This window comes from Ciconia boyciana, chromosome 1, assembly GCF_034638445.1.
Source record: "Ciconia boyciana chromosome 1, ASM3463844v1, whole genome shotgun sequence".
NCBI classification, from domain to species: domain Eukaryota; kingdom Metazoa; phylum Chordata; class Aves; order Ciconiiformes; family Ciconiidae; genus Ciconia; species Ciconia boyciana.
The window spans coordinates 80,466,111-80,703,521 of record NC_132934.1 but is presented as its reverse complement, the minus strand read 5'-3'; the positions used below and the strand labels follow the sequence as shown (position 1 = coordinate 80,703,521).

General features: G+C 44.2%; 1 protein-coding gene and 1 long non-coding RNA gene across 6 annotated transcripts; one reads left to right on the top strand and one right to left on the bottom strand.

Moving 5' to 3' along the window:
• Positions 1–13,388: 13,388 nt before the first annotated feature.
• On the top strand, positions 13,389–45,607 carry LOC140658344 (uncharacterized). 2 transcript variants are annotated; one of them, XR_012044701.1, is made up of 4 exons: positions 13,389–13,519; positions 14,009–14,065; positions 14,265–14,440; positions 45,487–45,607. It is a non-coding gene; the product is annotated as an uncharacterized lncRNA (long non-coding RNA). The 2 variants fall into 2 exon arrangements; XR_012044702.1 differs by lacking the exon at positions 45,487–45,607 and adding an exon at positions 16,098–17,912.
• Positions 45,608–46,827: 1,220 nt separating this feature from the next.
• On the bottom strand, positions 46,828–191,382 carry ETV6 (ETS variant transcription factor 6). 4 transcript variants are annotated; one of them, XM_072876585.1, is made up of 8 exons: positions 190,889–191,382; positions 143,715–143,844; positions 86,192–86,356; positions 82,190–82,324; positions 76,835–77,377; positions 53,535–53,677; positions 50,604–50,704; positions 46,828–47,282 (listed from the first exon to the last, which is right to left on the bottom strand). In XM_072876585.1, the coding sequence occupies exons 1-8, from the start codon at positions 190,919–190,921 to the stop codon at positions 47,177–47,179; spliced, it is 1,356 nt and encodes a 451-aa protein (XP_072732686.1). In that variant the 5' UTR covers positions 190,922–191,382; the 3' UTR covers positions 46,828–47,176. The 4 variants fall into 4 exon arrangements, with proteins under 4 accessions (XP_072732686.1, XP_072732695.1, XP_072732714.1 ...); XM_072876594.1 differs by having other exon boundaries at positions 143,715–143,841; XM_072876613.1 differs by lacking the exon at positions 190,889–191,382 and adding an exon at positions 141,021–141,072 and having other exon boundaries at positions 143,715–143,841.
• Between the last annotated feature and the right edge of the window lie 46,029 nt (positions 191,383–237,411).

Below are 237,411 nucleotides of genomic sequence, written 5' to 3'. Positions count from 1 at the left end.
CCAGCTCTAGGGTTCCCAGTACAAGAAAGACATGGACCTGTTAGAGCGGGTCCAGAGGAGGGCCACAAAAATGGTCAGAGGGCTGGAACACCTCTCCTATGAAGAAAGCCTGAGAGAGTTGTGGTTGTTCAGCCTGGACAAGAGAAGGGTCCGGGGGAAACCTTATTGTGGCCTTTCAATATATAAAGGGGGCTTGTAAGAAAGATGGAGAGAGACTTTTTACCAAGGCCTGTAGTGACAGGACAAGGGACAATGGTTTTAAACTGAAAGACGGTAGATTTAGATTGGACAGAAGAAAGATATTTTTTGCCATGAGGGTGGTGAGGCACTGGAACAGGCTGTCCAGAGACATTGTGGATGTCCCATCATTGGAAGTGTTCAAGGTCAGGTTGGATGGGGCTTTGAGCAACCTGATCTAGTGGAAGATTTCCCTGCCCATGGCAGGGGGGTTGAACTAGAAGATTTTTAAGGTCCCTTCCAACCCAAACCATTCTGTGATTCATTTTGTGATTCTATTTAATGACTAATTACTCCATATGCATTGAAGGAGTTTCAGTAACTTCCTGTGTTCTTCACACATGTAGATAAAAAGATTTGCTTAGATGTCCAGCTGAGATGGATGCACAGTTACCACAGCTCAGCTGGCAGAGGCGAACTCACTGGCTGTGGTGTACTTCAGCCCAAGGGAAAGCCTTAATTCCTCCTGTTTGGTACTGACATTTGAAGCGGTACAAATGCATCCTTGTGCAAGTATGCATAGGGGTTTTTTTTCCTTTATAGAAGGGAAAACTTTCATGAGCTTCAGGTAGGAAATATGTATAGTGTTCTTATACACTTGACTCACTGCAGCTAATAGTTGTGAAGGCAAAAATGTTTTTGAGTGAGAAGCATGGGACTGGAAACCACAAGCTGAACGAAACCATATGAATCAAGGGGCTCAGAAGCCAGCGCAGTTGCAGTTACAGTCTGTGTTGATTAGTTATCCTTACAGGTCAAATGGAATAAATTCTTTGATCAGGATTTCTCCAGAAGAGCGGTATTTTAGCAAGAATACTAGTCAGAGAAAAACAATGTATCAGCCCCAAAATGAGCTGAACTGCCGTGCTTTGCACAGCTACTAGAGGGTGGAAAAAGCCTTGGTGGATAACACAGATGGCAGATCTATAAGCCTCAATAATTAAAAGATTAAGATTTTATCATTTTCTGTCAAATTAGGATAATAATTCCCAAAGGAATATGTGGAATAAAATCCTTGATTTCCTGAGGAAGAAGCATGGTTTCTGAATTTTGGGATATCCATTTTGTGCAATCCTTTGGGACTTACTACCTTTTTTTTTAACATTAACAATAAAAGCTGCTTTTTCCATTTAAGTTAAAACCAACCATCTGTGTGCATAAGGGTCTTTTCCTCTGAGACAGAGATACTGGGTTTCCAGTCTTCCTACTTCTCTGGCATTTGTTAGTCCATTAATCAGAAGACTTAGCACTCCTGTAGTGCTGTAAATCTCCAAAACTCCCTGCTACCATGAGGGCCTTCATTCTGTAAATGAATTTAAGTGGGTGGATCACTGGGCTTGGGCAGAGCCCTGCAGAAAACAGCAGGACCTCCCGAAAACTTAAGTGGGTCTGACGCCTGAGGTCCCTCCTGGTAACAGTGCTGTCTTCTACACATTTTTCCAGCTGGAAACTCTAAGATGTAGGTGATGCCAAGGAAGAGCCTACATCTGTGACAATATTTGGAACTTCTGGTCACTCAAGAGCAGAAAATGAAGCCTTTACTGAGCATTATAATTTGCCTTACTGTACTTTGAAACTGGATGTAAGGTTCTTTGTGAGGGTTATTTAATGACATTATTTACCTAGATACAGGCACAGAACACTTGTAGCACCTCGTTCCCCACAAAAGTTGGTAAGGCGTTTCCCACTGAAATTATTTCAGCTTTGCTGAATACCTGAAAAAATCCTTGAAGGGGGATATGGGATTGAAATGAAATGTCTTTTTCCCCTAAAACCAAACTGTTGTATTTTATCTCAGACTAATGGATGTTCAGACATATGTTTTCAATTACATTAACGTATAACTGCCTTGCCTGGTGTTGCTTTGCTTCATGGGAGCTGTAGTTTAGGTCCCATTTTGTGCCCTGGTTTTGGTTCCCCAGAGAACAGCCTCTCCCCTCTGGCTGGACTGGTCGGGAGATATATGGGGGCTGTATGGGGCAATGCATAGCAATGCAGAAATGCAGTTCAGTAAAATACTTAGTTTTGCTTTGACCCAAAATATTTTATTCAATGAAAAATTGCCTTCAGCTCTCCATCCCAAGTTGGGAGAAAACAAGATACTGAAATAGCAGAATTTCCCACAACATAGAAGCTCTGTTTTTCATTTGTCCCAATTCCCATTCTATGCCCAAAGGTGCTGTGCCTTGTTGCTCCTTCTTTTTTTGATACAACGTTAATTACATTTCATCTTCAGGGTGAAGAGGGATACATACTCTGGAGATTAAGGGGTTTTTGTTGAGAAATGATGCTGGGTGTTTACATTTTTAAGTGTTCAAGACACAAAGTCTCACTTTCAGAAGTAACTTACAGCCTGCAGTGCCCAACAAACTGAAAACAGAAATTAGGGTCCTAATTAGTTATTAGGAGAAGACTTTCTAATTGACTTAATTAGTAGAATAACAGGTGTAAGTAAATTGTGTGCTGAAGTCTCAAACCTCTTGACAGATATGGTGAGAACTATTTGAATTTCAAGGTGACTTTCAAGTTTTTTTAAACAGAAATTTGTGTGTCTGTAAGTAAGGAGAATATGATATTTTAATTTTTTTAATCACTGACAGCTCCTAGGATTTCCAGGTGTCACTGTTTCTCAGTGGGTTGTACAATTTTGGTGCAGTTTTGTTTTGTTTTCTTAAGAGGTGGTCAAAAAAAGAGATGTGCAACCGGTTCTACTCACTGAATAGAGATGCTGAAAATGTTGAAGAGATTTTCTGAAAGCTGCCTGAGATTAGCTTTATAATGGATTCTTTAGATAAAAAAAATAAATCCAGGTTTTAAATAAGCATTGCTTTTATGTTTAAAGTAATTTATCCTCATGTCTTATAGAAGCATGGCTCAATCCATCTTTGGATATTAAAGAAATAAAGTTCAAAGATTCACTATTAAATATTTAAAATTAACTTCTTTGGATCAAGAGCGTCTAGAATTTTTCAGTAAGAACAATGCTATTAACCAAGTCAGGCTGCTACCAATTTTCATACCAATCATTTATATTCAAGTAATATTTATCATGTTCTGAACGCTGTCCACACACATGGGAGGACGCTTGTCCTTTCCTGAAAATCTTGCAGTCACTGGCAAAGAAAAAAGCATTTTATTTGCTGAAGGCTGAATAGGCCCTTCAAACATCTGCATGCTGTTAAACAACCCAGAAAATAATAATGGCTATAAAAATAAAGCAATGAGCTGTAGCTTCCTCCATACCTGGCTTTAAAGACACAGGCCCCCTTCCCCACAGTCACCGAGCCTTTTGTTTTTAAAGATCAACCTCTTCACTCTGGAGCTAGCAACAGACTTATTTTTGTACTTGTATCACAGCAGAGAGAAAAGAGCAGCTTGCTAATAGCTCTTATTTGGACTGCAGTCACTGCAGCCTGACTAAGATCTTCTATTGCATTTCTTCATCTCAGGAGGAGGAGGAACACCTGGTTCCCTGCATCCAAGCACAGTCCCAGCTGCTGCTTTCCTGCTCCATCAATAGACGTTTCTGTGCCAGTAGGACTGATAGCGATGGTTTTCTAATGACAGCATTTCCCCTAGTGCCTTATATGTTCTGCCTAGTAAACTTTTTGGAATAATAAGATGGATTCAGCCCATTTGTGACAGAAGGGAGGATCGTATTGGGGACCTGGGGAGGAGGAAGGAAGCAAGAACCCAAATTGCTGCCTGTTTAATAGCTGGACAAAAAGCGTACACCATACAGCATTGTTTTATTTAGGTTTGGCACGGTGATTTCGATCATGCAGCTATCTTGCCACTATTGCAATGATGCAGCGTCCGAAGTCCACCTTACCACCTTCTGCAGCAACCAGCAATCCTTGACTCAAAACCTTAGCAGCCGAGAGAAAAAGGAGGCGTGGGATGCATTCACAAAGTTCACACAGCATATTGGAGACAGAAAGTACCATCTCCCTGAGTCTAGCATATTTTCTGTTACCTCTGCCGCAGCTTCCTACAGCAGAGCAGGGTTGATTACAGTGTGAATGAGGAAAGCTGCTGGACCGCTAGCCCTAATCACAGCCCCAAGGCTACATGACAAGTAGCAACTTTTACTACTTTATTAGATACGCTGGCCAATAATTGGACAAGTAAAAATTGATTTTCCCCTTACAAACTCCATATGAGTAGCCTGGACATTAATGAACCGTTACATTTCTCATCCCCTTCTCATCAGAGAATTCACTGGGAATTGCCCCTTTTTCCCCCAACGACAAACCAGCCCTAGCACTGCCCATTTGCAGCTTTAAAGATCTCTGTACCACTGCTAATGAGAACAAGGCAGTCAAATTCTAAATGGGGTGTAACAACTAAATTTTTTTCTCCTTTATTTTGTCCTAAAGCCGGTGCTGTTATCTCCTGAGGACTTTAAGGAGATGTGCTGTGGTGACTCAAGGCAGGACTAGTCTCACCTGCCGGTTGTGCCCTCTGCTGGAGTTCAGGAACTGGAGGGAGGCTGGGAAGGCGAGCAGTAGTTTGGATGCTCCACTCAGGAGAGTGGGTTTTGCCTCGCTCAGGGAATTTCAAGGTAGAATCCCTGGGAATCAGCCCAGTGAAGCAGAAGGATGCTCAGGAGAATTGGCTGATTTATAAAGAGAAGTTTTGGAGAACTCAGGGACACATCATCCCACTGTTGAGGAAGATAGGGAATTTTACAAGATGCATTTTATGCTCTGACCAAAGAGAACTTACAAAAGCATTGCTTAGGTACTTGGGCACAAAACACAGAAAGCCAAAGCTCAGCTTGAGATAAAGCCAGCAATGGGCATTAAGGAAATGGATGGTTATGTGGGTGAGGAGAGAGTGGTGGAGATATCTTGACTTTAGTGAGGCTTCCCTATAGTGTCTCCTACAGCATTCTCATTTGGAAGGTGAAGAAGTATGGGGTAAACAAAAGGACTGCTGGGAAAATTGGCTGGATTGCCAGACTCAAAGGATAGTGATCAGCGGCTCATCACCTGACTCGTGGCTGGTAATGGGTAGCCCAGGAGTCAATATCAGGGCTAATACTGTTCAACACCTTTAGCAGTGACTGGGAGGAGAACAGAGAGTACATTCTCAGCATCTCTGCAGGGAACACGATAGTAAGGAAAGTGGCAGAGACAAATGGCAGAGCCTCAATCCACAGAGACCTCAGTAACCTCAAGAAGTGGACCAACAAAGACCTGTTGCGGGACTTCAGTAAGGACTCATGTGAAGTTCCACACTGGGGCAGAACTGCCCTACGTATCAGCAACTGGCTGAGCAGCAATTCTGCTGAAAAGGGCCTGGGGTTTATGTGGATGCCCGGTTGAATATGAGCTGTCAGGGCGCTCCCACTGCAAGCAAGGCAAACTGAACAGTAGATCACATTAGGAGGAACATGGCCAGCAGACCACTGTAAGTTCCTATGTCCTCCTGCTCAGTGCAGCTGAGCCCACACCTGGAACAGTATGTCCAAAAAAGGATGTGGAGAAACTGAAGAGGATCCAGCAGAAGGCTACCGGATGGTAAGGAGCCTAGAGCTCATGTCCTGTGAAGAGAGATTGAGAGCAATGGGCATGTTTAGTCTAGCAAGGAGGAGGCTCAGATGTTACCTAACAGCTGCCCACAAAGTACTTGAAAGGCAGAGCCAAACTCTTCTCAATAGTGGTGGAACTGAATAGTGAGTGCCTGTCTGCACTATGCTGTAGCTGTACTGATCTTCCGTCCTGTCTGCTGGATAGACCTTGGGACTATGTTATAGCCTTGTCTCTGGCCCTATCTCCTCACCAGCTTTCTGGATGGACCCTGGAGCTGGTTCATCACATCATCTGGTTGGGGGCTGTTAACGGACACTGTTCAGGTCCAGTGGGACTGTGCCGGAGGGGTGGGTGTGTGAGGGCACTGCTTGTGCTGTGGTGACCCTCAGCTCCTGGTTTGTCCTTCCTTGGGGAGGAGGTTCTTCCCCTACCCCTTGTTGCTCCTTGATGTTTCATGGACCTCTGTTTTCATGGCCAGAATCGACCAATTATATCATATACTCAGCCCTTCCCTTCAGCGCCAGGAATAAACCTTTACCTGGTTGAACCTTGGACACTAATAGCCTTTGACTGACTGAATGTATCTACCAGGAAAGCACATGCTTCTGGGGATTTCTTTGCTTCAGGTATTTCCCTTGGTTAAATCGAAGGTGATGCTCAAATCGTGTTGGATTTCTATTTGGAACTTTTAAGACTTTTACTTAGTGAATGGCTATATTACAGAATATTTTGTATTTTAAATTATATTTATTACAGGACCATTTCTCCTTGTTTTAAATCTTGCAGCTTCATGCTATAGCTTATCTTGTGGTTAAAAAAACACACACAGAAAAATCTTACTCAGGAGCTGTTGCAGCAGTTGAGCACAGAGCATTGTGAACAGTCCTTATTCCTTGATGAGAGTGAATTTGGATGCCCAGCAATTGCTTAAATGTAACATTAACCATTTGGCTGCTGATCAAAGATGCTTGAAAGGGGAGGGGATCTGCAAATTTCCAAAGCAGAATCAATCTGCTCTGAGTGAATTATCATTTTGACATCATGAAGCACTGATGCCTGAGGAAATTAAATCACTTTTCTTTCATATGTGTCCCAGAAAGCCAGAAGAGAGCGGCACAGAGACAAATGAAGAAACAATCACTCCTCCAGAAAATGGTAAGATACCCTTGTCCTGCAACCTCCCTATCTATGCCCTATTAAGAGTATTTTCAAAACTGATTTCATTCAGGAACAGATCCCGGGGCAGCAACCCAATGTTTCTCTCTCTTCAGAAAGTCTTGCTTTATAAGCTCTATTTCCCTTGTTTTTCATAGTGACTTGCAGCATGGTGCAGCATTGTGCGGATGGCGGGGCAATAGATTGATGTCTTCTGTAAGACCACCAGCTTTGGAAGCTGAATTGCACCCAAGGCCTTTGCAGTTGCTCCCTCAGACCTGCAGCAACTCCCTGTCTTATTTACATGGGAGTTGCACGTGTCCTCGTCATCCTCAAGTCTGGAGTGTTTATTTAGGTGCCACCATGGGCAGAAATTCATGTCGTCTTTCTTCTGCTGAAGTCTCATCTACAGCGTAGAGCTCACCTTAGGAAACTCCGTAGCTGGGTACAGATGGGTCCAAAGACATACCAAGCTTTAGGCACCGTGGTTTTAAAAACACGTTTTAGAAAAATTAAATTCTTAACTGAATAATAATGTGGACAATATTTCACCATTGCAAACACAGCTTACCAGGTAAAGCTAGGTGGAGATTCCTGAGGAAGAGATGATCTGAAATAGAAGACAACAGTAGAGTTATTACTGCAAGGCTTAATGCTTTAAGATGGGAGGTAAGACTATTACTGCTGTTGAAAAGCAGGAAAAGCTGAAAGGTGGAAATAATTACCCTGGAATTTAGTCACATTCAGAAACGTGCACTTTAAAGATTTAAATCATCAGGATCTTTGACTTCACTTTCGGCAATGGAGTGACACCCCCGTGCCCTTTTCCCTCACAGGAGCGCAGCAGGGCAGGATCTCAGTGCTGCCTTGCGGGGGGCCATCTCCTGACTGCTCACCCCAGCTCTCTGTGCCGGGTCCCACGCAGCACCCATGGGGCGAGGAGCGGGACGGGAAGGCCTCTTGGTTTTTGGGGGGAAGACCCTTTCCTCGGGGCTTTCCTCTGTGAATTTGGGGTGTTACTCTGCCAGACAGCCTCATCTGACTGTGCTACGTTTCTTAATATGTCATGTGATTGGTAAAATTCTTAGAAAGACCAACATAACTTTTAAGTGCTTTATTTCACCATTTGCCAAGGTGACACGGCAGCTTTGATGGCTCACTGAATGTCAGGAGGACTCAGTAAAAGCTGAGACTTAGGCTCCCAAGGATTTGTTTAATTTTTTTTAGGCTCCCAAGGATTTGTTTAATTTTTTAAATATTTTTTTTTAATTAATTTTTTAAGTTTAATTTACTCGGGAGAGGCCCCCCGCGAGGCCTCCACTTCCCCCGGCGGCAGCGGCGGGCCCGCCCGCGGCGCTAGGTGGCGCCATGCCGGCGTGATCCGCCGTGGCGAGCGGCGGGCGCGGAGGCCTCTCCCGAGTGCCTGAGGGAGCCGGCCGCGGGGGGCCCCGCCGAGACACCGCCGGCACCCGGGCCTCGCCGGGCCTCGCCGGGCCTCGCCGGGCGGCTGTAGGGGCGGCGGGGGTTTGGGCAGGATTCGTTATCCCGGCACGGCGGTGGCCGCCGGGCGGGAGAGGGGCCAGTCAAGGCTGCGCGGCCCGGCGCTGGCTCGGAGAAGCTGAAGCGCCTGTAAGGGGCGCTTGAGGCTGCAGGGTTGTTTTGGGGAGGAGGCAGGATCTGGGGCTGCCGGTCTCTTGTGAGTGTAAGCTGGTGCTTTTCTGCTCCACGCAGGGACAGTGCACGTCTGCCGTGTGCCTCATCACGCAGGTCCCGTCCCACCCCACCCCCGGTCTGGACATCCACAGAGAAACACGGCATTTCCCTCTCAAACTGGATCACGTCAGTTCAAAACCAGCAGAGAAAGAATGTGTGCGAGAAACTGTGTGGTGGGTCTGCTTTAGAAAGACAGACTTTGCCTTTGACGCTATTTGCTATTGGGAGAGAGGAGAGAAAGGGGAGAACAGGTGGTTTTTGTTTTTTTCTTAATTGGAAAGAAAATGCCACCTTGTTTTAGGTGTGCATATACCCACAGTCTGCTTTTCCAGCCCTTCTGCTCCTGCTCTCACACACCATGGTCATGGCTGCTATTACCTGCTGTCCGTTCAGGCCTTGTGCTTTGCTGTTGTTACGGATTTTAGTTTAAAGCCTCACACTGCAGATTTCCTTGGATCAAAATCTGCCTTCTTCAACACCCCCCCACCCCCCCAGGCAGTTTCTACCAAGCTGGAGCAGTTGATCAGTCACCAAAACATAAAGGACCTTCTTTGAAGGGTGGTGGAGCAGAGAAGCCATGTGGAAGAGCAGGCCCAGAGGAGTTTGCACAGTTCCTTCACAGCCCACTACTACGAGTGGTGTTCTTTCATCTTTGCCAGAGGCTCATGGAGTGCTGCCGCGGGGACATGAAGTGTCCTACGTCAGCCCATTTCAAAACAGTTTGATCTTGCTCTGAAGTGTTTATGTGATGCAGTTTCCTCTGCCATACAGAACCTGATGGGTGTTCGCCTGGAGCGGGATGTCCAGCAGTATAAGACAAGCAATTAACGCTGGTTTTTCTTTTACTCTGAGCGGTGGTTAGTGTCTGCCTACGCTCTAGTTTCACTGTCAGTCCAACTGGTGTCAGGGCCATCAAGAGGAGCAGCCCAGTCCTTGCCTCCCACCCTCCATGCGCTGGCACTACCTTTTGTGTGATTGCACAGTGAAGCACATCAGTGATCGGATCCAGCTGAGAGCCAGAAGAAAAAGGGAGGGGGGGAATGTTAGTTTTCAGTGGGATCAATTCCTTGCTCCAAACACTTGAATAAGCAAAACAGAGGACTTGGCCTGGGCACAGGAACAAACAGCGTGGGCAAGGAGGGAACGCTGTGTCTCCATCAGCTAAAACTGCTGCTGGAAACTTCTGTGTCAAAAGATACCCTGGGGGCTCTTGACATGAAAGTTGTTGAGACATAATCTTCCACACCTAGACATTTCTGGACTTACCCAGTGAGCTAGAAGTGGAGGAGCTGGTAGTGGCGATAGCAACACACATCCACAAAGTATTTTTTTCCTTGAAATACATACAACTCTTTTTATTTAAAGAAAGAAAGGAAGAAAGAAAAAACACCAAACCAAAACCCCCCAACATGTCAGTTTTTAAAATATGGCCATTCTATTCCTGGATTGTTTTTCTAGTGCTGCACCATTAAATGGAGAAGTCTTTTCCACTTCCCTTTCCCCTCTCTCCTTCCTGCAGCAATATACAGATGGACCTTAAAGAGAGAGAGAGGGGAAAGGTGCCCTGTTGATCCTTGTGAAGATTTTGCTTTTGTTTTTTCTTTGTTACTAGATTATAAGATGAAAACAGATGTTTCTTCTCTTTACAACACACTGTATGGCCTGTCTAAACATAAGGAAGACAGCACTTCTGCAGACAGTGCTAAGTTTCATCCGAGACTGAAGACATCTTTATCATGAGACAGTTGCATTTTGGTAGATGATGCTTTAATGAGACCTGCATCCAAAGTCCCGCAACATCACAGTTCAAGATTTAGTTGGCTTCTGTTTCCATTATAAACTTATAATTTCCAAGATTCTCTAAAATTATTAAATGAGTGAAAAAGGAGGGGGGGGAGGCATATGTGTTCATCTGCCTGCCTGTCTTTCCTGCATGCAAAACAAATGCATGCCCATTTGTTTCAGAAAAATATTTTGCTAGAGATCTATCTACCAGCCAGTGGTTCATGTGTAGGCAATACCTTTTGCAGGAGATTAAGTGCTTTATCTCATGAGTGAAAATATAAATAGTTTTTAAGGAGTGAAAGCAGACCAATAGACTTTGCTTTTTAAGCCAGGTGATGTTTGTTGCTGAGATTTTGTTGCAATGATTTTTAAGTTGGGATCCTCTGTTTTCAAGTTTATAATATGGCAGTTGTGGCTGCCTGACATAGAAAAGAGGTCTCCTTGGGCAGACAGAAGTATCAGAGTGGGCACCGGTTTTGTGAATAGAAATGCTGAAGACACAGGGATATTGGCAGATCGGAAACATTGAGTATCGCTTGGCCAGAGTCATCAGTGCACTGGTAGGAAAAATCCAAGTCCAAATGAATACGCTCATTTAAACAGTTACGCAGAAGTTAAATCTTGAAAGCATTCACGCTAACAGCCAATCATGTTTCTCATTTAGCAGTTGCGTTTCTCCACAGGACATTCCTGAAAGTTTACAGTGAAATAGCTTTGGCTTTTATTTAGAACTAATTTTTGCTAACAAAAATAACCTTTATGCTTTTCTCTTGCTTATATGTAGGTCTGGAAAATCTTGACTCCAGAGCACCAGATGGGTTAATGCAATAACATTTCTTACTGGAACAGTGGATAGTGGCCAGGTGCTACTCTGACTAGTGCTCGATGCCAGTGACCCTCTCCCCTCATATTGGCATTTTTGGATGGCAGTCATACGGCCTGAGAGGCCAAGCCATAGAAACTAATTCACTGCCCAAGGCATCTGCTCCTTGGCAAGCTCCATGAGCATCTGCATAGGTTGTTCCGCATAGCTTTTCTTTCTGTCACATGGCCAGGTACCTGGGGGCGTGGCGGGGGACCTGCTTTGCTGGTTTTTTCTTTTCTTTTGGTTTTCTGGAGCTTCCTGAATAAACCGAGAGGCGTTTTCTTTATAAGGAATTGGCTGTATATTCTCGTATGTCCCTCTATTGTTCATGCTGGGATAATCTGCACTGAAACAGGATCTTTCTTTCCGGCACCCCTGTCTCTCTCCCTGTATGCAGGCTGAAGTCATAACCCTCTCCGGGCGTCCTTAACGTTGGTTACTCTAGAAGCAATTGTGTTTTTGTAGACAGCTGTTTATAATTTCAGGTCTGTGAGGGAATGAGTGACAAATTTAAAGAAACAAAGCTACTTGGGAGACTTTACCCTATTTGCTGGAAAGAAGTAAGGAAAGTTTGGGGAAAATAAAACAGCTGGAAGGCAGGGAGGCATCACAAGAAGTGGGTAGTTGCAAAATGAACCTTATAAGGGAATAGCTGCTTGGCTTCACCAAATTTAGAGGACTAGACCTATAAAGGCGTACTAGATGATTGCGTTTTGCACCAGCTTGAGGCAGGAAGCAGGATGAAACAGTTTTGCAGTTCTTGTAATAAGCTATGAGGTGGATAAACCATGTGCTATTTGTTTTTTTTAAGGAACGGAACAAAGAAGTCCCCCGCTGTTGTCATTCACCAGCAGGATGGCAGCATTCACCTTTCCTCCCCCTTCCTCAGGCTCATCTTCTGTCAAACACCTTTCCTCCCTGCTTCCGAGGGTCAGCTCCCCTTGTTTTCACCGCAGGTTATATGCAGTCCCTCCCAGTCCTTTCGGTGAGGTGACAGGTGGCACAGGACGTTGGGGTTGTGTGCTTAATGTTTTTTATCTGCTGCTCTTTACTTCCTAGTGAGTGTTCCTCTGGGCTTCCCAGTGTTGCTGCCCTGGTGTGGGACCTTCACAGGCTGCAGTCCCTCAGGGGTGTCCCTGCCCCAGTGTGGGTTGCCTTCCTGAAGAGTGTGTCTCCAGCCATGCCCCCGACGTTGTCTCCCTCCGTGTTCTCCTAATGCTCCTCTTCACATATCTCCTCACATGTCTTCTCCATGTTTTTCCTGCATCGCTTCAGCTGTCTCCAAACACATCTCCTCACTTAACTCCTCCCCTAATGGCTGCCATTCATGCTTAAACATGTTTGAGTGGAGGCGCCACGTGCTCCTTCGGTTGGAGTTTTGACTCACCATGGGCTGGTCCCATCTGTTTCAAAGCCAAAGGAGGCAGCTATGACTGGCCCAGGGCAGTTCACGGCCTCCTCCCACACAGGTTGCCCCCACAGCCCCTGCCGCTGAAACCCTGCCAGTTTTGCCCAGTGCGCCTCCTTTTCCCAAACCCTGCCAGTTTTGCCCGATATACCTTCTTTTTGTCTCTGCCCAACAACCTGCCCATCTCCTGCAGCACACTGGTTTATTATCCCAGGTTTTACTTGCAAGGAACATTACTTTTAAAGTATTGGTGGTTATCTGGTATGAGTTACATACTGGAAAAAATGTAGGTTTTTTTCCCCATTAAACCCTTTTTCCTGGAATCACGTGATTAAACTTCCACTATATTTTTAATGTAAACTCATAACCTTTGTGCTTAAAGAGAAAATCTTGAAAAAGTAAACTGTAGAAGGCAAATTAAAAAAAGAAATATTATGGGAATTATTTTCGTCTCTTAGCTTTTGGAGCCAATTCATAATGTGTAAGCCCTAAGGGTTTGCAATACCATGGAAGGAGCTGCTCCTCTGCTGTGTCCATATCTGCAAAACTATAATAACCTCTGTAACTCTTTTGTGTTACATCCCTACCAAATATGTTAGTTTACATTTCAGCACATTTTTGTCTGCTTAGGTCACAGCCTACAGTGCTCTACAAACTACTTGTCGAACGGATACATGCACAGTGGTAAGAACGGACTTGCTGCAGATCATGGTCTGCCGCAATAAAGAAAAACCTGGATTTAAAAGAAAAACTATCACTGACGTTGCCCTTTATAGAGAGTATCGTGGTGGGAAATGAAAATGCTCAGAATCTCTGAAGGTATAAGCTCTTAATTTTGAGTCTCTTCTTCAAGACATTTTTCTTAAGAAATACCTAGCTCTGCATTTTCCCCCATAACACTATCTTTACCTTCCTTCAGCAAGTTCAAAAATTTTTTAATGTGCTTGTCAAGCCTAACTCAGCTGTACCTCATTCAGGGAGATATCACTCATTTCAGTCCCGTAGTGTAATAACTTCAAGACAGCCAACCTGTCATCTTTTAATGTGAAAAGCTATTTACATCAGAAACTGTTGATCAAGAAATTAATTTCCATTCCAGGGGTGACCATGGCTACACTTTAGACTTCCTGCAAACGTGGAGAGGGGTGTTTGAAGTCCATGTTTTGCCCTTGAGATTTTTGTCATGTTGGAGCCTTGACCATCCAACCAGTATACACCTAAATCTTACATGCTGTAGTAGCGTGTATAACTGTATCAGTGTATAAAGGAGACATGCATCAGGCTGCTTACTACTGCTCCTTTTTGCAGGAGAGAAAAGCACTGTAGCTCAGCTTGGGGCCTTTGCAGAAGAACATCAACACGAGGGTAAGTCTTCATGAATGAACATGATGTTGTCAGATTTTCCCTGCTTTTCCTCGGGGGGTTGTTATGACTACACCTGTGGAAGCAGCCTCCAGACAAGGAGGATTTGCTTTCCTTTATTCACTATTTAAAGCCAACCCGAAGGGATATTTACTTGTGATAGCCACAGGGGTGTGGTAGCCTCACGTTGTGTTTCTCTTAGGTTCCTTGGCCTCAGCCTCTGTACACCTTGGAATGGCAACGCAACCCCTTCCTGCAGATGTGAGGGGAGATTTGGAAATACAGATGTGAAGGCATGGAGAAGGGCAGCTGGATCAGAATTCAGCTAAGCTGTTGCAAGACCACTTTGAACCAGTTTCAGCGCAATCACCCAGTGAGGTACATCTGTGTAGTTCATTTGGATGTGTGGAGGGGAAAGTCAAACTTGAAGCTCAAGCCTGGAGCTATGTGCTGTGTGCAAGTAAGCAAGGTGTGCTTTTGAAGGGTGGAGAAACCACCTTGAAAGGTTATGTATGAAAATGTAGGTGTCCAGGGCTAAATTTGCCACTCCTGGTCAAGGCTATATGCATTTTAAAGTGTTTTAAATTCAGACATTTGATTTGACATGGTTTAATGAATTTGTGTCTCCTCAGTCTGCCATGAACTGACTTAAAACCAATACAATCCTGAGGTATAAACAAGACCTAAAAGAAGAAAAAATAAATCTCAATAGATTATGTATTTTCGTAGTCTTTAGTTACTCAGGAATTATTTCCTCTGTGCAGTAGGTGTGGTCCATTACAGAACTAGAGAGCAGCAGAAAAAGCTTTTCAAATATTAAGACTGAAGAAGGCCATACTCTCTGGGGTATTATATACCCTGACAAGTCACTAGTTCCAGCTTTTGGAGTCAATTAAATATGGAAAATAATCTGGGTGCTCATATAAAAAAGAAAAAGTATGCAAGGGCATGCTTTGGAAACTTTGGGAAGTTGAAGTCAGACTTGCAACTTCTGAAGCCCTGATTTGTGGTTCCTGAATGTGTGGGATTGCTGATGTGGTCAAAGATTTAACCCTTAAAGAATGAAAGGCAAGTCACATCCTGGGGGGACTCTGTGATGAGGCATGTCTTGCTTGTGCAGCATATTGGAAGCCCAGAAGATCTGCGTTCCCAATGTATGTATGTGTCAGGGAGAGAGGTGTCATCATTTTGTTAATTCTTTTTTAACACCTCGATAGCTATCAAAGCACCAGTTTCTACCCCACTTATTCCTCACCACCCATCTTCCATGTAGATGTTGCAGTAACATGCTGTTATTTTCTCCCCGGTCTGGGACTCGGCTGCAGATGTCACCTGGCTCTTGCACGTTCTTGCCGATGTCCAGGCTGTTCCCAAGCAGTAGTCATCAGAAGAGGACAGTATTTCCAGGGGTGGTTAAGTGACTAACCCAGCATCAAACAGTGGGGCAGTAGCGGAGGCAGGAACTGAAATCAGGTCTTCTGACTCAAGTTTCTCTTGGCTGCAGTCTCCAGGTTACACAGCAGAACTAATTTGTGCTGTAAGTTTCAGCAGTTGCTGAGACAAAACTTCATTTTCTTTCCCTGAGATACCGTATCTGTGTCATCCTGTTCTCTGCCTACTAGGAAGCAGCTTCTTAGCATTTGACTTTAAAAAGGGAAGGCAAGCAGGAGATGTTTCTAAGTGGTTGCACTCTTTTGATCGATGAGAGAGGTGAGCCAGAGTGTGTTCCAGTGACCTCCTGCTATATAAAAGCTTGGCCTGCCTGACAGGACTTCTGGCTGCAGAGTAGCTGTGAGTCACAGCCTTTACCGCTTGGATTCGATGCGGATTTTTACATCAGAAGCTGCGGAAACGAGGTGGCCTCTCAAATATTTGCATTGCTTGGCAAGCTAGGGTAAACGGGGGTGGATTCAGGAAGTTCTGGCAAGGGCAAGCACAGCTGGTGTTAAGGTCTTTGCAGGGCTCCTTTGTGTGTGTGTATGTGTGTGTGTGTGTGTTTGTAGGAAAATAGTGAGGCCCCTCGATTTTTTTCCAGCCAGGGTTCCTGGGAAAGGATGAGTAATCTGGAGATTTCCTGTGACTTTTGGAGTGAAGAAAAAAACCACGTCGCCTTTTGGGGGAATCTTCTTGGATCTTTCACCATCCCAGTTTTTCCCTAAGCGGCACAGAAAGCCTATCCTCTGGACTCAGCGCTGCTTTATTTATCACTGCTCAGTGGCTGGTGGATACTGCTCAAGAGCAACACGAGCTGCGCTGTGCAAATACTGTTCTCTGCCCTTGTTTGCCTGGAAAGCCCAGGATCCAAACCATACAATTCCTATTGCCTCCTTGTGCGTGTGCTTCGGGAACTAAACTCCATGTAGGGCGTGGGTACCAGTGGTCAAGGTGTGCCTGGCCAGGGATGCTGTGAGCGTTTCCCTTTCATGTCTGAGAGCATCGTCTCTGTGAGGGAGGGACTATGTGGCCAGAGTGTTTTGCACAGCACCTAGCATGGCTGGGTTCAGGTTCATGACTGAGTCAGCTGGGTGCTGCTGCAGTGCAAATGAGTAAATAGTAATGACAGAAGAGATGTGGGGGTTTCCTGTTGGCTGAGGAAGAAAGGAGTAAGGTGCCTCAACTCTGAGGTTATTACTATTTATTATTTGACTTGCAGTACTGCCTGCAGACTGCCTTCAGGGGCAAGGGCTCTGTCATGCAAGGCACATGCATGCAGCAAAGGCAGAGCCATTCCCCACCCTGAAAAGGGGCATTCTCCAACTGAGCTGAGTTGTTTGAGCTCTTTGAGAGCAGGGATACTGCGATGATACAGGGGCCGGAAGGTAAAGCGAGGGATGTTGCTGCAACCGAGCCCCATGCATAGGCAGTTTAGACATCAGGTGCATGTCCAAAGGACCTGCTTCTATTATTTCTAGGTGCTCGTCACCAATATTTGGCCACAGCTTGCTCTAACTAGTATTTCTTGATGTGTGCTTAGCCATTTTATGTTCTGGGTGCTTTGCAAATATTATGTAATTAGGAAAATAACTCTCTATTTGCACAGGCAATTGCACAACCGCATGTTCAAAATTCAGCCTTTTGAAATGTAGCCTCAACTGAAATTTCCTTATCTGCTCCTAACTCTCCCAGCTGCTCTTCCTGAAATGATTTTTAATCCCCTCAACCCTATAACTGACTGTGATGATGGTAATAAAATGAATACAGCCTGGGCAGATAAACTGCTTGCCTCTGCAGTGTAAAATAAATGGAAAGTAAGTGGCTGGTAGGGAGTACATGTTTTGGATTCCAGTGTCAGTCTGTTTGCTAAATATGCTGGCTTTTAGTAGAAGAAAATCAGTGCAAAACAAAACAGCTGTGTCCCCCAGTGCCTGATCTCCAGTTGCTGACGATAGAACTGAGGGCTCAGAAAAACCCCATGTAGTTGCTTCACTTTCTCACAAGCCTCAGTGTTGTGCCAGGCTGGGGCCAGGGAAGGATTTATCCCTATGATTGCCTGTCCGAAGTGTGAGCCATTGGCATAAAGCTCAAGACTTATCTCCCTACCCAAATCCAGGGTATTTTTGTTTGGTGGTTTTTTTTCACTCTCTCAAAGGTTAAATGGTTCCCACAGGGTGCAAGAAAGGGTTATTGAAAGCAGCAGGTCCACTTTTGAATATTGCACTTCTGGTAAATCTCTGATCCAGCATCTAGTGGTTAACCACTGATACAGGAAATGACATTTAACGTTTTATCACTCAGCCAGAAATGGAAGAACAAGGCAAGTCTGTATGTGGTGAAGATGGATCATTGCCTGCTACCTTCCCCTTAAAGGCATATCATGCCATTTAGAAGGAAATGTTTTTCCAGCCGGGATTTTTTTCTCTCTTTGTGTACCTTTCTGCTTAAGGCAGACCAAAAACCTGGAAAACAAATCCCCTTCTTCCCCCCTCCCCGCGGTTTTGCCTGTTAAAATAGGGGTGATGGCCTTATAAACAACTTAAATCCTCTTTCCTGGTCTTTTGTGTCTTTTGGAAGTGTATCCCAGGCCCTGGAGGAAGCTGGGGGGGATGCCGGGGGGGGGGAGGGACCGGTCATGGAAAATTCAGGTTTCAGTAGGTGGCACTCTCTGCTCTGACTCAGGGCTCAGCCTGCCCCTGGCATGATGTGCTGTGTTTGGTCGAGGCAATCGTGAGCAAATGTGCTAGAGCAGCAAAGGAAGAGAAGAAAACAGTAAAAAAAATTCATCAAATTACGGGGCCGGAACTTCAGCAAATATAAATTGTTGTGGTTTATTGATTCCAGTGTAGCTGCATTGGTTTACAGCAACGAGCACCTGCCTATTGTCAGCACAGGCTAACTGCAAGGGCCGTGCTTTTTGTCTGAGCTGCTAAAACTTTGTCTGATTACAGAGTGCATATTCAGGAAGCAGGCAAGCAAGCTCCAAACTTAAATTGTATGTCACAGTCCAACTAAATCTCAAAAGGCTGCCAAATCTGCCTATATAAATTCTAACAGTTTCAGATGTTTTCATCATACGTACCAGGGTGAAAAAAAAAAAAAGAAGCAGTGAGGCACTTTCCTCCGGCAAATAGGATATGTGGGCAAATGCTTTGGTTTTTTAGCTGTTCCGGAGGCCATTTTCACCTAATGACACAGTGTGAGATGTCTTCCAAAGCAAGAGCTTCACAGATTGCCAAAACTTTCCTGGAAGTGAGCACAGAAATGTATTAGAAAGCAACATATTAAAGGTAGGCCAGCCCTCCTGATCTGTGGGGCTGCGTAACACAATTTTCATGTGCCCAAGAGCTGCAAGAAGTTAATGCTTCCGAGAGCTGGTGGGCGGTGGCGGTGGAGGCAGCAGAGACCTCCATGAGAAGTTCAAAGGCGACCAGTGAGGGCAGCTCTCCAGAAGTCCTGCTGCTCTCTGGCTTGGCTGGAAGTGAAGCTGGATGATGGGGTGAGCACTTGAATGCTGGAAAGCTGGCTTGCTCAGTCCTGCAACAAGGATCTTGGATCCCACTAGCCAAAACCTACTAGCACAGCCCTCCTGTTGTTTAAGTGGCTCACTCAAACTGCTTGAGAGCCATCCTTGCAACACCACACTGGTAGATGAGGCAGAGGAAATCAAAATGTTCATGACCTAGAGACAAGCTCAGATTTGTGTTCAGGTGGAGGTCCGATGTGTACTGGCATGAACTGGAAATGGGGAGTAAACAGTAAAACGGTCAGTGGACATCAAAAATGGGTAAAAGAGAAAAGTATAGTTCCAGCTCTCAGCACACTCGCTGTTCAGTTAGAGTGTCAGTTCTTCAGCCTGCTGCTAATTTTCCTTTTTGGTTGTGGAAACTTGCTTGAATGCAGAATCCAAAGTGAGAAAGCTGTGGAAGCTGCTTGGAGTGTGTGGATGAGGGCTCTGCAGAAACACATGTGCGTCAGCCACAAAGAGTGAAGATGCACGTGCATTCAGGGCCCTTAACACTGCATGTTTTTGATAACGTTGTGATGTATTTTGTACATCCGAAAGCCCACCCTGCTAAGGCATCCTGGTCTGTGTACAAAAATCTCTTCTCTCTAATCTTGCAAAGCAGTTGGGCAGTGGTCCTGCCAGAAAGTCTGCAGACACTTGAGCAGGTCTTTGGCCTTTCTGAATGTTTGCCAGCAAACAGTGACTGGCAGGATCAGAGCCTTGAGCTACACCTTGGGAAGTGCTACTATTTATCCCTGCACTTTGATTGCACCCAATTACTTGCTAAGAACATGTTCTTTGAAAAAAGATCTGGAGCTGGATCCTTCTGTCATTGTGACTCTGCCAGCTGCTGTCCCCAAAGCTATTTTTAATCAGACAAGCTTCCTAGTCCCTGCCAAAAAAACTCGTAACAATTAATAACAATAAAATGAAGGTATCCTGGATAAATGAATCGTGCTGGTCCTATAGATCAGTGGCAAAGGCTGCTAGGGAAGATCAGCGCTGCATTGTTAATGTGCTGTCTTCCATTTTGCTATAGCCTTGGTTTCCTGGTTCACACTCGGTCCCTTTACATTGCTGTGCTGCCGGTCTCCGCGCTGCCTGTTGCAGGTAGGCTGGCAGATGGGCACAAGCACCTCCGCACAGCGTGTTGCTTTGATCCGTCTCGTTGTGGATGTGAGGTGGGTATGAATGATCCCGCTTACGTGCCCGTCGTGTTGCACTGCTAAGTTCATTAATTCTGGGAGCCGCACGATGACAGAGAGCTGCACCCAAAGTAGGCTTGGTGGTTAGGTTAATTCTCGGCACTGTCATGTTGCAGCCTCTGGTGTGATTATTTGCCTGCGGGCATGTGTGTCCCTGTGCTGTGATCCTGTCAGAAGTTAAGCCGTGTTGGGCTGGATCAGAGCGTGGACAGGAGGCCTCCAAGGACAGGCTGCCGAAGCCATTTCAGGCAGTGATCCCATTAAGCAGTAGGTGGTACTGTGCACTCTGCCAGCGCCGCCACGGTGCGGTGCCGGGGAGATGCTGAGCTTCTGAAGGTTTCCCCGCCTGGGTGCAAGCTGTTGTTGCTTTGCCCACATGTGGTAACAAAACATTTCCTAGCAATTTTATTGAAAAAATAAACAGAAAAAGAAAAGAAAAAAGCATAGGAGTGCGAGTCTGAGGATCGTGTCCTGGCTGAGTCCCAGGCTGGGTGTCTGTATTTGGTTTGCTTCCATATAGACTTCTTCCTGCTGGACAACATATTTCTCCTCAACCCTGGCTCCAAACTGTTTGATAACGTTGCTCTTTGGCCGTTATGCCCTACTCCAGAGGTGGAGGCCTCCACTGGTGGGGAGCTGCACAGTTTTAAGTCTTCTGGAAGGAAAGATAAATAGGACATGGAAAAAGAAGAGGAAAAGATAGGAAAGAAGTAAATAAGCAAACAACCCCACCACCTCCAGAACAAAACCAGTCCCCCAGAAGCAGGTGACTGCTTCACAGTCAGCAAGGATCGCTTTCCCAGACACCATGGGGTGGCACGCTCATCTCCTGGGGAGAAAAGCACTGAACCTGCTCCATCAACGCCTCATCCAGCAAGGGCACGGCAGAGATCACCTAGAAGAAAGGAGTGTGAAAGCAGGGACAGCAGAAGGACAGCAGCCTGAGGAGAGCCCTGGTGGCCCCTGGGGAAGGGGAAGGAGGGAAGGAGAAAGCTGGCTCCTATTTTGCTTGCCTGTAAATCTCACGTCCTTAGGATCCTTTTTCTCAGTGTGCCTGTGAAATTGAACCGAAAGTGGTGTCATTTCTGAACTTGCTGCTGTTCGGTGGCCATCTTGCTGCAAAAAGCTGTTCGGCTGGCCATGAAGAAGCACACTGTGAGAGCCTCATGCAAGCCCAGCCTCCTCCAGGCTCTGAGACTTGTGCCGCTAACGACAAACAGAAGGGAGTACATGTGTTTTACTCAGATGCTTTCTTTTACACGTGGACCTCTCTTCCCACACACACAAAAAGAATAAAAATCAATAAAGCTACTACTCTGTGCTTCCTTCTGAAGAATAATTGTGAAGGTGGTGTTCACAGGACCCTGGCAGGTGATAAAGGCGAGGCGGGTGGCAAGCTATGAGTAACGGTGCTCATCAGATAGGCCGCTGCAAGGCAAAGCAGCAAAAATCCCACTGTGCCTGCCAGCTGGGGAAGCAGCTACCTCTGAAGCTGTGTACTCAGAAAACTCTTACTTTGTTCTCCTACCCAGGGTTACTTATTGTAATCTATGACACAAGTACAGATCTATTTCAGGCAGTGGTTTTAACTTAAATGGGTGAGTATCCAGATGTTTTCCACTGGAAGTGTATTGCTGTGAACACTAAAATTGAGCTGCTTCTCCTGGACCACTCTGAAGCTACTCATGGACCTCCCCCAGCCTCAGCCGGACGGTAGCCGCTGAGGTGGGGTACATCTGCGCTGCTGGGGCTGCAGGTCGGAGCAGTTTCGGGGGTGGGTCTGAAGAGACCGCGCTGCAAATCTGCTGGCGTGTGGCCATGTGGATCTCCCTGCCACCCAGGTATTTCATTAGCATCTCAGCACTGCATTGACACTTCTACACTGCTAGCAGGAACCAAATGTAAAGCTAGTTTGAGTATATGCGTACAGCTGACAAATTGCACCATAGTCATACTGAGCAGGTGCTTTTGTCTGTGCCTGTGCATAATCTCACCTTAAAGGTACCACTTGTTTGCGTGAAGTGAAGTAATACATGAATGGTTTTCAGGCCGGAGACCTAGTGTTGTAATTATTCTGAGGCATGGCCTCTACCGTTAAGGTGCTGAGCACAAAGGCGTGCCAGCCTGGCCGAATCCTCTGCTTACACATGACAAAAAGTTGTTTTATCGGTAAGCTGGTGTTCCAGAAAGGCAGAAACACATGCGCAATCCGCTTCACTGAATGCTTTAATAGTTGGTGTCATCTGTTGGCAGAGGTGCTCAGAAGACCTCAAAATACTAATCCCAAAAGGCATGTGACATGACCAAGGTTTCCTATATGTTTTGAGAGATTAAAACACTTTTTTGGGAGAGTGCTGGAAGGTAAGCTGGTCTGATTTCTCCTCGAGTGCTTTGCACAACTGGCGCTGCAGCAAGCTCTGCACACACATGCACAGAGGGTGTTGAGTTAGTGTGCAGGCTCTGTGCAGCCGCACGGGTCACCTGTCCTTTGAGGAGTCTCAGCTCCTGTCATCAGCTGTGAAATTCACACTATCCCCATTCACATTAGCCCCAGATGGTCATCTCGGCCGCGAGGTCAAGGCCAGCCTGCAACACCAGGACTGGACTGTGGTAACATGGTGGTCTGGCAGCAGGCTGGCATGGGGCGGGTGGGTAATCACATACCACAGGGTTCGGTGATAAATTTAGGCAGACTTAACATATTCTGCAGGGAACACCCAGTTTTTATTCCTAAACGTCGTATTGTAAATTTATGGAAATGAGCTCTATCAACATGAGTGTCCTTACGCTGTTATAACAGCAGCCTTAGTGGGGATGGCAGTGGCTTCCCCACACAGAACAGAGTAAGTAGCACTCCAGTGAAATCCATGGGTTATGGATGACTGTTGTGACTTGCGGTTGGGATGCATGTTCTTAAATAGTTTGTGAGCGCTTTAGTGGTGGTTTGAGTTTTAGAAAACAAGCAGAGCGGTAGAGGAGGAATATAGCTAGATCTTGTGTGTTGTGCAAATGTAGTCATTCATTGCATGTATCTAGGTGTTCTGATGCCTGTGTGGTTTGTGTATATATACTTTTAAATTTTTTTACAAGAAGTGAAAGACACGACAATACTGCTCTGGGAAAGGCTGTGAACACCCTTATAGACCGGAAAGTGATATGAAGCAATTCAAGAGAGATTAAAGAATAGCTGGAAAACAACAATGCAAGTTCCAACTTGGAAAAATGCAAACTGGAGAAAAACAACTTGAAACTCAAATATGCAGCAGGAATAAATAGCGTTGAGGAGATCTAGGAATGATAGTGGCTAGCTGATTGGAAGTGATATTTCTCAAGCTGCAGAAGTGGGCAATGCGTGGGAAGGCACCCTCTTACATGTGGGAAGGCAGAGCATGTGCAATATTGCCCTCAGTCCTGGGTACTGCACTTCTAGGCAGACAGAGACATGCCAGAGGGGATTCAAGAACAGCAACCAAAAAAAGGGGGCAGAGGTTGTCTGTGAATATGTATCTCATAATTTTTCTCCATAAAGTAATCAAAAGATGAAAAAGAAGGAATTTGGTAACTCTCACCAGTGTTAGAAAGAAGTAAGTGCTAAACAGAATTACTTAAGGCTGTATGCAGGGGGATTATCAAGAGTAATGGGAGTACACCGAGAAAAGGAACATTTAACTGAATATCAAGAATCTCCTTGATGGAAAGATGTGCAATGCCTTGCAAGGAAGTGGTGGAAACTTCATCCCTTGGGGACATCTAACACTTGACCACACAAAGCACTAGGAAGTTTATTAGAGGAAATGACTGCATTGGATAGGCGGGGGAAGCATGATACAAAAGATCACTTTCTATTTATCTGAATGTATGATATGAACGGAAAAATATGTACCAGGATGTTTGTGATTTCCACATTCAACAGTCTTAAGCTGCCTTCCATTTATAGTGATGATAGACTAATTTACTCCCAGGTTGCTCTTTTTTCCACTCTACCAACTTTACCTTCCCTGCTTCGTGCTGTGAAGCAGTAACCTTAGAGCACAGAGGGAATGGGAGGCTTTTTCTCAGAATGAGCAGTACTTTTGATGGAAGTTCTCACTTTTTGGCTAGATAATGTCAAAACATAGGGCCGAAGGTTGTCCTCTTGGATTTGTGGGTGTCATCTCAGTGGGGTGCTCCTTCTTTACTGCATTCGGAAGAAACCCAGTGTCCTCTGTGGAGGCACATGGCTTTTTTAAGTTTCCACATGGGTTATGTGAACCGCTTGCATGTGCCAGTAAAATTGGCTGCCAGAATGTGAATTGCCCTGGTTATTTAACTGGAGTGCTTAAAAGTCCTGGTATCCATACAAAAAGACCAGCACAAAGATACGCACACACCAAAAAAGTTTACAGCCACAATGTTTTTAAAAACACGCGCCTCCCGTCCATGCAAGCGCTTCCTCATCCCACCGGGTGCTCATGGCTGGTGGGGCTACAGCAAGCACCATGTTCCCGCGGGCTCCAAAGGCTTTTATTGTTGCCTAGGTATTCAGAGATCAGGTGGTCAAGCTGTAGCTTCACAGCTGTAGCTTCAGGGGCAACAGGGAGAGGGGAAAACCAGATATAAATGTGTGTCTGGGTGTGCTGAAAACCCAGCTTTGCTGCCGAGCAGCTCCTCAAGCAGTGTCCCGGTGCTGCAGCACTGGTTTAACCCCGTGCTCATTAGCCTTGACAGTCTCTCTTGACGGCGTGCCCTCTCTATAATCTAAAGCTGTGCTTGGAAGATAAGGGCTTTGTGTACTGGTTATAAACAGCAAGGCTGGAGTGGAAATTCACAGGGCTGGAAGTCAGAGAGCAGCTTTGCGGCTACATTGAGAAAGTCTCATAAAGGGTGAGGGCTCCTTCTCTTGGCGCATTCAAAGCAGCTTCTCCTCCAGTCTCTCACAGGGAGTTAGTGCTTTTTGTTCTGCCCCCACCTCCACAAGTCCTTGTGCTGAAAGGGTTTTCTTGTTTTATTCTGGAGTCACTTTGGATGCATTGTCCTCTTCCAAACGCTTTGTACTTTCCACAAAGCAAGGTGCTTGTATACCATTGCTGACGAGGAGGGAAAATAACAGGGCAGGAGGAAAAACACTTACCCTGGGAAACCTTTAAGAATGTTGCTTTTTTTTTTTCTCAGAGCAAAGACTGATTGTCTTCTGAAATGTCCTTAGTTTCCATGATATTTGTCTTCTTGCACCTCTTGGCTCTTAATTGGTTTGGAAAATTCCCATGTTTATTCACTAGTGGAGTATTGAGAGCCCTCCCACCACCCTTCTCACTCTGTGTATTGTCAGATCTTGGGGAAAAGCTGGACTTGGGGGGTTCTCTGTAATTAAAAAAAAAGGAAAATGTAATGCTTCCACTTCTACATAGGTGAAATGACAAGAGTGCAAGTGGTTCTACTGCAAGTGGTTCTCAGTAAAGGATAGGAGAGGATTTGATAATTTCAAAAAAGATTATTTGGCTTTGGCAAGAGAATATTATCTAATAGCCTTGGAATTCATCTCAAGAAATTGCAGTAAGAATAAAGACATCAGCTGTGAAAGGGTGCACAGCCTCTGAGCTTCCTACCCCTCTGTCCTCCAGCCTTTGTGTTGTGCCAGATTAATATTCCTTTTCACTCACCCAAATGCTTGGGGGTTTTCAGTGGGCTTGTCAAGGCAGACAATGTGAAAAATATGGGAAGCTAGAGAATAGGTTCCCAACCAGTATCCTGTTCGGAGCAATGTTTTATGACCCTGAAGCAGATGCAGTGTCTTACTCCGTTCAGCTCTGTCCTCAGTGAACACATACTAAGTGTTACAAGAGCAGCTGTAGAACAGGACCTGGTGGGGACATAGGAAATAAAGCAGAGGAAATATTAGAGGTATACCCAGGTGCGCAGATGGTCTGGGCAGGTCCCCAGAGTGGGGAATTAAAGTAGCAAGCTGTTCATCTTTGATTCAGCTGTCTCACTGGACTCCAGCATCCAGGCTGTTTTCCATTCCTGGGGCTCTGCCTGCATCGTCTCTCAAATCCAGCGTCTCCTTGTCTGTCAGCCAACACAATGAAAACCTAGACATGGGCCCTTGGTATTGCCACCCTTCCTTCACTGCTGTTGCAGTAGCCTGGGTGCCTGCGACACTGATCGTCTCAAGCCTCCTAAACAACATGTTGCTAAAACCTCCTTTTTTGGCTCGCTGCTTTGACTGCCGCTTTGCTCACCTCTTTTCTTCCTTCTGCTGGACAACTCCTCCCCACTTTTACTTTTCAGGTCCCTCAACAGTTGGCTGACCCTGCCCTTCTTGTCTAACAGATCTATCCCCCATGGCCCTTTTGAAAAAGGTGGCTTGGCTCTCACAGCCCAGAGGCCCATCCTGGCTGGGAGACACTCCCCCCAGACATCTGCTAAATCATTTTCCCCTCCTTCAGATCTCTGAAAAGTCATCACTCCCCGCATCCTACCAGTGCCTACCAGGTATGCCAGGAGCTGAGGCTGCCTGGTCACTGGCTAACAGCATCCTCGTGTCATTGATACCTTGTCCTTCCCTCTCTCCTTCACGTGGGTCTAAACAAAAGTGGCATTTTGCAGAGGATATTCATGTGGCTTCATTAATTTCAGGCTACTAAATCAGGTGAGTGAGTTAGGCTCCCTACAGAGTCAATAAAGGAAGATGACATCTAATAAACCTCCTAAATTGTCCTACACGTCTCCACTGAGTGCATAGGGAGCTTATTTATCTAACTTAGGTAATAAGAATATCCCCCTGAGGCTCCTTCCCCTTCTTCTGTATGTCCAGCTCCTTCTCTGAGAAAGAAAGTGTTGGGGAATTATGTGTGCAGCAGAGAAAGAAAGGCTGATACAAAGTGGGCAAGGAGGAGAGAAACTGATGGGAGATGAGGATGAGGAGACTAGGGTGATGGGGATAGGAAGGCAAAAACAGGAGATGAGATGAGGTAGGGGGAAGGATGCAGAGATCCTGATGCAGAAATTAACTTAAGAGGTGGAAGTGAATGAAAGAAATACAGAAGAGACATTGAAGGAAAAGAGGAGAAGAGAGCAGCAGGAGGCAATATGATGTTTATCAGAGAAGTGTTTATAGGTGGGCAGGCAGGTAGAAGCCACCATGAAGGAAAGATGCATTTGAAATGATACCAAATGGGAGTCTGGGAGAGAAGGTCCAGCAGCGATACTAAAAAGCTGGAGGAGAAGATTCTTAAGAGAGACAAATCCAGAGAAGAGAAGAGGGTGGGTTCAGGAAACAAACGCTGACAATGTTTTAAGCAATGACACTGTGCCAGAGTAAGGTTTAGTTGAAGCCAGCCACAGAAATGTTCAGAAAGGGAAAAAGAAAAAAAAGGCAGCAATAAGTGGAGGACAAATGAGCAGAGGAAACGCACTAAAAGAAGAGTAAGCACAGAGAGCAAGGGTCTCGGCTTGCTGCCTTGGAGTCTTTCCAGGGACTTTAGCGGGAGCAGGTTGGGCCCCAGGGCATTTGAAATGAAACTTTAGCCAAAACTCATTCTCATAGCTCCTATGTAAAAATTATATATCTTCAAAGCCGTTCTGGAGACATATGTATGCAGCCTCATCCCTGCCAATCCCTGTACTATAAAATCCTAGATGATTACTGCTCTCCCTAGGGACTGAGGGATTTGTGCTCTCCAAGTATGGACACTTGCTGTTTGGGTTGCACCTTGCCACTGCAAATAAAGCCACTGACCTACGAAGTACTGCAGCTTAACTCTCAGTAAAATAGATACAGATCAAGGTATCACAGAGTTGGGCTCAAGACTGCTCCCTGGGGAAGGTTCTGCATAAAGGTCCTTTAGATGGAGTCCATGCGAAGCAGCTGTTTCCAGCTGGGATCGTCCCCGTACTTTCTTAATTAGTGAATTTTTGATCAGTGATTTTTGAAGGCTGTTCCCTGCCAGACTGTTATCGCCCTTTCTTTCCTCCATCCTCTTTCCTCCCAAAGAATGACCACGGTGCCTCTGAAAGCAAACAAAGCACAGGACAGGTTTGGCAGGACCTTTCAAAAGGAAAATATTCCCTCTCCGTCTGAGTGGTTATGAATAATGATCTCTGTAGCACATATAGTTCAGACTTCAAAGCCTTTGTCACTGAGGTTGTGTCAAAGCTGATTTGAAACACAGACTGACCTAAGTGAAAGAACTCGCAGGAAATACAATTCTTGCCCAGAACAGATTGTCAGAGTACCTATGGCCACCTGGGTTAAGCTGCTTTTTATAAATGATTAGATTTCTTTTCTTAACACCCGCTCCTGGCTTTCTGTCTGTCGTTCCTCTTCCAAAGGGAAGCGTGGTGTTTAATGCTGCCTGCGACAAAGGCAAAGGGTGCAAAGCTGCTGAGCATCTTCAGAAACGGCCCCTCTGCAGCACCGCCGGCACCTGCGGCTGGAGCCCAGCCTGGCGCAGCTCTCCTGGGGAAGCACTGCCCCAGTGCGATGACCCCGCCACTGCGTTTCCATGGGCTGCAGCAGATTTGCCTGCCTATCAAGCTGCGTTTGATGAACATCAGAATCGAAAACAAGGCTAGATGAAATCTGCTCAGCTCATTTCTGTACCCCACCCTCTGTAAAGCACTCATCCTCTTGCCCTTCCCCCTCCTTGCAAGGAGAGAGAGCTCTTGTGGTTAAACCTTTGCTAAACCAAGATGCAAACTGCTCGGATGCCAGGGTGATGAACATGAAACAAAAAGCACATGAAAGCAACCACCCAGCAGTCCTGCCACAGCTGGATTGAGCCCAGTTGTTGTTAGGCTTACTACCTGGGCATGACATTGCCCTTTCCAAACTCTGGCAATGTATGCTCCTTCTCCGAGCCAAATACAGACGCCTCCATACACTTGGGAAAAAAAACCCCAAAAACAACAAGCAAAACCCCACAGGTAGGTGTTGCAAACAGTTGGTGCAGAACATTCTGGAGTCCACCTTGCTCCCAGAAAAGCAGGAAGTGTTGCTCAGTCTTCTTTCTTTTTTCTTTTGGCCACAGACTGATGGCACGTTGTCTACATTTACCTCTGCTTGTTGCAGCTTTCTGATGGAGGAGTGGTGAGCACAGAGAGCATGAGGACCCTGGGGCTGCTGAGCATGGTCAGTACCCACCTTGCAGCACAGCAAAAGCCCGTGGACAAAATGGGCTCCTTCTTCAGTTTTGGTGCATATGTGCTCTTCGGCAAAACCTCATGGTGCCTGCTCTAAACCTACTGCTTTTGTGCTTATCTATGGATATGCACATATAGGTGACCCATAGCAAGTGCGGAGCAATTTTAGTACTTCCAGGCTCTAGGAGAAATGCCTTAAATCAGGGTCATTAAAAAAAAAGCAGAGAGCAGAGGACAGTGGGCAGCCTCCAAAATTTTAAGAGGGATTTTGCTGGATTTTTGTAGAGGTAGAGTGGGGTTGGATTCTGCCAGGAACTGCTGAGGCTGAACTCTGCATTTGACTCAGTGGCTGCCCCAAACAAGGGGTGCGGACCCAGATTTTGGAAAAATGCACTGAGTTTGCGTGCCTCCGGTTTTGGATGCCACAACCTGCTTTTGCAGAGGCACCGAGTTGGTTTTTTGATCTCAGTAGGAGTTCTGGGTGCATAATACTCATGCAAATCAGGCTGCGGGTATCTGAAGTCAGGCAGCCAAAAACACAGGCGCCCCAAATTTGCAGGCTGCTTGTTATGTAAACGCCGCTCAAAAAATCTCTCCACATTTCACTTTCCCATGTTGATAATGCTGCAACTCTAACATATTCCTCGAATGGAACCTGGGAAGAGAGTTACGTGATCATTTAGCAGGAGAAAAAAGCATCCCAGTCAGTGACATCCACTATATTATTGACAAGAAAATGCGGATCAAAAGACCTGGAGTTTACTTCTGACTCGTTGCCCTTTGTAAGTCCCTGAACATATCGAGTCATTTCTCTGTGGTCCTGGTTGTCCACAACAAAAGTACTTATCACGAAGATGTGCTACAAGCCATTCTTAATGTTTGCAAAACCCAGTGGAGAGGTGATCATGTTTTTGCTCAGTGGCTAAGGGGAATGTTTTGGGGAGAAGCACTGGTTCAAGGCAAAGAAGATCAGGAATTTTTTCCCCTAGAAAAATGAAAAAAGAAACCCAAATATTTCTTATTATCTTAAAATGCTACACGTGATCCAGAGTTGTATAGTCTCCTTCTTACTCCTGTTATTTAATATCTTCCTTTTATAAATTTAGGTCAATTTTTAAATTAAAATTTCCATCCTGAAGGGAAAAGTCAAAAAGTTTCCATTTGACATTTCTGGAACAAATAATTTTCAAGTCTGCCAGATTAAACTTTGTCAATGCTATAAATTTTTTCCTGCTTTTTTTTAGCTGGAACTATTTGCTTCACTTGACCTGAACTTGCAGTTCTTGTCAGTCCATCTGAAATGCCATTTTCCCAGGAAATACAGTATTCACAAAAATAGTTCATCCAGCTGAACCCAGACAGAGGATTTTAGTCTCATCTAGTTGGTTACTGATTTGTAAACTGGCCGGCAGCCTGTAGCCTGGTAGTCAAGTTGCCAAATTGTTCTTTATTTCTATTGAATGAACTTCTAGGAACTCCAGTGAGTAAGCAGGGCCCTGTTTTATTAGGCACCACACATCCATGTAAAGCCAAGATTACCCGTGTTGCAAAGAGCCTATTTCTACCAAGTAATGAAATCAGCTGGAACAAAAAAGTATTTGTGGGCTGCAAATAAACTAGAAGCTTCTGCTGCAAAGATAATCGAGAGAGTATGTGCCTTGTCCAAAGGCATTGAAAGCAACGGGAGCCTAAGGGTGAGAGACTGGGAGGTAACGCGAGCTACGCTCGCATGCTGGCTTGGCATTTTGTTCACAGATAACAGGCAGCAAGTGTGCTGGGGAGCGTCTGTGCAGCCCTCCAGCAGGAATCTCTTCCCTGGCTTCAGAGTGGCATTCTTCTTCTCCTCGACTCCCTCACTGGAAATTTGGTGCCAGGGATAGAAAAGATTGGACATCGAAATGCGATTAATTAAACGCCCCTTTTGCAGTTTCTTGTCTGTTGTGCTTCTGAAGCAGAAAATAAAAGTGGGCAGTGGTGGTGGTGATGGGGAATTTCCAAGCGGATTTCTTGGGGCTGGTTCAAGGCAGGAGCCTGCAGCGTGCGGGTTGGAAAGTCTGGGCATCAGACAGCCCAGCTGCTCCCTCGGGCCAGCCACGCCGCACTTGCAGGCAGTGCAAGCAGCAGGGACCCAGGCAGCACCTGGGCTGCCCAAAAGGCTGGCGGAAACCCACCTCGCACCCTCTAAGATGCCACCAAAGTCGAGGCACTGCTGCAGAGCGGTCGCACTGTGGCAACCTCACTTTTTTCTGATGGAAACAAGATCCATGAGAAACTTTCATGGGGGGTGCCACTGGCATGTAGGTACCCCCTGGCCCCCAGGCAGGGCGGCTGGGAGAGCCCCGCTCTGTGGAAGCCGACGGACTTGTTCTGGCAGGCTGCAAGGGGGAGAGTGCTTGAAGCACCTCAGCTGCACTGCTGTACTCGCTCACCCAGGGTGGGATGCCTGCCCGTGCTTCCTTGAGGCAGTAGCCACAGCTCTGGAGCAGGGGGCTCAGCCGGGCCAGGAAGAAGAGCCTGGCATGGCACAGCCCGCTCTTAAAGCACGAACCTGCTGGCCGTGCCCAGGAGGATGTTCCCGTTCCCCTTCCCCAGCCCTGCTCAGCTGCTGCTCTGCCTCGGCTCCAAAAAAGCAGCTAAAGGCGGGAGTGAGGAGAGGCAGCCCTGGGCATTGCAGTCCCTCATGGGCGCAGAGCCGTTTCTGGCATGGCTTGTCCTCCAAAGAGAGGGAGCCCACCCCGGAGAGGGTGGACCCGGCTCCTGGGGCAAGGCCTGCCGCTAAGGATGGTTTCAGAGGTTGCAACATGGAGCTGGGCTACGAGGAAGCCAGGATTACCACAGCATGTCCTCCTCTGCCCCTCCGTGCTGTCGGTTTCCCTCCAGGCACTGTGTGAGAAAGTGAGCGTGGATTTAATTGCCGTGGTGGCACAACATCCAGATGTTTTGAATACTTCTGTAGATTCCTCCTTGTTTGTGATGTGGTTAGGGTTGCTAGCAGCAAGGTGGGGAGTGTTTTACTTTGTGTCAGAGGAAAGAAAATGATAACCCACTGTGATAGATGGGCGTCTGCTGCTCGCTGGAGCCACCGCTGCCACTGCTGGGCTCAGCCCTCGGCTGGGGCTGCAGGTGGAGGCGCATGAGCAGCAAGGGAGGGCTTCTGCCCTGGTCCGCTTTGCCTCATTACAGTTGTAGCTCTGGAACAAAGATCCCGCACGTATTTGATCCTGAACAAAACCTGGCTTCGGTCAGGACACCAGATGCGAATCTCCTGGGGGGTCCTGGACGCAGAAGTGGGGCTAGACGTTGCCTCTCTGGCCTCACCTCCAGCTGGACCTAGCCAATGCATCCCACTCCCCTTACAGTCCCTGGCAGTCCACACCCAGCCCACGGCCCTGTGCCGCTGGAGTTACTGACTCCAGTTAGACCCCAAGAGTCCGAACTTCCAGCCCTGCAGTTCAGCTACTGGTAATTGAACCTCCTGTGAAGTCCTGCTGTGTGTGGACAGGGTGGCTGTGGGAGCTCGCGTATGCTCTGTATAGGTGTGTGGGACAGGTCCGAGTACTAACCAGCATTAAAGAGTGACTGCATGAAACAAAGTTAAGCTACTGTTTGAAATATATGCTGCAACTGCTTACAGAGGATTATGCATGCACTCTTCTTTGTCTGGGCCGTAGACCCCAAGACGCAGCTCAGATCGCAGATGAAGCACGTCTTCTAGCCGAGGATGTTGCTTTGGAAGGCCACTGCCTGCACCTGTCTGAATGTCTGGATATGAACTGTCACTGACTGCTTTCAGTCTGTCTGATAAGCACCGCGCAGTGATCTTAGCTGGGCTCTCACGCTGATGTCTGCTGAGTGTGTGCTCTGGCGTGCAATGGTGCTAATGGATGTTGCAGTTCCCATCTTGGGTCAAGTGTTCGATGAATGTCAGTCTGGTTTCATCCTTGCTGTGCCAGTTTATCACACTGAGTCATAGGGTCCTGCTTCCTTGGAAGGTGCTTTGGGGAACAACATGCCAGTGTTGGCAGAAGCAGAAGTTGTTGCAGACCTAGGCTGTATTTTCCTCAATCTCCTTCTGCGGTGAGTGCGTGCAGCTGTAACTTTCAAAAAGCTCTTTCTTCTTGTATCTTTGTCTCCTCGATGGACTAAACAGCTCCTGAGCATTCTTTTCTCCCTTCCTAAGGCTGGGAGATCAGCTCTGCATCTGTGGCTGTAGCTATCCCACTAGTAGGGTTCCTCACCTTATCAGCTGAACCAGTTCCCTGAAAGCTGGTCCAAAGATCATGCGGGAGGTGGTTTTTGTTTTGTTTGTTTTTTAAGAAGAAAAATGTTTCTGCATTTTATATATAGTCTAAGGGCCCACACAAAGAAAAATTTTCTAATTGTTCCTGATGCAATGTGTTTGGCAGTGAGAAAAAAAATGTGGGTGGGGAGTACAACACCTATTGCAATATCCTTCTCACCTCCTTGTAGGGAGAGGGAAGAGAACGAAAACAATTTGTCTTTGGCAAGCATTGCTGCTTTTCTGTAGGGCTCAGAAGAGGAGGCTGAAGTTGTCGACTATAAATGCAAGCAAAGGTCTGCACACCTAGTGTAATATCTGTGCAAAGGTGCAAAAAAAACCTAAGCAGCCTGCAGGGTTAAATTAAATTAATGAACGTGATATGTTTAGGGGAAGAAACAGAGAGGAGGGACCAGGAGCCAGGACTATTTGGTTTTGTTGTTGGCTTGGCAAAGTGATCCATCATGTGCTTGACTAAGTCAAATCCAGGAGGTGCTGGGGTGCCTACCAGGAGAAATGCTCAGACCAAAGGTCTCGGCGTGGTGTGGCTCTGCTACCCACGTGCTGCCCACACGAGCAAGTGGGGATTTCTTAGGGGATTTCTGGAGGCAGCTGCCACATGAGGTTGTGGCAGCGGGAGCTCCTCACATGATGCTAAAAGACAAAACTGACCCCCCCCCAAAATCCCCTCGGTGTTTTTCTTAGACTTCACCATGCAGCAAAGGACCAGAAGGGTTCAAGGGGAGGGGGAATTGCTCAGGGGCAACTGGGGACATTAGGAAAGTACCTCCTACCTCTGTGAGCAGAGCAACACCCGTCTAGCTTGCAGCACCCATCATCTTCCCCCAGTTCATCTTCACTGAGGCTGTGAATATCAAAATAGTGGTGGTAGCTGGCAAGTGAATATCCGGGGGATTTCAGAGCCTGGGAATTACAGCAATCTTGTGTGGAGGTGGTTACTTCTGTGGCCAACTCCTTTTCCAAGACGAAAGGGCTGGTTTATGGAGGGTGCTGGAAGTGCGTGTTGCAGTGCCAAGGAAGCAGCCGGGAGACTGTGATGTGTTTTGGATAATCAGATGTAACTTGCACTGAAGTGAACTCTCTTCTGGCAGATTTTTATCTTGAAAAAGATGGGGCTTCTCTCTAAAGCCTACACGTAGGGTGGTCTTGCCACAGGAGACCACTGGTGGAGGGCAACAGCGTTGTCTGGGGAGGTGTGGTGCTCCCTGGTGAGTAAAGGGGCAGCGCCTTTGAAAGACAGCAGGGTCTGGCCATGGGAACTGGGGCTTCCCGTACTAACCATGGGAGTGCCCCATGCTGCTGCTTGTGTCTTTGGTGTTCCTCTGCCCTAGTTGCGTTCTTCTGCCCAGCCACGAAAGGCATTAACCCCTGGACAGAGGAGCTATAGGCTCTTTTGAAGCAGACCTGTTAGGTTTGGCTGCTCTCAGATGGCTGCAAAGAACAACTGGGGGGGGGCATAACTGAAAGGGAGAAAATAAATGGTGAGGGCTGCAGTTGAAAGTGTCAGAGAGCTGTGCACATACAAGCTCTTTTGAAGCACATCAGCCAGCTGCCTGCACCTGCTCAGATAGCAGGACAGCCGCTATCTGCAGCTTTGCTGTTCTGCAGTGTGCAAAGACCATGCCATGCCCAAGGAATTCAGTTTTCCAGCCTGGTTTGCTCCAAAGTGAATTGCTGTGGAGCTGCGTTGGGTGGTTAGATGACAGAAAACACAAAGAAAATGGCAGCATGGAGCTCCACGGGAAGCAGATGGCTACAGAGAGCTGGCCCAAGTGGGGATCTAGCTGGGCTTTGGTTTCCCAATTGCTTCAAGCAGACTGAAGTCTTCTCCTCTCCTGCTTTGTGAATGCATGTTCCCGCTGTCCATCGTGCAGCAGCATTGCTGTTTGCGCAGTTGGGCGGTGAGTCAGATCGTGGAGCTGAAGTGGCTGAAAACCAGCCTCTTCTTTCTGTCCAGGTTATTTTCGCCTAGGTCAGTTTGCAGGGTGGCTGCCAAAGGGCTGGTGCTGGCACCGGGAGCGTGGTGGGAACACGTGGGAGGACCTGGGTTTACCAGACTAACACTTGTGGCTGAAGATGTGGGAGAGAGGCTCCTTGCTGTCAATTAGGGTAAGCCAGGTTGCGCTGGCTGCTCCAGAGGACGGGTCATAGGAGCAGTCAGAGCTGGGAAGCTGGTTCTCTACCATATTTTTGTCCTTTTTCTCCCCTCGTTAGCCTCAGTTGCAGCTGCGTATGCCTCTTGTTCCTGCAGCTGATCCTGGAAGCAGTGTGTTGTCTCCTGCTGGTTTGCAACAACTCGTGCTTGCCGGTGGGCTGACACCTCTTCTTTCCCACACAGGCACATCCGTTCTGTATTTGGATGGATTTACCATGATACGTTCTCAGTTTGGTTGCCTGTTAAGACGCTGTTAATTTTCACGGATGCAAAAGGTGGCCTACACGCTCAGGAACAGTTCCTGTGTCCATGGCCCATGATTTATGTTCAATTTTGGGTTTTTTTCAGAATTAATGAGATTTAAAGTACAACCAAATAGTTTGTCTTGATTGGTCATGTTATTACTAAAACAGCTGAGATAATCTGTGAAGCTGGAGGTAACACCTCTTGGTTTGAGTCCCAGTGGAGGATAGGGGCAGATGTCACCTCTGAGGAACGAACTCCTTGGGGAAGCTGGGCTTAGTGACAGACCAGCTTACTGGCCCTCAGTCATAGCACAAGGCCTGTGATTTTTTTTTGTGGCTTCCTAGGGATGCTGGCAACACTGCTATGAAATGGGAGATAAAAGAGCAAAAGATGACAGGACAGTTATTTTGTGGACTGGAAATTGCTCACTCATTGCATACAGACCCCATGTGGCTGGAACCCACAAGAGGCATCTGCCTGAAATAAAAAGTATCAAAGTGGAAAAAGTAGGAGTGAACTAGAGACAAAAGATGCTCATTTTCTGACTAGGACTGCTTAAATGGCTCTTGAAGAGGTGAATCAATTGTTTTTCCCCTCTGCTTTCCTGGCAGTCAGCCTTTAGCTCTAACGAGCTCATTACAAATAACCTTGTGCCCATCTCCAACAGGTGGAGAGAGCAGGACCTCTCTGCCCTCCTCTCCGCAGCAGCAGCTACAGCTGCTCAGCAAAGCCTCACAATGCTTTTTTTCCCCCCTTCTTTTCTTTCTGAAGAATGACTTCTCAACCCAAGACGTGAGGCTTGGTTGACATTTCATGGAGGACGGATGAAAAAGGGCAGATCTGAAACTCTTCCTTCTTTTGTAAACAAAAGCCGGGAGAAAAACAGTTGTTTTGAATTTAAAGAAAATGTTTTCATTGGAAAAATGAATAATTTCCTGAAAGACTTACAACTAAATGAAAAAGGTTTCCTTCTTTCTAAAATTCTCTTGGATAAATATTTACCCTTTCCCAATTGGCGTCTCACACCCGTAGCTGTGCTCTGTTGTTTGCTTTTCAGCAGGGACTGGGCGTCTCTCCGTCCTTTCCCATGCTGCGTACGTCCTCTTTGGCCACAGATGATGCACTTAGGGGACCCCCAACCCATTTGCTGATGGTCTGCAGCATGAGAGCCAAGTTCATCCCAAGGCAACTTACCATTTCTTCTCTCAAACATCACCTAAAAACATCTCTACTGGGTCACCTATCATGAAGGTAAAAGGGTGGCTTTATCCTCCCTTGCTAGCGTGTCTTTGTCACCTGCGCTTCCCAAACCAGAAGCATTTGTGAAACCAGAAGGATGCACGTCTCCAGCATGTCCCACCAGGCCTGTGCAGATGTCTTGGGTATCTTGGGTGGCACTTGTGATTTGCTCCTGTCCTCCTTCTGTGGAGACCAGCCCTTGTGCTGAGGTTTTCCAAGGGGAGTCGCTTACCCAATCCCTTGTCCACTGCTGAGCACCGCTTCCCAAGCCTGGCTCCTGCAAAGACTGCAGCAGAGGCTGTCTGAGCATGCAGACGTGGCAGGGCCTTGACGTTAGGCAAGGAAAACTCTGCAAAGCTGCTAGATCTGGGGCATTTAGAAAGAGCAATGCAAGGTACCCTTAATAATGTGCACAAATGAAGAATCAATGGATGCAGGAGCCTAAAGGGGCAGTCCAGTTTCCAAATGAAATTCCAAATTTCTGTTGACTTCAGTGAAAATGGGATTAATCAGTCCTTTTGGAAATTGGGCCGTATGTTCTTATGTCTTGAGATGGACTTGGCTTAATTTTATGAAGCTTTTATTTTTTGCACACCAGACTTATCCTTTGGTGTGAAAACATTTCTAATGAAACTCTTCTAATTGGAAAACACATGACTTGACAGCCCTGGACACCTAAGTCCTTGATAACTGGGTCTGAGGGTGATTTTGTGCTGTCAGTTCATCTGTGTTGGGAGCTGATGGATGTCAGCACTGAATCCAGCTCTCTGCGCAGTACCATCAAAACAAATTGTTATGTTTTTCACTCCAGGGTGGGAATTGGCTTGGTTGAGGAGGTTGTTGTGGAGCTTAAGTTTTATTTTTGTAGCCAACCCTCAATTTTTCCTGGGTAGGATATTTTCTGTGGACACCGCTTAGATCCCGGTATTGCACAGCCCTAATTTCCATTGGCTTTAGCACACCAAAGGTGTCACTGCGTGCATTAAATTTTTAGCGCTGGAATGGCAGATCTGTCTGGCCCGTTTTCTTTCTGTTCTGGGTAAAGTTGAGGAAATTTCAGCGGTGGGTTGGACTATGTGAATTGAATGCTGGGTGAAATCCTGGCCATGTGAAACTTGGTTGCCTGTTAATTATTCTTGCTTGCTGATTCTACTGAATTTTTAGGAGCGAACTGGGATGTGAGGAGGAATGTGAAGAGGAAGAAACCTTTGTCTGTGAGACAGCGTTTCTCAAGAGCATTCATTCACCAACACTAAGAACATTTTGAAAATAAATAAGGAAGCAGGCAGCCTCTTTTGCTGAGGTATTTGTTACTGCATTTGCAGGCAATCTCCCCAGGGTTGTTCCTGGGTGTGGGGAACACCCACCTAGCTGGAGGTTTGGAAGACACATCGTTGTTGGGTTACCTGGGCTCTCATGGGACCAAAATGGCACCTCGATGTGGGTTTCTCCCTTTCCCCTTTCTGTTCCACATCAGCCCGTTCCCAAGAGACTGACGTGCTCTCTGGAGCCTTTCCTGCAGGAGCGGCCCAGACAGCACCCCAAGAAACAAGGGTGGCTGTGTCCTGCAGCCCCGCGAGCCGAGAGCAGCCCCTCCAGGAAGCTGTTGTGCCATGGAGCTTCAGTTCCTCCCTTGAGTTCTTAGCTGAATTTATTCCTCTTATCTGCTCCCTTATTTAGCTGAAAAAAAAAAACCAAACAAGAGTATGAGTTGCACTGATTGCAGTCAGTAAGGATCTTCGTGTATGGGTGGGAATACTACAGTTTACAGGAATTTAGTGAAGAAAAGCATAATGAGAGCTAACAATTGGAAGTGGAATTAAGATACAGTTAAACGGAAAGGAACAGGCAGATTTTAATGCAGGGGATGATTAACCTTTGATACAGAGGAGGTGGAGTCCTCATTCTGCAGGTCTTTGAATTGAGACTGGTTCATATCCTGCAAGCATGCATTAGCCAAGTGAAAGTTACTGACCTTGGCCCTGCCCTTGGGAAGGAAAGTCAAAGGCATGTGGTGAACACTCCCAGCTTTCATCTTCGTGATCATCCGAACTGACTCTTTACTTGCCTCAGCTTTCATACTCATCTGCTTCTTTTCCTCACTTTCTTCTGATGGGTCATGTCCTCACGTCTTTATGGAGCCCACGGGAAACAATACCTGCTTTGTTCGAGCTGTCTTCACGCCAGTTCCTTCCCTTTACCTTGTCAAACACCGGGAAGGGTTGACTTGAAAACTTTGTCCATTTAGCAGAGCTTGGCTTCAAGTCAACAACCCCAGGCTAACAGTGTTTATCAGGCGGCAGGAGATCAATTCTAATTCCTGAACAGTTATCGTTCTTCCTGTTGCGGCTGTTCTCCAGTACTTTGAGATGCTGAGAAACTTTATGCACAGGTGTTTGCAGGAGGCAGAAAGATTGATGTGTCTCTGCAGGTTTTACAACTGATCATATCGGTCATAACGACCTCTATTTTCTTACGGGAGGGCGCTGTGTTTTCTTTTTTCCCCTAAATGTTGGTTGTAGTTTGTGGGAGCCAGCTCAGTGCAGTCACAGAAAGAGGGTCTGCCTGGTGTTAAATTGGTGTCTCAGCCTGGTTCCTGTGCTGGAATACATTGATGCTCTACCTCAGTAGATGGCAGAGATGCATGCATTCACTTCTGTTGACAAATGGACAACATTGAAGTAAACGTGTGCACTGCTCCAATTTTCTATAGCAATTGCCAGATTATTTTTTTTTCCATTTGTATGTTTAGCCTGCTTCAGTCTGACAAGAATCATAAGAAGAAATTGATGTCCTGCAGAGCGAACCATTACACACAACCTAAGCCTTACCCTTCAGTGGGCAGTCTAACCAGGGGCACGTGGCGGGCGGAGAGCCGGTCAATAAGCAAACAGGTTCCCCACCTTTTGACGATCAGCTGTAGGAGACAGTCATTAAGCACTGTTAGTGCTGTCCTTTTGAGCAAATGAGGGCTGTTACAGCAGGGATACAACATTACTGACACAGGGGAGGAGGAAAAAGGCTGTTTCATTCACTGGTGACGTTGCCACCATTGGCCCCAGCTCGGGCTGAGCGAGGGGGCTGGCGTGGGGCAGGTCCCCGCGTGCTCAGCAGCAAGGCACGCGCTGCTGTGCGTGGGACACTGACGTCTCTCTGTGTAGTGGACAGCTGGCTGCTGAGCAGCCACAACCTGCTCCCCTTTTCTTAAGGCAGCAAGGTGAAGAAAGAGCGGACTGGAGGGATGAGGGTGGCAAGACAGGCTCTTGCCCCTCTTTGTCTGTCTTGGCTGGAAAATGACATATAATTTTTGAGTTGGTTGGGGAAAACACGTAGGAACACCTAGAATGAAGAAACTGATGTGATTTTGTTCACCAGTGGACACAGTCCTGTCATATTTTGTGCTGGAGTTGTAGCTGCCCTGGCATTGATTTTTTGGCACCTCATGTCCTTGCCTCTTTTGGAAGTAGGTGCTGGGAAGCTCATCCTCCAGCATTGCGAGACTCTCTTTTGGGCTCTTAGGAGGCTGTCCAGCGAGGGGAAAGCTTGAACTGGGCTGCATCCCTTTCCTTCCTCCCTCCCCAGCCTCCTCCTCCTTGCTGGGCCTGGCGGGATGGCAGCGTGCATTCAGCTGTTTCTTCTGAAGCAGCTCATGAAGCAGGGCACCTTTCTCCTATCCGGTGGGTAAAATTTGGCATGACTTCCAGTTCTGCTGGGCATGGGGTGAGAAGGAATGCTGCTGTCTGCATCAGAACTGAGCAAGGTGGTGCCCAGGGTGAATCCAGTGTAGCCAGCAAATCCCTGGGTGCATGGGAATCCAGTATGGAGACAGCTGACATGCGGTAGATCCACCTCATCCTGTGCTATTAGAATATTTACACCGACACACCAATCCTTTCTTTCAGGTGATTAATGAAGCACGCTTGTTTTTTGGCTTCACACGGTGGTAGTACATCCTCTCTCTCCTCGTGCCCTCACACCTTTCAATGGTGGCTCTTCCTGCATTGCCTGGAAGCTGCTTGGGTTTCAAACTGAAGTCAGGATTGTCTGAATCAGAGTAAGTCTTTGAGGAGAAAAAAGCATGTGCTTGTTTGCTAGTGCCTCAAAGGTGGAGTCTCATCTGGGAGAAGTGAAAACCTTTCTGCTAAGTATTACTTTAAAATGGGTTTCTACATAATTAAAAAATGCTGCTGTCAGTACTTCACTGGCAGCCTCTGTAAGTCCTAGGGGTGCATGGACAGTCGTCGAGGTCCTCTTTGACACCCTTGCAAAATCTCTCCTGGTCAGCGCTGGGGAGTGTTACGGAGGAAGCGTGCACCGTCATGTGGTAGCCGTAGTCTGCAAATGTGTATGTCATCCATGATCCCAGCGCTCATGTTGGCCTGGTAGCTTTCCTTTACAGCTGAATTAATTTTGAAAATGGGAGAGGAAGATGTATTGGGCATGCACTGTTGGGCCTCTTCTGTCCTGCAGCGTCCAAAGGATGTTCTCTAATGTCTCTCTGGGCTCAAGACTAGTTCTTAAGCTGAGACAAATCCTCACTGGAGCGATAGCCAAAACTGCTGAGAACTTCTTCTGTATGCCTTCAACCTGCAGTGTTTGCTATTATTCAGAGTGCACGGAAAGCTGTGAGAGGGTGTAGGATACATCTACTTCCTCTTCTAAAATGAAGGGAAGTGGCCTGAAAGGACTGAATTATGGAGCAACACACATTGTTTCCTTCTTGCTTGAGGTCTTGGTTCGGAGAGGGGTTTGTTTAGTGCTTAGTCCTTTGCCTTGTGGTTTAAAAACAACAGTGAAAGAAAACCAAGAATAAATACTGAGCAAGGAGCAGCTGAGTGGATAACCCACAGATCAGCCGGATTATCGTGGGGTCATCCTGAGCCGTAGCTGGGATCCAAACGATTTAACTTGCCACGAGTCGCTCCCACCGGAGAGCCCTAGATGCGGCCTGCGTGCCGCTGACCAGGTGTGTTCGCCATGGCATTTGGTGGCACCTGTCTGAAGCAGCATGTTACAAAAGCCTCCAGGAGCCTCACGCTGCTGTAAGCACTAGTCACCCCACGCCGCAGGAGACCAGGACTGCTGCAGGGAGTGATGGACAGCGGTGAGCAGTTTGTGCCGCCTCACCTTGCTGTCCCCTAAACACCCAGCACCTGGTGGCACCCACGTCCCTGTGCCTTGCCTGGTTAGGGGTGAAGACAGGAAAATAAGGTCCCCCTGTGCTGGAAGGGCAGCATATTAGCAGCAGGGTTTCTAGACTGGTTTGCAAAGATGAATACTACAGGAAAACCTCTTGCTCTCAAACTCCTTGACCTGGCCTGTTTAGCAGGATAAAAAAGACGCAACAGTCATCACACCACCTCATTTTTGGGTTTATTTTTGCTTCTATATCCTCTCCAAGAGAAGGAAGGAGAACTAGGTACACCCATCTAAGCACTAGTGGGGTGCTCTGCTCATCTCTCAGGGCAGGCAGGGAAGTAAATACTCCAAGGGACAGCCTTAACTTTTCCGAAAAACGCTTCCCAGGGAAGATCCAGGCACTGTTCATACATGTTTGGGCATGGGAAGCCTGGAGGTTTCTTTTCCTGATTGAAAACAGCTGCTATGTGCTGCAGATACTTGGGTACCATAGTTTTTAAAAGAAAGGACCTTGTAGCAATGATTGCACCAACAAAATTTGGCATTCCCACTTTTATATTAAATTTTTTTATTGAGATGATGTAATTACAGGCATTTTAAAAATTATTTGCAACTCACTGGCCCTGAGAATAGGCTTTTTTGTTTGTTTTTGTTTTGTTACATTCATTTGATTCAGTCCCATAGCCCCACACCTTAAAAAACCAAAAAGCCATCATCAATAAAAACAGACTAGAATTTTATTTAAAAAAAAGACCTCGAACTGATGCATTCTGGATTTGCACACGGTTGCAGTCTGACAAAGAGATCTGGAGAATGCATGCGTGGAGTTTGAATTCTGGGGAGGGTGGCAGCGCCTTAGTGTTCACAGAAAGGGCCCCAGTAGTGTTGTTTTGATGGAAAAGCAGTAAAAAGGTTTCAAACTTAAATCAAGAAAATTCTCTGCCGTGGAACTGCAGCGTGTCCTACCTGACTGGCTTGTGGCTTGTTCAGGCTTGTAGCAAGCTGATGGCAATGAAGGTCCCACTTAATTGCACAGTGTGAAGATCCTTTGTTGGGTGTTGAGGTTGGAAGGGACCTCTGGAGGTCACCTGGTCCAACCCCCCTGCTCAAGCAGGGCCACCTAGGGCCAGTTGTCCTGGACTGTGTCCAGACGGCTTTTGCGCGTCTCCAAGGATGAGACTCTTTCTCCCTTTTCCCACTTGCTTTGGTGGCAAAGGCAGAAAGTTTGGCTGCTTTGCCGCAGGCAAATTCTACACTGGGAAATCAGAAACTGGGGAGGGAAGGCGGGTGTCAGGGTTGGTGGAAAGACAGTGTTACCTTTGCTAGCCCAGACAGGCAGCCAAGCATTCCTGTAGCTCAGTACGTTAATGCTGTGTTTGCACTCCATGTATCTGCCATTTGGATGCGAGGTAGATGGGAATCTGTCTACTGCAGCTGCTCCAGCCTGGTTTTATTTTTTTTTTTAGTCATAGCTGGTAAACTTGCTTCCAAGACCCCAAGAGCAGTTCAAATCCTGCAGCTCCCACAACAGGTCCCAAGCCCCTGCAGTTCTGGCAGCTGCAGTCACCCACACCACTTGCTGCTGCACCAGGCAGAGCTGGCAGGAGGCAGGGGACAGCACCAGCCAGGAAGGGCCTCTGTGGGATCAGCCTGCTCCAAGTTCAAAGGCTATTTTCATTCCAACTAGCATCAGCCTTGAGAGAACTTATTCTCTGTGGTTGTGGTGGAGAAGAAGTTGTCTTAAGTTGTCCTTTACGTGTGAACTGGAAGAGTTTCCAACAGCCACCAAATATTTTTTTCCCCTTTGACTTAGCTTCTGCAGGTGAAAGTGATTGCATTTCTGGTAAAGTTGAACATTTCCTATACAAAATTTCCCCTAGAAAATTTCCCTATGGGACAACACATGTGATTTCAGGACTCCTTGCTTTTTCCTGCCTTACCCAGTGCTGAGGATAAACTTTGTTTGCTAGTATACACAGTGAGCATATGGGCTTATACTGGTGGATTGTCTCTCGTTCTCTGTATTTTGTAGTGTGCACCCTGGCCGTGACAAAAACCTATGGCTCATCAGAGCACTTTATATAGAAGGTTCCTATCGTCTTTTTTTTTTCCTCACCATCTTGTAACAGTAGCTGCAGCAGGCAAAAGAAAATAATGCAGTTATGCAGTTATCACAGCCAGAGCGGTAAAGGATATGAATTGCTCTCTGCACAAACTTGGGTTTCTTTCTACCTCTGAACACCCTATGAAACACAAGAAACCAGCCAGAGCCTTTCTTTACATTGATACTTCTGATCACACTTCATCTGTCATTCATATTCACCTCTTCACCACACCATCTTCACCCCAGCTCCTCAGACATGGCTGCAACTTGGTTGCCCTTGAGCAGGGTGACAGAGCAGAGTAACTCCTTGGCCCCTTGGTTTCAAGGGACCTTTTGTTTCAGATCTGTGACCACTGGAAGTCCCTTGGTGTCTCCCAATCTCACACCTCCTGAGCTCCAAGAACTTCAGAGTCATGGCAGAGACAGGTGACAGGTTATCTGCTCATCTTTCTGATACACACTTCCACGTCTTTTCTTTTGAGGCAGAAAGAGTCAAGTACGTGGTGTGCTGGGACTTGTAACGTATTGACTATGATTTAATAAAAAAATGTGGCTGGGAAAAGCTTAGGGAGAGATGTACGCCCTGTTGTTCCTCATCAGATACTGGCTTTGAAAAATCTCTCCTCTTTGTATAATGCCTATCTAGACCCTTAACAAAGCTGTTCCTTCTACGACCTGTGACTCAATATTAAGTCTTTTGTGAGATTGGACTATCTCTGTTTAAACATAGGGGATACTATTAGTTGCCAAGTGCCATTTTTTCCTGGATAGATTAACCTGCTTGTTAAGTATGTGGTAAGATCAAATGTTGTGTTGGTTTAATAGCTGATAAAAGCTCTATCATGGGAATGTACCTTGTGTTTTGGTTGAAATGGATTAGATTAGCCCACTGATTTTTTCCATTTCTAGTATGCATGTTCCCATAAAAGAAGCTTTCTGTTTTAATGAACTGGTGTGAACGTGCTTTCTTCCAGACACCATGTGATTCCTGCACAGTTTCTCTACACATGTTCTCCCTTTGCAAGCATCATTTCTGCTGCTAGATCTTCCTTCCATTAAAAGGACCACTGATGATGGATTGCTGGACGCCTGGACACCACGGACTTTCCTGTCATGGTGGCCCAAGCAATGTGAAATGAAAAAGGCCAGTAGTTTCTCTTGTATTGGGCATCAAGGACTGCTGAGCTCCCTGTGACCAAACTAGGCATAGCTCTTTGCCTCATGCAAAGCACCCTCAGTGCAGCAAACCAAATCGGGAGTGTAAAAAATGGGGCACCTTGCAACCAGAACAAACCCAAAACCCAAGAAAGCAACACAGCTGTAGGGTTTCTTTTTTTCTTGTCTTTTAAATCATGTTAAAAATGGGCAAGCTGAGACAAGCTCCCTTGATGGCAGAGCTGTGGGGTGGGGGAGGGTACTGGAAGGCATAAAAACCCCAAATCTCAAAACAAAGCCAAAATCAATTACAAGATATAAGTATAGCTATTTGGTCTCTAGTTCTCTACCATCAGTTTTCAGATTGGTGAATCACCTACCTCTCCAGCAGCACAAAATGATCCTGGAGAGGTTTCTGAGTAATACAAACGATGTGATGGGTCCCTTTGCTTTCCCCCGGGATGTAAGGAACAGTCTTTCACCTTTCACCCCAAAATTGCTAGAAGGTATAAGAAACACCCCTCCCTTTTGTAATTACAGATGCTTCAGCCTTTGCTTTTTTATAGAAAGCTTTGAGCTGAAATTCTGCATTGTGGATATATTGTGGGGGTTACATATATATACATATATATATGAAATGTTTCTATATATACATATATATATATATATATGCATTTGTCCCCACCCTCCTTCCCCCCCACTCCATTCTATCACTTCTTTGCTAGAGGGAGGGAAAATGTCAACATCAGCCTATTGCAGAGGTTTGTCACATTTATTTTTCTCCTCCCCGGAGCACTTAGGTGATTGGTTTTGGTCCATGTTCCAGCAGTTAATAGCCACTCGCAGGACTTGTTGTGAGCCCAAGCTATTCTGGGATGATATCCCAGCCTACACGTGAAGGATGACTCCTCTTCATTTGACAGGTATGTGTGGTAGCTTCAACACATTTCCCATATTCTTTTGGTAGCTTCAACACATTTCCCAGTGGCAGCACATGTAAATTGATCCAAGCAAACTGGAACCCTTGAGCAAATCCCTTCTGTGTTGCTATTGTTTTATGCGGTGTTATGTCATAAGACTTGCACAGAAAATAAGAGTGCTCTATTTCCATGGGAAAGCCTTCCAAAAAAAAAAAAAGCATAATCTGACGTCTTGTCCTATGTGAGATAAGGAAAGTCAAACTGCATGTTTATTAGGGAAAAAAAAACAACAAAAAACCCCCCAAAACTGAAACAAACCAAAAAAGAAAGAACGAACTCAAGGGAGACTTTGTAGGAACAGTGAAGTAGTGCATAAGTCCAGGCTTTCTCCCCTTTACTTTTCTGCCAGCACCACTTCTGCCTGTTAGTTTGTTTTGTTAAGGTGCTTCAGGTCCTGTGTGGTCTTCAAGCGACCCCGAGTACTGCTTCTGTGTTGTTGCTTCCCCTCCCAAACTGTGCCAGCCATCCGGGCAGATGTTTCTCCCACAGAGACCCACATGGACCCACAGAGGCGGTGCACCAGTTCCCTTCAGCACTCATCTTCTTGGTATATTTGTTCATCCAGTTCCTGGGATTCAAGGTGCTCGAGGCGGTCTGTTCGGCCACTCATAATCTCATCTGGGGTCTTCATGAACCTGCAAAACAGAGAAACAAGCGGATTTCCCAGTGGTCTCAGCTTTTACCTTCATCAAGACGCCAAGGCCCCTGAGCTCTACAGCTTCCAAAATCATCTTTGCTGTATCTTCCCAATGACTTAGTATTTCCCAGCTTCTCCTCAGCCTACTGGTGTCTTCCCTCCACCATACCTGGAAAGGAAACCAAAAAAATCACAGGCATTTACCCCCGCTCCTTGAAAGTCCAAATTTGAACGAAACCCCATAGTCTTTTCCAAAGAATGATATTTACTTCTTCTCCCTCATATTGTTTGCTTTTGTCATGTAAGATGATAGTATGCCACAGGTACACTCATTTATGGTGTCTGGTGACAGAAGCATTAAAGCCCTTTATGGCCAGCACATTTCAAAGCAAAAGCACTTGCAAGGCGTGGAGAGGCAGAGGGCTACTGGTTTGTGCAGGCTTGCGTGTAGGTGAGTGAAGAGGAATATGAAACACCAAAGGAACAGTGGTAGAAAAAGCCAAGGACCAAGTCAGAAAAAGTTCTGGGAAATGGAAAAAGCCCTGAAAGAAAAAGCTTTTGGGCTAAGGAACTGTGAGCAAAGACAGTGTCTTCCTGTGTGATTGTAGCAAGCGTAATTGCAATGAAGCAGTAACCTCTGTAAATGAATGCCATGGCTCCCAGCACTAATGTCTTGATGCAGTAAGTCTGCAGGGGGCTAGAAACAGAAACTGTCTCTGGGGAGGCATGGCAGCAGTAGGAAATGGGAAAGGACATCCACCAGCCTGCAGATCAAGCCTGCAGCCTTGATCTTTGCCAGGATGCTTTTGTGTACTACTGCACAGAGATAGCATGGAAAAGCTCTGCTTTTTCTTTCTGAATTTAATGGCGTAGGAAGAGAGAGTGGCACAGGAAGGATGAAATCCTAGTTTAAAAACAAATCACTCCTAACTCATAAGTACTTCCGGAGAAATTAGGATGAAAGATGTTTATGCTGGAAGTGTTACAAAATTTCACAGTCTTTCATTAACGATGTACTGGCTAACATTCAGCAGTACAAAATGTGTTAATCAGAGGAGCTGATTTTATTTCAGGTTGATGATATGCTCAGTATACTTGCCCCAGTGAAAACAAAATCAACTGACAGGAGCCTCGTTACTATCACTGACCCAGAAAAATCACTGCTGAAGCTCATGGGCAAGACTTGCCTCCTCTTCTGCCTCTGAGGTTATAAAGCTGAGGGCTTTGCGTCTGAAAAATCTGGAGTCTCTCAGCAAATGCATAGCACAGCCTGGAACTAACCTTTTGCCACCCCTTCTAATTTTGGAAATCATGTGCACTTATGCATTTAGGAAAAAAAAAAAAGGGCTGTGACTCACTGCTGTGTCACTCCCATTTGTATGCTGGAAGAATGCTGCTGATCTAAATGGTGTTACGGTGGTGAAGAACTAGCATACAGAAGTGGTGAATCAGTCCCTGGCTACACAGTGAAAACGCACCGAAGCCTACGGGCCAGACTGTGCCCTGATTTAAACCCTGTGCTTGTCTTGTTGATCTGGCGTGAGGATGAAATCAAAACAGAGAGTGATCCCACTGCCCTCCCTACCTTCTGTCTGCTCTGTTTCCTAAACCATGTGGGAAATGGGCTGATGTGAACTGTAGTGCAGTACTTCAGATATTCTTTCTGGTCTGTGTTTTAAGTCATGTCAAGAAACTCAAAGCATGGGTATTTGTAATAGCATTTGATTAAATTTAAAAAAAACAACCCAGAACTACAAGCTAATGAAGAAACAGTATCTGTGACCTCTTTTGCTGCAGAAGACACTCAGGCAACCTATTAGAAATCCCTTCTCTGACTCCATTTTACTTAAAGCTCTGTACAGATATCTGCAGATGACAACTCCCTGCATGTTACTTATAAAGTCACATTTCCTATTATTTCTGTGCTTGCGAGAAATAGCCAAGAAAGGCACATTAATGGCTTGATTTTTTGCAGCTGTTCTTCTTTTTCTCTTCAGATATAAATAGGTCTAAGAAAACAACATCAATAAGTTTTTATTGGGAATTGTGCAAAAAATGCTTTGTTGGTTTTTTTTCCAGTTTCCGAAGGAAATGAGGTTTATATGCTCATGTTTTATGCTCCCTGGTGACCTCTGAATCTGTTGGTCAATTTTGGGCAAGTCTGGCAGAGGAACTGAGGTCTCCAAGGGTATTTACGTTTCTACAGTTTTGAGAAAATACGCAGCCTGGTTGAGAAGAGACAGACACCTGTTTTGTTTGTGCCCCCACCAAAGGAGAGGCTCCAAAATAAGCACATACACTGTTCAGCATCACAGAATTCCCCTGGGGCAGCGCAGTCTTCACACAAGGCCACAGCAATCCAGGCTGCCTTCCTTGGTACTGCTGCTGATGGAGCAACCTTGTTTTAACTTTCCACAAAAGAAATTAAAATCACGCAGTTGATTTTGCCTGTGATTCCTTCTTCCCTTCACTCTCCTTCCCCCATCTAGTCTTTCTAAGAGCTGACATAAACAAGACATTCCACAGAAACCTTTTCAGCTGTAGATAGTTTGAGTGCTAATGCAGTTCTGTTAGCTATTTAAGAAAACAAACTCCAAGACTGCCTTCCTATTGATATCATTTCCAAGCACATTACTAGATCCAGACCGCTGACATCAAAGCAGTCTTTGGTCTGAGTTCAGTGCTCTGTGGGTCAGACGTACGCACTAGGATTCACTGGTCTTGTCTGAAAAGAACTGGAGTGCTCTCGCTCTCTGCCAGCCGCACTCAAGTTTGTACATGTAACTCCCTGCTTTACGCTTTTTCAGGCACTATTTCCTAAATTCTTGGTTTTAGCATCCAATTTGATGTGTCAGGTTTTATGAACAGCTCTTGCAGGTCCCTCCTTCCTTGAAGGCAGCACTGCTGAAGACATGGTCATCAGCACTTCTCTTCCGTGATGCACTTGAGAAAAATGCACTGCTCCCTGCTTAGCTTTCACTGGCGGATGTGTCTGAGAAGTGAATTTCGAGTGGGTTTTCCAGCAGTTTGGCTGAGATCATAAATCGTTTAGCTAAGGTCTTAAACAATGGCGCAGCCTGCTTGAAGCCAGTGAGAAGACTTCTATTGACTCCACTGATCACTGAAACAGGCCTGTATTTTCGTGAACTGGTGCAGTTGCCTTGAAAGCTGGGAAGCACTGGTCTAGACAGCTTTTACAAATATATGCCCATTGTCATCTGTGTTATAGCTGTGGCAATGAAGTATCCCACACACAATTCCATCCTCCATCTTCAAAAATTGTCTGTAGAAAGGAATGGCAAGGAAAAGAAAAAATTACCTGAACAAAAGCCTTTGTCCTGGCTCCTTCCGGATAATATTTAGTTTGTAGTAGTGGCGTAGGGCTCTGGACATTTTCTCATAAGTCATATTTGTTCTGTTCTGTTTTTTTCAAAAGTAAAAGGAAAAACATGGTGAGTTGATTCATTAAAACCTTCCTAAGAACCAAAAGGAGTTGCAGAACTATCACAGTTAGCTAAAGTAACCAAGTCAGTTCAAGAAATTACATGTTCCACTCTTCTGCTGTTTGCAGGCCCAGCCTGCCCCTCCAGCCCTCATCACCAAATTTTTATGGGTCTCTTTTCATACAGGGCAATTTAAGCAAGAAAGTCTAACAAAAATTCCAAGTGAGGTTTTTCTACAGTTTCTTGGATCACAGGTAACAAAAGGCTTCATCAACCACAAGAGAAGACATTAGATGGAGGGACATGCTCATGCCAAGTGGGATGTGGCAGGCCTGTTCTTAATGAAACCACCTTTTGTAAAAGCATAAGAACAGTGGCTAATAGACTGAATCTGTCAGCAATCCCTGCTAAGAGCGCTGTTCCTCTGGGATTCCCCTCCATTAACTAGTTAATGCTTACAGAGCACTGTGGAGATTGAGAGCCTGTTTCTCCTCTTGTTATACACATGTAAATCAAGAAGCCCATTGGGTTGTACATCTGCTTCTATGACAGAGCCTCCCCTTCGTTTTGGGAGGTGCTGACCCCAAAGGCCATAGCCAGAGCACTGCGGGGTGACTGAGTTATGGCCCTGCTGAAGCTGAGTGTCACAAGGCAGAAGTGATGGACACTGGCAGAGCTGTATGTGGGCAGCCCCCATAGTACTGACTTGGGATAGCAGGATCAATCCCTTAGGCTATGTCTACATGAAGAGCATTTTTCTGGTACAAGAAGCACTGGTTACTATGCTGGCAAAGAAACCCCCAGTGGAGAGACAAATATACTGGCAAAGCCATGTTTGCACGAGTATAAAGCAGGCGCCTTGCCATGGGCAAAACATGCCAAACTAGTAGAAGCATGCTTTTGCTCTGTAAGCCTCCATGTTAGGAGTTTGGCTTGGCACAGCTTTGTCCGTCCAAGATCAGGCAGAAGTCTGTAGTGTTGACCTGGCTTTAGTAAATGAGACTGATCCGCCCGTCTAAAATGTCCCCTAAAAGCAGACCTTCTCTGCTTGCCCTGACCACAACAGCTCTGCTAAGGGAGGCCACATAAAGAACTCTGTGGCAATTAAACACTAACAATGACAATGTTTTCCCTGCAAAATCTAGACTCCGCGCATTGGGAAGCCTCCTGAAATACCATGTGTGCTTTTTCCATTTCTTACATGCTAAAAGGCTACTGTGTTTCCCAAGTGGCTAGTGGTTTGAAGTAGCTTCAGTTTTAGACACTCAGCATGAGACATGATGGCAAGGCCCGATTATTAGCATGGAGGTTGCGTAAGGGCAGAACTCTCCATTCCCAGTGTTGCAGCCCAGACCTCTAAGACAGAGAGTCCAAGACACTAAGCAATGAGTCACATGAGAAAATCTTGACCTTATCAAGATTATAAGCTATGTATACTCATATACAGAATCACAGAATAGTTGAGATTGGAAGGCACCTCTGGAGATCACCAGTCCCTCTGCTCAAAGCAGGGTCAAACATAGACAGTTGCTCAGGACTGTGTCCAGCTGGGTTTTGAACATCTCCAAGAATGGAGACTTCACTGTTTCCTCTGGGCAACCTGCTCCAGTGTCTGACCACCTTCCTAGTAAAACAGTCCCACACCTGGGGTCTCATGAAACATAACAAGGGGAAATGTGAAGTCTCACACCTCCCAGGTCATTCCTGCCCAGGTGGGGGACTTTACATTGCCCCTTGTTAAGTTTCATGAAATTCCCATTAGCTCATTTCTCCACCATGTCCAGGTCCCTCTGGATGGCAGCACAACCCTCTGGTCTATCAGCCACTCCTCTCAGTTTTGTATTGTCTGAGAACTTGCTGAGGGTGCGCTCTGTCCCATGTCCAGGTCATTAATGAAGATGTTAAACAGTATTGGCTCCAGAATCAATCCCCAGGGTAACATCACCACTGACTGGATTTTGTGCCGTTGATCACAACCTTTTCAGCCCAGCAGTTCAGCCAGTTTTTAATGTACCTCACTGTATTCTTGTCTAGGCCATACTTCATTAGTTTGTCTATGAGGATATTATGGGAGACAGTCTCAAAAGCCTTTCTGAAGTCAAGATAAGCTACAGCACTGTTCTCCCTGCATCCAGCTGAGCTAATAATTTCATCACAGATGGCTATCAGGGTGGTCAAGCATGATTTCCCTTTTGTAAATCCACGCTGACTACTTATATACTCATATGAATATACTCATATGCATATACTCATATAGATATATCTGTACATACTCAGCCCCAAACTGCAAAAATCAGTAACTGCCTGCCAGAGAACAAACCAGAATTACCCTCTTAAAAGGAAACACATAATCCTGCAGCATTTGGTGTCTGTCACAGGACAGTGTGTGAAATCTGAATGTTGGTGCAGACAGGAACGCAGACAGAAAGCTCCTGCCGAGATGTAGTATACAGCTCCTTGTAGACCACATCTAACCAGAACATCCTTAGCATCAGGTTTCAGGAAGAAATGAGATGCCTTGAGAGAGAAGGACCGTTAATTCTTGCACTCCTTGCAATTTTATAATTAAATACATTTATAACTAAATGCCTTTAAACCAAACCAACAGCTTCTCTATATGAAGGACAGGTTTTAGTGCTTGAGGCTGGATGCTTTATATTTCTAATGTGTGTAGAATGAAATATTACAACTTTCCAGCAGTAGTTTATATGCACATGCTTTCTTCCTTTTTTCCCTGTTTGTAAGTGAATCCTGTGATGTTACAAGAGGTGAAGTGCCGTAGGAGAAAAACTGCATTGCTTCCTTACCTTGTGGTTTCCCCACAGCCGGGCCAGCCCGTTGGGATCCACTATCCGAAATATTTTGGATTCCTTATCTTCCCATCGGATGAAATTTTCGTACCGGCTGTCAGAAAGCAGCTGATAAACATAATCCCAAAGCAACCTACAGTCTGTGAAGAGAGGAGCAAGAAAACATTGACTTTTTTTCCTTGGGATTAATTCTGGAAACTTTTGGGTGGATGTGTAGTGAAAGGACAGTTGGGATCAGGGCTGAAACAGCTGCTGCAATCTGAAATACAAATGGCTTGGTTGGTATCAACTGATGTTTGCAAAATGTACTGAAATATACAGCCTCTTCTCATGCGTCCTAGTCCTTCTGACACTGACCGAGCATCTTTATCACATTAATAGCTGTGTCAGATGACCTGCTGATCTTAGTTGTGTGTTTATTGTTGTAGTGATGCACATAAAACTACCACTGTTGGCCCTGATACTGTTGCTGGCTGTTTCAGTGGGGAAATCAAGAATCCTGCAACCTGCTCTCTCTGCTTGATGCTGCCCCTTTCTGTGCTAACGTGAAGGGTCTAAAGCATGGGCAATGGTACAGCTTTCCTTTGTACGCTCCATGTGATATAAAACTGACACCTTCTACCATTTTTGAATTTGCTTTTTGTTTTATTTTTTAAGGTTCTTGAAAAAAACCCCAAGTATTATAATTACTTGAGTGCTATTGAGAGGTTAAATACTTTCTATTTGGATAATTGAATTCAAATTTCCTCTTGGCAAACACTCCTCAGGTCGCTAATTAAAGGTCTAACAGATACTTAGGTTTTAGTTTAGTGTTTTTCAGTTTCATGGCAGTCTCTTGAGACTGGGGAAGCCAAGAGCTGAGCTGCTCCTACTTCCTGCTTGCAACGTGTGTGTGCGCAGCACAGCATAATAACTGGCAACTACGAAATATGGAAAGCGAATTGCACAGAGCTGGGGGTTCTGCTGCTGTCAGAAACAGCAGTGTTTTTATAGCTCAACTGTCCAGATCCCTCAGATGTCTGTATAGTTGCATTTTCCTTTGAAAGCAAAAGCAACCTCTGAGATGGCTTATTACAGTGGTTAAAGGGCAGGGAACCAAAGGCATCTAGCTTCTAGGTGCCAAAATGGATTCTTGTCAGCCTGTCTTTCTATTCCTGTCTGTCTGGGGTTGGTACATGTTACAATGGGGATGATGACATGTGTCATCAGTGTAAGAATATAAAATGCTTTTTGAAAAGGGATATGAATAACACATTTAATGAGCACACCTGAAATGGTTAGAGGTATTAACATTATTGATGGTATTTCCCATTTTTGAACTGTAGAGAGTATCTCTGAAACCTGTACTGCCTCTAAAACCAGAGCTTAGTTTGCCAGTACCCTTACTATAGACTCTCCCTACCAGTCCTATGGAGAACAAAGCAGTGCGTTTTGAAGAGATGACATCTGGCAAAAATTGCAGGTTTCCATTCTAGCTGACACCTACCCCGATGGTCACCTCATCCATGACATCTACAAGAGGAGGAATGTGAAAGGAAAGAGGCAGTCAGATTTTTTTTGCTTGGAAAAACCTTATTTTCATTAACATTTTTCACAGAAAAATGTCCATTCCTGTTTGAAATGTTTCTGGGTTTTAATTTAAAAAATGAAACCAATTTCCATTTTTTTTCATTCATGGATGAGAATGTTGTTCAGTGATAGCTTCCTCCCTGTCACCCAGGATAAGGTACCTGCAGCTGGGACCAGGACAGAAAATAATTCTCCTCCGCATGCATTTGCCAATGACCAGCCTAGACGAGTCCCTTCTTGGCACGTGGATGCAGAGAAGCCTTCCTTTCCCTGTCCCCCCACCCCAAGTCGCATACGTAGCCCAGCCGCTGCAGATACCAAGCAGGTAGCTGGCTGCAGTTAAACGCTGCAATGCCAAACACTACTGCAGCTAATCCCTTGTGCAGCTCTGGGGACAAGTGACTTCCCCTAGACTATGTGGGAGGTCTGGAGAAGAGCGTGAAAGTCTCAGACTCAAATTCACAAAACCCAGTTCTTCCATCACCTTTCCATCAATAATTTTTCACACACACACACACACACACATGCACTTAGTCTCTTAGACATGCACATCTTAGAAAAAACATTTTCTAGACTTCATTTATAAGGAACAAGGGAAGGGAGATTATATTACTCTACTGGTTTGTGCCTTTTAATAATGTGGGAGGTGCTCAGGTAATAGCGTAGTAAGGGCCACCTAAGTGGTTCCTTGACATACATGCAATTCATTCTTGAACTCTTTCAATGAAAGACTGTATAGAAAATGATTTTTTAGTGCAAGAATCTTAATTAAAAAAAAAAAAAACAGCAAAAACTTTAACCAACTTTTTTTTATTTTCGTTTTCCTTTGATTCCTCTAGCTCTGACTCCCCAGGGTATATTTTACCAGTTGATCAGAGTTGGCAATACTACTGCGTTCCAAAACCCACCATTTTTTTAATCATCCTGAGTAATCTGTGATAACTTTAACAACAAAACCTCCATAGTCTATGTCAACAATTCATGCTGAATTCACTGTTTTAGATCAGCTTTTCCAAAAGATCTCCATGCTTTCTTTCTGCCCAGTCCTTCATTAAAATCCCTGTAAAGGTGATATGATTCCCTAGGTCAGTGGTGAATCATTCACCACGACCATCAGTGGGCAGTACTGGGCTAAACACCTGTGGTGGGCTCAGGCTGGCCCCACCTCATCTGCAAGACAAGCCTGTCTTGGTGGTACCAGTTTCAAATCAGAAAACATTAACTTAGCTGATATTCATCAAGGAAAAAAGAGACACTTTTTGGCCAAGGCAGGAATTTATTAGAAACCTGAGGGAAGAGAGGAAGGACGTGTGGGTCTGTTGTTGAACCAGAGCTTTTGGACTGTGCTGGAAGTTTGCTGAGGTGGTTGGTTGGCATACGGTCCCATTGGGAGAGCGCTACAGGAATTCAGCATCCCAATGTCAGTCATTTGGTTTTGCTTGTGCCACTACTGCTAGTCCTGAAAGGAGTGGCCCTCTTTGGGGTCAGCTGGAGGGATGGCGCTCCCGCAGACACAAGTCAATGTCAGGCTCTGTCATATTCTTCAACGTGCAGCCCAGGGCAGACACCCTCTGATTATAGTAACTTACAGCTAATATTTACAGTTCTGCAGAGATATGATTTACCCTAAACTTTACTTTCACCTCATTACTTGCAATACGCGATGTTATTTTTCATGAGTAACTATGCTCTAGAAAATTTCCAAGTGTATAAATGCAACTCTTACTGATTAGGGGAGTATATCCTCTATCCTAATATCCTCTCTACAGTGGCCCCTGGAAGAGTTTCAAGGAGCTGATGTCTCCTTGACAGCTGACTGGAATTGAACATGCAAAGTGCATCACACTGTGCCAGGGCTGCACATTCACCTCAGTGCGGCTAGCAAGTAAATTCTAGTTGAATCTAATGGCTTTGGTTATTTTCCATTGGCTACCATTACTTCCCACACACACATACACTGTGCCCCCCTCCTTCACAAAAACAAGAAAGCACAAAAAAATTCAGCCCAAGATATCTGGGTGGCAAATTATTGGACTAACAACAGAGCTTCAGGACTCTGAGAAGAGGTAGGATTCAAGTGCAGATTTGTTTTTTGTTGTTCACTTAATTTTTAGAATGGATTCAGGCTAAGCTTGAATATAAATATTCCACAAATGAGAAGAACTCAGATCTGCATCTTGAGATCTTCACAAGAAAAGTCCCAAGTGATCAAGGGCCCCATCCCATATTCTAAACTGACTGAGCTGTTCAGACTTGCAGAGGTATTTAGTAGGCTGGTGGAATTTGCAAAAAAACCCAACCACCCAAGTATCTTAGGCCTCTAAATCTCTGTTTGTTTCAACAAGAAAACTGAAAATTCTTGAAAATTCTGCTTGGCTCCTACAACCACTTAAAAACTCATCTTCAAAAGCTACACTTGTCTATCAGCAAATTTAGATATATGACTGAGTTGCAATAATTTAATGAGCTGGCATGCAATCAATGCAACTGTGGCAACTACGTCTCAGGCCATTGCAAATAAGAAATAAAAAGGATTAGCTTTAAACACCAGTAGAAAAGATTTAGGCTCACTGCCTTTCTTCTCACTGCTGCTGAGAGCTATGTGTGTGCACACTGTTAGTTATCATGGACCAGCTGATGCTTGGCAGCACAATTTAGTTCAATGTATGAGCTCTGTTTGCAGAGTACCTAAATCAGTTTGCCTTCTCTCAAGTTCCATATAGGAGACCTTTAGATATTTGAGCATAAGCACTCAGGTTTTTTTGTTTGTTTGTTTTTAACCATGAATGATTTACACACGGGGTATCTTTCTCCACAGATTGCACAGTGAAAACATACAAGGTTCTGGAGGGTTCTCCCTGACTGACAGAGGCATAGCAACTAAATAATCTACCATTATTAGGCCAGTAGAGACCATCTTTAATAGGACAATAGTGACTACAGGTCAAAGACTACCTGATAACTCCTGGCGAGTATAATGAATTTGGAGTATAGTAGAGCCCATCTGGAGTAAACTGCAGCCTATGAAACTTCTGAAAACCCAAGAAGATGCAATGCTGGAAAATGCTATTAAAAGGAGCTTCTCCACTGGGAAAAGAGACACCTCCACAGAAGGCTGGTGAAGACAATACAGAAAGTAGCATCCCCCAGGAAGGTCAAAGCTGTTACATGTATTTTCAGGAAGGATGGAGAAACTGGGAGAGGGACTTGTATGTGGATGATTGTTTTCTAAGTGTAAATCAGTTGTTTGAGGAAAGTCTGGATGGTGTGAATGACTCCATGAAGACTAAATCACTTCCTTGGCAGTCAGAAGGCCTCAAAAAGGAGCAGTCACATGGGGGGACTCTCCACAGGGTGTGTGTTGGCTAGTGAGCAATGGCAAGAAAGCACACAGATGCTGCTGAGGCCCAGCAAGTTTAAAAGTGTGGGAGATTCAATAGAGAAGTCGAGTCAAGGCTGGTACCTAAATTGTTTGGACGTGCTGCAATTTCCTGCCTTTTGGCTAAAATAAACTTACTTAGAAAGTAACTATATCTCTGTAGCACAAGGAAACATCATTTCCCCCTAACACACATATGTACTTCTTTTTTTCTAAAGTGAACTCAGATGGTTGAACTTTGTACAATGTGAAGGTAAAGGGATTTAGTTGTGGAGAGAGCTGGGACTGAGAGGCTTTAAGGCGATGTGGTATCAAACAACCTAGCCAAAGTGGGAAGGTGGTGAACAGGTCCAGCAATCTGGTAGGGCTCCTGAAAGCAGGCATTTCCATGTCCCACTATTTTCTCAGCTGTACTGCTGGGCAAGACTGAACTACGTAATTACCTGGGAATTAGGGCAAACTGTACCTTCAAATGGAGAGGCATGGCTACAACTTTCTTCCTGCAGTTAATGCTTCTAGAGGGATTTTTATAGTTATGCACAAGGTAGTGATAAGGTGTAGAGTACTTAGCTGACTCTTAAAACGTCCCCCGTAAGCACTGCCCTACATGTGCATGAGGCAGCAGTTTCACACACCTGCTAATAAGAGCCATGCATTGTATAGTTCCAAGGCTGGCAGAGCTAGAGTAAAGCGGGGCTGCCTGCCCACTCAGTCTCCTGGCTGTTGCTTGACTAGTGTGATGGTGTGCTCCCCCCACCCCGCATAAGTGATAACCACCAGTGGGGGTCCTAATGGCTGCATCCAGCTTATACTGCACTTCGGGGACGGATGGGAACACAGCAGCCAAGGGCTGTTCAGAGCAGGGACCCTGACATCTTGCTGGTATGCAAATATGACTATAAGTCAGTCCTCTTACTCCTTAAATAGTGGACAGCCCAGGGCCTGTTGAGCTCTCCTGCATGGCAGTGGGCTGCACACCAGGATCTCCCCTTGAGTAGGGACGCCTCTCAAGGTTACTCCTTGAGGTTAAGAGATTCCTTGCTGCAACAGATCCTCAGTAAGTGACTAATAGCATGCTAAACTTTGAAATCTTAGCTAAGTGATATAAAGGATTGATTGCGCATATATAATGCTTTGGACTCGATGATCCTAAAGGTCTTTTTCAACCTAAATTATTCAATGATTCTATAAACCATTGACCAAGCCTGGGACTAGGACTGGATCCAGCCACACCTAGACTCGTCTCTGAGAAGGCGTTTAGAAAGCAAGTGGGTCCTTTCTGAACCTCATGACTCAACGGGAGGGTCTTCCTGACAGTTTTGTCTGACCATGTCCTCTATGCAGTAAATAATCAAATGTACCTTGCCATCAAATCTTGTTAAACCACTGTCGCATTTACCATTGAACCTTGTTAACTCACTGGTTTATATCAATAAAGTATATTGTTGCTTCTCTCTTACGACTGAAGTGCACTCTCACTCCATCTGCAACAAATTGGCGTAGTCGGCAAGAAGGCAAGTAGTACCACAGATTATTTACGGAGGCATGGAGTGAATCCGAGTCCCAACTTCTCAGAAGAATAGGCTCATGACAATTGGCATAATTGGGAAGCCGCTGAAGAGCTGCAAATGAGGAATACATTAACCCTAGCCACTCCCAGAGCTGGGACTCAAGGTCAGCCTACTGGCATTATCTTGAGTCTGACTGAAGCATTCCAGAAACAGTGAACAGATAACAGTGAAAGAAAGGAGAATATTTCAACTCCTCCAGGGCCAGTCCCCAGAAAGGGAGACGACCCCTTCTTCCTCCTTAGGGAAGAACTGCAGGGCATGAAGTCAAAAAATGAGTAGTGTCCGGAAGGCAATTGGGCCTGCCTGTCCAGAAAGTGGAGGTTTATCAGTGGGTAAGTGATGATGGCCCATACATTTTAATTCCAGTTGGTCCTCAAGGACAACTGGTGAAGTTTTTAATAGATATGGGAGTACAAATTCAATGCTAACACAACAAGATGCCAAGAAGCTGGGCATGCGATCTGGACGGCAAGGAGTTAAGACTACCATTGTGAAGGGAGTGAGTGTTGTGTGCCAAACTGCCAAGGTCCATTTATGGCTCCCAGGTGAGAAGCGCATGTCGACTACTCGCTTTGCAATTAAAGATCATAATGAAAATATTTTAGGTTTCGATGTTTTAAACGGACGAACCTGGCACCTGCCAAATGGCAGCGTGTGGTCCTTTGGCTCAAACATCAATCCCAACCCCAGGAGAAATCGTGAGGCTCCAGTGCGTGCACTTCGCGCAGCCCCTGCCCTCCCCTAGTAAAAAATTACTAACGTACCGCAATATCTGATTTCTGCTGCGGCACGAGATGGAATTTCTGAAGTCATGGCTGATTTGGAGAAATGACAAATTATGTCCAGAACCCACTGCCCATATAACTCACCTGCCCGGCCAGTTCAGAAACCAGACGGGAGGTGGCGTTTAACAATTGATTATTGGCGCTAATACAGCCCCGCTAACAGCTGCTGTGCCAAACATTGCAAACTTAACAGCTACTTTGCAAGCAGTGCGCAGCCATCAATGGTGGTGCTAGATGTAAAAGATATGTTCTTTATGGTTCCCTTGAAGGAGGAGGATAAAGAGAAGTTTGCTTTCACTTGGGAGGGAATACAACATACCTTTAACAGACTCCCTCAGGGGTATCAACATTCACCCACAATTGCTCATGCTGCACTTGCTGAACTTTTACAGTCTCGATCCCCCCCAAGATCGAGACTTTTACAGTCTCGATCCCCCAAGATCCCCCAACTGTACCATTACATAGATGATATTCTGATTGGAGGAACTTCCCCTGAGAAGGTGGGGGAAGCGGCAGCGGCAGTAGGGCAAGCACTAAATAAAGCAGAAGAGGTTCTATTAGCACCTCTATTCTATTGTTGTACAGCATTTTCAGGGACTACAATTGTGCTGTGCTTACAGTAATTTTCATTCTCTACTTAAAGAGGAGTTAGGAACAGAGATGAAGGATTTGCTGTCAATAGACTTTTTCCATCTGAAGTCCAAGTTAGGATACCTGAAATCTGCAGGAAGTGATTTAACCCTTACACCAGCATCAGTGGCTGTTGGAGCTCTTAGTTCCTCTGCTGTCAAAAGGCAGTGAAGGTGATAAAGTATGCTGGGAAGGCAAACTGCTTTTCTCCACAATGATGCTGGACTAGGATGTACAGCACAGAGCTCTGGAACCAGTATCTGCTTATTCTGCAAACTTGCCCACTTTGCTTTCCTCTTCTCAGCACTGCTTAGTGGAAGTGCTTTCCCCTTCTGATTCCAATGGCGAGGAATCAAAAGATTAATTCTTGAAGATGTGTGGTCCACATCCAGCAGTGGTTGGTTGAGATTGGTCAGGCCAAGATTATACTTTGTTTTATAATATTTAGCAAAAGTTTCATATTCAGGAGAAGGGAATTTACTGAGTGGAGTAAGATCAGTGCATATATCAGCTCCATAGACTCAATGAGGCTGATCAAAATTTTGATACCGTGGAATGATAACTGCATCCTGGTAATCTTCTAACTTGAAAATAAAAGGCATTTCTTTTGTGTATTGTGTACTGGGAATGTCTGTATGTGCCTCAGATGTCTCAATGTCTTCCATAAACTTAAAGTCTATGTCCAAAGTGCTGGAGTCATCAACAACATTAAGAGGTAGAACACAATAGCAAAAGATATGAAACTTTGCGCCTCTGAAAAATTGGACTATTGGTATAATTTTACCTTAGTACCACCTGTTTTTGCAGTCTGCCTCAGGGCTCACCATAGCGTGGAACTATAATTTAAATTCAAAATAGACATTACTGAGCCTAATACAACAACATCTGCCCTGATTGCAAAGGATAAGAAAACTCTATCCCCACAAATTTCTGAGGTTCGACCGCATGTGATCAAAAATACAGGCCAACAACGAGTGTTATTTAATCCATCATGGTCTCTTAAACGAGTAGAACTACTGATGTAAATTAATATCTCTACAATAAAATCGACCTGTTCACCATTCCTAAGTACGTCCTATGCAGGATGGTTAGCATGGTTACATGGGCGAACCCTCATCTCTCCAAGACGAACAAGGAGAGATGTGACCTGTATCATAGGGACAGGATTGTGAGTCCTAAATAGTATAGGTGCCGAAGTTCTCGTATAAACTGAGCACAACAAGTGATTTAAACAAATTAGAACACCCATTGCGGTCTTCTCTATTAGCACTGGGAACTAACCAACAGCTCTTATCTGATATACTGCCTCAGTGGGAAAGAATTAATGAAAGTGACCACCAATTGATTGTGGATGCACTTGACGCAGCCCAAAATAATGTTTCTCTATCTCAATTGTGGATGCAATCTATGGTAGCAGCAATTATAAGAGAAGGTGAAGAGGGTACCTTACCCACTGAAATTCAAAAGGTAATTTGGGATAATGCAACTAAATTTGAGAAAGAATTCCAATCCTGGTAGTATTTACTCAGTTTCACTTATGACCCCACCAACAACAAGGCCACAGCTTTTGTCTTAACTGTATGCAATGCCTCAGTATATACCATGTACCCAATCATTGCCTAGGATTAAAGCACAATGGAGCTATACTCTATCCATTAGAACACAGAGCGTGGGCCCAATGAAACGGAAACAAATGGCAAACTGTTGATGTTAATGCGTGTGTTATATGGGAACAACGAGGATTTATTTGTGAGAGTAACACCATCAAGACATTTGTCTTGACTTTGCCCAAGACATTTGTCTTCACACTGAACAAAATATTTGTAATTTTGAAATACATCCCGATGAAGCCCCTGAAACTGTACTTGTATATATTGGAAAAGGATGTGTTTGTATGAGAACACTTTGTGATTTTATATTCGTAGATAACATTACTGTAAGTACAAGCAATTGCTCAAATATTTGTGTTTTTAACTTTACTAAAGTTATGGGATGCGACTTCAATTATTCAGCTCCTGTTACATCTTACCAATTGTTACAATCTAGTTATACACTGAGTCAAGATTTATTGCCTACCCCCATTGGAATGAATCTTACATTGGTGAAGAAACTACTACAACACAATGACCTTTGTCAACTGGTAGAATGCGTCTGAAAAAACGGACACAAAACTCTAATCACTGTTCATCATGATTCAGAAGAGATACACCATGTCTTGGAAAGAGTGAAGGAGGATGGAGAACACCACTGGTGGGAAACTCTTCTTGGATGGTCAGCAACAGCAATGGGAGTGTTTAATCTTACGCTTCACCCAGTTGTGATTTTACTAAGTCTAACTTTAATATGTCTATTGCTTAGAATTATAGTGTTTATGAAGGTTCGGTACATCATAAAACAAATAACTCAACTTCAACTACCCAAACATAGAAATTAACGTATAACAAATAGCTTCCCTGTCTACTTACTGTGGATCTGTAAGCACACAAACTATCAATATACTATTTATGGCACAGAGGCAAGAGGTGACTGTACCACCACCACTCTGTGAAGGTAAGATGAACTGACTATAGTCACGGGGTGGAGTGTGGCGGTGTGCTCCCCCCACCCCGCATAAGTGATAACCACCAGTGGGGGTCCTAATGGCTGCATCCAGCTTATACTGCACTTCGGGGACGGATGGGAACACAGTAGCCAAGGGCTGTCCAGAGCAGGGACCCTGACATCTTGCTGGTATGCAAATATGACTATAAGTCAGTCCTCTTACTCCTTAAATAGTGGACAGCCCAGGGCCCGTTGAGCTCTCCTGCATGGCAGTGGGCTGCACATCAGGATCTCCCCTTGAGTAGGGACGCCTCTCAAGGTTACTCCTCGAGGTTGAGAGATTCCTTGCCGCAGCAGATCCTCAGTAAGTGACTAATAGCATGCTAAACTTTGAAATCTTAGCTAAGTGATATAAAGGATTGATTGCGCATATATAATCCTTTAGACATAAACTGCTGACGAAGTCTGGAACTAGGATTGGATCCAGCCACACCTAGACTCGTCTCTGAGAAGGAGTTTAGAAAGCAAGTGGGTCCTTTCTGAACCTCATGACTCAACGGGAGGGTCTTCCTGACAGTTCTGTCTGATCCTGTCCTCTATGCAGTAAATAATCAAGTGTACCTTGCCATCGAATCTTGTTAAACCACTGTCGCATTTACCATTGAACCTTGTTAACTCACTGGTTTATATCAATAAAGTATATTGTTGCTTCTCTCTTACGAGTGAAATGCACTCTCACTCCATCCGCAACAGCTGCCAGGGTTGACACTAGGCCCAAGAAAAACAGGCAGCTGCACAGCCCTGGAGAGGGTGGGGGAGATGAGACAGAGCACTTGAGGTTTGAGGAGTAGGAAGAAATCCCTCCCATAAAAGGCAATTCCTGGCTTTAAACCCCACTGATAGCAGCAAGCTTGCCTCCTCGCTCTAGTTTTAACTCCTCCTTTCACATGGCAGAAGTGCCCAAACCTCGGCCACTCTTCTTTGGCATGGTAAAGCTCAATTTCTCTTCTCTGGCTGAAAAGCTCCATTTACTGCCCACACTTACAGCACTGCTTCAGTAATGTTACAAAAAAGGGGAGACTGTAATATGGTCATTAAGAATCCCTTGTGACAGTCAAATAGATACTGTGTGAGTGGAAGCATGTATTAGAGATTCTTCATTTCAAATATCCTTTAAATCTATAGGCACAGTCTTCTGAATATACACCTAAAAAACACTGGCATATAAATACTCCCTAATGTCTATATGATGGCAATACATATGTCCCTTAGAACTGATCTATAAACTAAACACTATGGACCTTAGGTTCCTAGTATTTTGACACTTGGTCAGCCATTATGAATGACTTCTCTGGTATCATTTGGCCAAGGTAAGACACAAGACTGGTAGTCTTGATGTTGCAGTAGTGAGAGGTCTTACATCTGTGCTCCCTTAGACTAAATAATGCTGTTAACAGTATAGGCATACATATGCTAAAGACCTCTTTTGTCCAGAACATAACATTCCCCCACACTGCAGTATTTCCTAAAACACACACGGCATCTGAGACCCCTGTTGTTTAAGTGAGGCCCATGGCGCAGAAGCAGAGCTGGCCCTCTTCATGTACCAACTACCAAAATCCTCTCTTAACCACAGAAATGTTTTGCAAGACCCAGCCACATCTTGCACTGAAGATCATTATATAAAATGCATTCGGTCTGGCTGATGACTGACTTGGAAACTAACATGGCTTCACAGAGGAAAAGATCATGCCAAAGTAACGTCATACTCCCTCTGACATCAGCTGAGGCCTTACCCCTTGCTGAGTAGGTTAGCCTAAAATTTCTCCAGCGTGATATAATTTGACTTAAATGGTTCTGTGATTTCTACCAGCTGAAGAGTTCTCCCAAGCTTGGGCCCCTTTATTTTACAAGGTGATTTGTACTTCAGCTGCATTTGTTCACAGTGAAGCAAACAGCGGCTGTTCACAACTGAGACTAATGAACAGAACTTCTCTAGAAGCTCTCTGGTACTCTGGTTTCCATAAGCACACCTGAAGTGTGGTTAGGATAGCTAACGCGGTGATGCTCACAGTATCAAAATTATGAACTGGTAAAATTCAGCTGGCCATAGCTCCTGCGAGAAGAAGGTCCTGATCTCCCTTCCATTTTATCTTTCCTTCCTCCTGCTGCTTACCTTGTGCTGGCTCTGTTGTTAGATTTCTCCATGAGCTGACTTAAATCACTTAAACAGAAGAAAACAAACCCTGCAAAAAACACCAGCAGTCTTTCTGCTATTTGAGAGCTGAATCTGCCTGCAGGAAGACATAGTGAATGCCAAAGCCAGCACAAAGAAGGTGGCAAGACTATGCAGGTGAGGACAGGGAGGAAAGAGGGAGAGGCCCAGAAGGTGCCGTGGACCTTCAGCCTACTGTCTGTGATCATCCCCCTTGCCCGAGAAGGTCAGCAAGTCTCTGAGAAGACAACACTACTTTGGGGCATCTGGATTTGTTTAAACTGTAGCCAGAACCAAGAAATCACAAAGGTTAATAGCTGTTCACTTGTACAGAAAATAAAAAAGATTGGGAGAGAACTCCTACATCCTGACTTGGTTTAGGCCTGCCATAGAGATGAGCTCTAATTGCATTTTAACCAAATCCTATACTGTGCAACAGGCAGAGCTTTCTGGACAAGCCAAATGGCATTTTGGGCTATCTAACTGGTACATGAAGCTCATCAGGCTGGCTGACACTGTTATTTGTTTCAGGAGTATGGTGAGAACTACTCGGCTAACTTGCTCTCATCACACAAATGGAGAGGGAAAAAAAAGAAACCTGGTGCAAAGGAGAGGGAAGACGTATGGCTGGACTTTATCAAATCAGCTCCTGTATTCTTGCTGAAAGCCTTTTCCGTGGCAAAAAAAATATTAGGAAAGCAACAGACAACACACTGAGAAAAAAAGGAATACTACAGTAGTATTACTGCTGTGTTGAGACACAATCCAGCCTATCTAATTCCATGACATACTTATTTTAGCAGACAAAACTACAAGAAAAAAGTAACCAAGTCTCATGATTAAGGGGTTAAATGGCTCTGGGGGATCTGGGGGAGCATTGATCCGGAGATGGAGCAGTCCTGCTCATCCCTGTATGGTAATCTGTGTCCAGGTTACTGAGGGAAAAGAGTTTTCTTTCTGTGAATGTTGGCTGCTGTTGGAAGCGGGATGGTAAGCTGGAACAGTAAAGCCAATGTTTCTATGTGGAGAAACCTCTTGACAGACAACTGTTTGTTCAGCTCAGTAAATTCAAGCTGGGGCTGAGGAAAGAGGTTGCCAGACCGCACAATACAACAGTTGTATGTTGCTTCTGTCTTGTACCCAAATGCTGAGTGGGAGATCAGGCAGAAGAAGAGCAGAAACCTGAGACTGTCATGCTGCAAACAGTTGTGCTGTGAGGTTGCAAAAGTAACATAGAAAGACGAGGCCAAGCTCTGTCTTTGGCAATAAAAACGTGTAAGGAGGAGGATCCAACAGGTTCATATCCTTCATGTGGTTGTAGAAAAGAACACTCAAATCACAAAGAATATGTAATGGATGGGTCAGAGACAGTTTTAATAGATTAAGACTTTGCAAGCTAAAGTCTGTTGTATTAAAAAATGTCTTTTTTTTCTCCCTGTCCTGTTCTCTTGCTCCATCCCCCCATCCCCACCAAACAGACAGGTATTTCCAGTATTAGCTTCAAGCGTTGTTCTTTTCCTGCTCCACCACAGTGGTAGAAAGCACTCTTCCATTCATCTTACTAAAGAAACCTGCCTCTGATCCTCCTGTGGCTTTTCCTCACCTTTACTGCTCATGAAGGGCAATGACTAGGAAAAGGGAAAGAAATTCAACCTCTGCCTGTTCACATGAACATCCTACAAACACCTCACAACCACTTTGACATCAGAAAACTGGCCAAACACTTTAACGATGGGAATTTAAGAATTAAGGATGAGGCTTTATCTTCCGAATTGTACTTTAGAGTAGCGGGCAAAAGCAGGAGTGACTGAACTACAGCAAAGGCATTCCCAACAAGAGTAATATTTTTTGACCCTACAATGTGAGAATCTCCAGTATCTTCTGTCACAAGCTCAGTTCACCCTCAGGTTTAGACTTTCGTTTTGTTTTTTTTTCAACATCTGAAAATCATTGTCTGTAGGAGACTACTGCCCAAGAACCTCACTTCTGTGCTCCATCAGAAAGCCCAGAGTGCTCTGAGAGGTGTGAGCATGGCTGGAGGACATGGCTCCTAGTGTGTTCCCAGGAAGCCCCTCCTGACAGGACCTCATAAGCTGTAAACTTGTGACTTCTGATAGGCCCCTTGCAGAAAACTGAAATGTGACCTCCCCTTCTTGGGGTTAAATCTCCACATTTAGACATAGCCAAACTCTAACCCTCTTCCTTCCCTTCCCTCAACAGAGATGGAAAACAGTAGTCTTACCAGTTTAAAGGTGTGCATTTGAATTAACATAAAATGATGCAAACTTTTGTATGCCACTTCTAACTGATTAGTATTAAAACCAGACTTAAATAGGCCTGTCTCTGAAGAGAGTGAATTGTAGCGTCAACACTACAGTGTATTTTCCTGGTTTAACTAAGAGGGTTCAAAGTGATGCAAGTTTGCTTTGTAGAAGAAAATCTGAATTACCAACACAACTTTAGCCTGAAGAAAGGGTGCAATAAGGGGCACGTTTTCATTAAAAGGTGAGTTTCTTAAAAAATGTTTAACATCCTGCTGACCCTAATGGAGGCTGAGGGTATTCTGAACCCACTTACCACATCTGTCTAGCCATGGCATGTAGATGCTGCACTACCAGAATGAGTAGGATGAAATCTAAATGACTGAGCTTTCCTATGGCTTGGTTGGTCCTGGCTTCTGAGTGGATCAGAACAAGCCCTGACTGCAATTTCTGCTCCTGTAACTTTGCAGTAAGAATGGAGGTGGCTGTAAAGCAAGACACTTCACAGAGAATCTGCAACCACCTATCCAAGTTATTGCCATTCAGCTATTGCTTGAGTGTCATTAGTTAAATTGGCAGGGAAGGCACACTTTCATGCTGAAATTAATTGTTAATGCCATGTTAAGATGACTCTCAAGGTTATAATGAAAACTTCTCCTATGAATATGAACTCTATGAGCTCGACTCTCATCCATACTTCAGTCTCTTTATAGTAGTCTGGCTTTCCACAAGGGGCTTGAAATAGATGTGGCATATACTACAAATGTAAAACTGTACGTGACTGCAAGGGCCAGTGATTAAACAAGGCCAGTGACATTATCATTGTCATATCCAAATGGGAGCAACAGGCCAAGCCTACACCAAGATTCCCAGGTTCTTTCAAGGCTCCAACCTGTCTGTATGGGCTGCTGTCCTATGAGAAGGAGGGTCAGCTGCCCAGAAAGCAGGCACTGAACCCCCACCACTTACAACTTAGCATGTGAAAGTGAACCACTGTTCCAGTTTTCTGTAGTTTGCCAGGCTGTAGCTTGTAACTGTTCAGCTGCTGAGACTGGCGGTGGGTCTTGTCACAGCTACCCCAGACAAGGTCTGTGCTTCACAAAAGCCCACCAGTCAGTACCATGCTGTCAAACCCTACTGGGATCATGCCTCATGACAGTGGTGAAGATAGCCTTGGCAGTCTCAGGCACGTATACAGGTAGGCTCCTATGGTATTAGCAATGATAGGTGCTGTCTTAAAAAAACAGAATACCTCTAAAGATGCATACGACAAAAGCTAAGTCTCTACAGCTTGGTTTGTCAGCACTCGTCCTCTGCAAAGGAAGATACAGCAATCATTTTCAGTTTAGATAAGAATTCACCACAGTGAAGCTCGTGATGCAACTTTGGAAGGGGGGATAGTAAAGCATCAAACAGCGATGCACTTCACTGGATGCATAGTAAGCTTGAGGGCTGGTGCATACAGAGAACCTGACTGGTGTAGGCTCTTTCCAATATCAAGTGCCACAGCAGGTCTGTGTGGACGTGCCTGTCCACATAAGTGACTTTCTTGTAGAAGAAGGTTTCTACTTACAAAGCAGTATTGTCATTCTGGAATAAAGTCACTTACCAACCACCAAATGACTATATGAGGGAATTAGGTTCAAGCCTTTGCTAGTAACGCCCATTGTGCTCACTGCCTTACACATGCAGACAATTCATAACCAAAAAGAAAAAAAAGACCAGGCTGATTTGGGTTCAAGAATCTGAGTTATTGTCCTAGTAGCAGATGGGCACAGTTGGGCAGGTTCTGCTTTTGCCTGGAGGATGTGACTGCAACATCGACACAGAAGTGGCTGTATCACAGAAACATTACAACTAGCTTTAAATGCTGCAACACACAAAAGCAGCAGCAGATAGCTTGGTGTAAGTTATATACCCAGCCTCTCGAGTTTATGGCTAGCTAGGGTTGCTGTCATGATGAGAGATGTAGGGAAGAAAAAAAACCAGGGAAATACCAGACTGACCAGTAGTGCAGGGTATTGGTTGTTCCAATTTTAAATTGGATAATACATTTTTTTAACAAATTGGAACCTGTAAATGTAAGGCATTATAGCATAACAAAAGGTGTTACTAGTCACTAGAATCTGGAAGTAAATTTAACCTACAGTTTTGAGTGGGGGATTGGTCAGATGGTGTCTACTGATACACTGTACAGCATGACTATTTATATGCAGTACAGCTCTCTCTTTCCAACACCTCTCACCAACAACTCTTGAAAACACCTTTCACCTTTGCGTACCCTTCCTTTATTTATATTTACCTTGTCTGTTTGGACAGTAAACTCTTTGGGGCAGGGACTGTAGCACAATAGAGCCTATAGATACTACTGTGGCACAAACACTAAAAATTAAATGGAACAGGAAGCTGCATCCCTTCTGTGAGGGCTAACGGTATCAGCTGCTGCAAAACTTTTAACTCCTAAGTTGTGCTTAGTTGTTGTTTTTTACCCCCTTTACTATACAGGCATAACTGTTCTTTGCCTCCTTTGCCACCCTCCCTCTCTACCACCCAGCATATGCCATTGCATAGTAACTGTGCCTGTACAGCTATTTTGTACAGAAAGGAAAATAAACTAATGTGCTGTAACTGCATTTGCACAAGGATTTTGCTGGTATATCAGTTAAAAGTATTTGCACAAAGAATTTTGCTGGTATATCAGTTAAAAAAAAAAAAGATCATCCCACTACTTGACACAGTCATAAATGTCACATCGACACATCTGGAGCAAATGCGGGCAGTGGGGCTCTGGTCCTAGTAGATAAGTTTAGGAGACACTGATGACCAAGGTGCCGAGTTTTAAAGTGCAGTAACTTGCGATGTTTAAGCTCTAAATGTCTAGTGTTATGATCTAATAGCTTGATCAGCTGATTTTGTTTTTCTTATCCTCCTTTAAAAGAAGCTTTCCAGCTCAACTCCAAAGTAAAAATATAAGTATCTGTTGATTAGCAGTTTTTTTAAGCACTATGTTTGTGAAAGATTCACTCAACTAACAACTCCTGTCTTTTCCCCTCCCACGCAAGTTTATGAGAAATGATTAAGTTTTTCAAACAAAGGGGGAGGAGAATCCCTGATCCTGTTCCCCCTCCAACCTCTCTCCCCACACAAAACAACCAAACTACTATCCTTACAGAGCTTTGGGGTGGAAGACCTCCCCATGCTCAGAGCTTGCACTTAGCCTACGCCCATCATAACCGCTGTTTTGTATATTTTAGTAGAATGTGAGTCATTCATAGCTGATGCGCTCTTAACAGGGGACTGCATTTTCACTTTTGGCGGTCAGACTGTTTTTATTGAGAAGTCACTTATATGTGTCTTGCCACAAATCTGTGGGGTTCATGCTACGCCCCTGTACTCTCTGGATGTGTAGCACACCAAGGGGCTGAGGCAAGTCAGAAGCAAAGCTGGAGGCAGATCTCTGTCATGACTTTGGCAGGGTAAGAATCTTGCCTGTCCTCATTCCAACAGCAGTCAATAGTTTTATGGGCCAAACCAATACGAGGTAGGCAATGTGCCTCTGAATGGTTTAAACATTACCTGGCTTTTCCTCAGACTCCTGAAGGGGAAGAAACAAATCTGGCAGCTCATAAAGTCAAATACAGCCTAGTTGCTAAGGTAACCCAGCTGATAAGAAAGCATACTAATAGACAACAACAGGCACAAGACTCACCTGCCTTTAGATTGCCCCCCCGCCACCCGCTCCCCCCCCCCCCCCCCCGCCAATGCAGAGCAGAATCAAAAGCAATAGGCAGGGTGGGGCTCTGTGGAGAAACAGCAATGCTCATCCTTCTAAGCTGCTTGTATGAATTGGATAGGTCTGCCTCAGACACGCACAGAGTGAACCTGGAGCCTAATGGGTTTTATTGGGTCCCAAGTGCAACAGGACAAGTGCAACTCCCCTTGAGGGGGAGTCCAGCTGCACCTACCACTGCTCTCCGGCACCTTGCCTTTCACACCTGTGCAGTTGTTTGGTTAATATCTGTACTGGGCAGTGCTCGAGTAAAGGGGTAGTTATATCTGTATCCCAAAGTTTCAGGGCCAGTGGTTGCTGTGGATTAGTGAACAAGCCTTTCAGTCCCAGAGAGCTACTATAGAAAAAGACACTGGGAGCTGGAAATCTCAGGAACCTGCTCAGCAATGTACTTCCCCTCACAAGAAACATCCAGAATGGTATTAGTGAGTTTTAAGTGAATGAATCAAAAGTGAGGTAAATACCAGCATGTCATTAGATTAATTGGAATGTTTCTAAGCCAACCTCTATGTGATAAAACTTAGGACAAAACCAACCCTGTTCTAGTCAGATAATCCCATAACTGCCTCTTGCAGGGATTCCTCTGTCTTCCTTTAAGCAACTGACAGCTTTCTGGTGAGATCTAATATGTCAGTTCCCATTTTCCTGCATGCTAACAAGCTGAAGTGGACATGGATATCTGAAAAAAAGGACATTTTTGACACCTAAATAAAGTTTTGTGGTGAAAACCTGCCCTGATTGAAGTTAATGGCAGAGCTCCCAAGGAAAGCCATGGGGGCAGAACTTCAGGATGGCTGCAAGGAGGGTTTCTGGTGGCTGTGGTTCCTCCAGGGCCGCAGTGCATGCCTCAGCTATGATGTGCTACAAACACCTGCCAACGCAATAACCCCTGCTTCTCCTTGTACCTTGGGGAAGTACCTTTTATGAGATATCAAAGTCCTAAAATGTTTGATAACAAAACCCTCCCAGTCAGAGGTGTATGGGGAGTGGAATTTCCATTCTGCAGAAGAGCTAACTTCAGGTGCCTCTCTTGATTGAAACTACAACTGTGTTTAAAAAACAGAAAAAAAAGAAAAAAAAAAAAGAACACCCCCTCCCCCCCCCCCGGTGAAATCCTTGGAGACTATTTGGGGGGAACCGAGACGGACTATTTAAAAAACTCAGAGCTAAAAGTAAGCCAGATAGACTGCTTGCTTGCTAGAGTCCAAGTTAAGGAGCTGGCTACTATCAAACACTGTTGCTGCTTTGAATTAGCAGTTCCAGTGGGGAAAATTGTTCATTACACTGCTCTGCTAAACTCCCCTTCTGAGGTATTTTTAATATTTTAGGTGCTGTTGTAGCTAGATGACTACTGATGCCTAAGTTATTTAGCTTAACCCTTGCCTGGTATATTTACATGGGATGCAAATCTGCCTTTGGATCATCCCAACACAATGACCTCTATTTCTGACAAAGTTACGGAAAAGACTCGTGCATAGTGTGTTGAGAAGATAGCTAAACATGATTTTTAAAATCAACTCTAGCCATTGATGAATAATATATGGGAACTTACTGAATAACATAAAGATACTTTATGCCTTTTGCTTTGCTAGAAAAGTGTAAAATGGCCTTAGAGGAAAAGAATAAGACATTCAACTTGAAATTCTTCGCTGTAAAATGGAAAGTGCTTTACCAGTAAAATTAATATTTTGAGAAATGGTATTACATAAAAAGGTAGGAAAGATTAGTCAGCTGGTGAGTAGAGGTCATTATTTTGTCTGACAGGAAGTCCAGAGCTCTATTGATCGGCCTCCTCAAAACAGAGTATTTGTGGACAGCAGCAAGTGAAAACATTGTTTTCTTTCTCAGCACCAAGTAATTGCATGCTGCATTTAAAAACACTCTATCTACAAGTAAACAGGTTTATGAGGCTGTGAGATATCTTAAGTCCAGGAAGAATTCCTTTTACAATTTAAAATATCTCAGCTAGGAATAGAACATGTTTTGGAGCTCAGCCCCATGTTTTAGTCGGCAGCCCACGGGGCTTCCCTGGTAGCTGCTCCTCATTGCTATCTCCTCTGAAAATCACCTGCATGCAAATAGTTAAGCCAGTAGAAAGTCAAGGTTCTCTTCTCACCAGTGTAAACAGATAAGTAGTTAGCTCTGGCACTGACTATTGGTAAATCTTTTCATTACCCAACCCATCAGTCTTCCTCATCCATAACATGGAAATAATGCCAGTGATTTTTAAAAAGCTCTCTTTAACAATACATCTGTATTGATGTATATTTGCAGTTTAAGAGCCAAGTGTTATAATTTTCATGGTCTCTCTCAAATCAAAGTGGCGAGCCATGGTTGGTCAAAAGCCTCCATGTTAACTATAGCAGTGTCAGTGAAGATAAGGACACTCAGGTGGAAAATAGATTTATGCTGGCATAAAAAATAATGCTCTTAAAATTAAATCACTTAATGGCAAGAGCTCTAAATTGAAGGCTGTGAGATGGGGGGGAAACAGGTAGAAAGGGGTGTACTTTCCTTCTAGGAGGCCTAAGTATGCTGCCATTGAATTCAATCGCACCGATGAAGTTGACTTCAGGTATGAAACATGGGCTGTCTACATCTTTGGTAGTAATCTGGGTTCTGTCACATTTAAATTGGCTGTGAGCCCTTTATAAGGTCCAGCTACAGTTCAGGAGCCATTCCAACCCAAGCAGAATAGCACTGGCTTGTGCCTGTACAGACAGTGAGGCTTGTTGACGTTTACAATTAAAGGACATGGGGCACTGACGGAAGTACACTGGCAAATTTATCAGAAGAAATCTAAGATGCTAGCAACCGCCAGCTATGTAATCCCCTGACCCTTGGCCATAAAGCACTGCCCTCATCTGAACTGAATGCTTGAGTACACCTCAGGTCTTTTTGGCATGAAATACTTCACCAGCTCTTTAAGACATGCCACCCATGCTGGTGGGTCTAAGCAAAGCCACGAGACTGCGAGTGAAAGCAGCTAAGCATGAAAATATAGCCTGTGTATAACACTTTAAACAGCTACACATATTTGCCAAGCAACTGTGTTAGGCCCAAATATCCATAGGCTTGGGCTCTGTTGCCCTGCAAACAACATAGGGATGGAAAGCACATGGGAGTACTAGTTACAGGGCTGGTGTCACTGGACTCAGTGCACAACGTGCAGAAACCAAAGATTCCCAATTATGTAAGAAAACTCCTGGGTTTAAATTAAAAAATTACACCACCCACTCCCCATATTCTTTCTTATATTCTTTTCAGTCTATGCTTCATTCTTGGAGTATGCTTCCTTCTGAAAAATAAAAATTAACAACCCCCCTGATCTTCCAATAGTACTTTATAGAAAGGAAATCTGCAGTGATGCAACCAGTAGGGTATCTTCTCTGCCATAATATTAAGTATATTTCTTAACTTGCTGAGAATAGTGTGGATAATAAAAATCAAAAGGAAAGAGACAAATGTCAGCCAGGCAAAAATGTCAAAAGATTAATTTCTGTAACCCATCTCTCTATTATGTGAAAGGATCATGGCCCTTGTTGTGCTTTATGTTTGACTACATGGTGAGATATGTACCTTTTGAATTTAACGTGGTAAGTCTTAAGAAAACAGAAAATCTTCCTCATTAAAGCTGAGGTAACGTCAGATCCCTAACAAATTTAAGGCATGTAAGGACGAAAAAGAACAAGGTGTTTTAAAATGTACCTCTGTGGACATGTGTAATACCCCACAGGAGCTGAGTATCACGTTAGCTCGCTGCTGATATAAATGCATGGAATGTTTTTGGGTGTGGTGTGTATTTACATCTCTCAAAAGAAATTGGTTACTGGGGCATTCAGCATATTTCTGAAGTGGCTGGATTCCTCTTCCCCCTCTCCCTATCTATTTACAGTTCCCTTTCAAGTACAAAAAACATTTTCTGTAACCTCAGCTTCCTGATTCAGCTGTTGTGATGTCAGTTATTTACGATAACAAAAGTGAGACAATGCCTGTGGTTTGTGTGGGACAAAGGCAATCTTGTTTCTGTAAAAAGGGACAATCCTAGTGTGAGAAGCACAGGAAAGCCTACGAAGTAGGACTCTGAGGTGATACTTCATTAGTCCCGCCATCTCTGTAACAGCGGGCCTGACACTGCATTATCTCAAAGGCAACTGACAGAGGGTTTTTTCCTTTCCATAGGACTGGACACTAATGTGAATGCAACTCTTGGAAAATTATCTCTTTGCAGGACAAGGCTTTGGAGATAGGTATCTTGGGAAACAAATGGATTACTAGTGGGTAGAGAGGCAGTGAGTGTCATGCTGCAAATGTTTCAATACCAATAACGCATTCTGTGGTCACAAGCAAGTCACTCTGCACCTTTGCTTACCTGCCATGAAACCGGTTTAATCATATTTAACTGTGTAAACCACAGATGCGGTGAAATCTGCAGAATGCCAGTAAACTCCTGAGGTCATAGAGTAGCAAAAGGAAATGAGAAGCTCTTATACACGGCATGGTTAGTTATGAATGAAGAGCGTCAACTTTGGTGTAGCCTAGAGAATGTCACTTACCTGCTATTCTTCCAATTGGCATTGCATGGTCCTCAGGAGGGGATACAGACACCATGATGTGGTTCATATAAGCTAACTCTTCGCGGTGGGACAGGTTGATTGGCTTTACCTCCCTGTGCAGCCCATCCTCAGACAACCTTGGTGGTTTGAAATCGGAGTGCCTGGGGTTCAGTATCAAAGGATGCATGATAGGGCTGGGCATCAGCTGGATGACCCTGGTGTTCTCCTGGCGAGGGCTGGAGGGCTTCTGGAGCACCTCAGAAGGAGGTGGGCAGTGGTTATTTTCTATTGGGGACACTGAGAGAGGATAGGGCTCCTGGTGGTTGTTCTCTTGCTGATGCCTTGTCCCTGGCACCCTGTCGGCTGGGGAGAGGCGACGGATAGTGTTGTCCATAGGGGACTTCAGTGGCCGCTGATCGGGATCTGGTGATGGACGGTGGTTGTTGGTGATGGGTGATCTAGAACGGTGCAACAGTTCAATGGTTGGGGGGTTGTGGTGGACTGTTTCTGTGGATGGTCTTGAAGGTCTCTGGACAAAGTTATCTGTGGAGAAAAAACCCCAAAAATACAGATTGTCTATATTGTGATCAAGGTGTAGGATCTAACTGTCAAACTGCTATCTGGGCTTACTGGGTACTGCTGTCAGCTTGGAAATGTTTTTATTTGTGTGACCTATAGATGCCCAGAAAAACATCATATAAATGCAGATAGTTATTACTACACAGAATGAAATCAGTACCGTGAAAACACTCTCATGTAACAGTAGTTCCTGGGGAAACGTGTTAAGAGAAATCCCATTTTGAGAAGCTGACTGGAACACACGTGAAGAAAGTAAGATCTGATTCAGCTGTACCGTGCTTCTGTACAAATGCTTTGAAACTTATCTTCTGCCATTCATGTCTCTACATGTGGTTACTGTTATTGTACCTCTACTGTAAGGTAGAGGACAGAGATAAAAAGGGAAAATGTCTCCAGGAAAATATTGGGTAGTAAGTTTTAGATAGTAGAGGCTTGGATCAAGGTAGAGAATATCTTAGTCTGAAATACGGACTGGGTTATCTAAAAAAAAAAACCACTGGTAGGAAGCTCCTTGTGAAACACTAGCTAAATTTTATCCCCTGCCTTGATTTTAAGAGCATGTAACATCTTCATAAGAGTATTTTTACCTTCTTTTATTTGGTCTGTGCTCTCTACTGATGGGTTGTCCCATATAAGCAGTTACATTTCTTTAGCAGGAGGACTTCTAGCATCACTTTTGCATGAGCATACTTCCCCAGCTGTGATCCTTAACAGTAGGGGGGAGACCAATCACGGCTCTAGGTCAATGTCTTTACGTACAAACAATCCTCTCGCAAAATGAAATGCTTGACATAAACAGTGCAAACTTTCAGCTTAGCTAAGGCCATCAATTTTGACTTGGGAAATTACTGACAAAGGGGAAAATACCACCAAAGCACAGTGACTAACAGGTTTTTATCTGAAAAACAAAGATCAAATTTCAGTGCTGTTTGTTGAAAGTCTTGGATGATAGGAGAAGGAAACTGCTGGGTTCCTGTCAACAACTGAAACAAGTAGCTGCCTATTTGTGGCTGCTTGTTTGTTCACTCCATTTGCTCTGATCCTCTTTAATGATTCTCTTGCTCTCTTGTCAAGGCAGCAATACTCGTTGGAGACCCTGTCGAGGTGAAGACTCAGGGGATCCTGCTGCCTTGGAACCCAGACAGGCATCAGGAGCGGGATCAGCACTTACCCAGGGAAAGGCCTGAACAGGAAAAGCTCTAGTCCTGAGAAAATGTAGTGCCAAGCAGTGGCATAGCATCAAGCCTTTTGCCTACTCAATGGACTGTTCATCTATACAAGGATGCTGAAGTCTACAGGAAAACCTGAAATTTTAGGCAGAAACTACATGGCTCCAGAACACTTGTTTCACACACTTGTGGTCCCAGACAAAAAAAATGCATTTGTAGAGCTGTTTAAGGTACTCACAATGAAACAGCTGGAGGACATGAAACTCCAGAGCTATATATTGTTCTTGTTTAAATGCAAACAGGTTTAAATACCATGTGGCCAGCTAATGTGGAGTAGCCCAAATGATGTGAAGATCAAAGGAATTAATTTACAACTGTACCTACCTCTGTGGCTGTCTTTTCTTAAAGTCTCCTTTCTTTGCCACAACAGAAAGAAAACCAATCCCCCAATTTTACTCAGCGTCCTATCTTCTACAGATCAACCACCCCCATCGCTGTACCCTCAAAAGCACTGTGCTCATTCTTGGCCTGTAAATATAGACCAGAATATTGTATTGTTTGCCCTACTTATTTAAAGTGCCTTGGCTGTGGGGAGCAGCTATCTTGAAAGCAGAAAGGAATACCTTGCTGTGCTTTCCACCAAGCTCTCTGCAAACATTAGTTGGCTCTGACAAGCTCCAAACAGAAGCAGACCTATCTGCCTGCTCCCAAACCATGGTGACCCTGAGCCAGGACAGGGTAGAGAGAAGGTAGCGATCAAGGAACTCTTTAAAAAGCACCAAGAGGAAAAACCACGAATGGATACACACTAGTGTTCACTTTCCCCCGTGATCTTTCTCTTTAAATACTTAACTAAAGAATCCCCTCATGGCTGAAGTTGCTGTTTACCATAAAACAATTCAAACTCAGCTCCAAGAAGTTCCACTGCCACGAATGACCCTGAACAGAATAAAATCCTCATCACATTCATTCCTTGGCACATCTGATGACTGTAAGTTGAGCACATGTGGTATATCATTTCCTGCAGGAATAGATTCACTCATTAGTCTGGCTCTTCATTCTGAGTGACCAACACACTTTTCTTGAAGGCAAAGCTGTGAAAGGAAATTCAGCTCCCAGGAAAATTGCTGACCTATCTGATCCATACAGGGATGGGTGGGGCTGCACTCACTCTGGGAGTGAGCAATTGCTGGTGTGACAATCCCAAAGACCGGCACTCTTTGCTTACCCATAAAAGAAGTGCAGGGAATGACAGTGTAAGCTTCCTGTATGGCATCCCATCAAATGACTCAGTGCTGAGTCAGAAGGACCACTAGAGATGTAGGTAATTCACTTTCCATTGCTCATCCCTCTACAGGGACAGAGACCAACGCCCACAGGACAGATTCCAAGCCAGTGCCAATGCATCTTGGAGATATCCTGAACCACTGTCAACTGATTTCAAACAGTCAAACCCACTTTGCTTAAGCTAGTAAAAAGCCACTAGACGTAAATGTTGGTCTCATCTGATTCTGGATTAACTGACTTAAAATGAAAGCATTTAGAAGCAGGATCAAAAGTATATGATCTATTAGAAAATGGGCAAAAGAGCCAGTAGAATAAAATGGAAAAAGATCACTGGGTAAGAAGCAATTCTAAAAAAGATCCATCACTTATGAAGTTTAACCACTTGAAGTTGTGCCAAAGTTACACTTGACCTCTCTGTTACAGTTTGTGAGTTAGGCAGGGTTACGTTCTGCTTCTCACATTCATTCTCCTTTTTTTCTAAGTTGCATTCTGCTGAGGGAAAATGGTAAAGTTAATTGTGCTAGTTTCTCCCAAGTGACTCTGTGAAACAGGAAGAAGAAAGAAGGAATGTCAAAATACATAAATAAATAAATTCACCTGCCTGTAAATTCTTGGCATAGAGATTTTCTGATTGCTTTTGCTTGTTTTGAAGTTCTTCTCACAGCAAGAACTCAAACTTGAGTTCTCTCAAAACAAGAACTAATTTTTGTCATTACAAATAAAAGTTTTAAGTAATAGCACTGAGTTCTCTAAGCAAATACAGTGGTACTATCAGCAGCCAGAATACTGTGAGGCAGAAATCAAAGTTGTTTCTTAATCATCCTGTCCTCTGACAGAAGTTGGACTAGATTGCAAAGGACTTACGTTTTAAGTGACGCACATGAAAGGCCAACTCAACATCCCTGTGAAATCCTCTCTAGAGTGAAAGTTGCTCCATATCTTTAATGTAGGGGTGTCTGAGAGGGCAGCTAGTATTTATGTTTGAAATTTAGAAAGGGAACACTTGTGGGTGAATGCCAAGCTTCAGGAAAAAAATGGAGATTTTTATAATGGTCTCTGGAAAGTGCCTATCTTAATATACTAGGTAACTGTCTCTTGCACAACTCTGCCAATTCAACCTCATCCTGACTGTAGCACCCTCTTCTAATCTGAAATATTTACACAGCTGTGTGGGAATACTTTGGAGTGTCCTTATCCCACCTGCTGCTGTGCTGCTCTTGGCTTAGTCTTAGAGTTTTGCTGGTGCCATTTGATTCTGGCTTGCTCAGGCTGGCCATGGGCAACTTGTACAGGTCTGACACTACCCCTGAATCTTCTCTTGCAATCCCACGTTGAATCTTGAAATAATTTGTGCATGTTTTCTCCAGTTAGCAGAGACTAGGGCGATATCCTAACTCACTTCTGTTCTCTTCTCCTCTTTACTTAAAAAAGGAATAACACTACTTTTTCCTAGATTTTTTTTTTTTAATTGAAAAAGTGAATTCTGCCTGATGCTTTCATGGAAAGGACCTTTTAAAAGGCTTAGGCTTTATATTTTTCTGTTATTGGAGAAAACCAAGAAGTTCTTTAGTGTATATATTTTTAAAGAAAATAAACCCTCAATTTTCCATTGAAGGAAGCACACTCATATTTTGATCTGTACTAACAATGAGTAGAAGAAGCCCAAATCTGCAATTCTACAAACATATCTATTCTTTCTTCACCACCTCTGACAGGCATGGTATGTGTGGACAGTACTAGAAAGCTAACTAATAACCTAAGCAAGTAATTCTGATAGTAAAAATGAGAGAAAACCTGGAGAAAAAACCTTCTCTCAACATGAATTGTTCAATCAGATCAAAAGCTGAGCAACAAGATGGGCTCAGTGCTAGGAACTCTGGCATGAGGCAGTGACAGATTGTCAGTTGAAGTGATTTTGAGTTAGATGTTCCTCTCTAAGGCTGCCTTCTCCCTTGCTCTGCAAACAACTGCATCTAGTTGCATCTCCAGGATACTAGAAGTCCATGAAGCATCTTTGTCTACCTAATTGGGAGTGAGGAAAAATGAATCAAGGGGGTCAATAAAACTTTCTGGTATTTTTTTAATCTGCATCTGGCATAGCTTTTAAGCAGGCTTTGGAAACAGGACAAAATAATAGAAGATAAATGGAGAATGGACAGTTGACTCCCTAGACCAGTTGATTATTCTAAAGCTATGGAGACAAAGGGAGGAGAATAGCTTTATTTAAAGAACTTTGGAGCAAGAAAAGGACATAATTCCTTACAGCCTTACCCTACTCGCCTCTATAATGGCAACTCCCATAACAATGAGACAGAGTTACCTTCATCATGATTCTGGTGTAATATGACCTCTGGCTGAGCATGGATAGAGTTCCCAGGGTGGAAGAAAGGTGTGAAGAGCATACGAGCTTTCCTTTGCTTCAGGATATGCTGAAGGAGTTCATACAAAACATCACCTGAAAGACAAACAGCAGGAAAAAGGAAATGAAAACGTACATACTGCTGAGAAGACTCATTTAGCCATCTGATGCATGAATTCATGGCTCCTGGGTGCTATTTTCAGACCCAAAAATGCTTGCAGTAAAATCCTGCATTTCACTGTTTTGCAAGGTTCTTCCCTGAAAGGAAAAAAGAAAAAGAAAAGCTGCACATCACACCTCTGTGTGTGACTGTGGAAAAATGGAAGAAAGACAGGACATGGCTTTTATTACCCCAATACAGAGTTTTTTTCAGGCTACATGACTGCCCATCCAAGAGCTCCAAACCTTTACAAGCAATAGTTAGTTCAGTGTCCCACCTTCTCTCATCACAGCCTCAGTTTTTTAGAAAGACACCTTAGGACACAGAATTCTTAAATGTAGAACCCATGATTTATGCAGTGAGCTGCTGAGAGCAAAGATGGTGGTCTTCTTTAATTACTGAACAATTTAGGCTTTATGGGGGGAGGAGATAGAAGATGCTGTAAAGCCTCTCCATACAATAATAGTGGCTCAAGGCCAGAGGCAGTGTACTACTCAGATACTCCATTCGAGGAAATCCACAGGAGGAAGAACTCTCACTTTGAGAATTTACTTTGGGATGGACTCAAAGACTTGAAAAGAATTGAGAGATTTAACTATCCTGAACACCCTTGCTGTGGTGACAACTCCTGGAGACACTCAAGTGCTATACGTGCCTTAGGAACTTCTGTATGTCACTCTTGGCGTCATGGGTTGGACTTCCTGCAAAGCCCAAATGGGATCCCAAAGCTAGTTATTTCTAGCTGCTAGAATCTGTATGGAGCTCACTGCAACAGGCAATATTAGACCACGGATATGATGCAGACTAAGGAACAAAATGCAGCAGACTTGGTGCTCCGTATGAGCTAATATAGTCTGTTAGCTGCCATTGTACTACTCTTCCAGAGAAATGTCTGCAGCGAATTGCACTGCACCAAACTGACATGTTCTTGCATGAATTGATCCAGATACTTGTTTCTTTTTGGGGTGCAGGGAGGCTGTTCCTCGCTTCCCCCCCATTCCTTGGCACTAGAATTGTTATCTTTCCTCAGTGGAACATATCACCACAATATCTAGGAGACCAATGGACTAACTGCTTATTTTGTGTCTTTTTATGTATTACATCTTGTACTGATACCCTTCCTCCAACAACATCTATGTGAAACACCTAAGTACTTATACATTTTGTCTGACGTGACTGGTTGCACGTTTCAAAGTGAAAATGTACAACACAGGGTAGGAAGTCTCTCGACTTTTAATTCTGCTTGCTCTCTTCTGTTTGTCACTGCTCATATTACAGAGGAACAGGTTGCAGCAATAACATATTATCTGAAAAGGAACTTAGTGAAGTTTCACTTAGGAAACCTTGGATTTTCTGGGAGAGTTTTCTCAAGTGTAGGGGGTTTTTTTTAGTAGTTGTTTCTATGAGATTATAAACTACGGGCCATTTGTCCCTTGTCTCTATAAACTGCCAATGCTCTATTTGCGGGCAAGTTTAGTGTCTTAGCGTGAAACGGTTAAAGCCATCCTGCTTTCCATAGTTCAGCTTCCTTTATTTTTAGCATCTTGGCTGCTTTTACTGTCTCAGCAGTGACTTTAGGGCATTTTTAAAAGGTGATTGCAATACCTGAAAATCTAATTAAAAACAAAGCCTTGAGAACCCAGTTACCTTTTCCATGTTTAGTACATGAAAGGCTAAAAAGTGATTTTACCACATAATTTGCATCTTTGAATGCAATAGTGGCATAATCATAACTAGTGCTGTAACACTCCAAGCAATAAGGTAGCAAATTTGTACCTCTTTTGATTTGGCCTGACAGACTAGTGAAAACGTCCATAAAGCTGGCTGTCTTTTTTTTACCTAACAAAACAGTTATGCTTCTGCACCATCCAGATGCAGTAATGCTAGTTAAGAAGGTGAAAAGCATTTTTCACTCTCTCCCTCCTCTGCTGCCTCCCTTCCCTGGCCAGCCCTAAACAGGAGAAGAGCTGGGGGGCTGTGAGCTCACTTTATTGGTAGGACCGCTGGGGGGAGTGGAGGTGGTTCTCCTGGTTTAGCCATGAGGGGAAAGGATACAGCTTTTATGTAGCTACACTCTTGAAAAACTTAATGCCTCTATGGCAAACATTATTTCATAGTTCTTAAATTTCACGTATAGTTAATTTCTGGGAAATGTTGAGGTAATATCCCTTTACCTACAGTCATTTAAATTTTTAGGGACTGACTCAGATATCCCTTAAAAAGGTTTATTATCAGTGGGGAATACCTGGAGAGAAGGAGGAGAGAAAAAGCAAGGGAGGAGGCCTTTAGTTTTGTTATTTCATTCCGAATTTAGGTAAATAAGAGCTTAACGTTCTGCATAAAGCGAGGATTTGCAAGCCAGAGGCTCTTCCCTGGGAATGCTCTATCTCCAGCCTACAAACATTTTAATCCTACTCACTTCAAGTGCCCTCACAGCACACAAGGGGAAGAGCAGCAGCATAACCTGTAGGCAGCAAGGCATTGGGATGATAAGGGGAGTTGCAGACAAGATACACAAAGGTGTCCCTTACAGTCCTTGCCCACATCCCCACTTTCAATACTCCTTTTGCCTTAAGCAGGGCTAATTTTTTAATGAAATGATTCAAAGTGGTGTACCAGAATTTTAAAAAAGACGTTTCTAGGCATCAGTTTTCACTGCTGTATTACACTGGCAACAGACATTAATATTTGGCATCTCCTTCCATACAAAATTAGTCCTGGATTTGAAGCACATGCTTAAAAAAGTTCGTATACACTAAACATAAGTCACAGTTTGTGCGGCAGATTCTGCAGGAGGTTGGTTGTGGGGGCGCTGTCAAGGGAGTCACCAAGCAGCTTGATGCAGAATTAGTGCCACGGCTTGTTTACCAGCTGGATCCAAGCAGCACCAGCTGTACTTCTGCACCTAGTGAGCCCTGCAACTGGAAGCCTCCTCCTCACAGCAATTCTGTCACCACTTGGTCCAAACTCTTTGATCACCTATGCTGATCGAATTACAAGCCTTTATATTTAACAGGAGTACCTTGTATGGTCACAAAAGAAAAGCTCACAGCTCTTATTTAGAACCAATAACTCATATTTAGTTAAACATCCCTGACAAAGGACGGCAGAGGCTTACTCTGACTGTAAAACTGGAGCAGACAGACCGCAGGGGATACATACAGGCAGGTAACATACACATTTCTAAATCTTCTTTGTGAATAAATGAAGACATAATTTGAGCAATAGGCAGACTGATTCACACACCTGTCTGTGCTGCGCCTTGGGCTGGACTCCAGCACGTGACAGAATATGGTAAAGTGAAGCAAAACCCACAGGGGCTGTTAAACAGAGGAAAGGTCCCCCAGGGAGGAGTTTTGCAGTCACTTTTAGCGGCACATCAGCCAAGCCAACTGTGAGGCAGAATGCTAATATGGGCTTCTTGAGAGGCTGGAGCACTTGATTAACTTGCTGCTGTAGTTGGGTCTATGAAAAGATAAGTCTTTACAGGGAAGAGCTGGAAGTCACAAAGTGCTGCCAGAGAAGCTTGCTTTCTGGGAGTTCTGCAGTGAGTTTTAACTAGAAACAGGTTTGATGTCTGGTTTTGGATTTGCATTCAAATTTGCCTACAACTCAGGTGTATCAGAATTTAATTCCCTCCTTGTCCTTTTTGTCCTTGCCTCATAGAAGTGCCTCTTTCCTCCCTCTCCTCCCCTTGCCCAGTCCACCCCACCAAATGTGACTGTTTCCTCCTCTGACCCCCTCCAGATTTCGTTGCAGCTTCCTCTCTCTTTTAAATCACAGCTTCTGTATGTAATCCTCACCTGAATGAGGAGACCTGTATCGAAAGTCCTCTTTGGTCAGGAGCAGCAGAGCCTTGCCGTTCATCTCAAAAGTGTTGCTCTCGATTGGCCTCAAGGAAAACTCCTTCTCTGCCCACCTGAGCCACTGTGCCACATCATCCCTGCTCCAGTAAACGGGCTGCAAACCTGTGGCAGGAAAAGACCATGATTATGTTACCAAATTGAGACAAGGCATGAGAATATAGGCAAACATCAGTGAATCTCCCTTTCTCCCCACACCATAATGTGCAAAGTCTCAGGGGAAGGTGTAGGAGAGGAATGTCACGTTGACGTAGAATTACTCTAAGCACTGGACTGTGAAATACTTCATTAGTTCAGGCACCTTGGTTTATCTGTGACACGTTGAGAAACAAGAACTGCCTCAGCATCCTGAAAAAAGCTTCTAGGACATTATTTAATTCCACGTTTCCACTGTGAAATGGGATTTTCCTCCAGCTGCTCCTTCTGAGGTGCAGAGCAGGCAGGAGGCAAAGTTCTTGGCCCCATCTAACCTTGCTGTGTATCTTTTCATAGAAGAGAGGTGTGTTCTCTCTTCATGCTGCTTGTAAAGTCATTAAGGAAGAATAATGAAAAGTAGTCAGATCCAAGAGAGCTATGGCCATACTTCCCTCTAGGTGGCTGGGGTCTGTAAAGAAGGGCTGCTTCACACAGCCTCTGTAACAGTGGGTCTGTAAGTGGTTATCAGTGCGGGTATGGTTGAGAAAGGTGTATTCAGACTGGCCCACCCCTTCTGCAGATGCCCTTACGCTAGCAGATGCTATTCCCACACTGGAGAGGAAAACAAGTGCTGAGGCTATGGCACCTTTAGCACTGCTCTAGCTTGTGTTTCCTGTATAGCAATAAAATACTACCAATGTAACCCTGTCCATATAAGGGTGGTATGCTATTTTATAGTAAAATAGCAGGTATGTTCAGTTTGGGCACAGATTTTCCAGGGCTCCAAGGAGAATCTGGCACTTTCTTTCTCCCAGCCAGCTCGTACAGCATATACAGCCTAGACTACTGTGTTTACTCACAGGGGCCCAACCAAGTTACCATGAAAGTCAAAGACCTTTTGCCTGCTACCTTTATTGGGCCCAGGCAGAGAGGCTTGGGAGATGTGACAATTCAATGTCTATTTTACAGACAAATTTAAAATAGCTTCCTTCCCCTGGAGAGAAGGCAGCACAGTGAAGAGCTGTTTATACCCAGGTAGAGAGATTATCTCCAATCCACTGGGAGATAAAAGCTTTCTTTCCTTTTCCCCCTCGTGAGATGACTCATTGTTTGACTTGCTACAATGTGTTGCGTAGAAATGAAAGCTTCACACTGTGCATAGGAACATAAAATTTGCCGTATCTGATCAGATCTCTGGTACACAGCCTCTGGCAGGAGCTAATACCTTATGCTTCAGAGGAAGACGAACCTCCCTTCCTCATATTGCACCTGGCTGATTGTATGCTGCACATGGGAAGAAATTTCCTTCCTGGCACACCATTCTCTGAGCTCTGATTACCCTCCTCCTACCAAGCACTAAAAGAAACCTGGGAGAGTTGTACCGCTCTGTTTTGTTTTGGTTTTTACTTCTTTAACAGATAGGCAACCCTTTTTTCTGTTTTAGCAAGAGGTCACATGCAGTGAATTGCATTCTGCTGCTATGCCAGATTCCCAGACAGTGGCTTTGGAAAGTCCCAGAGCCACAGCTGCATACAGAACTGAATCTCAGTCAGAAAAGGAATTGAGATCGAGCCTAAGAAAGGGTCAGAGCTGACCTAAGGAAGGGACATCTGCATGGCAGCAACAAGCATTTCCATTGGCTTTCAACTGCCCCTGTAGCACTGTATTATGTACCACACAGAAACAAGAAGTAGCTTTTATTTATTTATGAAGTACTTAAATTCTCTTCCCCCTATTGAATTAGGGTCTGATTACTGGGGTCAGAGTTTTCTGTAGGGCCTTTCTTTTTGAAGAGACTGGGGTAAAGTGTAGATCTGCTCAGAGACATGCAAACTACCATCTAAAATGCCAGACTGAGGTTCATCTTTTGCTGAATACGGGGTTATTCCTGCAGAAAACACACTCCAGACCCCAGGCTGCTGCTGGGCAGCATGCACATTGACTGCAGCTAAAAGAGAAAGAAATCAGATATGATGCAGCCAGACCACAACTTATGAAAGGGTTTAAAAGACCATCTGTAGAGTGCTTGAAATGCTCACACATGGTTTCTTTTGCCTCCCCCTTTGCCACGCCATGCAAGTAGTAAGTTGCCCAAAGGAGCACTATCATGTGGAAATCTAACTGGACTTCTGATGTGCACTTCACAAGATGAGGCACGAAACAAAAAAAAAAACATCACTGGGAAAATCAGGCTGACACAGGCAGAGCTATATCATAACTTCACATGATGTGCATGCTCCCCTATAGCTAACAACATAATAAATAAATCACTCCCTGTACAAGCATAGATCATAATTTCCCATGTCCTGGTGACAGTGTATTTTTGCATCCCATTCACCTAATACAAAAGTACCATGTCTAAAGAGAGGTTTAAATTGATTGGTGCTAGACCCACAACAGCCAAATAAGCTACACAGACTGGGACAAGCCATGTCTGCTGTGCTGGCAACTCTGAAACAGACCCAACGCTTCACACTGCAAATCAGGTCTCTGCTGGGTTTCAGCAGCATCTCTGAAGCTTGTGAGAAAAGCCCTGAAGTAGTATGATCTAGGACAACTTGGCTTCTAGTCACTGAGAATCAGCAAGCAGCCTTTCTAATTCAGTTTGGCTATCGCTAAAATGAGTGGGTGGACGCGCCACATCTCTCCACCCATGGGGCGATACCATAATTAAATCCTTACATTGCGTTTGGAAGATATGAAGTGCCATAAAATAAGTTAACTGCTTTTCCCTAGATGGATTGCCTTTTCTCTCATTTCCCTCCCTCCCTGCCCTGCTGCTTTCCTGGGAAGTTAGTTTCTCAAAAAAACCCTCTTTAGTTGCCTGCCTCCACTGCATGCCCATTTGCTTTGTGAGGCTGAAGCAGTTCAGTCACAGGAGGCTTTTCTGGGGGTGCAGACCGGTGTTGCCAAAAGTCCTTCAGAAACTGCCATTCAAAAAATAATTCTTTCATGTGCAGTACAGAATTTACTAAATTTGTATCCCACCTTCTTTGCCCTTTCTTAAAAAGAAGCAGTTGGTTTTGTGAAAACAAGGGCATGAGAGGGTTGGCTTTGCAGCTGAAGGGATTTTACAGCACAACATACATAGCTATCAGGAGGTCCTGAAAATGCTTTCCTATACCCTCCATGAAAGAAAAACTAATCCCGCTTACACAATTTTTCTTTTTTGGATGCTGTTTCTTATTTTCCCCTCTCCATCTTCTCTTTTATTGTTGTGTCCACGGTGGAGGAAAATGGGCTCTTTTTATCTCTCCAGTTCTATTCTCTGTGAAAGCTAACAGCATTGTCTTCAACTAACAAAGATATTTACCAAGCAGAATAAAGTGAGGAAAATCAGTGCTGTGTTACTAAATGAAGACAGAGTTTTGCCTGCTGAACTGACTGTTGAAATCAGTGGGAAGGCTTTGCTGCTTTCAGTAGGTGTGGATCAGGCACGGGGGATGCTGCCTTTCTCCCAGTCTGCCCTCTCGGTGGCCAGCGTCGCCACGGACTTCAGAGGGTGAATTTTGACCTGGGAGTCGGACCTGGCTCTGCTCCCATCCCTGCCATTGCTCTGCTGGCTGAAATCTGGCAGGCATTCTCAACCTTGGTCTCTCTGTCTGTGTAGTGTAAAAATAAACAACAACAAAAACTTCTTGAACTCAATAGCTGAAAGCAGGTTAGACAAAGCCATGTAAACCATCAGACTCCAGCTCTGCGAGAACCAGTGTATTCTCTAGTCTGTCTTCTGTCAGCTTCCAAACACCACCTCCAGCAGAGTAAAATACAATAATTTATAGACATGTTTATAATCTGACAGCTTCATATGCATTAAACAGGGAGCAAAATTCATGCTCACCTTTCTAATGCTGCAGGCTGGTGCACTGGTGCCTTAATAGATTATCTACTTCTGTTGCTTACTCCTCACCTGACGTCCTGTTTCTAACACCTGTTACACTAGCTACCTTATAAATGGTGAGAGTGATCAATTCTCATGCTCCAGGGCACAAGCTGATAACCATCTGGACTGCAGAAGAAATCCACTCCTGTTCCTTTCTATTCTTGCGCAGCAAAAACAAGTACAATGAAGAGAGACCGACGGGGTAATTTACACCTTCAAGCAGCCAGTAAAATTGTTTACGTATGTCCAGGCACTTACACACATACACACATGTGCGCACACACGCAGCAGAACGCATTGGTCTGTTGAAGAGGAGTTTAAGCTGATGGTCTCTAAAGAGTTTCCTCCTTTTTTGACAGTGAGCCCCTCAGGAAATTTAAGCACGGTCAGGCTTTGAGGTTGGAAAAGAGTGCTCTGCTCACCTAGTATATAACCTTCTGCACATAAAACTACACAGCCAGCAATATTTGCATCTGACCACAAACTTCTGGTAGGGTTACAACTTTGTTTTTTGAAAAGATTGTAGCCAACCTTGAATCTTGCAAAGCACTCATGTTCAGCATCTCCTTCTTTGCTTTGGAAGACAGGGTATGCATTTTACAGTATGAGTTGCTATGTACGGTCTATGTAACAGACACATCTAAAACGTGAAGTATAATGTACCATAGGCTGTTTTCACCTTGACTCATTTTGGAACAATCTGAAGACACAAATCCAATGCAAAGTGTAATGTGCAGTACCACTTAGAGCTGCTGTTCCATTTTAGTTTCAATATGAGGACGCAGCCACATGACAGCATGCATGACGAAAACAGCATTCACAGTAAGTTTCGTCTAACTTTTTGTTCCACTTCGGCTGGGCACTCCATCCTTACGCCTGGCTGCCTGGCAGGCAGGATGACGAGGCGAGGAGGGGGTAAAGACAGACTTCTCATTTATCCCTGCTTTCTGCAGGGCAGACAGAATTGTTCTCACTCCCACGCCGAAAACTACTTAGTGCAGTCGGGCAAACAGCAAAGGGGCCAGCTCATGCAAATCAGCAACTGGTTTCCAAACACCCAGGGACAGATGCATCATCACTGGCAGCATCAGGCAGGCCAGTTCTGACTATAGGACAGTACTTGAGCCTTTAGTGGGAAAACAATGCTGTAGAAGCTCAGAAGACTTCTGAGTGACTGCTATCAACTAGCTCTTTAAGAACTGAAGCTCTCTTTTTTGTTATTAATTAACAACATTCTTCCATGTTACCCATAAAGCATAATATGTGGTTCTGCATATGATAGTGTATATCAAGCAGGAGAGGAGCATGAGGTGGTGTTTTTCTCTTCATTTCTTTGTAAAGGCAACATGGTCTGGAGGAAAAACACAGGATTAGATTAAAATCCTTCTTCCAGGCTCTGCCAGAGCAACTTTTAAAAATTCACCTCCTTCTGTCTCACTTCTTTGTTTGGAAAGCTAGACTACCAAAATGCAAAAAGGTATCATGGGGCTTGGCCAGTTAACATCTGAAATGCTTCAAAAGTGCAAAATGCTTCGCAGCTGCTTCAAATGACTATGGTTCAATACTCCCGCAGTGCTGTCTCTGCTGCTCTCTGGTTCCCTGTTCAGAGGTATTGATTGTTGATGCAGACCAAGGGCCCTGTTCTGATACCGTGCTCCAACCTGACAGCACAAACTGCGACATGCTGCTCCCTGAGAAGGGCTGCAGTGCTGAGCTCAACAGCAGTGTGCTGATCACGCTGAAGGGGGTTTCCAATTAAAGCCAAAGCTGGGTGCTGAGGTGCTCCTGAGACAGGAATTTTATGCTATCTCTGCTAGAGCTGTGGCACCGATCTCTTACCGAAAGCGCCTTCCCCATAGCTACTAGCTCTGGCAGGCTCCCACCCACAGGGAGCTCAGCAGCCCTTGAGGACTACCCTGCTATGGAAGGTAAAGGCAGGAAGATTAAGGACCCTGCTTTCTCAGGAAGCCTTTCTAATTCCTCAGAGGAGAGGAATGGATGACAGAGCTGTGGCATGCTTAGCTATCCCCATGCAGATGGACAGCCTAAGTAAGTGCCTTCTGGGACTGCTCTTGGGTTGCCGTACGTGTGGAAGATGCAGCTCTACCACAGGATAAACGTGGTATCGCTGTATGGTCCATGCACTTGCTGTTATAAGTAGGGGACGGAATTCTGATGTGAGTGATGTGCCCGACCACTCTCTCTTTCCAGCAGGTGCCACTTGACCCAAGTAGTGGCGAAGCAGTGGCCATTCACTGCTGCTGGCCCACTGGGATTGCCTCATCCTACAGTAGAAAGCTGGCTCTGCAGTTTTGAGGCCCAGAGATAAGCAAAGGTAGAAAAAGAGGAAAAGGTTAATCCTGGCTAATCCTCAGAGAGAATTATTTGGGAGGTGAGTACAAACTGGTACAAGGGAAATGGATGGCAGCAGATGAAAATGCACCTTTGCAGGTCTTGTTAAGGAAAAAATGATTGGATAGGGAACAGAGGAGTTGTATGATGGGCAGGAAGAGAGACCCCAGTGAGGCTTGCATGTCCTTTAAAAAGGTATGAAACTGCCTGTAATCGGAATGACAAGGCTTTGGGAAGCTTCCCACACTGCTGGGAACAGAGGGTGAAACAGCTTTTTCAGTAGTAATCTGAAATAAAAGGCATAGGCTCATGTCTCCTGCTGTCCTGTTGAACAGGGTATTAGAGGTAGAGCACAAGTGCAGGTAATGCTTTGTGCACCATATTTGCTTTAGGGCCTCTGTATATACAGACATCTACAGAAACAAACCTAGTGAAGCACTGGGCTGGGTTTCTGACATGCTGACTTTGCTAGCGTGGTGCCCTGCAACCCAGCCCTTCTCTTCTCACTGTACAGAGACCCTGGAAAGTTGACACACCCGAATCCCTTAGGGCTCTAGGGTCATAAAATAAATAAAATTGCTTTTCTAATGCAGCCTTTGGAAAGCCCATAAGAAACATATTGATTGGAAAATGCTTGATTAGAATGATCAAGCTCTGAGCTCTCATACAGGGAAATAAATCTTTTCAATTCCCCACACCCAGTGCCAAGCTCAGCTTCCTGGAAGCAACTATGGCCCTTTCTGGAACTGAGGTGAAAATCCCATGTTCCATCACCTCCCCTGACCTGCTGACATTACACATGGTTTGCATTTGCTGATCAAATGCACAAGCAGGACTCTAAATTAGCTTGCTGGGCTGAGATAGCTCGCTGATTAATGATGGCAGATGAAGTCACCGGTACAAAAACCCTACAAAATCTGAAGTCTGTGTAAGCGGGAAAGGAGGGAGGAAAGGCCACACTCTACAGAATTCAACATGAAGAACATATTCTTTCTCACTCTATAGCCAAACCCTTTTCTTTGCAGATACAGGTTACTAAATGAAGTAACTCTCTTATACAAAATTACTCAGCTATGTCTAAGACCCCTTGCCCCAACGACAGTCAGAAAAGTCCCTGAACACTGCAGACCAATTCCTGAAGTCCTTAGAGTTCTACCCGATGTCAGAATAAAGCCTCATGTGCAACCCCAGTCATTTAATGTGGCCAGTTGTGTTGCATTTCTTGTAACTGAAATCAGTATTTGACCCATAGCAGCCACCTCTCTCCTTTCTGTTTCCACCTGCATCATTTAGCTTGTAAAAGAAGCTGACCTTAGGATGTAGCCCTCTTTCTTCTACGAGCTGCCCCGTTTTGGCATCAGTCACAGAAAATGTTATAATGCTGGAGCAGTCTACTTGCTGCTGACAGGCAGTTTGCGGCCTGAAAAGAGAATTCACCCGGGATGGGGCAAACCAGTCTAGATAAATGGTGCTGGTACACGTGCTGAAGTGGCCAGGGTTTGAAGTTCTGGAAGGGAAAAGCTACCAGCCAAAGAAGCGAGCAACCGCAGAGGTGATGAAAAGACCAGCCTGTTTTCTAGGCACTCATTCCATGAGCCATGTCCAAGAGCTTTCAAGAACTGCACAGAACAGCTCCAGTTTCCTTTCATGTTGTTTGCAAAACCTTCCTAGAAGCCTGACAAGAACTCTCCTTCCAGGGCAGGGAGAATGCTGGCTTTTTGCATCTGGGCACCACATTCAGAGAAGGCCAGAGCATAACAGTGAGTCAGTGAGCCACGGACAGCACAATGCCGTTCGGCTGACTACAGCCATTCAAGCCGCTACCACGGTTGCCACACTCAGGAAAGAACTTGCTTGGATCCAAGATGACCCCTCTCTTTGCTCACGTTGTGCCCACAGGCAGAGAGGGCAGGTGACCATGGGATTCCTACCAGAGCAGCTTGTGCAACACAAGCAGCTGGCAGGGGGATGGGGAAATGTTGGTTTGGATCTGCTCCCAGTTATAGTCTTAATCCACTCCTGACTCCTTCTCAACCAATTTTTTGGACGTTTTCCATGGAGCAGACATTGCTTTCCTACTGCTTCCTTCCAAAAGGAGCTGAAAGAAATGTCTTCTGTTGCTTTTTTCCTTGTATGTGCAAAAACTATATCCTAAACAAAACTAGCCGAGCCCTGACAATGGCACGTGTTAGCTAGCTCAAAAGACCACGCTGCCAGAAGCAAGCAGTTTTGCAAGTAGAAGTCAAGGAGATTATAAAAACTTTAATTTTCTTCTCAGCAACTCTTTATTGTTTCAAACCAATTTATCTTAATCCAGGTCAAAATTCAGGTCTAACAAACATTCTTTACAGTTCTCCTGTATTGGATACAGCCACTGCTGATACTACCATTAGTAATACATGCACATTTACACTACACTGTGCCTTTCAACTGCAGACAGATTAGACTGTTATATCTATTTTATAGATGTGAGGCACAAAGTCATTGGACACCTGCCCATTCACTGAATCTGTTATAGGAGGGAATGAATCCAGGAATTATATTCTGCTCCTCTTTACAACTGGACAAATGCAGAACATCCTTACATCCTTAACAGATACTTTTCCTTCCTACTTCTTGTGTCACTTACTCGGTGCATCCTGGCAACAGTAATTTTAAGGTAAAAAAAATAAAACCGTATTAGAATGAACTGACAATACATGCTGGTTTTGTCTTTTAACACAATATGGCCTTGATCCCTGGCTGGGGTGTTGAAGATTTGTAAGTAATTAGAAATAAATTGATCTTGGTAATCTTGACCTACATATGGTTTTACTTATGTCTTTTGCCTGCTACCTAATTGCTGTACAGTGGAAAGGGGTGCTGAGATTATTACCATGCCTAGAGTATGCAGCAGTAATGCTGGTGACAGAACTGAAAGCTCCGGTTTTAGGTACCTGATCAACACTCCAGAAAGATGTGAAAAACTGAAGAAATAGTTGCTAGTTGCAAAGAATGCAGCTGCTAAAATTAAGATGGTTCTTTCAGTAATTTATCACTTTAACCTATCATGAGCTAGGTCACCTTGATCTTCCAGTGGCTGCAAACTTAGAGGTGATTCTACCGTTTTGGAAGAGAGAGGTCAAGAAGTCCTTTTTGTACAGCTGAATCAAGTGGAAAGTTTTGAAATCTCAGTTTCACATGCCAACAAAACACCACCACCAACATAGCAAGACATTGTAATCCTCCTGTATTAAGAAGCTACTTTCTTCTCACAAGGAGATTTTGTTCTCAGAGGCTCACATCCTGAAGAAGTTGGGTCCCTTTCCCTTGAGGAATTTTGGCTGGGACTTTGTTCCCTAACTCAACTGCGATTGTGAGAGCTGGGGAGGGGGGAGCGTGTACACAAAGAGCATGTTTTCCAGGCTGTTTCCAGGGAACGTGAGGCCAGCCACACTACAGAACAGTCTACGCCGTGACAGCAAGATGTCATCTGTTGGCTTCCTCAGCACTGGGGCTCCAAGCCTTGCGAGCTGCAGCTGCACTTGTGCTGCTACTGTAAAAGCGGATTTTGGCAGCGCAGCCAGAACCATGGCTTACTTTGCCTATTACCATTAAGCAAATGAGTGTAGAGAAAATTTTACCACCAGCATGTGGTAAAAGCATGTCATACTTCTACTCTAACTGATTTCACTTTTGGACCTCTGTCTCTTGCTTATGCAGGCATTCCCCTTCAGACTCCTAATCCAGGAGGGCTATAAAAGCCTGCTTCAGTCCACCAGGATACGAGTTTTTCTGTGCTTTATGCGAAGACCTGTCTTCAGGTGACATTAAATATTAAATAACTGGGGGAAATGGTGCAAATTACAGCTCTGGAGACTGCACACTGTACTCAGTTTTGAACCACATCTTGGGCTTTGGAGGTAAAAGCCTGCTCTTAGCATGCTGCAGACGGTTCCCACTGCCAAGATGCTGCAAACCAGAGTTCTGACATGGTTAAAAACTCCAGATTTAGCTTCATTTCTCAATGGTTCCTTAATGAAGCAAATCCCTGCAGCTCTTACAAACTGTCAGTCATTTCTCCAAGAAGACACTGCTGTCCTAGAGAAAGGTCAAGTGCTTAAAACAACAGCTCTAGATGCCGGGGGTCCTTTTTCACATCCAAGGGGATGAGGAGGCTACTGAGATGGACTCCCAAACTACACTACAACACATCACCCATACATGAGAAGTAACTGAATTGCATTTGCATGGGGCCCTTTATCTCTACTCTTCCACTGTAACTTGTGCACAGAAAGGCTTCTTGTACTAAGGTACTTGTGCTTGAAATACATTGATAATGAGAACAAATTAAGTGTGTGCTCTTTGATTATCAGATGATAAATTATCATGATTATCTTTGCTGCAGCTTGAGAATTGCTTCCTCTTCAGGGTTTAACTCCTGCTTGCTCTGAAGCGAGTCAGCACACCCACTAACTTCTCATATTAGGCCCCCCCCAAACCGGCTTCCACTTTCTGTGCAAGTCTTATAAAGTTGAGGCATTACTTCTATTTGGAGCCACTTGAAAATATGGCCCGAGCAATCAGAAGTCAACCTTATTAATTGGGACAGCAGGCAAGACCCTGTTTGGGAGCTTGTCAGATTGGAGCTAGGATGCTGTGCTGTGCATCTCAAAGATATGTGCATGCTGCAGTCAGAGGCACGGCTGCAGCATTTGCAGTCATCCCTGGGATGCCCTCTGAATGAGCTCCCTGAGGTACCAGCCACAACAAGGGCTTGAGCATATGCTGCATGTCCAGCACAGCCTGCCTGACACCAATAGTAGCTAGTTCATGCCGAGGTCTGTCGGTATTATGGCTTCGGCAAATTCTTGGGCAGCTGTGACACTGACTCACCTCTGACTGCAGCGGAGATGCATGCTTGTGTAAGCTATGGCTAGCTCTCTGCAACAGCCTCAGATCTCAGAAATATGCACTTCAGTTTCACCCCTCCAGCTTTACAGGTGTTTTGCAGGATTCCTGTGCTGAGGGAAATACCCTTCCTCCTGAACTGGGTATATTGGAACCCCTTTCTGTTATTCTGTCTGGTATGAAGGAGCCAGAACAAAGATGATAATTTCTATCTCAGCACTGGGATGTCTGCAATCACTATACTGTCCTTCAAACCAGCTCTTTTCAGGCCACAGCTCGGACAATATGTAGTGTTCAGTGGCAATGCTGACTTAGTATTGTTTTCTGGCCACCCCTTCAATGTGCCAGTGCAATTGGTGGAGGAGCTATGCTGTGATCTCGATGACAGAGATAATCTGTATTTAAGTATATATGTACATTGGTTTCTGCCAGATCAGCCTTCTGAGCTGATTAAGAGCACAATTGCACTAACAGTTAGGTCAACACAACTGGCAGGGAGGTGGCAAATTGCATAAAGAATAACAGCTGGATGTGGTGACAGAGAAGGGAGGAAATGCTTCAGCTAGTATTGTTACAGAACATGTCATGTCACTGAAAAATGCATGGGCTTGCTGTATTACTTGAGTTTAATCTTGATGATGTCACCGAGAAAGGCTTGCTTCCAGGTCTGGAAAAATTATTGCAATGTCAATAGAGGAAAATAATTTATCTACACATTTCCAGTAGAGGATTAAGCTTTGAATTAAAACAAATGGATGAGATAATTCACAAGGAGGTTCTGTCTCATCTTGCTTTTCAGGTTTCTTACAAAGGTAAAGATGGTGTGAGAGAGACTGCATACCTAGTAATGACAGGTAATTGATACCATCACAGATTCACAGTTCTTAATACTCTGTAAACCTATTGTGCTAGTATAGACACCTAGTGACCTCGACATCAGTGACGCTATCTTGTGCTGTCCTTCTTTCCACCCTTCCTTTCCCACAGGAAGGATGGCCATTCCTGTGCTTGCTATCGCCAACAAACTACTGCGGATGTGCTGGGGGAAAGGGGTCTTCTGTCTCTTGAGAGGGGCATCATGTGCTACAGCTGGGAGTCCCAGAGCTGAGGTGGGATTGCCTGTGGAGCTGTGACAGCAGGGAGGGGTGAGAAAGTTACCTCTCTCAGTCCCACTAACAGTGCCCCCTCTTTTGAAGGGGTCAGGGGTAGTGATCCTAGTTTTCTTAGTTTAAGTATTGTGAAAGAGAATCAAATGATATCACCTGTCAGAAATATTTAGTAACATCTAATGGCTTCTTTACATGGCCGACACTTGTGCCAGGTAGTATAAAACACTGAATAAGGAGGAGTACCTGCCTGGAGGACATTACAATATAAACAGACAGGAGAGGGAAGGGATTGAAGGTACAAGCAAAATGAAAGGCATGATGGTGTGCATACAATGCTGGTCCCCCTTGGAACCAACTGAAACTACTGGAATCCCCATACACTCTTTCCTAAGTGGATATTGTGAAAATGTAGCTGAAATACTTTTTCATCAACTTGTCTAATTAAAATTTTCATAGTAGTGCTCCCTCATATTTTGGCAAATTTCAGTCAGCTCTGTGAAGGACACTTGTCAAATTACCTATCTTATCTGGTGCTTAAATCCAGATTTATAGGTGTATCTGTTCACACACCACTTCTACTCACAAAAACTCAGACAATCACAATCACATTGAAGTCAGGAAATCAACACAGGTGTCTCTATAAAGTAGTAATTTCTCTTCTATTCTTCCAATGCTTCAAGACTTGCTTGGTTTACAAAGCCCAAACCAGTTTAGCTTCATTCTTTTGTATCATAACTTCCAAATCATCTCAAGTTTCTGCTCTCCTGGGAAGACTGATTCACAACCAACTTGCACAATATGGAACATCTTTTTAAAAATCCACCATTTGGACCTACTGGTCATGCGCCTGGACTTGTCTGAACTTGGCCATCCCTGATGCGGTATCTTCTGTCCTACTAAGAAACACTTGCCTGGGATATCCTCTCTTTGGTTAAGCTGACTGTGTCACAAATTAAGTACCCATGAAAGCTGTTTTTGCCAACCATACCAGCAACGGCAATTTTTGGAAATGCTGTTCAGCATTAGATCAGAGGAAGGGAAGTTTCTTGGTAACTAGAGCACAGGAGTCAAATCCAGATTGCAACAGGACTGCACAGTTTATAAGCCTCTCAGGCTGTGCATGTGTATGAGAGGGAGATGGCAGAGAGTGGGGTGAATAGAAAGAAAGACTTGAGAAGTACGAAAGTAGAAAGCTAACATGCACATTAGGGAAAGATAGTGAACTATGTTTCGAAGAAAGGATACCTTTTAACCTAACTTTTCAGGCTGCCCTAACTTTCCCCTTCATGCCTGTTTTTAGAATTCCTACATTACAGAAATTACTAAACTAATAGATACACGTTGTCAGTGCAAAGCACGTTGACATTCCAGGTCCTTCCTTTCTTCTTAACAAGCCACAAGTGGAAAACTACTTTTCTGAAATGCTTTGCTTATTAACATGATTTTGATTTTTTCACATGACTGGGGTCAACTGGCTTAGCACTGACAGCATGGTACAGAAATGCAGACATGGGCACATTGTCAATTTGAGGGGGGGAGAAGTTGTCTTCAGCAATTTCACACAAAATGACATTAGGGAATGCAAGGTGCCAAAAATTTTCCCATGAAGCCCTGAAAAAATGTGCAGACTCTAGATGTCTCACACCACTCTGGAAGATAATAAACATAGAGCATATGGACTCAAATACTGTATGTTCATGAAAACACAGTCCTCTGTTTGACACCATGCAGAGTTTCTGAGGATATGAATGCAATTTCAGAAAAGATTTACGCCCTTGTTATTCAGGTGTTTGGATAACCAAACAATGGAAATTCAGAGAAAGATTTCTTTGTGGGCTGGTTTATTCCTTAATAAATTATAGCATTTCTTTCTTATACCTTCCTCTGAAGCAGCTGGAATGGACAACTGTTAGGTTGGTCCTGTACAATATTGTCTCTTCCCTGCTCTGACCAAATTTGTTAATCTAGGTCCTGAAACACTACTTCAGTTGAAGATTAATTTTCAAAAGAAAACACCATGATTAATTTTTAACAAGATGTTTTGTTGATGCCTCGTTTTGAACTTTTTCTAGATTTCCTCTTCCCCCCACTACCCCTGAGGCGTGCACAGTGTGTGAAGAGATTTCTTTTGTCAGACCAACCTCACCCTTACTCATTTAGTGCTGTAACAGTCATGCTTTTGCAACTCTGCTGACGGAATCAGGTAGGAGGAGGAGGAGGCTGATTCGGCAAGAGGAGTCTTTTGTTTGCACGTAAATACCTTGGTGTTATCAGAAAGAAAACAAGGAGTGAGCAGCATGTGCTGAACAAAAAAAATCACAGCACTATTATTCTGTTTTTCCCCCTTCTCTGCCAGAACTATAAGTGAGCCTCTGTGTGTAAGAGAAGGGCTGGCATGGAGAACAAGTGTCACTTCACTGCCTCCCCTTCGTTGCTAAACAGCATCCTTGCAGCAATTATAACAATTGCTAACCCAGATAAATGATACTGGGAAACAGGTTGGTCTCAGCAAGGGGCATTAAAAACCCCATATAGGAACTAGCTTTGAAGAAAAAAGATTCTGAAAGCCTAACAACAAAGAAGGGATCTAGAAGAATGGGTTGAGACATGCATTAGTAAGGCCAAAATGTCCAAGACAGTACACATCGAGATTCTTCTGTGTATCTGGGCATATTGCTGTCTCAGTTTTGTGTCCAGAGAAGGGATTTTCATGTCAGAGGACAAATCAGTAGAGAACTTAGCCCAAAGCTGCACACGAAGTACCTGCATTTCTTAAGACATAGTTCCTTTTCTGTTGTTTTTGTTTTTGCCAAAGATACATACATGAACACAGCCCCCAGACTGTACTGTTCACAGAGGCAGATGCAGTGTTGACCCTGAGTGGGACAGAGGGAGCACAGCTCCTCTGCATCAAACTTTCTAGTTCTCTCTCTAGTTCAGTTCACTGATAGTTTTGAAGGCCTGAGTTGATTTTTCTTCACAGCCTGCATCTCCATGCAACAAGAAGGACCTTCAAGGCTCAGAGCTTTTGTTGGGTACTGAGGAATGCCTCCCTCTGCAGTTTCCCACTAGGTTGGTTGGTCCCACAGCCCTGCACCCAGCCAGCTCCAATGCACACGTTTCTGCTGACTCTATTAGCATCTGCTAAATCCTGCTCTTCCACCCAGGATGTTCTCTCTCACACTTACGGGGACAAGGAGAGAAAGACAAAATATTTGGGTTCCTATTTTTGCATGCTGCCCTGCTTTAACATGCAGAAAGATCACACTGTTTTTTCAGTCTTTGCCCTCTTGCTTAAATAATGCTACTCACGCAGTTATCTTTTAAGCCTGGGAAGCAGTGACTTGAATAAAGCAGCATTAACACACTGGATGCACCCTCAGGGTGTGCACCCAATCCAGAGCGTAACACCTCAGCCCACCCATTCATCTGACTGTACCCTCTGGCTGCCTCCAGACAATTCTGGCACAGTCAAACCCTAGCTATGAAAAATCCTCATTAACATGTCATATTGACCATTAACTTATTCCAGCCAGCTGAATGTTAAATGAGTGACCAGTTAATGCCGGCTCAAGGTTTTGGAAACACTGGCTTTCAATCCTGAAAAGCATGCCTGCATCTCCTGTGGAAATTAGTGGCAATTTTGATGATTTAGCTGCGGTGCTAAGAGTAGTACATAAGGCACCAAAAAGGGAGAGAAAAGTTTCCCAGAATACCAGAAGTTCATGTTTCTGATTTTGAACATAATGTCTTTCTTTTGTGTTAATTATCAAAACACTTCATAAATCTTGACATGCTTTGCTATTTGGAAAAAACTGTGTAAGATTAGATGCTGCTTTCCTATGTTTCCATTCAGCTTGACCAACTGTGAGAGTGGATTTAATCATAAGAGAAAAACAGAGCAGCACACCTGGACCAGGCAGGCCAAGTTGGGCTGAAGAGCAGGAAGTGTTTCTTCTTCCCTTCTGTTTTCAGAATGGGAGTCAGAATGGAGGGACACCAGTGCCTTCAAAGAAATCTGGGACTATTTCTGTACCCCTGTCAAAGCCTAGTGGTTTCTTTGCTCTCTTGGCTTGCTAGAAACCATATCAAATTGAAAAAATGGTACTGGCATACCATCGGTGTGCTTGCTCTGTCCAGGATTCATTTAGCATCTCTGCCAACCTCTTAAAAAGACATAAAAGAGGAGACAATTTTTAATCTCCTTTCATGATGTGGTTGCCAACATCACATGCTAAAGCTGCATCTCCTCAGGAAGAGGGAGTTGAGTATGTCCGTAGTTGCTATTTCCTAATTGGCAGGCACAATGGAGAAGCCTTTTGCTTGCCCTGATAAGGTCATTTGCATAACTCTACCCAAGTGGCTTTGCATATATTTTTTTCTCTTCTTTTTCCTTCTCTCTCCACTTCATCAGTTCTCAGATATTTCTCCATGTGTCAGAGAAGCCCTAGGAAACCTTATCTGTAGTTAATCCCAATATTCATTCTATTAAATACTTACTGGTTTATTTTTATTTCTTGTAAAGAGACGGTGTACATTTTAGTAACTCTATTCTTATTTGCACAATGTTAAATAAAGAAAATTGTACTGTTAGTGCAAAAAGAATTCTGCTTTCTCTGTATAGGTTTCTTTCACAGTCAGTCAAAATGGCTGTGGGTTTTCTTTCTGCTTTTAAATGAAAGCCTTCTAACTACATTTGTTTAAATGAAACAATTGAAATTTGTTCAAACTAAAAGCAATTCTAAGTGATATTCATACTTGTATTGTCAAAACTGAGATAAAGGTAAAAATGCAAAACAACCCTCATAAATAGTAGAAAGGAGGATGAATACCAAAATGCATCAATTTAAGTAAATATGACATTGAAGTAATAAACAAGACACTGAGGGTTGCATGGTTTAACCCATGTTCTTGTAAGCATTTACTTACACAGGCAGTTTCAGTGATTTTAGTGGGATGTCTCACTTGGATAACTGCCTTCAAGGGAAAGAAAGGGCTAAAAAATCTGTCCTTCTCTTGGGGTCGGGGGCGGGGGGGGAATGTCTCTTTAATTCCACATTCTTTCTTCTGTAAGGGATTATGCTGAAATTTTGACACATTCTGAAGTTCACACTAACAACACAAGCCCTCGCCTTGTTTTTCATAGCAGCTGAAAAATATCTAGTATCTATAAATCAGTGGACCTGATGCCTTGTTTGTACAGAAAGACAGAACACAGTTATTTCACTAACTACAGCAGCTCACACAATGAGGCCCTGGTCCATGTGAAGGGCCAGGAGGTGCTGTCCTAATAGAAATCAAATGATCTTCATCATCTAATTCAACAGGCCTGCATTATTATTCTGCATAATTGTAGTGTCTCAGTTGCAATCATAAACCAGGACCCCACTGTGCTTGGTAATGCACACAAACAGGAGAGAAATTATTTTTTTGTCCAGAGAGTTTCCTTAGATTGTAATCTCTACAGAGAGCTATTAAGAGGATGTAGTTTATTGGTATTTTTCCCAAATCTCCAGCTCATGAAAGCTAAACAAAACAGAAATGATGGGGTAACATCACAGATTTTGCTATAGGAGGCAACATCTTGGTTTCCACAGGTGGTAAGTGAGGGAAAAAGAAAAAGTTTTGGGGTAAGCAAAATTTTCCATAATTGTTACAAGAATTGGTTTGATAACCATTGCTAAATGCTCTTTTTTTCCAACTCAGAATATTTTGTAATAACAGTAAAAATTTATAGTGTTGACCTCTTCTAAGAAGATTTTTGTTTCAAAGACAGCTTCTTTTATAGTATTAAAAATTAATGTCAAGAAAGTTTACTGACAGATAAGCTCTACTAATGACTTCACTTCTGAACTTCACTATTTATATTTACAAATTAACAGTGCGAATTCGCAGTTTACTAATCTGCCAGTTGGATCTTTTTTGCAGCCTTGAGCTGTTTCACTTTACTTCACTGGAAATATTTAATAGCCAATCTGTAGTGAACTCTAATTTTCCCAAGACTTTATTATGTTTACACAATATATTACAGAAGATTTCCTAGTGTATTATTAAGCATTATAAATTATGAAAACCAAATTAAATTTTTTGAATGAACAATACAGTGCTTCATGCTGGACTTTCCGTAGCACACTTACTCAGTTTGTTCAAGTAGATGGTGAGGTTTATGTATTATCTCCACAGCATGGCAAACACTTTAACAAACACATACCATACTACGCAGATCTCGGAAGCAAGCATTTTAGGACCTAATGGGGTTTAACCCAACGCCTACTACAGTCAATGGAAGAGCTTAGTCTTGATTTGAATGATTTTAACTGCAGGTCTTCTCATGAGTGCATTTCCAGCTTGATAGTATGTGCATCTGTTCAGCAACCTCTGCACTGTCTCAGTTAGTTTAGGTTACCAATCCTCCAGCTCCAGCCTGCAAAGCACATACTGGTGGTCTGCAGAAATCTGGCTCTCCTCCTCATTTTTTCCATCTGCTAAATTACATTACAGACTGCTAAAAATATAATAAATACTTCCCTACTATTACTTTCCCATGTAAACAGCTGAGTTATTTGCCACAGGGATATTGAATATGAATGGATGCAAAAGGAAGAAGCTTCTAGCAAGGAAGACACTGGTCAAGGGACCAGGAAAACCAAAGTTCAGCCACAGGCCTCCTATGTGATTTGGTACAAACCACTTCTGACCTAGCAAACCCACACATACTGAATGCAGCCAGGAAGAAACTCTCACACACTTCAAGACAATCATTCCAGCCCAGTTGTAGTTACCAAAGCTGATGTGGTTACGGACAACCTGTGAGCTGCAAAAACACTATTCATGCTGAGATACCAGTCAGCAGACCAAGAGTCCCTGCAGACTTAATAGCTTTCTCCTGCAATTATCCTCTCTACTGACTATAGGTTTATCCCCTTTCCTCTTTATCAGTATTTAGTACAGTTATTCATGCAGTCCCTGGAGTCCACACTTTGCTAGATGCTGCATGTGTTGATGCATATGCAAAGCTCATGTAATTGAAGGATCAATGTACGCACAGGCAATGTTAATTCTGACATTTCCTCACCTTTACAACCTTAGTAGCTGTAATGCAGAATATATATTGAGTGTAATTTTTTCCTTTGTTTTTAAAGTATCAGTAAGGGTGAAAAAAACCCTCAGAAATTCCACCATGGCATCATAATGAAACCTGCATGGGTCAGCAGCGGGGCTAGATCCCACCTACAGACCTTTGCCACTTTTTGCTAAAGGGGCAACTGATAGCAGCAGGAATATACTGTCATATGCTACAGGAATCAGCACTGGCAGGAGGGCATGAGACACCCTGACTCATTTTGCCAGCAGGTTGTGCAGCAGATGTATGTGACAGCAGAGGAAGCGCAAGATTAAGAAACACATCCTAGCTCGACTTCATGCCCTTCTCTCTCCACTTCTAATTGTGTCAGTGCGCAATGCCAGTCTCCTTGACCAGCCTCCTTGCTCCAGGCTCTTCCCCCTGACCCCAAGTTTGAGCTCTTCTTATTTTTGCCTGTGAACAGGCAGACTCCTCTCCCATCCACACGGCCCCGTAGAGGGGTATCCAGAGCACAGGAGAGACTACCTCTCTTCTTTCAAGTCTGTTCCAGATCTTAGGGCACTAAACATTTTGAGAGTTCAACACCAACGTATTGTTCTCTGTCCTGGCAAAGAAATTATCAGCCACAGCAGTTAAAAAGTGGAAAAGTTGTAAAACTATCAAAACCAAGTTCTTATCATGGGAAGTGTCTGGAAACCTGAAAAACAAGTGGTGCAACCATTCAGCCCACAAAAAGAGCTTGTCATTTTTCCCGGATGCCTTCGATCCATGGCAGATTACACAACATAGGGACTGATGGCTATGTATAACCCTGAAGCTGTTTCTTTGCCCTACCAGGAGACCAAAAGCAGTGCCTCATTCCTGTCTGCCCCATAGCTGAGAAGCAGCACTTGCAATTTGGGGTCCCCTATCAGCCAAGAAATGACAGCCAGCTGGCCAATCTCACCAACCCAGTGACTGGCTGGCTGGGCCAGCTGGCCAGCCTGCACACATTTGAGTCCATTAATCAAACTGAAACAGTTACTGCTGGTTGAATGAAGGTTGTATTGAAGTTATGCCGTATTAAAAACTAAAACTTAAAACATCTGCCTTTCCTAGTCTGGGGGGAGCAGACCTAAAGAAGTTCCTTTGGGACTTCATGGTTCAATTAATTTGATCTCAACCTGAATTTCTAAAATAAGACAAACAGAAAAGCAATGAAGCAAATGAAATGCCTTCACCAGATTCAAGAGGCTGAGCTCTGAAGAAAAACAGGAACATTCAGGTCAAAATGTCTGGAAGATCATTCTCTTCTCTATCTTTTGGTAAAAAATTGCCATAGGTTCCTGGCATAAACCAACATTCAGAAGAATTACATGCAACAAACCCCGTTGTGTAGGCAATATTTAGGCAGCTGATCACAAATGGAGACAAGAGTACTACCAAAAAGGAGGTTTAAGGAATGTTACCAGGAACCAGTAACTTTGTGGGGGAAATTGTAAAAATCATTGTATGGTACAGATGAATACAGCAGACAGCATGGAAGGCTGAGTATTGTAGGGGCAGAGGAAAAATTTGGAAGACTTGAAAGGGACACTGTGGAACGCAGAAGGTAGTTTGGTGAGAGGGAAGCTCAAAGTATTGTTTATGGGGCAGGCACACCTCTGTGCTGTCAGACTGACAACTCTGAAGTCGTACCTCCTCATACAGTCAGTCATCACTGATCTTGACAGAAGAGATGTCAGTGGGGGCAGAAAGAAGCACTAGCATCTTGACATTATCTATCAGGAATCTGAGGCACTGAAAAGCTACATGGCAAGAGTTGTGGAAGGATGTAGGTCATTTTCAGGTACCTTATTGGCCTCAGTGTTCCCCAAGGTCCCACCTAGCTGCATAGGCAATGCTATGACCATTGACATTGTGCGCTTTTGCCTGAAGAGCTCTCTTGCATCAGGGTGCTTTCCCCAAGTAAGTTTCGTACTGTCAGCCTCGGACTGACTGACCCACTGTTGCACAGTTGCAGGCCACAGTCCCTAGGAGGTCACCAAGCTCCAGTCTTGCCAAGCCATAACTCTTGCCCAAAATGACAAGAGGACTCTGCCAGAGCCTCGGTTGCCATTTATAGTAACAGTTACTTGACAGCCAGACCCTTCTTTTTGTACCAATATAAGAGCAAATCTCAGTAAGTGATACAAAGTGGTTCTCCACAGACTGCCAGGGACAGCCATGGGCTCAAAAAAGGTATGGCTGCAGGACCCTTCCTCTTCAGGAAAGCAATTGGTAGGACATGAGCGAAATTATCAAAAGGTGGGGTTCTTCCATGAAGCAACAGCTTTTTCCTCAACTGTTTGTGAACTCTGGAGCCACGCTTGGTATGCAGCTCGCAATGGGACACTTAACTACAGGCCTTCTTCAGAGCCTGAGAAATGCTGACCTAGCTGACCCATGAGGAGTCCCCTGAGATAAAAATTAATCCATGGCTTCCGGGGACCTGGGTTCAACAACACCGAACTGCAGTACTCAGCCTTTAGTAAACACTTCATCAGTCAACAGCAGTCGTGGGTTTTCCAGTGAGCAGTTCCCCTGTCCCATCGCCCCAGATCACTCAAGAAAGTGGTTGACTCTTCCTGCTGCCCAACCTCCTCTGGCAGAAAGTGCCCAGGTGACAACGCCTCCTCAGCTGCTGCGGTTTGCGGGCTCGAGCGTCTCTGTTATCTGCCCCCTGCAGCACCTCGTCTGACAGGAAGCTTCCCCAGAGTTTTCCATCACAGGAAATTTCCTGTGGGGAAGCACTTAGTAAGCAAACAAAGAGTTCCTTGGTACAAAAGAAAAGTGCATACACGCATACAGCTGTAAGAAAAAAACCAAATGCTGAAGCAGCATGGGCAAGGGTGCTAGGTCACAGGGCCTAAACTCTGTGAGGAGAACCACACTACCTGAGAGGCTGGGGCTTGGAAATCACCAGGTGAGACCACTATGCTGAAGCTGCGCTCACAAGGCTGAAGTTCAAATGTTAAAATCAGCTGCTGTTTGACCTCTCTGGAGAGAGTCAACAACCTTAATGCCCACATTTAACACAGGGCTGCAGAGAGTACAGACCACAACCTCAAGCACCGTTTCAGTGGCCTTTTCTACAGCACCTTCTCCAGCAAGGCCAAGGACTGGGTACAGGCAGAGGGCATATGACTGTCTTCACAGATGAAGTTGGGGCTGCAGTCTAGGATGTATTGCCAAGCGTCCATATCGAGCTCACTTTGTCATCACCCAATAATGGGTTTGACACCCCCTGCCCCACAAATCCCCTTCCTCGTGTAGGATCTAATCATGCTCTGTACATACTGTTAGAAAACATATATTTGTCTCCAGACTGTCCAGTTTCCCTTTTTACAAAATCTGTGCTTTTGGTGTCTTTTTCTTTCTCTCCCCTTCTCTTTCTGCCCTTTGAACTACACTCATTTCCTCCTATTATCCACTTGTCTCTCCCCTCCTTTTCTCCTATAGCGTTTTATGTTAGCATCCTGTATCCCTCCTCAGTTTTTGTCTCCTCACTCCTCTCTCCAGAAGCAGTTCCCCTGCCCCCTGCAAGTGTCATCTCAGAGAGGCGGGGAAAGAGATGCAGGTCTGCTAGAGGGAAAAATAAAGATGACCCAAAAATAAGGGTCTTCCATGCCGAACATTTGGCAGTCAACCCAAGTTTCTGGCATCAGGCAGATTTCATGCAACACATGGGATATAGCTTGCTTGAAGATTTGAACTTGCCTGGGAAGTACCCAGCGGGAAGCCTCATGGAAGGTGTAGAGACAGTACTGACATGGGAAAATCCTGCTGGAGAGTACAGGCTGACTAGCAATGTCTCATAAATCCTGCAAGGTACCAGGCTACAGTGGTGTACAAAATGCAGGGTCCAAGGATATATTTCATTCTCAGGCATATTGGACCAAGCTTGAAGACGTCTCCTTCTAGCAGCATCAAACCGTGGGATAGTCCCATGTATATACCAAGTTAGTCTATAAGGTGGACATGAAGTATGGCAGTATGAGCAGAGTTGACCTGTAATTCTGCACCATTCTTATTTGCTTGTTTTTTGGTTATGAGAGTAATCATCTGCAAACCCACAACTCGGATTTAACATTTGCTCATGCAGTGTTTTTTTTAAGTGTCTAGTTCAGGCTCTTCTCTTGAGCTGTATGACTGCAAAGGGCAGTGCTGTCTATTTTCCACCCTCTTCTAGTTAATTGCAGCTGTGGTAAAGGGACTTCTGCCAACAGACCCACAATGCTCTGCTCCACAGGAAGTTCCCAAGATCTCTTCCTGCACAGGAAATTTCCTGTGGTCCAACAGACATTCCTCTTGGCTTTTATCACTCACATACATTTGTTTTGGCAAATATCTGTTCTTAAGAACAACAAGAAACGGACAGAGCAAAAGCAAACACTGCTGCAAAAAAAAAAGCAGTTACGGTTAGGGTAACAAGCATGACCAAATTAGCCTCTGTCACACATGAAAATATATGCTACTGGAGCTGACTTGTGAGGTTTTCTACCTAAAACATTATTCAGACATAAAGCCTGTTTGATACACCCAGGCACACTGTTTTTAAGATTCCACACACAGGTTTTCTCTGCCTTTTTAAAACATTTTACTGATGCAGTTTCCTAGAAATGTGCTAGGCGGTGTGAAAGGAATTCTGAATCTTTCCTCTCTTTGCAAACCTCATGTAATTATGGCCCTAGTTCTGCTCTTACCTCATCATTATTAACATCAGCAAAGTTAACAAAAGGAAATGCTCAAAAAGAAGTGCTTCGGTTGTATTTCACCAGACACACCCTCTTATAATTAAAGCGTCTCCAAATCCTAAATCATTGCTCATAAACACAAGAGAGTTAACAAAATTTGGAAAGGAAGATATTTCAGTTTCAAGCTTCCAAATTCTTAAAGTTATGAAGCCCAGGAGACTTTGGGTAAGATTTTCAGATGCACTTTCATGCTTCAAAATAAAGATAAGGGCCTAGGGGGACTTCTAGAAGTGCCCAAGAGAGTAAGAGATCTAGATTGCTTATACACCCCTGAAAATCCTAAAAGGCACCTATTAGTTACCTTCATTCACCTAAAAAAAAAAAAAAAAAGTTGAAGTGCAAAAGATTCAGACTGGAAAATCTTTTTCACCATGAGGACACTCAAGCACTGGGACAGGTTGCCCAGAGATGTTGTGCAATCTCCATCATTGGAGGTCTAAAAGACCCAACTTGATAAAGCACTGAGGGACCTTGTCTGGCCTTGTAGCTGACCCTGCTTTTAGCAGGAGGTTGGAGTAGAGACCTCTTGAGGTCCCTTCTAACTTGAACTATTCTGTGATCCTAAATATCTCTGTAAATGTGACTCACTACCCTTTAAAGTTCTAATTTGATACTACTTCAGCCTATAATTTTTCTTAAATGGCAAGAGGAGAGAGAGTTGGAGCTTACTATCCCATCTAAAGACAGAACTTTTGAATAAACTTCAGTGAACTAGGAAAATAAAGGGAATAGATGAGGTCCTGTAAACTAGGTTTTCAAATAATTTAGTGAATGCTTGTGGTTCCAGCCTGTTCTGAAACTCAGCAACTATAGTCCCATTCAGTCCTCTTCTCCCTATTTCATCAACTCCTTTTGCTTGGTTTATTTCAACCTCCCAGTAGACTAAGGATAACAGTCAACAGTAGCATGAGGTTCCTTACTGTAAGCTTTTCCCAGAGTTCATCAGCCTGCACATATCACAGAATCACAGAATCACAGAATAGTTGAGGCTAGAAGCCGTCTTCAGAGTCCAACCCCTGATCGAGACAGGGTCAGCTAGAGCAGGTTGCTCAGGACCACATCCAGTCGGGTTTTGAGTATCTCCAAAGACAGAGATTCCAGAACCTTTCTGGGTAGCCTGTTGCAGTGTTTGATCATCCTCCCAGTAAAGAAGTTTTACTTATGTTTAGATGGAATATTTTGTATTACAATTTGTGCCCATTGTCGCTGTACACCACTGAGAAGAGTCTGACTCTGTCTTCTTTACTCTATCCCATCAAATATTTACACACACTGATAAGATACCTCCAAGCCGTCTCTTCTTGAGGCTATATAGCTGCAGCTCTCTCAGCCTCTCCTCACATATTAGTTGCTCCAGTCCCTTAATTGACTTCATGGCCCTTCAGTGGCTTTCCTCCAGTATGTCCATGTCTCTGTCATACTGGGGAGCCCGGGACTGGACACAGCACTCCAGATATGGTCTCATCAGGGCTGAGGAGAGGGGAAGGATCCCCTCCCTCGACCTGCTGGCAAGGCTCTGCCTAATGCAGTCCAGGATGCTGTTGGCTTATCTGGGAGACTGAGACAGAACAAATGATATGTTTCTATTCCACCAACAGAAATGTTACATCCTAATGGCAAACATTGGATCAGGTCAGTCAAGATCAGCAGAGTTCAAACACGGCAGGTTCAGAGCCAAAGCTTTTTCTTTAGCCTCTACGGCAAACAGATCAGTAAGAATAAAGAACAAGTCATCTTATTTTTTTAGAGGCGATTTGCTTTGGAGAAGATCTTTGCAAAAAGAAAAAGGAAAAAAAAGAAAAAAAAAAGGGGGGGGGAAAAAGAAAGAAAAAAGAAAGACAAATCAGAAAACCCCCAAGGCAATGAAGAGACTTCAGAGCTAACCTTACTGCAAGACAAAGTCTCTTTGGGGAGTCACCAAGCAAGCCCTGATGGGCTATGCAGGTATCAACGCAGCACCCAGACTTCAGCTACTCTCCCACATGACGGCGATGGCTGTAGCTTGCTCTGCAAATACTCAGCCATTAAGGCAGTAAGGAGAAGTGTCAGACAGTTAAAACCGCAGGTACTACACAAAAGATGTTTCCCATTTCCAAGGAAGGCAGTGTGACAGAGAACTGTCCTACAAGACAGATTCAGCCCATAGCACCCACAACTGCCAGCTGGACAACAATTTCAGTGAGTTCAGTGCTTACTTATTGTCCTGAGCGTCTAATAATGCCATGAAAGCGTTAGTGATCTCTTTATTATACTTTGAATATACAATTGCACCATTTCCTGGAATATTTTGCTCTCTGGACCAGACAATTTGTTATGTTGGAAGTGCCAGTGTTACACCCTATCCAGTAAAAGTCATTACCCTTACACATTTTGAAAAATTTCCCGTGGGCACTGTACAATCCATAGAGGACTTGGAATTTGATATACAGATCATTTGTACATATGCAAGTACCTAGGGTTAGTTTCCACTCGGGGTTCCAAGACTTTTAGGGACATTTAGATTTGTAATAGGATTTTGTTTTCCCCATTACATGTCTCTAAAAATGTGCCTGGCTTCTCACTATTTCCATTCTTCTAGCTTTCAGACACTATTTCCTCATTGGCAGCTCCCTATCTTCCTCTCCCATTCTCAGACAGTGAGACATAAAGGCACTGAATTTTAAATATATACTTAAACACACCCATCTGCAAGTAAATACAGAGAAAGAAAGAGCAATATAGTGCAAAGTAGCATAGGGATGACTGCAGTTTCCAAAGTGGGCATAGTACACAGTATAGATGAAATGCATCAGCCAGGATGATGACTGGCTATTTGATCAAGATCCATCTTTTAAAATCCATGGTAGGCAGCACAAATTTCTGCAAATCACCAGTAGCTGATGAAGCAGATGTATACACAGACACACTGAATTACCTAAAGAACGCAATCGGCATACCCAGCTACAAACCAAGAACATGGATGTATTAGGTGCATATACTGATAACCCCTTCGCTCCTTCCCACTGACAAAAAATCGCTGACTGACTCTGAGATCTGCTGTGATCTACATCACAACAAAATCCTTCTCACTTATTTAGCAGCTTCTGATAAATGCACGCATCAGACAATCAATAAGCGAGAAGAGTTATTGGTAGGGTGACCTCATTCAGCACCTCATTCCTGTTTCAGAAAAACAAGCCTGCTGGTGTTTAGAGTGAAGTCCTAATGGTCAAAGCTTACTATTAACCATTATAACTATTTCTAAGAGCAGTCCCCTGAATTGAAAGACTGAACAAAAGCCGAGACGTAATTAAATGTACTTAGAGCTGTGAGCAGAGGCTGTGTTGCAAGAAGCACCTTCAGAGTGGGGTATAGCAATCTAGGAGATTACAGCCTGTGACGACCAAAATGTGCCCTCCTAAGAAAACCATCATGAAGCAGGCCTGGTAGGAGGAAAACACTATAGCTTGTTCTTCTCTGCTCCTAAGAGCATTTTGCCAAGGACTTGCATGTGTTTTAGAATGAAGGAGCAGGAGAGGACAGACAGGTGAGACCAGACAGCTCCTGACCTCTCCCCCAGTGACAAACAGGAGCCTCCACTAGCTGCAAAGCCCAGACAGATAGCAGGCAGCTGCAGAAGCCTGCTGCCACCAGAGCTCCTTGCCCTATTCTTTTATTCCCCGACAACATCCCACCCACAGCAATATCTGAGCTCAGTGCAGTGGTCTTCTGACAGTCCTAGGTGGGCTTAGGAGAAGAATTCACATCTTCCAGCCTCTCCCAGGCCTGTCTCTCCCAACGGATGAGTTACACTGAAGGATGTCACTTGGAAATAAGTCATAACCTGCGCTACCTATTCTCTGCTTCCTAAAAGCTATTACTCTTATCTAAACCAAAAAGTGGCCATAAATCACACTAGTAGAGGAGTTGTGCAGCCTCCCTCATAATACACGTAACGGTAAAAGCCAGAACCTTCAGCACCCAAAGCACAGGGGTCAGCTCTGCAGTTAAAAACCATAATCTCCCTCATTTACATGGCAGAAGCTTGGGTGAGGTTGACTGTAAAATGATGACCAGCACCAGGGATATGAACTCCTGAATTTTGGATGAGCTTCCTTTGACAAGCTGCAGAGGACATCTCCTGTTCTGGCTAGGGGTGTGGCATCTGCCTCTACATCCAGCTCAGAGGGATGTGACAGTATTCGCTTAGTGTCATCAGCAAAAGTCAGAACATCGAGACTCAATGTTCAATGTTAAACATGCCCATGCATACATCCATACACAGACCATTCATACGTGCACCAACCAATGCTTTTATAATGCAGCAAAACAAGGACCTTGCCTGAATAAAGCAACGTAGCAGTTTTTTTCCTGCAGTACACTTTTAAAAAAAAAAAAGCAGATGCTGGACAGATACATAGTAAAGCAAATTGCTGACACAGAGTTTATTGCTACTTGACTTCTTTTGATCCCCCATCATGCATCTAAGAAAGTGAAGTTGTCTCATTCTTCTGAGCTGTGTACTTTATTGATACCTATTCAGCTGCGGAGACAAGGCGGAAGGCTTTTACAATCACACGGCAGCAGGAGATTGAGATGTCTTCCCGAGGGGACTTTTCCAGTCATGTTTATTCTAACTTTCCTTGGGATGATCTCAGCTTCCACGATTTTTAGATTAAAAGTATTTCAGAAAGAAGGTGGAGGAAATAATGAAAACTCGGTTTTTCTTACGAGATCTGATATAGCCTCCCTTCTTTTCTCTTTTTCTTCTTTGTGTGTGTACGGAATTTACAATTTAATACCAAGCTCCTCTGAGAGGACAATGAACCACAGTCAGTGTGTCCTGTGAGATTTAGGGTAAGGCAAAAGCTCAAGGAGCTTTGGCAAATGTGAACATGTTTACAGGACTTCTCTCTGCCCTATACAACCTTCTAAAGCTGAAAACCGTGCCTTGCCAGGAAATAAGCTTCAGGAGAAATTGCTTCCTTGTCCCTGTTTTCCCCAGCTGCTCTTACTTTTGAGGAGTAGCAGCTTCATGGCTGTAAATCGGCTGTTTTAAAAAGAAGGGAAAAACATCATAACTGATTAAGTACTATTATCAGGCTGTGGGGAGTATGTTTTTCACTGTTTTAGAGAACACAGATGAAGATTACGGGATTCTGCATCTTGCTCTATTGATGACATCTCTGCTCTGCACTCACCGCTTCAGCTGCAGAAGACAACCCTCACCAAAAGACAACCCTGGGGATCTTGGGATGAAAAGTATCATCATAATATACACTCACTTGCTTTTATGAGCTGCCAAACCAAGGACTACATTAGCAAACAATCTCCTGTGAATGCTACTTTTGTCAATGGCATGGAGTATTACCAAGGCTTTAATATTGCCTCTATGCCAGATATAGACAATTAGCATGTTGTCAAGGTCTTCGACTCCTTAATCCTGCAAAAATAATGTCAAACAAATTGCCTTTGGCATACCAAACAATTTATTCATAAACGAGGCTTAATCTCTTAATGCTTATTTGTTGAAGAGTGTCTTGCTGTGTTGAAGAGAATTATGATAGTTGATGGTTGGACTCCTTGTACATGTTTTGTTATTATTTTTTTACTGATGATTAAAGTCCTAACCGTGAAGGAAATGCCAGGGGGTGGAGTGACTGACAAAATGCTGAGTTTTTAATTTGTTAATTGGGGATCTTGGGATCCCAATCTTAAGTTTTTAATTTGTTATTTTTTTAATTTGTTCAGCTGACAAGTGGGTTTTTCTTGGCTTCCCTCCCTCTTCTGATGCTGCACTATTCACTTAAGTTTTCTCTATCGCTTTTCATGACAATTGCATATCAGCAGGGAAGTCAGTGCTGTGGGAAAGCATGAAGCACCAGCTCTGAAGACTGGCATGATCAACAAGGCCTCTATCATGTAGACTACAGAAGAGCTAGTTCACATGACTTTGCCTCAGCCATGGGTTAACCCTGACACGGAGAGGCCATCTTGAGCTGTGAGAACCTGTTTCGCTCTCTGATTCCCCTGGGCCTGGCAGATTAGCCCTGAGCTCATGGCTACACCTACAGTTGTTTAATGATGTGGGGTGGATGCGCATGGACAGTTCTTCACTGAGGACAGGACAGAGAGCATCCGTTCATTTAACAGAAGCCACTGAATCACCACCAAGTGTTTATTTACGATCACTGCTAGCATGACTTGGACTCAACCCAAATCTACCAGCGTTCCCCTGAGTCAACGTGTTCTCTCTTCTCACTGCCCGCTGCCCCCCCCCCCATTTCTCTCCCTAGACTGATCCATGACTGGAATAAAAATTGATGTTTAGTGGGTCTGTGATGTACATTACATGGTTTTTATACCCCACCTTATACCCACCATCTTGTGGGTTTTGAAGAAGTGGAGTTGGTGTGGTGCTGAGCGAACAAAGCCTATACCAATAAGAAGGACAGAATGACAAAGTTAAAAAAAAAAAACAACAAACCCCCAAACCCAACAGATAGGAGGACTAAAGCATAAGGAACCCCATCTTCGAAACACATTTGAATTCCAGTGTGTTTGGGGGTATGGGAGGAAAGGGGGGAAAGTGATGGGTCAGAAAAAGCTGTTGAAGAAGCAGCTTCAGGTCTTGTAACCAGAGCTTATCCAGATGAAGTTGTTCAGTGTCCCTGCCTATGGCTGCATGAGAGGCTTAGAGTCAGAGGACATGGATCATCTCCCTGAACAATTCCTCCAGTGAGATTCCCTCGTCTATCATCTTTATTATCTCTGCAAAGGAGATTCCAGTTTCAGTACCTCGCTGCTCTCACAACAAGCACGGAATATGATGAAGCAGGACCTGGTCCAGGACAACCAGGGCCACAGGAGTAGTAGACTTAGACTGAACTTCCTAATTTCCTGTAACCTTAAGAACACCAGAGAGCCTCATGGGAAAGAGCAGACTGGAAATATTGGCTCTGAACCGACCCCAGCAACACTGTTTCATTGTTTTCTACAGCTCTTGAAGATACCTGGACTATGAAAAGTCTATGTACTCCACTTACAGTGGCTTACTTAAGCTGGAAATTTTTGTGCATGAGTGGACTGATTCTGTTGAATCACTTAAAACAACCAGACAGCCCTCAACTAGCAACAACTTTACATCTTTCCTAACTCAGTCAGTCTTCTAAAGTTGAAGACACCTCTGTGGCACTGCCAAAGAACTTGGCTTTTCAAAGACAGCTACTCTCTTTTAACAGCCATCTCTTTATACTTACACGTTTAGTAGTCATCTTTATATTTACCTGGAAAGTAAATAGTTGGAAGTCTATGATTGATAGAAACCACCCAGGCCAGTGAACTACCAATAAGGTGAGGTAACAAAAGGTAAGTAATTAAATGTAATACATGTCAAGGCCTTTAAAATAAGACAAAAGATAAACATTGGTATTGGTCTAAAATACCCAAGCTTAATTCTCCTTTTCATTTTACACAACTTCTGCATTGCTGCAGAACTGTTCAATTGCTGTCCTCCTGAAATGACATCAGTAAGATTGAAACCACCTTTACATCAAACACAGTCAAATCAGCGCCTCTTAAAATGCATTAAGATTACATTGCCCTTCATACTACAGAAACCCTGCAGAAAATACAAAATCTGCATTTGTTTTTACGTGCTTGAAGAGAAATTTGAAACAAAATCCCACACAGGAAACAATGTCAGAGCTACTCTTTCTGAAGTTCCCAGCGTGTGCATTCACCACTAGAAGTAAAAAAACAAGCCAACTAGTCTCGCTTACAGTAACTGCACCAGAACATTTTCCCAAATGCACTCATCATCTTTGCCAGTGTACACACTCTTGTGACCATTTTGGGGATGGACCACGGAGCAGAATTGAGCTGTCAACAACAATGCAGCCACATTCAAAATCCTGATAACTACGAATGAGGAAAGATCTCCCTGGATCACGTTTTGTTTGCTCTCTGTGCTCTCCCGAGTTATTGTTGTATGCTACAGACTCGCCACCCATCTAGGGCAGACTTTGGAAACACAGATGTGGTGAGGTAAGATATTTTGGGGCTCCAGCCTCTCTCAGCATTGCTCAGTGCAAAGGCATGCTGCTCCTGCATTCAGTTATCCTTCCTCACATGGTCACAGCTCTTTTACACTAAAGGCAGGCCTGTTAGATAAACTTCTAATTGTCAATGCCTTTTGACCCATATTCCCTATTCTTCCATCCTCTTCAGAGAGAATTATTGGTCATACTCTGGAGATAGTGGGAAGAAGCACCTTTCATCAGCGGATTTCAAAATATTTTCTAAGAATTAATGTGTTTATCCTTGTAAAGGACCTTTTTCTAGGTAGGGGAAGTAAGTAGCATCATGCAATAAAGTGCCACAGCCAGTAAAGGATTGCAGAAGGCTTGATAACCTGTAGATCATTAAATACAGCAAATGGGACAGTTTTTACCAATAATGCAAGCCTTGGGCAAACTCACGTAAGTGAAGAATGACACATAAACTCTCTGGCAGTCAGATAAAGAAACCACATCCATCATTCTGCTGATGAGTCTCACCAGTTGATTATCACCCCATAAAATGTAACAGTATATTGATTCATTCATATTCATTGACTAAGCCTTCAGAAAATCAACTTCTGCTGGAATAATGTGTTTTACACACATTTGCAAGGCACATGATGCCAAATATACCACTCCTCTGTCCCAATGCAGGTAGCTTATGCCTGGATACCTGTTTTTATTTTTTCACAGAGTGGACTGGAGGTGTCTTGCCTCCCCTCCCCCCTTGGTTTCACAGAAAACACCTATTCCATAATTCTCTAATTCCAGATGTAATCCTTTTGCTCATCTCACCTCTCTGTCATCTTCTCGGTCTTAACTCTAATCCCTTCCACAAATATACACACCTACAGTCTGCATGGGACAAGGATTTTTCAAGCATGTGACAACCACAGGAAAGTCAATAAATCTCAGGTTTTGCACACATCTCAGGCACCCTCGTAAATCTTGACTTGGAAGACTTCACTGAGAACTCCAGATTTGTGCAAGTAGCACACAGAGCTTTAAGGCCACAAGGCATTGGTTTAGAAGAGACCTCTAAGTGGATCACTGTTCAGAAAGTATCCCCAGATTGAATCCTCTCTATAATAATCCTGTTTAAAATAGTACCAGCTCCATCAGTTGCTTAGACTGCTTGAGCCATTAATCCTGCTGGATGGCTCTTCTAGAATCTCACTCCTCCAACAGCTATACACCTTACATATCCCAGATCAATTTGTTCATGGCCATATTGGTTTTGGTTTTCATTCATGCAAAGTCAGAGGTTGGTACTGAGTTTTTACTTACCTTAATCACTTAATTATCTTAATTTCTGTAAGACTCATCCCTGCCATAGCTGAGCACCCTTGTAATAAGGAAAGCTATAGTACTGAGAGACGAAAAAGTCATGCATGCCTTACAGGCATAACATGCATGACAGGGCCTGATGTGAATTTATACAGTGGAAACACCAGTAAAACAATACAGCCTAGTAGTTCATTTATGGGAGCATATGTAGGATATAGCCTGGTGCGCAAGGTTAAGGTTTCTAGGTGAGAATATAAAGTTATTTGACTTAAGTCCAGCATGTTGCTGACAGCTGAAATGCAGATCATTGCCAGGTTGGTGCCTGTGTTGCATCTTTCACAGAAATCTTTGTGGTGGAGTTGGAAATTCTTATTATATCCTAGAGCTAGCCATCATCACAGACCATAAAGAATCCTAATGCAAGTACAAAGGAAAATCTGTAATGCACTAGGAAACACTTTAGACTCTCATTGCATAGCTCTAACACCTGTAGCAGCATTGTTCATATCTCTCTCTTAGAGCTACTTCTTTGAGTGGTAAATCTCATGCACTAGCCCTCCAAACAACCCCTGTGGTTTGGCATTGCACACAAACACTTAGCCAGGTACTATTCATACTCACTTGTGTGTTCAGTCAATGAACAAGGAAGAAGAAAGGTATATTTATTCTCTCTGCTCCAACAGCTACAGAGAGTGCACAACCCTTCAATGCTAAGGCATCACCGCTCACGTTTATTTAATAACTCAGATTGTTTCTTGAAATTGTGCAATGCAGCCCATGGAAATTTCCTTGTTTGCATAATTCTGTCATGTTGATATTGTTGGGGTTAAATTCAAAACAAAATGTTGCACGATGATGATTTTAAAACTGAAAAATCTCTTTTCATAGAAGAGGGGGGGCGGGGGGGGGTGTAGTGTTTGTTTTTTGTTTTTTTTTTTTAAGTTGACTTCCAGTAAGTCTTGGAGGTCATTTTGAGTTGAACAAATTGCAGTCACAAGTCGTGCTCTTCTCAGCATAAGCAACACAATTCCCAGAGTCTTAGACATAACAGCTGAAACAGTATTTAGAAGTCCTGGCTCATCCACTCCCAGATTTCCTGGACACTGGTTTAACACATGCTAGAAAAACCTGAATTAGTAGCGATGGAATACAGAAGTTCAATTCTACTGCTCTTCTCTTTCCTGCACAGTATTTCTCATACAGGCACAAAACTCCGTCTTTAACCCCTAGGTGGGGACTACAGAGCTCTTTGAGGTCTGCCGCTCACCAGTAGCTAAAGCATCATCCTGATTTTCATGGGAAGTCTGACTGATCTGCTGTCATGCTTGTTGTGCCTCTTTTGTGCTTCTCTTCTTCCTTCCTGCATTTTAGGTTGTGGCATTAAGCTGCACAGCCACATTATTGGCAACGTGATGGCAAGCAGGCTTTGATTTTACTTATTTTGTTGTATCAGAATAGTTTAGTATCTTCCAGTCAGGGCCATGAATCTGTAGCTGCTAATGATGTAAACAGGCCCACTTATGGTGGGTTAAAAAAGAAAGAACAAGGAAACGTCGAAGACTTGTACTTTTAAAATACTCTTGCCTTTTCAAATAGTTAACAGAAAAGAGCTACTTCTAACCGGCGAGTTTTCATTAGTCAATGGTACGTCACCATCGGCCTTTTCCAGGAAATGTGTAATCAGGGCACTCCCTCAACTCATACTGGAATTAAAAATAATAATAATTATTTTATATGACTAACTTCCTTAGAAAGGAAATTTCCCTAAGAAAAATACCACTTTGTGTCTCTTACAGTTTTTCTCAGGTATAAGCAGTCAGTGTCAGCATGAAGAGAGAGATCACCTCTCTTCACCTGCTTCAGAAAGGCTAACTGTCCATCCCCAAAAACATTTAAACCAGACAGTTATGGTCACATTAGTCTAGCTAGGCAGAGTTGAATCCCTGACATGTGTAAAAGGGACAAGGGAAACTCAGGTGATCATGGTTTCAAGTATTCCAGCTCTTGTGTTTTGAGACTACTCTTCAGTGTGAGCCTGCCACAACTCCTGCCATCCTGCTACAGTCCGGAGGCTGCGGAACTGAGAAGACATTCTGTGAAAAGGACAAATACTTCCTTTTCAAATTCTAGTTTGTGGGTTTCAGGGAGTCTTTTGAACTATTTCCAAGAAGGCTTTGAAAGATAATTGAAAAAGTAAACCTACCATCAATACGCCTTGCTTAGCTATATACTGATTGCTACTGCCCTAGAAAAAGTAAAAGAGCAGCATTGAAAAAAACCTGCAAATTACTAAAGACTATATGAATAGCCTGACTTTGCCTATCTTATCTGTGCCTTATGCTGAATTTTAATCCAGGTCTTCACTACTAGAAAAAGTAGTGCATTGATTCACTATGTTATCCATGCTTTAGTGAAGTGATGTATGTGAGGAGCTGCATCTTTTTTCACCCTTTCCCTTCAAGCAACATTTGTTCAAATACTGAGACACAGATTTCCTGGAGAAAATCATTACATCCTTCAGCAGTTAAGGAGTCAAGCATTTTCATATACAATCAGGCACAGGAATTGAAAACCCCTAAATAGGGATTGTGCAAGAGAGGAAACTCATGTCCATAATTTTCACTTTCAACCTCAGGGTTCTCCATGCCGATCCACTTTCTCATGGGAAGCAAATGCAGCTGGTGTAGAGCTGTCTCTGATGCCATGTTGAAATGCTGTCATAGTGACAGCTTGGACAGCATACCAACTAGCATTGCTGTACACGTAATTCTCCCTCCCTCCGGATCCCCAAGAGATGAACCTATCTCAAAGTTAGGCTGTTGCAGAGTTGACTGGAAAGCTTTATTTTATTCTTAATTGAATAACTCCCTCAACACAAACATATAGATATTTAGAGGAAGTCAAACACAGTCGGAGTGTTTACATTTCTTTCCTGTTAACTTTTCTTGCTGCAATAGAGCTGTAATTGTAAATTACACTGAGGTGAAAAAGGAAACATTTCAAACTATCAGGGTGAGATGCAGCTTGATAAAACAACAGTTACTCTCCTGACAGCCTACGAGTCAGAATAGGAGAAGAATCTGAAGAATGGCTACCTTGAAATGGTCTTTAGCTCACATATTCCTTCCCCAACTTTTTAGACACCATATCTGTTGGGCTTTCAAAAACATTGCAAATTACTTCATGCAGCAGTGTAGGAGAAGCAGACAGTGTAGTGAGAAAAATGTCTGTAAATATTTGGTATAAGCACCCCACAAGCAGAGATTTAAGAGTGGTCCAAGTCAGTGTAATTCAGAAGACAGAAACTTACCTTGATCAAAGGAAAATGGAGGTTGAATGCCAGCCTCCTATGGGCGAGACTTAATTGTCTCACAAGGGAAATCACAAAAATTCCACCAAAGTGGACAAGCATATAACAAAATGAACTGTTCTGGAGTGGGGACATGTACTATACCCCTTGCCATCTCCAGCTTTCATTTCAAGCAGAAATACACGCTACACGGAGAGACAGAGCCCAAGATAAGGCCCTAGAATGTCACCTGCAAGAGCAAGTGTAGTAAGATGCATCCTACCTCACCTCTCCAGTCTTTCCTTTGTCCTCAAACACCTTGCATTGTAGGAGCTATTCTTATGATAGGAATAATTGCCTACAACTTATTTAAACTCCATCGCTGCTAGTTTTTAGCTGATTAGAGAAATCCCTATTGACCCACTATTGCCAAAAGTGAAATGTAAGATTTCCATCTTCTGCCAACCCAGCAAGAATGTCTACTAGGAATCTCTGGGCTTTCCACGTGGAAGTAAGAACAATACCCTTAGAGATCAGTCATGCGGTTGTGATTTTCATGTCCCTTTTCTACCTCATTTCCTTCCAGCACTCTTTTGATATCATGCCAAGAACAAACACTGTGTGCATTTAAAGCAATAAAAAACCAGCCCAAATTAAGTGTCCTCCCACCCGCATTTTACTGGAACTCCCTATCATTAAGCTGAATAGTGAGCTTGGAGTGGCACCTGATTAACAATGCAAACCTTTGTTACCAAAAAAAACCTTGGTGGAACTGTTGTGTCCTACGTGCAGCTCAACAATTGCGCTCTCACTCAGGTTTCCTCCTGGTGTGGCTACAGCTGCCGCCATTGCAGGATGTTACCTAGATTTTAGTTCTGAGTAGATTAGAAGTAATTCTGTTCAGTTTTTGCTTTAAAAAAAAAAAAAGGTGACAGAAATGAGTTCCATGTTCTTTGGGGGGAAAGGTGAGAGACAGAGTTCACTGTTTGGGAAGGAGGGACGGCAAATCCCAGAACTGATTGAGGCTGTGTCAAGCACACAAAGAGAGAAGCGCACATCACCCTAGCCTAAGAAAGAGGCAGGCAATAAAGAAAATGCAATGAAGTTTCTTTAGGTGGAGATTAGCTGCACAAAATACATTTAACAAGGGCAGAAAGAGGAGCAACTTACACAAACAGTACGTGGTATGTTGATTTTAATCATTAATTTAACACTATAAAAAGTGGTGACAGCATAAAAGTCCTGAGCCCAGTGTTTATCCACCCTTCGTAGTCAGACTGCCTAGTACACTTCTGGGTGCCTTATAAAACTCAAAACAAAACAGGCTGAGCAGTAAATCTGTCAAATGTCCCACACAAGGCCACATCCAAGGTATGTCATCCATCTAGGCAAATGCTAACAATTTAGCCTCTAAGCCCTTTCAAGCTGAACAGGCACTGCATCTGGCATGGAAGCTGTTTCTGAGACACCATCCTCAACTCCAAATCTATCTCTACAAGCAATAGCACTGCAAGTAAAAATTACCAGGTGTCTTACAAAATAGATTAAAAACAAAGTAGGTATTTCCATACTGTTCTCTGTTGACCTATCACTTGACTACAGAAACTGTCTTCTTAAAACCAGTACTACTCACAACTATATTGAGTGTTGCCATTTGAGTACTTCCACACAACTTTCATTGGTTTAGGAAAGAGAGCACCTCTAAATGCAAGCCATGGTGAGGATCTTTCTGCTATGAACCGTTTAGTTTTCAACCCAGTCTGGCCCAATGATACACCTGAATGAAGAAGAGAGTCTAGTACCATACAGTAGAAGTCTGTTTCTCTGAGGACCTCCTGTATGCTGTAGCTCTGAGGCTGGCATGTCCCTATTACAGGCTTCTCAGGACAGGCTTCTCTTTTATTCAAGCAGCAGCACCATCTCTTTGGACAGCTGTAAGACAGCCCTGGCCACAGCACAGTCAGATTTGCCTTCATGGTGCTGTGATACATCGTGGGCATGTGCTGTGGTGTGGTATGCCAATCACAACAAGCAAAGTTCTACGTTTCAGACTTTACATTTCGCATATCTGTACAATATGAGGAATGATTACACATTGTTATTGATAACATAACTTCCCAAATTAATACTGGAGTCCTGTTTCTTAAATACCTCCAAGACTACCAATCCCAAGAATCTGAAAATGAGGCAACATGCCTTCAACAAAGAGAAGGTAAAAACTGCCAAAGCTGTAAAAAATATATCATATATATATGATCACACACATCCATATTTTTCTTTGGGGTCCTTTGTATCTGACTTCTGGGCCCTGTGAATCAACTTTTCTAGCTTTTATTTATACAGGAAACTTGCTTTAAAAAATACAAATAAAAAGTCAAATTCTTTCACTGTCATGTAACACCAGCAGATGTTACAAACTGCAAAACTCACTATAAAATAATGCAATGTTCTGCTGGTGATTTGCATGTTTCAAAAATCCTAAGAAACTAAGCAATGGAGAGGGATAAGGCCTCCTTGGCAGAACAGTGCACGCAACACACACCAATTCAGGGGAATCTTGCAAAGAATTAAAGCAGCTTTAATTGCCAGCCAAATAGGAGGCAGGGAATAAATGCCTTCTCTCAAGGGAGAAAAAAAAATGCTGATGCCACACTTGTAGCAGTGCACATCAGATCACTTTGTGGAACTAGGTATTGTGAACAGAATCACCCATCAAGATTACAGATGATATAGTTGAGACAGAAGAAGGTGACATGAAACTTGCTTGTTTGTTCACCACTATCCCCGTGCCATCTGAAATCATATCCTCCATCTGCATGTACAAATGTGTTCGGCAACCCAAGCAGTCTAATCAAAGCTCTTCACCCAGTTCACCTGAGCTCACAGCTATAGGCATTCCTTAGGGCACAGAGACCCACAAGCACTCACCTTCACTTTTCAACAGATTGTGATGGTGCAGACCAGGGAAATAATATCAGCTGGTTTGTGCCTATTGAAAACTCCGCTGTAACAGCCTGAGCTCTCTGGGGATGCCCTCCCTCCATTGTGTCTTGGATGGGATGGAGCAAAGGTCCTTTTTTCTTCTTATTTAACAGGAAATAGGTATCTGCAACCCTTCCTCCCAGCTATTTTCATGACCACACCAAGACATTCCTTATTATAGACACCAGCTTAAACTCTCTTGATACCTTTGCCACCACCACATCAGCAGCCACGGCACCCAGTTTTCATGGCAGCCATGTGCCATTTCTACACCTTACATCAAGGGCCCTCGCTGTGCTGGCCAGCACAGCAAGGCTTAAACCAGAGCTGCCTGCTCCATGGGGAAAGGAGTACATTTAGCAAACCATCTCCAACATCATGCTCCTTCGACTATTGGTTAGAGGGGGCTGCAAAAGATAGATGAGAGGGCAGCAAATAGCAGGGGAGGGAGGGTAGGAAAGCGAGACGTACCGGGAGGAAGGCTGGGGGGCAGGATATGCTCCACTATGGAGAATCCTGTCAGGATGCAATTTATTTTCATTCTGCGCGGGAGTATAATGGTGCACTGCCTGAGCTCTCTCAATAGCTGTTTTGAAGCGAACCAGGCTGGTATGTCTTTAATTTATCATTTCATTATGAAACGGTTTCCCTTCCAAGAAGCCTTCAAGTCAGGAAGCTCTGTCTGCCCACACAGGAAATTCCTTTGCAGCAACTTCCCCAAAAAGGAAATTTCCCTCAGAAGTGAGCCCAGCTCATGCCTTTGAGCAGAGCTGTTTGAAGAGACTCTGGCATGTGAGCCCCGCAAACACCCCTGCTTGCTTACTGCAGCCTGCGTGCCGGGATCAGCAGCTCTGCCCTCACACAGGCGTGCGGAGACCCCACCGCACCCAGCTTTTCTCCTGCTCCCCCCTCCCCAAAGACAGCCATGAGCATTCGGAGGAGACGAGTTGCTGAGCTTTTACTAGCAAAAAATCTCTCTATTCAGGAGAGAGGCACAGGACAAAGAGAGCTGAGAAAGAGCAGGGGAAGAGGAGGGGGAGCTGTAGAAAAGCTTCCCAAACTACTCTAATCCCCTACTTGGAAATCAGGGGGGAAACTTGCATCTTATCTCAGATCTCTTCTGATGGCACATCGGAGACTGCACTCTGTCCCTTACACATACTATGAGGTTTATTTAATGAACTTTCGCAGTGAAGACTCGCAAGCAAAGGATAAAGGAGGGGAGAATATACAGAGGGAAGCGGGGGGAACCACATACACAAAAATGAATCTCACAGACATCTTGTGAATCATTAAGTGGGAGAGAGCCAAGAACATCCAGGCCAGAGTGAACAACAACATACGGTATTTTATGAAGCACCTTAGCAAAGGGGACACAGATCAGAAGCACTGCCAGACTTCCAGTAAGTTTTTAATTTACCATTTCAAATTGCAAGTAATACTGAATAATAACTTTTTTTAATGACTACACCCAGAAACCCAAACTGTTGTGTGGGGCAAGAGAGGAAGCAGAACTGAAATCCGTGTTACACGTTACATGGATAAGACAGGGCCACAGAAGGGGCACAGGCCAAACTGGATCTTGGACTGAACGACAGCAGGAAAATGAAAGCAACCCTCTGAGTGCATATGGGAGAAACAAGGGCTAGGGAGAAAAGAATCACATACAGTGGTGATCACAATCCACTGGAGGCCTGTACACTAGGGAGAAAGACTCTCCCCGGTTCCCCCTCAGTCTCAACTTCAAAATTTGTTTTTCAAACACTTGATGAGGGAGATCTGGTCCTTGAAGCCGAAGCTCCAGCAGGTGGCTGCCTGCCCTCCTCTCCCATTCCCTCCTTCACCAGACAGCTTTGCCCTGTTCTCTTGCCAGCTAATTTACATGACTTTTTTTTCTATTGCTGCCCTTGGCATTACATTCAGTGATTCAGTCAGCTGTTGTGTAAAGAGACTTTTGTCAGAATTGCTTAAAGGCAAATCCCCCCACTTAACTTTTATCCATGGCCTCTAGCTGATGAGTTAGTTATCACCTAAAAGAGCCCTCTGGCGTAGCATATGCATACTGAACATATATCTGCTTGGATGGCGTCCACACTACTGTCAAATCACTGGAGATGATTACAAGATGGGGAAAAATATAAAAACCGACATACTAGAAAAGATCGCCGACCCATCTAGTCAAATGTCTTCAGTAGTGGCTGCATAAGCAAAAAGTATAAGGAAACATTAAGCAATCTCTTCTATAATATATATTGCTTATTTCAGCCTCTGGTAATCTGTGGTTTCAGGATGTCACGAGCTGTGGTTGCATCCAGACCACTGTTTCCATACTGACCAAATGGCTTATCCCTCTCTCCACAGGTTTATCTGGTTCCTTTTAGAGATCCATTTACACCTTCAGCCCTTAAAACATCTTCCTGCAATGATTTCTTTCATGTAGTGATGAATCCTCATTCTTGTTTCTTTTAGACGTGTTGCCCAATGATTTTTCTCCAATCTCTGGATTTGTTGTTCTGTGAGGAACTGTAAATAATCATTCCCTGTTCACCTTCTCCATACCAACTATGACTTCATAGCCACGTGATAACATTCTCGCCAACCCATTCACTTACAAAACTATCTTTTCCTCAAACTGCAGAGTCCCATCCCTGCCTCTATTCTCCTGGGAACGGGAAAACTGGGGAAGTAGTCTGTTCTACCTAGGTCCTCTATCATATTAAAAATGACCGTGTGGATGAGACCACCACACCCTGAGTGGGACTGAGTTTGAACAAACTCAAGGTGTTAAGAAACCTCTCTAGAAGTTCACAAGCTTCAACAAGACTGTGTTAGAACTGCGATTTCCTAAGTATTTTGGTGCAAAATCATGGCATCGATGCAGAGTTGCTAAACACATTTGAGACTGGTGACCGATTTTTGACAAATATCTTTGCTTAACTCTACAGTCAAGGGACATTCACAAGTTTTACTGTAAAACCACATGAAAAAGTCATGAGCTACTCACATCAATAATTGTTTTCTGCTGAACAACCACAACATCCTTCTGGATTGAGATTTCTGTGTACTGTGGTCCCATATGAATGAGTTGCTGTCTCTCATGAAGAATTAAAAAAATAGTATTAAAATAAGAATAATTTACTTTCATCCCAATTCTGAGTGACACTGGGAGCAGTTAATTCAGTAGATGACCATAACTTCAAGTGGTAAAGACATGCTGGGCATTTTATCCATACAGAGAAAGATGATGTCCCTGCTCTTTCAGTTGTCAGGATCTATTAAAGTGCGGCTGTCCTGAGGCTCAAATTATACAAAGTGTATGTGTAATTTAGAGCTGGTTAAGAGACAGGGTTTGTACCACTAACCATACTTTTACAACCTTTACATTGTTGATGTTACATTGACTTATGAAATTGTACTGTGAAAATGCTTCAGAGTGGGGGCCCAGACATTTCAAGATAAAATTATCAGTGTGAGCTACCTTTATTCACAATAGGTTATACCACTCTGATTATTTCAGTTTCCAAAGTGGTGCCAAGACTGTTTGTGGATTAGCCTTCACATTAGTAGTCTTCAGGAAGCGACCCATAGAGTGTACTCACTAAGAAAGCATTAAATGCAGCTGATTGAGCCCCATCTACAATTTTAAGCCAACTTAGAGATTTCAAACCGTATACAATACTGGTGACTCTGTACACTCAATCCAGTAAAAACAGATTGAAAGACCAGTTCAAACCTGGGCCTTTAGTCTCAAACACAGGCTAACCCTGTGGTGCCTGCTCAACACAGCAGAGACGTGGGGAGGACAGCATTGCGAACCTACTGAGTAGCGCACGTGGCAAAACAGGCACTTTCCACCACCTTCTACATCCATTTTTTCTGCTCATAGGCAGTAATTTTACACCTTTGCCTAAAAGAAATGGTTGTAACACATTGTAAGTGTTAATTAGCTTCAAGAGAAAAAGGAAGAGTAACAGTCTCTGTGCATAAAACCTAAGTACTTGAGGAAACCTCCTTTCTGCAGGATCTAAATACGTACTTCTCAGCTTCAAAATAAATTTTGATTGTTAACTCTTTTCTGAGTTCAAGTGGTTTTTTTGTGCACACATGTTCTCACTGCAAATGATGGAGCACCAGAAAGGCCGTGGGCGAGAAGCTGTGCTCTCAGAGTTATTCTGGACTAGCTGGATTATCCCAGAACTCTCACAAGAAAATCATAATCATGGAGAACTAACCACAACACTGCATATCCAACCAATTTGAAAGACATCTGGATTTACTTCTGGGTGTTCTGTTGAACTGAATCAGCCGCCAAACTTTCTGAGATTCAGCCATCGTTACTGCACACACTGATAATGGTGTGGCAGGAGGCCAACAGCAAATACTGACTCCTTTAACGGCCCAGCTGCTTCAAGGTCTGCCCATCACAAACACAGCTCGTCTTGCTGTCACTGTTACCTTTGCTGTCACTCCCAGTCCCTCCGCTTGTTTTTCATTCTGCATGATTTTAAAACTGAGAGAGGGTGTAAAAATGGGAGGAGGACTGTAAATGTTCCAGCTCTTACAGACATTGAGTGCTATCCCTTGTTCCTAATTTGCTGAGCTCCAAAGCTTCAATCCGGCACCAAACCTTAAACAACTTCTACTGCATGTGACCCATTTGCCACTACCCCACATCATGCATTGCATCCCTGAGAACAACACAAAGTGGAAGTAGAGAATGACTCCTGTGATTTGGTTACACTCACTTTCAACAAGTGAAAACCACCAAGCAAGCTGTAGAGCAGTGATGAAATAAGCCTTGTGTATTTAATAACAATATTTGTCACCACTGCCTATTAGTATTTAAAGAGCAGTAAAAAAAAAATACCTCTAATAAAAAGATCAAGGTGCCTTAAACAATTACACACCCAGCAACACAGTAATGACTACCCAGAGTAATGCAGCTAAAAGCCCAGAGGTAATAAGACTACTAAGGAAGTTTCCAAGGAAGTGAGATACAAAGAAGTATGAGACAGAAAAAAAAAAAAAGGGGAACAAAGAAGTATCTGTGTACAGAGGGGTTTTTCTGACAAAACGCCTTCACTGAAGCACGGAGAGGAAGTGAAAGCCAGCAAGGAGGTTAAAAACTGAAGGAGACAGATTGCTTAGAAGAAATCAGAACAAAAGAGAGAATAGGAAGGAGGAACTTATATACATAAAGAGAGATTTCCCCCACTAGGAAATAGATGAGGACCCACTCAAGCGGCAGAACTGAAATGAGTAACTGGTTTGTGGACCGGCAGGGTCCGGGGCTACTTCCTTCTGCACTACCGAGAAGGAGGAAGTAGAAAGGGAGAAATTCTCAGTATTGCATAAAACTGAAGAGGCACAGTCGTTTCTTCATCCCTCTTCCCCCAAACATTGGCCAAATAAGTAGAAGCACAGCGCAAACCTACACGTTTACTCACACACACATGAATTCTGGATAAAACCATGGCAGCTACCGAAGTCAGTGAGACAACTGCTATTCATTTCAGCTGGTCCAGAAGGTCACACTTTTTTCAAACTGCAAGCATCTATTAAGCTGGCTTGACAAACCATTTCTGGTTCAGCCCCAACATTTCCACCTAGGACTTGTGCAGTTCTACTCATGAGGGTCAATCCCCAGTTGTGCTTTCTGAACCCTCCTTCGCCACCACTAGTTTTGCTGTTAGTGCCCAGAGTGGCAGAACCATGAGCTCTGGAGTCTGTACGGAGGGAGGGTTTAAATATCACACGGTCTCTCTGCTGGCTTGAGTTGATGGAAACGTTCTTTAAAGCTCAGCATCAAAGCATTCACTTTATAAGCTGCAAGCCTTGGTTCTTGTGCCAGCAGCGACTTCTCCCCATAATTAATTAATACTGTATTAATTGAGAATGTTCCACGGGCCTGTTGAGGAGGTGTGGCAAGGCCTGCGCACACAGATGAACCTTCCCAGTACAGCCAAGAGAGGAGCACAGGAGGGAGAAGGTAAAACCCCTTCAGATACCTACAAAGGAAAATGGAGTACAAGCGATGTGCTCAGGGGCTACGCAACCAACATTTGAGGAGGGGCGCAAACTGAGCCCTGCCATGGCATTTCAGTGGACAACGAATGATAAGGGCAAGGAGGGATCTTCCACCAGCTGCACCCTTGTGCAATCTGTTCGGCTCTGGGCCAGCTGGGAGCACAACCAGTGGGCCAAGAGGAGGGGCTCATAGCAGCTGAGTGCCCTTGTGGGCAGGATTTGGCCACAGGTCATAAGATCCTGTGAAACTGCTGGAAGGGGAAAGGGGGAGGAGGATGAGGGAAAGGGATATTATTCACCCTCCCCTCTGCTGTGCTGGGCCTCAACTCTCCGCTGACTCCTGCCACTGAGGAAGTTGCACCCTCGCCCTTCCAGGGGCTTTGGCCATGGGGCAACTGGCACCATGCACGGCAGGAAGCCCACCGTGGGCACCTCACCCCACCCAGGAAAACTATGGGGAGCGCTCATGACAGGAACAAGGGAGAAAAGAGGATGCCCCAGACACTAACACTCCCTGTGAAGAAGTCCGTGCCCAGACACACCTCGGGATTTGGCTGGAGACACCTGCTATCAGCAGCCATGCAGGACATGCCAGCCTGCAAGCAGACCCACAGACCCTTCCCTGCTGTAGGACAGAAACCAAGGTCTAACTAAAGTCTAAGTGCTGATCAAGGTGATTTATGAAGCAGACTCATCCTCTATAAAACAATCAAGCTAGTGGACACGAATATATTTTCAATTGTAGTCTGAATGACAGGTACAGCCGGCCTGAAATCTAACCTGCAAAGACATTTTCACACTAACACTTGCACCAAATTTATTCATCTCTATAAATTTTTGTGTAGGTAAATCATTATTTGTTTTTCTGAAGGTACCGTGCGTTTGGCATTGTTGAAAGAACACAGAAAAGCAGGACTGACAAAGGAAAATTTTAGCAAGAGTCCAAAGTAAAAGGCATGAAATTAAAAATATATGAAACAGAACCATAAAAAGGGGGGAGATAATGCAGAAAATTCAGAAGGTTTATAAACTAACTGCACAAAATTGTCCCAGCAAGTTACTTTTAGAAAAAAAGGGAATTTATGTCTAACTACGAATTTGCTACAGCATATCCACAGTAAACGTGAAAAAATGCAGTTGAAGATCGCGCTACTTTTCTGAGCTGACAAGGCACCTTAACAAACTATATATAGAAAGAGAAGCACTAAAATATAGGCACATAGCAAAAGCATTATGAATTCTGCTTAAAGCAGGTAATACTTTTCCCTCATGAGGAAGGCAAAATGAAATTTATGTTTACCATATAAAAAAGGAGGTGTTTTCTTCTTTTACAGTGTTGTGAGAAGGATAAGCAGAAATAAGCAGACATCTAAACTTTATGTAATTATATGTACAGATGCAGATTAAAATCTTAATTTGTGGATCTGGAGAGCCAATGGGTGCCAAACTTCAGACTCTTATCCTACACTGTCCCTTTCTTTCAACAGTTTGAAAGAAAGGCTAAACAAATCTCCCTATATTTTTAAAAAATAAAAAGGTAGCTATTTATAGCTGCATTTATTGGAGCTGTTTCCTTATCAGGAAGTATGTAGCTGGGAATTACTGTCTGCCTACATCGGAAATTCTTTCAGGGATACAAAATCCCAAAAAGGAAATTTCCCTTCAAAAATATTCTGTGTTTTTTGCTGCTGGTGGGTTTAAAATAAAATGTCAGTGCTCTGACCAGGTCACAGCCCCTTCGGGAGGTTTGTTCTGCAAACACAAAGCTTTAAGACACCTGAGGGAGCCATAAAAAAAATGCTTCTAGAGAACTGCAAGAGGGAGAATGCTGAGAACATATTAATAAGATAAGAAAATAAACCTTTTTTGCAGGATGCTGAGATAGTGCAATTTCATTACCAGCATTATAGTATTTTCCTCCGAAATGAGTGTGTTCCTAGAGCTTATCCTTACCAGAAAGCATTTGCAAAATTTACCACTCTGGCAAAGAGCTGACTCTCACAGTGCTGTCTACAACTGGTTTGTTCAGACCAGGTCTTCATTGTGGTCAGTGTAGTTGTCAGACCCTCCCGACTGAACTCCTGTCGCCCAATTCACTGCTTCCTCCTCCACCCCCAGGGCATGCCCAGTGATGCATAGTCCAAAAGCCAGTGAAACTACTGCTCTTCCTTTGAGAAGGGAGTATGCGATGCCAAAAGCCCTTATCGGGATACCATCCCTTCTGCATGCCACAGCACCACGACAGGGCAAAGGCCATGTAGGACTTGGGTAGAATATCACTTGCCCACAGGAGATGGGTCCACTTTTTTGCAGCACATGCAATCCAGTGCTACAAGTAACTCTGGGACTTCAATAGTGAATCTCCAGCTACAAGGATCCACCCAGTAAACTCTCAAAGAGGAAGACCTGGACTGTCTCCAAATCAACGCCCATACACTGAGGATTTTGCCAGAGGAGTCCCTCATCCTACCTCTCCACTGATTGCAGAACACCCCATACTATGCCTGTGGACTCTAAAGGCAGGAAAGATACGTTGGTTAATCATTAGAGATGTTGATTTAATTCTAACTTGTCATGGTGTAATTTAACATTTTCATTTTCTGGTCTGTATAATTGCTATAGAACTACTTAACCCTGCTGCTAGTACAGAATGGACACTTTTTTTTTTTGTGGGATACAAATGTATATGGAGATCAAAACCAGAGAGGCATATGCAGTAAATAAAGCAGGGTGCTTAGGGCTATTCCCAGAGTATGATTTTTATGCATAAAGACTCGTAAACAAAGATTTGGAGCTGAGCAAGTATCCCAATGCTTTGACCCTAGAAAGCCAATCAATGGTGACTATTTATTAACTCACAACACCACCAACTATATGCTTATTAAATATATAAATAACTCATAAGTTCTTGAACAAAGATCACTGCAACATTAATAGCACCATGCTAGTCCTGCATGAAACAAAGTTTACATAAGGAGTGAACACTTTCAAACTTACTCATTCCGTAAAAGACAGACAGCGCACAAGCATCCCCAGCAGTGGAATGGCTGATGCACAAGTGCTTCCCCCTCCCAAGTATCTTTGGAAAATTATCTTGAGAGGCTCCTCTTGGCTGAGGTGTTGGATTGGGCATCCAAATCCGGATGGAACCATTTTACCAAAAATTTCTTCAGCAAACTTACAAATCGTTTAGTCTTTCTGCTCCAACAGTAAAATGGGGAGTTGTAAAATGGATGTAAAACCTTGTTTAATAGAGATTGTCAGGCTGTATTTGTTAAGTATCACAAGGAGTGCCCGCACAGGGGAAAGAAGACATACAAGTACAGCAGAAGGAAATCCAGCCTCTCATAAAGGACATAAAATAATTGTTTTCTCTCTGTGTGTGTATACACATGACCTATTACATAAATCCCTGGTACCTTGAAGCTGCAGCAGGTTTCTCCTCACACACTACATGCTCCTCTAAATGCTGGACAGTGGTGCTCTCTTCCAATATTCCGAGGCTCAGATCTGTTTTTTATTAGGGGAGTGGACATCACATGCATGCTATGTTGTTTCCGCAGAGTTTTCTACCACACTTATGTTTTGTTGCAAGGCGCTCACCACACAATGGTCTGTTATTGTGGAGTTGTTAGTCATGGCTTACACGCAGTTTCTCTTCTGTGTTTTCTTTAATTGTAGGGCTATTTATGAACACTGGGTTCTTTACATTAATTTTATTTCTTAAAAAAACAGAACATGGAAGCATTTATAACATTACACAAATGAAAAATTAAACAGACACATTTAGGATGGAAAGAAAAAAGCAAGCTAATTTTAGGTTCACTGATCTTGACAGCGTCCCTTTAAGACAAAGCTAAAAATGCTTCAAACCCAGCAATACCATAAATGTCCTGCTGCTTTTGCTTCTTATTCCTCCCCACACTTTCCAGGGGAATTCCACAAGGGATCAGCTGAATCCCACATTAAAGTGACATGGCTCCCTCTCCCCTCTGAATAGAGGTGAGTCTGCGTTTTGAAGATTTAAAACCCTGAAGTTAAGCTTTCCAGGAGGGTAAAAGTCTGGCTTAGCACCACTGGGACTCGCACACTGCAGGCTCTCCGTACCCTGAAGCACAGGTCTCTTGCTCTCCCACCTCAGGACTGCTTTGCAAGTTCCCACCAGGGCAGGAAGGATCTAATCCCTCTACACACTTCCACCAAGGACTGTCGGTGCAGGAAACCGCTGTGTTAACTCTGTCTGGGTAACAACCAGGTACATTAAAAAAATGCACTTGACTTTAAATTACTCTCTCAAGAACCAGAAACCAGCTCACAGCACTGGCCCTTTATAACAAGTTTTTTCACACTTAACCTGGATGCCTCTGCCACAGTCACCAGGCAGCAGTAAGGACCTAACAGATCTAGGGTTCAACTCACCAGCTGTTTACATCAAGGGTGACAGCTAAATTGGCTCTGAGTCACCTTGATGCAAACCCAGTGACAAGGGGCTCAGTTTCCCACAGGTGATGAACAAAGACCATGCCAGAAAATGTAAAGCAGGATTTTCCTTGTCCAAAAGCCACAACTTTCCCAGCGAGATCAGTAATGAGGTTTCACTCTTCCCAGTTCAACACGTTCTGGATAAAGCTCTTTCAAGTAAAATAGCTGCATCTACACTGTGCCCAGCCGTGGTGCAAGAGTGAACCTGAGACTGGGCTTTCCACCCATCCAAATTGCCTGCCTGTATGATCACTTCAAAGCTGGCCTGAGATTCACTGTAAGAAACACCCACGAGGCAGGCTGGAGTAGATGCATTAAGTTCAGAGGAGGACCTGAGGCTGCCTGTGGAAGAGGCCACCTTAGGTAGGAGGCAGGCATAACCAACATCTCCCTTGCTTGTGATTTTCATCCTGTTTGCCTAACCTAACGACTGGATGTAACTCACAATCATGAAGGAGCCAGGCCCAGTCACTTCACTAGGGCTGACTGAAGCAATGGTCACTGAGGCTGACAGGATGGCTGGCTGGGATTTCCACAGTCCAGTCAGGCTGTCAGTAGATTATTAAGAGTTACGAATTGAAAGACCAGGAGCCACTGCTGAACAGAGGAAGCAGATGGGCCCTGCCCTGCATAGCTCACAATATAAACATGCAAGAAAAGCCCATGGTGGAAAAAGAAGATGCAACATCAAGAAGATTAAATACTGCAAACAGTCAGGCGGTAGCAAGCAAGGTCACTGTCCTGGCTTAATTTTTTTTTTTTTTTTTTTTAGTGGGTTGTGATTGGTTAGGAAAGGACTAGCTACCCAGAGAGAGAATGAAGTGTAAGGTGAAAAGGAGATTAGGAGGAAAGGCAAGCATATAAAGGACAGTAAGAGGGAGGAACGAGGCTTAAGTGGCCATAACATAAGAGAAGAGCAAAGAGGGGGCTGGAAGAAGACAACCATCTGAGAAAGAGGCTAGTCCAGACCCCACTAAAATCAGTGGGAATTTAAGCACTCATTTCAGTGGGAGCAGGATTAGTCTCAGAGTCATTAATTTGACATTCTGGCCACCTCTCACAGTCCCTTTGTCTTATGCAGCTTTTATTTTATTTTCCCTGTATGTGCGTCAGTCAGTTTTGTTCCACAAAGATCCTTCCAAAGAAAATATTTTTATTGCTTGCTGCTCTAAATGTGGCTTAGGGTGAAGGGCTTTTTTTTCCCGTCTCACTACATACTTTCAGTTCAATGCATTGAATATTCTAGTAACTAAATAACAATATGCTTAATGCTTCGAAGTGGCTTTCCAGCTGCTAGCCAAAATTGTAGAATAATTAACAGGTGCCAAAGGATTAATAAAAGAAGCAGCATAATTAATAGACACTATACAGAAAAAAAATGGATCCTTGGCAACCCTGACTGTGTTGTTGTTTCCTCCTCCTTCTCTTAATTGTTTCCTGCATTCCTTTAAAAAAAAAAAAGAAAGAAAGAAAACGGGTGCTCTTAAAACACAAATGATGCATATAAGCAACAATGTGTGATCAGGAGACAGAAACTTCTAATAAACTGCTTTCAGGTCTGATAAATGCCTTTAAAGAACATGCCCAACTGAGAGCCCAACTGCCTGGCCTGCCCTACCACTCTTCTCCACGCCTGGAGGTTATACAGAGGGCTTTTTTGCAGAATGTGGTACACCTAGGATCACAAAGATGTCGAACCAATACAGAGCCACTGGACTGGTCCCCACCAAATCAGAGTATCAAATACCAATATTAATAGGCATGCAGAAAGATTCCTATGAAACACTTGCTAAAAACTTAAAGCCTTTAATATAATCATTGCAGAAAACTCAATAAATTTCCCCCTTCTGTCCTCCTTAATGAAGGCAGTAGAACAGACAGTAATTACAAGGGACATAGAAATACTGAAATAAAAAACATGATCTCATGAGCTGTATGTAACCAGGTCTGGATACTCTGGTTCATCAAAATCGGCTGTAGCCTGGAACATATTGCACACTGGAAAACCAAAGACCAGAACCCAAGCCTACATTTGAAACAAAAAGTACTCAAACGATCTTACAAATAGGTCCTTAGCTTTCCCCACCACCACGACCCCCCAAAAAGTGAGTGCACTCAAGACAACACCACTGCAGTCCCAATGTAAAAGTTCTCCCCTATGAAGTGATGCATGTATCCTGACATCTAGTGTGTCATTTTACTCTGAACATCAGTGCAGGCTGTTGGGGGTTCAGAAAAAAGCAACAGCAAGAAAAATTAGTTGCTGGCAAGAATAATTGCTTCATGTATACAGAAAAGTATGTGCAGTGTGTCTTGCTATGACAATGGGCTACAGGCATACGAAGGATGGCAACACTAAAGAAAGAAGAGTAATTAGTTCAGAGGAAGAAATGAATTCTTGTTCATGCTTGTATCAATAGAAAATACTCTGAAATCTTTGCCCATGAGGTCCATCTGCCTAAACAAACACACACACACGTTCCCAAGGGATGATGCCCTTCAGAGATAAAAATCAGACTGTACAAATCAACAGAAATGTGCAAGGGGGAATGCTGCTGCACAGGACCAGAGCATGCAACAAGTGCTTTTCAGCACTGATATTTCTGTGTCTCTTGCTGAAGAAGTTTTATGTTGAAGGAGACAAAGAAAACCATGAAGCCTTTAGCACATATTTACAGTTGCTGTTGTAGAAGGCAAACCACCTTATTTTCATCTTGCATATTACAAAAAAGGAAAAAGCTATTTTCTCTCTGATTCAGAGCATATTAATAGACACAGGGAAGGGTTCTCATACCTATCTCTTAAATGTTGCATCCTCTATCTAGTTCCAAGAACTTTTGACCACAAGGTATTGGCCATAGCACAAAATGAGTAACTAATGACATTGTACGAGACAAGACAAAAAGATTGGTTTTAATTTAGGGGGGGGGGGGGGGGGAAGGGAGGGAGGGAGCGAGAGAACTTTCCGTGGTAATATGGAGTAAGTTGCCTCAGAGATAAGGGGCATGCAAATAGTTTCAGGACTTCCACCTATCTCAGCATTCTTCATTATCACAATATCTAGGCAGACACTGTACTAATTTTCACAACTTTGAAGAGTCTTTGCGCACGTGTTTTTTTCATTTTACAGCAGAGAAACTAAAACAAGATGTCCAAGGTCACAGAAGGCACCAAGGGCAGAGCCTTGTGTGAGAGCTGAATTTGCTTCTCTTGAATACTCAGTAAACATCTCCATTTTCCAAACACACCTTCTATCTGACATTAGTGCAGTCTAGTGGAGATCAGATATGCTGCAAAGCTACCACAGCATACACACTGGGGACAAAGAGCGAACTGGAGATCACTTTACTTTCTGACTACATACCTAAAATAGAGGAAAACATATTCTCCAGCTCCCCACTGATACTTTGTTTACAATGCCCCCAATACTCAGTTACTAGGTAAGAAGTGGATGTTAGGCAAACAACTATGTTTAAAAGTATGGGTCAAAAGCCCCTTAGAGAGAAGCACAGCGTCAGAGAAAGGTGTATATTACCAGAAAATGATTCTCACTCCCCCAGAGCTTTAAAGTTAAGACTGAATAAATTGTGCTTCTATACTATAGGAATAGGGCAGGCTGGGAAGAAAGCAGCTAATTAAGACAAGAAAGGCTGTGTGAGAAGGGGAAAGTGCCTTCACATCACCCCCAGGAAAAGGGGTTTCTCTGTATTTCTAGCTGTGTTGACCAAAGAGGAGTCCTCCTCTGCATGCTTGTAGCAAAGAAGCATCTGCATTCCACCCTTCTAAACTTTGCACTTCTCCCTTTTCCAGTCTCTGGATCAAAACAGCTCAGCATAGCTGAGACCCATTTACTCACCAAACAGTGAGATATAATTTATTGCACCAAAGGAAATTGCTCTACTAATTGTCCTGATACTATTGGCTGTTAGGGCCTTCAGAGTGCTCTTAAACATTAGAAACAGTGAAATTGCTAATAGGAAGGCATAAAACACCGTCTGAATCCACAGAGTGCACTTCATGTTCCATCTGAAACATTTGTCTCTAATTCTACCTTCGCTTGGGCCAACTGCTGTTTTCAGCTGCACCTGTAGCATAGCTCTTGAGCTTGCAAGCTGGCAGAAATTAAGGTGTACAGGTTAGGACTGCACTCTGCCTTTATTTTGGTAAATGCCATCAGAACGACACAGAAACAGAGAATGAGTGGAGGCCTGACAAGCTATCAGCTCTGTGTATGACTGGAGAAACTTACCATATCTCCCTGTTGCACTGGAATGAGTGAGGGTTGAGAGAAGTTATTACACTTCACCTAATCAACAAAAACAGTAAGGCTGGAACCAAACAAAATCTCAGACCTAGAAAACCCCCAGACTTTGCAAATCTAAACCCAATCTTCACACACAGTACCACAGCCTGAACTAGAAATTGGCTACTTCACCTGACTTCTAAGGCAGTTTGGATTTAGGACCAAAGCCGTCTCTCAGACACATCTGTGAAAAAAAAAATAAAATGAGAGGGGTCCATGCAGGAATTGCAAAATCCCATGTTAACACCTCTTAAACCTCATGACCCGAGATCCAAAAGGCGCTTAGTTATTTCTATACCTGGTATTAGGAAGACTACTCCTGAAATATGATCTTCAGTTCTGTTGTCCTCACTTTAAGAAGGATGTCTCAAGTGGGAAACAGTTCACAGAGATGATAAAAACAGAATTTGAAATCTGGAAACTTTACAGGAAGATTGACAGCCTTAAGAACCTCTCTTCCTATCCAGTTTAGCCAAGAAAAGGTTAAGAAGTGACTTTACCTAAAAGCACCTATATCAGGAGTAGTCTTTTGACAATATTTAGCAGGAAAGGAGATAATGAGATCTAATAGTTGGAAACTGAAGCTTGACTAATTCAAACTATAAATAGGGCACTCAAAAAAAAAAGGCAAATAAGGAGGATAATTAAGTATTGAAAGAACATCTAGAGACCTTATATCCTTCCCATCACTGAAGTCTTTACATGCAGAAATCTTTCTGCATAACATGCTGTAGCTCAAACAGTTACTGGACCTAAACACAGGAGTTACTGAGTGAAGTTCTGTAACTCAACTTACTCCAGAGATTGTTTTAGGAATTCATAATGGTCCCTTCTGGCCTAGCTATGAATCTATATACTTTAAACAGTGGTTCTAACAGTGTTTGGGTCAATATTGACTGCATACTGAGCTACAAAATACTATACTGCCAAGGACTACAACTAGTAGTATGTAAACTTGTATGTAAACATCCTCCATGTTGTTTATGACCTGAGACACTAACTTTGTGGAAGACTATTCCACAGATATTTAATGATTAATCACCTGTGTTTTTACACTACAACAAGTCAGACTGGTGTGGAAATACTAATGGGAAAGAACCCTCCTTGCAAATTTAAAAATGTGCCAGTCAAAAGAAAAGAAAAACCAAAACAAAAATCAAGGTGAAAGGTTGGATCACACCTAAAAATATTGGGTAACAAGTTTTCACTGAGAGGAAGCCTTATAAGTTTCACACTACCTAGCATGGTGACTAGCTGATGGGAAGGAAGCAGGTAGTAAACACAGTGCCCCACCCCTTTCAGTATTAAGGGTCTCCGCCTTCCTGCCTTGTGCATCTGTCAGACCCAGTGGGCAAGGCAGTAAGTAACTGGAAAGACAGCTGTGAAGAGGACAGACAATGGCTCCCACAGCAAAAGTAAACAGTACTAACGAATGCAATGGGGGGGAAGATCTCAGGGATTAAAAACCACAGTGGGGAAAAGAACTGCTGGAGAAGAACTGCTTCTGTGTTGGTTTCTTTGTGTCTGTTTTGGGTAAAGCATAGAAACGCCCTCTAAGTGTGGCAGCAAGTCCTCTCCGGGCTGGGGAAACAGGCCAGCAGCCACACACACAGGCAAGCAGGGCCTGGGAGCTCGGGGATACTCGGGCAGCGACCAGACGGTCAGAAATGCTGCAGCGCCAGCTCCCATTCCCGTCAGAAAGCACAGAAAAGGTACAACCTGGGCTACATTACAACACAGGCAGAAGAGAGTAAGAGGCAGCAGCAGGCAAAAACAGGACTGTGCAGAACACAGTGTGGGCAACGAGTGACCTTGGGGCACTGCAACTCCGTGGCCAGCAAGGGAGCAAGCACGGGATTACGGAAGCACTGGGAGTACAGTTTGCATCCAGAAAAGGAGAGTGTCTGGAAGACAGCTGAGGGCAGGAATGAGAATGTCTTGTTATAAACATGGAATTTTTTCTTCTTCCCTCTGATACCCCAAACCCGTTTGTCAGATGGCAACACACACGTTTGCTCCTGGCCCTGTTGCTCATTGTCACTCAAGTACCCCAGGAATGTAACACCTGACAAAAGTTTACTTAAAGACTCTCAATTTACATCAGAACTGCTTCCCCTCCAGAAAGGAAAATTCCACTCTTCCCTGTCCCCATCCTATCTCACTAATTCACCTCTCGCTGGCCAACAGCCCTTGGCCTTTCCTATTCCTCAAACATTAAATCATCTCAGCAAGCAAGCGCCTGGCTCTCGCCTTGCTCCCAGCTCCAGTTTTTGTTCCAGTGTCAGTGATATGCCCTTCTTCCTTTGCAGCATCCTTTTGTGCACAGCTAAGGTCATTCTTCCTCCTTTCCCACTGCCTCTGTCAGCACTCACACTCTGTAGTAGAGAGCCTGGGCACCAGGAGTATTTAATATTGAGACCTGCAACAACCTGAAAAATACCCACAGCACAAACGTACTCCACTTGCCAGTTTGTGAAACTCTGACCTTGTGTCACAGCACATCGCTGAGCAATTCCTATACCGCGGAAGGAAACATAGCACTTCCCATCAAAATAAAATCTCCACGTTTGTGCCTGTCATGAGAAATAAGCCAAATCCTTGACAGGGGGTGTAGGAGGGACAGGGGGATATAATGTACTGTATTTAAGAGTAATTTCCTTTGGTTAAAAAGGAAGGTAGAAAAAGCAAACCAGCTAGAGCTTTAAAAAAAAAGTCTAAAGCCAGGGGGCTTCCCTGCTGTCTTCCACAAAAATAGAAACACCTCTTCACCCCGCCCCGCACCCTCCTCAATCCAAGAATGTAAGAAGCCTCCACGCTGACACTCACGCAGGTGTGCCGGCAGTCTGATCGTGTCTTCCTCCATCCTGATTGCTCGAGGCACTGGGACATGTAGTGGTGACGAGGAAGTGTAATTTGGTACCGGGCTCGCTGGAGGTGTGTATGAAATTCTTTCCTGCTGTTAAAAAGAGGGGGGGGGGGGGGGGGGGGGGGAGAGAAAGAGAGAGGACAACATGAACTTTGGAACAGAGGTGTGAAACCAAGGCAGGGGAGGGGGAAGTGGGTGGAAGGAAGGAAGTGTGCACGCATGGTGGGGGCGAGCAGCACTAGCGATGCACCCGCCTGCCCAGGGAGCCACGGAACTTGCAGCCTGTCCGCTTGCAGGCAAGTGCTGCACGGGCCATGTGCTGCCTGGTGCTGTGGCCAGGGGCCAAAACAGCTTTTAGGGTGACGGGTTTAATTTTCAAAAGGTCCATGAAGTTTCCAAGGGTATTCTCAGAAATCTGCCAAGGGAGGAAAGGGAAGTGACACACAAGTGGGGAGACTCTGAGGGTTTCATGCTGATGAAAATCTGACAGCAACTCCATGATACATGCATGAGTACCGTTGCAGAAAGGGCCAAAACCACTTAATCTTATGCTAACAAATCAGTCATGATCTAAGCATGTTTATTAAGTATTTAAGACTTTACTCCTTCATAGCCTTTTAAAGACATTAAGCAATTAGTTTTGTCTTTGCTGCAGAAAACGTTACTCTATCACTAAAAACTACTCTATTTACCATCGAGTAATGTAGTACTTTCTTTTTTTCTTGCCTAAACTAGTTACTAGCACTTTCTTTGAAGTAGTTTAACTTGCAACCAAATAAGCAAATCAGCATACAGAAAGCAGCTATGCAAGGACAGTAAAGTAGAGTTAAAGGGCAATTTGTGAATGTTGCATTAGTTTCATAATTGTCACTGTTAGGTTTTTATTTCTGAAAACGTCTGCCAAGAAATTTAAGACTGAAATTTCATCTGATCTGATGGGAAAATTCTTCCATATTCTAAGCCTGTACTCCAATCACAGCACAAATTATACCCTTTGTAAATAAACATAGCCACAATTTTACAGGAGAATAAAAAAATCATTATCAGATGCTTCCTGGAAGGCAATGCGTATTATTCCCCAAAACCGTGCTGCTGACATTTAATGATGGCAGTGCAAACAGCGTGGATTTACATCCACATACATACAGAAACAAAAGAAGCTACCTTCATTTCTAGGCATATGCAGGAGACTACACGTGTAGCTCCCCACGCTGATCCCGATCTCTGGCAAATGGAAGAGACAAGCTTGGTGCAGGAGCAAGAGAAGGTAATTACTTCCATTACGAACCACAACATTATCATGGCCGCGCGGCAGGGATCTAGACTGAGGCTGATAGAGGCACCTGCAGAATGTAACATCAGCAGCGTCACCACCAGCAAAGAGAAGGAGAGGTTTGTACAACATGAGTAAATAACTAAGTGTACCAAAGCAGAAAACTCTTCAGGCAGGACTAGGTGACATGTACAAAAAGAAACGGGACATGGGGCACCTAGAAAGTCTTGCATCTCTCAGCCACCACTTCGAAGCAAGCCCAGCTCATTCTGGCACAAGGTGCTGCTATCAGCTTGCTGCTCAGGAGCTCATGCAGAACCAGAAGTTTTGCCTCAACGTCTGGAGTCCCAGTTGACCTGGGACTCGATCTTCTGTGCCATGCTGACAGTTATGGCACAGAAGACTGAGGGCACGTGGAGAATAAATGATGCATCTCAACACTAACTATTCTGGGTTTGGACGGAGTGGCCAGACTGACCTGTTTCAGTCCACCACCACTATGTTGTTATTCCGGTGAGTACAGCCTCTGTGGCTTTCAGCTCAGTACTTTTTAACCAGAAATTGTTCAATCTTATATTCCAGTCTCCCACAAAGCCCTTTAACACCCTACCGTGTTCACTCAGCTTCTTTCTATTCATCACTGTCCAGGCAACAGAAAACCATTAGCTCATATGAATTTACTTTTTCTTAGTTAACAAACAGGGATGTTCATTGAGATGTGGTGAAAGACACACCTGTGGAGCTACAAAATATTATTCTGCTTTCTACTTATGCAACTCCTTCCCTGACCTGAAGCAGCTGACTCTACGCCCTTCACGTTCCCGTGAGGGCTCTCTGTGCCCATTCTGCAGTCTCGCTGCCCGTTTGCACCTTCTCACCACTGGTGCATATACCAGCAATTTGCAACAAGACCAGCCACTTCCTACCATTTCCTGCTGCGATCCGCAGCTCAGATAATCGAACCACACTGCAGCTGCTCATTTTGTTTATTGAATGAGATATTTATAAAAAGAGGAACACTTCTGAAACACAGCCACACAGATGCCTGCCTCTGCAAACAGTCACTAGAGGATAGATGGGAGACCTGAAGTCCTTTTCCTCCCTCCCCGAAGAATGCAGGATACAGTCCAGCCTCAGGTCACATTTCATGCTCACAGAAATACTGAATCACCACTGCAAAGACAAGGGCTAAGTGGCTTCAAAGGGCCTTCTCACTGGCCAACAGCAGGAGGAAAGTGCAGGCAGAAGACAAAATTATATCCAGAACCCCATGCACTTCCCTCAACACCCAGGAGGTGCTGTATCAAACGAAGACGTTATGCTTCCAGTACCTGCTGCCTTTCTCTCTGCACTGATCAACCTCCTAAAGGCATACGGTAACCTGATTTATACCAAGACAGCTTCATTGAGATTTACTGTTATAAATAAATACATTTGATTCATTGTTTCCTAGTATTCATATGAACAGGACAGTAAAAACCAAAAAGAAGTTGTGGAAATGCACAGTTACTTTTTCCAAACACCTTGGACGTCCACAGTAACGTGTGAATTGGTAAGATTTGCAGAACGGATTTTACAAGGCACAAAGGGGAGTTAGCTATCTGACTCTTATTAGTGCCTTTGAAATGCCCTCATTTACTAATCCTGCATTTTTTTTCCAGCACCTGTAACCCAAATATCAAAGCAATTTACAGACATTAGGTAAGTCTTTCTTTTTATTAGACACATGGACAACCTGAGTTACGGAAAGAGCAAAGCTCAAATGAGCTAAGTAATTTCAGAGTTAAACTGTCTTGAAAAAGGACAGCATGTGCCTCTCAAGGGCAATGCATTTAACAAGTGCATCCTGAAAGAGTAGCCCTTGTAACTGTCCTGGCCACATTTTCAAAAGGTGTGGAATGGCAATGTCACAAGGAGGTCAAGGCACTGGGCTTGTGGAAAAATGAGCTTTATGCCTGTTGCAGCATGAGTCAGTAACACGGCTGGAAGCAGAACTGCAAACATCAGTCCAGTTCTGCAACCAATCGTCACTCTGTGCTTCAGCCACACGCAACTCCTGGCCTACACAGACGCGTGAACGCACAAGGTCACATTTGCTCCTCCAGGCTTTTTGAGGCTTTTTAGAGTCACGCTTCGAGGAGGTACCTGTTGTGCTCACACCACTGAAAACAGATTTGCTTTAATCTTCACAACTCCAGAACTGCCTAGGGCTTCTCTCTACGGGATCCATCAAACAAAAACATGGCCGGTATCTCGTGCTTCTAAGGTTATGCAACCAGATGCTCCACTACTAGGAATTTTTCTGAAACAGTTTCCTAACCAGTCACTTTAATATTTCCCTTTACATTAAGGCCAAGAATAGATGGTTCAAAGGTAGGGTTGTTCAAGCAACAGCTTGGGAGAAAGGATAGGTAGTGCTGATAGCAGAACCAGCATTAACCTTGTGTGTATTTGAGCAGACAGCCTTGCTGCAGCTTAGTCTACTGGTAAAAGAGACTAAATCAATACATATTTGGTGTGGTCCTTTGAGATTATTGGTGATGAGTGCTAGGAAAGGGCTTGGCATTACCACATTCCAGATTCGCTGCCTGCCAGGGGACCCTATAAACATTTAAACCCACAAGTGACCAAACACTCAGCCCCAAACAACTGCCATCTATAAGCAACTTCAAAATAGCAGCTCCCTAGTATTTTGCCAGTAGCTACAATGAGGTGGATAAAACAGTTGGCATATTGCTTGCTGTCATCGTTTTTGAAAGGCTTCTTCAGCTCACAGTGAGTCAGGAAAGTTTCACCATGAAATTTCACCTTGACTACAATAATTGAAGAGATGCATTAAGTCAACCTTTACAGAGACCCTCCTTGGGGTTTACTCTAGTAGTGGTTGGTGCTCCAACAGTGCCACCTAGACAACCAGCCAGGTCTGCTTAGACTGGGGCTTGCTTTCACCTGCCCGATCTAGCAGACAGACTGAAATACATGGTTAAGAATCAAGACAAGCTATGGTTTTGTCCTCTTTGTACTAGAAAAGTACAAAACACTAAATATCCAGGTGCTGAGAAAACCTTAGATCAAACCATCCTGTCTAAAAAGGAAGGTAATTCGAAAGTTATATGATCATGACTATCTAGTAGGAGTGTATTTAACAGCTGACTAGACTCCCAAAGCCATCAAAGCACACACTGATTTCAGTTTGAAGAATTGGGGTAGATCCTTTACAGACAAAATCTACCTGAACAGTTAGAAAATTCTGTCAGGAACACAAATAATTCATATTGCTAAAATAATAATAATTAAAAAATGTCAAAATTGCAAAATTAAATTTGTAGCCACCTTTTAAAAAAAAGTCTACCAGTTGAGGATGAGTGAGGCTGCAAGTAAAAATAGCTTCACTCTTTTGCTAAAATTACACCCTTCTAAACTCCAAGCAGCAGCGTTCATCCTGAATGTTCTCCAGCTTGCAGCCCGATAGTCTTTTTGTCCCTTTACTAACTCCACTCAGATGGCAGGCACAAAGGACATACATGTTTTTGCAGAAATGAAAATAAAATATGTAAGAAAGCACGCTATGCAAGCCCTCATGTTGTCCCAATGACATGATTACTTCAGTAATTTGATAGGATGTTATACTAAAATGACTTTTTTTAATTGAAAAAGCAAAGAAACACATCACCTATGCAGCAGTTTTCAGGAAACCAGAATGGCCAACATGGTCTGCAAATACCCTGTGGCCGACACAAAAGGCAGCTGCCTCTTATCACTGCGTAAAAACCTACTCCTATATTGCATGTAATGATACTACACAGGGTGAAGTTAACTAAGAGTGAAAGCTGAGGTGCGCTTGCCCCCCAGGCTGCTGGTGTACGTGTGCCACTCCGTGCCTGTCTTGTTGCATCAGCGGTTCATCTTCGCTTCTCCAAATGGCCCAGACTCCCCCTGCTCCCCAGAGAAGCTGGTGTTACCGCAAGGTGGAGATACAGCGATTTGTGCTGCGGTAACTATCGGGAAGCCAACAGTTAGAAGTAAAAAGGGAAAAAGTTACCTGTCCTGTCCTCACAGGCCATCCTTGCTTACCTGGAGGACAGTGGTAGTGGGATGCTGCTTTAAGGGAAGCTTCCAGCTCCCTGGGTATCATCCCATCACCCTGCTCCAACTCCTCAGCTGTGGGGATGCACGCTCAGAAAGGACAGCACTAGAAGGTGTGTGGATGTTCTGGTGCACTCTTAGATTTTTGGGGAAGCCCTAGGCATAAAAGCCCCTGAGTAACATGCCCTTGCCTTGTGCAAAACCAGGTTTGAAACGTATGGTTGTAGCTCTCAGCACTGTGAAAGCTGGTGTTCTGGACACAACACTGTATACCCCAAACCACCGAGGATGTTCAGCTCTGCAAGGACACAGGACCAGGACTGCTGTCTCTTTCAGCAAGCACACTGAGGCAGAGAAAGTGGAAAGACAAGCCAAGTGACCAGGAGCTGCGGGAGCCTGCGGGGGGGTCTGGTTTTGCTACTGTGGATCCTCCTAGGAGTAGGTGCCTTGGGTATGGTAGAGGGGAAAAATGGCTTTAGAGAAAAGGCAGGGGAAATGAGGTGCTTGCAGGAAAGATTCAGAAAGCCCTGCACATCTGGGCACTCAGCAGGGCAATGCCAGCAAACCAGCCAGAGTAGCACAGGGGATGACAGCAGGAGATTCAAGTAAGTTAATCATTAAGGAAGCAAGTGAGGGGAAGAGGAAAAGGAAGGAAGACATATGCAGTGTTCACCAGTGTTTTGTATGCAATTCTACAGCTGGATACAAAAGTCCAAGAGACCACTATGAGATGAGTTACAGGGTCTAACATAGGGAGGAGGGAGGAAATCAGAGCCCCTAAGAGACTGTATGGCACTGCGTACACAATTAAAACATTTTGGGATTTTGGTCAATGTTATAGCTTGCATACTCCAACTTCCGCCAGGGACAAAGGATCAGGCTCCAGAAAAAGCAAAGTAGAGCTCTGCAGTACCAGAGTATGAATTAAACTCTCCACTTCCCTCCCTTCCCCCAGTTGCTGTCATCATCTTAATTTCCACGGCAGACTTCTCCTCATTTTTGATCCCATTAATATAGCAATTCACGTCAAATCTATAGCAGCATAATCAGCACACTATCAGTAATTAGAGAAATTAAAACAAACACAGCTCTCTGGAATGGACCTTATGCAAAGCAGCACTGGGAAAAGATTAATATCTCATTTCCTGCGCACAGAGAGCAGAGATTGTCTCAGTGACCTTAGTGATTTTGTGAAGTTCAGTTCCTTGCTGCCTCCTCCCTTCAGCCTGCCTGACGAACCTCCCAGCACAGGGGCAGGAGATGGCTACCCTCTCACATCTCAATCCTTATTCAAGCAAATAAAAAAAATAAAACCACAGAGGTGCAACAGTTCATCACAGAAGGGAAGGGGAAAGAAGACAGTGGGGAAGTTCATGCTTCTCCCAGAATGATTACAGCCACTGTTCTAATTAAATTAAATTCGTACAGTCAGCAATATTGATGCACTCAAGTGTGAAAAGGCAGCTTGCGGAGGTCAATGTTGTTGTTGAAAATGCCAAGATACAGTTGCATTATTGTCTAAGCACTGCAAAAAGCTCAAATTAGCAAATATAAGTGAAGCAAAAAACTAGCTGAACCACATGCTCGAAAAGTATTTCTTCACTGAGGTCACTGATAATATGGGGGAATAGAGAGTAGAAACAGGCTGTGGGAAGATAATATCAGGTAAAACTGCAAGATAATACTAAGGCAAAGAGCTTCATAAGATTCAAGAAAGGATTAGTCATTTATATTAATAATAAAGAATGTTATCCATAGATATCCCAGCTAGGCAGCACAAAATATATATGGGAGGTAGACTCTGGTTCAGAATTTGGAAATGGAATCGTCACACTCCAAAACTGGAGTAAAGCGTTATCAATTTGAAGTGGGAGACCCTTCCACCCATCCTTCTGCAGCAAGGCTCTAAGAAGAGGCAGTAAAGCTGGGACTTGGCCCAGCTGACCTACTACTTCAAGGCAGAAGTCAACCACAGATTCAGCTGCCTGATGTTAAGAAACTATCTGCCCTGTCTCCTTTCCACATGCGACTCCACAATTTGCATTACGGAGTTGTCACTGCAACATTCCCCCCAAGAACTTACTACTGACCTCTGTTTAAGCAGGGCATGGAGAAAGGTGGGCCACTGCTCTGATCCACAGGGCATCCCCTTTTGTGCCTACATCATGATTTTGTTAGCACACTTGCTTAGCACAAAGCACCACAGAAGGCTAAGACAGAGAGTTTATTGCACAGCTAGAAAAAAAAGCACAAGGCTTTGAAGTACTGTGGCCAGTGAGGAAGCAGCAGGGAAGCAGGGAGGGCAACAGAGAAAGACTTTCCAGGCTCAGATAACTGCGCGTCAAATTTTTCACTGCATCTTTTTTGCGTTCTCTTTTCTAAAAGAGAGTGCTGGGGAGCCTCATCTCTGTAACATACGGTGGTTGTACAACCCTGCCTGTACGTGTGGGAATTCACACCCTGAACGCCTGTGATTGGAGTCATACGCTCATTTCAGTGCAAAATTTCTGGAGGCCATGAAACCGAGATGGGAAAACTACGGGGAAACATGGTGTACAGGGAGCTGCCCTCTCACGTGTTATGGGAAAGGAGAATCCTGGAGCTCCTCTGCAGCGGCTCAGGACTGGCATGGCAGCACAAGTGTTTTCACTCAGTTGCATTATGGAGCTGTCACTGTACTGGCAAGCTGCAATGCTACTATGTATTCAAACACATTTCCAGGACAAGCACCATTTCTGGTCTTTCTACAATGAGTGTTGCTTTCTGAGCATTTTAACTGAAGCTACAATTACTGTGAACAGGATCCTTTACAACAGGGATATCAAATATCTCCATAGCATGAATCACAGGTCAGAACTGTCACATGGACGAGGTCAACTCATTCACCGCCATGGATTATCTACATGCCCATCAGTTAAATAGTGGAAAAATCATGAGAGAGTAATTCACATAAGTCATAGCTTCTTTTAATCCTCCGTCACTGATGGAAACAAAATTCCTGAGGAGCTACAACACTCTGAAATACACATTTTAAAAATACAATCTAAAAATATAAGAAATTACCCTTCTTGGTCCCATTGCACAGCTGGACTCTGCTCCCATCTATACCTGCAAAATTCTCCAGTGATTTTTTAAAAACAATGATCCTGGTCCTGACTTACATTAGTGGAAGTAAAGTCCACAAAAGGACCTCAATCTTTATCTTCTCCAGTTCAGTCACTTAAGTTTATCCTCTCTCCTTATCTACATGAAATCAGTTTGAACCTGAGGGTGAACAGTGTGTATATATGCCTGTTTGGAAACAAATTGCATCATGATATGCCATAATTATCTTATATCTGTTACCATTTGAAAATACGGGCACGCCCAAGAATCAACTACTATAACAAACTGGAAAAAAGTTTTTTATGTTTGATCACGTAAGTGCCTACCCTGGTAAGCACGAGAATGCCTCTCCTCTACAAAGAAAATTTATTCACTGCTGGAGGCACTGAGAAGACAACCCTGATCGCAGGCTTGGGTTCTCGCACTAGAAGACTATTTCGGACTAGATAACTGGTGTACCTACTTATTATCCTGTGAAACAACAGTTTAACCCTGCAAGGTTGACATCTTTACAACTTTCCTCACTGGTAAAACAAAACACTATTGGCATACACAGTATCACCACATTTTCATGACAGCATTTCATCACACTTCAGACTTCTGGCAGACTTTCCATGAAAAAGGACATACCAAATACACAGAGAAACCTGGGGGTGCCATGACTAGGTCTAACCCTACACCTTACAGTTGCTGCTCCTAAAGGTACAAGTGGTGCACAAGTAACTCAGTAAAGTAACCCACAGCACAGCAGGGAGTATGCCGTACCTTCTTGTTCAACAACACCACTAAGTAGGTAAAGGCAACTTTCCAGAGGGAATCTAGGCCAGCCCGGGAAGAGGATAGCTATAATAAGGGCTGTTGGTAAAAAAAAAAAGGGTAGATCTTCTTGGGTGTTCAGGAAAACTAAACAGAATCCACAAAGAGAGAGAGAAAGACAGCCAAATAAAATACCCAAAGACTGTCTTAATAAGCTAGTCCAGAAACAAACAGCAACGGATGTTTGCTGCTATAAAATATCAGAAGGATTCAGGTTATTTGACCCCCAGCATACTAAATGCAGAGGGAGTTCCTAAAAAGGACCATACTTGCACTGACCTTGTCTACTGCACAGAAATTGGATATGGAAGAAACATCAAATTACGATCTTCCCCTCCCACTATCTTTCACCTACTCCAGCCACTTTAACATCAACATCATGAGATCAGCGTGACTAAAAAGGAAACTCTAGCCGACAAAGAAGAGTATATAAAAAACAGCTGGTAGGATTTCACTTAGAATATTGCATCCTGCACATCTGCAGGCTCTGCATCTGCATCATGTATATATATACACACACACAGAGATCTATATATGCAAGATAGACAAGTTTTACAAGAGTCAGAAGGTCTAGCTTACAAGGAAGGAATAAAGGAACTACAGAGACGAAGAGAGATGTGACAGATACAGCTCAACAGCCAAAAGGAAATAAAAACAGAGGAAAGGGAAGATAATCTGGAAGACATATTGCAGAAGGATGAGCTAATGGGAAGCTGTGATTAAAACATTAAGCTGCAATGGGACACCACTGAAGGCTGCTGAGTTACATCAAAAGAAATAAAATCTGCAGGCAGGTCAACCCGTACAAGAATCATGTAATTTTTAAAAATTTATTTAATAAGCTATTTAGCAGCTTTTGGAAGGTCCCTCCAGTCAGCAGCATATGGGTATGAGAACACAAACTAGAAGAAACTGAACCTTTTGCTGATCAATGTATCAGACACAGGACATTACTCAGAAAAGTAAACAAACCACCTGGGGGATAGCTTGAGGCACAGCAAAATCTTTTATTTACTCTAAAACATGGTCCTTCCAGCACAGAACCATTGTGACTGGCAGAACTTTAAGGAGACTTTCTACATATGTTTTTACAGAAGCAGCTGGGTATGGTACGGCATATCTGATGCAAAAGAAGAAAAAATGAGTTTTCACATGTGTTTGAAAAGAAGCTGAAGCTCCCAAGCAAGCCATCCTTTTAAGAAGGGGTAGGTGACAGTAGGAGAGTAGAGCCTGCTTTCAACAATATGGTCTGTATTCCAGGGACAATGACAGGGTCGAGTGATGGCTCTTTATTAAATGCTTTCTCCTCCATTAATGCTGCACACTCTAATGATTTGGCCATTACCATTAACAAATCTGCAATGTCCCTGCCTGGAGCTAATAAGTAATGAACTAAGCAGGTGAATATTCTGTTGTGTAAGGAGTGCTATTAGCAATCCTTTCCCAACTGCTCTGAAAACAAGAGATGCCTTCCAGGTACGACCTGTCCATGTGCCAGGGTACATCCCACATAGCCCTTATTCCTTCACTCTGGAAATTCCAGCGGCACTCCCAGCACTCAGAAGAGGAACAAGAAGTGGATCACCCCCTGCATAGTGCTGCTGTACCGGACTGGGCAGCAGATGCTGCACCGCAAAGCACAGGAAAAAACAAGCTCTGCAGAAGTTCGAAGAGAAATGGTAAGAAGGACAGGAGTCTGTTCCCAGACCTGCTACTGACTCTCCAGAACAAGTTGTGGCATTACCACAGCCCTTATTGTCTTGGTTGTGCGAACAGGGCAATGGGATAACGCTGAGCCCACAGGTCTGTCAAGCCCTGGGATGGCTAAGCACAAAAATCTCAGTTTAGCTGCTCTTCTTCTGCCATAGCTTTTCCTGTTCATTAAGTTACCCAATTGTTTTAATTGTTCCTTTCAACCTTTGCATTGCTTTTTGTTCTTCCTCAAATTATTATTTTGTTTTAGTTTATAATCCCAAAGCATTGGTTATGATGTTGCTCCTGGCAGAAGAGAAGTGCTGAAGTTTCACTCTGGTTATCTGTGGCTTGTTTTCACAGCTAAGCATTGCTGGTTCACACCTGAATGGACACTGTAGCGAGAGCCACTCCACCCTTACCATAAGACTGTTTATGAGCTGCAAATAAGTGACAAGCTTGGGAACTGAGCCAGCTGAAATGGAGTAAATTGCAGCCATCTTTAAGAAAAAGAGTAGTGCTAGTCCTGGGCCCATTTTGACTCAATTTGAAGGCTTGTCCATGGTCCTTATCATTACACCATTTAAATATGTCCTATAATACATTTACCACTTTCCTGCAATGCAGAGAAGCATTATTACACTCACCTTCACAAGTGGAGGGACCAAAACATATGTCGATTAGTTCATTAGCCCATCAGGAGCACAGGGGCTGAGCAAAAACCTTCTTTGACACCTTAGAAAATAATATTCTCTCCTAAGAACTCTATCGGGATCTGAACCCAACTGGTAGGACTTTACATTTATACAGTGATAGCACTCAGAGGCAAACTGAACCACGGGGCCATTGTCCAAGGCACCGCTGAAACACCAAGCAGAGGACAGCCCTGAAGAACTCAAAGCGAAAATAGTCAAAGATAGAGAAGCACAAGAGAGAAGATCTTTTTTAATCCTATTTTACAATTAGGAACAGAGGTGCAGGAAGAAACAGCAAGTTCCCTAAATCCCACTTTGACCCTGTACCCACGTGGCTGTGTTTCGGTGGTTATGTTGCTGCTCTTGAAACGGAAGGATGAACTACAAGAGAAGTCAAATGCCATGGACATCGCACAAAAGCTCTGAGAAGGCATAATTTCACTTCGCATTTTAGCATTGATTTTAAATACCCTCCCCATGAGCACTTCTGATTTCTAATGCTCCTCCTTGTCAAAGCATTGACTGAAATCTTTCGACTCACAAGTATGTAGCAGAGATGGCCTGCACGAGAAGAGAGTTGTGAACCTGTTCCAGAAACACGTCCCTCCTCTGCCACAGGAATCAGGACAGAGGCACTCCAACCCTTCCCACGGTTATGCAACAGCACAGATCCAGTTAGGAGGGCAGGTCTCCTTATCCGACCCAACTCACAGCCAAATGGCCTTAAAAACCAGTGCAGCTTTCTGCTGGCACATGCAAAGCCAAACAGGGGGGCATCAATCACCCCCCTCTAATCAAGCAGGGCGTGTTTAGCACTCGAGCTGAGCTGTGAGACTGTCAGAGGAGATGGGGGAAGAAAAAACAAACAAAACAAAAAAAAACAACCCAAAAAAACCCAAACCTGCTTACAAGAAGCATGACAAAACACTACTTCTGTTCCTACAGCCAAGAAGGTGACTGGGACAACTGCCCAAGAATAGGAACATTCCCAGCATCTGAGGACAACACATGTCCCTTCTAGCAAGCATCCCCAGCCCCATCCACTGCATGCCCTTCCTCACAGTCCTGCTCACACATAGGAACGACTGAGGTTTTCGTTAGGGGAAAATTAACTAGATTTTTTTTTTTTTTTTTTTTTTTAAAGCTGGCAACAAAGACATTAGACTTTTCCTGGCATTTCTCCTGTTTATACAGGACCTGCCAAACCGGTTGTGTGATTTTTATGCTGCTTTCTTTTCCACAAGTCCTTCGAAAGGCAGAATAACAGAAAGCAAATAAGGAAAAAGTTTGGTTATACAGGTCCAAAGATCAACCCTTGGTAATGCAGCTGAAAAATAAAAAATTAACCAGAATCTTCCTAAATTTATTTTGAAGATCCAATGACCATGTTTGTTTATGTTTATTATTAAGACTGTGTTGAAGTAGAGCAGTTGTTTTGAATAGTGAGAGGCAGTCCCATTTCAAATTGTTTAATGACTAAAGAGATAAGTTATGCAGCAGATAAAATGAGAAACTGAGGCACAGAGCACTCAAATGAACTGCACAAGGTCAGGCAGAGCCAGGGACAGAAAGCAGGTCTTCTGAGCATCCACCTGGCTCCCTGCATATTAGGTCATGCCTCTTCCCCTATGTACAGGCGCCTAATTCCCAACCAAGGCTGGGCTACTGTATGTGGATATGGATGCCTCACTTCCAACACCAAACAGTTCCTAATCCTAGAAAATTATGCTACATTATCCTCCTACAACGGCACTAGACAAAAAATAATTCATCAGTTGCAACTGCCTGGCTATGAGTCCGCCACCAGAGATCTGAAGACCAGAAGTGGTAACAAATTTTATAGTAAATGTTTCCCTCAATACACACAATCTTGCTAAAGATCAAAACATCACACCAAAAATAGCCCTTTCAATTACTACATAGGTGTTTTTTTAACATTGAGGTTTGTTGGGGTTTTTTTCAGAATAACTTATCTTGAGCACAGCAGCACACTGTGCTGCTACACTTTCCAAGTGGAACATTTGGTCTTCAATTCAGAAGAAATTTCTGTTTCACTATTAATTTTGCTATCCACATTCAAAATCCTGAAGCAAAATGAAAAACAACATGCAAGTTTAGCTTTCCGTTTGGAGTTCTCTTGTCTTGCTCTAATGTCAGAATTTCCCCACAGAACCAAAATGCTATGGGCATGAGAAAAAAAAAAAGGGGGGGCGAGAAAGTTGGAGGGGGGTGGAATTGAGTGTACCAAACCAGCCATCCTACCCACACAGCCCCAGGTGCCCACTGTTTACTCAGGTGTCCCTATCTTCTCCAATGGCACAGAAAGCATGGCCTTCCCCTCCGACGCTCGCTCTGCACTCTCACCTGTGAGGCCACCTAGCACACACAGAACCTGCCACTCAGATGGCCCTGGTTTAACTGACACGGTAAATATTCATTTTCGCTGGGCTGTATAATAAAGGATGAGATAAAACCTTGAGCAAATAAATGGGCAAAGTTCGGACTTACAGATACTCCTCATGGGCCACTTTGAGCTGACACACCTGCTTCTTTGGCAACTGGTTTTGCTCCCAAAGGTTTGAGCTTTGCAGGGCTGCCTCAGCAGGGCTGGGTGATGTGCTTATACAGGACCTGCCTGTCAGCCAGAAGGATCCCAAAGCGATTTACAAACAATTTATGAGGGATTTACAAGCTCACTGCACAACAAGTGAATGGGCACCACTGCTTACACACCTGCAAGCAAAAAAATCGTTCACCAGGTTCCAGTTACAGCAGAAAGGCAGCTGTTTGGGGGCCCTTAAAATCAACTTAAGTGAGAACAGCCAGCCCTTCCAACCCTGCGAGCCCCACAGAAACACCATCCCCTATGGTTGTAAGCTGCCTGAGCTGGTCCAGCTTCCTCCATGGCCACCATGGAGGGGTTCAATAGTAATATCTACAGAGATAACCACATAGCAATGTGAGAAAGGATCCCTCATAACAGCCTGGATGCTTAAAACTTGTGTGGATCAGACTTCATAGGCACAATGTAGCCATCCTACACAGACTCCTCCTCTACAGCATGCATCCTTGAGCTGCTTTTAGGCTCAGACAAACAGACATCCCACTGATGGTAAGCGTGGTTCTTTGCACCAGGAGAATCTGATCTGAATTAGACAGAACAGTGCACGGTGTATGCATGACAGGATGATATCCATGCAACAAACCACATTCATCATTGAACCAGCAACCACTCCACTTGCCTCCTGCCTGCTAATCCAGTGCTAAAATTACATAACTTTGTGAGCTGCCACAGAAAACTATATTTATTTATTTAGCCCAAAAGCTTCTCCTCTTCCTATCCCCATCCAGACTGGAATCCTAGCAATAAAAATACAATTATCCAAGGCCCCAGACTGGAAATGCTAAAGCTACTAACACATTTAAAAGCAGAGTAGCCTGGTTTGTACAGAAACCTAAAACCTTTTGTTGGATTAGTTGATGTAGGTGGAAGAGTGGACAGGCTCCCAGGCAAAGCTCTACTATCTTTCAACACATGCATGTGCATATGTGCACATACACTTATTTATATATGCATATTGTTACATATTGCCATTGCAACTTTAACCTTAATGTCAAAATTTATAGTAATAATCAGGAACCTGTGCTGAAACTCATCTCAACCTGCAAGTCTGTAAAAAATAAACGCAAGATCTTACCCTTTGATGTTGAATGAACTAATCATAAAAAACAACTGTGAGCAAGTATGCGCATTCCTACGAACACGAGGAACTACAGGTTTTGCTGAACACTGGATATTGCAAAAGTGGGAAATGGGGATGCTGGTATCTTTAGTGAGCACAACTACCTTCTCCTATTACTTGCAATAGCTGGCTGGTGACATAGTCTGTGATACACTGCAGCATGACAACACCCCTTGCCATAGCTAAGCCCATAATTACAGAACAGCTGAAAAAAAAAAAGCATCAACTCTGTTGGGAGATGCATATAGCACCTTGGGACAACAGAAATGATTATTAGATGTACACAGAGCTCTTAGTTTGGGGACAGAATGAGGAAGCCTGTTACTGAGAGACAAGTGAGAATTTAGGGGCACAAATTCTCTCGCACATGGGAGAAAAGAAAAATGGGAAACACTGACAGCCCCAGATATAGCAAAGAACACAGAAGAGAATCAGATCTCACTCATGGGGATGGAAAGGAAACACATGACACCCGTGAGAGCAAATAGGAGGATACCCCACAAGCTCCCTGGTCTGTAGAAGCAGTAAAGACTCTTACCTTCAAGGTTTAACTGTGAAAGCTATGAAAGTCATAAAAAAGCACAAACATCTTTTTTATTAAAGGTGGTGGGGATTTTTCCCCTCTCTATGGAAACACAAAGTTCTAAGGGCATCAGATGCACAGACTTCAGACACAACAACTGCAAACCCAAAGAGCTCAGCAAATCCTAGAGAACAGAGACCAAAGTATGTGTGTGTTCACTATTCAGAATACCTACAGGTGCCTATTAATACAATGAAGAAAGCAGTCTTTTTGCTAAAAGAAAAACATTTTATTCCACCCTCACACCCTGGCAAAATTAGTTCTTCTGATTAAACCAAAATCAGAAGATTTCTTTTGATCAGTGTGGATCCATTAACACCAGCTGACTTAGACAAAGCCTACCCCATTCTTTACAGAGAGACAACTCAATGCTAATCTTGTGATAAAACTCATTGCTATGCTAGGGGTCATCTAGAGGGTTTTTTGTCCTTTATTAATTCAAACTAACTTATCTCAGTACACATGAGAACAGACACTACATGGATCCTGCACCAAACATACGGCATGCCGTCAGTCTCAAAAGTGGTGTATCAGCCTAGGAAAATCACCCAAAGCAGTCGTCCTGAAGCAAATGTTGGCTAGTAAATTTTACAACTGTGTTACTTAATGGGAGTCTATTGTAATCTCTTCATTTCAATTTATACTGGACCACAAATACCCGTCTAGTCAAAGCTCAGGGTTTAGTAAACAATTGCAAGGATTTAATTGCTATTTCTTACCACCCTGCCACCAGGAGTTATAATCCTGAAGCAGACTAGGCAGAAGGGAATGCATGAGTCCTCTCTATCTGCTCCAGAGCAAAGTCCAGGGGCTTAGCTGAAGCCACCAGGGGCTCAAACCCAAGCAAAAGTGACCCTCAGGTTAAACAGAGGCATTTGATTAGCTACACACAGTGACTGCATCAGCAGCTGCAGAGTTAACGTAACTAGGATTGCTCATTCTCTACTATTTTTGTAACTTGAGCTTTGGTGACAAGGAGTTTCAACCACTTAAACTCAAGGAGAAAGCAACACTCTAGCAGAGGTAAGGATGTGCATGTCATCACGAGAGAGAGTAGTGGGGAAACTGGAGTTACAAGGTATACTGACAGAGCAGTGAGGACAAGTCTTTCGTGGTCAATCTCTCAAGACGATGTTTTTTCTACTAAAGGATGCTATTTAAGGCATGCAATCTACACCACTATTCAAAAAAAACCAGCAACAACAAAAAAACCCCCACACCACACTCCCCAACTCCAAAAATTCTAGCACAAGTGATACAATGTGTTTTCACATATTACATATACATTTAAAATATCTACTTCCCCCTTCCCTGTATCTTCCCCCTTCCCCCACAGATTATTCCTAAACTCCTGGCAGCCAACTTGTACAGCGATGAGGGTAATCCCGGGTGCAAGTGCTTTGTTCCCTGACATAGATTACACAGGCAATTTGTATCATTAAAGAACATTAGGCAAATAGTCATGTGGATGCTATCTATCTTTTTCTTTGTATCTTTTTCTACCTACCAATTTCAGAGACTATTGTTTCAGAGAAGAAGGGGGGAGGGGGCAGGGGAGCTTTGTTCACTTACATACACTGACACCAAATCTAGGCCAAGAGTAGGTAAATCATCAGCACCCAGAGAGCCGGGCCTAATTTCTAAACATATACCTAAGGCTGTAGTTGTCCATGCTAACTATTATTTGTCACATCGGTATAGATAGCACAAGCCTAAATAAGCTTTGATGGCTGAGGAGCAGGGCCTGACTGAGGTTTGAGAACAGAAGGGTAAGGCCACATGGATCCTCTCTGCTCGTGCACTGCACTTGAGGTTATGATTCTCTGCTGCATCTATACAAACTTTGGCCAAAATGCCATCTCAGTCTTCAGAAAACTTCAGGTCTATATAAAAACATCCATATCCGATTATTCCATGTGATATATGAGCACTTTAAGGATGACTGTACAAACACTAGATGTCATATGCTGTTTCGTTGCTGTCATTCAGCTAGAATTTAGAAATATAAATCTTTATTCAAAGACCTCTGAAGCTAATGGGTGGGGGAGGGAATCTACAGGAAAAAAACCAGAAATTATTTCTTCAGTTAAATTTTACTTACACTGACGCAACAGATCATCTTCACCATTGTAAACCCCTGAAGTCTGCCTGAACTTTGGCCTCATTTTCTTCAAGTTTTATGCAGAAAACAGGCTTCCAGACAACTGGGACATGGTTTCGTCCCTTTAAAGGTACTTGAACCAAAAGTACTTGAACCATAAATTAAACAAACTTTGACTCTTCTTAATCTCCCTACCATGGGGATGGCTGTTCACACTTCTCTTCACAGCTTGCTGCTGCTGAAGTGTGTCTAATGTCACCCACGGTAAGTTAAGATTTCAGGTAGGGAATTAGCAGCAGGGGCAGACAGATTCTCAAGACACAAAAGATGCTGCTCTTGTGATGACATCGTTTGTAATGAAAAGCCATGGGAGAAATCTCCTGCCTCTCTCAACTACATCAAAGCGGAATTTTGTCAAGTAAAAATCTTGTCCAAAGTTTCTCTCATCAGTGGCTCTGTGGAGGAAATATTACAACATATTTCCTTTTAAACCAGTGTCAGCTGCTTCTGTCAAACCACAAACATCTCATCATGGAGTCCTTAAAAAATGTTCAGCACCAGGCAATTTTGGGAGGCAACTAAACCATGGCACAAGAGAAGGGCTCCAGCACTGAAGGAAAAGCCTGTTGTTTACATGATAGGTCACAGCTACCTTCCTTTGGACAGAGCTGAGAGAAAGAACAAGCCTCTCTCTCACTACGGTCATTCCACTAACGCCCATGCTCATTGCTTAATCCTATCTCAAGTCCTGCATAGTGTCCTTCCTAGCAAAACATAAAATCAGCAGGAAACAGAGACGGTTTACAGACTACATGCTGCTGCCGAGTGCAAGCCTGCTCATTCGCAACAACAGTTAAATTTAGTACAAAAGAGAGGGCCTGAAAGAAGGGACACTTTGCACCACCAGGCTCACAAGCCCGTTTGCTTTAGCTCTTTTCCTCCCTTCCTTCCCCTGCCCTTTTGGAAAGCACAGTCACTTCCTTGCTAGCTAGCAGGGGGACGAAAATTGAGCTGAGCAGGTGTTGCAAGGCTCGTGATAGAGGGTGATGAACATTAACATACAGAGTACATGCATAATAGCTGGAGAGGCAGAGGAGCCTGGGTTTGCAGGGAAGACCTCCTGACCCGCGGCGGTAACTCTGCCCAATCAAGCCAGCAGATGGGTGGCAGCAGGTCAGCCCAAGCAACACTGAGATCACAAAATACATCACGACAATGAACTACCTGCTGATTAAAGCTGCTAGGGGATAATTTCAATTACCTGAACCTGAAACCCAGGCTATAGGCAGACGTAAACTGAGCCGTGTGCCAGCGGTAAGTTAGTTCGTAGCACGGTTTAGACTACGAGGAAGAGGAGTCTCTTCGTTCCCACCTACCCACAGAACAAGGGGACTCTGCCGCAAGTCTAACCCTGTACTAGAAATGCTGAGAGACTGCACTGGCAAGGCCTGGGGTGGGATAAGGCCAGGCACATGGAATTGCCCCCCACGCCCTGCCAAATGGAAGGACAACCAGCAGCCGTGCTTCTTACGCTGGCTTCAGCCTGTGCGCTTTCCTTTCCTCTATGGCTGTGAGAAAGTGGGGGCTCTCAGCAAAACACCCCTTTTACATCAATTAAGTTTTGACAGTCGTGGGCGGACTTCAGGCGCACATGCGCAGCCAGTCGCAAGGTATCGCATCAGCAGCATTGCCGCCTTCTCCATGCAACGCCTTTCAAAGGAGACCCACATCTTATACCCGCCTTATTAGCACACAAGCGAAGCATGTTTCCAAGTTCACATCTCCAGCCAGTGGCAGAGCCAAGGAAGGTGGCCCAGCTCCCTCTCACCATCACCCCTGCATGGCCATGCCACATGTAGGGACACCGAAGCATGGCAGGTGCATTTGGGAAGAGGGGGTACGCACCTGGCCTGCGGTAGGGACAGTCACCACTCCATGGTGCCGCAGCCCAAGGAGCCACACAGTGAAGGAGCTGCCGCTTCTGAAGGAAATACAAAGAGATGGAGGCTCCACAGAAACTGAGGTCTGGGCTGGCTTTTGCTGAGATAAGCCTGACCCGAGAAGGCAGGCTGCTGCCCAGCACACCTCCTCTAGGCAGCCTCTCTGAACCACTTTGAGCTCTGGCCGCAGCATGGGTCAAGATACATCTGGGGTGGCTCTGCAGCACCGAAGCGCGCGAATCAAGTCATCCCCCTCCCCCCGCCCTGCACCCTCTCCAGAACAAGCCCTTTTCCACCAACAAATAAAGTAACTCCCACTGCCAAAAATTCCTACCATCTGCTTTCCATATTTCCCTATAATGGAAAAAGAGATTCTCTGCTATTTTTAAAACAGAATTAGTTTGCAGTCTTAACTTCTTTGCTTTTTAATCAACATCTTTACCTCAATATGTAGATGTCACTATGAAAATAGGCTTTAGATACAGGGAAAATCTGGCTCAGGAAACCATGACAGACCCCAGGACCAGGGGGAGGTAAATCCCACTGAGATGGGAATCTCATCTTCCCAACTTCACCGTTTAAATAAAATGACAACTTTCTAACTAAAAAAAACCCCTGATATCCAGAATACATTAAGGGGAGGAAAAAAAAAACCCACAAAACCAAAACCTGGTAATTTTGATAGAACTGGATTAGGAAGCAACTACAGAGGCAAAGCTGAGCAAATTTTGTAGGCAGGTGGGGTGGAGGTGGAAGGGACAAATAATACAGTGATAAGTAGTTGAGGCAGCACCTCTTCAGTCGGGATTAATTGCAGCCAGAACATCACGTCTGACCAGGTCTTCAACCTGATTTCTCCGAGTCAAATCCAGTGACATGCTGATAAGCTTCCCTATCTATTTTAATTGATGAGAGCTGAGGATGCTCAACAGTTTTTAGGACAGACATTCACAGCAGGGATCTTAAGATGGGAAGTAATACAGAGAAGTGGCTGATTTTCTGTTTGTGGTTAACAAAATAAGTCCTTGTATTTATGGAAAAACGTGTTTCTTCTGAAAATGGATATAAAAGAACTTTTCTTTCATTACAAAGGAAAAATCTATTAAATATAATTTCTTTTGACATTTTTCATGAGAAAGGCCACTTAATACCAGTTCTATTTCTGTGTAATAAACACGCTACACAGATGTAAGAACACCAATGTATTTGGTTAATTAAAAAAAAAAAAAAAGAGGCAGAGAAACACTAACTCATCTCCTCCTGCAAATTCCGTATTTGTGTATGAATTTATGTACTACAAAGAAAGGGACTGAATAAGTCTCACTTTAACCCTTTTTTTGTTGTTGTTAAACTCCCACTTTATTTCTGAAGTGCATGCTTTAAAGTTAACACATCATCATGTGGGTAAATTTCTAAAAACTGCCTTGTGAAGTGTCTGGAATTAATATTGTATATGTGCATATGTGTAGTGTATTAGCCAGTACTCACATTAATACAAAAGTTACGGTGTTAAAGGAACAGCTAAATAGACAAGAGTCATGTAGCAGCTTTGAAAACGAGCCTAAAATGCTTAGGCCTACAGGTGGTCTTAGATCCATGAGTTCAGGCACCAAACATGGAAACTGTAAAATCTCAGCCTTGGAGTCTGCTCCAAGTCCATTCATAGGATCCATACACACACTGCAAAAGAGAGTTAATTTACTGAGTGTTTCGCTTCATCTGTACTAGTGACGACAGATAAAGCTTTTCCTCCAGATTGCTTATCAACATCTCCATAAATAGGGCTCCCATTAAAATGTGAGAGTGGGTAGGTGTGCTCAGGGATCTCAAAGATAGCACACTTCCAGTGCTTTGAACCGCCTGGGTCATACCTCACATTACCCATGCACTCATCCCTAAACAAAGGGCAACACTCATGCTTTCTTACTAGTGTGGGGCCACAATCCTGCCATCAGATCTGTGTAGGCGGGTATCTGCACATATAGAGAGTCCCACTGAAGTCATAGGCACAGAGGTCCACCTACGCAGATCTGACTGAGGGATCAGGAGTTTGGCTGGAGTCCATAGTAAGGGCTTGTCTACACTTGGGTTTTGGGGGTTTGGATGTTTTGTTTTATAAACTAGGATAACTACAACTCAGCAAAAATTCGCAGCAGACAGGCTGTGCTGATGTAAAAAGGGATTCACATCACTGCCTTTCACCTCCGTTTACAACACCTTGCCTACAGAAAGCAACCAAGTAGCACAGCTATTGCAGATGAAGCCATTGCCCAATTTTTATTCTGGAGTAGTTCCCAATACAGAGACAATTCTGGAATCAAAGTATTTTTGTTCCAGAATAATTATGCTGCTAGTAATGTGGGCAATCTATTCCGTGGTAACTAAATTACAGCAGGATAGCCATTCTAGAAGAACTAAGATGGTTATACACCCCCATATACACACCCAGTAGACTAGGCCATAAGGAATATGGGATAGATCCAAATGCCAGCTAAAAAACAGTGGGAGTCTTCCCAATGACTTCAGTGGGCTTTGGCTGAGGCACTGTGCAAAGGAAATTGCTTAATTCCTGTGTATTTTTAAAAAGGAGTCTAAAATAAAAATCATATAAAACTGAGCTGCAAGCCTGCAGGCAGACACGTGAGTAATCCCACCAAACCCAGTGGGACCCACGTGGATTTGTAGAATTGTGTTCTTGGTGTGTGAAGACTACCTCTATACATCAAAAGCAGACGGAGCAAATTATTAACCCTTAACTTTCTCACTGAGGCTGTCCAAGAGAAAGTTTCAAAGCATGTTCAACCACGATATACACCTTGCTTTAATCTACCATCCTCTTTCTTAACTTGAGCAATATGAAATTAGTAGTGTGAATTAAGGACATCAAGGTGACAAGCACTGCAATCAATTCCTTCAAAAAAAATCCACTCCATACAATGTTTTGTCTTTCCTGAGGGATTTATTTTGTGGTTGTTTAAGTTTAAGCATCACTGATATTTTTTTTTTTTTTTAAGGATAAAATCTTTCCATCTAAAAATTCTAACCAGATGTGGATTTCAGACTTCCAAATTTGGGAATGTTCAGATCAAGAGCTGTTGTTTTAGTCTTTTAGCCATGATCATCGGTGTAAACATAAAAGTTTTCAATTATTTCACCCTCAAACCATCAACATGCCCAACCTATATTTGGCCAAAACGAAGTGCAGGTCCAGAAAATCTCAGTAGATGTTTACAGGACCCAGGCCTAAATCACAAGACCTTAGATCACATAAGTTTTGCACAATTCTGCTAATTTGGTTATGAAAGTTTGCAAATTTTTTTATGCAATTCTCATGTATGGCAATTACCTGGGTGAGCAAAGGGCAAGTGTCAAAATTGGTATATGTGCCTCCCCTCAATTTGCATCACAAATTGTAAGTTTCTAAGATGGGGGAGTATGTTTCTTTCTCTTTCTTCAGGTGGGCTCTGTTGCTAATCCCAACCTTCTAAGAAGTTGCCGAGATGAGCAATTCCTTCCTGAACCATCAGTTCCGTCTCCCCTGTGCATCTCCCAAAACAAAAGAGAAAAATTAGAAAATATTCCTTGTATTATGGCTCTAGCTTTCTACTAACCATTTAATAAATTTAATTTAACCTTTTAATAAATCACTATGTAGATGTTATTTAAATAATTCTTAACCCTTCTGGCTATGGAACGACATGTTAACCCAATGCTTCCCAATTTGGTAGTACCCTTATGGCAGTGACCAAGTTCTCTTCTCCTTCCATGTACCAGTCTTCCCTTTCACTCATCTTTAGACATCAATCACCCCCTTCAGCCCTTCACAGAATTTGCTCCTCCTCTGTGGAAACTAAGTTATCTACATGTTTCAAACATCACAGACAACATCAGTCCATTGTTGCTACTAGCTTGTGCTTACGTTCTGTGGAACAAGATGTTTGATGATTGCTGCACACTGTACAGGCAGCAGCACAGTTAAAGCCTCCCAGTACTACAAGGCGATAGAGCAGCATTTCCATTTCTCCCCCCCCTCTTTTTTTTTTTAAACACAGGGGATACCAAGGCACAGACAAGGAGCACACAGGGAGCTCAAGGAGTCACCCATAAGAAAATCCAGCTGTCTGCAGGACTGGACAAAAAAATCCTCTTAAGACTAACTCTTTAGAGAGCATAAAGTAGTCTCTAATTTTAGAAAATAACATTACTTAAAAGTAAATATAAGAGGCAACAGCATATATTGCACATAACATTATGATAAATATATATACAATATATATTGCACTTAATGTAGCATATAACAATAACATACACTACATACATTGAGCTGGAATGTATGTCAGTGACAATTAGTAATGGAAACTCCCATTGGTTCTAATCGGAATGGATTAAGTCCTGATGCTAAAATTGCAACACTGACAAAAATCCTGGATCTACAGATGGAAAGAAACAAAAGTACATAAATTCCTAAGATATGATCCTGAAACTCATTCTCTCAGAAACAATATCATTGAGAAAATCCAACCCGGGTGAAAGTTCTGAATCATATCCTTCCAAAATCAGTGGCAAAGACCCCAAGATGATCAAAATGCTCAGAGGGATATAACTGAACTGAGGTTGGCCTACAGAGGAAAAAAAATGAACAGTGTCTCACATGATATATGAGAAGAACTCAAGCAGCAAATGGAGTTGTAACACTCTTCCTAGGCACTGTAATCCCACCACTCTGCAAACAGCTCCTGAGTTGAGATCCTGGAAAAGGTGACTTTCTTGGCAACAATAAATTGCTGCTCTTAAAAAGCTAGGTCGGCTGTCAAACCTTGGGGCTCATTAAAGCAGCTTCCAACGCTGACCTAAGTCTGCCTCTTAGCATAATCATTAAACATTTTATGTCAGGACGATTGCGAAGACTGAAGCTCTCTTTGAAGACAGGCAAGCGGATGTATTGGAACAGTCATTGGTCAGTTGGTTTGGGGTTTGTTGTTGGTTTAGGTTGTTGGTTTGTTTTTAAACAGAGGTACTACATTGCTTAAATGCTCAAGGCATGACTAACAGGGGTCATTACACTGCTGTACGAAAGTATTTGCTTGGTGACCCTGTGCTGCCTCTGTGTGACTGTTCTGAGCCCACCTGGAGGTTCAGGAGTTTCTTTTCAAGTCAACTCCATCCAAGAGCCAACTATCAGGACAAGTTTGTTTGTCTCTATCTCCTGCAACTCAACTGGTAACACTTCCTCACTGTAAAGATGACTCTCTGCTCCATCTCCTGCATCCTTAATAAGACAGGTTCTACAGGCCAGATATTGACATCCTTTACACCAGCAAATACAGCTTTCTCCTGGCTGACAGCTTGAGTGACGCTAATGGGTTGGCATAAGTGGGAACGGCCCTGCAGTTTGGGTTCAGTGAGCACTACTGTTCATGATGCTCTGAAAAGAGGGAATGGTAAGGGAGCTATTGCCACACTTATCATTAAGCATGAGCTTAAATGTGGTGTTGAACAAGTGCCCAAAGCACTAGGCTAGAACAAAACAGGTTGCTATTCCTATCTTAGGATAGCAGATGCTCTTTAAGCTGTTCCCTTTTCACCACTGCTCCTCTCTGCCTCAGTTTCCCCATTAGAAAAACAGAGGAAATTACACTGATTTGCTCTGTAAAGCCTTTGGAAATAGCAGCTGAAACATGAAAAAAAAGCTGGGCCTCGCTCCCCCAAGGACGCAAGGCCTGGTTACTGCCCACTATAGGCTTTAAGGCAAGGAGTTTAATCCTTCTCAGGAAGGACCTTATAGGAGCTGGAGGAAGGATCCAAGCACCAATGGACCAGTACCTAGCATGAACCATACACATTACAGATCTGCAATAGGAGAATACCCAGCTATCTCATCTCTCCTCACAGGGGCAGTGCATGTCACAAGACGTGATCCGAGTCGTTCCTCACACCTCCTCCATATTTTTTAGAAGGGCTGTATGTACACTACAGGCACATGCAGACCTACCAATGTCCATCAAGTCTGACTAACATAGCTATGCCAGCAGAATTGCATACTCTGGACCCAACCATACCAGTAAAATTGCACTCATGCTGGAAGAATTTGTTTCACTAGTGGACAGCGGTGATTTTCACAGCACTAACGCTTTGCTACACAGTCACATTTATCCTCAGACTGCTCTGTCAATACTCTCTGTCTGCTATTCTTGTCTGTGTAAAGCACTGATATAGCTTCAAAAAGATTCCTCTTCCTTTCTCTGGCCTGTACTCCCACACTTTCAGGAAGCTGCTTGAGCCTCTCAACCTCTCATTTTCTAATCTGCTATTCCTATACACACACACACACAGAGTCCTCAGCAATTCTGCTTCACACCACAGGTGACCAAAAATCCACCACAACCGCAGGACCATGGAGTCAGGAGGGGTACATGAAAACACGCAGCACCACTACTTGATATGTAAGTGGTGTGCAAGTCCCAGTTCCAAGAAGTGCAGAGCGAGGTGCATTTGTACTCACCACAAAGTGGCTACAAGTGCAAGCAAAATTCCTCAGGGGACCCAGAGGGAACAAAAACTCTTCCAGGAACCTATCCTCCTGTCCTTTCCTAAGGCATTTAAGAACCAGCAGTTCTTCACAGGGATACCCCACAGGCAAGGGAAGATGCTCAAAGGGAGCTCCCTCCCCCAGCACTTCAACCACCTTTTTGTAAAGCTTCTGAGTGAAGCTCAAATTGACACCTAACTTCCAAAGGAAACATCATCTCACCAGTAAAACATGCAGGAACAATCTTTGGGAGTAAGGGAAGAGGAAAGAAATAAGTAATCTGCGAAGAGTTGGAGATTATTATTTACAGGGCTGAAAACATCCTCCCACACATATACACACACCTTTCCTTGTCTGCTGTACTGGTCCCAAGTAAAAATTGCACAATAACATTGCTTGAGCTGATCTAATTGAAGGATGGATCCAACAAAAATGACTCTCAGAAACTTAAGTAAGCCCAGCAGGGGCAGCTCCAAAATCCTCTGTCCAGCTGCTCAACCTAAGAGGGATGTAGATTCTGTAAGAACAGCTGCTGCAGCTTGGAAAGTGCCTGTTCTCAAACAAGGTGGCAAACATTGACCATTTCAGCCTAGAAAAGGAAAAGGAAGGGAGTAATCCCTGGGAGCCAACTGTCAGGTCAGAGCCACTGTCCCTTAACAGAGCTGAGTGTCCACAGTCCTGTCAGTGGTGCAGCACCACTGGCAGGACTTATTTCAGAGAAGCAGGGAGGGCGATGCGCAGCCATTCAGCAGGACTAGTGTGGAAGCTACATTTCTATATCAAGGATTTCAATTCTTATGTAATTTGTTTCCACTAAAAAAATTAAAATCTCAGTTTCAGATATTTTGGAGTTCTCTCTGGTAATTACAATGTTCCAAGAGCTAATGGCTATCTATTCATAGAGAAGTGTTCTAGCTAAGGCTTCTTTCCTTTTTTAAATTAAGCAAAACTAAAACATTCAGCATTGGACCTCTTCACTGTCTGATATCCATTCAGTCCATGCTGAACAGGTTTACAGTACTACTAGTCTACCTTGGCACCTAGGTACCTTTGTATGGTGCAAAGTGTTTGGCAAGGGGTGGAAGATGAAAGAGGAAATCGCATCTCTGAGGTGGGACAAAAGACAAAACCAAGACAGACAAGCACTTTAAATAAATTGGAAAGGGATTTAACAAAAAATGGAGATTTCTTCCAGTCACAGTACACACAAGGAACTGATAATAAAACAACAGCCAGATGAATGAAAGACAGGTAGATAGCAGTTGACCAAACTAATGTAGCTCCTGCACCAATTTCATACTTGTCAGAGATGTTCTGAATGTTTTATGTTTTGCAGGGGGTGGGGGGAATACAAACCCTTCCTCAATATGTGAGCCCAGTTAGTTTTCCAACTTGCAGACAATGCAGAGGCTCAGGAGGAAAAGATGCCTCCCTCTGATCCACTGAAACAGGGCAGTGGAAAACAGTCTTGTATCACAGTCAGCAAGCATCCCTACCTCCTTTCTCTCCCATCAATAGTGCACACACATCAAAAAGATGACTCATCCAGGCAAGGTTAGCCTTAAAATCTGTTGAGCCTCAAGTTGCAAAGTCTTGAGCTGGTGCAGGGCAGGAGACAGGTAATCAGACAGCAAGTCACCTCTTGCGGCTGCAGAGAAGCAACAGCATCAGTGCTACCCACTGTTTGGGAGCAAGAACGGTCAGTGAGTCACCTCCCTCCCCGACCAGGCTGCCTGTCAGACAGAGACATCACGCAGGCTCAAGATACAGTGTCTGCACAGTTTCAGGCAGTCACCAGTGTTACTTGAGACGGGACGTGGGATATGGACAAGTAGCTGGGTGAGTAGGTCAAGAACAAAAAAAATCTGGAGGGTTTGTCATCTGCCTGCCATGCAGGCGCCACAGGTAAGAAGTAAAACACTGGTTAAAGAGAGGCAATGGACTCTGCTCATGGCTTCTTACCAGTCCCTCTGGCCTAAACAAACAAACAAACCCCAACCCCAAACACTTTGTACCATCATTTCCTATTTTTGTTGCTGTTGGTGTCATCATCTGCTAATGAGAAATTATCATTATCAGAAAACACATTGTCTGTATTCTAAGGGAAAGGTGTTGTTTCAGTCAACTTCCTCAAGCTGAGTGAGGAAAAAACGAATGAAGAATGGAGTTCTGAAATGCTGAATCACTCTGCTTTGTATGAGAGTACCTCAAAATAAAAAATAATAGTAATTAAAAAAAAAACACCAAACAAAAAGAGACAAACTGACCTTGCTGTTAACAAATCCCTAGGAACCTGACCAGACTTCTAAGGGTTTGGGTTTTGTTGTTTTGTTTTTGTTTTTTAAACCAAAGACATTTTTTCCCCCTCATGTTTGAACTTTCAGAAAATGAATTAAAAGTAGCGATGTTACTTGTGTGACAATATCTGTCTCTTGACTAGCTTTCATTATGGTCAGTGCCACTGACTAATAATGAGTTTTCCTTTATCAGTTATCTCTTCCTCAGTTATCACTACAGGCTTCAGCCATATCCTCTTGAACTCAGTGGAACATAGAGATCAGGTCCCATAAAACATGATTGTCTTATAATCTCTCATAAATACTTGGGTCTTGAAGGGTGACTTCTTTCCTCCTTTAGCTGCCAAAGTTTCTTTAGCTTTTCAAGTAACTTTGGAGGAGGGAGGAGAATTTCTCAAGTCTTCACCACAACGATCATCTAAGCTGCTATCAATCGGAAGGAACCATTGCACTAAAATCTACCCAAATCACCAATGTTGGGGTAATACCAAACAGATAGCTCGGCAGTTCTACACTGTGCAGATATTAATTTTCTTTAAATTTTAAGTTCATTATCCTAGCCGTGGTTCAGGCCATCTTCTGTGCACCAACGAACACAGTGGTATCTTTAGGAGTTCTTCAGACAGAGCTCAAAACAGAAGTTTAAAAAAAAAAAAAAAGGCAAACTACTCAAAATCATTCCCCAGTACTGTTAAACCCTGGGTCCTACTGCCAATAATCCCGCAACATCCCAGCAAGGGGCTATGGCAAGATCATTATTAATTATTCGTACTACAGAGGGACAAGCAGTTTCCACCCGTGATCTGACTCCATTTCGCTAGGCATTAACGCTTTATGGAGGGGCAATCACATTAAATGACTTCAAGGTCACAGAGAACACAGTGGCAGAGCGGGGACTGGACTAAAGCTTCCTGTATCCCCATACAGTACCTTTAACCCAAGTCTATCCATCCTGTCCAGGATAATGAGTATATGCGCCAGGTCGGTATATTTTTATAACCATGTCACAAGGCCAGCATAAAAGATATAATAAAAATAAAAACAAGATCTATGAGCTGGCCTTTCTATAGAAAGGACGCCACAAATACCTTTCACACCAAATCCAATACGGGGCATATATACCAAGTTCCCAGGAAAGCTGCGGTGAGCATGGCTCAAAGAGCTAGCATTTATGGACTGAACGTATCACTTCCGTGTTTGCATGTTTCGAGGACACAATTTTAATAGATAATTGAAACTCTGAAATGACCTCTAGGTTAAGCACGTGGGACGAACTTCCTTCCCTGACCCAGAGAGACTTCACGCTTTGCTGCATGGTTAAACAGGTCCAGACCGTCTGTCAGCATCAGCAGTACAGAACAGCATAAATTTGCAATGAAAGTGGGGGGGTTGGCATTCAGTGTTCTCAAGTCTATCTCAGAAGACTCAGTATGTGCAACTGCCTCCTCCTATTAAAGCAGCGTTCTCCTACAATTAAACCTAAATGGCATAGCCAAGGTGTGTTCAGAAATGCAAAGCAAACCATAGCGTGGTTGGAAGTCCGCAGATGACAGCAGTGGGGCCTCATGCTGATACCAGAAGGCTCATTCATACCTCCAAGCCACAGCTCTACCCTTCACACTAGCAGAGCAAACTGTGCTGCTTCAGACCCTTGGTGTCTGCTGGTATAAGAAAAGGAGAGATGGCTTCTTGGCACAAGAACCACCGTGTTTTCCGGAACCAGCGACCACTTTTCCTGTAGCGACTCTATCTAGCCTAAAGGGACAGTTCTTGTAAAGAAAGTAGGCGTGAATCTTTAAAAGCTTTGATTCTGATGTCAAGTAACACAGATCTGGCCAAAGCTTTATTCTGAGTTTCATCAATGCTTTAATCCCACTGAAAAAACATGCCCTGCCCTCCTCATGTTCCCAGCTGCTCGTTCCCACCTCCACACCATGCTCTGCCTTCCGCTAGCACAAGCTGTCCATTTTAATCCAGATCTGCTGCCCTATCAAGCACACGTCCGCCCAAACATTTGTGCCAGCCCACGGGAGGAGGAAGGGGAAGGGTGGGACAAGATCTTCTAGGGTGCTACCATCTTATGTTGAATTAAGAGTCTCATCAAACTACTTCTTCAGCAATAACAAAATGACATACTTTTGTAGTGCCTTTAAAGAATGGTTAAAAACCTGCGGAGAAGTAACCAGCTTCACATCAGCCCAAAGTTGGACATAGGCAAATACTCCTTCACGGAGACACTGCTGGAGGCAGGGAAGGATGGTATGACAGTATCGTACAGCCACACCATAGAAGAATTCAGGAACTAGCAGGCTCAACCTAGGATGAAGACCCAGGACCCCTGCTCAAGTCACAATTTTCACTTGCCTCACCATATGTTGAGCAGGACTTCATATTATGCTTAAAGAGCCTCACCTCTTATGAGGCCAAATCCCACTGTACTTCAAAAAAAACCAGGTTGTAGCACAGCCTGACAATATAGTCCACGACCTCCTACATCCACTTTACAGCAACAAATAGGGCAGAGTTTAGGGAGAATGCCCTTAGCCTGTGAGAAGGTAAATGACAGAGCATACAAGTAAGAGGCACAACAGGAGGAGGCTAGAAACTAGTTAGCCACGGGAAAAACAAACATCTCAGCACAAATGACTTGTGCCTGGAAAAATGCTTGGCGTTCAGGGCTTCTTAACAAGCCCATGGCCAGAATAATTAACAATGGACAGCAGCAAGACCCGAGATTGAGAAATGGAGGGAAGGAAGTTAACAACCTGGCCACGCGAGCAGCCTGCTACTTTTGCACACTGGGATCTGTGCGCTGCCTTTTCATTTTAGGCAGATGCTATGCAAGCCAGCAGCAATGGGAGATCAGACAGGCTAAGACTATCCTTTCATCTGACACACTGTTAAGAAATCAAAGTTAAAGTACTTTCCATTAACGGTCTAAATCACTCCAAGTTTACCACTGTACTGCCATATAGATTATCAGACCCTCGGCTTTTTTTCCACTGGAGGACAAGATCAGATAGAATACTGCTGCTTTCTAAAACCAGGCATATCATTTAGCTCCTATTTCAAGTGACTTGAAGAACAAACAGACTTTGCAATCTCCAAGGGCTGTGTTTTCCCAGTAGCCTTGTCACCACCACTTTTAAGGACTGCAGCTTCAAATATGTGAAAGGCAAGGTAAAACTTGAGGTACAAACCTGAAGCAAAACACAGCATGGTGACTGTGCATGAACGAACAGGCTATCCATTTGGAAATGTGAGAAAGGGGCAGGCCAAGCACTAGAAAAGGCAGGCATGAGAAAATTTAGCCCTGCTTCACCAGCCTAAAATGAGGACTGCATTCAAGAGTGCATTGTTAACTGTTCATTTGTCCACAGATGGCATTCCAGCACCCACTCCTGCAGCACCATGTACCATACCGATACCCAAAAAGCCTGAGTGGGAAATTCAGAATTTAAGCAGTTGAATGCAAACAGCTAGGATATCAGTAAGTAAGAAATTAAAGATGATCTACAAAACCTGGCCAAATAATACAGTCCTTGGTCGCAGGATCATGTTACTGCTGTGTTTGCACACTGGGTTAGGAAAGTGCATGTCCAGACTCTGCATGTGGTACACAGACATACTTTAATTCACTTTTGTATGGAATGATAAAATTAACTTCCTTGTGTTTAACACGGGGAAAACAGAATCTCTTCAGCTATTAGCATCTTTTGGGAATTTCTGCTTCTGTTTTACTGTGTTGGTAGCAGGTATAATGCCTTCAGACTTTCAGGCTCTATAGCCAGCACTTGGGAACAGCAAAGGAAGAGCCTCTCCCCAGAGGGACCGTCTAAGCTGGTATGGTGGGACAGGACCTCAGGAGACAGTTAAAGGTGACCAGGTTGTACCGCACAGACATCACAACTAAGTTCAGCCTAAAGACAGGCAAGTATGTACCATGTGAGAGCAAGCTGCTATGGTATCTGCCTGCTGTAGGGCACCATTCTAGATGTGGGGCTTGGTCAAGGACACACAGGCATTTGCAGGGTTGTTTTTTTTTTTCCTTTTAGCCAGCTCACCTTTCTAGTTCTAATTGCCCACTAACTGCATTAGTGCAGGACAATCATGGTTTGAGAAACAGCTCAACTTGCACTGAAGGAAAACATTTGGTGTATGAAGGGTCCGACAAGAAGGTCCTGTCTGCCGGCTTACTCATTTCTTAATCGTTATGTGTAGAAAAATCAAGTCCAGGCACTCAGTAAACAACACTTCCTCCTCAGTTTTCTCAGTTATTAGGAACTTGAAAAGAAGAGTCAGGGATTGAAAGGCAAACAGATTGAACTATCAAATCAAGATAGTCACTCCAAAGCAGGTTTCAGGCATGCTGATGGAATAAATTAGTGGAAGTGCTGGAATTGTCCCTGTATTGTATAACACCTGTTCATCAGCCACACAGTCATGTGGTTACGTGTTTGTGCCATCCAAACAAATGCATCCTCGTCTTGCAAGGAACTGTGTTCACTTGTCTCTTATCAGTCATCAGCAGAGGTGCGGCTGTCAGCACGTAGCATTTGAATTATCTAAGAATCTAATTATTTTTTCCACCCTCTGTCAGCCAAATCTTGGGAAAAACCTAGAGAAATAAAATAGGTCAGGGCCCTTTATGCCAATAAATGGCGTCACAGCCCAAGAGGAGAGTCAAGGACAGGAAAATCCCCAATAATTTTCCCGAACAAAATTCACTGAGAAGTCCTTCATAACCTGAAGAACATTCGTCTCATGAATTTCAGATGGTCAGGTTACCTCTGCTGAGGAAACATCACAAGATCAAGGAACAGAGCAGAAGGTCTGATTCACGAGAGGTTCTCTCAACTGTTATTTTTCCACTTGTCAGAGGCATCTGTAGAGAGTCCAGCACAAAGTATGAAAGCCCTAAATGAAAATGGAAAAACAGTAGTTCTGGTCAGCCCAAAGGTCTGTAAGCTAGTACCACATCTCCAGCAACACCCAGCAGGAAATGCTCAGGGTAAGAGCACAAGGAATAACCTTTCCCTTGCACGCTCCCCCAGCAACCCACAGGTTAGGGGCTTTCTGAGCCAAGGACTGCAGCTGTGTCTTTGCAATTAATGGTCCTGAATAGATCCATCGAGTATGAACTGTCTTTTGAAACCAATTGCCTGTTTGGCCCTACAACTCCTGGCAGTAAATTCAGTAACCTCACTGTATGTTGTGTGAAAACATACTTCCCCCTGTTTAAAACTGCCGGATGCTTCCATCTGATCCTCCCTGCTCCCATACGATGAGAAATAACCCTTCCCAATTCAGCTTCTCCCTGCCTCTACCTCTCATGACCTTCTATAGCAAATTTTTATGATCTCCACAGGAGTCTGCAATGGGCCCAGCTGCTTGCAGCTGCTGCCATGGCAAACTCCTCCCCCTCACTTCTTAATCCCTTCACTCTCAATCCCACCCCGTTTCCCTGGCTCCTGTTTTCCTTCCTCCACTAACCTCCAGTCCCGTAGCTTAGACTAGGTGTATAGAAATATAGATACCAGATCTCTTGTTTGGTTCAAACAGCTCACTACCTACAGAGGCATGGAGAGCCACCCCACGTCAAAGCTCACATCTTGCAGTGGTGCCAAATATCTAAGTTTCTGTGTGTCTGGGTCTGAAGGTGGATGGGCTGAGAGCAGCAAACTCTGGGAGCTCTGGTGGAAATCAAGACAGAAGCTCCAACCTTGAAGTGCAGGACTGCTCACCTGGACTCTTATCACCACCAGCATGTATCTAGAAAAACCTGCAAGTGACCAGTTTGTTGGAGCTTTCAAGACTATGACAAAAGGTTTTCTCAGAAATCCCACAGGGACAAATTCTGAACAAAAAATGTCTATTTTTCAAGTATATGTAATTATTTTATTTCCAGAAGCACAGATACCAACCCAAGCCATACAATTTTGCAAGCAAGTAATTTGAACAGTGGGCAAGAAAAATTTTGCCAACCAGTGAACACTGTTCAGGCTGGCTCCGTTTCTCAGGTGTTACATGGAAAGCAACCCAAAAATGGAACTTTCTCCATCCCCAAAAGTTATAATTCTAACCACCTCAATTAATTAATTCCCTTAATTCATTTTTAGTTTTGTTGGGTTTTTGTTGTGTTTTTTTTTTTCTCTTTAGAAGATGAAAATTTAAATATGCACATGCTCACTATAATGCTTAAACATGCTCTAAACCCAAGCCCTACTCCAGGCCAGCTGCTCAGTGTCCTTTGTACGCAAATCATCGAAGGAGCCATGTCAATGCTTTTGATCCACGGCTTTCACACTTTCTTCACCACTGTGCCAACCACCTGCTGTGACAACCTGGATCTATCTATGTTTATTTTTTAATTGAGGGTAAGAAAGTGACAGAATTTCAGTTGTTGTTTGGGGGAGGGTTTTTTCCTCTTTTTCAACAAAAAGGAGGCCAAGGCCCATACAGCTGAATGAGTATTTTGCATATGACAGAGTGCTCTGTGGACCCCTGATGGAAAATGGACAGGGAATTAGGAAACTCCAGTCTAGACTGAAGGAAACTAGCCCTCTCTTTCATCAGTATTTAAGTTCACCTTATAACTGGACTAGCTGAAGCAATGGGGACATAATTCTTCACCTCCTAAGAACATGCAGTAGGGCTGTGAGGTTCTCACCCCAGCAAGCAGGAAGGGCAGCATGAGTGATGAGACAGGCCAGCCTAAGCACAGTATCATCTGCCAAGCCAATGGTGAGGGGGAGTCCCAGGCAGGCAGCAGGCAAAGGGCCCAGGGAGACCACGGTGGGAGAGCAGAGCATTATTTTGCTGCAGCAATAGGTACCAAGAGACTACATGAAGCCTCTCTGCTCCCCATCTGCGAAGCAGGGCAATCCTAGTTCCGTACCTCACAGGGAACTGGCTGTGACAACAAACATACTAAAACATCGAGCTAATGGAGACTTTTGAGTATCTTAGAAAGCATACAGACACCTCTACTACAGGACGCAAGTTAAAATCTGTTTTTTCAGAGCCTTTTCTTTCCAGGAGCACTAATACTATAAGGGGTTTGGTTTCATTTGGAACCAGGAGGCTTGTTCTGCATCTACGATGGCTTCCCCTCTTGTTTGCAAAGCCAAACCTTCACACTAAACTGGAGAAATACCCCTCACATCAGCTGATTTTTCCATTGCTTCAGCCCTCTGTGGGTAAAGAAGATGGGTCTCACCACTAAAGCATTAAATGAAAACTCAGTATAGAAGCTAATATGCAGAGGACAGAAAGAGGTTCTGACTAGGACTGTATTCAAGATCCATCAAGGCACTACATCTAAAGATGTATAATTTTTCTAAGTCACTTCTTTTAAAATTTGAATTTTAAGGTTGGGGTTTTTTTTCTGATTTTAAAAAACCTGAGAAATGTGAAACTACAGTGTATTGACATCCAGTCATAACTATAATAGCAGAAAACAATTTTAAAGGTAAATCCCACATACAAAACTTTGCGCCAACACATAAAAGAAAGTCCTAGCATTCAAATGAGTGGGACCCACTATTATACACCTAGAGCCGGAGCCTGCCAAAGAGTCAAGCCAGCTTTTGGTAACAGATACAGAGAGAATATTTTCTTCTTTCAGTTTAGTCAATTAGTTCATTACAATGACTAGTTTATCCAAAGTTGGAAAATGCTTTGGGATTGCAGAAACAGGAAGGTTATTTTCTTCCTCCAGTCAACAAACAGAAATGAGGCATGAGGGAGCAAAATCTACTAATACTAGATCAGCATGACAAGAAACAATCAGTGCAATTAAAAAAAAAGATATTTCATTTGCTTAATAAAAAAGCTTGTTATTTATTACGTAATATCTCAAAATATACCAGATACTTCCTTTTCATGTACAATTATCAAAACTTTTTTTTTTAAGAACTACTTTTAACGCTCAGGGTTTGGGTGGGGGAGACTGCACTTGTAATTACATTTCACTGCAAAGCCAAGTGCAGTCTATCATAAACAGCATGTAAAATAATAATAAAAAAATCACTCATCCAGCAAATAATGTAATTTGTTATTTTCCAAAATAAAAACTTAACTAAATCTGTGTAAGGCTATCCAATTACTTAAATAGATACTTGCGGACATTGTATAGATTAGCAGAAAAGAGAACTAAATTTAGGTTAAAGGCCATATTTAGCTGCACATCAATATGTTTTAATGGCTATCCAACAGTGTGAATCACTGTCTCTTTAGGAAAAATAACTAAAAAGTACACATGCAAAACAATATTGTAATTGCATTTGTATATCCATGCTTCTGTTTGCCATTTAAAAAAAAAAAGTAATCACAATCAAAGCATGATGCAAGGTCTGTACAAAGGACAGAGTTTCCTAGTGAGTGAGACAGTTCAGTGACTGCTTGCAACGTTTAGCCGGGCAGTGAAAGCAGCAACCCTTAGGCCCATGGCTACAGGCTCCAGTTGGGACACCATTTGTCAGGTAAGTGAAAAAGATTTAATGCCTCAGGAACACATTTCACATGGGTGATAATGGGAACTAGGAGACCTTTGGAAAAGCATAGGTCAACCCACGTTTGGCTCCTAGAAGCAAACAATGTCTCTTCCCCATTACCAGAAAACTTCCCTTTTTCAAATGCTGATCTGTAATTCCTCTTCCATGTATCTCCTGAAGGTTTTCCCCTCTTTCCTTTGAATCTGGGTAACTAAAGCAACAAAGCCAATCTCTTGCTAGCCCTAGCAATCCAGACTTCACAAATCTCTCCGAGTCACAGACACAAATTCTTCCTTAGCTCTCTTCCCACTTACAATTAACTAGTGTTCTTGAAATCAAGACTGCTGGGGCTGAAACTCAGAAAACAACCCAGAGGAGACTAATAAGCACTTGAGACCAGCCTTCCAGAGTGCAAAATTTTACACTGAGGCATCTGAATGCCTATACATCATCAGAGCAAGTCTATCTTGCCTGGGATCTTGTCCCCAAAAGACAAGAAGTCTCTGTTTCAGGAAAGGCTTAGTAGACAGAAGAGTTCCCCTGTGTAATTATAGGGGTTTTTTCCCCCCCATACAGGCTGTTAGGCTTAATCTCTTCCCCGTATTCCTATACCCTCTTTTTTAAATCCATTTGTACTTTTAGCCTCCACAGCATCCTGCAGCAGTGAGTTCCATAATTTAACACAGATGGAAGAAGTACCTGTTTTAATCTTGCTGGCTGGTAATTTCAATTGCCTGCTCTAGTTTTGTACTATCAGAAATAATTGCTCCCCACACTACACTACTGTGCGATTTTATAGATTTCTATTATACCTCCCTCAGCAGTCTCCTTTCCAAGCCGAAGAGTCCTAGGCAATGTAGCTTCTCTTCCTATGGAAGTTTCCCCAGGCAACTTCACTGCTCATTTCTGTATCTTTTTCAGTGCCACCACAAACCTTCCTAGTAGTCAGGAAAGCACGCTGTAATCAGAACCGATACACAGTGTGGATTCAAACGGCAATATACAGATAATTTCTATTTTACTCCCTGCTCCTTTCCCACTACAGTTTTATTTGCCTATTTGACCCCAAATTGAAAACTGAGCTCAGTTTTCTCTTTTATTCACCAACTAAATTATCTCCTAAAATACGATCACAGCTGCCAGACCAGCTCTGGGAGGTCTATCAGCAAACGGGACCGAACAGCTCAAGGAGACCTCACTGTTTCTGCTAAGCAGAAGAGCCATGAGAGAGTGTGACTCAAAACTACCAAGGGGAAAAAAAATACTGCACTTTCTGCCCACTTCTCCAAGCCTGCAAAATTCAGCCACTGCCCGTCAACATGGTTCAGTTGGCTGTGTATATGCTATTAATTCACTCTCTTCTTACTTTGAGGTTTAAAAGAAGTTGTAATTTGTCCCAGTTGGGAGGTAATAAAAGCCAGCGCACGGTCAGTCATGGATGGCTCTGATGACTCAGCTGGTGTGAGGTAGCTTGCTAAGACACTATCTCCAGTGTGTTTGAGCCCAGTGTTTACTGTGCAACGTGCGATTCATATCTCAGGCCACATGCCATGAAATATTTTACAGCCCATAACCTTCTTCCCCTGGAAGCCACTCCCACAGTCTTCCCCAAGTCCTCTTCCAGAGAACCCATTTGCTCAAGCCATTTGACAGTGACACAACCACTCAGACTGCCAACTGAGAAATAACTTTTACACCCATCAGCACTCCTGTTCCTGCAACCTGGTGCCCTTCCTGGCACCCTGGGACTTAGCAGGAATGAGTGCATCCTCATCCCTCTGTGAAAACAGTTCCGCCCTTCATTTCATCACCCCCAAGGAGATGGTGGGTCCATCACTCCACAATCACAGCACAGCCCCAGTTGGGCACCTGGCCTACACCAGGCTGCCTGACCCAGCACAACGGTGCTCTAAACTGGAGGGAGCTGCTCCTCTGGAGCTGGGGTGAGGCTGCCAGCACCAGAGCCGCCACAGTAGAAAGGCAGTGGCACAGCTGACAATGGCCCATCAGCACTACCCTCATTGCTCTGCAGGCTTCAAGTTGCAGCCAGTCTCATACAGTGGTGCCTGCTGGAAATATCCAAGCAGCTTCTCGTGGATGTGGCAGGAAGGACCCATCTGCTAGGGAACATTTTTTCTGGTAGCGTCCAGTAATGACTGGAGGCAACGCCCTCACCCCAGAGCCTCCAGTTCCCTGTACCTTACCACCTCTAACCTCAACTCCTGGACGGGTCTGAGAAGGCTTGGCTTTGCCCGTGTTTTAAAGCACAGGGCAGGCAGGAAGATGAGAACTTGCTGTTCAAGAGGGAATATGGTGAAACAACAATCTCCAGTCCTAATCCACTAGAAGAAAAAATTATTACTTCTGTCATGGAGTGAATCCCAACTCAGATGAGTTTGTAGAAAGTGGGAAGGAGCTCCTCAATGTTGCTGTAATGCTGGGTTTGCTCCATTTGACCTCCAGACACATCAGCAAAGCTTCACAGTGCTCTATCAATGACAGAAACCACTTCTGAAGTCCTTTTTAGGAAAAAAAGGAGAAAGAGAAAAGGAATAGGTGGTTTGCAGATACTAAATGCCTTGTTGTGGCCCTACTAACTGGATAAATCTGTCTCTGAATTCTACTACTACTATCTCTGGCACTTTTATTAAACATTTCATTTATCTGGTAGAACTCCAAGCTCCTGAATTTCCACAGAATCCCAAACCATTTAGAAAACATTCCTAGTTTCTGTTAATAGATGTTTTGGAGGATCCCACTGAAGACATAATGGAAAAATCACTTCAGCCATACTCCGTTGAAATTCAAACTATATAAAGAATCTCACTCTCTGCTGCATTCCATCAGTTTTAAGGATATTCTTTACTGGATGCCAGTTGGTTTCCTCCAGATTAAACTCTCAAGACTTTTCAAAACAAATAATTTCCAAGCTTGATCAGACCCTACACCTGAGCTAGCTAGGAAAAAAAAAAAAAAAACAACAAAAAACCACCAACCCACAAAAACAAAAAACCTACAAGAAAAGCAGACAAAAAAAACCCCAAACCTAAAAAACACCATGAAATCACTCATCGTTCCTATGTATAACCACATTTAATTTTATTTTAAAATCAAACATCCAAACTCTGGATTTAGTATTAGCCAGCTGTTAATAGTTTAACATGTAAAGCCCGGTTGCCACATTCAAAGTATTTTTGTGGAGTTGTACTAACACTTAACTCTTGCAGTCACACCCAATGCTACTCTTGGCATTATACACATCTTTAAAATGATTTACAATGCTATTTATTTCCGTGTGCAAACATTCCATAGAACACCAACATAAATACCACAGCGAGAATCTCTCATACACATTTTCTCTCCAGACTGTCTTAACCAGGACAGTATTTGCAAACTGTACAAGAACAACACTGAAGCAAAGAAACTGCATGTGGCTTAACAAGGAATAACCTTTAGAAAATAATTTAGATGAAAAATCATTTATAGCTTTCCTTAATTGCTACACCCAGTTCACTTTGGAGCTCAGTAGCATTACAGAAGAGAAGCAATACCACCTATCAGTGAAAAGCTTAACTCCTTTCAAAATCCTTTATTTACCACTGCTCCAGACATTCAATAAACAAGTTCAACTTCAGCTGGAGTTTTCTGCATTTATTTTCCTGCCAGCAGTGGCTTTTTTTTTTTGGGGGGGGGGAACAACAGGACAGGGGACAGGACAGGACAGAAATCAATATAATCCAGGCCTGAGTTCAGTATGTTACTAAAGAAGTAGATAAACAGAGTAGCCGTCCTGTGTGCTCCAACGAAACACTGCCTGAAGACAACTCAGCAACACCAGAACCAATATGGTCTACATTTGGCTTGGGTTGTAGACCTAAAAAAATAACCCTCAATAGCAGGAATCAATTGCCACAGCTCTGCTGTTAAAGGCACAGGAGTTTTGGTGGCCTGTCTGGTCTCTTTGCTTAGGCTAAACCTGAGCACATACCTGGGCTTGGTTTGGCTTCTTCACGATTACCTAGAGGAACATCCCACCTGTGGGCTGTCCTGGGTGGCCTCCTTCCCTCAGGAGGCACAGGGACACATTGTGACCTAAAAATTAATTGTTGTGACAATGCTAGCAGCTGACCACCAGCCACTGCCTTTGCCAGTGGGTCCTCCCTTGTCAGATGATGAAGGTGTATCTGACCTAACGGAGAGGGATGCCCTCCTATTCCCAGGAAAAAATAACACCTGGGACAACCGAGTATGCAGCCTGTTCTACATTCAGCTTCAGGGAGCCCTGGGAAGGACAGTGGTCAGGGGAAGGCGGCAGGGATTGCTCTGGCAGCCACATCTGGCTGCTGTCCCTCCCAGGCGCTCCTGCCCTGGGCCAGGAGGAGGATTGTGGCAGAACAGCTACGCCTGTACCACATGCCCGCCTCTCCCAAAGCCAAGTTCAATGCAGGCTGTGGGCACAGAAACACCACCCTGCCCGCGTGTGGCTGATCCAGCCATACAGACATGGTGAAGCAGTAATATCTTGCTCTCTCCAACTGCTCCTCAGAGGTAGGTGGCCCCTACCAGAAAAGCCAAACGACCACCACCCCCCAAACACCGTGTGAACTAAAAAGCCAGGAACAAATCAGATCAATCTGTCACTGATTTCTGTAATAAATACAATTTGTTTCCATGCTGCATTACAAGTACTAAGCCTCACTACCGCCCTGCAGAGGTAAGTTCATTATTATTTTATGCCTGTTTCACAGATAGGGAAAGCAAAGGCCAAAGCAAACATTTTCAGAAGCACTTGCTTTTGAATTGCTGTCACTCTGGGGATGCCCAGCTGAAGGTACTGAACCACAAAGACTCCAAAACAAATGCATGCAAAAAACAAATTAGCCAATTTTTGTATTGTAGGTCAGAACCACACTACTAGCCAAAAACACAGGTTGCCTTAGCTCTCCTTTCTCACAGTAAGCATGTTATCAGGAAAGCTTTTGTCGGAAGACTTCAGAAGGCAAGCTATCACCGGTAAGCACTCAAGGGCCCAAATAACTTTTCTAAAAGGCAAAAACCTCACTTCTGTGTAACTGTACAAGATCTCATCTCCTGCTTATCATCATTTCTATCAGCAGAGCACTGCTTAGCCACCTCTCTTCAAAAGGCACTTTGAGATGCAAGGTGTAATATGCACGTAATTTATCATTACAGTATCCTCTGTTTAATTGGGGCATTTCAGATTGGGGCTGCTGTTTTAATGGGTTGCCTCCCAGGAAACTGACTTCACCTGTAATGACACAGTGAATAGTAATGACCAGTGTTTAATTGGGGCAGTGTTAGTAAAATTTTGCTTCAGAGGGATTAAATTTAGCTGGTGTCAAGGATTTAAGTGATTAATCAGGTGTTAAACAGTATGCACTTCTAAACAATGGTCTTCTCCCATTCAATCCTACACCCACTGAACTTAAGAAGAGTTTTGTCATTGACACTAACAGAAGAAGGATCCTCCTCCTAGTACACAAGTTCACTAATAAACGTTAAGGAACACACTCTGCACTAACAGATGCCCAGCCTTGGTTAAGGGTAACAGGATTCTGGCTGCATGGTGCTGAACAGTCCCTCAGCACGGGAAGCCTTCAGTGGGAGAGCGCTCTTTGCAAAAACAGCATCAATGAAGTATTAGGAGACATAAAGCACTACTTAAAACTTGAGTAAATCTGGGGAAGCCCGTTAAGATTGAAAGCTCAAACACTATGTGATTCTTTGCCCTTGGCTTACACGATCAGTCTTTTTTTCCCCTCTTCCCTTTTTTAAATGATTACAAAGTACATCCTCGAATCTGAAATGAGCACCAGTGAGACAAGTCCTCAAGCTACAGGGTTCTGCGTTGACTCCTGTGGTACCCATGCAACCACAAGGACCACTACGTACAGCTCACTGCAAGAAAAAGCGCTTACATCCACCAGCGTACAGCTGCATAAAGTCTCCACTGGAGTCAGTTGTGAAACCCAACTCGCAGGAAGCCTCTGTGCCTTCAGTGCTGCCAGCAGAAAGCACTCTCAGCTCAAGCATCAGCCAGGCGCACGCAAGGGAGCCAGGGCTCTGAGAAGCCCTGGTCTGGGAGATCTGAAGCAGCTGATCCCCCCCTATATTCCCAGTTTTAGTTCCCCCCAACTCCACACTTGTGCCAGCACAATTGTTTGTACGGTCGCATGGTAAATCAGACTAAGCAACTGAAAGTGCCAGATTTATAAAAAGGAAAATAAGTTAAACTGCACCCTTTGGGACCCTTCTATTGGCCTGCTGAATTCTGAGCCTCCATACACAACACCACAGTGATATTCTCCAGGTATTATAATTTCAGAAAAAAAATAGGGAGATCCTCACAATCAGAAAGCTCCAGGTGAGGTTTTAAACAGAACTCATCACCACATGGACCTTAATTACAAAAATCATCACCTGTGTCTAAACTTCTAGTCCTGTCTCCCTTTGAGCTTTTGCTCTCATGTAAGCCTTTGCCAAGATGTTTACACTCTCCTTGTACCTCAGTTCTCCCATCTGGGGGAGGAGGGGTGAGGCCATAAGGATCACTTGCCAATACTGTAACAAGTGCCAACGTCATGGCAGTATTTACAATAATATAATCAGCTAACTACTATGGCTCAGGATCAGAGGAACAGGTTTACTATCAATGTAGACATCCCAACAGCTGGAATGGAAAAAAGTGTCCGAATATGACAACCACACCAGATGTCCCTTCCCAATCCACCTCAGAACCAAAGCCCTCAGGACCTCTCGGGCTGGAGTCTGCCACAAGCCCAAAGCCTATCAGTTCACGCAGAGAGTATGCTGATGCCTAAGTTGTAGCAAACACTAAGGGTCCAACCTTTACGCTCATCTCTGACCCCCAAGATCTTAATTTCTAAACCCCAGTGATGACTTCTCTCTGCAGCTTTAGACTCTATACACACACGCTTAATTTCCTTGCCAGAATGGGTCTGCTTGCCTTCAGCCAGGCAAGCACACACCCAAGTGTTGGCAAGATCAGGACATTAGCATTATATTTCTCCTCTCTCAGAGGAAGAGTTAATGTAAGTAAGCACACATACTTGCCGCAAAGCAAACACATATCAATATACAATCACACATACATACTGATAAGTACTTGACACGAACCAAGATATTACTGCAAGTTTATATTGATCACCAGTAGTTAAGTATATACCAAAACTTCACCTTCTCAAAGTTTTCCTAAATCTTATTAGAGCGCTTCTCTAATAAGGTGAGATAGAGAGATCATGTACTGAGCAGCTCGGGCATAAACAAAGCACTAGCCTTCACTTCCTCCGCTGAAGTTTTCCATGGTTCATCACGCCGGCTGCTATGGCATTTACTGCACGCACCCCTACCCCGCATTGGAGGAGGAAGGGAAAAGAAAAAATAAATACAAAATACATCCACCAGCACCACTGCTTCCAGTTCAGAGGCTCCTAATGAAACTCTGCAACACCCTCACAGCACAATACTTGGCTACTTTTCAGAACAACACAGCAGCTTAGTAGCGAAGTTGGAGTACGGTATGGAGCTTGCTCCTCTGCCTCGACCTCATGCTCTGTGCCCAGAGCTGGACTGGCATGCTGAAGAAATAATCGATCATACTTGTATAATCACACTACCATTTAAACAACTCCTCTTAAATCCAGCTGCTGATCACAACCACCTTTAACTCTGCCTGGTTGAAACAAGCGTCCAAAAAACAATGATAGTTAGAAAAGCTGAAGAAAAAGTTACCCAGAATGGTTTGACTGGTGAAGAAATGCTCATTTGAAATTCACATTTCTGTCTGAAAATATGTACTTTCGATATTTGAAGCTATTAAAATAATCACCAGGGAAGCCAACAGTAGTTTCTGTCTTCCAACAAAGATAACTGCAAGGGTCAGCATGTAAACAAATCACATATTAAAAAATAAAAATAAATTCAGACTACGACGTTTAGAAAGTCACTTAAAAAAATGAAAATTTTCCCAATATCTCTCTAAAAAAAAATGGCATTTAATCATTTCAAGACTCAAATAAAAGTTTGCTTCTATCTCTCCTGCTATGTAGCTGATCCCTTACGGTCTGACTCTGTAACATACCTTAGTGAGGTTAGGGAAGGATCAGTTTTACTGTTCCTGAAATCAACAGCAGTTTTGTTGATGACTTCAGTAAGAGCAGAAGTAAGCCTTGTATTTTCAAAACGACACATGTCAAAAACAAGGAAACATAACTTGTATGACTCTACTTTTTCATGACATTCATTTGTGTTCTTCTGTCCAGAGAACACATCTTACCTTTCCACAGGGCTTACTAGAAAAAACAGTAGTTATATTTCAGTTTATATATATAGGGATCTGCTTAGTTAACTGTACACATTTTGCCTGCATTAGCATTTTGCCATACTGTAATGCACATACAATACCCTATTATCCAATTTGTCGGTCTGTATTATGAAAAGTCAAACTAGACTCTCTAAGCCACGAGACTTCACGGGACACAGGCCCAAACGCATTTACCTCAGCAAGAGAAAATACACCCAGAAGTTTTCAAATTGTGGTCACACCATACAGAACACAAGACTCCCACCATAAACATACACACACAGGACAAGCAAACAAAAAAGCATCATGCTTTCAATCTGAATAAATGTTTACTCCAGGCTCTTCCCCTTAGAGAGAGCCTGGAAGTCACCTTTTCCTTCCAGGCAGGGAGAGACAACCGCTAAAGCACTCTTACTCGGACGGAGTTAGTCGCGAGCAGAAGGGAGATTCCAGGCTGGCAACAGGGCAAAACGACTCCTGAAGAAAATGCATAATTGAAACAAAACTGAGGGGTGAGGGACGGCGAGAGGAAAGCACTATTTCTAGCGGGCTGCTAGATAGGAAGGGTCTGGACAAAAAAGGAAACTTAATTTTATTTCCATTGTCTCAGCTTTATACCGCCTCCACTTAAAATGAGAAACTTGACGGGGCAATCCCTTCTTCAACAGACCAAGCCACGGAGAAATGCCTCCCCCAGGCCCTGGCAGAGTGGGACTGGGCTGCGCAGCCCTGGCTCCCCTACCTGCTGACGGGCAAGCAATGCCAGTAAATGCAGGGACTAAAAACAAGTAATAATAATACGGATAATAAAAAAAAAAAATTAAAAGCAAAAAATAAAAAGAAAGCCCCACAACCCACTGTTGGTAGAAGCAGCAGCTGCTGCATCTCCCCGACGGCACGAAACTTTCTGCGAAGTTGCTGGTGGGACACCGCGGGCAGCCAGGACCGCGGGAGGCCGGGCCCGGCCGGGCTCCGGGGCTCCGTTTAAAGCGGCCAGCGCGCCACCGGCTCCTGCCGTGAAGAGCCACGCCGCGAAATCCCGGCCGCGGCGGCTTCGCTGTGCGTGTCTCCCCGGGGCAGGCGCACGGCGCTGATAACCGACGGGAGCCGCGTCTCTGTGTCCGCGTCCCCCCCGCCCGCGGCCGGCCGCCGGCGCGGGCAGCTCCGCGTTCCTGACTGCCACGGGCTGGGGGCTCCGCGCCCCGCAAACGTGGAGGGACCCTGACCCCTCCCCCCCGCGACCGTCCTGCACGCAGGGGTGGGGGGTGGGGGGGAAGAAAAGGAAGAAACAGTTATTTTCATCCAAATAACCCTAAGCAAAACACAGCGCCCACCGCCCTGAGGCGCCGGCGGGCGCGTCCCGCGCTAACAGGCGCCGGACAGACGCAGGGACGGACAGACGTAGGGACGGACGGACATAGGGACGGGGCTTTACCTTGATGCAACACTGGGCAGGAGCCTCAGACATCTCTCAGGAGGGAAACGGCGAAGCCCGGCGGGGCGGGCGCGGGCGGACGGTAAGTTCTCGGGCTTTCCCCACTTTCCGCTCCTCTCCCGGCCCGGCGGCGCGGCCCGACCCGGCCCGTCCCCTCAAGGGGAAGTTACTGCCGCCACCATCGCCCGGCGGCGTGCGCGGCGCGGCGCGGCGCGGCCCGGCCCGGGGGAGGCGCCCCGCCGCCGGAGTCCCCTCCTCAGCGCCGCCGCCGCCGCCGCTCCTCTGAGGGCGCGCGATCGCTCCCGCCCCGCCGCGCGCGCCTGTGGCTCTGTGTGCGTGTGACTGCGCGCTCTCTGCCCGTGCGAGTCCGTCTGTGAGCCGGTGCGCACGCGCGCGGGGAGGCGGGGGGCGCTGCCGGCGCGGCCCCGCTCCCCGCCGGTGTTTTCCTTCCTGGAAGAGAGAAACCGAAAGGCGGCGGGGGACGGGCCGGGACGGGCCTGGCCGGGCGCTGCGCCCCGCCCCGCCCCGCGCCGCTCATTGATCCGGAGTTTCGGGGACGAAACTGACGTGGGTTCCCGGCACCCCGCACCGCCCCTTAAAGGGGCCGCGCCGGCAGGAGGCGGCCGCCGGCATCAACGGCCACCACCGCCGCCGGCGGGGAGGGGCGAAGGCGGGGCGGCGGCGGCGCCCCGCGGCCGGGGCGCGAGTGCGGCGAGCCAGCGGCGCCCTCGGGTGCCGATGCGGGCCGGCCCAAGCGGAGCGGAGGCTGGAAGGGCGCAGCCGGGGCGCGTCGTCTTATTTAGTGTCATTTGACTTCGCGGGGTGCCGCGGCGGGGGGGGGGGCGTGCGGGTCCTTTGAACGCCGCGCGCCGGTACTGGCCTTCAGCGCCAGGCCGGGCAGCGGGATGCGCGAACAGGGCTGGGGGGGGAGCGGGGGGACAGCGGGTGGAGCACCGGCCCGCGGGCAGCACAATGGCCTTTGTTCCACTGCCGGGGCTGCCCCTTTAAGAGCCCCGACCAGGAAATGAGGCTCGGGTTACCGCGGGCACGGGAAGTCCGGGACGGGGGGGGGCACCGCCGGCCCGCGTTCCCCCGGCCCCCCGGCCGGCCCGGCCTGCCGCCCCACAGAGCCGCCCCCCCCGCCCCCGCCTGTGACTGCAAAGCCAAAGGGACCGAGGGTGGGCAGGAGGTCGCCGCCTCCCCGTGGCCGGGCGCCCCCAGCCCCTGCCCCACCGGTGGACGGCCGCCCCGGGGGAAACCTCCTGCCAGCCGGCGAGGGAAGCCCCCGCGGCTCTTGCCTGCGTTTAGAGCCCGGAGCGGGTCGCACGTAGCTCAGCACAGAGGTTCAGGGGGGCATTGTGTCACCCGCAACGTATGAAATACATACTATGACGTGCGTTATTTCCAGCTGTGATAGTATTACGCTGTTTTCTTTCACCCTCCAGCTCCTGGAGTCACAGGACTGAGTACAGCCCTAGCCCTCATGATGGGGGTGAAAAGAAGGGGGGGGGAGGCGAAAAATAACTCGGCCACCTCTTTGCCTAAATCTTTTTTGTGATTTTAAAGACAGTTTTCGGTGTCCTGGCTGGTTTTTGGATGCACCCGCTTTATTGCAAGTCCCAAACATGCCTGAGAGCACAGCCCTGCTTGTACCCATGTCACTGCAGGGCAGAACCACCTCTGGAGTCTGCTGTAAGGATGCTGTGCATTAGGATAGAATAGGCTCTCATTAAGTGATTCAATGCTACCGAAAATAGCAAACGAGAGGGAATCCTACCACGGTGTTTTAAAGCAAGCCTTAGCTCACGTTGCGTGGCGTCTGCTTAACTGTGGCATGCTTGCATCAAATGCAGCGCTGCTTCACCTGCATGGCCAAGAGGCGATGCTGCCAGGATCTCCCAGTAGGCATCCCTCGGTGGGCTACCGCAGGCCATTTTGCAAACCAGGACCAACACCCTGCAGCCTCTTACAGCTTCATTTTGGCCAGCTGCTGAAACTAAACGAGGAAGAGGTAGGGGAGGTACTATTCCCTCTCAGCCTAGCAACCGATGACCCCTTTTTAATACAGGGCCAACTCAATAATAAAGGATTCATATTTACCTGTCTTCCCTCAGCATGGCTGAACTGCTGGAGTAGAGTGGTTGCATCCCTATTGCTTTTACAATGCCACTCTCTCCCCTATTATTCTCTCTGCTTCATCACTATGACATTTTCTGTTTCCATGTGCATGATTATCACTGGCTTTCCCCAAGTGCTGAGTCATTATTCTGTACCTTATGGCAAGTTGGGGTTTTTTGTGATTCCTTATATTAAATGTAGAAATTAGAGATGGAAAAGACCTGTAAGGTCATCTCCTCCGCTCCCCTGCTGGTAGAGGATTTACAGCACATGCTTGATTGCTCTGTCCACTTTCATTTTAAATGCCTCAGGTAATGGGGCTTCCCCCTCTTTCTTTTGGAGACTGTTTCACGGTCCAGCAAGTCCCATGGTCAGGAAGATATTTGGCCTATATTTTCATTTGTCCATTTTCACCCAGTTACTCCTTCTTATAACCATGTATTGTACTCCCCTAAACAATTTTTCTCCTCTCTGGCTGTTTGTGCCTTGCACCCAGGTATCACTTCTTTTCCTAGCCATTGCCATTCGTTCTTTTTATCTCCTTTCATTAGTCAGTCCCTGCAGCCACTTTATCATTGTTGGTCTTCTCTGATTCCCATCCAATTGGTCATCATCTCCTCAGCCCACGGATGCCCTCATTGAGGGACAAGTATCTGCCTGATCCTTTGTGAATACAGCCAAAACCTCATCACGGTTTAATTTGTCTCCAAGTTGCCTCAGAAGCTTGTACAAAATTTGTCACCTGCCATCGCCCTGAATCAGATCTGGTCCTGTTACTCCTCAGTGTTCCCTCTCGCAGTACAACTGCAATCTGTTTTTCTCCACGGAGGCTGTGGTGAAGGTATGTGTCCCGAGTCTCATTTCTCTGCCTGGAGTTTCAACATCTGTTCTTTCTGGGGTCACTGATATCTGCTGTTCCTCCCACTTTGATTAATGGCCCTTACAAATACAGGCCTTCATCCCTCTTGGCAAACCTCTCAGCCAGTGTGAATGGTTGCAAGTATCTGTCCAAGATCACAACCTGGTTTAGAGCTGTTGTCTTCCAGCTTCGTCTGTTCTTTTTTCCCCTCTACTCCACTAAATGTGAGTGCAATGGATGGTAACTAGAAAAGGTAGGGAGAGAAATGGTGAATGTGTACAGAAGGCCACAGGCGTGAGTGCAGCACCTTTCCAGTCAAAAGTCAATCCCATTGAAGCTGCTGTAAGAAAGCTGGGGAAGGAAACATGGCTGGACAAAACACATGCCACACCACCCTGTGGGTCTGCCCTTGCCAGCAGAAGCAGATCATGCCTCAACCATGCTAGCCAGATGCTAGCCACCGTGACTGGAGAACATCTTTGAATCCTTTGAACAAGGAGGGCCAAACTCCTTGTAATGTGTTAGCTTCTCTGCTTGGTTCTGCCCTTGTTTCTCTGACCTGATTTCTCATGGTTCCTCTCATTAGTTCCATCTCTTGAGACCTCAGACTATATGGTCCTGGCTGCTGCTGTGTGCGGGAGAAGAAAAACGCTACCAAATCTCCTGGATGGCCTGTGGTTGCAGGACAGTTGCTCTGGAAATGTGAGGAGAAAGCTTCTCCAGCTGTCAGCTCCCCTTTAGATCTGCTCTGCATGGAGATTGCACAGAGCAGAAAGGAAGTGCATTAGCTCATATTAAACCTTGAACAGGCTCCCAGTTAGTTTCCTTCCCTCTCACCTAGAGGCTACTGCTTAGTTTATCTCCAGGGAGGACCCTTTAGTTAAAAGCAGGATTTATGATCCCACAGAGCCACCTTTCATCAGCACCCTAGCCAGAAATCCCCTAACTTTTTGCTCGAATAGATGGCGGCAACACTAATTCAGGCAAAAGGTAACCATACCCTGGCCTGTGAAGTGAGGCCAAGTTCCTGCCTTGCTTAGGGCTCTCCCAGGAAAGGGAGAGGGGGCGTGTTAGGGGACAGCAGCAAGATGAGAAAACCCGTAGACAGAAGTATATTCTTTCTCCTCGTAGTGGCCTGAAAATCTGGCTTTGGATGCTTGTATTTTCTGGTCTAGAGTTTGTCCCTGAAAACAGAGCAAGCCCTGAAGAAAAGGAGGCAAACCAACCTTTCGTTGGGTCTTTTCATTTTCTGTCCACAGCAGTGCATCTGCATACCAGCTTCCACTGATTCTCTGTCACCTGGACCTCTTGTACAGCTGTGAGACTCCCAATGTCTTCCTACCTGCACTTTCTCAACAGCTAGGCTAGTTGTCTTCATATGTCCCTAAAAGATGTTGGAGCCTTTTTCCCAAAGGAGCTAGACACTTGGGAATCTACATCCAGCCAAAAGCCAAGGTTTTAATTTCTTCTTTTGTGTACTAGTTTTCTGGTTTCAGCAGTGTAGAGCAGTACCTCAGACATTTGCAATAGTTGTTGACTTCACCTCACTTTTAGGAAGGAGACTTTGTTCATGGTAGTGTTTTTTCTTTCCTCTTCATATTTGCAAAGGCACTCATTAGTTCCCAGTGCCCAGTTATCATTAACTCATTCTACTGTTTCTCCGCTGTTATCTTTTCCTTCCCTTTATCTTTCCCCAGCACAACTTAACTGACTCACTTATTTAGTGCTCACTTCTTTGCTTCATTTGTATTACTAGTTTTATTTTTGTCTTCCAGTGTTTGAGCAGATACAAATAGTCACTCGATGTGACTTGATGGGTCTGCTGACATTACTGAGCCTCGACAGAGATTACTCTTCCAGATTGAGGGACAGGATCAAGCTCTTAAGGAACAAAACACAGTAGGAGACAGTAGTAAATTCCAAGAACATGCAAGGATACTTTGATGTTAGCATGCAACAGACTTTTTGGTCCTGAGGACACACGAGGAAATCCATGAGTGTTGGTGCACAGAGGTGCTGTGGAAGTGATCCCCTTTGCACATTTAGCACTACAATTCTTTCTCCCTTACCACATTGGTTTCTGAAACCGAATTGCGTTTTATGGCCCTAGCGTGCATCAGTCATGCTGCTTCTCATCATTAGCAGTAAGATTAGCTTTCACTTCATATTCTCAGGCAAGTCCTTTTCCCAAGATTCAGCCAAGCTAATGTTTCTTGTTGTAGAAGTTCCAAATCCGTGGCTTTTTAGGAATATATATGAAATTCAGTCTGAGGTGTTAGAGTGAGAAATGCTATATCTATATTATTTGCATTCTTGTTTGTTCACCTAAGAGCCTAATCTTCTTTGAGATTCAGTGGTCTTCTAAATGCTCAGGGCTGGCTCTATGAGTAGGATTTGCACCAGTATAATGATTTTGGTAAAAGGTTTGTTTGTGGGTTTTTTTAAAACGAAATAGCGATACTAGTGCATTCCCTAAAGCTGTAGGCATTTTGATATAAAGATACTTATACAATTTACATAGGCACTCACATAGCTTTCCCATTTCAGAAACCCACAACAGTCAAAATGGAAATGCAAAAATCCTGGTATGACACCTATTCATCCAGCAGCAAATAGATGTAAAAAAAGAACCCTGAAGATGCTTAATGCTCTAAGCTTTAATGTCATCCTCGCACATCGTCATATGCTGGATTATTTTGAATCATCTAGTATATTGCTTCTGTAAATAAGAGAAATGTTTTTCTACTGCTCTAAGTGTGACTATTCTGTTAGGAGAAAGGGGAAGGGGGACTGAGGACTGTACTGATTTAACTCCTCTTCGTTGTTCAAAGCAGTACAGCGTCTTCTGAGAGACAAGTTTATAGTCACTTTTGAAAAGTGGACTTCATTGCACAAGTCACTGCTTAGACACGTATTGACAGTGCTACTCCTGGTTCATACTTTCATGTTGCAGCACGTAAAAATGAGGCAGTGAGTGGGTCTGAGAAGAGCTCCTGAGAGCACTAACTCCAGTGACACCAACCTGGCAATAGCTAAACCTGACTATCAGGTTGGGCTAAACTGCATGGGACCACGGGCCCCTCTTGTGCCACTGTGGAGCAACGCCGTGGCACCACAAGGCTGTTACAGCCAAGTCCTTGTCTACCTCTTCTAGTGTTCTGGTTCCAGTATGGTGCCACAAAGCAAAGTTTCCAGGGCTAGCACCCTGTAAAAGTGCCCCATCCCACACTGCTGTGCTGTGCAAGTCACAGCACACCCTCCTTTGGCGGTGCCAGCAGCTGCCTTTAGCACTGTGAAAAGGCAGAAGGAATACATCATCTGTGTGTGTGCATCCCTGTGTTTAAAGCCAGCTCAGTTCCCCTTGCTGTGGTGCAAGCAGATGGAGACTGGCAGGGATACCTTAAACTGGAATCTTGTGGTCCCTCAAAGCCACAGATGCAGCTTCTCCCCTCAGCTCATGCTAATAGCTCTCTTGCTCACTACCAAAGAGATGAGAGGCTTGGCTAGGCGCTGCTCCTTGCCCTGACCCTACAAAATCTTGCCCCAACAAAACGTGTGGAAGGGCCACCAGGCATGCAAAGGCCAAGGACTAAAAGCAGGGGACCTCTGCCTGTGGCTGGAGATGGGCAAGGCCAGGCAAGCTGTATCGGAGGCTCTTCGGAGGAGGGACAGCGGCTCCTGAGCTTGGGAGGGCTGAGAGGAACGGAGGGAAGTCTGCTGGGGGAAGACCAGTAGCAGGGAGCTGCAGAGGAGCTGGCGTAAGAGGCTGGCCTGCACTGGGTGAAACCTCCCCACTTGACCTACTTTAGCAGGGGTGGTTGTTTAAATGGAATTTAAATCTCCGCAGATATGTGAGGAACTTCCCGACATCACCCAAAGACGTGCAGTGACAGGGGCAGGGCTACGCCAGTCAAGCACGTGCGCAGCCAGAGCTGGGACCAAGGTCCTCGATGCCACAGGGAGGTTGCCGTGGACATGGGCTCATTTCTTGAGCAGGCAGGGCTCCACAGGGTGCACAAAACCACCAGTAAATGAGGGAAAGCAAAAAAGGTTACCAAAAATAGGATTTTTGGAAGACAATTCTGCAAAGCACTAGTTTCCCAGCTACCAATTTCAGACATAAGGTATACCTTCATGTTTTGTTCTTGCATAGTCCAGAACAGTGAAGTGTATGTTGATATTGACAACCTCATGAATTCAAAATAATACGTTAGTTGCCTCTCACCTCAAAATCACAAGATTTTGAGGAGAAAAATTACTTTCGAAAATTCTTTAAATTGTATGTGTCTGCATTTTCTTATCTTGCCTCTGGATTTTGTCTTGTAAAGTACGTTTCCAAACTTTTCCCCCAAATTTTGAATGCTAGAAAATTTCTTTCTTCTCTTTCCTTCCTTCTTCTCTTCTTTCTTTTCTTTGTTATTTTTCTCTCTCCTTCCCTCCCTCCCTCCCTTCTCACCTTCCCACCTGCCTTCTTATTTCATATGTAATTACATGATTCAGACCAGGAAAATTAAGGAATAATAAGATATATGATGAAACTCAAGGTAAAAGTAGAAAAACCATCAAGGTATATTCTGTTACTGCAAAGCATTTTAAACAAAAATAAACAAAAAATAGAAGCTGAAGGGACAGAGTTCAAATTCTATATCAGGTAAGTCCAAATTGATTTACATTTTGCATGTACTATGCCTGGTTTTTACTTCTCAAGTTCGCTCACTTCAGCTGCAGAGGTGAAGCAAACTTTTATCAAAACCCAATCCTCTCTATTAGTAATATTTTCACTGGTTCACCACCCCTTCCCTCCTTTTTCAGCATCATTTTCTCCACAGGGTGACAGGATTACAGCTGTCGTGCCTGTTCGGAGTTGTGGTGCACACTCTGTCATCCATGTCATTGTAACTCTATATCTTGCTGGCAGTAAAAGAGTGACACAAATTGTTTTCCTGCCAGATAAACATTGTCTAGTAGATTTAATGCTCATAATCTAATGTGAGGAGTAACATTATATGAGCAAGAGCAGTCAATCTGCTTACGATGATTGCCTGGTATTGCTGGGGAAAAAAAATTGGGTACTGCTGCTCTAAGCCTGTGGAAGCTCAGCACCTTTCTGCCCCATCCCGCACCCTTTGGGGCAGGGGTTTACAGCAGTGTGACCACAGAGCTGCAAAGCCAGTGGGCTGAAATGGAAACTTAAGCTTGGAAATGGAAAAGGAAAAGGAAATGGAAACTCAACTCAAGGCTGAGTGAGAGTAGTGCGTGCTCAGCAAACAGCAGAATGAAACCCCAGTAAACAAAAAAAAGCAGCATGAGTACAGCTTGTTGCACAGAATTGTGATTTATCTGCTTTTATTTTCAGTAGTTCCAGTGGCATCATGATGTAGGATTTTACAGCCTATTAAATCATGTCTGACATTTATGGATATAGTTGAGAGTGCATGCATTATGGATAGGCAGTAGCCTTTCCATAGCTGAGCAGCAGACAGTTTCCACTCGCAGGTCTTATGCCATCCTCACGCCCTTTTATAACTTTATCTCAGAAACTGCCAAATACACCCCGAAGACAAAGATTTTGACCAAGAATACAAAAAACAAACAACTCTTCTATTCCCATTGAGTTACAGGTCATTCAGATTGCCCTGATCTGAAGTGGCCTTTATTTCTGTTGTTGTCTCCCGTTTCCAAAAGCAGGTCCGCATCCAGAAGGGTTAACTGCAGCTTCTTCAGGCGCTGCATATTCTGCAGTCTCCATCAGAGCAAACAGATCGCCCTCTCACAGGAAAAAGGTGGTAATCAGAGCAGGTCACTGACGATTTTTTTTGGTGCATATAGGGAGTGGTGTAATTAAGACCAGAAATTTGAGCTGACCCCAATATTAGCTTGGGAGGTGACTGAGAAGAGGCGCAGAGGTGGGTGGACCAGGGTGCCAAGACCTGACCTTATTGGGCCCAACTCTGCACGGGTCTCTGGTGGCTACGGAGGGCCCCCAGCCCCTTCATCTTGATTTTAGCTTGAGCACCTTTCTTGGCAACATCAATCCCAGTGGGTTTTGTGTCCTTTTTGTGTGCAACGAGCAAGGGCAGTATCTGAGGATGCTTCTGCTCCTACTTAATGTTGGGCAAGGGTGTTGCTGGAGGACCAGACTGTGTAGCCCCCCATGTGCATGCATGAAAGGACAGAGGCATTGGGCTCTGGACGCATTGCTCACTGCCTTGCACTGTCCTCACAGCCTATGGTTCATCACTTGGACGGTGGTGGGATGGCAGCATCGCCGCTGCTGCCCGCCTGGCACATGGTCCACCACCCCTTCCCACCCTCACGGGCAGACAGCATCTCACTAGACAGACCCGTCTTTGCAGCCACTGCCTGAAGAAAGCAGAGGCCAAGTCTTGGGCTGTACCAGTCGAGACAGGCTGAGAGGGCAGCCAGGAAGGAGTAGTCTCAAGAGCAGGGAGGGTGGCTTGGACAGATCCTGTCAGCTGTAGCAGAGGGAAAGGGAAGAGCGAGGCAGGGGGTGAGGATGGAAAAGGCAGTCAAGAGGAGAGGAGAACCAGGATTTTGGTTCAGGAGAGGCCTCACCAGCAATGTCAGTGGGAGAGAGACAGAGTGACAAGAGGAGCGGCTGGATGGGTGACCTTGACCAGAGGGGAATTCAGCCTCCCTGCCTGTTATCCAGGGGGAATGGCCCATGTCCAGGGAGACTCCTCTGTGTCGGAAGACTATGGAACAGGGACCTTTGTGACGAGAAGGAGGGAAGGCTTCGGCTGCCTGGGGAAGATAGTTTCATATGCCAGGGCCTGAACTAAGCGCAGATTGCAGTGGTCACAGCTACCACCACGAGAGATAAAGACACATTTCACTCTTAGATAGCATCTTACAAGCAGTAATTAAATTTTTACAACACCCATGTGAGGTAAGTGCATAATTATCACTCCTATTTTAAAGCTAGGAGAGGAGAGAGGCCAAGTGGCTTGCCGAAGGCCAGGTGGTGAGTCAGTGGCGGTGCCGCCATCACCAACCAGGAGCTCCCAGTTCCCAGCCCAGCCTGCGAACCACGGCGCGGCGGCATGGCAGCCTCCCTGCTGAGAGATGAAAGCGAGCTGATTTCTCAAGCTCTTTGATGAGAGAAGGAAGGTTAGAAATAGCCTGCGGCTGTTTCTAGAGAAAGCGTCAGGGCTGAGGGAGAATTTCGGAGGAGGGGAGTGGGAAAGGGGATGGTGGTGAAATAACTATTGATATGAGCGGCTATGACGGGAAGGGAGCCGACAAACCAGAACCCAATGACAGGGGAGGAAAATGGGTCAACAGCGAAGGTAGATTTTCTTGAGAGAGGCCTAGGGGAGAGGAGGGGAGGCAGCAAGAAAGGAAAGAGTGGCAAGAAGGGGATGAGGAAAGAGAAAAAAATCCAGCGAGAGTGTGCACAGCGGCATTTAAAAGCTGTTGCGTTAAGAGGCAGAAAAAGAAATGCCACTGAGCGTGGGGCTTTACAGGGCCTGGGCAGTTATAACCACGCTATTGTCTCTTGCACAGCAGCTGGAGATCTCGGAGCCCTCCGCAGAGCGGGGTAAGCATCATTACCTTCGTTTCACCTATGGGAGAACCGAGGCTCGGAGCAGTGAAGCTTCTTGCCTATGGTCACGCAGCAAGGCCAACACATTATTCTGGTTTAAACTATTACGATAAATGCAACTTGAAGTAGGAGCAGGACAGGCAGGGCCATACAGTTCTCAGTGGCATAGGAGAGAAAAAGAGAAGAGATGACTGATGTCAGCCACCCAAATCTATTTTTTATAGCTCTGGAATACATAATGCCAAATAAAATGACAGGTGGAGGCTGTGAGCTTTGGATCCTCTGTGCTTTAAACTACGAGCTAAGGAATGCTAACAGGCAGACACACCACTATATGCACACGCGCACAAATACACATGCACACAATAGCCCTGACGCTGGCATTGGTGTGGTCTGTGCCCTTAGACAAGGTATTTCCTCAGTTTTCCTCCTTTCAGCAAAATTAAGGTAACAATTTGTACCTACAACTACAAAATGGAGACACACCTATACTCCAGAAGACTTTCACACCACCAAGTATCCTTAGATTCCCAAAGTGCTTTGAGATAGCATAGCATAGCATAGCTTGGCATAGCATAGCATAGCATACCATAGAATAGAATAGAATAGAATAGAATTTCAGTTGGAAGGGACCTGCAATTGTCTGGAAGCTGCACATGACCACCATCCTGGTGGGGCCATTTTTTTGTGGTCATTATGTGCCACAGGGCAGAAACTATATGTCTGACAGCCTGTGGCTGCCACACCACAAGGAGCATCACCTGAAAAAGTAGAAGCCCAGAAAACAGCCACCAGTGTTACTGGTGGATTGCACTGTCTGAGGTAGCACAGTGTTTTTAGGGCCTAAGAAAGTGAAACGCTTTTGTAAAAGTTCCTCTTCATTTCAAGAAAACCACCTTCCCTCACCTCTTCTTCCTCCTTTTCCTCATAAGAAATGAAGAAGCTGCAGCTATTTTTACCTTAGTTTGAGGAGGGCAGAGAAGCATCCTCCAGTATAAAGTGAAAGGAGGAAAGCAGTGTAACACATCTGCTGAAGGAATCAGGAAACGGCAGTATAAAAGATAAGGCCTATTTTCAGTAACACTCTTTTGGTATTAAAGGTTCCACTGCTTATTCCAACTTCATCACCTCCTCTTCTGCCTCAGCTACTCAGGAGCATCAGAGGCTCCCTCACCCCACCTCTCCCTCCTCCTGGTGCAGAGGGCCATGGCACTTCAGCTGTGCAGTGCTACCACCCTCTGGCCACTTCACCACCACAGTCCTCCATCTGCAGGAGTACCCTGAAGTCAGTCATCTGCCTCGTACATCTCTGAGAGAGAAATGCTGCCTTTCCGTGTACTCCGTAAAGAGAGACGGTCATTTGCAGCTTCTGATGCAGCTCTACACAACACCTGTTTTGCTCGCTTGCTTTTGTAAAGAGACTTCATCTGGGTGAAGGATGCAAAGGTTGACACTTCCAAATGTGTTGGTCCTCTGCTGGTCCAGCACATGTGGCCAGTGAGTTCATCTCCTCATGACTCCTTGTAAGGACACACCATCTGTATTAGAACGGTGGCTGATTCCTACTTTGAGGGTGTCTTTTGTGGGATGAGACATTCCTGGGTCATTTTGAGATTACAGTGTTAGAATGGCACTTCCCGTGGTACCCTGAGCAACTTTATCTTTCAGCTGCACAGATGTAAAAGGGAGATTGTACACCTTAGCTCTTGCACATGGATGATGCAGCGATTAATTCATGAATGGTTTTGATTGCATGGGCACGAGTATATAAAAATGCCAAGTTGCGTAGCAGTCTGTCCATGTCATTCTGTACTGACACTACCAACGTTGAGACTCCTGCAGAGGTATTTGTCAGTGAGGGCACCTTCTGCCCATCAGAAGTTGCACTGAGACCACTAGCTCTTTTCCCAAGGAGCAGCAAGAAGTTACGGGGTGGGAAGGACTGGAAGAGTAAAAAAGAATTTGTGACCAAAGCCCAAAGTACTTGGAATAAGAGAGCTATTTCACATACGTCTTCTACATCAGCAGACTGAACTTATTTTGCAGAAAAATTCCCAACTTTTCATATTTTATGCAAGAAAGTATGCAATGAAAACAGGCATAGAGAGAAAAGCAGACTCATAAGCAAAAAAGTGGCTTCAAAATTCAAAGGGCACATTCCAGCATGATGCTTTTTTTTTGTGGCAAGCAAACCATGGTTTTTTTCAACCATTATACGACAAGGACATGTGAGGAGCATAAGTCACAAAGTGTTTTCCTGCAGAATCATACCAGCTTTATAGGATCACTCTGGCCACGTCCTGTTTGAAGGACCAGTGAAAGCGTTCATTGTTCTTTATCGTTTCCTTGTTACAGCCTCTCCTTACATGTTACAACTCAGCACACCCTTTCCTACAAGTGTTGTGGGTAAGGCTACAAGGAGGGCTTAGACTGTGTAGTGCTCACTGGGACTCCACCCAAACTTCTCACCTGCTCTCCAAAATCTCTTTGAAGATGCTATTAGGTTTGTGACGGCAGCATACAGGTGGGAGCCAAGTGGAAGCATACAGGGTCATGTCTCAGTGACCCTGTAAAGAACCTAGTTCAGTAAGATGTCAGAAATGGCCATTTGAGTCAGGTAAGAATTTAGCTGCCCTGTAAGTCATTTAAGGCTATGTGTAGATTTTTCTATTGGTAAAGCAATTCATGCTGGAAGTGCTTTGGTTTTTTTTTTCCCTTGATGCAATAACATTATGGTACAACCTTTTGTGTGGACAGCGGTGTTCCATTGTAAGTGTATCCATGGTGTGTGGTCTATTTTTTGCCTGATAACAGCTATATTGGCATTAGTATTTTTATACAGGTGTTTCAAAATCCATGTTAGAAGGTTAAACTACTCTCCCAGCGGCAGGGTAGTTAAAGTCCTGTAATTTCTATGTGTAGACAACCCCTGAGTGCCAGCAATGCTATTTCATTTCTTAGGTTCAAAGTGGGAGGACTGTTTAGAGCTCCATTGTGTCTTATGAACAGTGTCTCATTTTGTAGCAGTTGAGATGTCCTTGGGAAAGGGAACAATTCTGTGTTCCCCACCAGAAATGGGTCTGATCCAAACAGCTGACAAAAAAAAAGATCAGATCTGGGGCTGTTAGTACCATAAGTTCTCACTGATCAAGAATCTCTTTGTTTAGAGAGTGTCTGTGTAGTCCTGTGGGCCTGGCATTAGAAAGCAATGGATATGGGGACTGGTTTGTTACATTCCCCTTCTAGGCCTGGGAAAGTCTCAGAAAGCAAAAGTTCCCAAGCAGCCAATTTCCATGTGGTCACATTCAGACACCGCACTTGCAGGTGGTGTGGAACTCCAAGTCTTCCTCCAGACAAATATAAAAACATAGGAACAACTATACCGGCTCAGACCAAGGATCCATCTAGTGCAGCATCTTATTTCCAACAGTGTCCATGAGCAGACACCTCGGGAAGAGTAGTTACAGGTGAAGCACATGTGATGTTTCCCCTGAGTTACTTCCCAGGCTTTGACTATTTTTTGCTCAGACCATCTTCTGAACCTCATGTCATTTGTCAGTAACCCTCAACAGATTTTTCTTCCAAGTAGTTGGCGAATTGCTTCTTGAGCTCCTCTAAGGCTTTGCATGCACCACATGCTTTAGCAAGGAGTGCCACAGGTTTACCAACACCTGCATGACCACCATTTGTTCCCAGCCTGGCTCCTAAAAGCATCATCTGATGGCCCCTGGCTCTTGTAATGGAAAAGGTAATGAAGAGTAGCTTTATTCACTCTGTCAACGGCATTCATGGTTAGTATAGACCTCTGTGATATCCTCCTGCCCTTCCAGGGACACCAGAGATACTTCAGCATCCCGGTCTGCCAGGAGCAGGTCTCATTACCAAAGCTTGCTGAGCTGCAGAGACATAAACACAAACACCAGCTCATCATGTATTGTCGCTTCCACACTGGGCAGCCACTTGCACTGTGGGAAGCAAACCTCTCCAAATGCAATTATAGTTTTATGCACAGTTGCTATTCAACTGTACCAAGGCCACTGTACCATACGTATGTTATCTCATATATAACAGCGTATCTCCGAGTAGGTCCATAGTTTCCAACAGGCAGATGTGGACATACTGGAGATCACCACTAGGCTCACTTTTTACAAATTTGGATCACTCCACAAGGAGCACAGAGACTCTGGCCACTGTGGCACATATAGACATAAATTATTTCTTTATTTAAAAATCCATTTCTCTTTCCTCCTCTTCTAGAGAAAGGCCCTTGTATAGATGTGTAAGGCTGACATTAAAAAAATGCTGGACACAAATTATGTAAATGAATCTCTATCCATATCTGAATGCTAAACAGCTCACAATTTTTTCCCCTTTGAAAAATAGAGAAAAGTCCAGTAGCATCTCTAACGCTTCTCAAAAATAAACTACCCCTTGTTTTCCACTCATCTACCCTCCTGTCCATAACCAAGTGCTCATTTATTTAAAGAACAAAAAACAAACAGAAAAACCCCACGTTTACTATGCCCACCATTTTGCTACGGAAATGTGCTTCACAAAATTAAAACCAAACAACTTTCAAAGCAGCAGCTCTTGACACATCAGAACTCGTCTTACCCTTTTTCACCTCCACCCATGAGAGAGATCCTGGCTACCTGCCCAGATGAAGAGGGAGCCATGGCAAACTGAGGCATCTTGCATCATGCTTTTCAATGGCCAAAACTGGCATGTCACAGGCTGTGAAAAGGAATGAATTTCAAAGTTGAAGGAATTTTCTACAAAGACTGTACTTTACCTTTGGTTCCTCTCTGGGGACCAACAGCAAATGTGTGTCTTCAGGTGACGATATTTGTGGCAAGTAAATCTATTGACTCTCTATGCCGTGGTTTGACTTTGGGGGCACTGCTGCTTAAGCCATTTGCTAACATTGATGACATGATGCCCTAAATAATAAAAAACAAAAATTCCACAACTTAATAATCCAGTAAAGAAGATTAAGTTCATCAGTAAAAGGTTTCCCATGCTGCCAGCTTATTTTCTCAGATGATGTGTGTTCCTTTTGGGAGGCAGGTGCTCTACTTCATTTGTTACATTTGATGGAAATTACAACACCTATTTGTAACCAAGATAAAGGATTGGATTCTCTTGCTTTATGACTCTAAATCCCTCACTAGCTGAGTGGGTAAAAACATGCATAAGGCTGAATGACACATCCTCGTGCTTCAGGGGTAGATATGTCTTCCATCAAAACCTGCCCAGACAGCAGAAGTGAAGAGGGCATGTCCTAGATGTCCCTTCTCAATACGCCTTCCCACGGATGAATCTCCCAAGACACAGGGAGTCCTTTCTCAAACTTCCTTACGAGCTGGAAAACTTCAGAATATCTTTGCAACAGAAATAACAGGTTGTTTTTTTTTTTTCCCCCCAGCAGTGTGTAGTTTCTACAATACCTTTGTCTCCGAAGATCCCAAATCAACAGGCTGGCTCCTATATCGTTTATTGAGCCCCAAATCCTTCTAGCTGTCCACCAGCCAGCAAGTCTAACCAACACAGCATAGAGGAAAGGATGGGGAAAATCAATAAGTATTACAGTTTAAAGATACCAAATCTGTAATGAAGAAAGTGAGGAAAATCACAAGTCCAGGCTTCCTCCCTGAAAACACTTGCCACCAGCTGGCTCTATTTAAAATAGATGTTGATGCCAAGTGCCACATTATTATGCAAAAAAGAAACTAATTGAAAGGTTGCTTCCTAGTTTGTGTGAGACAGAACTCAAATCATGTAAAACTCTAGAGGTCAGTGCCATGAGTGCTTGATGAGTGACAAGACTTTCTGCAGTTTGCTTAAGAAAATTTATTTTTATGGATGTGTGTGTGTGCACAAGCAAGAAAAAAAAAGTTTCACTCCAAATGAAAATAAAAATAAAAATCAGAAGCTGACTTTTATGAGATTCTTCACCTCTTTTCCCAATCAAAAAAGGTGAAAGGAAAAAAGTGGGTGGAAAAAGCCCAAACTTAAAAATATTTATTGATTTAACTGAAAACATCAAGTGATCTAAATCAGTTGTGAAAAATTTGCCAATATTTTTGAAAAAGTAAGAATATCAGAATAAAATTTAGCTGCTCTTTTATGAAATAACACTTCAACTTCTTCCAGAGGCTAAATGGCTGGCACCAAGACCAGCATAGTCCTATTGGACTCCCAGGGAGAAATAAAATTTAACTGTACGTACAGGCTGCTGCAATGAGTGGATCTCTATGGCAATATAGAACCAGCTTGTTTCATAATTTGGCATTTAAAAATACAGATTGTCTATAAATCCTCAGTTTATAGATGGTTCAGTGACAGCAAATGGAAAAGAAGTTACCGCAAGCTGTTTGTAAAAAGGTAAGTTACATGGATCTGTGAAGACTCTCTTAAGGTGTACAAGAGGTGATTTCTCTGTGTGCTAAGACCATTATGAATTGAATTTGTCTTTGGGAAACAGAGATAGCTAATGAAGGAAAACTGAAACAGCTGATCTTGTCAACATATTTTAATCTATTTTGCATATGAGTCAATCTAATTCGATGGACCTCCTTTAATAAATTTAATATTATCATTCAGTCATTTAAATCATGGTCCTTGCCTGTCTACACTCTACTCTCCCCCCTCCCTCCCCAATGGATGTGATATTAGCTTTCCTGAGGCAAAGGCACAGGGACAAATGGCAATAAATGTGCAGGCAAGAGCCACAGGCATAATGGCCCCAGAGGCTATGCCCTTCAGTAACCGTCTCTTCCGATCCCTTGAGCCTACGGTCAACAAAGTCATGTTCCTGGCCACGTGACAGGACAGGAGCTGAGTCCCTTCCACAGTGGGTCCCTTTGGACCCGAGGGAGGTTTCTCATCATCCCGTCCCCCATGTGGCTCAGCAACCACCCTGCACAGCTTCAGAGCCCACAGGCCACGCGTGGTGGGTCAGCAGGTCTGTGGCCACCAGCACACCATGAGGTGGCCCCTGGGCAAAAAGCAGAGAAGCAGCAGCAAAGGCTGCAAGAGGGGCTGATAAAACAGGGGCATGAATTTCACACTCACCTTGTGAGATTTGGCAGGTCTCTGTTCTTGAATCAGGCCAGAGCCTTGTATTAATTGCTATGGCTCTCCCAACACTAACTTCGGTATTTGGCGAGGCTCTAACTGGATTGCAACATGATGGATGTACACATACCCTGGTTCTATAGATAAGATAATTAGGAGATAGATCAGGCATGTGCACGTTTCATGTTCCAGCAGTGTTTATGCTGAAACATGCCTATCTGTGTGAGGACCTCCTTGGCCTCTTTGCACCAGGTGGAAAGCACAAATCTTTGATCTGAGCTCCAGGAGCTGAAGCAGTTTGAGATGCTTGTGCAGAGCATGTGCTTATGCAGCGCGATGAGGATAGACAGATCCACGTGTCTGACAATTCTATAAAAAATGTCATTATTACCTGGATGCAGTGAGCCACAGCGGGTGAAGTGCCCACCTGGGCCATTGTCCTCCAAATGGTGATGGACGGCTGATAAAAAAGATGGGAACAGCTCCTCAGTCCTTTCAAATAGGCACATGGTTTTAAATCAAAGCTGCCAGTTTGCCCACTGCTGATCATAAATTTGTCCAATGTGCCTGGAGGCATTGGTCAGCCCCAGAGTGCCAGACCATACAACTGTCACGGTGTCATCAGCAGTGTGGTACTGCAGTGCCATCCTGACCTCCAGGGTCCCAGAGAACACAAAAGCTTGGGGTTTAGTACCTTGCTGGGGGAATTTGCGCGTGTGAGTTCACCTCTCTGTTACAGCTTTCTCACAAAACATAAATGAGAATAGTGGTAAAGCAGCTGAGCATGTATGGAGGAAAAAGCTAGCATGGGAGCTAGATATTATCATTGCGTAGGAGAAAAGGTTTATTTTGTCACTTAATTTACCACCCTCAGAGACACAAATTCAGAGCGTACATAAGCTATAATACAACCAGGTCACATGATTTGAAAGGTGAACATGTTTATATGGATCTGACAGGTGTTAATGATGGCTTTCAATTGAAAAAGGAATCCTGGAAGAGAAATTGCTCGTTAAACAAGTCTAACAGCATTAATGTTTTCTAACAGCGTTACTTTCTGGAGCTGGGTGTTGCAAAATATAAAGTGTCTTGCTTCCTTTATTTAGGAGAAGATCCTCATGAAAGTGATAATCTTTTAAGGTCCAATTTTATCGTATAATGTGCTTCAACCCATGTTTCCTATGTATGGTACATAATGAGATTAGCGGAGTGTAAATCTTCATGCAATTTAAATAAATAGTCTCTCGAGTGTCTGGCATTAGAAATATATTGTTCTGTATTTCCCTACAGGCACTGATGTTGCATCCTGTAATTGTAAAGTATTTATCTGTGTCGTATTACAAGGCATTTGATTTAATTTTAAATGGGAGAGTTTCATCTTTTCTTTGTTTTGACCATCATATAATTTGGTTAATTACAATTTGTTGGGTATTTTTTTCCATTTGCCAGAAAAAGGCCAAAGTCTTTCATTTAGTATTTCAAAAGTAGCCCATATGGAGTGGCCATTGGCACAGTGCATGGAGCAGCCACTGACCCAGTACAGAGATCACTGTTGTAATGTCAAATTTACCCCATCAATCTTGTCTTTCCAAATTTCAATTTATATAATTTCCCATTCACACAATCTGAATGGTTAATTCCCATATTAATATGCTTATCTATTGTTCTGATACCTGGATATTTCCTAAGTTTCCTAACTCTATTGACTTATTCAGTACTGGTCAGTTAAAAGGGGGCCTATAGGAGAGACGGGGACAGACTTTTTAGCAAGGCCTGTAGTGACAGGCCAAGGAGCAATGGTTCTAAACTAAGGGAGGGCAGATTTAGACTGGATTTAAGAAAGAAATTTTTTGCCATGAGGGTGGTGAGGCACTGGAACAGGTTGCCCAGAGAAGTAGGGGAGGCCCCATCCCTGGAAACATTCAAGGTCAGGTTGGATGGGGCTCTGAGCAGCCTGATGTAGTTAAAGATGTCCCTGCTCTTGCAGGGGGGTTGGACTAGATGACCTGTAAAGGTCCCTTCCAATCCAAAGCATCCTATGATTCTATGATTCTATCTCTTTGTCTCCACTGACTGTAGTAGGAGTTTAGGCAATTAGCCAATGTCATGCAAACATATATTCCAGGCTGTCCCATTTGTGCTTGCGGTGTATTTCCCTTTGCTTCATATTACTGTGGCAGGTGCAGCACAGCTCCAAGGCTAAAAATATATCCAGCAGAGGAAGCGGTGCTGTCTGGCTCCCTCCGAGGTGCAACAGTTACAGGATCGTGGCTTCTATTGTAATAAGGCCAGTGGCCAGTAATAAGGCATAGGAGGATTTATATCAGCATAAAACTGGAGTAAACTCCAAATAACTTCATCAACCCCTACTTTTGTTGTGATTATCTTGTCCACCCCAATGCATTTCACAGGATGTATAGATTTGCCTTGATAAATCCTGCACCAAGCTCCAACAGTTTGAGGCTCAATAAGACCAACTTCTTCAGAAAATTAATATCCCTTCTTGGTTTAAAGCCCCCTCACTGTGAGTTAGCTCTTCCACATCCTAGGTGAGAGCGTCCTGTAGCTCATTGCCCTGCTATTAGACACCGTAATAGTGTCATCTTGATTCCCAGTAATATTCTGCTGGTGAAAGAAACAGGCATAAAGTTTTTCCTAGAATTCATTGTTAATACTGAAGTTACTACAAGTAAACAAGAACTGCAAAGGCATTGTCTCACATTACAGAATGTATTTTTTCCTAAGGCACCACCACGATGGGTTTAACAGTGTTAACAGTCCCCGTGGTTATCAATCATGATAATGGTTCATCAATGATGACGGGTTTGCTCCCCGTGTAGACACTTACTTAAAACCAGCAAGCTCTAAAACGTCACCAGCAAAATTTACTTCGTGATGTTGCTTTGCCAAATGAGGGATCTGTGATTAACCTGCCCTTCCCTGCCTCCTGCTGCCTGCTCTAAGTGCTCATAACTCTCCGGTTCAAAGCCCAATGTGACAGCCTGCCTCTGCCTGCGCTGGAGCCAGACGAGGGAGAGGAGGAGGAAGAGACCTTCCTCTTTGCTTAACTGGATGGCCTGGCCTTCGGTGCGTGGCCTGGCAGAGAGGACAGTGTTTCCCTTCCTTGTCGTATGACTGGGTCTGGCATGGGCCCTTGTCACATGAACTGACACTGAGGTTGTTCCTCATCAGATGATCTGGTATGGGGACATGCCACCCAGGATGTGGCCCAGTCAGCCATCGTCCTTCCCCCCTTCACATCCATGCATCTGCCCCTGTTGTTTTTTTTTTTAACTTTCTTGTTTTGCCTGTTAGAATGAGTATTTCCATGCCTTTGTCCACAGCTGTTATTATAATTTCTTTTAAACCAAGAACCAAGTTTCTCAGGTAATAACTAGGGTGTAGGACCTGAGGCTTTAAGAAAAATAAATAACCATGGCAACTGATTGACAACAGATCCATGGCTTCTTTTACCACCGTTAAAGAAATATAACTAAAGCCTTAGAGGTTTTTTTTCCGTTTTCTGACTCCTCATCTAAACCAATTGCAAATTCTCCGGAGCAACGCCATGAAGGCACCGACCTCTTGAAGCACAGCAAGTTCATTTCCCCTGTGAGAGAAAAGGTCCGCACACCCGGGAGGACCAGCTGGGACTGGCACAAGTGGCAAAGGAGCAGGACAGTTTGGGCGGCGAACTTACAGGGATCTCTGCCCAAATAACATCAGATAGCCAGGGCTGAGGAGCTTGTCTGCATGTGACTCCTCCTCGGCTGGAAAAGGCAGATGCTAAGGAGACTTTGCTAATTTCCCCTGCCTGGAAACCTATAATGAGCTCAGAGCAGAACAGCAAAAGGGCACATCTGTTAGTTTCTCCCAAGCTAGAAAGGGCTGAAAGCCAAGAGAGATGTCTAGGGGCTAATTTGCTGGCCTGTCTACAGCATAGGAGAAAGCCTGAGCCCCGGAGAAAGCCTGGAGCGCTCTATCTGAGAGCAGGGAAAGCTGGCGAGTGTCACTAGGAGCTTAAGGGTGATACAGCTTATGGGACAGGAGAAAGGTTTGTTTCCTTCATTCATACAAATGTCCACAAAGAACTCCAGTCGATCATCTCGTACACATTCAGTGCTGCAAAAGTCTATGTTCATCCATGGATGGGATGCTAAAAAATGTGCTACCTTGGCACATGGCACCAGCTGTGAGGGAAACTGCTGGATGCAAAGGCTTCCTGCCCACTGGCAGGCAGAAATGATCTGCGTCTGGACAGTGCCTGTCATGGTGGGACATCTAGAGATGCCATGGGCACTGCAGGTAATGGAGATGCTGCAACCTTGTTAGTCTAGTGATTTAACTGGGATAATACCTTCCCTTTCCCAGCAAGGTTAATTAGCCAGTGCATCCAGACTGTATCTGGTACTCTCAGGTAATGTGTATACTAGGAAACATAGTGTCCCCGAGACAGTTCTTTGGCTCTGCTGCCAACTGGCATGGGGCAGCCAACAACCTCACTGTTAAGCTCACCCCTCCAAGTCAGCCTGATTGCACCCAAACCTCCTTTCAGGAATGGTCCCTGGCCCACATTAACTCCTGACCCATGCCCAGGCTTTGCTCAGGAGCATGCTGGTTGGTACAAACCAAAAGGTGCCACCAAGGACCCCTCTAACAACTGAATGGGGTAGGTGACTGTGTTCCCGTAGCTGGGGATGTTCCCTGACACTGTTTAAATTGCTAGTATAGGCACAGCCACAGTGGGCTGGTCTTTGTAGTGCTAATAGGCACTAAACTGACTTAACCGCTGAGCCTCTGATCCTGATCAGCCCTGCTGCTTAGACACTACACACGACAAACAACAAGCAAGGACACCTTTCCACTTAGCCACGGGATGCTCACAGCTGCGGGGAAGTGCTATGTAAGATTTGCAAAAAAATCTAAAAGCTCTTGGAAACAACTCTAAGTATGTCTTTTGATATTTAGGTATATAAATATATGTAAAAACCTGTCCAAGTGATGACCAAATCTAAAGGAAAATTACAGGAAAACTAAAAACTTCCAACGCTGATTTCAATTTTTTGCCACAACCTTGATCTGTCCTATGCTACACTGGCTTGGTGATTTCCTACATGCCTGAAAAACATCACTGCCTTGTAACCCAGAGTAAATGCTGCCATCAGCTTGATGTTTTCCTCTTCTCTTTCAGCTTTTTGTCCATTCTAACATATGTTCTTACATTAATTTTCCATATTTGTATTTCCTATCATTTCAGCCTCCAAAGAAGAGAGTGGTGGTAATATTTTTCAGGTAAAATGCTGATTACTGCTGCATCATCCTCAGAGCAAGTTTCTGCATCTCAGAACAGTCAAGAGGTTTCCAGGACTGGTTTGCAAACAATTACCACTCTTGTTCTCCATCAGTCACCACGGCATAGTAAAACTTGTGGGCCACCTTTTATTTTTTATGATAACTGATTCAGACCAAAGCTTCCAATTTTGCCTTTGTTAGGGTTTTTTAGTCTTGAGTCAGTGGTCCCAGGTAGTTCTTTCTATTCATCTTTCTGTTCATTCAACGTTTAGGGAACTATAGAGCTCCTCTGTGATACTGTCATTCTGTGGCCTTACTGCACACCAACTGTGCAATGCTTTTGACTTGAAGCATCACTGCTCTACGTGCAAAGGTTGGACTTTCAAGATGTTGTTGGCCTCATAACATTAATGGAGAAGAGGGCGGAAATTTGCCTCTAGATGAAGACACCCACTTCTACGCATCTGTCAGTCTGTATGTGTGGCCTAACTAGCCTGAGATAACAGGGTACTGGGACTGGTGGATATGGCACAAGGTGTGTGGAGACTCAGTGACCTTCTGTAGCATTGGCTGGAAAGCTGGCAGATATGGCATGATATCTCAGATGGCCCTAGGTGCCTGGGATTGAGAAACTGAATTGCACTCCTAGTCAATATGGTCAAGGGAGCCTAAAGAACAGTTAATCTCACCCTAAAGAAGTCACTTCATGGCTGATCAGATGAGTCACCCTCTGGGATCCTTCAGTTGTATCATCTAGAACTATGTCAGTTATGGAGGCCAGAGGAGCACAGGCATCATGCACACCTCCCTGAACTCAGTCCCACCTATGGAGCCTTGTCACTGGTCCTACTCTAGTCAGATGGAGCTGCACAATGCATAAAAGGCCTGTGTCAACTAGTGTTGTGAATTCTGGCTTATAATCATAACTGATGGTTAAATAGAAAAAAACTTGACAAAATCCACACCATTTATTTTTTTTGTTGGAATCACCACAACTAACTCATCTCGCTCCCCTTTCTGTTTCTGATCCCAGCACTCACCATCTTTGCACATTGTCTCTGCAGGCATTCAGAGCTGGAACTGAAAGCATCCCGGAGCTGGGAAGTTCACACTGTAGTAGTATGTAACCTCCCCACAATTTCCAATTTCTTCCCAAGCGTGAGAGTACAGTCCGCATGGAGAAACACATGATCCTATATTTAATTTTTAAACTTGTTGTTGTTTGTTAAACTACTATTTGGAAAACCAAAATCAGTTAGCTGCCCTTTCCTGGAGGCAGAACTATTCCAGAATAGATGGAACAGGATTAAACTAAATGTAAAGCCTTAATCACTTGTGAATGTTGCACATCAGTACCAGGCTTTCTTAATACAGATTTGTGCCCAACAATAGACAGATGTCTGCATATCACAGAAGATAATCAAGCCCAAAGTCTAGGAAAACTGTCTCCAGCCAAGACCACAGGGATTTTATAATTAAGCACAAGTTGTGAATGCGTGTCAGGAGTCTCAATCTGGAAGGCAATATTTCTGTGTGGTCAGTGTAAAACACAGTTTTATGAAAGTGAAGATAGAGCTGAATGGACAATTATTATTTACTCTCTTAGGAGGATCAGCAATGAGTTGTTAAAATGTTAGTTACTGTTTTAAAGTTTTGCCACTTTATATCAGATTAATAAAATTTATCATTACAAGCACAGTCTCTTTTATATGCTGAGACTGCTACAACAACCCTGCTACTCCCTTTTCACAAGTCATTTGCTTTCTTCATTTCATTTTTGTCCTTATTTCCAAGAATACTGCAGAAAGTCTCTGAGGCAAACTTCTTTTTTCCAAGAGCTGGAGAATGGAGTTGTTCAGTTGTTAGCATTTGTGAAACAGAAAGAGAAGACCACTGACCAAAGCCAGGAAATTCAGAATTAATCTGCAGAGCAAGCCTTCAGTAAACAAAAACCTTATTCAACCTATTCTCAGTCCAAGTACCTCATTTGACTGATCTTCCTCTAGTCGCTAGCACTGCAAAGTGAAAATTTTGCATCTTGCTTTAATAACACCGCACGGACAGGAAGAAATGCCAAAAGTGGGAAATGCAATGTCCTTAACTTGGTCTGTGAATCATGAGGACTGGCTTGCTGCTTGTATAGCACTCATCTTCTGTCCTTTTCTATACCTTCTTTGTGTAACTAGTACTAACTTGGTAATGTCTTATCTGGAGTTTTACTCTCCTAGTTGAACCCCTCCAAAGGAAACTTCACTGACTTTGAATTAGGTTCTGTAAACTGTTCCTGTTAAACCCAGAGTCTGAATTCGGAAGTCTAAAAAACTAAACACTCTACAAACATTTAAGTTACAGTTTTGGACTGCTCCACTACCAATTCATGTATTTCATATAAGCTATCAATTAATCAACAAATTAAATTAGGAACTAACTTCCCTGGCACTTCCCCTATGCTCTTCTGGCAGTTGGCAAAAAGTACTTGCAGGAGGTTTGGCTTTTCTTTCTCTGAAGGACAGTATACCAGAGGGACCATTAGTCTCCTACTAACAGAACAGGTTTTGCTGCTCCATTTTCAATATTCTGCTGACTTTCATTGGTTTCTTGGTATGCCTTTTGTTCATACTTACAAATTGATAAAAATGTTTCTTTTTTTTAATCTTCAGCTGGATACCTTATAAACATTTCTCAGAATATTTACCAGTTATTCCTGGGGGTTTTTTTATTTGAAAGGTAAAGTAACTGACGAGCAATATTTTGGAGCCATCTGCCTCCCACGTGTCTTGAGAAATCAAATATCTCCATATTGCACTATGCTGCATGGCTGCTATTAATATAGTCATGATATCACCCCAGTGCAGGTAAGGAAAAATAATCTTTTATTACTTTTACAGGCCACTAATTTGTCTGGAGCAATATATTCAATTAATATACAACTCATCTAATAAAAGGTTAGACAGCAATATATCACACTGTATTCAGTGAAAAAAGACAACGTTTAATCATCAAGCATCACTTTGAATATGCATTTATTTTTAAAATTTGCTTGGTAATAGCGAGAATTCTACTCTCCTTCCACCTGACACTCCTTTAAAACCCTGAATTACAATTTTTCAGTCTCTTCTTTTTCAGATCTGAACTAGTCTTTCTTCACAGTACTGTGTGCCCATCTAAAATCCCAGCTAGGTTCCTACAAGGTGTGTGCAATCATGTTTCAGCTGAGTCCTTGAGGACCACGATCTGAGACAAGCAAGCCGTTCTTCCAGGAGCTGGCCGGTGGGAAAGCAAGTGCATGAAAAGGAAAGCTTTGTGATTGGGATTCTGAGGATTTGGTTCAACTCCAGGCTAGGCTTTGAATATGACATTAAGAAAGACACTCCACCTACCTTAGGCATATCCTCAGCTGGTATAAATTGCTGTAAACTCACAGCATCAGCGGTGCTATGTCAGCTTTACATCAGCTGCTGAGCTACTCTTTTTCCCTCTGAATTCCCTTACGTAAAGTGATGGCTTGTTTGCATTTACTAGAGCACTGCTTGCTTTCTTTGTCCCCAGGTATGTTTTTTCTATGAAGACTGTAACCTGCTTAAGGGAAGGAGTTCCTCTTACTCTGTGTTTGTACAAGACACAGTACAACAGAGACCTGATCTTGCCTGGGGCCTCTAGGCTTTGTAATACTGGTTATTCTTTAATAATAATTAAACATTCTAAGCTTTTCAGAAATGAGTGGTAACTCTCCTTTAGTTTGTTTTATTTAGTGGGCTGTCAGAAAATAAGTCTGGAGTCTCCTCTTGCTGCTGCCCAGAAACCTGGAGGAGAGCAGAGCGCAGGATTTGTGGTAGTTTGTGTGGTAGAGCAGCCATTTCTAGATGACCACATTTTTGTCTGCCACTGTGTGTTGGCACGTTGTACCCCACCTACGAGTATTAAATCTTTTCAAGAATAATGTATTGGACACTCAGCACACTTCAATGCAGATAGTTTCAAAACTCACTTTCGCGATGGGGGAACCAAGCCGCAGTCCGGTTAAATGACTTACCCAACATCACGTGCTGGTGGTCTGTCTAATGGAGGACACATTCCAGCGCTCTTCATCAAATCATCAGAGGTTTTTGTGCCATGCAGTAGGAATTAGTAACATTTCCATGATCTGGACATAAAATATCCTGTGTCCCTGCTCACTGGAGTGAATGAATTACCCATATTTTGGGAGCACTCACCGTATTTCCATACAAGCCTTATGCTACTGAGCACAGGTGTTGATACCCAGCTACCAGAACCACAGCCTCACCTAAAATAAGGATTAACTCCCTGCAGTTGATGAATGAATTAATACAAAGTGTTTGGGTTCCATCTAGTGGTTACAAACTCACCAGCGGCTGTATCTCTCAAATGGGCTGCTTTTATCCCATGCCTTTCTCTGAAGACCCAGGAGCTGCCAGGCAGCCGTGACATAACACAATTTTTACTGGGTCATCACCACAGATTTGGTCCCTAACTTAATTTCTGACCATTCTTTGACTTCCTGGCTTTCTGAGCCATTGACACCCTCAGATCTTCTGCCTACCAGCCACTGCTTTAGCTTTGTTCCTGCTTGTGGGCCAGGAGGCATCCAGCAAGGAGAAACGCTCCAGCCTCGTACTACAGCTGTGCGAGATGCTGGTCCTGCAGCTGGAAAAGGAGATTAGGAAGACTCAAGGGAAAAATTCTTGTGCTTTGCACTGACAGCATGAGATTTGGTGGGTCTGATACTAAGCAGAGAATAAACCAGCCTGCAAACTGCCCTATTATTCCTGATGGTTTTTTCTTCATCCAGTTTCCATCCTTTACGACTGGAAATTTTGTGGAATTTTCTTTTTTTTTTTTTTTTAACAATCTAAACATTTTGTTTGGGTTGGAGCTTAGCTTCATTTTTGTTAGCTTCATTTTTCCTTCTCTTTGAATTCTTACCATTTTCCTCTACTATTAGCTTACTCCACAGGCTCTAAATCATAGTAATCTTTCACCTAGCCCAAAGAGCTGCAAGCAACTCCTGCAGATTTTCAGCATCCCACTATCTCACAGCAAGGGGGGATTGCTGAAGAGAGACAGAGATGCTCAAGAGGCTTGCCATCCTGCCTTCACTGTACTGTTAACTCTTGTGAATTCAGGCTTATGGTAACAACTGGTAAATATTAGGCAACGTTTGTAAAGACTACTAATAGAACAAATGAGCGACTGGGATAAAATTACTGTAGCAGAGCATGCTGGCCACTGTAACAAGCACCCTTAGATGATGGCTGGAAGGTTTTGGCCTGCGCAGAATGAGAGTGCTAGGAGGAAATTGTAATCTTGGACAATGCAGACAAAAAGGACCTGGCTAATGAGAGTATTGGAATACAGAGGTCAGTCCGTCTGTCCCTCAGAAGTTCAAAGACAGATAGCTAGATAGGAAGAGCAGCAGACAAGGTCAGATGGCCTTGAAAAAGGGCCTTTTTCAAGCAAGCAAGGGAACCTGGAAGCCCAGAAAAAGGGCTATCTGCAACTAGGTATGTCATAAAAAGCTACAAGGAGGCCTGAGGCAAAGCAGCAAGGTGGGGCCCAGATGTGCATGTGGTGTTGGAGGAGGCAATAGGCAGTGCTAGGAGGATGCCCTGTAACAAAATGCAGAACATGCTAGACCAGATGGGGCTCATAAGAACAACACATCCTTTCCACACTGTCCCCTTCTCTATGCACCTGTGTTCATCTGACTGCAGGATCACAGTCCTCAGTAGACTATCTGAGGTTTCAAGCTGAAATCTTTAATGGAGGGTGGAAGCTGCTATCACTCCTCCTCCCCTCCTTATAGTATCACAGAATAATTCAGGCTGGAGAGGACTTCCAGAGGTCTGCTCATCCAGCCTCCTGTTCACAGCAGAGCCATCTTCAAGGTTAGATGGATTTTGTTCAAGACTTTTTCTAGTCAGGCTTTGTATAACTCCAAGGGTGGAGAGCCAACAGCCTCTTTGGGCACCTGTTCCAGTGTTAGACCACCCTTACCTGCGAAGAGTTTTTTCCTTATATCTAATTGGAATATCTCTTGTGTCTGTCTCTTGCCTCTTGTCCTTTCACTGTGTACCTTGAGAGTCTGGCTCCTTCTTCTGTGTAACCATCTCCCTCCACGCTTTTCATAGTAGAATACACACTAAGGTCTCACCTTAGCCTTCTCTCCTCCGGTCTAGACAGACCGGGCTCTTTCAGCCTTTCCTCACATGTCAGGTGCCAGAGCTTCAACCAGCTCAGCGGTCTCCCATTATTCTTGTGCCAGTATTTTATTATCCCTCTTGTACTGGAGGGCCCAAAACTGGGCACAGAACCCCAAATGGGGTCTCACATGTGCCAAGCGGAGGGGAAGGATCATTTTCCTGGGCCTGCTGGCTACACTCTTACTAACACAGTCCAGGATGTTGCTGGGCTTCTTTGCCGCAAGGTCCCATTGCTGGGTCATGGTCAACTGGTTGCCCCCCAGGAACCATGGGTCCTTTCCTGCAGAGCTGCTTCTTAGACAGTCAGCCCCCGCCTGTATGGTTGCATGGGGTTACTCCCTTCCAGGTGCAGGACTTTGCATTTGCTCTTGTTGAACTTCATGAGATTCCTGTCAAGATCCCTCTGAGTGGCAGGCCTACTTCTCAGCATAGCAACTGCTCCTCCCAGTTTCACATGATCTGTAAGCCTGATAAGGGTGTGCTCATCATTTAACAAGACATTAAACATGATGTTAAATGAATTTCCAGGAGGGTTTGCTCCATAATCTTCTAGGAGACTGCAGCTTGAACTGAGGTTATTTCCACATGCAAGGTCTTTCAACATTGCTTCATTCAAAGCTTTGCACTATGAAGTTTTCTCAACCCATCAGAAGCAAAGTTTTGTCTTTGTTCTGACGGGTTGCAAAAAATGTGATCCAGAGCTGAAAATTTTCCCTCATTTCCTACTACCACCAGCCATGACAATGCCACTTGTATTGGAAAATTTGCTTTTTGGTTTAACTCTACTGACACAAGGTCTCCGTTGGCTGACATAAGCTTACCTGGAGGACTTGCAGTCATAACTATGACAGCAAGACCCTTTTGGGGGTGCTCATGTCCCAGCTTTGGCAAATGACCTGAACAAGCTCACCTGTTAGAACAAAAATATGAGTGCACAGGGAGTGTATGGATCAAATATAATAAAAATTATCTGGAAGGCAGGTGCCGAAAACTGATTATGTTAAAGAGGAATGTGATCATCATCCAGACCAAATGGTAATCAGGGAATTTCAAGGATGTTTTTTGAAACAAAAAGGCAGCATGAAAAAAAGTAAAAGAGAAGCATGAAAATTTGTAACAAGAGCGGAGAGACCTTGGACTGGAAACAGCAGCAGCCAAAACCTGGTTTGACGCTGCCAGAAGTCACCCTGCTGGCATCCCGACTCCTGCTTAGGCCAGACAATCTGCTTAGGCCAGACAATCTCCACAACATAAGTGCAAGTAGGGGAACCCTTACTTCCAGAAGGATGGGGGGCATTGCTTGTCCTGTGAGAGGAGAGGTTTGTGTATATAACTGTGTGACTCTGTGTGTGTATCTGCATGGGTGTGCAATTAGAATTTCTTGAAATTAGTAATAAAAGGATCTTTAGAATTGTATAAGTAGTTACTGAAATTTCATAAGTGCCTGGTATTGTGATTTATCTGTTGCATCACCAATATTGATCCTTAATGTATAGATCACAGATTGCTGGTTAAATATGTGCTGTTAATTAATTTATAAACCCCTTTGATCCTGTTTTTTATTTAAATTATTTGAACTGAGCACTTCTTCCCTGAGACAACCCTCATAGCAAGGATTAGCCCAGTTGCATCGACCTTCTAACAGTGACCTTCGCCTTCTGTGATAGAAGGCGTCCCGAGCAGCAGCCAAGCCATGAATGTTAGTATGCAGTTAATAAATTTGGTGATGTACGAACATTGTTGCTGGGCCTCTGTGGCTCTATCCTTGGCTGAAAGAGGGAAGTGAAAACCCCAAAACAGTAACACGAGAATCCAAATACAGTGAAGCAGTGATGGCAGAGGCTGCAGAGATGAGGAGGGAACTTCATCCAACAGGTCATTTCACAGGAATACTAACCAAATATTGTATCTGCCTAACTTCACAGAACGGAGCTCTCTCAGGCTCCTTGTGTAGTCCCGTCAATGTCCAGCTGAAGCACAGTCTAAGAAAGATGCTTTTCCTTAGATGGTGTGAGTATCTCCTTAAACATCTGCATGAAGGCTCTCAAAAACAAGTCCCATAAGGAGCAGCTGAGGGAACTGGGGTTGTTTAGCCTGGAGAAAAGGAGGCTGAGGGGAGACCTTATCGCTCTCTACAACTACTTGAAAGGAGGTTGTAGCAAGGTGGGTGTTGGTCTCTTCTTCCAAGTAACAAGCAATAGGACAAGAGGAAATGGCCTCAAGTTGCACCAGGGGAGGTTTAAATTGGATATTAGGAAAAATTTCTTCACCGAAAGCATTGTCAAGCACTGGAACAGGCTGCCCAGGGAAGTGGTTGAGTCACCATCCCTGGAGGTATTTAAAAGGCATGTAGATGTGATGCTTAGGGACACGGTTTAGTGGTGGACTTGGCAGTGTTAGGGTAACGGTTGGACTCGATGATCTTAAAGGTTTTTTCCAACCTAAATGATTCTATGATTCAACGATTCTCTGTTTCTTGTTTGAAGTATTGATGGTTGATATCTCTGCCCATAACTGGCTCACCTATGGAATAGGACACAGCTGACAAGAAGAAAAGGACTCATGTTTATAAGCTGTGGCACTGTCTGTCATCCCCTGACAAACCTATGGGCAGAACATCAGTTGAAGCTGTAGAAAGTCTGTTGTCTGCGTAATTAATACATCCCCTGGACATCATGAGTTCCTCCAGAAAAGCTTCTCCAGTTGCTCCCTGTAGTGGGCAGCAATAGAGAAAAGAGAAGTTTTCATCATTAGTGGTTGCAAAGGAATTCAGATTTTATAAATGGCAATAGAGAGAAAAAATTAACTTTCCAAACTAGGAAAACTTGTAGAGAACTGCTAGTCTAGAGAGAACTGAACAGATGAATGAAAAGACCGGTTGGTATGGAATGCACAAAATAAAGGTCTCTTAAGACAGTTATTAAAATTCTCTTCCACCATGAAGCCAACAAAAACAGTGACTGGAAATAGTTCAAAAGCAAGCCAGAGATTTCTGAACAGACTTCCCCATGAATCATAGGCTGAAATTTGCCCACTCTTTGCTGACAAAGCAGTGTTTTAGCTACAGTGACTCTACATTCTGCAGAGGTTGTAGGAATGGTCCCCATGGCAAAGGGGTAGGATTTTATGACTAACTCTGGGTAAGAGTAATCCCTCACCCACTAGGGAAGGCTGGAGTGATTTAGTGCCAGACTTGGCTGGTCTGCAAAAGAAGCTTCTAATCAGGGACTTCCTGCTAGTCCAACCAGGGGAGTGGCTGAAAACGATGTCAAAATTGGTTTTGATGGTGCTGACTCTGCTAAACTTTTTAAAAAATGTATGCTTTGCATGACAGTATGCTTACTTTTATGGAAAGCTGAGATTGTGGAAAAGAAGACCTCTCTTCTTTTAAAAAAAAATACTGAAAACTAAAGAACAGGTATGACTGCCACAGCATCTGATCAGCCTGGTACTTTAGGGCCATACAGTTAAATTTTCCTTTTTTGGTGGATTTTTCATTGGGACTTTATTTTGCATGTGGTACAACTTCCTTTTTTTCTTGCTGGGGATGCACTGAATAGCCATGGTGGACATGATGGCTCCTACCTCTAGAAGCCTGGCGCAAGCACAATGACAGTGCTCTGTCAGGCACAGGAGATGTCCCAAGGCATGGGACAGAGGGAGTAGGAAGCTTTCTTGAGAAAAAAAGGGAGTGGATTTGATCGAAGTACCCATGGGCCAAATCCAGCCTGGGACCTGTTGGCAGGATAGGTTTGGTCTTCACAATAGAAGAATCTCCCTGAATGGCTCAATGGTGATCCACCAGTCCTAACACTGTGATTTGTTTTTATTGCTGACTGTTGGGACTGACCCATAAAAGCTGCAGTGACTAAGAATACCACCCCCCTGTGTTGTTCTGAGGCATCAGCACTAGCCAGACGTGTCCTGTTCTCGCTCCCACAAACCACCACACTACAACACGTGCAAGAAGAGTGGCAGTTGGGTTGCTTCAGGCTTGAAGCTTGGTCACGTCACCGACTACAGAAAGAAGGTGGATCTGGGCTTTCTGGAAAGCTATTCAAGAAAATCCAGGCAATGTTAAGCAAGACCTCCAGGCAAACATAAGCCACGAGCAGGAGTGCCAAAGGAGTGAAAGTAGCGTTGGAGTAAGAAACAAGTGGCAGCAACAGAGATTCTCATGTCATGGGCTAGTGTGAGGCCATGCTACATGAATATACATGAATGGGGGGCACCGTTGCTTTGCCTTGTTATTCATAACTTTCCTTCTCCACCAAGTAAGGAAAGGCACAAACAAACCCCTCACGACAACGGCCCAGACTCCTGGCACAGGACTGCTGTGAACAAAGTTACTAGCCACAGCATCCTGATGTTATCCCCCTTCTAGGTGTTTAGCTGGTCACCGGCAAGAGTTTAGCTGGCTGAGTCCATGGCCAGCTCCTTCACTGACCAGAGTTGTTGTGAAGAAAGCAGGACATGAGGGCCTGCCCCTCCTTTCCCTTGGGAACTGCTTTCAAGCTGAAGCTTTACTGCCAGCCCCTGCCAGCGCCACGCTGAAGCTGGGCAGCAGCTAGGTCTGTGCTCAGTCTCAGACCTTCTACCATCTGGCCCTGACCCAGACCCAGCAGCTCTGCTTCCCAGCTTGAATTTGGACCTGCCCCATCACCTGCCCTGAGCTGGGTTTGACGTAGACTGCTGTCTCCAGCCCTGATCCCGACCCAGACTTGCCACTCTGCATCAGGGCTCCCTGTCAGTGGGGTCGCTCACGGCTAGCTCACCTCGCTGCCATGCCGCGCTGCCAGCTCCCCTTCCCGCTGCTCCCTGAAGCCTGCAATGCAGCGCAGCAGCTGGAGAGCGAGAGAAGCCGTAGCCCCCTGAGTAGCCACCATTGCATGCCACCTGCTAGCAGCCAGGCACAGGCACGGCTGCAATGCAACTGCAGCCCAGCGCAGGTGGGGTTCAGGACGAGACTCTTGGCTTAAACACAGTTGCCAAGAGAAGTGGGGGCAGCCCCCACAGAAATGCCTGCTAGCTTTGTCTGAGAGAGCTCTGTTCAAGGCCAGGCAGCTGCTTATCAGCATTGGCCCAGAGTCCAGGCAGCCAGGCTTCTCGGGGTGGGAGGTGAATGCTGCCAGGGCCCTGACAGCTACTTTTAACCCTGCAGTCACGGCTGCAGGAAGAATACTGTGTAATGGAGGGCACGGTTAGACCACCTAGTCTAGGGAACATGTTAAGATACTCTTGCTTATACCAGTTACTAACGGCTACGCAAACAGAACCCGTTTTTTTCTGAGAGAGGTTGAGCTGAAGGATCTGCAGAGGTCAACAGTCAACGAGTTACCATTGTTAAGTAAGTTGTACAGTTGGGTGCTGAACTGAGAGCAAAGGTTTAAGGTAAGAAAGATTATATAATCCCTATTAATGGAGCAATAAGAGCAGTCAGCCTTCTAGACTTCGTACAATAGGATCTGGAGATGTTTTAACATCAAGTGTTCTTCAAAGGCAATAGCACAATGGGGTGCGTTTTCCAAGATATCTAAAGGTTTGGTCTTTGACAACGCCATGCCTCTAGTGATATAACTGAAGTGCAATGCTCCTATGTTACTGTATTCCCGCTGAAAAAGATTTACAAGTCTACCATGAAGGAACTAGCTGCTGGATTTGGTTCACGAATGCACGTACATAAAACATGCTTAAAGAGGGAATCTCCTTTCCTTAGGAGAAAGCTCCAACATACATCCTATCTCTTACATTTGCCAAGTCTGACAGAGTGGTTAGAAGATCTGGTTAGAAGGTTAGAAGATCTGGTGGTTAGAAGGTATTTCATGAAAGCTTTCATGATGACTAGAAACTGTGTTAAGCTTATGTCTCATTATTTTGTCTCATTGTATAATTACATTGTATAATGTCTCATATAAATACAATGGTCCTTACAAAAATGAATATTGTGCATGTGAATATTAGTTACTAAAACAAACAACTAACTAGCCTGTCTTTACCTGCATCTCCCACTGTATAAGTCTCACCTTTTGTTGTGCTGAGACTATTAACTTTCACCAAAATATTCAGCACAGAAATTTTAGTTAAGCTGATGGACTCTTAATTTGGAGCGTACTGCCTGCTATGGGTAGTGAGCAAGAGAACGAGAGACATGCCCACAGGAATCGTACAACAGGCTGTGGGCAAAAACAAATCTCCCCCAAGACACACAAACAAACAAATATCTAAGATGTCAAATAAACTAACCTGGGAGAGGAAATTCCTCTGCCTCCTCTTTGCTGACCACCCCCCAAACCTGACAGTCAATGTAGTGTATTGTAATGCTTCTAGGAAAGAAGATGCTCTACTTAAAAACATCATAGCATCACAGAATAACTTAGGCTGGAAGGAACCTCCAGAGGTATCTAGCCCAACCTCCTGCTCAGAGCAGGTCTAATGAGGTCAAGCTGCCCAAGGTTGTGTCCAGCTGAGCCTTGAACACCTCCAAGGATGGAGAACCCATAACCCTTCTGGGCCAGTTTGCCTGAGTGTCTGACCACACTGTGGTAAAAAAAAATAATCCTAATATCTACATGGAATTTCTCATATTCCAGCTTGTGCCTTCTGCCTTTCATCCTTTCCCTGTGCACCTTGGAGAAAAGTCTGGCTCTGTGTTCTCTGCATCCTGCAATCGGGTAGTTGCAAAGAGCAATAAGGCCCTCCCTTTGCCTTCTCTTCTCCAGGCTGGACAGACCCAGCTCTCTCAGCCTCTCCTCGTACATCATGTGCCAGAGCCTCAGCCAGCTTGATGGTCTCATGTTACTCTCATGCCAGGACACTGATGGGCTTCTTTGCCACAAAAGCACATTGTTAGCTCATGGTCAACTGGTTGTCCACCAGGACCCCCAGCTGTTTTTCTGCAGAGCTTCTTCCTAGACAGTCAGCCACAGCCTGTATGGTTGCATGGGGTTATTCCATTCCCAGTGCAGGACTTTGCATTTGATTTAGTTGAACTTCAGGAGGTTCCTGTCAGCCCACTTGTCCAGCTTGTCTAGGTCCCTCTGAATAGCAGCCATGCCCTTCAGTATCCTGACAACTACTCCCAATTTGGTGCCATCTGCACTCTTGCTGAGAGTGCACTCTCTCCTATCATCAAAGTCTTTAATGAAGACTTTAAACACTACAGTCCCAGTACTGATCCCTGTCAGAGTCCGATGCTCTCTGATCAAGCTCTTTTAGATATTCCATGTGTGGAGGGTGTAATGCTTAATATCAGATTTACTTATGTGAAGATAGTTGATGCTACCTGGGATTTCTGATTTAGCAGGGAGGTACAAAATTTACTGAAAACACAATACAAATGTAAGTTACACTTAGAAAAACATAGCAATTGCAATACACAGTTCAATCACAATACCAGTGTGATTCCCATTACCAGTCTCTATAATATGCTCCCCGTCATGACGCTCTGCGTCCCCAGTCCCCAGGAAGGAATATGTGAGTTGAAGCCAGCTCAAGCTCATTTCTCTCTTTGAAATTATTTTTTTAGTTGTTTAGTTTTTATACTCTATGTTGGGCTGAACCCCATATTCACTTCCCCCATGCTGGTCTGGCTAACTCAGGGAGACACTCAGGCTCTCTTAATGGACTCAGAAAGAAACTTTACCCCACCAGGTGATCCATTCAACTGACATAACCAGTTATCTGAAAGAAAAGCCACCCTCTGGTCCCCTTTGTGTGGAGACAACGTCAGCTTCTTTGCAACAGCCATGGTCAGTCACACCCTGTGTTACTCTCTGAGTTTCATGGGCACATTGCCCTTGGCCATCTCTACTGAGCCTTCTGCCATTGTAGGGGTTTATTGGTCAGTCACAGTCCCCGAGGGACCCCACTAATATGTTGGCTGCCAGCTGGACTTTGCACCACTGATCACACCTCTGACATCAGCATGCCAGCCAAGTTTCCACCCATCTTATCATCCACTTATCCAGCGAATATTTGTTTATATGGAAACTATAGGAGACTGTGTCAAAGGCCTTGCTAAAGCCAAGGTATATCACATCCATTGGCCTCCTCTTGTCCACAGGGTCAGTCACATTGTCAGAGAAGGCAATGAGGTTGGTCATCGTCCTTTGCCCTTGGTAAATCTATGCTGACTGCTCCCAGTCACCTTCTTGCCCTTCTCATGCCTGGAAATGGCTTCTATGAGGATTTGCTCCATAACTTTCCCAGGGACCAAGGTGAGGCTGATTGACCTGGACCATCCTCCTTACTACCTTCTTGCAGAGTGGTGTGGCATTTGCCTTTTTCCAGTGACCAGGAATCTCCCCTACCTGCCATGGCATTTCAGGGAAGACAGAGAGCAGCCTCGCAATGACATTGAGCTGCTCCTTCAGAACCCTCAAATCCATCTGCTCCGGTCCATGGAGTTCTGTATGTCCAAGTGGATTAAGTGATCCCTAACTTCATCTTCCTCTGCTGTGCATACTGCTTCATGCCCATGGACTCTGATAAGAGGCTCAGGGACCTGAGAGACCTGAGAGCAAACCCTACCAATGCAAACTGAGGCAAAAAAAAAAGCCTCTGTGAACTTCAGCCTTTTCCCTATCACTTTTCACTAGGTCTCCTTCCCCATTGACCAATGTATGCATGCTCTTCTTAGCCTTTCTTTTGCTACCAATGCCTTCACAGAAACCCTTCCTGCTGCTCTTCACCTCCCTTACTAGTTCTAGCTCCAGCTGAGCTTTGGCATTCATAACCACATTTCTACATACTTGTATTACTCCCAAATAAGCTGTCCCTGCTTCCACCTTCTGTGTGCTTTCTTTTTGTATTTTGGCTCAGTTTGGAGCTCCACATTCACCTACACTGGCCTCCTGGCATGCCTGCTCGACTTTCTGCACACTGTAATGGACCATTCTTGGGCTCTGAGGAAGTTGTCCTTGATGATCGACCAGTTCTCTTGGGCTCCTTTGCCCTTTAGGGCAGTTTCACATGGGATTCTGCCAAGCAAGTCCCTGAACAGGCCAAAATCTGCTCTTGGGAAGTCCAGGGTAGTGATTCTGCTGCTTGTATTGCTCACTCCTCTCAGGATCTTAAATTCCACAGTCTCATGTTTGGTGCAGAAAGGGCTGCTCTTGACCTTCACATCTTCAACCAGTTCTTCCCTGTTGGTGTATAGCAGGTGTATAGCCTCCTCTTCGGCTTCCTACCCTGTCTTTTCCAAAAAGCTTCTATCCACTGGTTGCAGCACTCCACTCAGGAGAGCTATCCCACCATGTCTCTGTAATCCCAATGAGGTCAACTCTGCAGCTATGCACTGACTCCTCCTGTTTGTTCCCCATGCTGTGTGCGCTTGTTTACAGGCATTAGATCCGAGCCCCAAACTGTGCTCCTTCTACAGGGGAAGTGTGAGAGCCTCCCTTGTCGTGATGTCTCCTGAACACACTCACTCTGACCCTTCTGCCCTCGCTTCTCTTCAGGTTGTGGTAGCCGTGAGGTCTAGTTGCTGCCATGCATTGATGTTTCTGAAGAAGGAAAACACCACATAACAGAATACATTTAGCTAGCCGTGCAGGAGGAAAACAATACATTTCCTTAACACCTGCAGGTGACTGCATGAAGCTCACAAGTGACACATTTGTTTATAGAGATGTCCTGGTTTCAGCTGAGATAGAGTTAATTTTCTTTATAATAGCTAGTATGGGGCTATGTTTTGGATTTGTGCTGAAAACAGTGTTGATAATACTGGGATGTTTTAGTTGTTGCTAAGTAGTGCTTATACAAAATCAAGGACTTTTCAGCTTCCCAAGCTCTGCCAGGTGCACAAGAAGTTGGGAGGGGACACAGCCAGGACAGCCGCCCCCAACTGGCCAAAGGGCTATTCCATACCATATGACATCATGCTCAGCATATAAAGCTGGGGAAGAAGAACGAAGGGGGGAACATTCAGAGTGATGGCGTTTGTCTTCCCAAGTAACCGTTACGCATGATGGAGCCCTGCTTTCCTGGAGATGGCTGAACACCTGCCTGCCCATGGGAAGTGATGAATGAATTCCTTGTTTTGCTTGGCTTGCATGCGTGGCTTTTGCTTTACTTATTAAACTGTCCTTACCTCAACCCATGAGTTTTCTCACTTTTACCCTTCCAATTCTCTCCCCCATGCCACTGGGGGGGCGAGGAGTGAGCAGGCGGCTGTGTGGTGCTTAGTTGGGGTTAAACCATGACAAGAGAGTTATTAAGTGTTTATATTTATTTATTAACATCCTTATAGATATTTAACTGCAGGAAAACCAGCAATTGCCTACAAAGTCACAACCACCTTTACCACTTTAAGAATATTTGAAAGAGAGCTTCCTTGTCAGCCAGGACAAGTGACATTAGGGTTTGCCTTCCATTTTCTTTTCCAGCTACTGTCCTAGATGACTTCCTAATCTGTCTTTGTAGCCATTGATCCCTTTGCCATGGTTAAAGGAAGACAGCTGGGGAGCTACAGAACAGAGGGGGAAGAGGGTTTGGGCTTCAGGAAAGACTCTTTTGCTAATGAAGAAAACAAAGAGCAGAGGCTTGCTATAGGAGCCCATACTCTGTGGAGTTAAACTGGATAGGATTGTCTGTCCCAGGATAGTCATGGGAGCTGTGTCCTGGCAACACAGGTCTTCATTGGCAATACAGGCCATTCTGCTTTTTCTTCTGGTCCTTTCACACATATATTTCCATTCATGCTGCACTCATATCAATCTGCATATTTCTGTTTAAAATCCCTAAGCTAGTACAGCTTTAACACAGAGTCTTAGCCAGCTTTATGCACAGAGTTTCTGTTTCTTCTGTAGAGAAGTAACTTCTCAGGAAAAAAAAGTCTGCTAGGAATACATTCACGTTATGAAGTAAAACATCAGAGTGCCATTCTGCTTTTAAGGAAAGTCATTTCCTCAGCACAGATTTAAAACCCACAGAAACAAAAGCCTCTACAGTAATCTCTAGAAGTTAAAACCAGTGGAATTGTTTCTGGTAGAGGAAAACATTTCATGCTGGAGGCAACAGCCTGAGAGAGGTGAGGCTGCTGCAGCTCCCTGTCCCCAGGTCCAACTAGTAGTGAGGCTGAACATGCATTCCCAGCAGGCACACACACACAGGGGACACACATACACCGCATACATACACATATACATGGCTGGCCACATAAATCACAGACACTCAGAGCACTCACATGAACATAGATAGCACCAATGGCCTCATCCTGCTCCCCTCTCTGGCTGAGCAGGATGGAAGTCCACTAGTGGGAACATACGTGTATATATACATACACATATACAAGGTGGATCCCTCCAGCAACTGGGGTCAGACACTCAGTCTGCCCAGTCGTTGCCACTCGATCTCAGTCTCCCCAGTTGCTGGCACCTGGACATATAAGCCCCTAAGGCGCAGCCCTACTCCAGTTGCCAGTAGCGACCATCACATACACACACACACGTGCGTGCACACACACACACACAAGAGCTGGCCAGGACTTTCCAGGTCCCATAGCTGACCCGCCGTGCTCTCGCCCCTAGAGACAAACAGGTCCCCTCACACCCAGAGCTGGTCCCTAGAGATCCACTCACCTCCAGCTCCCACGCCACTTCACCTGTGCACCGGCTGGTCCATCACACACTCACTCGCACATCCACACTCACTCCAGTTTCTGGCTACCCCTTTATTTTCCCACAATTGTTCCTCCCCTAAACATCACATAATAATCTCCTAATATCTTGTGCGATCTTGAACTGCTTTTCCCCTGCATCCCACCCCTTTTCCATCCTGCTCCTTTTCCTCCTCCCTGGAGGGGTGCCCAGGAGGGGTGTCCCTGCCCAGCCAGCCCCACGCCCCGACCCACTCCAGCAAGGGGCCTGCACAGGGTCATGGTTACGATTTACAGTGGAGCCAGTGTCAGCCCCAGCCCAGTCCCCATGCTGGGGACAAGACCAATCTGAACTGATTGCAGTTATTGGGTATGTGTGGGGCAAGCATTTCAGGTGAGCACTCCCACCTCCTACCAGATGAGCTTTTATCGCATAACCTAACAGTTTCCACAGAACAAAAAACTCAAAATTATTTTGAAATCCTCAGGCAAATGTATACGCAGCTGTTAGCTGATTAAGCAGACAGTACAGAACTGGAGGAGGGCTGTATGAGAAATGAGGGAGGGACAAAAAAGCAAAGGTCCCAGTGTCGCAGGGCACAGAGTAGCCCTTGGTGGAGTAAGAAGTGATCTGACCACTGTCAAAGCCTCCCACGGACAAATAACAAACAGAAATTGGTTGCTAAACTGCAATAGGTTGCTAAACAGCAAAGAAATGCAGACTCATATATGCTTGCTTAAGAAGGATCTGTTTGAACATCACTCGGTATGTAAACATCGAACAAGTTCTGGTATTATGCTACCTACGTAAAAGACGAAGGTGTCGGTGTATAAAAGTAAGATCAAGTGTAAAGCCAGCAGATCTCCAGCCCATTTGCACTTGGTTGCATCCAAGCAAGGAGACCTCTGGCTCGGTATGTAAATCTTATTATTTAATGCTTGCTCAGGTCACTTAATATTTCATTATTCATTATGCATGATACCTCTGTATGATGTGTCAACAGTAATAAATAGTAATTAATATATCTGCTCCTTGTGGTCCTGTAATTTATTGCCAGGGGCTTAATATAAGCAACCTGTGCGTAATCCCAGCTATTCCTGATTGGCCCAGGCCAAGCAGTGGAACAAGTGATCTATGTGAGGCCTATACCCACGACAATTGGTGCCCAATGTGGGGCTCGAGGACCACAATATATAACTGGTACCCTTAGAATAAATCCTAGATCTAGGTATGGCTCATAATCTCTATAATTTAGAGAGTTTTAATCAGAAGGTTCAGATGTTGTATCAACGCCCTCCAAGACATGGTGAAAATATCACCATACACATTACGTATGGCACATCGGGAATTGGTGATAGATATACATGAATAAGGTTAGAATTGCAAGGTCAAGGAGGGGCAAATTTTCTTATCCCCCAGTGGCAACACTGGGACGGATGAATAGAAAGAACTGAAATTGTAATTCATGCAAATTTTGCTGAAACATTAAATTGGTTAGGACAACCACCGGACATTAATACTGGAGTGGATTGACATGGGCCAATGGCTCATAAACCTTTCACTCCAGGAGATGAGATTTGTGAAGGATATTTACCTATAACCTTGGAAGAATTAGAGCAAATAAACCAACCAGGAAATCTGAGAATAGAAGCAGCATTATTAGCAAGATTATATAGCCAACAAAGAACACAAATAGGGACAAATGTTGGAACAGGAGGAGCTAGAGCTCCATTAGTACTGGTCCAAGTTGCGTCTCTCCCCTTTAGTAATATACGAGCAGCAGTAGGACTGAATCCCATGGACATTAAAAGGTATTTTCCTGGATGGCTGAAAGGATTAATATATTAGAGGCGGTAATGCCCCATATGAATAATGCAACCAGACAGCAGGTGGTTAACTCACTAGTTCCCTATCAATTATCATTAAATAAAGAGGAATGTGTATCTTGGGATCAAATTATATCATGTTTGTATACTAAAGCTCACGGACATATTCCTACTGCTAAATTAGGAGAGGAATTACAGAGAATAAGCAGTGAACAAGCTATAAAGACAGTGTTCCAATTAGGATTAACTATGACAAATCAGAATTATGGGCATGTGTGGGGAATCATTAAAAATCTAGTTCCCAGTCAGGGTCCCCTAGCAGAAATTACTCATAGATTAGAAGCGTTACCAAGTGACCAGGAATGCATAAGGCAATTTTCAACTAAAGTGGATACAGTCTATTGAATGTTAGACCTTGATCCTACAGGAAAAAGGACAGGAACACCATGGGCTAGTCCAGTGAATCCCTCTCCCTCTCCTCAGAGTAACAGTACAGGCAAGAAGCCTTTTAAGAAGATATTTCCAAAAGAGGCTCCAGGTATACCTCCAACATTCAAGCCTTTTAAACCAGAGGAGAGAAGGTATCTGGCATCTCGAGGAAGAACAGAACCTACTAAGGGAGGTTATAACCATAGACCCAGGGTTATTCTCCTCCACGATATGGACAACGGGATTGGTATTCAGGATCCAATTGCCCTGGGCCTTCTTGCCCCCCGCCCCCCCGAGGATAATAAGCCAGGTCCTTCAGGAATAAGGAATAAAATTAACACGATTAATAAAAATAGAAAGGACAATGAAAGTTCTGGTCCAGATAGAAGGACAGATAATTGAGGCAGAATGGGACTCAGGATCAGAAATAACGATATTACCTAAAGAAGTGTTAAAAGGTCTCTTACTTGTTAAAAGAATTAAATTAATGACCATTACTGGGGAAATTGAGGTACCTGTATTTTACACAACAATTATAATTGATGGGAAAAAGAGAAGGACAGAAGTAGCCGAATCACCTGATGGACAAGCTTTAATTTCAGCCAAAGATACACCTTGGATAAGTATAACCAGGAAGGAAATAGAATTAACTATTAGAATTGACATTGAGAAGATACAGAGAGAAATTCTGAAACGAACTGATTTGTCAGATCAAGGGAAAAAGCAATTGGAACAATTTTTTGATCATTTTGCTCCCTTGTGGCAGAAATGGGAAAATCAGGTAGGACATAGGTCAATTCCACCTCATAACATTGCTACAGGGAAAATAAAACCAAAACTACAGAAACAGTTTAAAATAAATCCTCAAGCTATACTGTCTATACAAATAGTTATAAATGACTTACTCAAACAAGGTGTCCTCAGGCAAGAAACATCTGAAACGAATACACCAGTTCATCCAGTGCCAAAAGGAGAAGGAAAGTGGAGATTAGCACTAGATTATAGAGCCGTGAATAAAGTAACCCCAGCCATAGCTGCACAAAATTGTGATTCAACTGGTATTTTAATGCAATTGACATGGAAAAAGTATAAAACAACACTAGAGCTCTCTAATGCTTTTTATACCCATCCTATCACCAAAGATAGCCAATGGATAACAGCCTTTACTTGGTGTGGCAAACAACACAGAATCATAGAATCATAGGATGCTTTGGATTGGAAGGGACCTTTACAGGTCATCTAGTCTAACTTCCCTGCAAGAGCAGGGACATCCTTAACTACATCAGGCTGCTCAGAGCCCCATCCAACCTGACCTTGAATGTTTCCAGGGATGGGGCCTCCCCTACCTCTCTGGGCAACCTGTTCCAGTGCCTCACCACCCTCATGGCAAAAAATTTCTTTCTTAAATCCAGTCTAAATCTGCCCTCCCTTAGTTTAGAACCATTGCTCCTTGGCCTGTCACTACAGGCCTTGCTAAAAAGTCTGTCCCGTCTTTCCTATAGGCCCCCTTTAAGTACTGGAAGGCTGCTATAAGGTCTCCCCACAGCCTTCTCTTCTCCAGGCTGAACAACCCCAACTCTCTCAGCCTGTCCTCGTAGGAGAGGTGCTCCAGCCCTCGGGTCATTTCTGTGGCCCTCCTCTGGACCCGCTCCAACAGCTCCATGTCCTCCTTGTGCTGAGGGCTCCAGAGCTGGACGCAGTACTGCAGGTGGAGTCTCACCAGAGCAGAGTAGAGGGGCAGAATCACCTCCCTCAACCTGCTGGCCACGCTTCTTTTGATGCAGCCCAGGATACGGTTGGCCTTCTGGGCTGCGAGCGCACATTGTTGGCTCATGTCCAGCTTTTCACCCACCAGTACCCCCAAGTCCTTTTCCACAGGGCTGCTCTCAATCACATCATCCCCCAGCCTGTATTGAAACCGAGGATTGCCCCGACCCAGGTGTAGGACCCTGTACTTGGCCTCGTTGAACCTCATGAGGTTCACACAGTCCCACTTCTCCAGCTTGTCCAGGTCCCTCTGGATGACATCCCATCCTTCTGGTGTGTCAGCTGCACCACTCAGCTTGGTGTTGTCTGCAAACTTGCTGAGGGTGCACTCAGTCTCGCTGTCAATGTCATTGATGAAAATATTGAACAGCACTGGTCCCAGTATGGACCCCTGAGGGACACCACTCGTCCCTGATCTCCATCTGGACATTGAGCCGTTGACTGCTACCTTCTGGATGTGACTATCCAACCAATTTCTTATCCACTGAACAGTCCACCCATCAAATCCGTATCTCTCCAATTTAGAGAGAAGGTTGTTGTGGGGGACCGTGCCAAAGGCTTTACAGAAGTCCAGATAGATGACATCGTAAGTCTAGATAGATGACATCCATGTCTGGACATGGATGGCTCAGCTGCCATCCGGACATCCAGACACGCCAACATGTCTGGACTGCGGTGCCCAAGGATTTCAAAACTCATCAGTCCTATTTTCTGCACGTGTTGTGGATTTATTGAAAGAATTCCCAGAGTTCTCAGTATATGCGGATGATATATACTTCTCAGATGATACCGAGAAAGAACATCTGAAAACTCTGCAAGACATTTGCACAATATTGAAAGGGGTCGGATATATAGATTCATTAAAAAATCTGAAATAGGTAAGCATGAAGTAAACTTTTTGGGCTTTGCGATTACTAATGAGGGAAGAGGTCTAACAGATGAATATAAAGAAAAACTACTCAATTTGCAGCCCCCAAAGACTCTTAAGCAACTGCAGAGTATTTTAGGATTTTTGAATTTTGCCCATCCTTTTATTTTCAATATTGTAGAATTGGTAAAACCTCTCCATGATGCCATCATTAAGGCAAATAACAATGAACCTTTTTGGGAACAAAAACAACAAGACACTTCAGATGAATTAATCACAGCGATTAACCAAGCAGCTCTTTTAACTGAAACAGACCCAACCAAACCCCTAGCAGTAAAGCTACATGCATCTCCTGAAGCAGGATACATCAGGCTATATGTGGGGGATAGATCTCCCTTTCAATACATTTCTATAGTATTTAAGGGAGCTGAAAAAAGATTTACTTCAACTGAAAAACTGTTGGTTGTAACGCAATATGCTCTAATTAAAAGTTTTGACATAGCTCAGGGACAAATGATTCATGTTTACTCTCCATTACGATCCCCTGAGACATTACAAAGCCATAGTATCCCTGAAAGAAAAGCTTTATCATCATGATGGCTAAAGTGGATGAGTCACCTAGAGAATCCACAAATCAGATTTCATTACGATGAAGAATTACCTGACTTGACATCTTCACCTGCCCCCAGTGAGAAACAGGTCACGATCAGGCCATTGACAGAATATAAACGAATATATTACATCGACAGAAGGGCAATAACCAATGAGCATAAAAGGCAGGCCAGAATGGGCATAGTACAAGACATTTTTAATCCATGCTACCAAGTTTTAAATGTATGGAGTATTCCATTAGGGCAGCATCAAGCATGGTACGCAGAAGCAGCAGCACTAGAATTTGCCCT

What these genes read in the sequence shown, in the direction of transcription:
- ETV6 (XM_072876585.1), bottom strand. Translation starts at nt 190,921, where the DNA reads ATGTCTGAGGCTCCTGCCCAGTGTTGCATCAAG. An exon ending in CAGACTGCCGGCACACCTGC is followed by an intron (nt 86,357 to 143,714) that starts GTGAGTGTCAGC and finishes TTCCTGCCACAG; the next exon opens with GTTTGCAGCCCGTTTACTGG. An exon ending in GCCAATTGGAAGAATAGCAG is followed by an intron (nt 53,678 to 76,834) that starts GTAAGTGACATT and finishes CTCTCTTCACAG; the next exon opens with ACTGTAGGTTGCTTTGGGAT.